Genomic DNA, 243,793 nt, shown 5'->3' on the forward strand with positions numbered 1-243,793 from the left:
AATTGACCTTCTACTGCAAAAAAGGACTTTCCCCTCCTACTATCTATGTCTTATAAAAATCAGTATAAACTCATGGATTTTAAAATTTTTTAGTGTTGTAAAATGTAGGGTTTAAAAGCCATCAGTCCTCTGTTTACCATTATTTACTTATGACATTTCTAATATGACATAAACTCCATGTCAGAGACTCATTTTTTGTCGGGGTAGTCTGCAAAATTTAATTTTAAAAACGTTTTTCATGTAATGTCCTCCAGAATTAAATATGATAAGCTTTCGGATCAAACACTGGTGTGGAATACCCAAAGCTTCCACATATTGGGAGGGATACTTGTGAGCATGTTTGCTGAGTGAAAGAGTGAATTTAGTCAGGACCATCCACTGTAAACTTCTTGCAGAACATTCCTTGTGTATCTAAGTCTCAACCTTGGTTCTTATTAAAAAATCACACAATCCCAGTTTGACTCCTAAGGCAAGTCAGATGGGCCTGCAGTACAGATGGAGGTCTCACAGGGCTGGGGCATGCGATTCCTACTAGTAATGTTATTTTTTAGGTCTAAATTAAAATAAATATATGTTTCTCCCAGTTTTCAACACACATTATCGTTTTAGTTTTTGAAAAAAAGAAGCACTTTCCTTAGAACATTAGGTGTAGAAAACAAAAACTCAGTTAATCCATATTCTTTCTTCTTTTAAGGGAAAATTAATAGCTTACACTTAAAACCTTGTATTTTAAAAATCTCTGAAGGTTAAAAGTGATCTGTTGTGCTTCCAGGGACCTTCTTCAACCTTAGGACTATGCTATTGATTCAAGAATAGAATTGGTAAAAATATACGCACAGTATTGTCTTTTGACTTGAAACAAGCCCTTTAAACTTAAACAGGAGTTTACTTATTTCTAACTTTTTAATGCTATTAAAAATCTGATCACGTGGACCACAGCCTTATCTAACTCAATGAAAGTAAACCATGCCATGTGGCGCCAACCCAAGACAGACGGGTCATGGTGGAGAGGTCTGACAGAATGTGGTCCACTGGAGAAGGGAATGGCAAACCACTTCAGTATTCTGCCTTGAAAACCCCATGAACAATATGAAAAGGCAAAAAGATAGGACACTGAAAGATGAATTCCCCAGGTCAGTAGGTGACCTATATACTACTGGAAATTAGTGGAAAATAACTGCAGAAAGAATGAAGGGATGGAGTTAAAACAAAAACACACCCAGCTGTGGATGGGACTGGTGATAGAAGCAAGGTCCAATGCTGTAAAGAGCAATATAGTATAGGAACCTGGAATATTAGGTCCATGAATCAAGGCAAATTGGAAGTGGTCAAACAGGAGATGGCAAGAGTGAACATCAACATTCTAGGAATCAGCGACTAAGATGGACTGGAATAGGTGAATTTATCTCAGATGCCCATTATATCTACTACTGTGGGCAGGAATCCCTTAGAAGAAATGGAGTAGCCATCACAGTCAATAAGAGAGTCCGAAAAGCAATACTTGGATGCAAGTGCAAAAACAACAAAATGATCTTTGTTTGTTTCCAAGGCAAACCATTCAATATCATGGTAATCCAAGCCTATGTCCTGACAAGTAACACTGAAGAAGCTGAAGTTGAATGGTTTTATGAAGACCTACAAGACCTTTTAGAACGAACACCCAAAAGAGATGTCCTTTTTATTATAGGGGACTGGAATGCAAAAGTAGGAAGTCAAGAAACACCTGGAGTAACTGGCAAATTCGGCCTTGGAATACAGAATGAAGCAGGGCAAAGGCTAAGAGTTTTCACAAGAGAACGCACTGGTCATAGCAAACACCCTCTTCCAACAACACAAGAGAAGACTCTACACATGGACATCACCAGATGGTCAACACTCAAATCAGATTGATTATATTCTTTGCAGCCAAAGATGGAGGAGCTCTATACAGTCAGCAAAAACAAGACCGGGAGCTGACTATGGCTCAGATCATGAACTCCTTATTGCCAAATTCAGACTGAAATTGAAGAAAGTAGGGAAAACCACTAGACCATTCAGATATGACCTAAATCAAATCCCTTATGATTACACGGTAGAAGTGAGAAATAGATTTAAGGGACTAGATCTGATAGACAGAGTGCCTGATGAACTATGGATGGAGGTTCCTGACATTGTACAGGAGACAGAAATCAAGACCACCCCCAAGAAAAAGAAATGCAAAAAGCAAAATGGCTGTCTGAGGAGGCCTTACAAATAGCTGTGAAAAGCAAAGCGAAAAGCAAAGGAGAAAAGGAAAGATATAAGCATCTGAATGCAGAGTTCCAAAGAATAGCAAGGAGATAAGAAAGCCTTCCTCAGCGATCAGTGCAAAGAAATAGAGGAAAACAATAGAATGAGAAAGACTAGAGATCTCTTCAAAAAAATGAGAGATACCAAGGGAACTTTTCATGCAAAGATGGGCTCAATAAAGGACAGAAATGGTATGGACCTAACAGAAGCAGAAGATATTAAGAAGAGGTGGCAAGAATACACAGGAGAACTGTACAAAAAATAACTTCATGACCCAGATAATCATGATGGTGTGATCACTCACACTCATCTAGAGCCAGACATCCTGGAATGTGAAGTCAAGTGGGCCTTAGGAAGCATCACTGCAAACAAAGCTAGTGGAGGTGATGGAATTCCAGTTAAGCTATTTCAAATCCTGAAAGATGATGCTGTGGAAGTGCTGCACTCAATATGCCAGCAGATTTGGAAAACTCATCAGTGGCCACAGGGCTGGAAAAGGCCAGTTTTCATTCCAATCCCAAAGAAAGGCAACGCCAAAGAATGCTCAAACTACCGCACAATTACACTCATCTCACATGCTAGTAAAGTAATGCTCAAAATTCTCCAAGCCAGGCTTCAGCAATATGTGAACCGTGAACTTCCAGATGTTCAAGCTGGTTTTACAAAAGGCAGAGGAACCAGAGATCAAATTGCCTACATCTGCTGGATCATGGAAAAAGCAAGAGAGTTCCAGAAAAACATCTATTTCTGCTTTATTGATTATGCCAAAGCCTTTGACTGTGTGGATCGCAATAAACTGTGGAAAATTCTGAAGTAGATGGGAATACCAGACCACCTGATTCTGCCTCTTGAAAAACCTGTATGCAGGTCAGGAAGCAACAGTTAGAACTGGATATGGGACAACAGACTGGTTCCAAATAGGAAAAGGAGTCCGTCAAGGCTGTATATTGTCACCCTGCTTATTTAACTTATAAGCAGAGTACATCATGCAAAATGTCAAACTGGATGAAGCACAAGCTGCAATCAAGATTGCCTGGAGAAATATCAATAACCTCAGATAGGCAGATGACACCACCCTTATGGCAAAAAGTGAAGAAGAACTAAAGAGCCTCTTGATGAAAGTGAAAGAGAAGAGTGAAAATGTTGGCTTAAAGCTCAACATTCAGAAAACTAAGATCATGGTCCCATCTGGTCCCATCACTTCATGGAAAATAGGTGGGGAAACAGTGGAAACAGTGGCTGACTTTAGTTTTCTGGGCTCCAAAATCACTGCAGATATTGACTGCAGCCATGAAATTAAAAGCCGCTTACTCCTTGGAAGGAAAGTTATGACCAACCTAGATAGCATATTAAAAAGCAGAGACATTACTTTGTCCACAAAGGTCCGTCTAGTCAAGGCTATGGTTTTTCCAGTGGTCATGTATGGATGTGAGAGTTGGACTATAAAGAAAGCTGAGTGCCAAAGAATTGATGCTTTTGAACTATGGCATTGGAGAAGACTCTTGAGAGTCCCTTGGACTGCAAGGAGACCCAACCAGTCCATTCTAAAGGAGATCAGTCCTGGGTGTTCATTGGAAGGACTGATGTTGAAGCTGAAACTCCAATACTTTGGCCACCTGATGCGAAGAGCCGACTCATTTGAAAAGACCCTGATGCTGGAAGGATTGAGGGCAGGAGAAGGGGACGATAGAGGATGAGATGGTTGGATGGCATCACCGACTCAATGGACATGGGTTTGGGTGGACTCCAGGAGTTGGTGATGAATAGAGAGGTCTGGTGTGCTGCAGTTCATGGGGTCGCAAAGAGTCGGACACGACTGAGTGACCAAATTGAACTGAACGTTTTCAAAAGCAATTCCTAAAATTTCAGAGTAAAATGAAACAAAAGTTACATCCATCCAGTAGGATGACAGAGTTATACGAAAAAAGAATTGTTAAAAGTGGTTGTAAAAAAATAATTTGAAAACACATTCCCTGTGTGATATGCCTAAGGACAATATGAACAGCAAAAAAAAAAAACAGTCACATTATGGTTAAGAGTGTTGATACTGTATGATTTTTAAATGGGTAATTATGTTGATATCATTGAGAACTGGGATTAGGCATGGCAGAAAAGAGAACAGATGATGAAAGAAAACAGATACCAATCTAAGAGTTAAAAGATAAAGTAAAAACACTACTGCCCTGAATCTGATTTAGATTGAAAATACCCTTATACAAAAAATGTATACTAGCTTTGTCCAATGACAGAGCTGAGAAACAATAGCCAACTCGACAGCAATGAGCACCCCTAGTGCCCAGACCATAGTCTCTAAATACCATTTCCCACTAGAAGGAGCCACGGCTGCTTGGAGAAATGGAGATTCCAGGGCTGGGGCAAATTTGTACTTAAGGGTGCTCAGCTTTTTTGTGTGTAAAGATAAACTAGAAACATCTTGTCACATCAGAAAGCAAAAAATTAGCAAGGATTTCTACAGTATGCACAAAAGACAGGAGTCCTGGGAAGAGACATAGTCTTTCCTTAATGGCAGAAGCTGGTTTCACAAAGGGCTTAGAAAATTCATTGCTGTTTACAGACCATATGGCAGAATGAGATCTCTTGAGAAAAGTCACTTCTAAAAGCCAACTTTTCTGGAACGTAATTATAAGTTTCACTTCTAAGCAGGATTTTTATTTTTTTCATCATTATGAAAGTAATCTTTTAAAAAAGGAGTCATCTATTTCCTTGATTTTTTAAAGAAAATGGATTGAGGGGGATTGGAGGATGAGTGAAATAGGTGAGGGAGATTAAGAGACACAAACAAATTATAAAATAAATGAGTCGTGGGAATGTAATGTACAACCTAGGGATCACAGTCAGTAACATTGGAAAAATTTGTATGGTGACAGAGGATAACTAGACTGATCAGGGTGATCATTTAATATGTACAAAAATACTGAGTCACTATGCTATACACTTGAAACTAATACAATACTGTAAGTCAATCATACTTCATTTTTTAAAACTTTTTTTCAATGAGACAATAAAAACACAGATTTCTTTTTAAAAAATGAATGGAAAAGCATCACCCTCATATATGTCTCAAGGTCATCACTGTGGATATTACTAACATCTGATGGCATTGCTATGCTCTCAAGAATCAGCGGGGCAGGTGTGCTCTGCAGGTCCCTGTCTGCTTGGCTCTATGCTCCCTTCTTTTCTCCCTTGCTGTGTGGTCCTCAGTGGCTGCTCTGAGCCCACAGTATCTCTGCCACAAGCAGCCACTCCTCAGCCTCCTGGGTGGAGCAGAAGTGAAGGACACATGGAAGAAAGGGTTGGGAAATAAACGCAAAGACCACTCAGCTCTCTGGGAGTGAGTCCAGGCACAAAGCCCATGCTGGGATGCAGAGGATTCTGCTTACTTCCTGCTCATCAGTTGAGCTCCAAAATGTAGATTTACCCAAATATGTGCTTCCTTCATTTTCCACCTAAAGCAGAGACCACCAGCAAAAGTGGCCTTGGACAAAGGTCAGTAATTAGACAAGGCTGGGCCATTTCTAAGGTTCTTGGGAGGAGGACATAAACCCTGGTCACTCCGCCCCTCTCAGGGGAAGGGACTGGGTGAACCCACTCTGGTTCTCTGAGGTCACCCCATTTACACACTAGAGACCTCGCCTCTCAGAGAGAAGCCCTGATGACCTGGGGAGTGGTCTCTGTGTCTCTGGTCCAGGAAGAGTCTTCATGCCCCTCCTCTCCACCCTGAGGACCCCAGGCAGGCGGAGACCTGTTCTCCCCACCCAAGGTCCCCATGGGGGTGCACACAGGGGCCAGGGTGCTGGGAACTCGCTGGCTGTTCTAATTAGGGGAGATCTGCACGGGCTCCAGGTTGAACAGTAGCCTGGTACTGGCTCCCTCAAGCATTATGGGCACTCCTCAGTTCTCACAGGACAGAGGTTTCACACTTTGAAATCCTAACCCCAGAATCCCCGCCCTGGACTGGCATCACCTGCCTCTTCCCACTGTGTGCCAGGAGTGCCTGTGCTGGGTTGGTCACATCACCATCTGGGAACCACGGGTAACCTGTGAGTCATCCTGTGCACCCCAGAAATTAAAAGAGGGCAGGAGGTCACAGAGTAAATGTGTTCATGTTTCACAGAGTCCAGAGCTGAGTTTAGATCTTCCACTCTCTGAAACCATCGCTACTTAGGGATGGTAATGAGGGGAAGCTGGCTTATTACAGGGCTCCTGGTCCATCTGACCACAGCATGATGTTGCTGCTGGCATCAACATCCTAGTCAAATCTGGCCCCCCCGGGGGACGTGGTCACCTGAAATCTACCCACAATTACGATCCCAAATCTGACGTCCTGCTCCAGGAAGTTCTCAGCATCCTATTTACTATCCTTAAACAAAGTTCAGGACGCATGTGTCTGAGACCCTGAAGACAAAGCTCTAAAGACAAGCCTTCGTGACCCTGGACGAGCTCTTAGTCACTGAAATGATCAGGCTTGTAAGTCAGAGAGCCTGAAGTGGAACCTCACGTTGTCCTTGAAGCTCCCTGTAACCACAGGCAACCTATGTAATTACTTGGGTCCAGAGTCCTTTCTTCTACAGTACGGGTAATAGGAAACCTACAAGTTTGCTGAGTTAGCCAAAAGAATAAAAATGTTATCACACATACAGTGCTCACAGCAGTTCCTGATACGTGACTTATTTTGAGTGACTTCTCAGCACGATGCCCTGTTGCTGCCGCTAGTACTGGTAGAGCTACTGAGATGAGCCCCACCTCTACTAGGTCCTCAACTCCCCACTTCTCTGCCATGACCGCCCCACAACCAGCCTCCTGAAGGAGGGGCTGGGGCTCTAGCAGTTGCACCTTATGCAGCCCCAGGCCTGGCCTTCCTGGATCCCCAGCAGGAAGTGTTCCTGGGGCTGGATAACTGTGAAATCAACACCACCCCTGCCCTTCACAAGGCACTGCAGTGCCTCGGTGGTCAGAGCCCTCTCTAAGGTGGCGCTCTGCCCCACACACCTGTCCCCACCCTCTGGCACAATGGTCAACACACCTTTGTCATCAACGAGAACTCCATCTCGCAGGACCATCCAGTCACCAGGGAGCTGACAGATACTCTGTCTCTCCAGTTGCATGGGACAGACTTCACCTACCCAGCTGCCCACTGCCCACAGTGCCCTTCAGTACAACACAGCCTTTAACCAAGAGCCACACCGCCCACCTGTAAACCACCTGGCCCAGCCATCTCACTCCCGACACAATGGACTCACACCTTCTCCACCTAAAACACCCCTTTCACAGCAGCTGCCTCTTCCATCCCTCCTGCTCTCACACACTCACAGGCCGCCCGTGTCCTTAAGGCAGCACTAAGGGACCATGGAGAGCACGAGCCACCCAGGGGGGTCTGCAGCAGACCTCCAGCAGGCTCAGCCAGAACAGGGGCCTTCCGGCACTGCGTCCCCAGGTGGAATTGTCTCACTGGGGGGCCTTGACCCAGGATCTTCAGGGTCACGGAGCTCACTGAGCTCACGGCTTTCTGCTCTGGTTTGCCCTGCAATCCCCTCCTACACCCTCCACCAAATCCAGGATACCAAGACTCTGCTTTCAACCAGCAAACCATCCCCACAGCCAGAACAGAAACCAGCATGGAGGGTGCACATAATTTATGGTGCAGCTAGAGCTCCTCCCCATGGGGGGCTCTGGTCTGGGTGACCTGGCCCACGGGGAGGGCGCAGCCCAGGGAAGGGCATGTTCTTGGAGCCCTGGCAGCTCCCGTGCAGATGCAGGGCCCAGAGTTCTGTTCCACAAGAAGAGAAGAAGCGAGGATCCCTTTTTAGGAAATCATTTATCAGATGTGACCTGGGCAAGTTAACAATTACTTGCTTGAGCACCTGTAAAATGCCTTATGTTACTGGGCTCTGATCCAAATTTACGTCCTCCAAACCAGGAGGCTCGTATTCCTTGAGGTTGTAGGATCTTCTTCTCAGGGATCACTTTCAGCATTTATATCAAGTACTGAGCACTAAAAATGTCCTAATATGGTATAAAACGTCTTGTCCTGTCAGTGCCATCCCTTCCCATAAGCTGTTATGGGAAAACCTGAAAGAACTTTCGGCCAACTTAGTACTAATCCCCTGGAGGCTCAGTCCTTTAAGCATCTGTCCATTCTAAAAATAAACACAACCACTGAGCTACACTGTGATGAGATTCACCCTGTGACAAACCGCTGTCCTCTCTCCCACCATCACACCCATCTCAGTACTGATCTGCTTACACTGGAAAGCAACGCACGGCATGGAAAAATTTTTACCTCAAGAAACGTAAATATTCCCAAAACTAGACAGGATTTCCAGTAACACTGTACGATTGCTTTCATTAAAGAAGCCTCCCGTTTGTATGTCTTGGCTCTCAACACTTCTTGATCCCAGTACCTGTGATGAGAAATAAAGCACAGTAAAGCGTGTCCACCATCGGGGAAAGTGGGGGAGGCAGCAGAGTGGAAGCCGTCACTACAGGGCTCTCTGTGGGGCCCCACAGCTGCTGGCTCACTGCTCACAGGGCTCCTAGCGGTGTTTGCCCTGAAGCACCAGAATGAAAGGCTTTGAGGGGAAAAAGTCCCAATTCTCAAAATAAGTTCCTTCCAAGCTTTGCTGGAATCACAAAGGTCCTGAGCAGCTCAGAAGTGCAGACACTGTCCTCCAGGGGCCCCACCTCCAGGACAGAGCTCAGCCTCCAGGGTCGTGGCTGCAGGCTCCCTCCATGTCAACAGATGCACAGGGAACACAGGCTCCCCCAGCCTCCAAAGTGGGCTAAACCCAGGGTCAGCCTGAGGGGGTGAGTGTGCAGTGTCAGGGGAGGAGGTTCAGAAAAGCCCAGAGGAAGCAAAGCCCCCACACGCACACCTTTAGCTCCATGTGGAAATTCTCACTCTCCTCCCCCTTCTCCCTGCTGCCTATACTCACCCTTGCAGCTCTTCTCCAAGGTGCTGGGAGCGATCTTCCGGAAACACCGAGCACGTGTCACCTTGTTTTAATTTCTGTCCACGACCAATTTTGAACAAGGGGTTTGGCCACCTGCTAAAAATTAAAAGGACAGTGACATATATCCAAATTCTCTCTGCTCTGCACAGATGCTCAATTCTACATCCAGATTACACATCTCTAATTAGAATCCTACATTTATGGGCTTTGTTAAATAAAAACAAAACACTACATTTTAAATATATAGAGGTATGGGGGAATAATTAGACATGTGTTTACACACTCACTCACATACATACACACAGTCCCTAACTCTGTACTCTGAGAGGCCCTGGAAGCAATGACACACTGGGAGCATTCTAGCCCCCTGATCTTGGGGTTTGGGGTAACATACACAATCACAATTTTTTTCTTGTTGTAAGAAACGTTAAGGCCTCTTATCAGCTTTCAAATATTCAATACAGTAGGATTAACTATAATCACCAGACTGCACATTACACCCCCAAAACTGACTCATTTTATAATGGAAGTTTGTGCCCTTTGGCCCCCTTCACCCAGACCTTGGCTTTTTAATACCTTCTTCCCTAAAAGGAACCAACTAAGAAACAGCTGGTTCCAAAATTGGGGCAGTGTGTGTCAGCATGTGATAATTCTTTTTTTTTTTTTTTAATTGCAATATAAGTGCCTGACTTTAACATTTGGAGACAGCCATGTCAAAGACATCCATCTCCGGTGAACACGTGACAGCTACACAACGAGATAAAGAGCCAGGCCACCCCACCCGTGAAGTTCCCGCTTTAGAAAGCTCTGGTTGACCTGATAACAGACCATCTCACTGGCTGCTTGATTCTCCCTTCCTGCACTTTAATTCCCGCTCTTATTTTTTAAAGTCACCAATAAAGAGTGAAATTTTAAAATCCTAGACACCCCACCCTCAACCTCAAAAAGGCGGAACCCCAAGTCCAAGCTTGCTCATGAGCTCTCTCTCTACCCAGGACCTCGCTGTGTCACCCCAGGGGTGCCTTGTACCCTCCAGGGCATGTGAGTGATACACCTTGGCATTTCAAAGTTCCCTGATGGTTGTTTCTGAGATGTGTCCCACAATCCTAAGAACCACAAGGGCCAGTCCAGCCACAAAACTGACTGCCAAAGGAGACTTTCTGTGGGGGCTGCTCATAACTAGGATGAGCCCTGGTGAGCAGAGCCCCAGGCAATCCTGGCAGAAGTCTCACTGTCTACAGGCCGAGACCAACAGGCAGAGAAAGTCCAAGACGGGTCTGGGATATCTTGTGCCATAAAATAAGGAAGCGCTCAGTGAATCATGAGGATGGGTAGGAAGAACAGAGAAGCTTGAATGGCTCTTGCTAGGCGAATCTGGGATACTTTGAACATCAAAAGAAATAAGTGGCAATGAAGCCTAACCCAGTAAATAATGAAAGAATCCATGAATCAGTACTGCTACATAAATGGGAGAGAAAGGAAAACTCTTGCAAACAAATGCAAACAAACATAAAAGGAGTGATCAATTACTTTTTAACTGTGTACATAACTGAAAATGCACTATACTGAATAATTATTAAGTGCAAGAGATTTTTTATCTTTATATGAGGAAAATCACTTGGGAACTTGTTTTGTGATTCAATCTATCAACTATGTATTCTAAGGTATGCCTGTTCTAGATAGATGCTTAGTCCCTTGTGCAAATCAAGTGCTGGTCCAAAAGACTGCTGAAATTTTATATGCTTACTGATATTTTACACTTTTCTATCCTGCAAGTCCTGTAAAGTTATAAGTCTGCACAATAAAAATGTTTAACAATTCAAAAAAGATAAAAAAAGGAACAATCAAGTCAAGAAAATCATCAATGGAAATTGAAATTAAAAGCTGGCTGAAAGTTTGAAGCAGATGATGATATTTACATAATCTCAACTTATCTCTCTGCAATTATTTATTATAAAGGCAAAAAACAGTAACTGTACAGATAATCCCACCAAAAAACCTATTCAGATCGATCATGCATTATTTAAATGATAATAGTTGGTATGCAGAGACAGCCCATAGGTAAACACCGTTTTACTGATAATTGCCAGGGTAAGGAAATTTCCAAGCCCCGACCATAATAACCCATGAATAGAGATCAAACCAGTCAGTCCTAAAGGAAATCAACCCTGAATTTCATTGGAAGGCCTGATGCTGAAGGTCCAATACTCTGGCCAAGCTGATGCGAACAGCTGACTGATTGGAAAAGACCGGATGCTGGGAAAGGTTGAAGGCAAAAGGAGAAGAGGAGAGCAGAAGATGAGATGGTTAGATAACATCACCAACTCAGCGGACATGAGTTCGAGCAACGTCCGGGAGAGAGTGAAGGACAAGGAAGCCTGGCGTGCTGGTCCGTGGGGTCGGACACGGCTGAACAACTGAGCAACAGCGATAGAGACCACGTTTCTCCTATCCTGTTATTCCTAGGACAACACGGGTCCAGATGCTCAAGAGCTATTTGTTGAATGTATGACTATCCATGACTCATTAGAGAAGCAATAAGATAGACTGAACTTCAGATTTTGCTAATCAGGTACCTTGGCACCCCTAAAGAACCCCGGTCCAGGAGTCAGGAGACGGGCCTCTAGTCCCAGCAGTGGAGCTGAGCACCCAGGGCCTCAGCTGTCCTCTGCTTGTCTCCACTCCAGTTCAGCAGCTCCACGACCCTTAACATCTCCAGGTCTCCGTTTCCTTCCAAAACAACGGTGCACATCTAGGAGCTTTACCACTAAACAGGTTTGACACATGATGGGTGGTTTATTCCACACTTCTCCCCTACAGAAAATGCCCAGGCAATCAGCACTGGGACTCACCCAGATGATGACATCCTGCCCCCAAAGTGAAAGTGTTAGTCACTCAGCTGTGTCCACTCTTTGCGACCCCATGGTCTGTCCATAGAATTCTCCAGGCAAGAATAGAGGGGTGGGTCGCCATTCCCTTCTCCAGGGCATCTTTCTGATCCAGGGATTGAACCAGGTTCTGCTGCATTACAGCCAGATTTGTTACCATTATCTGAGCTATAAGGGAAGCCCACAAAGACGCTCTTTAAAATTCCGCTTGAGGAGGAAAAGATGTTCAACGTCAAAATATCTTTGATTCCTGCTTCCTTCCTAACTTTTGATGGGAAAGTTTAACATTTATGTATAGCATTAAATCATGTTCAAAATGCGGTATTTATTTTTTAATTAAACTTTTTATTTTGTAAAGGAGTATATCCAACGGACAACGTGATAGTTTCAGGAGGACAGCAAAGGGACTGAGACGTACATAAACATGTGTCCATTCTCTCTCAAACCCGACTCCCATCCAGGCTGCCACACAAAATTGAGCAGTTCCCTGTGCAATACAGTAGGTCCTTGTTGGTTATCCATCCTAAATACAGCAGTGAGTACACGTCCCTACCAGACTCCCTAACTATCCCTTCCCCCCATCACTCTCCCTGGCAACCGTAAGTTCGTTCTCTAAGAGTCTGTTTCTGTCAAAATGTGGTATTTAATTGAAACGTATGCAGTCTTTCACTTTTGTTTAATACAGTTTATTGCTAATTAGGATGTGATGCACATCTCTGACCATATATTTTGGTGCATCTTTCCTTTATCCAGTTCCCAGAAGTAGAATAATTAGTGAAGGGCTGAATTGTTTTCCATTAGCTTCAGACCAATTTGCCCTCTTAACAGCTGTTTGTGAGCTTATTTCATTGTCACCTTTGAGTACCTGAATTACAGTTTTTCTGGGCCTAAAGTTGAAAATAATTCAAACAGTTTTATTTTGAATTTATTTGACTTATGCATCAGTCACTCAGTCCTGTTCAACTCTTTGCAACCCCATGGACTGTAGCCTGTCAGACTCCTCTGTCCATGGGATTTTCCAGGAAAGAAAACAAGAGTGGGTTGCCATTTGATTCATAGAGATGGAACACTTTTTATGTCTCTTGATCACTTGTCTTTCTTCAAATGTTTATTAATATATTTTTGTCTATAGAGCATTTATATTTTTGAAATATCTTAGAGCATATAATACTTTTTCAGATTTTCATTAGTTCTTTTTTTTGGTAATTAATTTATTTTTTATTGGAGGCAAATTATTTTACAATATTATATTGGTTGGTTTTGCCATACATTGACATGAATTCACCCCGGGTTTACATAAGTTCCCCCTCCTGAACCCCCTTCCCACCTCCCTCCTCCCTTTATCCTCCCTTCATTAGTTCTTTAGAGGTTTAAAATTATATATCATTAAATAAAATCAAGCTTTTCTTTTTCATTTCTCCTGATGCTTTTGTAGTAAGTCTTTTAAAAATCCTAACATCATCTAAATCTCTATGTTTTATTATAGCTTTTTTCTGATTTTATTTCTACAGTTAAGGCAGTTAGAATTTTTTTTTTTTTTTTTTTTTTTTTAGTTTTTTATATGGGATAGGCCCCATTTTTTCCTAAACAGTCCATTCTCCCATTATGGTTTACTGAATTTTCCTTATTCCTCACTATTGGAAATAAGCACAGTTAATGAAGCGTGTTCAGCTGGGGACTGGATTGTCCAGTCCCTTGAGACTCTGTCCTCACTGCAGCCTCTGGGGTGAGCTCTGCATTTCTCTCCACCCTCATCCCAGAGGCCAGCAGATTGGGGGTGGGTGCAGGACCTGTCCCCAGGGATGAGGTGGGGCAGAGTCTTGGACCAGATGCGCTTGGCATTTAACAGGGAGCTGTTAAATCCTTGCTCCCCTGACTCTGGCCATGTCTCAGTCACTGAACTGTACCCTTGCCAAAGGAGTGTGAATGTGGAAACTGTCTGGTATCGAGACAGACTCTCTGGAGACACTTTTCAGAGAAGCTGATGACATGAGGCGGGGTGCGAACTGGCCGAGTGCTGAGATGGTTTAGGGAGGCTGGGCCTGCTAGGTCCTCAGTAACTATCAATGGTGAATGGATAGAAATATTTAATTTCAAACTAGGATTCTTTGCACCATTTTCAGAATATCACTTGTTATTCTTCATTAACAGTCAGAAATCTACATGCTGTAGGTGGAGGCTGGGTGAGCTCTCCAGGGCTCTTTATCTGACCTTGACCTGTTCCCAGTGAGTGTTTAGTTTGATGAGTTTCGGTAACTTTATACAATAACCACAGCCTCAAGCAAGAAATAGAACATCCCAAAGGTATAGTCAAATTTACTGGTATGTCCTTACAGCAAAACAAACTGCCTAAAAAATTTATCTCCTGTAGCTTACTCTTGATTTTTTGGTCTTTATAGTCCTGCATCTGATCAACCTGAGACTAGAGTCCTCTCAGAGGTGTCAAGTGGATAATTTGCCACTTGAAACCATGGAGTCTTCCATGGTTTCCCCAATGTGTTGATTCCTACCCTCTGTCGACCTGAAACAAACAGACTGTCAGATATTTCTCCAGCAAAGATAGGCTTATTCAGGATCAGCAGAGAATGGCAGTTTGAGGTCTGCATTTGTGGAGAGCCAAGTGTAAGTCCCCAAAGTGCCAGGGCTGGACAGCACTTTTATAGAGGGGAAGAGGAGGTTGGGCGGGCTCTTACAGAGTCCATGGACTTTCAGTGGCTGAGTCCTTGCCAGGAAAGGAGAGGAGTCTTTCTATTCTTGTTGGGTGCTGCTGTTGTTGTAAGCTCATGTATCAAAGTTATCAGAGGCTTTCTACTGGGGACCACATGGGATTACTGGAGAGCGCTTTGGAGGTGATGACTGCTCTTTGTTTGGAAGGACTTGTCCTGTTCAGAGCCTCACCAATCCTCTCAGCATCCCAGGGAGGTGTTCTCTCCAAGTCTTCTCCCCACTTTCCCAAGGCCAATACTGAGGTTTTGTGGCTGATTCACAGCCATGTAACCAGGAAGTGGCAAAGTCTAACACAGGAACACTTCCAAATGAGGCACATCAGGTGCCATTTTTGTTTCGCATTAAATTTTTTGAAACTGTGGAAAATGCACACAACGTAAAATTTACCATCTTGATGATTTTTAAGCACACAGTTCATTATTGTTAACTACATTCACATTATCGTGCAACCAGTGTCCAGAACTCTTTTCATCCTGTACTCGTGTGTGCTATCAAACACTAACTCTCCCCTTCCCTTGTCCCCAGCCCCTGGCAACCACGAGGCCACTTTATTTCTCTTTGAATGTGACCGCTCTGAGGACTTCACGTAAATCAAATCATAAAATATTTGTCCTTTGTGATGCACCATTTGACAACCCCACCGTCAGCGTGCAGGGTTCCAGTTTCTCCACATCCTTGCCAACACTATTGTTTCTTCTTTTTTTTCCCATGGAAGGCCTCCTACTATGTGTGAGTCAGTGTCTCACTGTGGTACATAACTAACAACAGGGTTGAGCAACTAGACGCCAATAAAAATTAATTCTGAAAAACCATGAGCTGTAATTTTGGTTTAAAAAAAGACTGTGCCTGTGCAGATATGCAGAGATTTCTAGGGTCAAGACTAAGAAATAACCAAAATATGGGCAGGTAGACCTGGCTAATAGAAACAAATCCTTATTCGTTTCTTCTTGCACGTGCTGTCATGTCCAACTCTTTGCGACCCTATGGACTGTAGCCCACCAGGCTCCTCTGTCCATGGGATTCTCTAGGCAACACTATTCGAGTGGGTTGCCATTTCTTACCCAGGGGGATCTTTCTAACCCAAGAATCAAACCTGCGTCTCTTGTGCCTCCTGCACTGGCAGGTGGATTCTTTGCCTCTGTGCCACTTATCTGGGAGGCCCTTCTTCTTCTATAGTTTTAAGTTTTTTATAGAAATAGAAAATATATATTCTTTTCTAAAATTCACAATTACCAGTAGCCATAATGTATGCTTTCTCTTAGGCTCTAAGTGCTACCTATGCAGTAAAAACACTAAAACCCCAGTGTGGTCACTTGTATAGAGTCAGTAGCTAGTTACTGGCATCATTTACAAGCTGGGAAAGCAGATGAAATGTGAGAAGAAAAGCAAACGCCCACTGAGAAGATGAAAACTCAGTTTCTCTACAAGGTGGGCCTTGTCTCTGGGCAGCACTTCCTGCCTGGGCTCATTTCAACTTTCCCAGGACAGCGAGTGGGGGACACGAGGAAATCACAAGGGGACCTCAGACTTAACAAACAAGATGGCAGCTGTGGTCACCAACCAGCTTCACAAAGTCTGGACCCCTTTCTAAAAGTTAGCATTGAAGGAGCAATGCCAGTGGGAGGAGCGGCTTAAAGCAGAAGCCAGCCTCCACCTTCCATCAGAATCACCTGGAGCTTGTTTAACCCCACCCCCACCATTTCTAAATTTACAGAACTGGTCTAAAAGGACTGGAGGGGGGATCTGCATTTCTAACAAGCTCCCAGGTGACGAGGATGAGAAGGTCTGAGAGCCATACTCAAAGATCAGCCGCCCTAAAGCTTGATTATAGAAATGTTTCACGAGCATCATCTCCAACAGCAAGAACTTTAAGAACTTCCCTTGAGAAACACCTGCCTACAAGATCAAAGGTGTGTTTTCATTTGCCTTCTCCCTGCATTTAAGAACAAGTATCCAAAGAGAATCAGCTCAGAATAGCAGTTGCATGCAGGGCAACGCAGACTCGGGAGCCAGACTCCTGATTTGGGATCCAACTTTCACTATTAAGCTGTGTGATGCAGGCAAGTTACTCAAACTCTTAGAATTTGGGGGAGAATGGATACATGTATAGGTATGACGGAGTCCCTTTCCTGTCCACATGAGACTATCACAACATTGTAAATTGGCTATACTCCAATATAAAATAAAACTTAAAAAAAAAATTACTCAAACTCTACTTAAGTGACTTCACATGTAAAATAAGAGGTAATAGCTCCTTCCCATTCAGCAGGAAAATTGGAAATGGGGTCTACCCAAATCAATGAGAAGTCCTCATCTTCCCATTTCCATGCACACACATTTTGAAAATCCACAAACAGAACATCCCTGGAGAGTTCCTTGCCCTGCCTGAAGTTAGGAGAGGTGTCTGTACTTTGGTATCTTTTACAGTTATTGCTGTTCAGTCACTTGTCACGTCCAACTCTTGCAATCCCATGAACTGTACCTGCCAGGCTCCTCTGTCCATGGGATTTCCCAGGCAAGAGTACCGGAGTGGGTTGCCATTTCCTCCTCTGGGTATCTTCCCGACCCAGGGATTAAACCCACGTTTCCTGGTCTCCTGCTATGGCTTTACCACTGAGCCAACTGGGAAGTCTACTTCCATATTTTTCCTTCTTGACCCTCTTTCCTTAAGGGCTACCAAATGGCCAAGAGATGTAGTTACACACACTGAACACACCACCATCAGAACAAGCATAGAAGCTTCAGTTTCCTGGGGATCCCCAAGGCCCTTCCATATAAAAAAAAGGAAATGTCAGAATTTGTGAGAAAGATGAATGGATTAGCGTCCAGGAAGAATGGCACTGAAACATGTATATTATTATCATATGTGAAATGAATCACCAGTCCAGGTTCGATGCATGAGACAGGAGGCTTGGGGCTGGTGCACTGGGATGACCCAGAGGGATGGGATGGGGAGGAAGGTGGGAGGGGGGTTTAAGATGGGGAACACTTGTACACCCGGGGCGGATTCATGTCAATGTATGGCAAAACCAACCAATATAATATTGTAAAGTAATTAGTCTCCAATTTAAAAAAAAGGTAATTATTGATAAGTATAAAAAAATAATAAATAAAAATCACTCAAGTGTGATTAAACCCAAAGGTTCCGCCCCACCTAGTTAGTGGTCCCAGCTACCAGAAGGAAGGCTTCAGTTAAGAGCTTCATCTCTCTGAGACGCTTTTCATCTGTGAGTTTCCTCCCAGCTCAGGGACCCTTCAGTGGTTTCAGGACCAGAGGACTCCTAGACAGGACCACCTGCCTCAAGACCCTGCACTGCTTCTGGAAAGGCTAGAGATGCAGATAAGACCCCACACGCTTCAGGGACCCCATCCCCAGGGTGACTCTCAAAGGTGGAAGCAGAGCCATTCACAGTCAGGATAGGGGCTGGTCAAATACACCCTCCAATCCTTTCAATGTATCCCAGATAAAAAGCAAAATGGGTTCAAGAATCATGTCCCCATTCATTAAATAAAAAGCAATAGTGTTCTTACACACATGAAATGTGTCACAGCTAGATACCAGTGAGAGATTCACACGCAGAGAAAGAGGGAGGCAGGGAGAAATGGCCACAGACACAGGGACAAGGGAGCCCAGTGCAGTAGGAACTCAGCTGTCACCTAAGGAATATGCAGAAAGGTGGGCCATTATTGGAAGACGGCAACAGGAGCAGGGCACTAATCAGATAAAGGAAGCTGTTCAGGGCTGCTTGCTTAGTGGGGAAAGGGTGCGAATTAGTTCAGAACTGTGAATCCGGAGCCGTCCTGGGGAAGCCGGCTAAGGATGGCGTGCGGGGACCGGTCCTTATCCTGCTGGCGATGACCCCCCGCCGCCGCCCGGGCAGCCTGGTTCCCAGCCTCCCTGCCTCCAGCTCCCGCTGCCCCTCCTGCAAGGCAGGGAGACCCTGCGCCAGCCACCAGGTCCCTCCCGGGTCCTGCTACCTCTTCCCACCGCCCCACCCAGGGGGCGCGGACGGGGACCCCCGCGGCCGGCCTGGGGAGACCCCGCCGCTATAGGCCGCCTTCGGAAAGCGCTCCCTCGCCCGACCCTCGGCGCTCAGCCCTGCGAGGCGCAGCGTCAGGCACCGGCGGGGCTCACCCGAACAGCCGCGAGCGGACGTTCGCGTCCCGCCGCGGGGTGGGCTGCTCCTCCGGGGACTCCCGCCGCATCTTGCCGGCCTGTGGGGTGGGGGCAGCCGGGGGCCACACGCAGGAGGGAGGCGAGGCCGCAGGCGCCGCCGATGGAGGCTGTGGGGGGACCGCACGGCGCGGGGACAGAGGGCGCGCTCCGAGCCCGCGCCCCCACCCAGAAGGTGGAGAGGGAGGGCGGGCTGCCGCAGAAACGCCCCTCAGCTGTGAAGACCCGGAGAAAGCTGGCACAAGGAGATAGCAGCCCGCCCTCGGGCACGCTGCCCTCATCAGCACCAAACAAGGGGCCGTGGGCAGGTCTCCAGCTGGAATGGAGCAGGACCCTGGGGGGCCTTCCTGGGAGAGACCCCACCCCACCGCGAGGTGCCCTGAGCTAGTGGCCAGTACTGGTCAGTGGAGGTGAGAGCTGATGACGGGCACAAAGCTGCCAGGCTACCGAGCTGGCAGCCCGGGCTCCCCAGTGTCTGTCCCACTGCGAGGCTGGCCCTGAGGAATCCTGTCTTGATAAGAGGAGGGAAAGGAGAGACCACAGCACGTCCTTCCGACACTCACTCAGCGGTGAACTGAGGCACAGGGAAAAGTGCATAGGCAAGAGGTCAAGGTTCACTTTGTTTTCCCTCAGATAAATTTTCAATGGGCTAATAAGTGGGCATCAGTGCAAGAGGGAAATAAATAACTTCAGCCTTATTTTTTTACCATACATGAAACCCATCTGAAGATATACGAAAAAAATAAATGCATTCGAAAGTATTTCTGGAATGAATAAAGTGTGGTATAAACACACAATGGAGTAATCATTCAGCCTTAAAAAGGAAGGAAATTCTGACACACACCGCAGCATGGATGAACCTTGAAGACTGTGATGTTGTGACTTAAAATTAGAATCTGTATTTAGTCTTCGTGCTGTTGCTGGCACAAAACTCCTAAAACCTTTAGGCGCTCTAAGAGTGTAAAAGTATCTTTTGATAATTATAACAAGCCCCTTTCAACCACACCTGAGTTTTAGTGAATGCACCTGTTTGTCAGAAAAACCAAAATCAGGTGTTTGACCTGATTAAAGGGTTGGCACTTTCAGCCCCACCCCCCATATCCAGGGAGGAGAGGGACTGGAAACAGTTCAACCACCAGTGGCCAATGCTTTAATCAACCTAGCCTAAGGACATTTCTATGAAGCCTCAATAAAAGCCAGTAGAATGGGGTTCCAGAGAAGGCAATGGCAAGCCACTCCAGTACTCTTGCCTAGAAAATCCCATGGATGGAGGAGCCTGGTAGGCTGCAGTCCATGGGGTCGCTAAGGGTCGGACACGACTGAGCGACTTCACTTTCACTTTTCACTTTCACACATTGGAGAAGGAAATGGCAACCCACTCCAGTGTTCTTGCCTGGAGAATCCCAGGGACGGGGGAGCCTGGTGGGCTGCCGTCTATGGGGTCACACAGAGTCGGACACGACTGAAGTGACTTAGCAGCAGCAGCAGCAGCAGAATGGGGTTCACAGAGCTTCCTGCCAAGTGAACATGTGCAGGTGTTGGGATGGTGACTCTCCTAGAGCGGCCTTGCCCCTCCCCCTACCTTGCTCTCTGCATCTCTTCCATCTGGCTGTTCCGGAGCTGAAACCTTTATAATAAACTTGTGATCTAGTAAACGGGCTTCCCAGGTGGCTCAGTGGGTAAAGAATCCACCTGCAACTCAGGAGACACAGGTTCGATCCCTGGGTCGAAAAGCTCCCTTGGAGGAGGAAATGGCAGTCTACTCCAGTATTCTTGCCTGGAAAATCCCATAGACCGAGGAGCCTGGCAAGCTACAGTCCAGGGGGCCGTAAACAGTCAGACACCCCTGAGCGACTATCACGCACATAACAACTAATGTTTTCTTCTCTTGTGTAAATGCTAAGTAATGTAAATGCAAGGAAAGCAATGAATCCTAATGGACATCAACCCTGAATACTCACTGGAAGGACTGATGGTGAAGCTGAAGCTCTAATACTTTGGCAACCTGATGGGAAGAGCGGACTTGTCGGAAAGACTCTGATGCTGGTAAAGATTGATGGCAGGATGAGAAGGGGACGACAGAGTATGAGATGATTGTATGGTATCACTGACTCAATGGAGAAGATTTTAAGTAAACTCCAGTAGTTAGTGAAGGACAGGGAAGCTTGGTGTGCTGCGGTCCATGAGGTCGCAGAGTCTGACACGAGTTAGCAACTGAGCAAATGCTAAGTGGAATTAGCAAATGTAAGGATTACAGCGCCTTCTCCTGGTGAAATGTAGTATGACACCATTTATGGGGTGCAATACTGAGCTACTGTGCGGACAGGAAAGCGAAAAAAGGGACAAGTTAGACAGTGATTACATATTAAGGTGATAGTGAATCTATCTTCTATGAGGAGGTTATACATTTGGACACAAAAGGTATCTGATGATAGATATTAAATATTACTGCTAATTGTTCTTAAGTGTGATATTGGTATTGCGGTTATGTTCAAACACCCTTATGCTTTAGAAGTTTAGGGCCACGACTGGCCCACTGTCTGTTTCTGGATGGCCTGCAAGTTACGAACAACTTTTACATTTTTACTTAATTATTTTGGCCACACCTCGAAGCTTGCAGGATGTTAGTTCCGTGACCTGGGATCAAACCCAGGCCACTGCAGTGAAAGCACTGTTAATCACTAGACCACCAAGGAGTTCCAAATTTTTACATTTTTAAATGGTTTAAAGAATCCACAGAAGAAGAATGTTTTGTGTCATAGGAAAATTAAATGAAATTCAAATTTTAGTGTCTAAACATAAGGTTTAACCGGAGCACAACCGTATTTGAGCTTTAACAGCAGAGCTGAGGAGTTGCAGAGATCATGGGACCACCAAAGCCTGGAAATGTACTTACTGGTCCTTTACAGAAAATCTCCGCCCACCCTGCCCCAGAACTCTGCTGTTCTGAGCGTGTCCTGTGGACCAGCAGCATGGGCTTGGCCTGGGAGGCTGTTAGAATACGGAATCTTGTCTCTACCCCAGACCTACTGACGCAGAATCTCCAGATCCCAGGTGAATCCTGCTTGCATTACAGTCCCAGGGACGGGGGAGCCTGGTGGGCTTCCGTCTATGGGGTCACACAGAGTCGGACACGACTGAAGTGACTTAGCAGCAGCAGCAGCAGTGTACTTGAAGGAGAAGGCAATGGCAAGCCACTCCAGTACTATTGCCTAGAAAATCCCATGGATGGAGGAGCCTGGTAGGCTGCAGTCCGTGGGGTCGCTAAGGGTCGGACATGACTGAGCGACTTCACTTTCACTTTCACACATTGGAGAAGGAAATGGCAACCCACTCCAGTGTTCTTGCCTGGAGAATCCCAGGGACAGGGGAGCCTGGTGGGCTTCCGTCTATGGGGTCACACAGAGTCGGACACGACTGAAGTGACTTAGCAGCAGCAGCAGTGTACTTGAAAGTGGGTTAGCTTGATTTATAGCTTTTGAATATTTAAACATATAGTATGGACTTCATTTATATTCTTGACCTGGGGTACACAGATGTGAGTGGCAGGTCTGTTAAATGTTTCTCAAAGTGTGCTCAGAGGACCCCCTGCCTCAGAATTCACTTGTTGCTTATCAAAAATTTAAATTCCCAGGCCCCACTTGTGTGACCCTCTGAATCAGAATCTTCAGGGTGGAGCCTAGGAACCTGCATTCTGCCCCCTCCCCTGGTGACTCTGACCCACAGCAGAGCTACAGGAGCACTTGTAATGGGGCGGGGGGTGGAAAGGAGCTGCCACGAGTGGCGGGAAGAGTCAGGGAGAGAGAGGGAGGTCCCAGGTCAGAGGAAGGTGCCAACCACGAGCTCACACCTTCCTGGTTCTCTCTTGATTCTCCTCACAACCTGGCCTGACCCCACCCCTGGGAGTTGCCTGCAGGGAGAAGCTTCCAGAACGGGACAAGGGTGTCCTCCTGCCAACTGTGGGACTCTCAGGGGCTGCCCTGCAGAAGGAAGGACCTGAGTCAGGGGCAGTAGGAGCAAAGGGGCTGCAGGCGTCTGGAGGGGCCACACGGACCCACCCGGGGAGTCAGGCTGAAACCTCTGAGCAGGTCTTTGGACAGGGAGACCTCTGGGTCCTGTGGGGACACAGGAGGAGCAGGGACAAACTGTGTGGATCCACCGGGGCTCAGAGTCATCTGTCAGTTAGGAGTCGTGTGACCTTGACCAAGGTCCCTAAGCTTTGTAAGCCTGTATCCTTGTCTGTGAGATGGATGGCCTAATACCCTCTAAGCTTTTGTTACAATTAAACATGATAGTTAAGTAAGAACGCATCCTGCCACACAGAGCAGAATAAGGGTCGGACACGACTGAGCGACTTCACTTTCACTTTTCACTTTCACACATTGGAGAAGGAAATGGCAACCCACTCCAGTGTTCTTGCCTGGAGAATCCCAGGGATGGGGGAGCCTGGTGGGCTTCCGTCTATGGGGTCACACAGAGTCGGACACGACTGAAGTGACTTAGCAGCAGCAGCAGCAGCTGTTTACTGTGAAGCTTGTCACCTTACACGTCTGCACTTCCTGATGCTTGATATCATAGGCACTTGTCACTGGCTGATAAGACCAGTTTCCTGAAACCACAGGCACAGGAAGGCTCCAGTCACAGACATGTGCCAGACCCACTCTTGGCCAGTGACCTAGAGCTCCTGAGCTTCCCTGTGCAGGAGCGACTCCTGAAGTTACTGCTGAGCTGCTCATCACATACAGTTCCCAGGATCTCCCTCCAGCAAGCCACACCTTGGGAATCCTGCTCATCAGTTTGTGATGAACCAAGGCTGGGCTTTTATGAAACCTCCAGGGACAACTGTACCATACTGGAAATCACCACCAGGGGGCAGCAGAACCCAGAGGGTGAGAAGAGGGGAAAGGCCATGGAGTGAGGGGCCAGGAAGGTCACACAGAGGGCAAGAGGGCTGGGGCCTCTAGCTTGGCCTTGCCTTCCTCATTCAGCCCACCCTTCACACACACAAACACACACTTATGGTCCTGCTGAATCAAGACCCGAATCAGGAAACCGTTTACCCTGTTTCCTTGTCTGGGTACAATCCTTTGTATCTTAAACATGGCAAAGGCAGTGGTTTGTAAAATCACAGTTCTGCCAAATCCCAGGGCTGAAGACTCATCTCAGTTAAATCCGTGTCTCCGGGAAGGGGAGGCAGGAGTCAACACTTTTGAAAACCCCACAGGGGATTCCACCCTGCAGTCGAGTGAGAATCACTGATGGAGGCGACAGATCTCATTTCTTCCCGAATGGCAGCAGCTTTCATTGCTGGAGGCCTCCTCCAAGAAGCCTTCCTAACTAGTCACATTTCTCCCTCATCTGTCCATGAATTTGTCTGCGGTTGGGACCAGCACTTTCCGTATCTGAATGTGCTTGTGGATCCCCTGGGGACACTGTTAGCGTGCAGGTTTAGACTCAGGAGGTCCAGGGGGCCAAGGGTCGGCATCACTAGGACGCTCCCAGGTGCTGCCCCCTGCTGGTGCGAGGCCCCACGTGCAGGATCTGCAGGAGAGCAGCCTCTGCCTGCACAGGCGTCTTTGCGATTGTTCTTGGGCTGTTTAGGCCCCTTTTCTGCCTTCCCCATACACGGGGAGAGTGGCTGGTCTCCAGCTCTTTCCTGTCCTGCCTCTCGTCACGCTCCAGTCCCCACCACACTGCCCACGGTGTGAACACAGGCCTGCACGCGTGCGCTCACACACGCACACATACAGAAACCTCTCCAATGACTGTTGAATGAATACGTGAACAAATGTGCTGAGAAATCTCTAGGGTGCTGGTAACATACACAAAGGTCTCAGGAGTGCCTTGAGGAATCTCAGTGCCCCGGGAGCCCTGGGTGCTAAGCACCATGGTCGATGCAGTCAGCCTCCCCTGTGTGGTCGTGGTGCCGAGCTTCTCATTCAGATTAAAACATTTTATCAGAAACAAATAAACAGGGCTTCCCTGGTGCCTCAGTGGTAAAGAGTCCACCTGCCAATACAAGAGATATGGGTTCCATCTCTGATCTGGGAAGATTTCACAGGCCATGGAGTAACTAAGCCCCTGCCCCACAACTCCGGAAACCCAAGCGTCTAGAGCCCGTTCTCTGCAACAAGAGAAACCATTGCGGTGAGAAGCCCCAAGTCTGTAACTAGAGAGCAGCCGCTGCTGCTGGCAACTGGAGAAGGCCCTCCAGTAGCAAAGAAGACCCAGTGCCACCAAAAATAAAATGTAAAAATAATAATAACTAAAAATTAAATTAAAAACCACGAAAACCGAACTCATAGATACAGAAAACAGACTGGTGGTTCCCGGAGGCAGAAGGCTGGGGATGGCTGAAATTGAGGAAGGTGGTCAAAAAGTTCAAACTTGCTGTTAGGAAGATAAACAAGTCCTGGGCATGTCATGTACAGCACGGGGAATATAGTTAACCACACTATACTGTATACTTGAAAGTTGCCAAGACAGTAGATCTTAAAAGTTCTTACCACACACAAAAATGTGAAACTGTATAGTCATGAATATCAATCTTGGGATGGACATGCACACACTGCTATATTTAAAATGGATAATTGAGGGACCTCCCTGGTGGTCCAATGGTTAAGACTCCACACTCCCAATGCAGGGGGCTTGGGTTCCATCTCAAGTCAGGGAACTGGATCCCACATGCCTTAACTAAGAGTCTGTATGCCACGACTATTAATAAGATCCCACAAGCCACAATGAAGACCCAGTGCAGCCAAATAAATAAATAAAAATAAATATTTTGAAAAATGGATAATTGACAAGGACCTACTGTATAGCACTTGGAACTCTGCTCAGTGTTTCATGGGAGCCTGGATCGGAGGGGAGTTTAGGGAAGAATGGATACATGTATGACTGAGTCCCTTCACCGTTCACCTGAAACTGTCACAACATTTGTTCATCGGCTATACTTCAATACAAAATAAAAAGTGGGTTTTTTTTTTTTTTTAAAGAGAGTGGTTTTTAGCATAAACCAAGGTCTTGAGAAGTGTCCTTCCCTGTGGAAACTGGCGTCATCTCCAGGGAGGAGGATGTGACTAGGAGTCAGATCTGCCAGGTTTAAGGTACAGACCTCCTCAAGTAGTGGGCAAAAGCATAAGTGACAACGACAGAGGTGGGCAGGAGATGGGACAGTGACAGGCGACCTGAGGACAGAGGAGCCGCTGTGGGACCGTGACCACACGAGGAAGGCTGGAAGAGGAGTGGTTTGTGGGGAACGTGGTGAGTTTGTCTTGGGATGTATTTATGACCTAGTAGGGTCTCTGTGTGGAGAAGGCAATGGCACCCCACTCCAGTACTCTTGCCTGGAAAATGCCATGGGCAGAGGAGCCTGGTGGGCTGCAGTCCATGGGGTCGTGAAGAGTCGGACACGACTGAGCGACTTCCCTTTCACTTTTCACTTTCATGCCTTGGAGAAGGAAATAGCAACCCACTCCAGTGTTCTTGCCTGGAGAATCCCAGGTACAGGGGAGCCTGGTGGGCTGCTGTCTATGGGGTCGCACAGAGTCGGACACGACTGACGTGACGCAGCAGCAGCAGCATGGTCTCTGTGTGTCTTATATTTATGTGTATCACCTCCATCTTTCTCCTGTTCCCCCTTCTGCTTCAATCTTCCCTTCAAGTTTAAATCTCTCTTGAATAGAAACCATAACTTGATTTCCTTTTATCTGTCCTCATAAAACAAGCAAAATGCCTTACACATAGAAAGATGGTTAATAGACAATTGTTGAGTGAATGGATGGATGGATGGACAGGTGGATGGGTGCGTGGATGGATGGATGGAAAGATAGATGGGAATGGGTGAGTGGATGAGTGTATGGATGGATTGGAAGGGATGAGTGGATGGGTGGATGGATAGACGGATGGATGAATGGGAATGGGTGGGTGGATGGATGGATAGATAGATGGATGGGAATGGGTGAGTGGATGGGTGGATGGAGAGATGGATGGGAATGGGTGAGTGAATGGGTAGATGGATGGGGATGGGTGAGTGGATGTGTGGATGGATGGATGGATAGATAGATGGATTGGAAGGGGTGGGTGGATGGATGGATAGATGGATTGGAAGGGGTGAGTGGATGGGTGGATGGATGGATGGGAGGGGACTGGTGGAGGGATGGGTAGGGATGGGTGGATGAATGGATGGACAGGTAGACGGCTGGATGGCTGGATGGATAGTCAAATGTTCTTGAGTTGATTCTTTGCCTTTGCTTCTTGAAGTTCCTTAGAGCAAAGTGGGACAGGATATGAGAGCAGAGGTTGGAAAGAGTTGGGATCTGTGTGGGGACAACAAACAGATAGATGTAAAAGATCAGAAAGAAGAGTTGGCAGAATCTAAAAAGAAGTTGCATTTCGAGAAATAAGGAAAGAGAGTAAAGATGGCTAGACCACCTACTTGATGTGCAGATAGCAAATGTTGTTTTATATTTTAAAAGTGTGAAATTAAAGTTCAACCCCAAATGACACAGAAAGATATCACTCCTGACATCATGTTAAATAAGTCATCCCAGCCTGCTTGGCTCTGTCTCTGATAGGCCTGGTGCGGTCATTGTTATTGCTCTAGATGGCATCTGGTTATCAAAGCAGACTTTCTGCTAAGTCATCTTGAAGTCCAACTTAACCTGCATAACACGTTGTCTTATAATTAAATTAAAATCGCGGGATGTTGGATTAGAGGAATCTTCCTTCAACCAGACCCAAGGTTAGTGAGGGAGTGTGACCTGTCCGGGATAGAATTCCCTCATCCAAAATCACATAGAACATTTCACTGGATTAATGGGCAACTCACTGGGAGATTTGGGGTCCAATTTGCTAAAAGATTTTCTGTTTCCATCTTTCAAGTCAGGTCAATATGCATTTATTCAGCTCTCTTATTGAAAATAATGTGAAAAGTATTACTGAGCCCAAAGAATAATGAAAATAGAGATAAAATGCAAGGAAAGAAAGAAAAGTAATGTGTGAATAAATCAGTTCATTCATGAATAAACAATTTATTCATGAATAAATAAATTCATTCATCCAACAAATGAACTTGCAGAGCTCTTATTTGTACCAGGTGCTGAACGAGGTAAGTACTATGCAATAGAGAAATATAAGCCATTAGTTCTGTCCCCAGGAATTTAGGATTTGCTTTATTTTTTCTAAATAAAATTCCCATTGGATACTTTAAATTCGGTTTATATTGGTGTTTTAATTCAATCAGAAACTTCACAAAGAAATGACAACAATTTGCTTGGACCTTTAAGGAGATGTTGAACATTCTGTGAGGGAAAAGGCTAACAAAACCACACTGAACCACTGAATAAAATGTGGGTGTTTTGGTTGGATTGAATCCTAGGGTCCCTGACCAGTAGGCTTCAGGAAGAGAATTTTTTTAATCTATTTTTCCACTACAGGCTATATAAAATAATCCTTGGTACAGTGTATCAGGCATATTTTCTTCATTGAACATTCTCATGAACCTCTGTAGGTTTTAAAAGGAATGACCTTTAGCAGAAACTAATTGGCAAGCAGGACCAAATATTCTTATAGTTTTGAAACACACTGAGAAAGTGATCACGTAATCCATCAACGCCTCAACCTTGGTTCCTTGTTGGTTAAACTCTATACTTCAAAATCCAATGAAAGAAGGTACTGAGAGCAAGAGAGGACTGCCCTGGTGGCGCAGTGCTTAAGAATCCGCCTGCCAACACAGGGGACACTGGTTCAGTCCCCGGTCCAGGAAGATCCCACATGCCCCACAGCAACTAAGCCCGCCCTACAGCTACTGAGCCCCCGTGCTGCAAATACTGACGCCCTTGAGCCTAGAGCCGTGCTCCAAAACAAGAAAAGCCACAGCAATGAGAAGCCCTTGCACCACAATTAGGGAGTAGCCGCTGCTCGCAGCAACTAGAGAAAACTCGTAAGCAGCAGTGAAGACCCAGTGAAGCTGAAAATAAATAATTTTTTTAAAGAAAGAAGGAAAGCAGCAGAAATGCCATAATAGAATGTTACTAAAAACGTTGAGAGAGATGAGGCTAATGAACATTCATCTAGAAAGGATAGTTATAACATACATGGGATCTGAGAGCTGTGCCCCAAGTCCCCATCTGTTCAGGATGCTAAGTACTGCAGAGTGGGGACTTATAAAAAACAGGAATGTATTTCTCACAGTTCTAACAGCTGGAAGTCTGAGATCAGGGTGCCAGAATTGTCGTGTTCTGATGAGGACCCTTTTCTGGGTGGCAGAGGGCCAACCCCCGCTGTGTCCCCATGTGATAGAAAAAGAGAGGGAGAGAGCTCTCTGGTGTCCCTTTTATAAAGAAACTAAGAGTGAAAGGAAGTGAGGTCACTCAGTCATGTCCGACTCTCTGCGACCCCACGGACTGCAGCCCACCAGGCTCCTCCATCCATGGGCCTTTTCAGGCAAGAATACTGGGGTGGGTTGCCATTTCCTTCTCCAGGGGATCTTCTCAACCCAGGGATCGAACTCGGGTCTCCTGCATTGCAGGCAGATGCTTTACCGTCTGAGCCACCAGGGAAGCCCTCATAAAGAAACTAATAACCTCCCAAAGGCCCCGACTCCTAACACCATCACATATGAGGTTAGGATTTTAACATACGAATATGGGGGAGACATTCAATCAACTGAACCCCCTCATTTCTTCCTGTTCCCACTAAACCCTAAGCTGCATGAGGGCAAGGACTTTGCTGTGCTTTCTGTTGTCTCCAGTGCTAAACAATGAAGAGCACGTGGAGGGACTCCACTGGTGTCTGTAGACTCAATGAAAGTCAGCCTCTGCAGACCCCCCACAACGACATGTCCTGAGGACACTCAGGAAGAGAAAGCCCAGGACACTGGCCCCAGATAGCTGACGTGTATGTCAAAGGAATGACTTCAGGGAGCCCAAACTCCTGTATCTTCCCCATACGCTGAAAAGCACTAAATTCCTTGACTTGAGATGTCCAGTTTTCTTTAATGAGCAATAATCTTTTGATGTTCAGACAACCTGGTCTTTGGTGCAAAAACTCCTCTCTCCTGGCTCCTCCCTTACCTCTTTCAAGCACTCTCTGAGTTATCTGAGAAGCTGTATACTGGGCTTAAGTCCTTAGGGTTTAGCCGCACTGCATGGCCTGCTGGATCTTAGTTCCCTGACCGGGGACCAAACCCTGGCACCCTGGGAAGTGAAAGCATGCAGTCCTAACTACTTGACCACCAGGGAATTCCCATGTCCTCAGTTTTGCCCACCAAATAAAATATAATTCTCAGATTTTAGGTTGTATATTGTTTTTTTTAAGTCGACAGGGTCAAGCTTTCCGAGAGGCACTGGGACCCTGACATCATCCCCAGACCCTCTCCCATCCTTCCCTCCTCACACGCACCACCCACTCTGCTTTCATCGCCCCTGAACCGCTAAGATGAGGCCAGAGTATAGAAAACAGCACTTCCCTTCCCACCTGGCCATCAACCCTGTAAACGGGTGGGGAGACAGGGCGAGGAGCCTGAGCAGCGGCGTGGTCTCAGCATCAGCCTCCTTTAAATCGTTGGAGAGGGGGACCAGGCCTTGGTCCAACGTGGCACCAACACTGAAACCTGTCCTGCCTTGGCCATCCTGGCTGTGGTGTCTCTGTGGGAAACACCTGCCCATAAAGCGTCACCGTCTTGGGGCCCTTGGGACAGGTGTGTCTGCAGTTGACAGAAGGAGGGAAGGAGAAGCAGCCAAGTGGACGCAGAAGCCAGCAGTGGTGGAACATGACCTTGGGTGGCAAGGCGGGCACTGGATTTCTTGGTGGGAGGAGCTTGTGCGCAGTGACGTCACTGGGAGACGTATGCCTAGGGGTCTTTTCTAGAAGCCTTGTTGCATAGAAAGCATAGTTTTTCCTCTACTTTGTATTTATTTAGAGGAAAGACTGATGGAGTCTGAGGTGGAGCAGTGGTGGTGGTGGTGGACTTACACCCTACTGAGTAGAATCTGAGTTCTCCCCTGAGACAAGAGCAAGTAGGAGTTGAGATCGTTACAAGCAATGCCAACGAGCTTGGAGATATTTAGGGCAGGGGTCCCTGGAAAAGTCTAGAGTTTCTGTCTGGATTCCATCTGAATGGGGGCAGAAGTGTAAAAATTTAGCATCTGTTCCCATAGACTGTTTTAATGTCAAGCATAACTTTTACACACAGAAAAAAAGCAAAAGTATGAGATATAAGGCAGGTTGAAATGTTAAAGCAGCACATGAAAATTAAGGGAAGAATCAAGATTTGTAAGTAGGAAGAGAAGACCTGCCAAATAAGTTAATAATCAAAGATAATTGCAAATATTTTAAGAAGCTAAGGAAGCACAGTTGAGTTGTAGGGTGTGTATAGTCAGAGAACAGGGTGATGAAGAGGAAATCCTGGCAGGAAAAGAATTCAGGAAGGAAATAACTTATTGTTGGAAAATGATTTCCTCTCCTTATCTCAACCATTTGAGTTAAAGTAAGACCCGTGAAAGAACCACTATTTCCAGAGAAGTCGTCTTTAGACGTGTTTTATAACACAGATAACCCGAGTGGTAGCAGGCTATCTCGAGGAGGTGACGACTTGTAATTTGGTCTGCTTGCCGTGAACGGCGTTTATGTTTACCCTGTACTTTTTACCCAGTTGCTTGTAACCTGCAGAAAGTAGCCCTCACAGAAAGGGCCCGCAGTCCAGCCCCTCTTCAGAATCCAGCAGATGAGGAGCTGGGAAGCTCTTTTTTCTGCTGACAGTGGTCACACATGGCTGGATGATTCGTAAGACCAAGAGCCACATCCATATCTCAGAGTCACTAATTACCAAGAGAAGGACGCAGCCCACGACCACTCAGAGGATAGAAAGTTCTCAGAGAGGGACTCTGTCCAAATAATCAGAACCATTTAAAAAAAATCACATCCTGATTCATGTTGAGGTTTGACAGAAAACAGCAAAATTCTGGAAAGCAATTATCCTTCAATAAAAAATAAATTAATTTTTAAAAATCACATTCTGATTTCTCAGCTGCCGCTTTCAAGTATAAACTGTTCCCTGTGGCCCAAAAGAGACACTGTGAACGGTGCCTGAGACTTTTCATAATGTTAGCACGTGGATGAGAGGGCCAGATGTGATCTTAGAATGAAGGCAATGACCAGGGAGTAGGGCAGGGGTCAAGGAAATGCCCCAAATTTCAAAAGGTTACATTTCAGAAATGCCCACTGGTAAACTTGCTAGCAAAACCCAGATAAATTCTAGAATAGACAAAGAGATGGTTTTAAAGCTCTGAGTAAAGCCAGAAGCTCCCAGTAGGAGCCAGTATGATTCCCAAAGAGCAAGAAACACCGTATTAGACACTTTCTCTTCTGATGAGTTTACTGGGATGCTTTGAAACTTCTATCATGCTGTGCTGTTGGACAAGGAGGAGAAACGTGTGCCTGATCACCATCCACATAGACTCTATAATAGCACCAAGGGTGGTAGATCAGGCCCTGTGGTCCCTTCCTTGCTCCCATCCATTCATCTCAACAAAAACCTCCCAAATTCAACATACACCCTATAGAGCATGGACTTAATGGATTTTTATCTTCTAGGCAAGAGACAGAAATTGTCCAACCCATGTCCTCACAGGGCTTATAACCTAGTGGTGGACAATCAGTACACAAGTAACCACAATCCAAGCCAGAAAAACACAGTCACAAAAAGGAAAGTACAGAGTTGTGTGGGCATCAGTGGAGACAAAGGTGCCATCTGGTTAGAAGATTAAGAAGACTTTGCATGGGAGGTGGCGTTTAAGGAGCGAGATGGGGATGAGGAAGAACGACATTTGCCCCACATGCTGTGAGCGTGGACACAGACTTGGGAAGGAAAGATTAAGCACAAAGTCGGTGGAAGCAGGGGGACGAGAAAGGCAAGTCAGGACAGTTGGAACACATTCCTCTTGCTAAGAACCAGCCTTGGCGAGTCCTTCCACTGAGTGTTTGGATCTGTGAGTCACATAGTCTGGCATGAATCTTGCCATGACGGCCACCTTCACATGAAACTGAGCAAGTTATAAAATTTCTCAAAGTTTTAGTTACCTCATCCGAAAGACAGGCATGGCTTTGTGACTAATGCTGCTGCTGCTGCTGCTGCTAAGTCGCTTCAGTCGTGTCCAGCTCTGTGCGACCCCATAGACGGCAGCCCACCAGGCTCCACCATCCCTGGGATTGTCCAGGCAGGGACACTGGAGTGCGTTGCCATTTCCTTCTCCAATGCATGAAAGTGAAAATGAAAGGGAAGTTGCTCAGTCGTGTCCAACTCTTAGCGACCCCATGGACTGCAGCCCACCATGCTCCTCCATCCATGGGATTTTCCAGGCAAGAGGACTGGAGTGGATCGCCAGTGCCTTCTCTGAACAACCAGTGCAGATGAACTTATTTCAAGACCTCTCATCCTCCTAGTTATTCCCCTCTTGAGTCATTGAATGTGGTTTATCTACATGTCTTCTAAAACCAAGACTAGTCCTGTGAAATTTCACTATGGGATATGCGGGGTGGTGGGTATCACCCTCCCAATTCAGATGCCCTTATCCTATTAATGGTACTTCAAATAGCATTAACCTTGATGACTGCCAGCTTTTCCTGTTGGTTTTTACTAAACATCTAAGAAGCAGCACTTTTTTTTTAATTCAGCCAAATTTTCTCTATCCTCCTGTCCAATGGATTTTTTCCCCAAAGAGATTAACTTTATTTTTCTTTGTAATATTTGACTCTCCTCATGAAAGTTTTTTTTTTTTCAAACTTTTTACTTTGTGTTGGGGTGTCTATAGCTGCACTTCCCAGGTGGTGCTAGTGGTAAGGAGCCTGCCTGCCAGTTCAGGAGACATAAAGAGATGAGGGTTCGATCCCTGGGTCGGGAAGATCCCCTAGATGAGGGGATGGCAGCCCACTCCAGTATTCTTGCTTGGAGAATCCCATGGACTGAGGAGCCTAGTGGGCTAGAGTCCATGGGGTCGCAAAGAGTCGGACACGACTGAAGTGACTTAGCACGCACACATGCACACATATATAGCTAATTAACAACGGGTGACTGCTCCGGGTGCACAGCGCAGGGATTCCACCATAAACATACATGTATCCATTTTCCCCAAACACTCCCCCCACACAGGCTAGTGTCCAAAGGATTTTTAAAGCCAGCCATTAAGTTGAGGATCTGATAGGTTGAGATCTTGGCGTGTATTGGACAACACTGTCCTGGGAGAAGGAATGGAGCTTAGGTTGGGACCTGCTCTGCAGCCAGCTTCCTCTTCCGTTGCCCACAAGTCTCTGGGCAGGAACCTCAGAGCATCCATGGCCCCTTCATCCCTCATGAGTCACCAAGTTACTTGGTCTCATCTAAGCACCCTCTTTGGCATTCCCCACTGCTGCTCCCTTGATGCAGGTTCTCGAATGAAATACTGCAGGATCTTTCTGAAGTGCAAGTCCCATCAGAAATTCTCTGCTCAGAATGTTTCAGTGGCTTTCCAGCTCCTCTAAGACAAAGTCTAAATCCCCTACTGGAGCTTAAAGGTCTCTTCACAAGTTCCCCTCTCTCTGCACCTGCGCCCCGTCTGAACCTCCTCTTGCACGTCCACGTGTCAGCCTTTCCAATGTGCTTGATGGTCCCTGATGCACTTGGCTCCTCCTGCCTTGAAATCTTTGCTTGTAGGTGCTTCAGGCCCTGCTCTGAATTCTCTGTACAAATCAACTCACTTCCTCCTCACCACCACCCTCTAAAGTAGATAAAATTACTTCCATTTTATAGACGGGGGAGCTCATATGTTAAGCATTTTGCCTGGAGTCACGCAGCTAATAAATTGTAGAGCTGGATAAGTCCCCTGACCTGAAATGCCCTTCCTTCCTTTCTCTGATCCAACTTGTACCCATCTTTCAAGTCAATTCAAGCGCCGGCTTTGCTGGGAAGTGTGCCTATGCCCTGAGCTTAACCCCAGGCAGCACTTACCATCCTGGGTTGGTCCCTTGCTACATGAGCATCTCCTCTAAGCTGTATGTCCACAGAGGACAGGCCAGCGTCCTGTCCTCACTCCCCCATATTCTCCGCCAGGAATGTAATGAGTGGAAAGAAACTCATTAATGAATAAGTGAATTAACTACTCCAGGGTTCCTTTTGCAGTTGTAATATGATACCGTAGTCATTTGCCAAACTGTAAGATTTTGGTCATCCATTTTTTCCATAATGCGTACAGAAATTTGGCCAAAGCTTACTTGCAGACCAATTGTCTCCTGAAAATCAGCTCAACTATCTCAAGTTTGTTCAAGAGCATTACTGCTTTGTGAAGTGTTCTGGAATCATCTCAAAATGCACAGCTGCAGGAAATTAAAGCTACCAATCCCAGCACGTTCTTTGCCCAGATGCCCTTTGAGTTCACCCACTCGAGGATATGAGTTAGTCTGCGGGTGAGTCAGGGAATCAGAGCAGAGGAGACTCAGGAGTGCCAGCTGGCCCCACGTGGGGTCAGATGGGCAATGAGCAAGAGAGGAGCAGTGGACCTGGTGAGAAACACACTTGAAACTTTCCCACACAAAACACTCACCACGAGAAAGCAAATACAGACAATCAGATAACCATGTTGTGGTTGTTCGGTCAATAAGTCGTGCTTGATTCTTTGCAACCTCATGGACTGCAGGATGCCAGGCTTCCCTGTCCTTCACTATCTCCTGGAGCTTGCTCAAACTCATGTCCATTAGGTCGGTGATGCCATCCAACCATTTCATCCTCTGTCATCCCCTTCTCCTTCTGCCCTTAATCTTTCTCAGCATCAGGGTCTTTTCCAACAAGTCAGCTCTTTGCATCAGTATTAGCATGAGAAGCCATAAAGAGAATCTGGAATAGTGAAGTGCTTGCCTTCCTGACCTGCCTACATAAATATCACCAAAGGGTCTCGTATTTGTACTGTATTCTTTGTATCTTCTTATTTTCTGCATTCTCTGTGTTCTGGCATCCAGTGCTTTGCTGTGGCAGCTGAGGGGATGGGGAGACCGCCCTCCCAGGGCCAGCAGATTCTTAGAGATAACACACACGTGCAGCTTTCAGAGACACATCAACTAACCCAAAGTCCACATCCCAGTGGCCTCCTTTCTCAAGCTTTTACACTTCAAGCTGATATTCCTCCACCCTTATCAACCCAGGGCCAGGAATGATTCCCACCCTTTATGGTGAGCAGGGGCTTCCCTGGTGGCTCAGTTGGTAAAGAATTTGCCAATGCAGGAGACACAGGTTCATTCCCTGGGTCTAAAAGATCCCCTGGAGAGGAAAATGGCAATCCACTTCAGTATTCTTGCCTGGAAAATTCCATGGACAGAGGAGCCTGGCAGGCTACAGACCAGGGAATCACAGTTAGACACGACTGAGCATCTAGACAACAGTGGTGGGGTGGCTCCATGTCTGGCATTAGACAAGGCACTTTACCTCGTTTCATCACCATTTCACAGGTAAGAAAAACAAGACAAGACAGAACGAGAGACAGAGCCTAGCGAGGATCTTGCATCTAGAGACGGTGAAGTGCTTTTGAAATTGAGTCAGTGAGGACTGAATTGCACATGTCCCTATGGTGAGTGATCTCCCGAAACTGAATCCACAGAACTCTAGTTGAAGCGGGCCTGTATTTTTCACAATAGTAAGACATGCTCCTTGTCCAAAGAGTTGCTGTGCTGTGCTCAGTTGCTTAGTTGTGTCCAACTCTTTGCGACCCCAGGGACTATAGCCCACCAGGCTCCTCTGTCCATGGGGATTCTCCAGGCATGAATACTGGAGTGGGTTCCTGTTCCCTTCTCCAGGGGATCTTCCCAACCAAGGAATCAAACCAGGTCTCCTGCATTGCAGGTGGATTCTTTACCGTCTGAGCCACCAGGGAAGCCCAAGAACACTGGAGTGGGTTGCCATGCCTTCCTCCAGGGGATCTTGCCAACCTAGGAATCAAATCAGGGTCTCCCACATTGCAGGTGGGTTCTTTACCAGCTGAGGTACCAGGTGCTAGATTACATAAAATCATTAGAGGACATAGTCGCTATTAGTCTGAATGATTTCCTAAAAGCCCGTGGCTGTACTGGGGCATCTAAGAGGGTTAGCAACAAGAAAGTATAACTTTGACAATGAAGTTATGCAACCAGTAAGGGAAAAAAAAATCTGGCAACTTACAAAGGTTTTCTGTTTTTCTTTCTTACAGGAGGCTTAATCTGGCCCAAGCCTAAAAAGATTTGTCTCCAATTGTCAATGTAGGCTTAAATCACTTATTATATTAAAATGTGATGTAAACATTTTGGTTCCACTTTGGCTTGTGAGTTCTTTTCTCAATTTGGAGTTACTGTGACGTTTGAGAGCCTGTTGGCATACAAAGGTTTCCCAACACCTCACTGCTGTGTTTTCAAATAAGAATAAAGGAAAAGCAACCAGCGCGGTCAGCAATGACTCCGTGTGAATGAGGAAATCCAACTTAGGGAGTGTCCATTTCCTTTGGAAATATCAATCAGTGTTCCTGAGCTGGAATACAGACTTCTGTAGTAACTTGTATCTTTGATAAAGATTTTTATTCAGGGTGAAGAAAATGGAGATATGTTAAATGGACTTGACAAATTCTAATCAAAGCATTGTCAGTGGACAAAGTTTTCCAAATTACCTCTTATGTGCAGGGCACACAGCAGATGTAGAATACATTATTTTTACTCTTGAGAAGCAAAATCAAGAGGATAAAAGTTTGGGGAATTCCCTGGAGGTCCACTCTGTGCTTTCACTGGCAAGGGCGGGGGTTCAGTTCCTGGTGGAGGAACTAAGATCCCACAAGCCTCATGGTGTGGCAAAAAAAAAAAAAAAAAAAAGAGGGTAAAGTTTTAAGGGTAGAAGATTAGTTGGACTACCATCAAGCCTATTTAGAAAGAAAATTCCTAGCTCCATGTTTTCTAAGACGCATTTGGGGAAATTGCTGTTGAAATCCTAACAGAAATCCACCTTGGCTCTTTAACCCACTTTGGAGCTAAGGTCGAATGCCCAGCTTTCACAGTAACTGGGCTTCATTAAGGAATATAGGATGAAGAATAATAACACAAAATGCACATATTTTTAAAGAATGAACCCCATAAAGAACAAAGAAATACACTTCCCCACATAAGATATCTTCTACTTGCTGCCCGAGGTGGAAGTGGGCCAAGAGGTCTGTGGAATGGCAACCACGTCCCCCACAACACTCTCCTTTAACAGCTTTCCCTGCACCTGGGGAACCTTCCACAGTAGAAGGAACAATTTTGAAATATCCCAAGATAAGTTTAGTAGTTGGGACTGAAGAGAGACGAGCACTGATTCCTCTAATGGGGGCTTAGGAAAGCCCATGTTATTTGGAGGCCTGTGTCCAAGCTTGAACTGTTCCCCTGATTGTCATTAGAATCTCCTGGATTTCACTAAATATCCTCTCTTTACCCCTTGGCATGCTCTGTGGATTAATGATGTGAATACTTGACACGAAATCTCAGAAAAGATTATATTTTATAACTTCCAGTTAAATCATTCCATTTTCGTTACTGGAGCCAAGGTCCAGTTTTGCCATTTGATTGTGAATTGTCTGTATGTTATAAAATCCCAAGAGCAATATTTAATATAGTAAACCCACAACTTGTGGCTGATTTGTGAACATGGTTATCAAATAGGCAGAAAGCAAAGGCAGATGGTGATTATTATCATGACATACAAGCAAACAGCCAATAATTGTGGCCCTGGAGGTATCCAGAGGTATGAAAATGCCTTCCCAGGTGGCGCTAGTGGCAAAGAACCTGCCTCCCAGTGCCAGAGACCTGAGAGACACGAGTTCAATCTCTGAGTCGGGAAGATCCCCTGGAGAAGGAAATGGCAACCCACTCCACTATTCTTGCCTGGAGAATTCCATGGACAGAGGAGCCTGGCAGGCTACAGCCCATGGTGTCACAAAAAGTAGGACATGACCGAAGCGACTTAGCACGCACACATTGGTAATTTATAATATTATATTAGTTTTACATGCACAAACTAATGATTCATTATTCTCATAGAATATTCTGAAAATGATCTTAAAAATTTTCCATCTTTAAGATACATATGCTTGTAATAGCTTCTAATATGTAAAGCATTGAAAGCTTGTCTACATATATATTTTTAATAAGACTGAGTAACAGGGGGCTTCCCTGTTGGTCCAGCAGTTGAGAGTCCACCTTGCAATACAAAGGACACTGGTTTGATGCCTGGGTTGGGAAGATCCCATGTACCACGGGCGCAGCTAAGCCACAAATATTGGCTCTGCACTCTGGAGCCCACAAACCGCAACCAGTGAACCCACATGCCATCGCCACCGAAGCCCACACACCCAAGAGCCCGTGCTCCACAACAAGAGGAGCCACCACAACAAGACAGAAGCCCTCGCTCTCTGCAACTAGAAAAAGCCCGCAGCAGCAGAGTGCCGGCTCAGCCCAAAATAAATGAACAAATAAATTGAGTAACAAGTGGAAACTCATGGGCATTTTCTCCCACTTAATTTTTTTTTTTTTTAATTTTCACGCTCCGCTATTTTACCACTAAATATGGTGATTTGTGACTGTGAGCTCATGTTCCTTGCAAGTGCATTCATGGAAACGAAAGGGAAGGAAGAGAGGGAGAGGAAAAACGATGAACACAGCTTAGCTTGGAAGCTGCTGCTGCTGCTGCTGCTTTTAAGTCACTTCAGTCGTGTCCGACGCTGTGTGACCCCATAGACGGAAGCCCACCAGGCTCCCCCGTCCCTGGGATTCTCCAGGCAAGAACACTGGAGTGGGTTGCCATTTCCTTCTCCAATGTGTGAAAGTGAAAAGTGAAAGTGAAGTCACTCAGTCGTGTCTGACCCTTAGCGACCCCACGAACTGCAGCCTACCAGGCTCCTCCATCCATGGGATTTTCTAGGCAATAGCACTGGAGTGGCTTGCCATCAGTGTATTAAGACTTCATGGGAGGCAGAAGCGGTTCAGCGGGTGGCGTTCGGAATACAGCGAGCAGGGCAGGAGTGTGCCCTCTGCTGGTAGCTGCTGAGTGGTGCAGAGAATAGCAAGTCCGGATGGAGCCGCAGGCAGCCTCCTTCAGCAAGTTGTGCTGACTTGTTTCCTAGAACAAGAAGGTCCTTCTCTTTTGCAGGCAATGTGATGGCAAGATACGGTAGAAACAGGAACTGCTGGGCATATGACAAGAGATTGCTGTTTGATTTTGGGAAATAGGAATTCACTGACTTTCCTCCACCCTCCTAGACCCCAACAAAAAGCTGAAAACTTGGAGATATTTGTGGCCGGGGAGTGAACAGATTCACAGAACACAGGCTGGACGTGGGCACTAAAGCACTTCAGTCGTGTCCAACTTTGCATGACCCTGCGGACTGTGGCCCACCAGGCTCCGCTGTCTATGGGATTCTTCAGGCAAAAATACTAGAGAGGATGGTCAAAAGGGAATCTTATGAGAAGATCTTCCCGACCCAGGGATGGACCCTGCGTCTCTTAAGTCTCCTGCATTGGCAGGTGGGTTCTTTGTGCCACCTGGGGACACAGGACATTCAGTGCTAAAACCTGGACCATCTGAGCAAACCAAAAGTGTTCGTCACCCTGTTCTTACTGTCCCTGTCTTTCTGGGAATAAAAATAACAATAGATGGCATTTATTGAGCACTTTCTTTGTGCTCTGTGTAGCTGATGTCATAATCCTCATACCAACTTAGGAGGGAGGTATTTCTGAGATAATACAATTAATGAGCCTGGAAGAGTTCAGAGATTTTCGTCCCCCGCCCCACCCTGCCCCACTAAAGAAAAGTCTATAAAAACAGGTCTACTCACAGCACCCCGCTGCAATCCCTCTGGGTGAGTGTCCCATCACTCACACTGGCTATTTCTAATGTTTCTGACTTTGCAAACTTAATGCCACCCCCCCTTTTTCTCTATGATTAATTACAGTGGATTCCTCCCTCCACCCATACTGGAATTTGCTTTTTGAATTTCAGGAAGCCTCGCAAAAGATCAAAAACCTTTAAAATATGGTATCTTTTAGTAATTTTGACAATGAGATAAAAAACAAAGTTTGGAAGAATTCTTACAGAGAAATCAGCCCTTCTCCGTCCGCCTCCCTGCCACCCGCCGCAGGGGTGAGAACAGGCTTCTGCTCCCAAACATTTGTAGACTCCCCCAGATAGTGTTTCTCTCAGCTTTCTTTCTCATGTTCTAAGCTTTATGTTAGAAAGGAGATTTTAACATGTATTTACATCTGAAAAAAAATCAAAATGCCTAAGATTCTGGCAGACAAAATTAGAGATAATAATTACTTATAGACAGAATTGTTTACTTAATTTTTATGGCTGGTTGTTAAGTATTTGGAAGAATCTGACACAACTCAGCAATTGAGCACGAGTCCCATATACAGCAGGTGCAGTGTTGATCCCGACAGGTGCCTCCTTTGGCCACCAGGTGGCGCCATACACCAGTAAGAGGCCATGGCTACCGCGGCACAGGCTCTGCTGCAGGCTTGCATCCCAGGAAGGGCTGGTGAGCCAGGAAGGGACACGGAAAAAGGAACTTAGGAAGTGAGTGAAGGCTAGGAACGTGGAGGCCGTGCAGACTAGAAGCAGGAAATGTAGGCTCTGGGATCAAATGGCTTGGTTCGGAGTCGCTGCTCCCCCATCTTCCTAGCTCCTGGCATTGGCCATCTTAGTTTTAGATTCTCCTTGAAAAAGTGAGAAGACCTGCTCTGGGTAGGTCATTCAGTGAGAAGAAAAATGGAATAATACTGTGGAGCACCAAGCACAGCATCCAGAACTTACCAAGCACACAGCACTCATCTGGGGCTGCAACATAGTAGAAAATCAAGACTGCATTATCATTGTTAAGGGGAAAACACTAATGAGACTTTGCTTACACAAAGGATTTTTATATCGGTTATCTCTGATATTTCTCATTTTGCAAAAAGGGGAAACGAGAGCCTAATCCTCTGAAAGGATACATGCACAGTTAGTTGCTCAGTCGTGTCCAACTCTTTGCGACCCCATGAGACTGGAGCCCGCCAGGCTCCTCTGTCCACGGAGTTCTCCAGGCAAGAAAACTGCAGCGGGTAGCCATTTCCTTCTCCAGGAGATCTTCCCGACCAAGGGATCGATTCCCGCATCTTCTGCATCTCCCACCCTGCAGGTAGATTCTTGACTGAGAAGGGCAGACAGGATGAAAAGGTTGGATGGCATCACCGACTCCCTGAACATGAGTCTGAGCAAACTCCAAGAGATAATGAAGGACAAGGAAGCCTGGCGTGCTGCCGTCCATGGGGTTGCAAAGAGTCAGACATGACGGAGCGACTGAACAATAACGAGCTCTTGAAAGTTCCCCCTCCCCTCCCTCCTCTCTGCCTCCTTCCAGCCTCAGCACACAGCTGGGAAAGCGCTGCCAGGGGGGGCTGCTTTATTTCCCAGGAGCAGACCCCGGTTCCTGAAGACTGGGTTTCACTCCCCTCTCCCCAGCCAAGGTGCTACTGATTAATCTCTTTTTTAAAAGAGTAAAGAATTGTTGAGGGAGGGGGGTGTCTTGGGTTATCTGTTTAATGATTTGTTTGTTTTGAAGAAGAGGGAAGAAAAGAACTAAGAATGTTCATGAGTAATACCTGGCACAACACTATTTTTTCTTTTCTTTCCTTCTTTCTATATGTATATAAAAGGAAATACGCAATCGCCTTCACAGCATGGATCATTAATAGATCCCTTTCCCATTTTAAAATTAAGTTTTCAATGCTTTAGTGCACCATTAACAATGGAACAATTGGGCAGAGATAAAGACTTTTAAGGAAAGCTAATGATTGACATTCTGCTATGTTATTCATTTTGAATTAAAGCTGTGGTTTTGGAAAGACTGTTTTGTTCCTTCAAAGATAAAAAGGTAGGGGACTTTTCTAGTGGTTCAGTGGTTAAGACTCCACACTTCCACTTCTAGGGGCATGGGTTGATCCCTGGTCAGGGAATTAGGATCCCACAGACCTCCAGGTATGGCCAGAAAAAATAAAAGTAACAATGTTTATATTTCAAGATGTTTATCCAGGGTAAGTTCAGTTGATCAGTGTGTCTGACTTTTTGCGACCCCTATGGACTGCAGCACGCCAGGCCTCCCTGTCCATCATCAACTCCAGGAGTTTACTCAAACTCATGTCCATTGAGTCGGTGATGCCATCCAACCATCTCATCCTCTGTCGTCCCCTTCTCCTCCCACCTTCAGTCTTTTCCCAATCTTTCAAATGAGTCAATTCTTCCCATCAGGTGGCCTAAGTATTGGGATTCCAGGGTAAAGTGATGAATAAATGTTCTTGGATTTTTTTTACTCAATTAGAAATACTACAGTGCCAACTTGGATGCTAGACACTTCCTGGTGTGTCTGGCGGAGCCAGTAGAAAAGGGGTATAAAATTACAGTAATTTATATGGAAAGGAAAATAAATCTTTCCATTCCACACTTTGCCATCATCTCCAAGGGTATCCCGGGTTTTGCCCCAAAATCACCTGGAGCTCAGGGCACAGGTTGATGATAATCCCTCCATTCTCTAGTTTGCCCTGCAGCCTGGGGGTCACCTGGAGCCAGAACCCCAAGGCCCTTTCTGGGGGAGGTGTGTCCCCCCACCCCACCCCCCAGATCACCCGGTAAAGCCCCAAACTGCTTCCTCTCCTTCCAGTCCAGCACACCCAGAATCGTCTCTCTTACAGAGTTGGTTCAATGAAAACCGCACCAGTAACAGCCAGTTGTGTGTGTGTGTCTTAGTATGTGTGTGTGCACTCAAAATATGTTTTTAAAGATTAACTGAGAACCCTTGAATAAAGAAAAACTGTATTTAATCCTTCCTTCCTTCAAATCACAAATTCCATATAACGATATTATTGTAAGGGCTTCAAATTCTGGCCAAAATAAATCTCTCAGGGTTTTCAAAATCCTCTTTCACTGGTAATGAAATAAGCCTGTTTACAGAAGGCTGTTGTCGTTCTGTGGGCAGAAGGTGGCCGCCTAGATGGGTGGAGGCAACAGACAGACCGTCAAGAAACTGTGGGTAGAACGTTTGGACTTGGAAGCCGGCTGGAGGAGATGGGGGAGAGAGCAGGCGGCGTCACAGTATCAGTAACTACAGGGTTTGGGCAGTGCGTCTCTGGGCGTGCAGCAGGGCCCTTACTGACAGGAGGGAGACGGCTGAGAACGAGTTTCCGAGTTTCCGGGGCAAGTTCAAGGGCTCAGATGGGAACCGGAAGTGGGGAGGAGCCAGCGTCTCACTGGACCCTGTAGGCGGTGGCATCAGATGCCATGGAGAGGCCAACGCGTGAGGACCGAAAATGCCTCCTGGACGTGGAACAGGGAGGTTCCTGGTGATCTCTGCAAGCATGAGTTTTAAGGCATCGTGGAGGTGCAGCAGACCAAGGCATGTTACTGAATGACTATATCTTGAAGTAGAAAGAGTAAGAGAACGAGATTTTTTAAAGATGCTTTTCTTGGAAAAGAAGCAAAGGGCAGTAACCAAAGAGGGTTGAGCGTTTAAAAGCATTTTTTTAAATTCTTTTTGTTTGTTTTGCTTTTTGTTGAAATATAGTTGACATATAACATTGTATTAGTTTCAGAGGCTTCCCTGATGGCTCAGTGGGAGAACTGAGAACCCGCCTGCCAATGCAGGAGGCATAGGTTTGATCCCTGATCCAGGAAGATCCCACATTCCTCGGAGCAACTGAGTCCTTGGGCCACAACTACTGAGCTCAGGAACACGACTGAGCCCTCGTGCCTAGAGTCTGTGCTCCGCAGCGAGACAAGCCCGTGCACCAAAGCTAAAGAGTAGCCCCCACCCTCCGCAGCTACACAGGAACCCACGCAGCAGCGAAGACACAGCATAGCCAAATGAATAAATAAATTTCTTTTTTAAAAAAATTAAGGAAAAAACATTAGTTTCTGGATGCAACATAATGATGTGATGTGTGTATATAAGAAAATCAGTCCTGAATATTCATGGAAAGGACTGATGCTGAAGCTGAAACTCCAATACTCTGGCCACCTGATGCAAAGAACTGACTTATTGGAAATGATCCTGATGCTGGGAAAGATTAAGGGCAAGAGGAAAAGGGGGCAACAGAGGATGAGATGGGTGGATGGCATCATCAACTCAATGGACATGAGTTTGAGTAAATTCCAGGAGTTGGTGATGGACAGGGAGGCCTGGCGTGCTGCAGTCCATGAGGTCGCAAAAAGTCGGGCACGACTGAGTGACTGAACTGAACTGAACCAACATCCATCACCACACAGCTTCAACACTGTTTTCTTGTAATGAGAATTTTCAAGACTAAATCTCTTAGCAACTGTCAAATATGCAATACAGTATTGTTGACTATGGTCACCTTAACCATGTTTATTATATCCCCAGGGCTTATTTATCTTATAACTACAAGTCTGTACCTTTTGACCACCTTCACACCTTTCACCAAAATCCCACCCCCCTCCACTCCCTGCCTCAGGCCACCACCAATCTGTCCTCCTTGTCTATGAGCTTGATTTTCTGTTTGGTTTTTAGATTTCATGTGTAAGTGAAATCATATGATATTTGTCTTTCTCTGTCTGACTTCTTTCTCTTAGCATAATGCCCTCCAGGTCCATGTTTTTGTTTTAAAGATGAGAAAAGCAGCTGCATTTATGTTTAAGTGCTGATGGGAAAGATTCAGTAAAAAGGAAGCGTTTGATGATGCAGAAGAGAAATTGGGGAAAACTGTAGAAGCCAAGCTTTGAAAAGGCTCAAAGCATTGAGAGTCCCAGTGGGCCCATATGTGGAGCCATCAGCCTTTGTCAGGGCGTCTGGGGTGCACAATTTGGGCTCTTTTGCTGGACAAGGGGAACTGTCAAAGAATCCACATGCCCCACAGCCTCATTACAAAGTCAGCGTTAAACCAGCTTCACCCAGAGATATGTATTAGGCCAAGTTATCAGCACAGAAGACACGACACCGTTCCTGCAACCAGGTTTACAGGCTCGACCCCCTGCCAGTTCTCCAGCCTTGCAGGATTGGTAGATTGTACCTATGTGTCCATGTTCCCCATCCCTGACCCAGCAACCTGGGGCCTGGCAGTGTGGTTTGCTCAGGTCAATGAAAGGTGGTGCTGGAGAAGACTCTTGAGAGTTCCTCGGGCTACAAGGAGATCAAACCAGTCAATCCTAAAGGAAATCAACCCCTAATACTCATTGGAAGGACTGATGCTAAAGCTGAAACTCCAATATTTTGGCCCCTGGATGTGAAGAGCTGACTCACTGGGAAAGACCCTGATGCTGGGAAAGATTGAAGGCAGACGGAGAAGGGGATGACAGAGGATGAGATGGCTGGAAGGCATCACTGATTCAGTGGATATGAACTTGGGCAAACTCCGGGAGATGGTGAGAGACAGGGAGGCCTGGTGTGATGCAGTCCATGGGGTCGCAAAGAGCCAGACAGGACTTGGTGACTGAACAACAGTGAAAGGGGAGTTGAAGTCATGTGTGTCACTTCCAAGTAGAAGCTGTAAGATCCTCCCCTCGGTCCCACCATCATTCTCTGCCCCCTGCCTGGAGACCAGCATATCCCACGAGGGGCTGCTCCCTCAGCCTCATGGGATTTAGAAGACCATAGAGCAGGGCCTCAGCTGACCTTCAGCCAACGTGCCGGGGGAATCAGGACACTGTTTGTTCTTGTAGCACAAGCCAGCTAAGGCTTACTGATACACAGGATCTCCAGCCTACTTGTATGTGTGTGTGCTAAGTAGCTTCAGTCATGTCCGACTCTTTGCAACCCCCTGGACTGTAGCTGCCAGGCTCCTCCATCCATGGAGGAATGGAATTCTCCAGGCAAGAATACTGGAGTGGGTTCCCACTCTATAAAGGATTGACTTGATCATCTTTCCCAAGACAACATTCTGCACCCTCTTTCTGATACCAGGTGGTCAGAAATGTCTCTAGGAGAAGGAAATGGCAACCCACTTCAGTATTCTTGCCTGAGAAATCCCATGGACAAAAGAGCCTGGTGGGCTTCAGTCCGTGAGGTCTAAAAACGGTCAGACGTGACTCTGTGACTAAACAGCAACCACGGTATGTCTTCCACAAATTATGTTATGGGATGTCTTCAAGTCCTCGCTAAAAGGTACCAAGTCGAACTGTTCCATAATATTGTTGCCTACTTTATCTGGATGAGGAATGGATCTGTACCTCTCCCCCTGGGTTTCACCCTCATAACTATGAGAAATGTTTGACCCAAGTGGTAGATATCAAGAAACCCCAAAAAGACTATCAGCATCTCTAGAGAGTTATTGAGCAGTTTTGCCAAATCCTGCTCTTTTCATTCACACTGAGCTCCAACCAGTTCGAGATAATGTCAGATTCATTTGGCATCTTTCCACGGCTTTAGCAATAAGCAAAGATATGTCAATGGCAATGAGCAATTAAAGGATCGACCTTTGTAACGGACTAAGTTTGTGTTTCCTAAAAAGATGTATTGAAGTCCAAACACCCAGTATCTCAGAACGTGACCTTCTTTGGAAACAAGGTAGTTGTGGGTGTAAATTAGGGTAAGATGAGGTTATCTTGGGTTTCCCAGGTGGCACAGTGGTAAAGAATCCACCTGCCATTGCAGGAGACGCAGGAGATGTGGGTTAGACCCCTGAGTGGGGAAGATCCCCTGGAGGAGAAAATGGCAACCCACTCTACTATTCCTGCTTGAAAATTCCATGGCCAGAGGAGCCTGGGTGGGCTACAGTCAGAAAGAGTCAGACATGATGGCGTACGGGCGCGCGGGTGTGCACACACACACACACACACACACACACACACACACATGCAGCGGTCACGTTGGAATTGGAGAACTGAACCCAGAATGACAGGTTTCCTCAGAGAGAGGAAACATGGACACATACAAGCAAACATGTAGAGAGACACAGGAAGAAGCGACCCTGTGAAGGTGGAGCAGGGACCAGAATGATGCCTCTGCAAGTCAAGGAACGTGGAGCTGAGGCAAGAGAGGAGCCTCCCACCTTTGGAGGCTTTGGAGGGCTCGGGCCTTGCCATCACCTAGATTCCAGACTTCCAGCCTCCAGGGCCAGGAGAAAATAAATTTCCGTTCTTTCTAGCCATCTAAATTTTCCATACAGTTTTCAAGCAGGCCTAGGAAACTGATGCCGCCTTCATTTATATGCAAAGACTTTGGCTTCTGCTCTCTGTTGTTCTCCTAAACCTTCAGATTAGCAGGAAGCTCACTCAGAGGGATACATAGAGGAGAGAGAGGATGGGGAGGTCCAAGGGTGAAAATCCTCCAGGTGATGGGTGGATCCACCATAAACCTCAGGGACCCAAGGGGGATGTGAAGGCTCTGGAGGGGCTTTGAGGTCCTGAGGCTGTGCCCCCTCCCAGGGACAACATGGTTGTGTATCTGCATGTGTCCCTCTCCACCTCACCCCACCTTCCCACGCCCACCTTGCAAGATGACGTGTTATTAACCATACTTAGAACGAAAGCTGAAATAGATAGGTATACAACTAAGATCATGCTAATTACACTGAAGTTTTAAAACATGAAGTGCAGACACCATGATTGGGTAGGCAGGGCTATGTATGTGTTTTGGAGCGCTGTATCAAGGTCACAGGTGTGGAGCTCTGTACTAATGTTACAGGATAAAAATCTCTGGAACTGCCATGAGCTTGATGATCTAAACGGGCCAGTGCCCTCTCCCCATATTAGGTAAGATACCCACCCTCGTACACACCCTATAGCATTCTAAGTGTTTGTCTCCCAGTCGTGTCCCACTCCTCGCAACCCCATGGACTGTAGTCCACCAGGCTTCTCCCTCCATGGAATTTTCCAGGCAAGAATACTGGAGTAAGATTGCCATTTCCTTCTCCAGGGGATCTTCTTGACTCAGGGATCGAACATGAAAACCCATGTTCGACTGCAGGCAGATTCTTTACCATCTGAGCCACCAGGGAAGCCCAGGGAACGCCACCATTCAAGTAGGAATTTTCTCTGTCTTGAGACTATAAAAATTGTTTACTAGTCTGCAAAGGGGTTCTGCCATCCCTTGAGCCAGCCCCCTGTTCTAACAGTGTCTCCCACTCCAATAAACTTTATTCTCCTCTCATTTTGCCCTGTATCTGAAAATTCTTTTCCAACCCACGCATGGACTACGATGTGTATGTGTGTGTGTGTGTGTGTGTGTGTGTGTGTGTGTGTGTGTGTGTGTGTGTGTGTTTGAAGGCTTGAGGGGAGAAGAAAAGGCCTGAGGGAGTTATTTTAGAGAGTGGGAAAGTGACCTTATGAGTAAGATTTCTTGCTCCTTAAAGTCTATGTGAAATTTGTGATCACATCTCTAATAAGGTCAGTCTGCCCAGGTGGGTGATTCCTCAGAAGTGCCCGGCAGCAGGTGTGGAGCAGTGGGGCTGCCACGATCTAGGCCTTAGTTTTTTCCAGATGATACAGCTGACAGAAGGAGGTGGCATTGCAGGTGTTTACCAGAATTTATAATTCTGGGTCGTGGAATTCTGGCTGGATCTGAGATGATGGCATCTGTGGGGAGGGGTCTCCAGAGGTATTCCCATGGGGATCCTGGAGCTAATAAGCAGGAAGGGTAGGGGTGGTTTGGAGAAGAGGGTGTCTGAATGTGAGATCCCAGAGGTGGTGCACTTGCTGGTGATGACAAGATCCAGAGGTTGGGATGTGAATTGGGCTGTTGAGATGGACGGAGTGGAGGAAATGGTTCTTGTGAATGGATGGTTATGGAAAGAAGAGGCCAGTGTATAAATGCTGATGGAGTTATAGTTGTAGCTTAATTGCTAGGTCCAACTCTTTTGAATATAAGTGAAAAGACTTCCTCTTAAGTGACTGCAGGGCAGGGAGTAGGAAGTTGCTTGAAAGCAGAAAAAAGGTGACTGGAGAGAGTGGGGCGGTCTCATGGTCTGGGTATCAGGGGAGCTGGGATCACTTGTTGTTCAGTAGCTCAGGTGTGTCCGACTCTTCGCGACCCCATGGGCTGCAGCTCGCCAGTTTTCCTGTCCTCCATCATCTCCCAGAGGTTGCTCAAACTCATGTCCATTGAATCGGTGATGCCATCCAACCATCTCATCCTCTTCTTGGCAAAAAGGAAAAGGAGATAGGTCTGGAAGGCAAGGAGAAAGGCACAGAACCCAACCTGGAATCTGAGATAAGTAGTGTGTGTGAGAGAAAATGAACAGAAACTGCAGAAGCCGTTGGGGGAAGCCCCTGTTAGGGAAAGGAGGTGGAAGAAGAGATGGGACTGTAAGGGGCTTCTCTGGACACAGAGCGGGCGTTCCTGGGAACTCAATGGATTTTTTTTTTTTTAATTTGTTTATTTGGTTGGTTCAAGTCTTAGTTGCAGCACACAGAATCTTCCTTTGTGGCACATGGACTCTAGTTGTGGCATGGGTTTAGTTGCTCCACAGCATGTGGGATCTTAGTTCCCCAATCAGGGATCGAACCTGTGAACCCCTGCATTGCAAGGCAGATTCTCAACCACTGGACCACCAGAGAAGTCCCCTCAATGGATGTTTGAAGCTGTGAGCATGAAGAGCTGGATCCATCAGAGCACATACCGGGCAGTTTGGGGATGACACCGGCATGTCCTGCTCTAGGACACGCTATAGGCTCTAGACTTAGAGTCCTGACTTCTTTCTAACCTAGTTGTTCAAAAGATTTTCCTAGAGCCATGATGGTATCAAGGGGCAGGGATTCCATTCCATCCCAGGGCAGGTGATAAGGAAGACTCCCCCTCGGAGTTTTCTGGGGGACATGGTGGCCAGTGTCCCCTCCAGGTGCTGCAGGGAGAAGCCAATTCTGACCTCATGTTGGAAACTTTACTATGATCTTACTTAAATACCTTGTCTCAGAAGACCCTGCCCCTCTGCCTGACCATAAACTAAAGTGCTCTTAGAGATCTTGGAGAGATAATCTGGCCAGCCCACCTGTGAATAGAAGAGACTAACACTCCCCTTCCAAAGGCTGGCCATCCCCTTGGAGATGTCCTACAAGACTGAAGACCCTTTCATTTCACTTCCCCACTGACTCTTCCTCTCTAGTCTGCCTTTGACTTTAGTTCCTCATTGCTTCTTTCTCTCTGACTCTACAAAAGAACCTGGCACCCAGACCCCAACAAGATGGTCATTTTGAGGTGCTAGCCTGCCATCTTCTCGGTCAGCCAGCTCCACTAAACAAGTCCCTTCTTTGTCTTAACCCCTCGTCTCTCAGATTTATTGACCCGCCACGCAGCAAACAGTGAGCCTGGACTTGTAACACTGTCACCCCCAATTCTACTGCTTTGCTGCTTTCTCTCCTTCCCGTGGCTGCTGTTGATTGATTGTACAACACTGTGAATGTACACCACACAACTGAACTCTATGCTTAGAAATGGTTTCGATGGTCAATCTTATGTATGTTTTCAGTTCAGTTCAGTTCAGTTCAGTCGCTCAGTCGTGTCCAACTGTTTGCCACCCCATGAATCACAGCACGCCAGACCTCCCTGTTCATCACCAACTCCCAGAGTTCACTCAAACTCATGTCCATCGAGTCGTTGATGCCATCCAGCCATCTCTGTCGACATCTCTGACGACAGCCATTCTCTATCATCCCCGTCTCCTCCCACCCCCAATCACTCCCAGCATCAGAGCCTTTTCTAATGAGTCAACTTGTCGCATGAGGTGGCAAAGTGTTGGAGTTTCAGCTTTAGCATCAGTCCTTCCAATGAACACCCAGGATTGATCTCCTCTAGAATGGACTGGTTGGATCTCCTTGCAGTCCAAGGGACTCTCAAGAGTCTTCTCCAGCACCACAGTTCAAAAGCATCAATTCTTTGGCACTCAGCTTTCTTCACAGTCCAACTCTCATATCCATACATGACCACAGGAAAAACCATAGCCTTGACTAGACAGACCTTTGTTAGCAAAGTAATGTCTCTGCTTTCTAATATGCTGTCTAGGTTGGTCATAACTTTCCTTCTAAGGAGTAAGCATCTTTTAATTTCATGGCTGCAATCAACATCTGCAGTGATTTTGGAGCCCCCCCAAAATAAAGTCTGACACTGTTTCCATTGTTTCCCCATCTAATTCCCATGAAGTGATGGGACCAGATGCCATGATCTTTGTTTTCTGAATGTTGAGCTTCAAGCCAACCTTTTCACTCTCCTCTTTCACTTTCATCAAGAGGCTTTTGAGTTCCTCTTCACTTTCTGCCATAAGGGTGGTGTCATCTGCATATCTGAGGTTATTGATATTTCTCCTGGCAATCTTGATTCCAGCTTGTGCTTCTTCCAGCCCAGAGTTCCTTATGATGTACTCTGTATATTTTACCATCATTAAAAAAATTTAAAAAAATCTGTGGCCGTTCTCCTGAAAGCCTGGATTGGGTGATTTACACATGGCAGAGAAAATACCAGATAGCAGGAAGAAAAGTTATAGACCCCCATTCCATTCACTCAAATCACCTCCATGTCCCACTTGGTGGTTCAGAGGACCTACCAGTTCAAAGCTAGGACACCCACAAAGCCAGATTCTAAGCCCAGAAAGAGCAGCATTCAACAGCAAGTATATTTCAAAGAAGTTATTAAGAGCACTAGCTTTTTTTTTGTCTTTTGCAAAGATATCTTTTCTCCCCCACTTCTTTTTCAGATCAGGAAAGCTTGCCAAGACAAAATAATCAGGTAATTAAGAACTGGTGTTGTTAACCAGCCGCTTCTGTTTTCATTCATAATAAGAGACCTTCCAATTTCCCTATGGAAAAGAGGTCTTGATTGCAATGATAAACTCAGAACACGGAAAGGATAGGATTCACTGAAGTCCCCTTTGGCCTTTGTCCAAGTTGTTTCTGGGAAATTTGGCAAGGTATGGGACATCACTTGGAAAACTCAGATTAGACAAAAAGCCACAGAGGAGAGCTCCCTGGGGACGTGGATCAAATGGATGAAGAACTTGTCCTACAGGGCACAGGGGAACCTGCCAGGGACATTGCCTGCAGATGCTTCCCAGGCCTAGAATGGAGAGGAGAGAGTTCCTAGACCTCTCTATTGGCTGTGTTTAACTTTGGGGGGCTCATCGATGTGCATTCGTTTACAACCATGCTTTTTAAACAGAGATGTAGCAAATTCTTCACTCACCTACCCAAGCAGAGCGGGCCTGGGGCCAAGAGAAGGCTTGCCGTGTCTCCATCCCCAGTCCCCTGACTGTTGAGTGAGCCCCTGACTGAGAGGTGGGGAGGAGGGTGAGATGAAGGAGCGTCCGTCGGCCCCACAGCCAGTCCTCCCCCTGCCTGACCCCCCACCTCCTCCCTTCTGCTCCCTCTGCCCTTGTACCTGCCCTTGGATTTTCCCTCCCATCCATTCAGGTCTTCCCAGAGTTCTGTCTCAGAGCTGAAATCTTCCTTAAGCCAACCTCTCTATTGTGTAAAAGCTTATCCCTTGATATTTGAGTGGCTTTACTCAGAAGGACAAGGAGGTGAGGGTGACGATAATAAAGGCAGGAGGGTCTGAGGTTATTGATTAATTTCTTCTCTCAGCTTCTAAACTAGGGCATGGGGCATATAACACACAGAAAAGCCAAATATCACAGCATTTTCACAACTGTGAAATGCTCCCCTACAACTGTGATGGGGAGGAAAATGTACCCTTGTGTGTCGTCACCTCCATGAGGCAGCCCCTCCCACCACTCTGACTGTGTTAGTCGCTCAGTGGTGTCCAACTCTTTGCAACCCAATGGACTGTAGCCCACCAGGCTCCTCTGCCCATGGAATTCTCCAGGCAAGAATACTGGAGTGGGTAGCCATTCCCTTCTCCAGGGGGATCTTCCCAACCAGTGATCAAACCTGGGTCTCTGGCATTGCAGGCAGATTTTTTTACCATCTGAACCACCAGAGGGCTGTTACCCTGCCTCAGAATCATATTTCTGATTTCGGGTGTTGAATGGAAAATTATCTCACTAGCTTATTGCATCAGTTCAGTTCAATTTGGTCGCTCAGTCGTGTCCAACTCTTTGCGACCCCATGGACTGCAGCACGCCAGGCTTCCCTATCTGTCACCAACTCCAGGAGTTTACTCAGACCCATGTCCATTGGGCGAAGGCAATGGCAAGCCACTCCAGTACTATAGCCTAGAAAATCCCATGGATGGAGGAGCCTGGTAGGCTGCAGTCCGTGGGGTCGCTAAGGGTCGGACATGACTGAGTGACTTTACTTTCACTTTTCACTTTCACACATTGGAGAAGGAAATGGCAACCCACTCCAGTGTTCTTGCCTGGAGAATCCCAGGGACGGGGGAGCCTGGTGGGCTTTCGTCTATGGGGTCACACAGAGTCGGACACGACTGAAGTGACTTAGCAGCAGCAGCAGCAGCATGTCCATTGAGTCTGTGATGCCATCCAACCATCTCATCCTCTGTTGTCTCCTCCTCCTCCTGCCTTCAATCTTTCCCAGCATCAGGGTCTTTTCCAGTGAGTCAATTCTTCACATCAGGTGGCCAAAGTATTGGAGTTTCAGCTTCAGCATCAGTCCTTCCAATCAGCGCTTATTGCATAATCAGTGCTTAATGCATAATAGTGATAAAAGAAAAGGAGTGGTGTCAAGATAAGACTGAAGATCTTTATCTAATGTTTCAAAGGGAAGAAATGAATCATTCTGGGAACTGCCATCATGTAAAATTCCAAAGTGCAGTATTAAACCAATGGCTTGTGATGATTTTGCAAAGGAAGCAGTGATCATTGAACTGACTCTCAGGTTCAATAAATAAACAGAATGCCAAAGTAAATGCATATGCTTATAAAGACTGATGGATCTGAAGAAAACTGTAGGGAGATTCTGTATGAAGATTTCAGCAGGCATCTGACAAAGTTTCTTAAGATGTCCTTGATACATAGACATATACAGACATACACAAACACACACATATAGATATTTGATTTAGTTAAGGTGATTATGTTAGGGGAAGAACACTGAATGAAACCAACCACTCTGGCCAGGTACCATAGTAACCATTTTCCTGAGTTATTTTATGACAGGAGGTCCTGGTAAGGAACACAAAACTCATCAGCCACCACCAACTGGAAGAATTCAGGAAAGGTCAAAAGGCGATGCCATGTGTCCTACCACTTGCCAGAATCCTTCTCATTGGCATCCATCTTGGCTAAGCAAAGCATGCGCCACCAGGAAGGACCTTAAGTCATACGATTGGCCAAAGACAAATCCTATCTCCGTGAAACCCAGGACGGTGGGCCACATGGCAGAGCAGTTCGCCTGGGTTCCCTTACCCTCCTGCTCTCCGCCAGGGCACCACTTCCAATAAAGTCTCTTGCTTTGTCAGCGTGCATCTCCTTGGACAATTCATTTCTGAATCTTAGACAAGAGCCTACTCTCGGGCCCTGGAAGGGGTCCCTTTTCCAGTAACAATTAGCTGACTCAGTTGATAAAGAACCCTCCTGCCAGTTTAGGAGGCACAAGAGATGCAGATTCAATCCCTCGGTTGGGAAGAGTCCTGGAGAAGGAAATGGAAACCTGCTCCAGTATTCTTGCCTGGGAAATCCCATGGACAGAGGAGACTGGCGGGCTACAGTCCATGGGTTAGAAAACAGTTGGACACATCTGAGCGACTGAACTGAACCGAGCACGTGGCACAATGGCACGAATAGCCATTATGAAATGGCTATCCATATAAGTGGAATTGTGTGGTATTTGTCTTTTGGTGACCAGCTTATTTAGCATAATGTCCTCAGGTTCACCCATGTTGTAGCTTATGTGCTTACGTGTTTTTGCCTAAGAAGGTGTCCCTGTCCTTCATACATGTAAAGATCCATTCATTCTCTCCTCAAAAACAAGATAAATTTCCAGCAGTCATCTCTCTCTAGTTTATGTTAATGTTAATCTAGTTCAGTCACAATCACTCTGGACTAATCTGTTACCTAAAGAATAAATCATAAATGTAAACACCATCGAAAATCCTCACATAAATAGCATGTACAGAACAACAAAGTAGAAAACATGCCTAGCTGCTGTAAATTTTTTCCTACTACCCACTCCATCTTGCCTTTCACCTCAGCCAGAAACTCAGCAGGTTGGGATTGTTTACCTGCTGTTGTGACCTAAATCTTCATTCCTGAAGGATCAGAATCGTGCCTTAATTGGACTCATACAGTCATTCTCTTAAGCTTTACTACTGGACTTGAGGGTATGGAGAGGCATTCCAGGGAGCCCCTGGTTTGACCTAGTCTTACCTGCCACCCCTGCTGCCGCCCATGTAGTGGCAACCCTACATCCTCCTATAATAGGACTCAATCGCTCCGGTCTATAATTTACCTTCTTCTTCGCATATTGATTTAGTGGCAAGGGACACCTCCAAAGCCAGTTCACCTGGAACCATTGATGTGTCTCCTGGTAGACGCAGTCTCCCTTCAGAAATGAGGAAAGCCCACTAAAACTGCAGGTGTTAAAAATGCAGGAATGGGAAGCAAATTTTAGGTATACGAGGGCATCTATTCTAACTTCTGTCACCTGAATCCTGGACCAGTGTCTGACTGTGGGAGAAATATTAATTTCATTTCTGAACCAAAGCATATACTTTATCTTAAAGAATAGCACTCCAACTTACCAAGGTGCTTTCAACCAAGGAAAGGAATCTCCCTGGACATGAAGAGGGGGAATTCACTTGTAAAGGTGACTTAGGGACCTTTGGTGTTTCAAAATCATTTATTTGTTCAAATCCACACGAATGTCCCTGTTTCAATTCTCAGCATCCTAGTGCTTAATTAAGGCCCTATGGTTTATGCCAGAAAAGTAGAGAGACTGCTGAATTAGTTTCTCTTGTAATGCTTCAGCCCAAATCAACCAGATGTGGGTCTCTATCAGTTCTGTGTCTACAAAGGAATAGTGATTTTTCTAGGGCCAGCATCAAAGTTCTTGGGTTCTCTGGTGGCCTTTAACAGTATTTAACATTCTGGGTTTGTCATTTTCTTTTTTTAATGCTCTTTGGTATAGTCGTGAGCAGTTATCCGACCTCACAATCCTTGCACCATCATTCCCAAGGAAACGTTAAATGCCACAACCGCTCAGTGTCCCATAGCCTTGTCTTTGAAAAGCAGTTCATCCTAGGCAATCACAGGCCATAATTCAAACACCTCTTTTGCTGCTGATGCCACACCCTACCCATGTCCTAGTTTTCATTGGCCATATGGTTGTCACTATAATCCAGCCCCAACAATTTGATGACCAATCTCAGATTCCCATCCTGAGAATCTGGTGTGTGTGTCTGTGTCTGTGTGTGTCTGTGTGTGTGTGTGTGTCTGTGTGTGTGTGATCCTGTCCTAGTATCACATATTGCAACAGTCAGTCTCTGGTCCAGAGAAATACGACTCTCCAAAGCATTCTTCTGCACTGAGGAACACTGAGTGAGACCCAGGTTTCATAGACACAGCGGCAGGGGAGCATATATGAAGACGCTCCAAGGAGAGAGGGAAATGCTGAATTTTTATGAATAAGGCATGTGAGTACTGTTAGAGTCCGGAGTCGCCCTTCCCTCAAAGGAACAGAGGACACTCACGATAATGCAAGACACACAGCGAGGTTTATTTCCAGCTAGCTGGGGTCCAAGTGTCCGCCCGACGCAGCGGGTTTCAACAAGGACCCCGAGCACTCAGAGCCAAGGGGTTATATAGCATTTTCAAATCATGATATTCCTAAATTACCTAACTCACAGGAACTTTTTCTTTACACACACACACAGCTGTGCCTATCTCTCTCCTGGGGTCTTAAGGAGATAAGTTTATCAGACCTGTTTACACAATTTTCAGTGTCGAAGCCGCCCACATCCTTGGTGTTTAAGATTAACTTGCCTTCCTGGTACTTAAGATTAACTTGTCTCCTAGGTTTTATCTAGTTCTTCTTCCCTCAAGTTGCATACTCAGTAAAAATGGTTTTTCCGGCCTCTAAGATGGCCGTTCTTATGCTAACCCATTCTTACATTGCCCCCTTTTCTGTTGTTCAAACAGAGGAATCTTCCTCCGTGGGTAGAGTTTGATCCAGGGATCATTATACATCCTTTCTCAAAAACAATTTTAGGAATCTTTACTTAAAAACAACCTTATCTTAAAATGGTTTTACAAGCATCAAGCAAATTACAGAAGCAAAAATGTATTACAGGAGCACTAAGTTCTACATTAGGTCACAGCGTCTAATCTGAAATCACACCCATAATATCATTTTTCAGGATATCTGGGAAATAGTTATTTCCCAGGATGTCTGAACCATAGCTACTCTATTCTGAGTTTTAATTGTAAAAAAAAAAAAAAAAAATTTTTAATAGCCAAAGCAGATGTCACCATTAATGACGTTAGTGTTTTTCTAGGTATGAGAAGATGCAAGAATTGGAACTCATAAAACCTTTTTCTGAAAAGATCTGACTATCTGAAGGCCTGTTCTGCCAGTTTTTTCAGAGCACAGAGTGCCTCATTCCTGATTTTCACCCTGAACTTCTTTCAGGGGGTGTTGAAGGTCAGCAGCTTGCAATGGTCGTGACATAATCTTTGTAGAGGCAGCTGGCAAGTACCAACTTCCAGTCAGCAGGGTCCCTTCATAGCCACATACCTGACCATGTGACACCATTTCATGGCCATTGTGTCCCGCGTTGCTGGGAAGGCTCATTCCCAGGTCTAGGGAAGCGATGGGCCACTCAGTGTGCTAAAATTGGACCAGGCCTTGCAAGTAGCAAAAGTCTCTGGACCACTGTCTTACTAGCCTCCTGGTCCAGGAAAATATTCCCTCTTGTTGCTTTTTCTCATACCCAGAGTCACATTATTACAATTATTGATCTCATATGGAACTGCATATCAGCATTATATCGCAGGCTCAGTGAAACAAGTGACATAGAAAGTAACACAGCCATAGCTAGCAGTTATTAGTAAAATAAGAGTTATAAGTCAAGAACTTTTATTAAATAAAGCCTGGTATACCCCAAGTCACCTGACTTCATTTGTTTAACTACTATAGCCTGGTGTTAATCTCCTGATTGTACATTATGGAGCATCTGAGCTTTACTGAAGATTGGTTACTGAGCTAAGCCTTAGAAACTAACCTAGAATGTCCTTTTTAATAACTTAATTAAATCTTTTAGCAGTATCACGTAACAAGGAACTGTCTCAGCAGTGAGTCTTAGTAAACACTAGACATTAACAAAACTATAAACTTAATTTAACAGTTTACAAAACTTAATATTCCGTGATTTTTCATTATGGAGGCCCTGTAGCCAGGGAGGCTTTAACCCATCAAATAAAAAATGAGGTTTGTCAGGGAGCTGGGAAAAGCCAAGCAGCCCTCTTGGATTTGCCATAGCCCTGACTCTGATTTCCAGCTATTGTTTTTCATTTTCCAATTTAGAAGAAGACTGTTGCCATGGTTTAAGGACATTAGGATGGCACAAGTCTAACAGAGTTTTTGTATAAGCAGAATGAGCTTTTACATGTCTACAAACCCGACAATTGGATTAATTTCTAAAACTAGCATAGGATCAGGCCTATGGTAGAAAAGCATTTGATTTATATGCAGAGGTCTAAGAAGTCAAGAAAACATTATAAATGATCATACGAATCAGGTCCAGCATCTTGGGCAAGCTGTCTACCTCTGATGTCGTCGTCTTCTCATCCTGGTGTAGTGTAGCTTCTTCTGAAAAATGTCCTTCCATCCAGGTTGGAGACAGTCCCTTAAATTATGTCTTTTTCCAGTCCTGGTTGCAGGTCATGAGGCATCTGATCTTCATCCAAAGATAGATCACTAAGACAAGCTTCAGAAACAAACCTAGAGTGCTCTTCAAGAACTCAACCAAATCCCATATTAATATCACATAACAGCAAAGATCACTCAGGAAATGAGTCTTAGTAGATACAGACTTCCATTAACAAACTAGGATTCAACATTCATTGAAACATCTTTTTCTCCCTAAATCACCCTCATTTTTATCAAATATAACCAAATTAAGACTTGTTTACAAAATAGATCTGTTCTCAATAAACTTGACCTGATTATTTATATAACCATAGACCTTTTTTTTTTTTTTTTGCTTTGCTGAAACTTTTATGGAGTCTTTAACTTGACTTTAAAACCTTTCAGTGCTAGGAAAGTCATCTCAAAGGCTTATCACAGATTTTGCCTAACAGATGTGAGTGAATTCCTCCCTTTCTTAAGGTCTCCAAAACTGAGATTTCTGTACCTGTTAGTGAGATAACCTTCTTAGTTTATCTGATAAAGTTACTGGAAGCCTAAGAGTTTCCAGTCTCTGAAGGGGTCAGACAGAGAAAAATGTTAAATGCTTCAATTTGTCTATTAAATACCATTTTACCAAATTACTGTTAAGTCATAATTAATTTGAGGGGAAGGTTTCCTAAAATCTGGAAAACACAGATTCAAACCAGTAATTTTTCAGAAACCATAAAAGTTATAAGCATATTTGCCAGTTCATTCGGTCCTTTCGTTAACCTTTGTACAGTCATCAGATTTCTCACTAGAATCTTTAAATTTCTTACCCAGTTCAGAAACTTATATTTATCCAAAAGTCCTTTTTATAAATCTTCTGGAAGAGGAAGCATTTTCACAAGAAACTTGGTTAGTGCTGTGACAACACTTTAAGATAGTAATCAGAATTATGGCAACATTTTACCTGAATATATCAGAATTTATATATAAATTGTTTCTAAGATATCTGTATTAACATTTACCATACAATATACCCGAGGCTTATTATTCACTTGACAATACTTCCCACTTAATTTAACATGGAAGTTGAACCCAATTAGTGTAATATCTCCCTTTGGGATGTTTCAGGGGCCCTCTGAAGCATCCCAAAGTCAGCTAGAAGCCAAAAGTGCTTCATCAGATTGATTTAGGAAGTTTTGTCAACAAATATCAGAAAGGTTTAGAGCACTCAGTCAGATGGGATTATAGGTCACTGTGAAACAATAGCTATTCACTCAGCCATAGTAACAATATAGGATTTCAGAGGCAAATATAGAACAGACCACTTAAGAGACAAAGAAACTTAAATCTATTGTCAAATGCAGTTTAACATCTCAAAAAAACCTTTGTTTATACACAAAACTCTTTCCTTGGGGTCCACTTTCCACAAAACCATTTTATCACTTTCTGTACCCATTTGTTCTCCCATCCTGGAACACCCAACTGTTTTAAGTCAGACCTACTACCTTTTTCCTTCATAAAATGTAACTTCATTTTTCATACCTTTTTACTGAACACACACATCTTACTTTCCTTAAGCAACCAAGAATTGACCTTTATATTAGCATTCTATAGATTGGTGAACATAAATACCAGTGATAACTTAAAAAATTTTAGCAAACATCTCAGGATGGCATCAAACATTATTTATTAATAGTCTAAAATCTTTAGTTTTTCTGTAAGTTAGTATTCAGTAGTGACTGTTTCAGAATCTTATTTTATTTGGAAATGACCTAGCTATTCAATAAACTTTTGTTACTTAATTTAGCACAACCTTAGAAACTCAGGTTACCAAAATCTAGAGAAACTGTTTTAGACAGACATTTTTAATCTTAATAGAGTTTATCTAAAAGCTCATGTCTCATTTACATTTTTTAGAAGTTTTTTTTTTTTTTCACTCAAGGTAATTTCTTTGTCAACAAACTTGTAACAGATATAACAATATAGCAACATTTAACTTAAACCTAGGGACAGTGAGAATATGCTTAATGTTGATGACTCTTAGACATGTCTATATTAGATAGATCAACAAACATTAATATCAGGTATTTAATACTGAATATTTTCCAGTTTACATGAACCTGGAATTTATTATTTAATTTAGAATTACTTGATTTGTAAGCGCTTACCCTTTTTAAAGCCAATTAAATAGAGCTCATTTACAAATTAACTTCAAAAATATTACTCAGAGACAAAGACATACCAAGACATATTAAGACAGACACAGTGTGAGTCTTTAGTCATGAATTAGATATTACAATATAAAATTTACTAGTTTATAAAAACAGTTGGAGCGATTCTATAGGGGGTTGGCGGAGGGACCCCATAAACAATAAAAGGGCATAAGGAAGGAGAGCCACCCAGTCCCCGCCAGTCTCTATTGCCAATTTTGCCAATGTTTCCTTTAGGGTCCGAGTCATCCTTTTTACTTGACCCGAGCTCTGGGGATTGTATTCGCAGCATAATTTTCATTTAATCTCCATAGCAAAAACCAATCCCTGAACAACTTTATCTTAGCCAAATTCCTTGGTCTCCAGGCAGCTGCTCGGAGGCCTGCCATAAGAGTCTGGCGGTACACTCGGAGATGCTCCCTACCTTCTGCACGCTCAAAGTCCCACTGGGGCCGGGTCAATGGAAATCCCTCATCAATTAGGTTCGGCTGCATTGTGGGCCTCCCGTCCACACCAGGGACATGTTTCCGAGCTTCCGATAGAATCTGCTCCCATTCTTCCGTGGTGAAGAGCACCTGTAACAGCTACTGACAGTCATCCCAGGTGGGATTATGGGTGAAAAGGATAGAAACAAAAGGCTTTATCCATGCTGGTGGGTTTTCCACCAGATCTTGCCAGACCAGGATATAGGGCATCTGGTCCGGGTGGCCGGAAGGGCCGGGCGTGAGAACCTTCCCCCAACAGCCCGGATGGTGGGCAGGCTGAAGGTTCCCTCTCTCGGCCACCCGACATTAAAAGTGGGCCACTCCGAGGAGCAGAGCGTCACCAGCTTATTCCTCTTCACTAGCAGAGACAAGTCTTGCGCCCTAGATTTAAAGTCAGAGAAATGATCCATCATGAGGGAGAGCGGGGTAGAGCTTCCTTGACCCATGACCACAGAACAGATTACGGGAGAGAAAAGACACAGGAGAGAGACAGAGACAATGCCGGCACACACGATAACACGACAAACGGAGGACAGACAAACGTCCGCCGAAAACACACTACTAGGTCTCTGAGACCTCTGAGGCTTCCTGCAGTTTAAAGTAACCTTACTGAAGGGCGTCCACTGCCCACCAGATTCCGGATCGGGAGAGACCTCCTCTCTCCAGCAGAGCCAGCTGCCTTCCAGCGTGAATGCTGGGCCTCGGCCTTATGCCGGCTATGGTGATCAATTCGCCCCTGAACAGACCTTGCAGAGCCAGAAAAAGACAAGGGATACAATTCCAGCAAACACACAAATTCGAACCGAGCTTTTCAACACCCACTGGCCTGTCCGCCACGCCACATTCACAGGCGCCGTCTCATTCACACACACTCAGGACCCTTACCTGGGGTTCCAAACGGCGTCCACTGTGGATGTCATTCAGGCACCCCTTTGTTGGGGACGTCTCCCACAACTTCCAATAATGGAGCCTCCAGGGTCGTAACCGGCTTCTTGCCTTCCACGAGAATTCTCAATTGGGACCGGGGAGAGACCTGCTTCAGTCTCTGGTCGAGGACCTGTTTCAGTCCTCCCCTCTAGGAGGTGGCCAAACCTCCTGCCGCGGCTTTTTTGTAAACCTCGGTATCGGAGGTTGTCTGTCTCTTTGAGGAGGGGTCTTGGGATCCCGGACGAGCCCCCAAATGTTAAAGTCTGGAGTTGCCCTTCCCTCAAAGGAACAAAGGACACTCACGATAATGCAAGACACACAGCGAGGTTTATTTTCAGCTAGCTGGGGTCCAAGTGTCCGCCCGACGCAGCGGGTTTCAACAAGGACCCCGAGCACTCAGAGCCAAGGGGTTATATAGCATTTTCAAATCATGATATTTCTAAATTACCTAACTCACAGGAATTTTCTTAACACACACACACAGCTGTACCTATCTCTCTCCTGGGGTCTTAAGGAGATAAGTTTATCAGACCTGTTTACCTAATTTTCAGTGTTGAAGCCGCCCACATTCTTGGTGTTTAAGATTAACTTGTCTCCCAGGTTTTATCTAGTTCTTCTTCCCTCAAGTCACATGCTCAGTAAAAATGGTTTTTCCGGCCTCTAAGATGGCCGTTCTTATGCTAACCCATCCTTACAACAGCTAGTGCGTGAACGTGAGATTTCCATCCAGCAGACAAAGACTGCAAAGAAGTGTTGCAAGGCAATCCTGGAGCACATGCTCACCTAGTTTCACCTGTAAATGAAAACGAATGGGACGTTGAGAAAATATATGATGCTCTTTTTCAAATGTATGTAGGAGATGGATTCATAAAAATGTAATTTTAAGTTTAAAATATTGCTGAAAGCAGGGTAGCTCTCCTCAAAAGGCTTTTGCTCAATCAAGAGAGCACAGCAGCACAACTATAATTGTACTGTAGGAGGCTGTGGTTTCCTTCCATCTTCCACCCACCCCACCCCCAGTGAGTGGCAGCCACTAGTAGGGTCGGATTGGCCAAAGTCACTGGTTCACAAACCTGGCTACACATGAGAATCACCTGGGAAGTCTCTCTGATGCCCAGACACATCTATAGCCATGAGACTGGGATCTCTGGAGGGAGGGGTGGTTCTGATGGGCAGTGGGTGTTGAGAACCCCTGGTCCCTCAGAGGACTCATCCCCTGGTCACAGTGATTGTCTCAGAGAAGAGCAGTGGCCTGAGGCCGAGACCAATCAGCATAGGATTAGATGAGTGGCAGGGTGATCATATGGAAAATCAAGAATAAAAGCAGAACCACTCTGAAATGTAGTCTGTAAGAAACAGTAAGACATTCTGAACCCTGAAAAACAGAGTACTTTATGGAAGATGGTAGCGATGAGGCTGGAAGAGAGGTTCAGAAGTATATTATTAACAGTTCTATCACTACATATGAATTGATCTGACAGGGGAAAACTATTTTTATGCCTAAAATGTACATGATTAGAGCTTTAGGAAGTTAATTTTGGTGTCACTATGGAGAAGGGCCCTAAGTGGAGATAGATGTGGACCAGCCACTGATTAGGAGGTGGGTGTGGTGGGCTAGGGAAGAAATTCTGTAGGGCTGGGGAGTCCCAAGACATTCTAGAAACTGAGAGAACTTCCATGTCACTTGGACAAAAGTGGTCTTGGGATACAATTCTTCTTCTCCACAGTGGCTGATAATGTATCATAAGGAGGAAAAGACAGAAGGATGAAAGGGAAGTTTCCAAACATTTTTTAAAATCACAGAACCATGAAAAAGTGTAACCTATTAAATAACAAAAGAATCCATTATGTTTACTGCTCCATAAACAGGAGAGAAGGGAACTATCTTGCATAATAAAATGCAAAGAAATTTAGAAGGAACAATAGAGGCAGAAAATTTTCCACTGAAGAAAAACTAGTGGGTGAAACTTTGATGTGGAGCACAGTATTTATGGAGAAGAGCACGGCAACCCACTCCAGTGTTCTCACTTAGAGAATCCCGTGGACAGAGGAGCCTGGCGGGCTACAGTCCACAGGGTCACAAAGAGTCAGACATGACTGAAGTGACAGCATGTACAATATTTGCATAATATCAGATCATCTCTCTGCAAATTACTTATTAATTGTAAAAGGAAAAAAGCAACTGTACAGAGGATCCTCCCCAAAAACCTATTCAAATCCACTATGCATTGTTAAATGATATTAATATGCAGAGATAGCCCAAAGATTAGCACCATCTTACTGATTTTGTAGGGTAAGGAAATTTCCAAGGACAGATAGTCACCACCCATGAAAGTGGAGATAGCCATCCTCTTATTTATTGCATGATTCCCAGCATAATATGGGCACAGAGGAGATTCTGGAGAACTATGTGTTGAATAAATGAATGCCTATGAATTATTCAAGAAGCAATAAGAGAGAATGAGCTTCAGATTTTGCTAACTTTAGTAGTTAGGAACCCCTAAAGAACTCCAGTCCAGCAGTCAAAAGACAGGTTTCTAGTCCCCCAGGACATCAACTGTCTGTCCCTATCTCCTTCCCCACTTCAGCATTTCCAAGACCCTTAATATATCTAGGTCTGAATCTCCTTCCAAAACAAAAGTTATCAGTCAGCATCACCACTAAACAGGTTTGAAACAAGATGGGCCTTTTATCCTACAGTCATCCCCTACAGAAAACACTCAGGGAATTAGCACTGAGACCTACCCTGAAAGGCCCTCTTTAATATTCTTCTAGCACGAGAAAAGATTCTTATCATCACTAATCATTATGGAAATGCAAATCAAAACCACAAGGAGATAACACCTCATATGTATTAGGAGGGATACTATGGGGGGGGAGAGAAAAGAAAGATTGGCAAGGATGTGGACAAACCGGAACCCTTACACACTGGTGGTAGGAGATGTAAAACAGGGCATGACGAAACACTGCATGACTCCACTTGCATGAAGTTACTGAGAGCAGTCAGATTCAGAGAGAAACAAGGTGGCCCCAGTGGCTGGGGAGAAGGGGATTTGGGAGTTAGTCTTTGAGAGCACATGAACACAGGATGAGATGAGTTCTGAAAATTGGTTGCACAATAATGTGGAATGTACTTAAAAACACTGAACCAGATGCTTAAAAATAGCTCAGATGGTAAATTTTATTTTGTATGCATTTTACTACTATTTTTTAATTAAATGAGAAAAAAAATCCACTCAGTGTGCCTCGGGTAGAACTCTTCCTGTGTAGAATCTAGACTTTGCCACTTTCTGATTGTTAGAACTTTGGACTAGCCGCATAACCTCTGGGTATGGGCCTCTGGTGAATAGGAGTAGCACCTCCCAAGGCTGATGAGGGGCCAACTGGGAGGATCTGTGTTGCTCTAAAGATGTCCCACCAGACAATGAACAGCCGTCACCACAGCAGAGTTCCTGAGTTACCCCTTGTGGGCCCCAGTAGAAAGCCTCTGCTAACTTTGATGGATAAGGTTGCTAACTTTTATAGCAGCACCCAACAGGTTGAAGAAAGACTTCTCTTCTTTCCTGGTAAGGACTCAGCCAATGAAAAGCTGTGGAGTCTATACTCTAGCCCTCCCAACTTGCTTTTCCCCTCTATAAAAATGTTCTCCGTCCCTAGCACTTAGAGGATTTGCAAATGGCTCACCATGATTACAGGTATGGAACTCCAATTCATTGCTGATCCCAAGTAAACCCATTTTGCTGGAGAAATATCTGACAGTCTATTTGTTCTACAAAAGGTATACAAAAGGAAGGGTGTTAACAAGTGTCGGGATCAGAAAGGCAAATTATCTGCTTGACACATTTTTTTTCAAAATTTTTTATTAGAAAACTGAAATTTACAATGTGTTTATATCATTCACTGAGTACATGACATTTAAAAACAACATCATTACAGAAAGATAACAAAAATACAAAGTCTTAAAACCTACAGGGTATGGAAAACATTATCCACTGAGGCCTAAAATGTAGTAGACTTTACATAAAAAGGAAAAGCAATGAGTATACAAATATACAGCCAGTTTAAGAAGTTAGCAAAATAGAATAATCATAAAGAAAAGAAAGCAACTAATACACAATTGAATGAACACTAGTTGACACCTCTCAAGCTGATTCAGTGAGTTTTCAACAGGATCACCTCCCTAAACCATCTCAGCACTCAGCCAGTTCACATACCCCTCGTGTCATCAGCTTCTCTGACAAAAGTCTCTGGAGAGTCTGTCTTAACACCAGAGACAGTTTTCACATCCACGCTCCCTTTGCAAGGGGACAGTTCATTGACTGAAATGTGGCCAGTGTCAGGGTAGCGAGCATGTAATCACTCCCTGAAGGGCCAAATGCATCTGGTCCAAGACCCTGCCCTGCCTCATCTCTGGGGATAGGTCCTGCACTCACCCCCAACCTGCTGGCCTCTGGGATGAGGGGGGAAAGAAATGCAGAGCTCACCCCAGAGGCTGCAGTGAGGGCAGGGGGGACATCGCCAGGGAGAGTCTCAGCAGACTGGACAGTCTAGTCCCCAGCTGGACACGGTTCATAAACTAGGCCACTGATTTCCAATAATGGGGAAGAGGGTGAATTATTCAATAAACTATGATGGGAAAGTGGGCTGCTTTGGGAAAATGGGGCCAGTCTTATAACAAAGTGGCGGTTGCGCAGGGCTGGAGTGGCCGTGAGGAGATACTGGACATCCCCATGTTTGGGGTATTTGGAGATATGCTAAATTTGGAAAACTCAGCAGTGGCCACAGGACTGGAAAAGGTCAGTTTTTATTCCTATCCCAAAGAATGTACTGTATTGTGCACAAGCTAATCACATACCCTGCAACTCCTTCACCTTGCCTTTAAAAACCCTTTCCTAAAATCCATTTGTGTTTTCCAGGTTTTTAAGCATTGCTTCTTATTTGGCACCTGCAATAAAGGCTGCACTTTCCTTCACCACAACCTGATGTCAGTAGATTGGCTTTACCATGAGAGGGCAAGCTGAGCCAAGTCTGGTTCAGTAACAGATGGAGATCTAGGAGGCCATGTGGGGTTAGTTACTGAACATGAGCAATAGTTCTTTCCCCAAACTTCAGCTTCTCAAACCATCAGGGGAGACTCATAGGAACTCATTACAGGAGGGAAGCTCTATATAATCAGTTAGGTGAGTTCATGGTAACTCCAGGCATGAAAAGTATAGCCAGTCTGATGGTTTAGACATGCCCCATTCTGCATACTGAACACCCAGACCCCAGATAAAGCCCATTCAGACCAGAGGGATGCATCCTGGAGATTGGCAGACTGACCGCACTGTCATGCCAGCAGCACAGGGCACCTTCAGGCGTCCCTAGGAGCTAGTGGACGTTGTTCAGACTGGGCAGAAGGGCTCCCCACTAGAACTGAAATGGCAAAGTGGCTAAGTAAGAGAGAGAACCCCGAGGTTTGGGCTCACAGGATCCTTGTGATGAGGAAAATCATAAATGACAACTGACACGCTCCATTTATGGCAGGACTTTCCCAAAGTGCAACATGCATCTACATTACACATTAACCAGACCTCCTCAAAGCAGGAGGATGAAATCTATCTGTGAGAGAAAGCTGGCCCCTTTCTTCAGAAGCCAGCACTATAATAATTCTATGATTGTTTCTTTTTCATCTCATACAAGGGTATAAAGGGTCACATGGACCACAGGCTTGTCTGTACATGAGTAATTTTTAAAAAGACAAAAAAAAAACCCACTTTGTTGGTTGAACTATGGATATGATGCTAACCTGTCAACCTGATACATAATTTGTCTCAAAAATGTATGAAAATGCATCTTTAATTCCTGATCAATGAATATGTTCTCACAGCTTTTAAGAACCTGTTTCCTGATTGGCACCTTCATTTGGCTTGAATAAAATTCTCTATTCTTTCCTAGTCTGATTACTATTTGCTTTTTTGTCAACACAAAGTGATAATGGCCCAGCATTCCTGCCTCAAGTGACAAAAGGGATGACAAGTGCCTTGGACATAAAATGGACCTCACACTCAGCCTGGAGACCCTGCTCATCTGGGAAAGTAGAGAGATGTCAACCAGACCTTAAAAGGAACTTTGTCAAGCTATGCCAGAAGACTCAAAAGAATTGATTAAATTACTCCTGGTTGCCTTGCTCTGCATGTAATTAGCTCACAAGGATAAAGTCAAGTGTGTTTGAGCTCATGTATGGTAGACACACTCCCCAAGTCTGAAAGACGAGACATTTTAGACCCTTTGAAATGAAACAACTCAAGAGTGCCCTCCAGGCAGGAGAAACTATGGTAACAAGGTGGGGGGCTGCACCTGCTCACCCGTCCTCCACTCTTTCCAGCCAAGGACCAGATGGATATAAAAATCTGAAAACCAGCAGCCTGCAGTACCAGTCACTCCTGAGAGAAGCGGACCCCACCTGGTGATGCCGACTACCATCAGCCAGAAGCTGCAGGAGGTCACTCGGGGACATCACACTCGAGAGAAGTGGGCCCTGAGCACCCACCCACGAGAAGACAACCTGGAGCAAGTGGGTCCCCTGGACTACTTATGTGAACATCTCTCTGACCTGAAGCTTTTCTTCCAGAAAACAATGAAAGTGTGTCCCCAAAGAGCAAATGACTAATTGTAGCAATTGTTGCACCCAGGGCAGTTAAAGACCTTGGCCGAAGGAACCATGTACAACACTCACCATAAAAAAGGTAACAGCCACCCTTGCGATGCTGGCCGATGAGACCCGCCTGGACTTCTAGTGTGACATAAGACCACTGCCTCCCTGGCCGGGATGGTCCTGGGGACCGAGTTGCCTCTGCCTGGGGAGGAACCTGTGCACCAGGTGGTATGTGGAGCTGTTTTCACAAGCATGCATGTAGCCTCACTGAAGGAGGTGAAGATGGACACTGGGCTGCATACACCAGGCTGCCTGATCTGGGGAAGAATCTGGGGCCAGAGTGATGGGGCCACCTGAGCACCACTGGGTTTGTGCCTTTCCTGGGCCCCTCCACGACCCTGAGAATCTAGAAACCTCCAGACAGCAGTCTCGCAGGGACAGTGCAATTAGGGCCGAGGCCCAGGGGCAGCAGACGTGTCCACAGGTGGCGAGAGAAGTCTCATTCCTCCCCAGGGCCTGATAACCCCACACTCAGCAGAAAGCAGCTGCAGGAGCCAGACCTGTGCCCTCAGCACCTTCAGGACGAGAAGGATGGGGACAGAAGAGCCCGTCAACAGTTCCTGGGGAGAAAGCACAGAATCTGCTCATCAGATAGTCTAACCTTATTGCTTCTTCTTTGTGCTGAGTTGAGTTTCACTTGATCACAGAGTGCCTCCTGCAGAGACCTTGCACCCAGCCTTTCAGACCAGATGCCCTGATGCGAAATGGCCACACCTCAGCTCAGAGGGCAGTGCACAGAGATGCCGCACCGGCACTGTGACCTGGAGCTTCAAGCAGCACAGCTGAGCCCTCCTGTGAGAACCTCACCCCTTCCCAGCTGACAGGAATCATATAAAACAGCCCTACTGGTTTGAGGGAGAGCATGTGCTCTAGACCAAACTCCTACCTCTCACGCTTTATTGGGAATAAAGCTCTCCTCTCATTCTGAATCTAACTTCTCATTCTATGTGTAAAAGTGGCTCCTGGCAGAAGGACCCTTTTTGAGGTCTGACTCAGGAGTGTAGGTGACCAAATAGGAAGAAATCAAACCCTGTTATGCCCAATAACAGTAGGATTCTCCTAGAGATTTAGATAAGGGAGAAGCACTAGACTAACCAAGAAAATTGTTTGATTCTTAAATTCAAGTGCATTGTTCCCTTGAAACGTGATGCTTACCCTTGGAAACTCGTTGCCCCCCACCTTGTAGAAGCCAGGTGAGGTGTGTAGACTTTCTGTTCTATTAAGAACAAGACAGCCAGGAACTCTCAGAGGTGGGATTCTTGAGGGAAATCCATTGTCCAGGAGACTCAGGCTCACACTAGACCCAGGAGCCAACAGCATCAGAGTGTTTTCTCCTTCAGATGCCCCCACTCTATTTGCTGTGAAGTAATGGGACCAGATGCCATGATCTTTGTTTTTTGAATGTTGAGTTTTAACCCAGCTTTTTCACTCTCCTCTTTCATGAATCTCAGGCAGGGTGCCACCTTCCTGGTTCCTCAGATGGTAAAGAATCTGCCTGCAACACTGGAGACCCAGGTTTGATCTCTGGGCTGGGAAGATAGAACTCTGGGAAGGCCTGAATGGATGTGCGGGGAAGTCCAAGGGCGGAGGGAACGGAAGGGTGGAGGTGCTGGGGGCAGGGCAGGGGGCGGACCAGCTGGTCTGGAGGGCGCTCCTTCATCTCACCCTCCTCCCACCTCAGTCACAGGCTCACTCAGCAGTCAGGGGGCTGGTGATGGAGACGAGACAAGCCTTTTCTTGGCCTCAGCCCTGCTCTTCTGGGGAAGATGAGGGAAGAATTTGCAGAGGCTGAAGGACAGGACTAAGTGATATCCATGTCCTTCCTACCCTGGGAGCGGATGAGAGATCTGGACACTATAAAGTATGTGATATCTGTACTTTGGGGTGGAGAGTAGCAACCATTTATACAAAGAGACACAACACGTGTCTCCCTCAAGTCAGTTTCCATTCACAGCCTTGACCTCAGAGCCTCAACATGTCAGAATAGCCAAAGTGAGCCCTCAGGGAACTTCTCCATGGCACATTCATCCTGGGAGCCCCCTTCACACACACGGGACAGGTTTTGTGCAAATCACGGCAACTGGCTGTTGGCTAGGCTCTTCCTGAACTAGCAAGTTCTTTTCTCCCTTCTCTTTCCAACTGTCTTCTGTTTAAATCATACATGTGTCCTTACTCTGATGCCCGCCCCCAACCACATCTGAAATTTATTAGCCACTAAGTCCCTAATTCAAGGGGGAAAAGAAGCATTGGGGACTGGAAAGTTGTTCACCTACAGCCTGGGTGCTTTCAAAGTCTAGCTGAACTAGCTAAGCCCTCCTGTGGGCCAGGTACCCAGAGAGGTGCTGGGGTCCCTGGAGGAGACACAGCTGCTATCCTTCCAGGCTGAAGGAGGATGGAGATGAGAAAGGAGCATGGAGATGAGAAAGGAGCGGACACAGGAGAGTCAGGAGAGGGGACAGGGGTCTCATCTCACGGAGGAGGAGTCCTGCTTGGCAGACCCCTGTTTCATCTGTGAGCTGAGAGCAAGAGTCAGTCAATAAAAGACATAGGGGAGGCTCCAGGCAGTGGAAATATGGGCCCAAAGATCCAGAACAAAGGAGAGGTTGGTGAATTCAAGGAACTGAAAGGGATTAAGACACATTGGAGCTCAGGCTGGAGAGAAGAGAGAGTCTGGAGATGCCGACCTAGGGATCGAACCCAGGTCTCCTGCATTGCGGGCAGATTCTTTACTGCCTGAACCACCAGGGAAGCTGTAAAGAACCATACCTGGACAAAGAAACAGTAAACGTTATCAGGTGATTCTGCAGGAGTGTGTGTTTCCTGTGTGTGGAGGGTGGGGTAGATGGGGAGGGTGAGGCTAGGGCCCCCACCCTTCTTGTTGCCTGTGTGGCCCACCAGACCCACATTCCATGGCCTTTCCCCTTTGCTCAGCTGGATGCCTGAATTCTGCTGCTGCTTGGTGGTCGTTTTCAGTACGGTACAGTTGTCCCTGGAGGTTTCATAAAAGCACAGCCTTAGTTCATCGCAACCTTAAGAGCAGGATTCCCAAGGTGTGGCTTGCTGGGAGGGAAATCGTGGGAACTGTATGTGATAAGCAGTTCATCAGTAACTGCAGGAGTCGCTCCTGCACAGGGAAGCTCAGGGAGCTCTAGGTCACCGGCCAAGCGTGGGTCTGGCACGTCTGTGACTGGAGCCTTCCTGTGCCTGCGGTTTGAGGAAATTGGTCTTAACAGCCAGTGACAAGTGCCTATGCTATCAAACATCAGAAAGTGCAGAGTTATAAGTTGACAAGCTTCACAGTAAACGGCAACAGTCCTGCTGTATATTCCACCCTCCTGTATAGCAAAGAGGTGTTTTGACTTAATGACCATGTTTACCTGTAACACGAGCCTAGAGGGTATTAGGATCCCCATCTCACAGACAAGCAAACAAGCCTACAGAGCTTAAGGGAATTGCTCAAGGTCATACGACTCCTAACTGACAGATGCAGCCTCTGAGCCCAGGCAGGTGGGACGACATAGTCTGTCCTAGCTCCTCCCATGTCCTGGCAGGTCCCGGAGTTCTCTCCTGTCCAAAGATCTGCCCAGCCCTTCAGCCCGACTCCCCAGGTGGGTTCAGGTGGTCCCTCCAGGTGCCCACAGCCCCTTTGCTCCTAGTGCCCCTGATTTGGATGCCTCCTTCTGCAGGGCAACCACCCCCACCCCAACTCCCAAGAGCCCCACAGTCGGCAGGAGGATGCCCTTGCCCCATTCTGGAAGCTTCTCCCTGCAGCCAGCTCCCGGGGGTGGGGTCAGGCAAGGTTGTGAGGAGAATCAGGAGAGAAGCAGGAAAGTGTGAGCGGGTGTCAGCACCTTCCTCTGACCTGGGCCCTCCCTCTCTCTCCCTGACACTTCCCGCCACTTGTGGCAGCTCCTTTCTACATACCTCCCCCCACCCCCCGGCCTATTATAAGTGCTCCTGTAGCTCTGCTGTGGATCAGAGTCACCAGAGGAGGGAGTCAGAATGCAGAGTCCTAGGTTCCATTCCCAAAGATCTGATCCAGGAGGTCACACAGTGGGGCCTGGGAATTTGAATTTTTATCAAACATCCCAGTGGATTGGGGGATTGGGATGCAGAGGGTCCTGTGAACACTCTGAGAAACATTGAATAGACCTGCCACTCACATCTGTGGGCTCTGGGTGAAGAGTACAAATGAAGGCCATGCGGGGATGACCCAGAGGGAGGATAAGAGGAGTTCAGGAGGTGGGAGGGGAGTTCAGGAGGGGGAACTCATGTACACCCGGGGCGGATTCATGTCAATGCATGGCAAAACCAACCAATATAATATTGTAAAATAATTAGCCTTCAATAAAAAAAAAGTTTAAAAAAATCTTAAAAAAAAAAAGATATCCTCAAGATGAAAAAAATAAATATTTGAAAGTTATAAATCAAACAAAACTGCCAAGTACACCTTCCTAACTATTAAAACCTAGCAGACACTAAGCTCCAAGCCAGAAGGCAGGACAGCAGAGGAAGGGGCCACCCCAGCCCCCAGCCCTACCCCTGCTCTTCCCACCTCTGCTCTGACCCTCTCTGTGCCCTGAGGAATCTGCTGCTCAAGCAAGAGCACCCCCAGCCTTTAAGTCCAAGTTCAGGCCACCCTCTTCCCTCCCCATAAATGCTGTATCTTGCCCACCTGTCAGGCTGGGAGATGGGTCCCAGGAGGGAGGCTTGCACTGGCGCTGGGAGCAGGGATGCTAGGGTCCAGGTGCTCAGAGCATGGCCTGGAGGGGATGGGGCTCCAGGTGGCCACACCCCCTGGTCCTCTCTGGCAGCCTGCACCTTGGGGAGGGTGCAACGGTAGGATGCCCTGAGCACGTCCTCTAAATCAGCGCTTCTCCAATTGTACTGTTAGCAGTGCTCACCTGGGATCTGGAGATTCTGAGTCAGTAAGTCTGGGGTGGAGACAAGATTCCATGTCCTAACTGCCTCCCAGGCCAGCCAATGCTGCGGGTCCAAAGGCCACACTTAGAACAGCAGGGCTCTGGGGCAGGGTGGGCAGTGTTTTTCTGTAAAGGACCAGGAAGTACATTTCCAGACTTTGTAGGTATTATGGTTTCTGCTCAGAAAAATATCTACTTCTGCTTCACTGACTATGCTAAAGCCTTTGACTCTGTAGATCAAAACAAACTGGAAAACTTAAAGACCACCTTACCTGTCTCCTGAGAAACCTGTATCAGGTCAAGAAGCAACAGCTATAACCAGACGTGGAACAACCACCTGGGGCAAAGTTGAGAAAGGAGTATGACCTGCATTTTGTCGCCTGCTTATTTAACTGATATGAAAAAGAATGTATGTATATGTATAATGGAATCACTGCTGTGCAGCAGAAATTAAGACACTATTGTAAATCAATGATACTTAAATTTTTAAAGAAACACGAAAACAAACTAAAGGCTGTCAGTAGGTTCACTATTAACATTATTTACTCTGGTTACTTGGCCCCGGCGGCGCAGACGCGGGAGACGCCGGCCCCAGCGGCGCAGACGCGGGAGACGCTGGCCCTGGCGCAACCAACCACGCAAGGAAGCTCGGCCGAGAGGAGCTACCCCACGCCTGAGGCCAGGGCCGGCGGCCTAGAGGAACTGCCCCACGTCCAATAGGCGGTGGCAGCGCGGGCGCAGGAGGGCTGAGAGGAGCTACTCCACGTTCAAGGTCAGGAGGGGCGGCCTTGAGGAGATACTCCTCATCCAAGGTAAGGTGCAGCGGCTGTGCTTTCTTGGAGGAGCTGTAAAGAGATATCCCATGCCCAAGGTAAGAGAAACCCAAATAAGACGGTAGGTATTGCGAGGGGGCATCAGAGGGCAGACACACTGAAATCATAATCACAGGAAACTAGTCGATCTGATCACATGGACCACAGCTGAATGTGGTCCACTGGAGAAGGGAATGGCATACCACTTCAGTATACTTGCCTTGAGAACCCCATGAACAGTATCAAAGGGCAAAATGATAGGATACTGAATGAGGAATTCCCCAGGTCGGTAGGTGCCCAGTATGCTACTGGAGCTCAGTGGAGAAATAACTCTAGAAGGAATGACGGGATGGAGGAAAAGCAAAACCAATACCCAGTTGTGGATGTGACCGGTGATAGAAGCAAGGTCCGGTGCTGTAAAGAGCAATATTGCATAGGAACCTGGAATGTTAGGTCCATGAATCAAGGCAAATTGGAAGTGGTCAAACAGGAGATGGTAAGAGTGAACATAGACATTCTAGGAATCAGTGAATTAAAATGGACTGGAATGGGTGAATTTAACTCAGATGACCATTATATCTACTACTGTGGACAGAAATCCCTTAGAAGAAATGGAGTAACCATCATGGTCAACAAAAGAGTCTGAAATGCAGTACTTGGATGCAATCTTAAAAATGACAGAATGATTTCTGTTCGTTTCCAAGGCAAACCATTCAGTATTACAGTAATCCAGGCCTATGCCCCAACCAGTAATGCTGAAGAAGACGAAGTTGAATGGTTCTATGAAGACCTACAAGACCTTTTAGAACTAACACCCAAAAAAGATGTCCTTTTTATTATAGAGGACTGGAATGCCAAAGTAGGAAGTCAAGAAACACCTGGAGTAACAGGCAAATTTGGTCTTGGAGCACGGAATGAAGCAGGGCAAAGGCTAATAGAGTTTTGCCAAGAGAACGCACTGGTCATAGCAAACACCCTCTTCCAACAACACAAGAGAAGACTCTACACATGGACATCACCAGGTGGTCAAGACCAAAATCAGATTGATTATATTCTTTGCAGCCAAAGATGGAGAAGCTGTATACAGTTAGAAAAAACAAGACCAGGATCTAACTGTGGCTCAGATCATGAACTCCTTATTGCCAAATTCAGACTTAAATTGAAGAAAATAGGGAAAACCACTATACCATTCAGATATGACCTAGATCAAACCCCTTATGATTATACAGTGGAAGTGAGAAATAGATTTAAGGGACTAGATCTGATAGAGTGCCTGATGAACTCTGGACGGAGGTTCGTGACATTGTACAGGAGACAGGGACCAAGACCATTCCAATGGAAAAGAAATACAAAAAAGCAAAATGGCTGTCTGAGGAGGCCTTACAAATAGCTGTGAAGAGAAGCGAAAAGCAAAGGAGAAAAGGAAAGATATAAGCGTCTGAATGCAGAGTTCCAAAGAATAGCAAGGAGAGATAAGAAAGCCTTCCTCAGTGATCAATGCAAAGAAATAGAGGAAAACAACAGAATAGGAAAAACAAGAGACCTCTTCAAGAAAATTAGAGATTCCAAGGGAACTTTTCATGCAAAGATGGGCTCGATAAAGGACAGAAATGGTATGGACCTAACAGAAGCAGAAGATATTAAGAAGAGGTGGCAGGAATACACAGAAGAACTGTACAAAAAGATCTTCACGACCAAGATAGTCACGATAACGTGATCACTGACCTAGAGCCAGACATCTTGGAATGTGAAGTCAAGTGGGCCTTAGAAAGCATCACTACGAACAAGGCTAGTGGAGGTGATGAAATTCCAGTTGACCTATTTCAAATCTTGAAAGATGATGCTGTGAAAGTGCTGCACTCAATATGCCAGCAAATTTGGAAAACTCAGCAGTGGCCACAGGACTGGAAAAGGTCAGTCTTCATTCCAATCCCAAAGAAGGGAATGCCAAAGAATACTCAAATTACCGTACAATTGCACTCATCTCACACGCTAGTAAAGTCATGTTCAAAATTCTCCAAGCCAGGCTTCAGCAATATGTGAACCGTGAACTCCCAGATGTTCAAGCAGGTTATAGAAAAGGCAGAGGCACCAGAGATCAAATAGCCAACATCCGCTGGATCATGGAGAAAGCAAGAGAGTTCTAGAAAAACATCTATTTCTGCTTCATTGACTATGCCAAGGCCTTTGACTGTGTAGATCACAATAAACTGTGGAAAATTCTGAAAGAAATGGGAATCCCAGACCACCTGACCTGCCTCTTGAGAAACCTGTATGCAGGTAAGGAAGCAAAAGTCAGAACTGTACATGGAACAACAGACTGGTTCCAACTAGGAAAAGGAGTACGTCAAGGCTGTATATTGTCACCTTGCTTATTTTAACTTATAGGCAGAGTACATCATGAGGAACGCTGGGCTGGAAGAAGCACAAGCTGGAATCAAGATTGCCGGGAGAAATATCAATAACCTCAGATATACAGATGACACCACCCTTATGGCAGAGGGTGAAGAGGAACTCAAAAGCCTCTTGATGAAAGTGAAAGAGGAGAGTGAAAAGGTTGGCTTGAAGCTCAACATTCAGAAAACAAAGATCATGGCATGTGGTCCCATCACTTCATGGGAAATAGATGGAAGAACAGTGGAAACAGTGTCAGACTTTATTTTTTAGGGCTTCAAAATCACTGCAGATGTTGATTGCAGCCATGAAATTAAAAGACGCTTACTCCTTGGAAGGAAAGTTATGACCAAACTTGATAGTATATTAAAAAGCAGAGACATTACTTTGCCAACCAAGGTCCATCTAGTCAAGGCTATGATTTTTCCCGTGGTCATGTATGGATGTGAGAGTTGGACTGTGAAGAAAGCTGATCGCCGAAGAATTGATGCTTTTAAACTGCGGTGTTGGAGAAGACTCTTGAGAGTCCCTTGGACTTCAAGGAGATCCAACCAGTCCATTCTAAAGGAGATCAATCCTGGATATTCATTGGAAGGACTGATGCTAAACCTGAAACTGAAATACTTTGGCCACTTCATGGGACGAGTTGACTCACTGGAAAAGACTCTGATGCTGGGAAAGGTTGGGGGCGGGAGGAGAAGGGGACGACCGAGAATGAGATGGCTGGATGGCATTACCGACTCTGTGGTCATGAATTTGAGTGAACTCCAGGAATTGGTGATGGACAGGGAGGCCTGGCATGCTGTGATTCACGGGGTCGCGGAGAGTCGGACAAGACTGAGTGACTGAACTGAACTGAACTGAACTCTGGTTATTTGCTTAGCCAGGTGTTTGCCAGATTTTTCCACTTTGAAAATACAATTCTTCCCTAAAGAATTAATCTGAGAAGATACTTTGAGTCCATGAAAATGCTGTGTCTCCCCCAGCCCATGGACATTCACCGTATATTCAGAGAATGATGAATTTTGTCTGAATTATTTATGACAAGGATGGCTGCTATATGGTATGTTTCTGTCAATCAGTCTACATTTGTGAGTTGACCTTCTACTGCGAAAAAAAAAGGGGGCTTTCTCTTCCTACTATCTATGTCTTAAAGGAATCAGTATAAACTCATGGGTTTTAAAAAATTTTTAATGTTGTAAAATGTAGGGTTTAAAAGCCCTCAGTCCTCTGTTTATCGTTATTTACCTATGACATTTCTAATGTGATAAGAAACTCCATCTCAGAGACTCATTTTTTGTCTAGATAATCTGAAAATTTTAATTTTAAAAATGTTTTTCCTGTAACATTCTCCAGAATTAAATATGATAGCGTTTGGATCAAACACTGGTGTGGAATACCCAAAGCTTCCACCTATTGGGATGGATATTTGTGAGCATGTTTGCTGAGCAAAACAGTGAATTTAGTCAAGACCATCCAATGTAAACATCTTGTAGAATATTCCTAGTGTATCTAAGTTTTAACCTTGGTTCTTATTAAAGAAAAAAATCACACAATCCCAGTTTGACTCCTAAGGCAAGTCAGATGGGCCTGGAGTACAGACGGAGGTCTCACAGGGCTGGGGCATGCGATTCCTTCTAGTAATGTTATTTTTTAGGTCTAAATTAAAGTAAATATATATTTCTCCCAGTTTTCAACACACATTGCTGCTATAGTTTTTGGAAAAAAGAAACACTTTGCTTAGAACATTAGTTTTAAAAAACAAAAGCTCAGTTAATCCACATTCTTTCTGTTTTTAAAGGAAAATTAACAGGTTACACTTAAAACCTTGTCTTTAAAAAAATTCTGAAGGTTTTAAAGTGGCCTCTTGTGCTTCCAGGGACCTTCTTCAACATTAGCAGCATTCTGATGATTCAAGAATAGAATTGGTAAAATAGATGCACAGTATTGTTTTTAGACTTGAAAAAACCCTTTAAACTTGAACAGGAATTTAACTATTTCTAACTTTTTAGTGCTTTTAAAAACACTGATAATGTATAGTAGGGCCTTTTGAAAGCCTGTGTGCTCTAATTTTAAGATAAATATGATGGTAACAATTAATAAAAAGGATGGTGCTGGAGAGAGTAGTACTTACTGACAGCTAATTACATACCCAACATTGTTCAAAAGCAGTTTTTCTCACCTGACTGGGATTAGATATGTTTTATTTAATTTTACTTTTTCAACCCATTGCAACCTGATCAATGATCCACTGTGCATGGTTGGTGTGCAGCTTAGCCAGGGGCCCCTCCCCACCCCACAAGTACAATACTCACACTTGTCCCCGGGTGTTCATGATCCCACCCATCCTGAGGGTGGATGTCACAGCAGTACAGATGGTTGTGAGTGTCTAGCTTTCTTGAATTTCCTATATTTCTCTCTAACCAGGTTACAAACAGGTCATGGACTGACACTAGTGTACAGACCACACTGTTTCACTGTCACAGTTAGTCTTTGCAGCAGCACTCTGAGAATCATACTGTCCCCACCTCAACTTTCAGACAAAGACACTGAAGCACAATGGGCTTCCCAACCTTAACAGCCCACACTTACCAGGTAGCAGAACTTGTATCCAAACCCAGTCAGTGCCCAGTTCAGTTCAGTTCAGTCGCTCAGTCGTGTCTGACTCTCCGCGACCCCATGAATCACAGCACGCCAGGCCTCCCTGTCCATCACCAACTCCCGGAGTACACTCAAACCCATGTCCACAGAGTCGGTGATGCCATCCAGCCATCTCATTCTCGGTCGTCCCCTTCTCCTCCCGCCCCCAACCTTTCCCAGCATCAGAGTCTTTTCCCGTCGCATGAGGTGGCCAAAGTATTCAGCTTTTAGCAGTTTCAGCTTTAGCATCAGTCCCTCCAATGAACATCCAGGATTGATCTCCTTTAGAATGGACTGGTTGGATCTCCTTGCAGTATAAGGGACTCTCAAGAGTCTTCTCCAACACCACAGGAGCCAGGATTTGTCCCTGATCCAGAGCTTGTCCTTCTCCCCATGTGTCTGTGTCATTCTAACTACATGTGGATGAGGAACAGTTTGGTCCAGCCATCAGACGAGGACCTCCTCAAGTACACTTTCCACAGTCTACAAACCTCCTTCATCCACACCCATCCTGCTCTCCTCTCCTGGTGATAAGAATCACCAAGGTCAGGGATTCCACCCTGTGTCTTTGGATGCTCTTAGACCATCCATCATCCCAACCAAAGCAATGGTTCAAGAACAGGAACTATGTTCATTTTCCAGACAAAGAAGCTGAGATTCAGAGGTTGAGATGCTTACCCAAGCACGTAACTAAGACTATGTGGCTGGAGGGTATACAGAGCCTGTTTTGTCAAGGATGGTGCCATTCTAATGTCCTGGCACCTTGGCTGGTTACTGCCTGCCCACACCCACACTGCTAGTTAGTAGTAGAGAAAGGACAGATCAGTGTGATTGACTCCAGAACCAGGGCTTCCTGTTATCCCAGGTTACCTCTTAAAATCTCAAAGTTATAAAGTTGAGAAGAAAGGTTTGCTCTTAGTCATCATTTGTTCATTCCACAAACATTTACTGAGCACCCTCTATGTACAGATACTCTGCTGGAAGACAAAATTAAAAAGTGAACAGGGCACAGTTTCAAGTCTTTTTCTCACTTAGTTTAATGAGAAAAAGACCACTTGTGAACACTCACAGGGTAGGCCACATGCACAACAGAAAGAACAGGCCCCTTGTTTAAAAATAGTTTCTCAAGATGGAGACAATGGACACTAACCAAGTATGGTTCAGTTTAACACGAAAGGTGCTCAGGGAAATACACAAATCCGAGTTACCCAGGATGATGACTGATCTGAAGATGACTTCCTAGAAGAGGCAACAACTGGGCTGACCCTGGAGAACGCCAATATCTCCCCAACATGGACCCTCTCCTCTATTTATCAGAACAAAGGGTACTGAGGAGAATCACTAAGTCATCATTTTGACTTAAACGTCAGTCATCAAGAGTTTCCTCCACAGTACACCCTCATCACCTACCTCTGGAGCTGTGATACATGCCCAGGGGGGACATGGAGACATGCTGTCCTGACCTCCCATCAAAGACTCGTTGTCCAGCAGCTGTAAGTGCTGCCAGTGGGCAACCTTAAACCACCAGCCCCTTTGGGGGCAGCCTACACGCAATGACCCATCCGGGTGGAGGTTTAAAGGCCTGGTCATTGGATGTGTCAGGACAACCCTGAAGGGCCATCGTCACTCCAAACTCACATGGGGTCAGCTAAGGTTGTCTGGCCAGTGATCCAGCTTGATCTTTCCCTCTGCCTTATCCTGTTTATTCCCTCCTGATTCCACAGTGTTGTCCCCAAGGGCAACCCTGATACACATCCCAGCACTAAACCCCATCTGAGTCTGCATCCCAGAGAACCAGCCAGAAACACGTATCAGAAATCATTCCAGTATTTGGGGAGGATTTTTATTGAAAATTACTGGTTACACACATACCAGTTAACATTTTAATATTAAATGTTAGCATTTTAAAAACTCCCAATAAAATACAAAATGGTAGAAACAAGGACCTTTTGTGTGAATGTGGTTACCTTTGGTTTAAAATTCACAATCTAATGTTGTCTGACCAAATGAAATTGTTATATATTAAAAACAAAAGACAACTATATGTTGAACCATATGAAAGTGCCATTTTATAGCTTATAAAAAGGCTGAATGTTATCAATTACACATGGTTCAATCTAAAAGAATAAATCCATTAGCATTTGAAATTTAGAGAACATTATACTTATGAATAACCCACGGGTAAAAGATATAGTTAATGAATTAAATTAGGAATTAGAAAATACATATTACTATGGTTATTGACGGTGGTGAGTACCAAAACCTGAAGGTTGCACCTAAAGTGGATCTTAGGAAATAAGTCAGCTTTATATATCTATGTTAGAAAAATTATGACATTACTAGTCTCTTTTTAATTTAAGAATTTAGAGGGAAAACCTCAAAGTTAAGGAAAATTTGAAGGAAAGAAAGAATGATATGATGAACTAGGGAAAAAAAAGAGAGCATCAATCAAGCAAAAAAGTTGATTCTTTGAAATCAGGAAAAAGTTATGCAAGTATATTCAAAAAAAAGAAGGCTAAAAAAAGCCATTAAAAAGCCAAAAGAACACAGTCAGAGATGCTGTAGAGATTAAACATATAAGATATTGTGAATAAATTTATGTCAATCAAGCTCAAAACTCACAGGAAACAGATTCCTCCTAGACAAATGAAACTTATCAAAATGACTCACTGAATAGGAAAAACATAATTACCAAAAGTTACCCAGACAATGTGGCTGCACAGCACTGTGAATGTGATTAATGCCACTGGATTATGTGACTAAAAACGGTTATATGGTAAAGTTTATGTTATATATACTTTACCACAAATTGTAATGTAAAAAATAAAATAAATCCTCTATCTAAAAGACAGTCTAGCACACATCTGTCCTTCATTAGCAAATCCCCTAGAAGGGCTCCTATTTTGAGAAAGCATATTTTCTCTTCCTTCTCTTTTAGAACATATAGTATTGTCCTTTATTTAACCATATATCTATTTTTTTGTTATTTAAAGTGTAGTATGTTATATATTTTTCCTACAGTTTTCTCTGTAGTATTTTAACCAGAGGTCTTTTGGTGGAAAAATAGATCCTAGTCATGTTAAAGGAAGTGGTCACAAAACAGCAACTTCACACAGTCTTCAAGTAAACAGAATCTCTGATATAATTAGAAAGTAATATGTAATTCTGGGAACAGTAAAAAAACATTTGTGACAACTTTGTCTCAAATCTTAGAAAATGAGTTTAGCTCTGGAGTCTTTCAAGACACAAAATCTGGGAGACAGCTTTCATTGGTGGTCTGTACCTCTGATTTGGATAAGAAAGCAAGTAATATAACATTTAAATAAACTTAATAAATCCCTTTTCAAGAGCTTGAAATCATTGAGTGAAGTTGGAGAGCTAGTATCTTATAATGTGTAAATATTTGTTGCTGGTGTAAAAAAAAGTAGAATATAGTTTATGCAGTGCAAAACCTATTGGAAAAAACCTTTGGAATAGACACGAACTCATGGTAGAATCACAGTGTTGACTCAAAAAATGTTAAGGCTGAGGGCTGTCCACTGGAAACATTCATAACCACAGGTCACTGTGAGTAATATCTGACTATCTCCTTTTGAAGTACACCTGAGGGAGAAAAAGACAAAAACAACATGTTTAAAAGTTTTACACAGCAAAGGAAACTATAAGCAAGGTGAAAAGACAGCCTTCAGAATGGGAGAAAATAATAGCAAATGAAACAACTGACAAAGAATTAATCTCCAAAATATACAACCAGCTCCTTCAGCTCAATTCCAGAAAAATAAATGACCCAATCAAAAAACGGGCCAAAGAACTAAATAGACATTTCTCCAAAGAAGACATAAAGATGGCTAACAAACACATGAAAAAATGCTCAACATCCCTCATAATCAGAGAGATGCAAATCAAAACCACAACGAGATACCATTTCACACCAGTCAGAATGGCTGCTATCCAAAAGTCTACATGCAATAAATGCTGGAGAGGATGTGGAGAGAAAGGAACCCTCTTACACTGTTGGTGGGAATGCAAACTAGTACAGCCACTATGGAGAACAGTGTGGAGATTCCTCAAAAAACTGTAAACAGAACTGCCATATGATCCAGCAATCGCACTCCTGGGCATACACACCGAGGAAACCAGAATTGAAAGAGACACATGTACTCCAATGTTCATTGCAGCACTGTTTATAACAGCGAGGACATGGAAGCAACCTAGATGTCCATCTGCAGACGAATGGATAAGAAAGCTTTGGTACATATACACAATGGAGTATTTTTCAGCCATCAAAAAGAATGCATTTGAATCAGTTCTAATGAGGTGGATGAAACTGGAGCCTATTATACAGAGTGAAGTAAGTCAGAAAGAAAAACATCAATAGTGTATACGAACGCATATATATGGAATTTAGAAAGATGGTAACCTTAACCCTGTATACGAGACTGCAAAAGAGACACAGATGTATAGAACAGTCTTTGGGACTCTGTGGGAGAGGGTGAAGGTGGGATGGTTTGGGAGAGTGGCATTGAAGCATGTGTATTATCATATGTGAAACGAATCACCAGTCCAGGTTCGACTCATGACACAGGATGCTCGGGGCTGGCGCACTGGGATGACCGGAGGGAGGATATGGGAAGGAGTGAGGTGGGAGGGGGGTTCAAGAAGGGGAACACATGTACACCCGGGGCAGATTCATGTCAATGTATGGCAAAACCAACCAATATATTACTGTAAAGTAATTAGTCTCCAATGGAAAAAAAAAAAGAAAAGTTTTAAAGTCGTTCTCCTGAGACAACACATTTCTAGGTTTCCTTCTTCAAGTGAAGGAATCATATCACTATTGGAGGCACAGTTTTAGAAAACCAGGGCTGTATTTATTCTACAGAGGAAGCAGCCCCATTAAAACCCTCAGTGGGGTTGGGTGTAATGCCAAATAACCTGTAGATCTACTAGATTTCTGGTCATTCTGACTTACAGATATGCTTTATCACTACAGTAAATTGTTAAGCAAAATCATTTTATTCCCTGAAATACATTAAAAAGAGGGTAACAAAGTGGATAGGAAAACTAGCATCTGAACAGGGTTTGTCATTTTCACGTATAAAAGGAGCACAGTAGATTTGGATATTAATATCAGGTTGTTATGTTTATATTTTATAAACTCTGATTGACAGGCACTGAAATACTGGCATATACGTATGAAATATCCTGGTGTTTAATTTGTGTGGCAAAGCAGTTATAGGGCCTATAGACATGTGACCTGTGTATAGTGGGTCCCAAGAATGAAAAGAGAATCAAACGCTTTAACAATGACTCAACCAAGAGACTTCTCTAAAATATAAGATGATACCCAATAATAGGACAGATCTCTTCCAGACCTTTGAGCTCTTGAATTCTACCAAATTCTAACTGAACTTGAAGAGATACAGCTATATCAGTATTTTTCAGTATATCAGGTATACCAGTATTTTTTCAGTGTATAATCAGAACAGAAAGGAAATGAAGTGCTGTCAAGCTCCACAATCATCAGTTTTTAATAGCAGTATTGTATCTCGGTTCCTTACAGATACACATAACAAAATAAGGTTTTACAAGCCCTGACATTATTTTATCTCTGAACATGTTTGGGCAAAAAACGACTTCAAGTGTAACTGTTTTCCTCAAAGAAGAATGTGAAAAGTTTCCTTTGAGTCTTTAAAACAGAAAATGTATCGTCTATCAGAGGCTGACTCATGTCAACCTGGGTTTCTTAGACATATGATTCCAGATCTCTTTTATAAAACCTGCCTACAAGTGCATTTGTGGGTGCTGTAAGCAAAGTTATCATGAGAGAGAATGAACTTCACACAGGAAACAGAAAAGCACTAGAACACTGACCTTCATAGTAAATGCACTTTCTTATTCTCTTGTTGCTAACACAACCTGCTCTGCACGTGAAATGTTATATATTTAAATGTCACTTAAGGAGAAAAATAAACCCTCCAAGAATGCCTGGGCCCACTGGCTGAAATCTGAGGCTATTTCCATTGTAATGGAAGCACTTAAAAAATAGCCTTTGGTGGGAGTAGAGGGGAATTTAATTGCATATAGTCACCCTTCTGCATTTTATTAAGCTAGACATATTTTGTGATTATATATTAAGTACTCTTTTGGTGAAACTAAAAACGGTTACAGGAACAAAAGAAAATTCATTTCATTTTCTACTACTTAATATTCTTTCCAAAATCATCTGGTTCTTTTCTCCATAACCCTTCTCAATACAATTTTTTATAAAGAAAATATTATTTCTAGCAACTTTCAACTGAAAAGGACTTTGTTTCATGGTCTGAAATACCTGAACTGAATACTGAAAAGGATCTTCAGCAGTTGGGGATCCCTGATTTAGAGTCTCTAGTGGGTATATTTGTTTTATTATTGGGAGGCAAGGTTTCTACCTACAGCCTTTTACAAAATGATCCCACTTTTATACCATTACATGCTCTATATTCTCAAAGCACTTAAGCATCTGCTCTCTCATCTGATCCCTGTGATAAGTGTGACGAAGCTGGCAGGGCTGTAATCCTGTTCTACACTCAGGTGAGGACCTAAGGCTCAGAGGCCCTGGGGGACACAAGGCCACGTGGATGCTAAGTGCCTCCATCTATGCAACTGGACCAGGCTCCTAGAGCTAGGATATGAGGATTTTATAACTTCTGGGCCGTATTAGGTGATTTCACGAATAGACAAAATGACACCTATGTTACACACTGGGAACAAAGAAACTTCAAAAAATCTCAACCTGATCTGCTTCATCACAGAACAGAATGGATGACAGGCATTTATTCTTGGAGCTGAACCATGTGCCATCTGAAAGGCTGTTGCTAAACCACAAAAGACCCCACGATTCTTGGTCTCCAGAGGAGAAGAATAAAATTTGGGGCCAGTGATGAGGCTTGATCACTCAGAGCTTTTGTGTAATAAAGTTTTATTAAAGTATAAAAGATAGAGAAAGCTTCTGACATAGACATCAGAAGACAGAAAAAGTGCCCCCTGCTAGTCTTTAGATGGATATTATATAGCTACTAGTAGTAATAGTCGCTCAGTCATGTCTGACTAATTGCGACCACATGGACTATGACCCGCCAGGCTTCTCTGTCCATGGGATTCTCCAGACAAGAATACAGCAGTGGATTGTCATTCCCTTCTCCAGAGGATCTTTCCTACCCAGGGATCTAAGCCAGGTCTTCTTCATTGCAGGCAGATTCTTTACCCTCTGAGCTACAGGGAAGATCCATATAGCTTCTAACAGCATGCTAATCAGAGAAAGGAAATGTCTCAAAAGTCAGAGACTGGCACCAGGCCCCTCACACACAACATGCATTTTGAGATAACATTGGCACAAGGTGACTTGTCCCTGGCCATAAAATAATTGACATGAATCTTGAAGAAAGGCAGCTTTTGAAGCAAATATAGTCTCACTTGACATAGCTTAAGAATATTTGCATGAGTAAAACATACTGGTTTGTTGTCAATTCTGAGTCTTCGGGAGAACCCACTTGAAGACAGAGTCTAGGGTAAAAACATAGTTCATTTACATTTACATAGTTTAAGACAAATATTTTCATGATAAAAATGCTTTGGTTAGCTCAAGGTTTGAGAAAAATTAAGTTCAGGTGGAACCAGGTATCCTTATGGCAACACAAAATTTTAAAAGAAACCTCTTTTTAAATTTGTATCAGTTCAGTTCAGTCCCTCAGTCCTGTCCTACTCTTTGTGTCCCCATGGACTGCAGTACGCCAGGCTTCCCTGTCACCAACACTCAGAGCTTACTCAAACTCAGGCCCATTGAGTCAGTGATGCCATCCGACCACCTCATCCTCTGCCATCCCCTTCTCATCCTGGCTTCAATAATTCCCAGCATCAGGGCCTTTTCCAATGGGTCAGTTCTTCGCATCAGGAGGCCAAAATATTGGAGTTTCACCTTCAGCATCAGTCCTTCCAATGATTATTCAGGACTGATTTCCTTTAGGATTGACTAGTTGGATCACCTTGCTGTCAAAGGGACTCTCAAGAATCTTCTCTAACACCACAGTTCAAAAGCATCAATTCTTCGGCGCTCAGCTTTCTTTACAGTCCAGCTCTCACATCCATACATGACTACTGGAAAAACCATAGCTTTTACTAGATGGACCTTTGTTGTCAAAGCAATGTCTCTGATTTTTAATATGCTATCTAGGTTGGTCATAACTTTTCTTCCAAGGAGCAAGCGTCTTTTAATTTCATGGCTGCAGTCACCATCTGCAGTGATTTTGGAGCCCCCAAATATAAAGCCTGTCATTGTTTCCCCATCTATTTGCCCTGAAGTGATGGGACCAGATGCCATGACCTTTGTTTTCTGAATGTTGAGCTTTAAGCCAACTTTTTCACTCTCCTCTTTCACTTTCATCAAGAGGCTCTTTAGTTATTCTTCACTTTCTGCCATAAGGGTGGTGTCATCTGCATATCTGAGGGTATTGATATTTCTCTGAGCAATCTAGATTCCAGCTTGTGCTTCATCCATTTCTCATGATGTACTCTGCATATAAGTTAAATAAGCAGGGTGACAATATACAGCCTTGATGTACTCCTTTCCCGATTTGGAACCAGCCTGTTGTTCCATGTCCAGTTTTTACTATTGCTTCCTGACAGGAGGCAGGTCAGGTGGTTGGTATTCCCATCACTTGAAGGATTTTCCACAGTTTGTTGTGATCCACACAGTCCAAGGCTTTGGCATAGTCAATAAAGCAGAATTAGATGCTTTCCTGGAACTCTCTTGCTTTTTCAAGGATCCAGCGGATGTTGGCAATTTGATCTCTGCTTCCTCTGCTTTTTCTAAATCCAGCTGCTTAAACATCTGGGAGGTCACGGTTCACATACTGTCAAAGCCTGGCTTGGAGAATTTTGAGCATTACTTTGCTAGCCTGTGAGATGAGTGCAATTGTGCGGTAGTTTGAGCATTCTTTGGCATTGCCTTTCTTTGGGATTGGAATGAAAACCGATCTTTACCAGTCCTGTGGCCACTGTTGAGTTTTCCAAATTTGCTGGCATATTGAGTGCAGCACTTTCACAGCATCATCTTTTAGGATTTGAATTATTCAACTGTAATTCCATCACCTCCGTTAGCTTTGTTCGTAGTGATGCTTCCTAAGGCCCACTTGACTTTGAATTCCAGGATATCTGGCTCTACGTGAGTGACCACACCATCATGATTATCTGGGTCATGAATATTTTTTTGCACAGTTTTTCTGTGTATTCTTGCCACCTCTTCTTAATATCTTCTGCTTCTGTTAGGTCCATACCACTTCTGTCCTTTATTGTACCCATGTTTGCTTGAAATGTTCCCTTGGTATTTCTAATTTTCTTGAAGAGATCTCTAGTCTTTCCCGTTCTATTTTTCTCCCTCTATTTCTTTGCATTTATCACTGAGGAAGGCTTTCATATCTCGCCTTGCTATTTTTTGGAAATCTGCATTCAGATGGGTATATCCTTCCTTTTCTCCTTTGCCTTCAGCTTCTCTTCTTTCGCAACTATTTGTAAGGCCTCCTCAGACAACCATTTTACCTTTTTGCATTTCTTTTTTTCCGAGGGATATAAATTTGCATAGAGAAGGGGAAAAAAATATATCACTAGTAGTGTGTTTCCTCCTGCAGCTTAAGAGAGAGATAAAAAATGTCTGACATTTGCAGCCTACTCCCTCCGTTTGGAGACTCCTGGTCTTCCTGTTACTCTCTCACCTCCAATTTTACATGTTGAAGTCCTCAATCCCCCAGTACCACAGAATGTGACTGTATTTGGAGACAGCATCTTTAAAGAGGCAATAAAGTTAAAATGAAATCATACAAGTGGGCCCTAATCTAACAGACTGGAGTTCTCATAAGAAGAGACCAGGACACAGGCTCACACAGAGGGAGGAGCATGTGGGACACAGAGGGAAGACAGTGTCTACAAGCCAAGAGCGAGACCTCAGAGGAAACCAACGCTGTGACACCGTGACCTCAGACTTCCAGCCTCCAGGGCTGTGAGGACATAAGTCCCTGCTGCTTAAGTCGCCTACTCTTTGGTCTTTGTATGGCAGCCGTAGCAAACTACTGCCCCCTGTAGCTTTATGTATCTGAAAGGGACTTTCTCGACTATTTCAAGGATCATCCAGAAGGGTCAATCAGACAGTGATCAGCTCACCTGAGCTACGAGTTCAAGAAAATGTGATGTGGAAGCACCTTCTCCCAGATGTTGGGTTTTCTTTTCAGATGAATGAATTCTGTTCTATCAGTGAAAACCTTGTGACTTAGGCTAACGCTCCCCTTGTTATAGCGCTGAACAATGCATTGATATCTGATACTTACACATTCAAAAAACTGATAATCTGATAGTTTATCCTCCTAAAAGGATGCAGAGTATGCAGAAGTAATGTCAAGATGGGATGAGAATTAAGAAATGTATTTCTCTCTGTAGAGGTGACCTGAGCCAGTGGCAGGACTGAAATCCAAGAGTGAGGTTCTGTCACCCTGTGAATTTCAGTGACTGGCCCTACCTTGGCTACCACGTGACAGGAGCAGTGTTCTCAGATTCGATGCAGAACACAGTACCTAGGACAGCACACAGCCTCCCTCAGCAACTCCCCCTCAGTGCTTCCTGGACCAGCTCTGTGACCTTGAGTGAACTTTGGACACACTCTCCTCATCCATGACATGGGATAAAAATGGACCATCAGGAGGGTCAGTGAAATCATACATGTGCGAACTGTATAAAATAAATAATAAAGGACTACACAAATGTAACTTACCATTAATACTGTTAGAGTAGGTGCAGGATTACTGGGCCAGGAATCACAAGATTTCTAATTCTATGACCTATGTCTGCTTCAGTATGTATGTTACACTTGATTTAAAATGTTTACTGAAAGAACAAATTTATAATTCTGTGTCTGCTGCAGACTAGCTTAACACCAGTTATATACATAGGGCCACCTTCCTGCTAAAGCACCTTAGTTTCCTCACCTGTACAAAGAGAGGGTTGAATCCTATTATCTTATTATCTGGACCAATCTAAAATTCTGTGTTCTATTTCTCATTACTCAATGTCATGATAATATAGTTTTAAAATTAAGACTTTGACCTACAGGTGGGAACACCTCTTTTTGATGTGAAATGACTAAGATCAAAAGAGCAAAAGGGTTTGGGAGATTCCTGGCTTTCTAGGTCTCAGGATGGATGGTCTGACTGGGAGACACTCTAGTGGATTAAAGTACTCTGTGAATTTCAGGCAGAAAAAAACACAGAGTTCCTTGTTCAGCTTCTCAACATTTGCACACAATATAAGTATTTATGAAAAGTTCAGAACACAGACTTTCTTTTCCTCAAACCTAAGCACAAAGCCTAACTCTGCCAACTCTTCAGCCAGCTCTGGGACCCAGGAAGTCCCCTACCTGATGAGCAGTGGAAGGTCCTGCTCTGTATTTCCTCATTTCCAGAGAGGACTGAGAGGAGACAGTGATGAACTTGGCCACATTTTAGATAAAGCTTTCATATAGAAGTATGGCGTGCTGTGATTCATGGGGTCGCAAAGAGTCGGACACGACTGAGCGACTGAACTGAACTGAACTGAAGACACTGGGACATATTTTCTTTAAGACATTTTAAATATTACACAAATAATCTTATTCTATTTACAAGTGAAAATCTGGGAGAGACAGAAAAGAATGAAGAATGGAAAATACACCCATAATTTAACATCCGGAGATAAATTTTCGATGGGGAAGCCACATCCCACCCTGAGCCGTGCATGTTAAGGGGCAAGAACACCAGACCTTCCTTCCCTCCATCTATTTTTCCATCAAGCCCAATCCCACTCCCACCTGGCTCCAGAAGGACTTAGAGATGGCTGCATGACAACGGCTAAGCCTCTGAAACCAGACCTTGGTTACCACTGCGCCTCTGTTAGGAAGACACCACGTGACCTGAGCGTTACTCACTGAGCCCCTTCCTCACACCATGTACAGTGCTTAGAGCCTCACACATCTCATCTCCGAGAAAGTGCTCTGTAAACCTTCAGGCACCTTTCAGGCTACGGTGCGACGGTATCGTGAGTTCTTCATTTGTCCTGACGACAATTTCATCTTCTAGAAGGTAGAGGAAGAATGGCGGGGGGGGGGGGGGGGGAATGGACCTAACTCTAAACAACAAGGAATTAGGGAGAAAGTGATCATTTCAGGTAAGAGTTTTCTATATAGATTACACCTTTCTCTGGAAGATCTTCCCAGAATCAAAATATTCCAAGATTCTTCCCCTTAAACTCTCAGGTTTCCTGGATATTCCTCAACAGAACCTGTATCACAAACGTGCTGAGCACCAATCAGAACCAATCAGAATGAATGGAAAGGGTCTGCAAATGAGAGTGTTCAGTGCTCCATGAGAATCTGAACCCAGAGTCCGAACATGTGGAAAGTCAAATCCAAAGTCTGTCTCAGGCACAGGTGTGTGCACACAGAAGGGCGCACATCCACCCGCACCCCCAGCACTGCCGCAGATTCTCAGCAGAACTGCCTTCCACTGCCACGTGTTGTTAAGACCCAGTCATGAAGCTTCCTCCCTGGAGGCTTCTAACTGAAAAGAGCACAGAGTGCTTGTTCCCAGACCCTTGGGGGAGATCCTGTGAAGAATGCACCCTGGAGGCGAATTTTAATTACAGCTTCCCGCAGCAGGCTCACCTATTTTGCCCTTTTGGTGAGGACAGCAGCCTCTGCCTCGCCCAGTTGTTGCACCATCTTGTAAAATAGGCTGTTTCTATCTTGCAGCAAAATACGTGGCCAACTATATTCTTTCCGTTTCCCTGAAGCCAAAACCTGTTAACAGTAGAAAGAAACCCATTAGCACACAATATCTCCCAGTAACATAACTCAGACAATATTTCAAAAAGAGGCAAGTCAGGGAGAATTTGGGTAATAGGACTGGTGGTATTTAAATGGATTACCCTGTTTCACTAGGGAGACAAAGGCCTAGCCTGACCTTTCTTTATTATTTGGTTATAGAAAAGGAAGAAAACAAAAATTTTAGAATATGATTACTGGAACTGTATATTTTCCCAGGGCATTTGGGGTTGTTATCATTAATTAGCGCTTTTAGCACTCAGACTCTGAGATCTGAAGGCTATTTATAAAGATACACAAAACTGGGAAATGTCTTGATTCAAGAAAATCAGACTGCATTTATCTAAAAAGTAGGTTGACATCATACAAACCACATGGCAGTGTCCTGAAAACAAACTGTCAAGTTGATTTGACAATCTGAGCAATACTTGGTGGGGGGAAAGTAAACGCTTCTGGAATTTCTTTAGGGTCCTGGATTATGTCAGCCCCTACTGGAAGGACTAATGAAGCTGAAGCTCCATTACTCTGGCCACCTGATGGGAAGAGCTGATTCAGTGCAAAAGACCCTGATGCTGGGAAAGATTGAAGGCTGGAGGAGAAGGGGACGACGGAGGAGGAGATGGCTGGATGGCATCACCGACTCAGTGGACGTGGGTTTGAGCAAACTCCGGTAAGTAGTGAAGGACAGGGAAGTCTGGGGTGCTGCAGTCCGTGGGGTCGCAAAGAACAGGAAACTGAGAGGCTGAGCAACTGAACAACAAGAAGAGGGGCTGAATCCCTTGTCCAAGAGGTTAAGACGCTTCCTGATGCCAGCTGTGGCTGTAGTTTATTGTTATGAGAGTGGAAGACTGGCAAACAGAGCTGCTATATAAGCAGCTTTTGCGGAACTGCTCTCCACGGAAGGAATTTCTAGAAATCCAGTTTTCTTTTTGAATAAGACTATAAAAGCAAATAAGAAATTGAGCTCCAAATTGAAGTGATCACAGCCTGCACAGCAAATGGGGCGGCCCAACCTGAACTGCCAAGGATCTGAATCCGTTTTCACAAATTACCTTTATTTGCTTCTTTCTCTTTCTTTCTTAAGCTGCCTGCCTTTCACCCCTTTTACTGCTCATTAACAAATCTGCTAATTGGAAATTGAAAGGAAGAGAAAGGGGCTCTTAACTCTGCCTTTCTACTTATGAGAGACCTTGGTTAATGGTTATGGAGAAGGGAAAAGTACCTGAAACAATTGACCCAAACAATAGAACTACAAAAATAATTCTGACGTTAAGTGGAATTTAATTCTTCATTTAGGTCATATTTAGAGTAAATATATCTAAAGAGAGTGGGTGGTATGGGCTTACCTGGTGGCTCAGGGGTAGAAGAATCTGCCTGCAAATGCAGGAGTCACAGGCTTGCTCCCTAGTCCAGGAAGACCCCACATGCTGTGGAGCAAATAAGTTCATGCACCACAACTTCTGAGCCCACATGTCACAAATACTGAAGCCTGAGCGCCTAGAGCCTGAGCTCCACAACAACAGAAGCCTCTGCAAGGAGAAGTCTGCATGTCTGCCGCAACTAGAGAAAAGCCCACACAGCAACAAAGACCCAGCACAGCCAAAACTAAATTAATAATATTATTTTTTAAAAAAGAAGAGAATATGCTGGAACTCCAAACAAGACACAAGTTATTTTTTCTACACATAGGTATTGCAGTTAACTTCATCCTTTGTATTTAATTGGAAATATTTTTTAAGTCTCACAAAGGGCATATTCCTATTAATCTTGTGTTTATACTGTGAATCATTGTTAAGAGCACCTTTCTCAAAAGAGTCCAAGAATAATTGAATGTCTCATCCACATAATGAATTTTCTATATGTCAATTGGGCATGCCAATTTAGATGCCCTGAATGTGCAATTTTACTTTAAGCATAGCATAATAGAATATAACTGCTCCTCCTGATACTGAAGAATAAAAACTGCAGTTTTAAAACACAGGTCTCCAAATATCTGTGTTCAATTAATCTATGAAAGATTAGGTAAGAACATATATTGAAGAAAAGACAATCTCTTTGCTAGATAGTACTGGGAAAGCTGCATACCTGGAAATGAATGAAATTATAAGACTCCCTCATAGCACACATACAAATAAACTCAAAATAGTTTAAAGACCTAAGATAAGACTGGGTACTATACAACAAAAGGAAAACACAGGTAGAGAACACTTTGACATAAATCGCAGCAATATTTTCTTTGATCAGTCTCCCAAAGCAAAAGAAATAAAAGCAAAAGTAAATTGGATCTAATTAAATTTAAAAGGCAAGACGTTAGGGGCTACAAGAGCTAAGATGGGACATAGACTGAAAAATAGCTGGAAACAGAATTTTGCCAACTTAGCTTTTGCATTTACTGGCTTGATCAAAGATTCTAGATATTTCAGAACAAATAAACATAAAGAAAATCTAAATTCTCTTTGTGTCCAGAAAAATAGGTATAGTTTTAGATTTTTAACATCCCTTCTAAGAATAACATTGTGTAATTTCCCACTATGTTCCCACCCTTGCTGTAACACAAGTTAAACTATAAACTAAATCACACATTCAAATTGGTGTGATAATAATCCTTGAGCCCCAGGATTTCTCCAGGAACCCCAACCTTGAAATACTTATCAAGCTCTAGTAGGTTAAGTAAAAACAGATTATATTGAAAAAGTAAGTGAGTGAGTTCAGTTCAGTTCAGTTCAGTCGCTCAGTCGTGTCCGACTCTTTGAGACCCCATGAATCACAGCACGCCAGGCCTCGCTGTCCATCACCAACTCCCGGAGTTCACTCAAACTCATGTCCACAGAGTCGGTGATGCCATCCAGCCATCTCATTCTCGGTCGTAAGCTCAATGAAGATGTGTTTATCAAACCTGTTTATGTGCAGACATCCCTGGTAGCTGTCTAGACATAAAAATTACATGGACCCACTGCAAGATAACTTGATCCATTCATTGGCAAGATGCCATCGGTGAAAAAGAGGAATGAAGGGGAGGTGTGTGAGTGCACAGAGAGGCGGGGGCAGGAGAGGATGGAGATAAAGCCTGATAAGAAATGATGGCAGTAATAGAGATAGAGCCCCACTTATTGACAAGTAGAGTTGCAAGGGGAAGATCTGTCATATCTCTGTTTCTGGCTGCCAGGGGATGACACAGGGACAGCTGTCCAAATTTGCATAGTGGGTCCCTCATTGGTAAAATGGGTGCCCATGATTTTCTCACTGGGCAACGTGGCAAGTATTATCTGAAAATCCTTTCCTAGGTCTTCAAATAATAAATTAGTCTCTCACCAGTGGGATGATGAAGGCTGGCTCACGGTCACCTCCACAGTCACTTTCCCAAACCTGCTGCCTTTGCTCATAAGCTCTCCCCTCTTAGCAGATCTCTTCTCCCCAACTACGCTTCTACCTCCTGATTAGTTATTCTCCTTTCAAAACCTGAGTGAAATCTTTTGGAATTTTTGAAGGAGTTTTATCTTCTGAAATGTTCTAATTGTAGCCATGTAGGCTTCTGAAAGAAATGTTCCATGAAGGTGAAAAACAGAATTTAAGTAAAACTCTAGTTAGGCGTGAGCTGTTTTGTGCTTTCCAGGTGGGGATGTTACAACAGTTTCTGGTTTTGATTTCTCTGGGGAATATTCTACTGAGAAGAGTTTTGTGCTGAGGAAGAAACAAAAAACAAAATCATAAGATTGAGTATAAACAAAAGAGGTGGAATCTGAGTTTCCTGTCCCCAGTTTTGGTTTTTCATCATTCATTTCCAAAGAATTCTCTAACTGCAGACAGTGAAAGTGTTGACCACAGCCAACAATACTGTTAATGCAAGTACAGATTGTCAGACGCTTCTTTGTTCGTGCTTCTAGGGAGAATTCGGGTGACATGAAGACTGCAGTGTGCGGGACTTGGAGGCAACAGCTGTGCTATTGGCTGCAGAGAAAGCAGGTCACAAGAACCCAGCTAATCCTAAAATCTGTAGGAAGAGCCCTCTAATGTAGAGACAGTAGTGAGTCTAAGGACAAAAAGGATTTCTAACTTGTCTGTCTTTCTCCACTGTTTTGGAGCAAATGAGGAAGATTAACTTAGTTGCTGTTATGACTTTTACGCTTAGTCATAACTTAGATGCCGTTATGATATCTTTAAGATACTTAAAATTAAGATAATTTCTTTGTAAAATAAAATTCTGAAACGTTTATGGTTTGGTTTAACAAGCCAGAACTGGGTAAATCCCTTCAGAGAGCCAACACATACACAAAGCTACTAACTGGGTCACAGCTGTTTCCCAACAAGTCTTTTCTCTTGTTTACTTACACTAAGCAAAACCATATCCATCTAATTATTTCAAGATTTTTGAATAAAAGTGACAATTTGAAAAATATATAATCTCTAAAGTGAAAGTGTTAGTTGCTCAGTCATGTCAAACTCTTTGCCACCCCATGGACTGTAGCCTGCTAGGTTCCTCTGTCCATGGAACTCTCCAGGCAAGAATATTGGAGTGGGGTAGCCCTTCCCTTCTGCAAGGGATCTTCCTGACCCAGGAGTCAAACCTGGGTTTCCTGCATTCCAGGCAGACTCTTAACAGTCTGAACCACCAGGGAAGCCCATATTATGTCAAAGTTTCAGATTAATTATACTTAATCTCTAAGATGAAATTTTACGCAGCCATTAAAATTGTGCTATAGAAAATTAATTAATGACATGGGAGATTTTAAGAATATATTGTTGCTATAAAAATTCAGCTGATTAAACACTTGCATAAGATTAATTATTAAACTATTAATAGTTCTAATTTTATTCAAATAATATTATAGCACTATACAACTGTTACTTTGTGGTGGTGGGTATATTGTAATCTTCCTTTTATGAGATATTTAAAAATTTTCCTATTTCTACCTTGCATATTTGTTGCTTTTTTGTAACAAAAATATATTTTTATGAGTTAGGCTCTTCATTTTAAAAAACAGAATAAAAGAAAATATCCATCTATTTTGGTGCAGAAGTATTCATCAGTGCAACAATATGTAATTATTACACCTTAAACACCTGCAGTGACAGGACTTTGTGGTGACAGCACTGTTGGTTATGCCCTCCGTCAGCATCTGTCACTTCCCCAGCTCCTTCCCCAGGCTGGCAGCCCGCCCTATGAATCATCAGGCTTTGCAGCAGATTGACTTGTCTTTACGCCCGTAAAGCTTTCAGAACAATCACTTGCTTTCCAGAAAGGAACTAGTACAGGCATCCCTCAGAGCTTTTGCGGGTTCAGTTTCTGAACACCAGAATACAGTGAATATTCCAGTAAAGTGAGTCACGTGAATTTTCTGGTTTTCCAGGGCAAACAGAAGTTATGTTACACTATACTATACCCAAGTATGCGTGCAATAGCATTATGCTTGAAAAAAACTATGTACAGAACTTAACTTAAAAATAAGGCTTTGCTAAAAAATATTAACCATCATCAGAGACTTCAGTAAGTCATGGTAGTAATATCAAAGATCATTGATATTATAGATCCCCAAAGCAACTGCAATGATAGTGAAAATGTTTGACATATTGTGAGAATTACCAAAAGGTGACACAGAGACATGGAATAAGCAAATGCTGATGGGAAAATGGTGCCTATAGACTTGCTTGATTCAGGTTTATGACAAGCTCTCAATTTGTAAAAAATTCAATATCTGGGATGCACAATAAAACAAGGTATGTCTATAGTTCTAAAGCAAGCAATAAAAATAAGATTGCCTCAAAAATTGAAGGTTTGAGAAAGAACATTATTTGTGATGTTTCTGCTGCATTGAAAACCAACTGGTAATTAGAAGCTCTAGAATAACATACAAACTTTTAACCTGGGGTGAATGGAGTACAGAGGACAATCCCCAACCCTGAAGCTGGGGGATGCCTGTCTCTTGGTGCCTTGAGGTCTAATCCTGTTATTCCTACCAGAGGAGTCAGCAACCACAACCAGCTCAGACCAAGATGTAAACATGAGGCCAAGCTTACATCTCCTGGTGGGACCTCCCCATGACACCACTGATGACCTCAACCAGGGAACCTTAAACTGAAGGTCTCCCAACACAGGAGTGGGAAAAGCAGCTCCACAGTGAAGGGTAAGATCCTTTCTGGAAACAAGGTCATTCATCATAAAGATGACAGGCCCAAACAGAACCCTTGCATTTTCCTTCTCGCTCCATCTTCCCCATTCACCCAGATGCTCAGTCTCTGCACCCAGAAACCAGCATCAGCTTCTCTCTCTGCCCTCAGATTCCATGTTCAATCCATTACACAGTCCACTTGGCTCCACTTCCTTATCTACCCCAAGTCCCACCATCTCACCATTTCCACTGCAGATACCTTAGACTAAGCCAACAGTCCAGAGAGGGCACATTGTAAGATAGTGAACATTGAATTTGGAGAACTGAAAGACCATCAGTGTGGTTTTGACTGTAAAGGAAGAAGGGAGAACAGAGTAAGACAAAACTAGAAAGTTGGGGAGGGATGGGCAGTGCACTGCTTCATAAACTACTTTAAAGATTTGTTCATAGACATTGACCAAGAGAGAAAACTCTGAGGTTGCAGAGATTTATAATCTCCTTACCAGGAGATATTGGTAAGTAAAAGACGCTTGTTCCTTGGAAGAAAACTTATGACAAACCTAGACAGTGTATTAAAAAGTAGAGACATTGCTTTGCTGACAAAGGCCCGTATAGTCAAAGCTATGGTTTTTCCAGAAGTAATGTATGGATATGAGAGTTGACCCATAAAGAACCTGGGTGCCAGCCTAAGAATTGATGCTTTTGAACTGTGGTGTTGGAGAAGACTCTTGAGAGTTCCTTGGATTGCAGGAGATCAAACCAGTCAATCCCAAAGGAAATCAACCCTGAATATTCACTGAAAGGACTGATGCTACAGCTGAAGCCCCAATACTTTGGCCACCTGATGTGGAGAGCCAACTCACTGAAAAAGACCCTGATGATGGGAAAGATTGAGGGCAGGAGGAGAAGCAGATGACAGAAGGTGAGCTCTGGGAGATAGCGAAGGACAGGGAAGCCTGGCATACTGCAGTCCATGGGTTGCAAACAGTTGGACATGACTGAGTGAATGAACAACAAATCAGTAAGTAAAGCATTAAAAAATGAATGTATTGTGATAATATCAAGAAAGTTGACTGGTTCAGAGAATATAGATGTTCATATCCGCAGATCAGGTGCTGAATGATAACACATTAGGACTGACCAGGCGACGTGTCCTCCAAATTCTGTCCTTCTTCAGTTTCCCTAACCAACCACACATTTCAAACAGTATTTCTAAGAATTAGATAATAAAAAGAATCTGCTACTATGAATGTCATTAATGCTATAATACCAAAAACCAAAAATAAATCTTCAGGGTACATTTAGGAGCAGAGAATTTAATTGAGAAGACCCTTAACTGAGCTGGAGATCAAGCCATCTTTCTGCTGCTATGTCTAAAGTCTGACAAAGGGCTTGAAAGAGATACATTTCACAGCATCATTTATTTGTTATGGAAAAATGGTGCGTTGGGGGACAGTCTTTGAAATACAATGGTGAGAGGTAAGAACAATAAAATGACAGGTAAAAACTAGAAATAAAAGGTTACTTTTCAAATTAGCATTCAAGAACACAAAATGAAGGACCAAGGATGCCTGAGGAAAACAACAGAATAGGAAAAACAAGAGATCTCTTCAAGAAAATTAGAGATTCCAAGGGAACGTTTCATGCAAAGATGGGCTCGATAAAGGACAGAAATGGTATGGACCTAACAGAAGCAGAAGATATTAAGAAGAGGTGGCAAGAATACACAGAAGAACTGTACAAAAAAGATCTTCACGACCAAGATAATCACGATAACATGATCACCGACCTAGAGCCAGACATCTTGGAATGTGAAGTCAAGTGGGCCTTAGAAAGCATCACTACGAACAAAGCTAGTGGAGGTGATGGAATTCCAGTTGAGCTATTTCAAATCTTGAAAGATGATGCTGTGAAAGTGCTGCACTCAATATGCCAGCAAATTTGGAAAACTCAGCTGTGGCCACAGGACTGGAAGAGGTCAGTCTTCATTCCAATCCCAAAGAAAGGCAATGCCAAAGAATGCTCAAACTACTGCACAATTGCACTCATCTCACACGCTAGTAAAGTCATGCTCAAAATTCTCCAAGTCAGGCTTCAGCAATACGTGAACTGTGAACTTCCAGATGTACAAGTTGGTTTTAGAAAAGGCAGAGGAACCAGAGATCAAATTGCCAACATCTGCTGGATCACGGAGAAAGCCAGAGAGTTCCAGAAAAACATCTATTTCTGCTTCATTGACTATGCCAAAGCCTTTGACTGTGTGGATCCCAATAAACTGTGGAACATTCTGAAAGAGATGGGAATACCAGACCACCTGACCTGCCTCTTGAGAAACCTGTATGCAGGTCAGGAAGCAACAGTCAGAACTGGACATGGAACAACAGACTGGTTCCAAATAGGAAAAGGAAAATGTCAAGGTTGTATATTGTTCAACCTGCTTATTTAACTTATATGCAGAGTACATCATGAGGAACGCTGGGCTGGAAGAAGCACAAGCTGAAATCAAGATTGCCAGGAGAAATACCAATAACCTCAGATATGCAGATGACAACACCCTTATGCAAGAAAGTGAAGAGGAACTAAAGAGCCTCTTGAGGAAAGTGAAAGAGGAGAGTGAAAAGGTTGGCTTGAAGCTCAACATTCAGAAAACAAAGATCATGGCATCTGGTCCCATCACTTCATGGGAAATAGATGGGAAAACAGTGGAAACAGTGTCAGACTTTATTTTTTGGGCTCCAAAATCACTGCAGATGCTGATTGCAGCCATTAAATAAAAAGACGCTTGCTCCTTGGAAGGAAAGTTATGACCAACCTAGATAGTATATTAAAAAGCAGAGACATTACTTTGCAACAAAGGTCCGTCTAGTCAAGGCTATGGTTTTTCCCGTGGTCATGTATGGATCTGAGAGTTGGACTGTGAAGAAAGCTGATCGCTGAAGAATTGATGCTTTGAACTGTGGTGCTGGAGAAGACTCTTGAGAGTCCCTTGGACTGCAAGGAGATCCAACCAGTCCATTCTAAAGGAGATCAATCCTGGGTGTTCACTGGAAGGACTGATGCTAAAGCTGAAACTCCAATACTTTGGCCACCTCACGCGACGAGTTGACTCACTGTAAAAGACTCTGATGCTGGGAAGGATTGGGGGCGGGAGGAGAAGGGGACGACAAAGAATGAGATGGCTGGATGGAATCACCGACTCGATGGACATGAGTTTGAGTGAACTCCGGGAGTTGGTGATGGACAGGGAGGCCTGGTGTGCTGTGATTCATGGGGTTGCAAAGAGTCGGACACGACTGAGCGACTGAACTGAACTGAACTGAAAGGATGTCTGACACAAAACATTTCTAGAAATTAAGAGTCGCTGTTGGGCAATCTTGAATACCACCCCATCTCTCATGAAAAGTCTACAGGTAGAGCCTGCTTCCTTCCGTGATGTCTAGTTCAGGTAGCCAGACACACTGCTTGGAGTCTAGAGCATCCTTTTGGTTGGGGACACCCCACTCCTGTCCTCTGCCTCCCCAGAGCTCACTTTTGTGCACGCCCAGCTTGGGGAGTGAGGCTACAGGCACTGCCTCAATGCTGACAGCCTGGTGTATACTCAGTGCCCCAGCGATGATCCCTTCTGACAATGCATGTGAAGGAGGACAGGAGGTGATATTCCAGAAGCTGCCCAAGAAGTCCAAAGAGATGGTACTATGTGGGTATTACTGACCACTCATTAGTGATTACTACGTGTTTTGTATGGACCATCAAAATACTTTAAAGTATCTTGCATTCCCTGAGATTTTTTGCTGCCACAGTTTTTCCTTTGAGGAATGCTTTTCTTATGTTATAAAGCCACATCCCATTTCTCATTTATTGAAACTAAGCAAGCAACAGAGGGAAAGGACAAAGAAAAAGATAAAAAAGAGAAAAGGAATTGACGGAGGAAGGAAATAAAGCTAAGGGAGGAAATGTTAAATTCCTAAGGAAGAAAGAGTCAACCAAACCTGGAAGGAAGATACTAGGCAGATAACCAGAGACCAAAGCCTGGAACTTGCCGCGTGTACAGAACAGAGCTATTGTGTGAGACTCTCTGGTTGTTTATTTAGTCTCTCATCCCTGATTTGCCTTTCCTTCCATACTCAGATCTGTGATGCAGAAGCTGGGTCTCTGCAAGTCACTGCAACAGTTCAGAGACTCTTTTGCCAGGTGGCCTTCGTTAGGTCCTGCCAGTAGGGGGCACTAGATGGAGACTGAAGGTGGAAACACAGCTAATGTTCTACCTGATTTTGCTACTAGCATCACCTCAGCACTGGGACCTGACTCCAGCGCCCAGTCCCATGCTGCCCCCTCACAAATATGACCAACAACCGGGCAGTGACCTCTCCTCAGGGGTCCGAGCATCAATTCTTTAGGGCCTCTCTTCCGAGTTCTCAGGTCTGGAGATCTGTCCTAGGATATGGTAGCTGCTTTCTAAAATCATTACCCAGTGTTTCATTTTTCTAGTCCTCTAATCCCTATGTAATAAATTTCTTATATTAAATCCTGTCAGTTAAAGTACTGCTTTTCTCACTAGGCCTTTTCTTCTCATAGACTCCTGAGAAATTCTACAACTTTAGCCATCAACCTCCTGGCAGTCTAAATTAGAGGGTAATTTTTTGATAAGAGAATCCAAAAAGCTGAAACTTCTATGACACAGTGAAAATGACTGTGTTCTACACCACTAAAATATGGAGCTCTAACTTGGGTTTGGAATATTTTAATCATTGGCCATCATAAAAAATGACAATTCAAATAAACTTTTAATATGAAAAATATAAGATTATTGGATATATTATTTAATAATGCATTCTAAAAGTATAGTTAAGTACTTCAGTAATGTTCAGGAATGAGAGAAGAAACTAAGAGAAAAATTAACGGACATTCCTATCAAATTTTACATGGAAGGATACATTGAAAATTGAACATAAATGGAAACAACTAAAATGGTGAGGGTCTTACCATTATCCATTCACAGTCAATAACAGTGCTCAACCTGTGTGCAATGGTCAGCACAGTGCACTGGGCAAATCGCTCATGAATTTTTTTTTGTATTAACTCATCAGTTCTAGAAACAAAGAAGTTGATTTAGTTCAGTAAAGACAGGAAAAGCAGACTTAAGAATTAAAAATATCCTATGATATTTTTATAATGTTTTTAAAAATCAAAACTTTAACATATAGTCTTGTTCCTAGAAAACTAAGTATAGAAGTCTACTTAGAAATTTACTATTTTTCATAAAATAATGGAAAATTAGTCTTCTCTCAAAATTGCTGGAAACAATCCGGAGCTGGATTTAGGAATTCAGCTCTCTTAGGATGCCTCATAACAACATTAACACCATATAACATGTCTTGGCTTTTTCCTTTGTTTTCTGGAATTAATATTATCAATACATATCCATGAGGCCAAAAGAGCACTTAAAAACATTTCAAAGATTCACTAAATGTTTTCCATTTGCCACATTTACAAGTCAGATTCAAGATTTCCTGGGGCTCAGCTCCATACCTTGGATCTACGTATGATGTGGCTTTGTCAATAATCAATATCTGATTCTTCCTGAGAATAACCCTGGCAAGGCACACCAGTTGTTTCTGACCAACACTCAAGTTCAATCCAGATTCTGCTAATTCAGTATTCATTTTAGCAGGAAGACCTTCGATGGATTCTTTGAGTTGTACCTGCGGATACAGAAAGAATGACATTTTTCTAAGCAAACTGTTACTGAAGTAGACAAGCCTCTTAGACATTAGAGCTTTGACATCCTCAGGACTTCTTACGTATCTTACATGTACAGACAGGTGATGGGGTGAGTGCCTTCCAATGAGTGTTCACTGAGAAAGATGGAGTCAACTCAGGGCAGAAAGATCTCAGTGTCCCCCAGTCCCACCACAGGATATCCACCAGAAACCCCACCTAGGGGTTAGTTAAGGAAGTTTCTCAAAAAGTGAAGTTATTTCTCCCAATGTGATTTAAACAGAAAACTTAAAAGGATCTTTATGGTTGAGTCAAGTTTCCTAAAGTACATTTTGCATAGGAGTTGGTACACTAAAGAAAAACTTTCAAAAATTTTACAGAAATCTCATTCTCTGAAGATATAAGCTTATTGGCCCTTTACTATTTTCTAAAGTTTAATATATGCAAGTTTAAGCAATGGCAAACTGTTCCTTATACATTAGTAATCCTGGAACCCATTCTGATGATGGTTCTTTCCCAAGTATAATCCTATAAATAGTGGACCAATCAAGTGCATTTTCTTCAGTGTCATAAATGCATTATAGTGAATGAAGACACATGAAAAATAAAACACAATATCTTATTTCCCCCAGCATACGGATACGGGTTATTGTCATCCAGTCGCTGAGTCGTGCCCAACACTTTGCAACCCCATGCACAGCAGCACACCAGGGTTCCTTGTCCTTCACTATTGCTTGGATTTTGCTCAAAATCAGGTCCATTAACTTGATGATGCCATCCAACCATCTTGTCCTCTTTTGTACTCTTATCCACCTGTCTTCCATCTTTCCCAGCATCAGGGTCTTTTCCTGATGTGAAGAGATGACTCTCTTCACATCAGGTGGCCAAAGTATTGGAGCTTTAGCTTCATCATCAGTCCTTCCAAGGAAAATTCAGGGTTGATTTCCTTTAGGATTGACTCATTTGATCTCCTTGCTGTCCAAGGGACTCTCAACAATCTTATCCAGAACTACAGTTCAAAAGCATCAGTTCTTCAGCCCTCAGCCTTCTTTATGGTCCAACTCTCACATTGGTACATGACTACTGGGAAAACCATAGGTTTGACTACATGGACTTTGTCGGCAAAGTGATGTCTCTGTGTTTTAATATTCTGTCTAGGTTTGTTATAACTCCTCTTCCCAGGAGCAAGCATCTTTTAATTTCATGACTGCAGTCACCATTTGCAATGATTTTGGAAATAAGTCTCTCATTGTTTCCCCTGTTTCCCCATCTACTGCAATGAAGTGATGAGACAGGATGCCATGGTCTTAGTTTCTTGAATATTGAGTTTTAAGCCAGCTTTTTCCACACTCCTTTTTCACTTTTACCAAGAAGCTCTTTAGTTCCTCTTCACTTTCTATGATTAGGGTGGTGCCATCTGCATATCTGAGGTTATTGAGATTTCTCCCAGCAATCTTGATGCCAGCTTGTGCTTCATCCAGCCCAGCATTTCGCATGATGTACTCTGCATATAAGTCAAATAAGCAAGGTGACAATATATAGCCTTGACGTACTCCTTTTCCAATTTGGAACCAGTCCAAATTGTTGCTTTGGAACCAGGTGTTTTATGTCTAGTTCTAACTGTTGCTTCTTGACCTGCATACAGGTTTCTCAGGAGACAGGTAAGCTAGTCTGGTATTCCTATCTCTTTAAGAATTTTCCAGTTTGTTGTGATCCACACAGTCAAAGAAGTAGTCAATGAAGCAGATGTTTTTCTGGAGGTCTGTTGCTTTTTTGATGATCCAGTGGATGTTGGCAATTTGATCTCTGGTTCCTCTGGCTTTTCTAAATACAGTTTGTACATTTGGAAGTTCTTGGTTCATGTACTATTGAAGCCTAGCGTGAAGGATTTTGAGTAGTACTTTGCTAGCATGTGAAATGAGTGCAATTGTGTGGTAATGTAAACATTCTTTGGCACTGCCCTTCTTTGGGATGGGAATGAAGACTGACTTTTTCCAGTCCTGTGGCCACTGCTGAGTCTTCCAAATTTGCTAGCATATTGAGTGCAGCACTTTCACAGCATCATTTTTAGGATTTGAAATAGATCAGCTGGAATTCTGTCACCAGTAGCTTTTTCCATCATGATGCTTTCTAAAGCCCACTTGACTTCGTGTTCCAGGATGTCTGTCTCTAAGTGAGTGATCACATCATTGTAGCTATTTGGGTCATTAAGACCTTTTTCTAAAATAGTCCTTCCATGTATCCTTGCCACCACTTCTTAATCTATCCTGCTTCTGTTAGGTCCATACCGTTTCTCCCCTTTATTATGCCTATCCTTGCAGGAAATGTTCCCTTGGTATTGCTAATTTTGTTGAAAAAAATCTCTGGTCTTTCCTTTTCTATTGTTTTCCTCTATTTCTTTGCACTGATCACTTAGGAAGGCTTTCTTATCTCTCTGTGCTATTCTTTGGAACTCTGCATTGAGATGGGTATATCTGTCATTTTCTCCTTTGCCTTTAGCTTCTCTTCTTTTCTCAGCTATTGTAGGCTTTCCCAGACAACCATTTTGCCTTGTTGCATTTCTTTTTCTTGGGGATGGTTTTGTTCACCACCTCCTGTAGAGTGTTACAAACCTCTGTCCATAGATCTTAAGGTACTTCAGAATTAATCCCTTGAATCTACTTGTCACTTCCACTGTATAATTTGTAAGGGATTTGTTTTAGGTCATATCGGAGTTGCCTTGTGTTTTCCCCTACTTTCTTCAATTTAAGCCTGAGTTTGGCAACAAGGAGTTCATGATCTGAGCCATAGTCAGCTGCCGTCTTGTTTTTGCTGACTGTATAGAGCTTTTCCATCTTTGGCTGCAGTGAATATAATCAATCTGATTTTGGTATTGACCATCTGGTGATGTCCATGTGTAGAGATGTCTCTTGTATTGTTGGAAGAGGGTGTTTGCTATGACCAGAAAGTTCTCTTGGCAAAATTCTGTTAGCCTTTGCCCTGCTTCATTTTGTACTCTAAGGCCAAACTTGCCTGTTACTCCAGGTATCTCTTGATTTCCTACATTTGCTTTTCAGTCCCCTATGATTAAGAAGACATCTTTCTTGATTTTAGTTCTAGAAATCTTCTAGCTCTTCATTGAACTGTTCAACTTCAGCTTTTTTTAGCATTAGTGGTTGGGGCATAGACTTGGATTACAGTGATACTGAATGGTTTCCCTTGGGAATGAACTGAGATCATTCTGTCATTTTTGAGATCGCACCAAAGTACTGCATTTTAGACTCTTTGTTGACTATTTTTTTGCAGCCAAACAAAAATAAATTGGAGATTTGAAGCCACGCAGCCTGGGCATAAGTCTTGCCTGCCTGTGCCAACAGGACAAGTTCCTGAACCTACTCTATCTTATCTTCCTAAACTCTAAGTAAGACTATAATATCATAATTATAAAGGTGTGTACAACCCCACGTCCAAGTAGCAGCAGTTGCGCAGGCACAGGAGGGCCGAGAGGAGCTACTCCATGTTCAAGGTCAGGAGGGGCGGCCATGAGGAGATACCCCTCGTCCAAGGTAAGGAGCAGTGGCTGCGCTTTGAGCAGCCGTGAAGAGATACCCCACAACCAAGGTAAGAGAAACCCAAGTAAGATGGTAGGTATTTCGAGAGGGCATCAGAGGGCAGACACACTAAAATCATAATCATAGAAAACTAGTCAATCTGATCACACGGACCACAGCCTTATCTAACTCAGTGAAACTAAGCCATGCCATGTGGGGCCACCCAGGCTGGGCAGGTCACGGTGGAGAGGTCTGACAGAATGTGGTCCACTGGAGAAGGGAATGGCAAACAAATATTCTTGCATTGAGAACCCCATGAACAGTATGAAAAGGCAAAATGATAGGATATTGAATGAGGAACTCCCCAGGTCGGTAGGTGCCCAATATGCTACTGGAGATCAATGGAGAAATAACTCCAGATAGAATGAACAGATGGAGCCAAAGCAAAAACAATACCCAGTTGTGGATGTGACTGGTGACAGAAACAAGGTCTGGTGCTGTAAAGAGCAATATTGCACAGGAAGCTGGAATGTCAGGTCCATGAATCAAGGCAAATTGGAAGTGGTCACACAGGAGATGGCAAGAGTGAACGTCGACATTCTAGGAATCAGTGAACTAAAATGGACTGGAATGGGTGAATTTAACTCAGATGACCATTATATCTACTACTGTGGGCAGGAATCCCTTAGAAGAAATGGAGTAGCCATCATGGTCAACAAAAGAGTCCAAAATGCAGTACTTGGATGCAATCTCAAAAACGACAGAATGATCTCTGTTTGTTTCCAAGGCAAACCATTCAATATTACAGTAATCCAAGACTATGCCCCAACCAGTAACACTAAAGAAGCCGAAAGTGGAATAGTTCTATGAAAACCTATAAGACCTTTTAGAACTAACACCCAAAAAAGATGTCCTTTTCATTATAGGGGACTGGAATGCAAAAGTAGGAAGTCAAGAAACACCTGGAGTAACAGGCAAATTTGGCCTTGGGGTACGGAATGAAGCAGGGCAAAGGCTAATAGAATTTTGCCAAGAGAATGCACTGGTCATGGCAAACACCCTCTTCCAACAACACAAGAAAAGACTCTATACATGGACATCACCAGATGGTCAAGACCAAAATCAGATTGATTATATTCTTTGCAACCAAAGATGGAGAAACTCTATACAGTTAGCAAAAATAAGACTGGGAGCTGACTGTGGCTCAGATCATGAACTCCTTATTGCCAAATTCAGACTTAAATTGAAGAAAGTAGGGAAAACCACTAGACCATTCAGATTTGAACTAAATCAAATCCCTTATGATTATACAGTGGAAGTGAGAAATAGATTTAAGGGACTAGATCTGATAGAGTACCTGATGAACTATGGATGGAGGTTTGTGACACTGTACAGGAGACAGGGATCAAGACCATCCCTATGGAAAAGAAATACAAAAAAGCAAAATGGCTGTCTGAGGAGGCCTTACAAATAGCTGTGAAAAGAAGAGAAGAGAAAAGCAAAGGAGAAAAGGAAAGATATAAGCATCTGAATGCAGAGTTCCAAAGAATAGCAAGGAGACTTAAGAAAGCCTTCCTCAGCGATCAATGGAAAGAAATAGATGAAAACAACAGAATGGGAAAGACTAGAGATCTCATCGAGAAAATGACAGATTTCAAGGGAACATTTCATGCAAACATAGGCTCAATAAAGGACAGAAATGGTGTGGACCTAAGAGAAGCAGAAGATATTAAGAAGAGGTAACAAGAATACACAGAAGAACTGTACAATTCTTCATGACCAAGATAATCACAATAACGTGATCACTGACCTAGAGCCAGACATCTTGGAATGTGAAGTCAAGTGGGCCTTAGAAAGCATCACTACGAACAAAGCTCGTGGAGGTGATGGAATTCCAGTTGAGCTATTTCAATTCCTGAAAGATGATGCTGTGAAAGTGCTGCACTCAATATGCCAGCAAATTTGGAAAACTCAGCTGTGGCCACAGGACTGGAAAAGGTCAGTCTTCATTCCAATGCCAAAGAAAGGTAATGCCAAAGAATGCTCAAACTACCACACAATTGCACTTGTCTCACACGCTATTAAAGTCATGCTCAAAATTCTCCAAGCCAGGCTTCAGCAATACGTGAACTGTGAACTTCCAGATGTACAAGCTGGTTTTAGAAAAGGCAGAGGAACCAGAGATCAAATTGCCAACATCCGCTGGATCATGGAAAAAGCAAGAGAGTTCCAGAAAAACATTTATTTCTGCTTCATTGACTATGCCAAAGCCTTTGACTGTGGGGATCACAATACACTTTGGAATATTCTGAAAGAGATGGGAATACCAGACCACCTGACCTGCCTCTTGAGAAACCTGTATGCAGGTCAGGAAGCAACAGTTAGAACTGGACATAGAACAGCAGACTGGTTCCAAATAGGAAAAGGAGTACGTCAAGGTTGTATATTGTCACCCTGCTTATTTAACTTATATGCAGAGTACATCATGAGGAACGCTGGGCTGGAAGAAGCACAAGCTGGAATCAAGATTGCTGGGAGAAATCTCAATAACCTCAGATATGCAGAAGACACCACCCTTATGGCAGAAAGTGAAGAGGAACTAAAGAGCCTCTTGAGGAAAGTGAAAGAGGAGAGTGAAAAGGTTGGCTTGAAGCTCAACATTCAGAAAACAAAGATCATGGCTCTGGTCCCATCACTTCATGGCAAATAGATGGGGAAACAGTGGAAACAGTGTCAGACTTTATTTTTTGGTCTCCAAAATCACTGCGGATGCTGATTTCAGCCATGAAATTAAAAGACGCTTACTCCTTGGAAGGAAAGTTATGACCAACCTAGATAGCACATTCAAAAGCAGAGACATTACTTTGCCAACCAAGGTCCGTCTAGTCAAGGCTATGGTTTTTCCAGTGGTGATGTATGGATTTGAGAGTTGGACTGTGAAGAAAGCTGATCGCCGAAGAATTGATGCTTTTGAACTGTGGTGCTGGAGAAGACTCTTGAGAGTCCCTTGGACTGCAAGGAGAGCCAACCAGTCCATTCTAAAGGAGATCAATCCTGGGTGTTCTTTGGAAGGACTGATGCTAAAGCTGAAACTCCAATACTTTGGCCACCTCATGCGACGAGTTGACTCACTGGAAAAAACTCTGATGCTGGGAGGAATTAGGGGCAGGAGGAGAAGGGGATGGCAGAGGATGAGATTGCTGGATGGCATCACCGATTCAATGGACGTGAGTTTGAGTGAACTCCAGGAGTTGGTGATGGACAGGGAAGCCAGGCGTGCTGCAATTCATGGGGTTGCAAATAGTCGGACACAATTGAGCAACTGAACTCAACTGAACAGTAACTCTTAACATTGTTAAGAATATTAAATGTGTCAGTGCATGCAGAATTTGTAACAGATCAATAGATATTGCCCATGATTAATAATGCTGCAGCTTGCCCCTCCTCATGTTCTGCTTCACTTTCTCCTTTGCACATATCAGCACTATTTTGTTACATATGCATTGGCTTGATTTTCAACTTCTCCTGGAGAATTTCAGCTTCAGAAGGACAGACATTTTGTCTCTTGATGACTGTGACAGCCCCAGAATGTGCAGCATTGCCTAACAAGCTCTTAGTAGATATTGGTTGGCTGGATGAAGGTGGGCTTCCCTGGTGGCTCAGTGGTAAAGAATCCACCTGCCAAACAGGAGACTTGAGTTCGATCTTGGGTGAGATCCCCTAGCTAAGGAAATTGCAACCCACTCCAATATTCTTGACTGAGAAATCCCATGGACAGAGGAGCATGGTGAGCTACAGTTCATGGGGTTGCAGAAGAGTCAGATGCGACAAACAGCAACAACTTGAATGAAGACATAAGTGACTCTAATTGCATGACATAACTGTTCCTATTAATTAGAAACTAAATGCATATGGATAAATAATTTATATCTAACACTGTTTTCTTAATAAATGTAGTTGTAAAAAGGATATATTCTTATAACAATTAACTGACTCCAAGATATCATATCACCCTTTAAACAAACGAAAGCACTGAAAATGTTATAATTTAAGGAAAATAGAACAAATAACTACTATTCAAAACTATACATCTCAGTCTAGAATACCTCAGATTGTTTTTGAGCTTGGGAAAATAATAGAATACAACAAACCTGGAAAATAATAAACTGGACTTATACGGCACCCTGTTCCATCATCACTGTGTGCACTATGTGTGGTAGGTACTCACACCCCTCACAGCGGGTGAACACAGAGGTCAGGTGGTTTCCACGTTTTGTGGAACTTTCTTATTTTCAAAGAGAAAATCTAATGTGGGCCAGGAGACACTGAAATGCAATAAACAGATGGGGAAGAGCTTTTTCCCAGAGCAGGGCCAGCAGTAAAGGAAGTTCACCTGACACAAGGCCCCGGGAAATGGACATGTGACCTGTCTCCACTGCAAGGACTGAAGCACATGGTTCCTGATGCACAGGCTGCTGACGCCCAGCTCTCTGCATCTTGGTTTCCTGTGTGATGAGACACACTTGTGTCCTAACAGAGATGCTATCAATGTCAGACATTTAACTGCATGATTTCTTCCCAGTTTTGACAGGACATTTTTGTTATTGTTTAGTTGCTAAGTCGTGGACCTTATGGACTGTAGCCCACCAGGTTTCTCTGCCCATGGGATTTCCCAGGCAATAATATTGGAATGGGTTACCATTTCCTCCTCTAGGGAATCTTCCCAACTCAGGGATCAATCCCACTTCTCCCCGACTGCAGGCAGACTCTTTAGCAACTGGGGAAGCCCCCATATTCTATCTTTAATTCCAAATCCCAATATCTAAGGTGTTTTGGTTTTGCTTTTTAACAGAAGCAACACATCAATGATTCACTTCCAGAGTTCTATCTACTATGACCTTCTAACCTCTGAGTGATAAAGTGCTTCATCCTTAGGCATTACTCATGTTATATTTTTGGAGCTGCCATTTGCTTTTTAGCACCCCAATAGCGCTAATTTCTGATGAACTTTTATCAGTTTACCGTAACTTGGCAAGTTTTCAGTACATGAAAAATGTATTTTCAGCATATTTAGAAAAATAAACAAAATGAGACAGGCAGCATCCATAGGACTGTCTTCCTTCTGAATGTCCATCTCTGCCAAGAAAGAAGGAGGAAACAGAACTAGAGGACCTTAAAAAATTTCTAAGCCATCTTTTCCTTTTAACTGAAGTTCATAAAGAGGAAAGCATAGTGGTTCCCTCCTATTCATTCTCAGGTTAACTCTGTGAGTTTGGGTTCACATATCCAGTTAGGCATCATACACAAGTTAATAAATAGGGGTTTTGGTTCACTTAAAAATTGACTTCATTGATTTAGTGATACCTCTTGATGAGGGTGAAGGAGGAGTGAAAAAGTTGGCTTAAACTCAACATTAATAAAACTAAGATCATAGCATCCAGTCCCATCATTTCACAGCAAATAAGAGAGGAAAAGATAGAAGCAGTGACAGATTTCCTCTTCTTGGGCTCTAAAATCAGTACAGATGGTAACTGTAGCCTTGAAATTAGAAGATGATTGCTTCTTGGCAGGAAAGCTATGACAAAACTAAACAGTGTGTTAAAAAGCAAAGATATCATTTTGCTGACAAAGGTCCGTATAATCAAACCTATGATCTTTCCAATGGTCATGTACAGATGCGAGAGCTGGACAATAACAGAGCACTGAAGAATCGATGCTTTTGAAATGTGGTACTGGGGAACACTATTGAGAGTCCCTTGGAGAACAAGGAGATCAAACTAATCAATCTTAAAGGAAATCAACCCTAAATATTCTCTGGAAAGACTGATGCTGAAGCTGAAGCTCCAATATTTTGGCCACCTGATGCAAACAGCTGACTCATTGGAAAAGACCCTGATGCTGGGAAACAATGAAGGCAGAAGGAGAAGAGGGAGACAGAGGATGAGATGGCTGGATGGCATCATCTGTTCAATGGACATGAACTTGGGTAAACTCCAGGAGATGATGAGGGACAGGGAAGCCTGGCACGCTGTAGTCCATCGGGTCACAAAGAGTCAGAGGTGACTTAGCAACTGAACAACAATAACTTAGGGTGATAAATCACCCCTTTATCCAGATCCTCTAGGAATTATTTCTTTACCACATTTGTATGTTTTTCAATGAGTGGTTTGGTAAGTTTCCTTTTAAAATAGTCATAAGGAATCAATTCCTAGAGAAACATAATGTTGGGATGATTTCTCTAAGTGATATCACCAAAATTAACAGGGTTAATTCCAGAAGCAATACATGGAAACCACACACTTGACTCTGTGAAATAAACTCACATTTCTTTCTTTTTATAGAAAGTTCCAAATGTAGTTTAAATAGAAGTAGATCTTAGTATTATCTACTACTTCAGCATTTTAATAATTTAGATTGCCTCTCTATCCATGGAACAGTATGTTCTAAAATTCTAGAGTAATGCTACCTGAGAGTCTGTGAAGAAAGGTCTCAATCTAGGAAACAAATAGAAAAATAATTTACCAATACTTTCAGTTTTGTTTTTTTTAGATGTATCCCAATTTCATCATTAAATTTGTCCTATGAATTCAAGAGTAGTGGGTCATCCTATCGTTCTTTGCGTTTAATGGTTAAATGCTCTACACACCTCTTCTCTTGTAGAATTTTACTGTAAAAGACTCACAAACTTAAATGAAATCAGAGGTGCACTGCTTTTCGGGGAGAAGAAGGTGAAGCAATCGACCCAATTTAAGAAAACAAAATCCACATGCTGCTGAAAAGCAGGGTGGGTGTATAAAGACTCAGTGGTGACATCCTTCAGAAACCAGAATTACTGGCTGGAAATGGTCATACCTCCAAATCTGCCTGCTCACAGTCAAGGCTCACCTGCATATTACAGATTTCAGAGCTTCCCTGGAAGGGTGACAGTAAATGACAAACACACCAATTCAAACCAACGTGAACAATCAATCTCTCAGATTTGTGTAACAACAACAAAGATTTTTTAAAAATACGCCACACTTCTCTGAAATGAAAAGATCAATCAAACATTTATTAGTAGTAGTTATTTAGGTTGAGTGTTTTCCCTGTGTTTTCCTCTAAGAGTCTTACAGTATCTGGTCTTACATTTAGGTTTTCAACCCTCTTTGAGTTTATTTTTGTATATGGTATTAGGGAGTGGTATTTTACACATAGCTGTCCAGTTTTCCCACACCACTTACTGAAGAGACTGTCTTTTCTCCATTGTATAGTCTCTCCCCCTTTTTCATAGATTAGGTGGCCACCGGTGTGTGAGTTCATCTCTGGGCTCTCTAGCCTGTTCCATAGATCTGTATTTCTATTTTTGTGCCAGCACCATACCATCTTGATTACTCTAGCCCTATATTAAACTGGCCAAAAAGTTCATTTAAGTGTTTCCATAAAATCTTATGTAACAAACTTTTTGGCCAACTCAATAATATATTCTGAAGTCAGGGAACCTAATTTCTCCAGCTTCATTTTTCTTTCTTAAGAATGCTTTGGCTACTTGGGATCTTTTGTGTTTCCATTAAAACTGTAAAATTTTTGGCTCTAATTCTATGAAAAATGCCATTGGTAATTTGACAGGGATTGTATTGAATCTGTAGATTCTTTGAGTAGTATAGTCATTTTCACAATATTGTTTCTTCCAATCCAAGAACATGGTATATCCTTCCATCAGTTTTGTGTCATCTTTTGTCAGTATCTTGTAGTTTTATGAGTACAGGTCTTTTGTCTCCTTAGGGAGGTTTATTCCTAGGTATTTTATTCTTTCTGTTGCAATGGCAAATGAGATTGTTTTCTCAATTTCTCTTTCTGATCTTTCATCATTAATGTATAGGAATGCTCATTCTTACTTTTTAAAAGCAAAAGACTATGTATGGCAAAACCACTACAATATTGTAATTAGTCTATAATTAAAATAAATAAATTTAAAAAAGAAGTCTAGGGTTTCTGCCATCAGTAGAACTGATTTGTAAAAGGAGTGCAAATACGCAAAATAGTTTGTATTAAAATACAAACTGACAGCAACTTAATAGTAAAATTTTTTTTTCATGCAAGGGTGAGGAAATTCTAAGAAGTGGGACAAGGGAAAACATGGCACAAATAACAGAAAATTCTCTAGAAATGAACCAACCTACCCATATAAAAACTGAGCAGATGTTCCAGGGTTCTGTTATCTGCATTAATGCTACAGCATTAAAATGACATAATTGCTAATAAATAATCATCATTAATTCCGACTATATAATTTATCTTTATAAACACTTTCCTATGAAACTTCTACAGTTTATTAGTATGATCTTGTTTATATCTTTTAGTTAATAAGGAAAAGCTACTGTTGTCTCCACTTAGTAGATGTTTCCTAAGACCACAGGAATAAAATGAATATTGGAGTGTAATGGAGTAATTAATTCCCTAGGTCACTAGTAGAATTTGATCCCACAGTTTTAACATCTAATTGAGTGCTCTGCTAAGGACAAGATAATGTGTCTATTTGTTCAGGGTTCTAGGGAAATAGCTAAAATGAAAACGTCGCATTACATTGTTGATTTTCATCATCATCAATACACACATTTTTAAGCGCACCCATGTCATCAGTGATTTCCTAGGAGGTTACCGAAGTCAGTGAAACTGATACGCTCCCCTTAATTATCTGCAATGCTCTAAATGTAAGCACACAGATACTCATGCTAACAAGTTAATTACAGTTACCATTAATAAATACCTCTTCTAAGGCATTCCACAGTTCGTTATCCGTATGCTCATTAAAGGGATCCAGATTTTTCCTCATTGTTCCAGTGAATAAAACAGGTTCCTAAATACCCCAAAACAGAGAATGTTATTACCTTAACCTCTTTTCATTTTATTCCAATATGTACAGACTGTCAAAATTAAAATACAAAGACATCTAAATTCATTATTATTAATTATAAAGTTGCAAATGTATGTTTATAAAAAAGTATCTCTAAAATAATTTTCCATTGTACAAAGTGTGCTACAAAATATCTTCTGAACTACTGAACACTAACAGGAAAGTGTTGAAGAAGTTTTTTTCATCTTAAGGAAAAAACTGAAGACAAAGGAAGATTTGATTAAAAAAAAAAAAAAAACCACCCTGGTAATAAATATCTGTTTAAACACTCACACAAACTGAGGAAATAATCACATGAGAAACTTAACATCAAGATCTACATAAATTAACTGTCAATCCTGGTGTGACTGGGAATTACCAACAGCATGATTAGTAGCGGTTTGTGCCTCAAAGCAAACCATTAAATATTTACACATTAGCACTGAAGAATAAACTAGGCTATTTTCTCCATTGGTCAGACTGTCTTCTAGCATTTGGAATCTCTCCACATGTGTGAAATGAACATCCCCACGTGTGCAAGGGGAACATCAGCTCCTGGGGTCTACAGCATGTCTGTCCACGGAGAGATCGCCTCGGATTCTGCATCAGCTGGTCCCACGTTCTCTCACCTGTGGGTCAGGATGACCTGCCTCAGAACCTCGTTATTAACTGCAAGGCCAGAAGGACCTGAAACCCACTGTGACCTATGTCATGATACTTTAATTTAAATAGTTCTTCCTATTCATCTGCTTCAGGAGGAGCCACAAGTAAATTACTCTGGAAATATGTCTCCTCTTGGCCTCAAGAGAGAATCCTGTACATAAGCTCATGGCGGCCATTTACCTTTTCTTCTGGAAGGTTCTAGTAAGCCAGGTCATAAGAACATGGGCAGCAGAGAAGAGCCCAATAAGCTCCTTTCAGTGAAGGGGCAGAACAAGGGGAGGCACACATGTGGGAACAAGAGGAGATCTGATGCTTCCACAAGGGCCCAGAACTGCTCGGAATCCCCATGTTCAAATCCTGCCTGGCCTTGGGGCTGGACTTTCCTCCTCACTTCACAAAAGCCTGAGAGGAAAGATGAAGATAGATAGACATTTCTTTTCCCTAATCATGAGGAAGAATGATACTCAGGAAGCCTTCCAAACCTTCCTTCAATATGGTCCCAGTTTTAAGTCTGGTGAGAGAGAAATGAATACAGAAAACTCAGGGTGTGCCACCAAAAAAAGACATATCCCTGAGCAAATCCACAATTAAAAAGATATTATAAAGGGAGATTTATTTGCACAAAGTTGATTAAGTGGCCAATATGCTTCCAAAGCACTGAAAATCACTAGTCATACAGTATTTCAGAATGAGTACTGAACTGAGCTAAAAATTTTCAAGACCCAAATTTAAGATTTCCCTTAAAACTCGAATTTAGGATCAAAGACTAAACAAACTCCCATGGATGGAGGAGCCTGGTGGGCTGCAGTCCATGGGATCGCTAAGAGTCGGACACGACTGAGCGACTTCACTTTTCACTTTCATGCACTGGAGAAGGAAATGGCAACCCACTCCAGTGTTCTTGCCTGGAGAATCCCAGAGACGGAGGAGCCTGGTGGGCTGCCGTCTATGGGGTCGCACAGAGTTGGACACGACTGACGTGAATTAGCAGCAGCAGTGGCAAGCGTTCCTTGCCAGGGGAATAACCATCATTCTACTTCAGATTTTTATTAAAAACTTGTTACTCTTTGTAATTATCAACCCTAAGATTCCCACATGCTGGAAATTTCTCATCCTTCAGCTATCTCCTTGAGTTCTGCACAAATCATGTAGCCAGGTGAGGGGAGGCTGGTCCCCAGTATTCTTCCTTCTTCCTTCCTCCATCTCCCCTCCATTTTCCAGGTTCTTTCAAGTAAGCAGGCTGCTCCCTGCACATAATCTCAATCGGTGTTCTTTCTGGGGGACATATTTAACTACTTCAGATCCTGAGCACAAAGGATGCACATACTTCAGCTACCTGTTGTGTTTAAGGAAATTTTTTAAGAACTTTCATTTTAGATTATTCCTAAAATTTTGAACAGAAGTTGAGGAGCACCTTCTTAAGAACGCAATACCCATCTCTGAAAGTTCCCCCAGGACTGATGGTCTATATCCCACTCCCCTGTCTCTGCTCCTACCCAGGTCCTTGTTACCATCACATCTCCCCCAGTTCTGACCTGTTCATGGGGGGTCAGCAGTGATGGGGATGAGCCTGGGAGAAAGAGAGACCACCATGGAAGCTCCCTGCTGCTTCCAGGATCACAGGGACCAGGAATCCAGGGAAGATGGTGTGGGCCTGGCTCACCTCAGAGAGACAAAGAAACAGCACTGGGCTCCCCCTCTGCAGAGTCTGCTCTCAACTTCCTAAGTTACCTAAATTGGGGTATTGAGACACAAGCATCACTGCTTCCTACTCATTTGGGAGGAAGAGCAATATAAGTTTTTGCACTTAGACAAGTAAATTCAAGTAGCCAAACTACCAGACTTTCTCTACCTCTGCAGCTAGCAAGACCTTGTAAAGACAAAGGGTTCTTGGTTGAGGAGGGATAACATTTTGAGTATCTTCTCCTGACACATATCAGCCCGTGACATACAAGTGCATAAATCCATTTCTAAACTGATATTGTCCAAATGAGGGACAGAGCAATAGTAGTATCGTCTGGCTTTCAGCTCAGTTGCTCATTCATGTCCAACTCTTTGCGACCCCATGAACCACAGCACGCCAGGCCTCCCTGTCCATCACCAACTCCCGGAGTTCACCCAACCCATGTCCATTGTGTCAGTGATGCCATCCAACCATCTCATCCTCTGTCGTCCCCTTCTCCTCCTGCCCTCAATCTTTCCCAGCATCAGGGTCTTTTCCAGTGAGTCAGCTCTTTGCATCAGGTGGCCAAAATATTGGAGTTTCAACTTCAACATCAGTCCTTCCAATGAACACCCAGGACCGATCTCCTTTAGAATGCACTGGTTGGATCTCCTTGCAGGCCAAGGGACTCAAGAGTCTTCTCCAACACCACAGTTCAAAAGCATCCATTCTTCAGCACTCAGCTTTCTTTATTGTCCAACTCTCACATCCATACATGACCATTGGAAAAAAGATAGCCTTGAATAGATGGACCTTTGTTGGCAAAATAATGTCTCTGTTTTTTAACATGCTCTCTAGGTTGGTCATAATTTTCCTTCCAGGGAGTAAGCATCTTTTAATTTCATGGCTGCAATCCACCATCTGCAGTGATTTTGGATCCCAGAAAAATAAAGTCTGACACTGTTTTCACTGTTTCCCCATCTATTTGCCATGAAGTGATGGGACTGGATTCCATGATCTTAGTTTTCTGAATGTTGAGCTTTAAGTCAACTTTTTCACTCTCCTCTTTCACCTTCATCAAGAGGCTCTAGTTCTTCCTCACGTTCTGCCATAAGGGTGGTGTTATCTGCATATCTGAGGTTATTGATATTTCTCCTGGCAATCTTGATTCCAGCTTGTGCTTCCTCCAGCCCAGCTGGCTTTGCTCTATACTTATTCACTCTTCCTATGTTTTGGGGAGTCCTTTCAAGTGGGATGGTAAGAAAAATGGGGGAAATATCTGATGAGTACAACACGGCTGAAGAATTGATGCTTTTAAACTGTGGTGTTGGAGAAGATTCTTTAGAGTCCCCTGGAGTGCAAGGAGATCAAACCAGTCAATCCTAAAGGAAATCAACCCTGAATATTCACTGGAAGGACTGATGCTGAAGCTGAAGCTTCAATACTGATGTGAAGAGTTGACTCATTGGAAAAGACCCTGATGCTGGGAAAGATTGAAGGCAGGAGAAGGGGATGGTTGGATGGCATCACTGACTCGATGGACATGAGTTTGAGCAAGCTCTGGGAGTTGGTGACAGACAGGGAATCCTGGCGTGCTGCAGTCCGTGGGGTCACAAAGAGTTGGACATGACTGAGAAGTGGACAAGGTGGAGACTGGAGAGTGTAGGACTCTGTCATATGACTAGTACTTTGGATTTTACTCTGCTGCGATGGGAGTCTTTGGAGATAAAACTGAAAATCTTCGCTATACAACTGAAACACTGTGAATCAACTATACTTCAATTTAAAAAAAATAGACACATATAAAATTTGAATCCTGACTTTGCCCCTTACTTGAAAAGTAAGATAAGCTCCCACTGACTCAGCTTTTAAATCTGTCAGATAAGGATAACAAACTGTGAGGATTAAGCAGGAAATTGTGGGATAAGAAACTAAAATGTGTTAACGATTCCATAAACGTTAGGAATTATTATTAATACCCGTGTAACTTGTCAGGGACTGTAACAAGCACTAGAGGAACAGAAGTGAGAGATACAGGCCCTGTCCTCAGAGAGAAAGAAAATAGTCAAGAGGTCAAGAGTGTGGGGAGACCTGAGAAAAAGGCTGGAGGTCTTGGTGGGGGACTGGAAAGTAAGAGTATGTACAAGGTCATGGTCAGGAAAGAAGCTGGTGGGAGGAAAGCCAGAAATCAAAATACAAAAAAATTTTAGTCTGATTTCTTGCTCTTGGTGGAAAATGTTAGATACATTTCTCTGTTATGCTTTTCCCCAAAATTCCTATTGTGTTTTTTGTTTGTTTTTATTTTCTGTTTCTTTGCTTTACTATTCATATTTATGTAACAATTTAGTTTTTATTATTAAACAATAAATATAAAGAAAATCACAAAAGACCAAGAACACATAAACAGAAATTAAAGAGAAAAGTCATTTCAGAAGGTGTTACTCTTTCTACTTAAGTAGAAATAATACCCAAAAGGCCAGTGCCCTGATTCTTAAGAATAATAACAGCTCCTGATGACTGAGCATTCCTAAGAATGAGACATGGGCACAAACATTATCTCACTGTTACATCTTCACCGCAAATCTGTGGGTCAATGATTTCCAGACCGGGTTTAAGGACGAGGATGTTGAAGCTTGGCAGCCAAGTGACATCATCAAGGCCCCACAGTAAATAAGGCAGAGCAGGAATAAACTGTGGGTCACACTGACACTTATCTGCACTCAAACATTCTAGCCCTGTCTGCCTCCTGAATGACTTCCTGGGAATCTTTACACATGGCAAGTTTTCTCCGGATTCTTTCTCTTTAATCAACCAACACTGCACCTTGGAGACAAAGGCATATAAAGTGGAATCTACATGGATACAAAGCTTAGCACTGTTTTGTAAGCTTGCTGTCTGGAGTGTGTACCTAGAACATGCTCCAAGGAAGGATAGAAACCAACAGAACAGAACCAAAACATGCTTATGTCAACGTGTGTTTAGTCTTTGCTCAGATGTGTTTCCAAATACTATTGGCAGAGCTAAGAATCATCCAATGTTATTTACTTACAGAGTTATTTTATGTATACAAGCATGCAACTTTTTCCTATTAAGAAGCATTAAAAATAATGCAGGGCATGTTTCTAAAGCATTGCATTCAAGGATATGAAAGGACTTTACAGACATGCCCTTTATTTCTACTAACTAATCTCACATGGCCATTTCCAAGATGAGTACCATCAAAACATAAAATTGGGAATCTAAGCTCATTTATTTTATAATGTAACCATAAGTTATAAATCTAATAACCAGAGGAAATCTTTAAATATGGGGACTAAATGTGCTGGGAGAAATACCAATAACCTCAGATATGCAGATGATACCACCCTTATGGCAGAAAGTGAAGAGGAACTCAAAAGCCTCTTGATGAAAGTGAAAGAGGAGAGTGAAAAGGTTGGCTTGAAGCTCAACATTCAGAAAACGAAGATCATGGTATCTGGTCCCATCACTTCATGGGAAATAGATGGGGAAACAGTGGCTGACTTTATTTTTCTGGGCTCCAAAATCACTGTGGATGCTGATTGCAGCCATGAAATTAAAAGATGCTTACTCCTTGGAAGGAAAGTTAAGACCAACCTAGATAGCACATTAAAAAGTAGAGACATTACTTTGCCAACCAAGGTCCATCTAGTCAAGGCTATGGTTTTTCCCGTGGTCATGTATCGATGTGAGAGTTGGACTGTGAAGAAAGCTGATCGCCAAAGAATTGATGCTTTTGAACTGTGGTGCTGGAGAAGACTCTTGAGAGTCCCTTGGACTGCAAGGAGATCCAACCCGTCCATTCTAAAGGAGATCAGTCCTGGGTGTTCATTGGAAGGACTGATGCTAAAGCTGAAACTCCATTACTTTGGCCACCTCATTTGAACAATTGACTCACCGGAAAAGACTCTGATGCTGGGAGGGATTGGGGGCGGGAGGAGAAGGAGACGATAGAGAATGAGATGGCTGGATGGCATCACCGACTTGATGGACATGAGTTTGAGTGAACTCCGGAAGTTGGTGATGGACAGGGAGGCCTGGCATGCTGTGATTCATGGGGTCACAAAGAGTCGGACATGACTGAGTGACTGAACTGAACTGATATACTAAAAAGTTCTTCCCATTTTTCCTGAAAGGGATAACTTTGAAAAAAATTTTTTTAACTGTGATAAAATATACATAAAATTTGCTAATTAACCACTTTAAGTGCACAGTTCAGTGATGTTAAATACAGTCACATTGTTGTACAGCCATAGCCACCCAGTCACAGATCTCCTTTCATCTTAAAGAACTGAAACTCTATACCCATAAACAACAATTCCCCTCTCCTGGCCACTCCTGGCACCCACCATTCTACATACTATATCTATGAATTTGCTATTCTATGATAACTATTTGTAGAATCATACAGTATTTGTCCTTTGTAAATGACTTATTTCACTTAGTTTAATTTTTTCAAGGTTCATCTGTGCTGTAGCATGTGTCAGAATTTTCTTCTTTATTAAGGCTGAGTAATATTGTGAAGAAAGCTGATCGCCGAAGAATTGATGCTGATGGAGAAGACTCTTGAGAGTCCCTTGTACCGCAAGGAGATCCAACCAGTCCATTCTAAGGGAGATCGATCCTGGGTGTTCATTGGAAGGACTGATGCTAAAGCTGAAACTTCAATACTTTGGCCACCTCATGCGAGGAGTTGACTCACTGGAAAAGACTCTAATGCTGGGAAAGGTTGGGGGCGGGAGGAGAAGGGGATGACCGAGAATGAGATGGCTGGATGGCATCATCGACTCTGTAGACATGAGTTTGAGTGAACTCCGGGAGTTGGTGATGGACAGGGAGGCCTGGCGTGCTGTGATTCATGGGGTCGCGGAGAGTCGGACATGACTGAGCGACTGAACTGAACTGACTGACTATTCTACTGTATGTATAGGCTTCACATTTTGTTTGTTGATTCATCTGTCAATGGACCCTTGGGCACCTCCACCTTTTTGCTGTTGAGAATAATGCTGCTCTAACAAGCATGTTCCAGTATCTCTTCAAGACCTTTCTTCCAATTCTTTTGGGTTTACACTCTAACGTAGAATTGCTAGGTCATAGACTATGGTTTTTCCAGTGGTCATGTATGGATGTGAGAGTTGGACTGTGAAGAAAGCTGATTGCTGAAGAATTGATGCTTTTGAACTGTGGTGTTGGAGAAGACTCTTGAGAGTCCTTTGGAATGCAAGGAGATCCAACCAGTTCATCCTAAAGGAGATCAGTCCTGAGTGTTCATTGGAAGGACTGATGCTGAAGCTGAAACTCCAATACTTTGGCCACCTCATGCAAAGTGTTGACTCATTAGAAAAGACCCTGATGCTGGGAGGGACTGGGGGCAGGAGGAGAAGGGGATGACAGAGGATGAGATGGTTGGATGGCATCACCGACTCTATGGACATGAGTCTGGGTAGACTCTGGGAGTTGGTGATGGACAGGGAGGCCTGGTCTGCTGTGATTCATGGGGTTGCAAAGAGTTGGACATGACTGAGTGACTGAACTGAACTGAACTGATGATAATTTCATCACTAACTTTTCAGAGCAACCAGCAAGTTGATTTTCATAGTAACTGCACTATTTTTCATTCCTATCAGCAATGAACAAGGATTCTAATTTCGCTACATCCTTGCCAATACTTATCATTTTCTTTTTTACTCTCTCTTTTCTTTGATAGCAGACATCTTAAGGGGTGTGAGGTGGCATTTCACTAGAGTCTGAAAAGAATATCTTGGTTTTAAAATTACTTAGATTCAGTTCAGTTCAGTTCAGTCGCTCAGTCATATCTGACTCTTTGCGACCCCATGAATCACAGCACACCAGGCCTCCCTGTCCATCACCAACTCCCGGAGTACACTCAAACTCACGTCCATCGAGTCGGTGATGCCATCCAGCCATCTCATTCTCTGTCATCCCCTTCTTCTCCCGCCCCCAATCCTTCCCAGCATTAGAGTCTTTTCCAGTGAGTCAACTCGTCGCATGAGGTGGCCAAAATACTGGAGTTTCAGCTTTAGCATCAATCCTTCCAATGAACACCCAGGATTGATCTCCTTTAGAATGGACGGGTTGGATCTCCTTGCAGTCCAAGGGACTCTCAAGGTCTTCTCCAGCACCACAGTTCAAAAGCATCAATTCTTCGGTGATCAGCTTTCTTCACAGTCCAACTCTCACATCCATACATGAACACAGGAAAAACCATAGCCTTGACTAGATGAACCTTGGTTGGCAAAGTAATATCTCTGCTTTTGAATATACTATCAAGGTTGGTCATAACTTTCCTTCCAAGTAGTAAGCGTCTTTTAATTTCATGGCTGCAATCAGCATCTGCAGTGATTTTGGAGCCAAAAAAAATAAAGTCTGACACTGTTTCCACTGTTTTCCCATCTATTTCCCATGAAGTGATGGGACCAGATGCCATGATCTTTGTTTTCTGAATGTTGAGATTCAAGCCAACCTTTTCACTCTCCTCTTTCACTTTCATCAAGAGGCTTTTGAGTTCCTCTTCACTTTCTGCCATAAGGGTGGTGTCATTTGCATATCTGAGGTTATTGATATTTCTCCCAGCAATCTTGATTCCAGCTTGTGCTTCTTCCAGCCCTGCGTTCCTCATGATGTACTCTGCATATAAGTTAAATAAGCAGGGTGACAATATTCAACCTTGACGTACTCCTTTTCCTATTTGGAACCAGTCTGTTGTTCCATGTCCAGTTCTAACTGTTGCTTCCTGACCTGCATACAGGTTTCTCAAGAGGCAGGTCAGGTGGTCTGGTATTCCCATCTCTTTCAGAATTTTCCAAAGTGTATTGGCATCCACACAGTCAAAGGCTTTGGCATAGTCAATGAAGCAGAAATAGATGTTTTTCTAGAACTCTCTTGCTTTCTCCATGATTCAGTGGATGTTGGCAATTTGATCTCTGGTGCCTCTGCCTTTTCTAAAACCTGCTTGAACATCTGGGATTTCACGGTTCACATATTGCTGAGGCCTGGCTTGGAGAATTTTGAGCATGACTTTACTAGCGTGTGAGATGAGTGCAATTGTGCGGTAGTTTGAGTATTCTTTGGCATTGCCTTTCTTTGGGATTGGAATGAAGACTGACCTTTTCCAGTCCTGTGGCCACTGTTGAGTTTTGCAAATCTGCTGGCATATTGAGTGCAGCACTTTCACAGCATCATCTTTCAGGATTGAAATAGCTCAACTGGAATTCCATTACCTCCACTAGCTTTGTTCATTGTGATGCTTTCTAAGGCCCACTTGACTTCACATTCCAAGATGTCTGGCTCTAGGTCAGTGATCATGTTATCATGACTATCTTGGTTGTGAAGATCTTTTTTGTACAGTTCTTCTGTGTATTCTTGTTACCTCTTCTTAATATCTTCTGCTTCTGTTAGGTCTATACCATTTCTGTCCTTTATCAAGCCCATCTTTGCATGAAAAGTTCCCTTGGAATCTCTCATTTTCTTGAAGAGATCTCTTATTTTTCCTATTCTGTTGTTTCCCTCTATTTCTTTGCATTGATCGCTGAGGAAGGCTTTCTTATCTCTCCTTGCTATTCTTTGGAACTCTGCATTCAGATGCTTATATCTTTCCTTTTCTCCTTTGCTTTTCACTTCTCTTCTTTTCACAGCTATTTGTAAGGCCTCCCCAGACAGCCATTTTGCTTTTTTGCATTTCTTTTCCATGGGGATCGTCTTGGTCCCTGTCTCCTGTACAATGTCACGAACCTCCGTCCATAGTTCATCAGGTACTCTATCTATCAGATCTAGTCCCTTAAATCTATTTCTCACTTCCACTGTATAATCATAAGGGATTTGATTTAGGACATATCTGAATCGTCTAGTGGTTTTCCCTACTTTCTTCAATTTAAGTCTTAATTTGGCAATAAGGAGTTCATGATCTGAGCCACAGTCAGCTCCTGGTCTTGATTTTGCTAACTGTATACAGCTTCTTCATCTTTGGCTGCAAAGAATAGAATCAATCTGATTTCGGTGTTGACCATCTGGTGATGTCCATGTGTACTTAGATTAATTCCAGGTATTTTCGAGGTCACGGGTAGGTAGCAACAGCTGTACCCAAGTCCACATTTGCCTTCCTTTGGGTGCCACGTTGTACATGCTTCCTAATAAACAGGGATTTCAGGACACATTACACCCACATTCCAAGAAGCACATTTTCCTGGCTCATTCTGTCTCGCCTCCTCTCTGTTTCTCATCTCAAGAGGCTATTTTTCTGAGCTTCCTCTGATGGGCAAATGATTACTAAGTATATAAATAAAAAACTCACTTTTTCTTTAATAAGCAAGTCTGTCAAAGCAGAGGGCAGGATGATAGATGAAGACACAGGGACGAGGTTGCCCTTGGCTATATGCCTGCTGCTGCTGCTGCTGAGTCGCTTCAGTCGTGTCTGACTCTGTGCGACCCCACAGACGGCAGCCCACCAGGCTCCCCCGTCCCTGGGATTCTCCAGGCAAGAACACTGGAGTGGGTTGCCATTTCCTTCTCCAATGCATGAAGGTGAAAAGTGAAAGGGAGTTTGCTCAGTCGTGTCCAACTCTTAGCGACCCCATGGACTGCAGCCCACCAGGTTCCTCCATCCATGGGAGTTTCCAGGAAAGAATACTGGAGTGGCATGCCATTGCCTTCTCCATGGCTATATACCTGGAGGATAGTAATTTATCAATAAATATCACAGAATTATGTTGAGTGAATTAACCACAAGGAGTGACAGGAGTGTGTACCCGTGCACACAATCCAGTCTCCAAACTTTCCCTGAAAGTTATACTACTTTACAAAGAAGAGAAAAGAGAACAGAATCAGAGCCCACCTCAGCACTCCACCGTCACAGCAGGCACATCTGGGTCTACATGAAGCACTTTACACTCACTGACTTATTTTGTCCTCACAACAGGTTGAGGGGGTGATACTGTTATCACCCTTGTAAGACAGAGAAAACCAAGGTACACACAGACAGAATTCAGAGTCCCCTGCTCTTCCTCACTATGCTGTATTGCCTCCCTGGTGAAAGTTATTCATTAATGGCTAAATTTTCAAAGTCTCCCCAAAGCATCTATATATCCTATAATCCTCAAAGCCCCACAATTTCACAGAAAGTTCTCCAAGGAGATATTCACTTTTAAAAGATGTCCTCATTTCCCACAGCTAAATTATATCAGTAAGACACTTATTAATAAAATTCATGTTTATTATAAATTTAGGAATATATATAGGAACCTCTCCAGCACTAAACAAATAATTTATCCTTCTGTTCTCAAAATTATGTGATTATCAGTGGTTAACACTGTGAAAACTGAGGAAGTCTGAGTCCAGAATTCTATCTCAGTGAGTTATTAAATCACATGCACACAAAACTAACAAATGAACAAAACAAAAACAAAACCTGGTATCCGATGAAAGTGTCTGTTGAACATACCTGCTGCTAAATGTATGCTCTATTGGGAAAAAAAGGATCAACTCATTCACTTAACATGAAAAGACCAATCAACTTAAAACCACTTAAACCTTAGACGCCTTATGAAAAGAACATGTGAGAATGCTCTGCTATGCATACCTGAAGTGCAACTGACATTTTCTTCCTTAAATCATGTAGTCCAATACGTCTTGTCGAGATGTCATCAATATAAATGCTACCTTCAGGTTCTGACAATCTAAAAAGGGCAGCAATGAGGGAACTTTTTCCAGCTCCTGTTCTTCCCACGATGCCAATCTGTAAAGAGACCCAGGGGGATGAAGAATTAAGAGGATGCATAAAACCCAGGAGAACCCTGACTGTTGAAGATGAATTTTAAAAGTTCTATTATAGGTAAAGAATAGACTATAAGTTTCTCAGGCAAGGCCCTGCTGACATTTTGGACCAGATAATTTATTTTTGAGGGTCGGGGGCCTGTCCTGTATATTGTAGGATGATTAACAGTAGCCATGAACCCACTAGATACCAGATGCAACCCCCAAAATTGTGGCGACAAAAAATGACAGAAATTTACAAATGTCCCTGAATGAGACCACCATCATCCCAAGAATACACAATACAAACTATAGTGACTTTCATGACTATTCAGATTTCCCTGATTAAATGCTTAATATGTGGAAAATTGTTTGTTTTCTATAATTATCACATAGTATCCATTACGTGGTATGTTAAAGGGGAAGACACTGGACATGGAACAACAGACTGGTTCCAAATAGGAAACGGTGTACGTCAAGGTTGTATATTGTCACCCTGCTTATTTAACTTATATGCAGAGTACATCATGAGGAACGCTGGGCTGGAAGAAGCACAAGCTGGAATCAAGATTGCCGGGAGAAATATCAATAACCTCAGATATGCAGATGACACTACCCTTATGGCAGAAAGTGAAGAGGAACTCAAAAGCCTCTTGATGAAAGTGAAAGAGGAGAGTGAAAAGGTTGGCTTGAAGCTCAACATTCAGAAAACAAAGATCATGGCATCTGGTCCCATCACTTTATGGGAAATAGATGGAAAAACAGTGGAAACAGTGTCAGACTTTATTTTTTTTGGCTCCAAAATCACTGCGGATGCTGATTGCAGCCATGAAATTAAAAGACACTTGCTCCTTGGAAGGAAAGTTATGACCAACCTTGATAGTATATTAAAAAGCAGAGACATTACTTTGCCAACCAAGGTGCGTCTAGTCAAGGCTATGGTTTTTCCAGTGGTCATGTATGGATGTGAGAGTTGGACTGTGAAGAAGGCTGATCACCGAAGAATCGATGCTTTTGAACTGTGGTGTTGGAGAAGACTCTTGAGAGTCCCTTATACTGCAAGGAGATCCAACCAGTCCATTCTAAAGGAGATCAATCCTGGATGTTCATTGGAGGGACTGATGCTAAAGCTGAAACTGAAATACTTTGGCCACCTCATGCGACGAGTTGACTCACTGGAAAAGACTCTGATGCTGGGAAAGGTTGGGGGCGGAAGGAGAAGGGGACGACGGAGAATGAGATGGCTGGATGGCATCGCCGACTCTGTGGACATGAGTTTGAGTGTACTCCGGGAGTTGGTGATGGACAGGGAGGCCTGGCATGCTGTGATTCATGGGGTCGCGGAGAGTCGGACACGACTGAGCGACTGATCTGATCTGATCTGATGTGGTGTATATGTGTGGGTGTGTGTGTATGTAACTAACATTTGTAAATAAAGTAAGAAGATGACTTAAAACAAATAACCTGACTGCAGTGAAAACCCAGCAGTCTCCTAAGTGCTCCATAAGAAGTCAGTTTTAAATTAGTTTTATTCCTACTCCCTGGGTAAATTGACCTTGAGAATTATATGGGTAATTTTACAGAGATATCAACAAGTCAAGTCAGAAGTATTATACACAAACAAGTACTCACTTTCTCAGGGATACGTTATTTATTTAAGAGGAATTATTCATTGGCAGAAAAATGAAATCACCTCCTGATATTAAATATCTTAATTATATTCTATCTTGAAAGGAAACATCTTCACATATAAAATGCAGGTCTCAGTCTTGAGAGACAGAGGCCAGTAGACAAAATGTACATAATGAGATCAACAACAACACGAACGTTTGCTATTTACATAGGACCTTTCACTGGAGCAGTTCAAAAGGCATTTTACTAAAAGGCATACTTAAAACTGAACCTTGGAAAAACACATGTGAAATGTCAGTCTATTTATTAAAAGCAAAGCAGAGAGAAATTAAATGCACTAACAGTAAGATTAAGGAATCAATACATCCCAGTACACCAGCCCCGAGCATCCTGTAATGCATCGAACCTGGACTGGCGATTCGTTTCACATATGATAATATACGTTTTTCAAAGCCATTCTCCCAGATCATCCCACCCTTGCCCTCTCCCACAGAGTCCAAAAGACTGTTCTATACATCTGTGTCTCTTTTGCTGTCTCATATACAGGGTTATCGTATCATCTTTCTAAATTCCATATATATGCGTTAGTATACTGTAGTGGTGTTTTTCTTTCTGGCTTACTTCACTCTGTATAATAGGCTCCAGTTTCATCCACCTCATTAGAACTGATACAAATGTATTCTTTTTAATGGCTGAGTAATACTCCATTGTGTATATGTACCAAAGCTTTCTCATCCATTCATCTGCAGATGGACATCTAGGTTGCTTCCATGTCCTGGCTATTATAAACAGTGCTGCGATGAACATTAGAGTACATGTGTCTCTTTCAGTTCTGGTTTCCTCGGTGTGTATGCCCAGGAGTGCGATTGCTAGGTCAATGGGATGGGATGGGGAGGGAGGTGGGAGGGGGGTTCAAGATGGGGAACACATGTACACCCAGGGCAGATTCATGTCAATATGTGACAAAACCAATACAATAAAGTAATTAGCCTCCAAAAAAACAAAAAGGGAGGGGGGATAAATGCTGTACTGAAAGTGAAATAAATAAATAAATAAAACACTTTGGGAAAATCTCAGGAAAAAAAAAAGAATCAATACTATGTAGGTAAAATGCTGGTGGCTGGTGGTTTAGGCCCTAAGTCGTGTCTGACTATTGCAACCCATGGACTGTAGCCTGCCAGGCTCCTCTGTCCATTGGATTCTCCTGGCAAGAATACTAGGGTGGGTTGCCATTTCCTTTTCCTAGGTAAAATGCTGGCAGGGAATAAAACCACATTCAAATATATATGCAGAAATTGGCCTTTTTTTAACCAATAAATTTTAAAGTGAAAGAAAGCATTATATGATCCGTCATGTCCAACTCTTAGCAGCCCCATGGACTGTAGACTGCCAGGCTTCTCTGTCCATGGAATTGTCCAGGCAAAAATACTAGAGCGGGTTGCTGATTCGTACTCCAGGGAATCTTCCTTACCCAGGGATGTAACCCAGGTCTCCTGCCTTGCAGGCAGATTCTCTACCGTCTGAGCCACCTGGGAAGCCCACCTGCAAATTCTCTGATGGAAGCTTTCCAAGAGATGATTTCATCTCTATGTAAAATCTGGAATTGATGAGAGTGTAAGATACGCTTAGATCATTTGTAAATCAGTTAAGTTTTAAAACTCATGGCTTTAAAAAAGAACAACTAAATCTTTCTGAGCAATATGATCAGAATGCTTAGAACTTTTCATGTTTTCTGATTTGAACCTCTGGAGTTTCACATCTTTGTCAAATCAATCATGGCATTTCAAAAAAGAATTTATCTTTATAGAGATTAAACATAAGAAAATTGGGTTCAGCTAATTTTATTATCTTATAAATCTTATTATCTTATAATGACTATAAGACATTTTGTTATTGTTCAGTAGTGTCTAACTCTTTGCAACCCCATGGACTGTAGCATGCCAGGTTTCCTTGTCCTTCACTATCTCCTTGAGTTTGTTCAAACTCATGTCCATTGAATCAGTGATGCCAGCCAACCGTCTCATCCTCTGTCATCCCTTTCTCCTCCTGCCTTCAGTCTTTCCCAGCATCAGGGTCTTTTCCAATGAGTTGGATCTTCGTGTCAGGTGGCCAAAGTACTGGAGCTTCAGCATCAGTTCTTCCAATGAATATTCAGGACTAACTGCCTTTGGGATTGACTGGCTTGATCTCCTTGCTGTTCAAGGGACTCTCAAGAGTCTTCTCCAGTACCCCAGTTCAAAAGTATCAATTCTTCAGTGCCCAGCCTTCTTTACGACCCAACACTTACATCCATACATGATTACTGGAAAAACCATAGCTTTAACTATATGAAACTTTGTTGGAAAAGCAATATCTCTGCTTTTTAATATGCTGTCTAGGTTTATCATAGCTTTTCTTCCAAGGAACAAGCATCTTCTAATTTCATGGCTGCAGTCACCATCCACAGTGACTTTCAGGGCCTAAGAAAATAAAGTCTGTCACTCTTTCCATTGTTTCCCCATCTATTTGACATGAAGTGATGGAACCAGATGCTGTGATCTTAGTTTTTTGCATATTGAGTTTTAAGCCAGCTTTTTCACTCTCCTCTTCACCTTCATCAAGAGGCTCTTTAGTTCTTCTTTGCTTTCTGCCATTTAGGTGGTATCATCTGCTTATCTGAGGTTACTGATATTTCTCCTGGCAGTCTTGATTCCAGCTTGTGCTTTATCCAGCCCAGGATTTCGCATGCTGTACTCTGCATGTAAGTTGAATAAGCAGGGTAGCGATATACAGCCTTGAGGTACTCCTTTCCCAATTTTGAACTAGTCCATTGCTCCACGTCTGGTTCTAACTGTTGCTTCTTGATCTGCATAGGCTTCTCAGGACATTTTGTACTTTATGTTAAACCCTAATTTATATAATACAGATGGGCCATTCTCTGCATACAGGCAGGTCATAGTATGTGTACATGTGGTTCATGCATTCTGTGTTCATGCAGGCCTCAAAGATATTTTGAATATCAAAATAAATTATATGAATGTTTTGTTTCTCTGTGCAAATAAAAGTTATATTTATACTGTATTGTAATCTAATGAATGACAGTCAGTTCAGTTCAGTCGCTCAGTTGTGTCCGACTCTCCGCGACCCCATGAATCACAGCACGCCAGGCCTCCCTATCCATCACCAACCCCCGGAGTTCACTCAAACTCATGTCCACAGAGTCGGTGATGCCATCCAGCCATCTCATTCTCTGTCGTCCCCGTCTCCTTCCACCCCCAACCTTTCCCAGCATCAGAGTCTTTTCCAGTGAGTCAACTCATCGCATGAGGTGGCCAAAGTATTGCAGTTTCAGCTTTAGCATCAGTCCTTCCAATGAACATCCAGGATTGATCTCCTCTAGAATGCACTGGTTGGATCTCCTTGTAGTATAAGGGACTCTCAAGAGTCTTCTCCAGCACCACAGTTCAAAAGCATCGATTCTTCGGCGATCAGCCTTCTTCACAGTCCAACTCTCACATCCATACATGACCACGGGAAAAACCATTGCCTTGACTAGACGGACCTTGGTTGGCAAAGTAATGTCTCTGCTTTTTAATATACTATCAAGGTTGGTCATAACTTTCCTTCCAAGGAGCAAGCGTCTTTTAATTTCATGGCTGCAATCACAGTAGCATACCTTAATTTCCAATACTTTATTATTAAAAGAATGCTAACCATCTAAGCATTTATAGGGTAGTAACACTAAAAACCATTGATCACAGATCAGGATAACAAATATAATAATAATGAAATGGTTTGAAATATTGCAAGAATTATCAAAATGTGACAGAGACATGAAGTGAGCAAATGCTATAGGAAAAATGGTGCCAATGTACTTGCCTGACACAGCATTGCCAGAAATGTCCATTTTTAAAAAAGCATTATCTGCAAAGCACAGTAAAACAGGTGGGCCTATATTTCTGAGTGTTCTTATACATAAATCAACACACATCAGGACACAGATGAGAACTGATCTGTGAGAATGGGTGTATGTTCCCATGTTATCAGCTCCACCAAAACTGATCCATCTGTGCAAACAGGAACATCCGTAAACTTTGGATAAATGGACTGAGATATGTAGGGGCACCGAGGACTGCTCATGACCACAGGACTGTGAGTTCCAAACTCCAGTGAAGAGAACTAAAAAACCAGAGGACTTCCCTGGCATTCCAGGTGTTAAGATTCTGTGCTTCCACTGCTGGAGGTGTGGATTCGATCCCAGATCAGGGAACTAAGATCCCACATGCTGCATGGCCCCAGGCCCCCCAAAGAGAAAAGGGCAATTCAAAGAAAACCTGACTCTGATTATTCCTAGAGTTCAGTAATCAAAACTATAGTCTAAATGTCTTTTCTGGGTAACCAAAGGGTTTTACCAACTGCCCTTAGAGAGTGTCACCAGTATCAGTAAGCGTACCTTCTTCTATCTAAGACACTTGGGGGCTTCCTTGGAGGCTTAGTGGTAAAGAAACTGCCTGCCAGTGCAGGAGATATGGGTCCAGTCCCTAGTCCTGGAGAATCCCACATGCTGCAGAGCAACTAAGCCAATGCACCACCACTATCAAGCCCGTGCTCTACAACCTGGGAGCCACAACTACTGAGCCTACGTGCTACAACTATTGAAGTGCTCACATCCTACACCCCATGCTGCTAACGAGCGAAGACACCACAGTGAGAAGCCCATGCGCAGAAACGAAAGAAAAGCCTGAGTAGCAACAAAGACCTCACACAGCCAAAAATAAAGAAAGAAAGAAATACAATTATAAAGACACTTGAAGAAAATCTGTTATTTACTTTGCAATGGCCCCTTTCTGTTTTTCCAACCAAGTTGGTCTCTGATGTTGATACAATTTATTAGACACTTGTTCCTGGATCTCTCTTCACACATCAAACTCAACATAATCAACACCCAACACCCCACACAAAACAACCCCTTCACCCATCTTCCCCACTTGACTCTCACTACTTCTTTCCTAGGCTCATAGTGCTTAAAAAACAAAATAAACCCTTTCCTTAATCATAATCAACGCAAATGAATTTGAAAAGTAGATAAATACTAGCTATACTCTAGCACTCTGAAAAAAATTCTTAAAATGATGTTTTTACTTTCTAGGCTTCTATATGTGTTCTTTTTGTTGTTGCTGTTGTTGTATTTTTTTTTTTTTTTTTTGGTATGTGTTCTTAAAGAGACAAGTTCACATATTTAAACACAATGGGATTAATGTGAACATACTGTTATATGTGGTTTCATTTCATATTTCATAAAAATTTACTTTAATGGTTGCCTAATATTATAGTACATGTGATCATTTATTTAACAAATCCTCTAGTGCTGGATACTTCAGTCAGTTAGTTCAGTTCAGTCGTGTCCGACTCTCCACGACCCCATGAATCACAGCACACCAGGCCTCCCTGTCCATCACCAACTCCCGGAGTTCACTCAAACTCATGTCCACAGAGTCGGTGATGCCATCCAGCCATCTCATTCTCTGTCGTCCCCGTCTCCTTCTGCCCCCAACCTTTCCCAGCATCAGAGTCTTTTCCAGTGAGTCAACTCGTCGCATGAGGTGGCCAAAGTATTGCAGTTTCAGCTTTAGCATCAGTCCTTCCAAACACCCAGGATTGGTGTTCATTGATCTCCTTTAGAATGGACTGGATACTTAGGCAGCATCAAACAGTTAGCTATTATAAATAACTCTGTCTTAAATATCCCTGAAGCTAAATCTTTGCAAACAACCTGAATCATTTTCTTCCCATAAATTCTCAGATGTGGAATTTCCTGAGAGTCAAATATAAACCCCTTGAGCAGCAAGTATGAATTCGTTGGACAGCAAGGAGATCAAACCAGTCCATCCTAAAGGAAATCAGGCCTGAATATTCATTGGAAGGACTGATGCTGAAGCTCCAATACTTTGGCCACCTGACACAGAGAGTCAACTCATTGGAAAAGAGCCTGATGCTGGGAAAGATTGAAAGCAGGAGGAGAAGGGGATGACAGAGGATGAGATGGCTGGATGGCATCACAGATACAATGAGCACGAACTTGGGCAAACTGCAGGAGATGGTGAGGGACAGGGAGGCCTGGTGTGTGTCAGTCCACGGAGTCGTGAAGAGTCGGACACGACTAGGTGACTGAACAACAACAAAGCAGGAACATTTTCAGAGGAAGCTCTTAAGCTGCTAACCTACCCTCCAGAAGTATGATACCATTTTCTGCTCCCACCCATTTCTCTGCACGTTCATAAATCCAGGTGTTGTAGCTTTGTTTTAATCGACATCAATTTGATTCCAAGAAGTGGAATCACTTTCCCAACTGTCCTCTCTAACCTCTCCTCCTTCAAGTACACGAGTCGGCTTCCTTGGCATCACCGGGTAGTGGTGAGGGTGAATGTAAAAACGTGTCTTACACACTCGGTAGTTCATTTTCCTGAATGCTTTGCAGGTGTCCAGGTCTTCATTCACTGGTTCAGGGCATCATGCTTTTGCTTATGCTGGTCTCACCTCCTGGAATGCCTTTCACGTGCATTTCCACCTGCTGAAACCCTAACCACACATCACTAAGTCTGTCTCACAAGTCTAATTCCTTGGAAATGCTCTCCCTGTCCCCTAATGATGGCTTGTTCCAACTCTAACAGATGTTATGTCATTTTTTATAAACATTTATAAAAATGGTGACCTTGTTCTAGCTTACAAAGCTAATACAGCCGTTTTTTTGTTTCTTCAACTAGACTGTATATATTGACATCAGGATCTGTATTGGATTTGACTTTTTCTTATTTGTATTACCTGTGGTGCCCTGAGACAAAGAAACTTCCACTGGGAGCTGAGATTTTTAACTCAAGCCAGAGAAATTTATGAGAAATCTATTACAATATTATTTAGATATAAGATAAATCAGAGACAGACATAGCAGATGGATCCTATAGACACAAATACAACTTCAAATGGCCAACACCTCATTCTCATGGGACAGACACCACCTTCCACAGCGTAAGTGGTTAAGGTCATTTTACACTCTATGAAAACGATGACCATTTTTGTCCAAGCATTTACTCTGGGTGCTTTACATGTCTTATCTTAAATTGTTCATCAGCCTACAGGTTACATCCTTTCACTTCCATTTTGCATAAGAAAAGATTGAGGCTTAGATGAATTAGTCTGTCTGAATATCAGAGCCCATAAGTAGCAGGATGGGACTCAAATCCACATCTGTTGGCCTCTTTTCCATCTGCCGATGGACCTCCTTATCCCCTGGATGGCCTGAAACATTATGATGTCCCTTTGTGCAGCTAGAACAGAGAAAGTGGGGAGAGGTGCAGTTGCAGTTAAAGGAACAGGCCTAACATAGAGATCTTATGGTCAGAGTGTTAAAGCATGACGTGGACACAGGCATATTTGTGGTGAGTGAGAGCAAAGAAGGTACCTGAGAGCAGGTAGACCAATTGTCAGTAGAAAGAAGTGGCACCCACAGCCGGAATGAGAGAGAAACCTGCACCTAAGTGGGACACATGGTGCCTGGGGAACAGGCTAAACAGACATCGTGCCCCACTCGGGGCAGCAAGAGTCATTGTTGATCCCATCAGGTGGTAAAACAGCCACGCATACTCTGCGGCACGGGGCTGTCTCTGACTCCAGGTCCAGGCAGGGCTGAGTCTGTGGGAAGTCCCTCCAGTCCCCGCAGGAGGCTGGTGTGGGGAAGGACAAACACCAAGATGAAAACTGCCTGTAATGAAGACAGACTCCACTGGAAAGATGCAAAGAAATGCAGCGGAATCACATAGAATTAGATTATAATGTAAAAGTGCAACTTATAGTGCATAAAAGTAAGTAAATCTAGGGCCACAGGACATTCTAGAGCCTCTTGCTCAGTCGCAACAGAGATTTTGGAATTCTTGAGTTAAATTTCAAACTGTCAAAGGACATGTCTTGGGAATCACAGGTTATCACTCATCAAAAACTGCCCATGGGAGAGAAAGGAAGAGGTCATGTTCAGATATGAAGCTGAGTCAAGAGGTCTGGGGAGCCTAAGACTCTGCATTTCTAAGAAGCTCCAGGAGAGGCAGGTGCTGCTGGCCCTGGCACCACAGTCTGAGTCACAGGGAATTAGGGAGTTGGCAGGAGAAGGGGATAATCTGGGAGTGAGGAGAGTGGTTTTTAAGAAAATATTATGTAAAAAAGGAAAAAATGTAGGAAACTAATATTTTTACACATTACAGCATGGTCTACTAAGCATCTGTAAAAATGTATCATCCAAATAATAGCTGTGAGCCAAAGCAAAGCAAAATCAATCTACCTCGAGAGCTGGAAAATACTTTATTGCTCAGGACTCTCTAAAATAACCAAATCAACAACAAAATAATCTATGAAAAATCCAGCCCATGTTCAGACTCTAGCCAGGAAGTCTAGGGTGCTACTTAACTCATGTTGATCTTTTTCATGTTTGGCTGCACTGGGTCCTGATTGCTTTGTATGAGTTGTCTCTATCTGCCGTGAGTGGGGGCTACTCCTGCAGTGCACAGGCTTCTCACTGAGGTGGGTTCTATTGTTGCTGAGCAAAGACTTCAGTAGTTGTGGCACGGAGGCTCAGAGGTTGTGGTGCAGGGTTTAGTTGCTCTGCAGCATGTGGAATCTTCCCAGACCAGGGATTGAACCAGTGTCTCCTGCATTGGCAGGTGAATTCTCCACTGAACCACCAGGGAAGTGCCAGTTCCTTATTTTCACTTGCCATTTCTTCTGTGAATTAAAATCCTGCATAGTACCTACTATACTTTCCTATGGACTCTAACTTCTAGGATTGGGACAGAAGAGAAAATGAGGGGAAGGGAATAAAGCCCCACTTCTGCTGGGCTGGCTCACTCCCATGTCACCTGACCCCAGCCCCCCACCCCCACCTACAGCCTCTCCAAATCAAATCCAACACCAAAGGGGAGTCCCGGAGTGATGGCAGCTGGGACAGGTGAGCAGGAGAGGGAACCTGGGATGTACACAGGCGGAGTGAAATCAATTCATGAACACACTGCCCGGGTATCATCTCCAAACACAGAAATGAAGCTAACAGTGATATTGAGAGTGGACCAAGGCACAGATCAAAAGTCAAGTTACTGGAGTTATTAAGTCGGTCTCCAAATTGACTTTTCCCTCAAACATTTTAGAATCTCAATGATCCTATGATTTACAGCTTTTAAGAAGGAAGACTAAGAATCTGTTGTGATCCTAAGTTGTACTACAGAGTTTCTTAGATAATTCATATTTTACACTTTGGGGAAAATTTAAGACAAGTGCAGGTTAACAGAATTACATTTACAACAGAAAGTCTGACAGACACATTGTCTGAGAGTAAGTAAACATCACATACAGTGCTCTGAGGGACAAGACTGTATCAAGAGCTGTGATTAATGTTTTCCTGACACAGCAGTTCACCTTCCTGACCTACAATGGAACTGGAAATAATGAGGACCGGCATTTGCCCTGTGACTAACTGAAGCTGCTCCCTGGGTAACATTAAGTTGAATATTCTTTTATGTTGCATGGGTTTCATTCATTAAATTATAGCTATTGTCCACTAGAAGGGTCTGTGGGGTGGTAAGAGTTTTAAAGAGCAGTTCTTTCAGTTATTTACAGAGTTGTTCTGTGTGTGTGTGTGTTGGTTTTTGCTTCCTCACACCTGTGTAACTCACTCACCCTCACAACCAGCAGTCCCTCAGGATCCTCTCTGTGCCCTGCATAATGCTACTTTCTGGGAGCAAATATGAAAACAAGATGCTCCCTGATTTTAAAAAGCCTCAAGGTACTATGAGATACAGATCCCAAGTTGCAAAGCATGCCACAGGTGCTCTCTCTTATTTTCATTATGATAAAATTCACATGACATAAAATTTAACTATTTAACCATTTTTAAGTGGACAGTTCAGTGTTCAGTACATTCACATTGCTGTGCAACCAAGCTTGAGAACTTTTTTTCTGCCTCGTAAAACTGAAATTCCTACCCATTAAACAAACAACTCCCCATTTCCCCTCCCCAGTCCCTGGAGACCACTATCCTATTTCCCGTTTTCTTGAATTTGACTACTCTCAGGACCTCACATAAGTGAAATCAGAGTACTCATTCCTTTTGTGTCTGGCTTATTTCATTTAGCAAGATGTCATCAAGGTTTATCCACAGGTCAGAATTTTCTTCCTTTTTAAGGCCAAATAATACTTCATTGTAAGGATTTAGTTCCTTCCAACTTTTCACTGCTACAAACATAGATGTATCATAAACAGTATCTTAAAAGAATATATAAGACACTAAGAAAGAACTCAGGGTCAAAAAGATGCATTCGAGTTGACTCAGAAAATAAGGGGATTTTCCCCATCCAGATGACAGGGCCTGGGTCTCTGAGGTTGAGGGGCAGCGTGTGCACTGGGAACAGGGAGGACGTGGTGCTTTGGGAAAACCTACACACAAACCCGAGTGCAGGGGGGTGTGACTGTGTCAGACATACTGGCTGCAGAGGGAGGTGGGGAAGAACTTCCTACCACCTTGTGTGTTTCGGTTCAGTCTCTTCTTCAAGGTTCTGTCCTGATCCCACCTGAGGGCCTCAAACTGCGTGTGGAAGGAACATCACCAGCAGACATGGATGCTGACAGGTCCGGGTGACAAGCCTCTCTGCCGTCTCCCACGCGGATCTTCTCTGCTCACATCAATGTGCTTTTGACTTCGAGTCAGTCTTTAGACCTTGCCTCCATCTTACACCATGATTCCTCACTGCTGACTGGGTCATTATCGAGGCTCTTCTCTGGTGGACACAAGCTCACCCCACGGCCCCTGCTGGAGTAGACTTGAAGCTATGCTATGGTTCTAGCAGCAGCTCACCCAGCCAAATAAGGATCAGATCTGGGCTAAGAAAGCATCAGTCTGTTGGGGGAGGGCAGGGGGCTGGCAGCTCAGTGTGGGTGAGTGGAGGACAAGGCTACAGGAAGGGCCAAGGGACAGAGGAGGAGGCTGCAACCAGAGGGTACCATGGGAGGAGGAGGATATCTCAGAAATACAAATAAGCAAAGATGGCAAGGAATGAGACATTGGAGAGTTAGGGCCAGGAAGACAAGGCTGACGTCCCAGACTTTGTATGAATAATCAGGTGTCACATATACTGTCCTGAGTCACATTAAGATGGAGCCCTGGATCCCAGGGCTCATCAACCATCATGAGGGAGATCACAACACAGGGAAAAAATTTCCTGGGATCCCCATTCCATGGTCAGTTTCCAAGAAAGATTCACCTACAATGTCACTGATCTAGTCTGCAGCCGTTAGGACAGAGTGCCCCTGACACACTGACAAAGAAGCCAAGAGCAGATGTGGTGCTGAACCTTTAGCTGGATTTTAAAAAGGCAAATGGCTTAAACTAACCTTTTGTCCTGGGTCAAAGTGTGCATATATATTCCTCAATACCAGAGGCCCGTCCGACTTATGCCTGAAGTTCACACTGATAAAGGAAATCACTCCCATGTCGGGCCAGAATGGCGGTGGACGATACTCGAGTTCCCAGGATGCTTCTTTCACAAGGTCTGTGTATTCAATCCCCCTTTCTACTGAAATCATCTGAAACACGTACGACATCTCATAAGTTAGTATCAGAGGATCTTGTTTATGGATGTTCAGAGACTGTAAATGAAACCTTCTGCTTTTATATGGTTCAGAACATCCCAGGTCTCAGCATCCACAAAAGACAGAAGTAGGAGTCTGATGAGGCCTTGGATGATTTGAAAACTTGTTCATCATCTTCAACGCTTTTACATACGACTGCTTCCTTCAATTTTATATTAAAGTTAAAAAATTAAAGAAATGCATAGTAAGATTTTATTGATCCTCCTTTCACATCTGAATAAAAAAGATTTTTTTTCAAAGAAAAGAATACTTATGGACACCAATTAGCAATGTGTGGCTACAGAAAGGCCACATGTTACAGATGAACAGAACTGGACGGTCATCAAACCTCATTAACAACCAATCGTTTTCTACTTTGTTATGAGCTTCCCTCATAGCTCAGTTGGTAAAAATCCGCCTGCAATGCAGGACATCCTGGTTCGATTCCTGGGTCTGGAAATTCCCCTGAAGAAGGGATAGGCTACCCTCTCCAATATTCCTGGGTTTGCCTTGTGGCTCAGCTGGTAAAGAATCCTCCTGCAAGGCGGGAGACCTGGGTTTGATCCCTGGGTTGGGAAGATCCCCTGGGGAAGGGAAAGGCTACCCACTCCAGTATTTTGGCCTGGAGAATTCCATGGACTGCATAGTCCATGGAGTCGAAAAGAGCTAGACACGACTGAGAGATTTTCACTACTTCTACTCTGTTAGAAGAAAGAAATGGAAAAACTTCATTTTTATTGCTTTTCTCCCTTTAGGAGAAGGTACAAAAATTCAAAAGTGTATAATATACACATCGATTAAGGTCTTCTAAACAACCATGACTCCACACCTTAAAGAGCACATTCTGAGAGAGAGCCTATCCTCCAGGAAGAAGGGCCATCAGCAAATTCGTTGTTCAACTCACACAAAAATAAATGATAAAATGGGGGATAGGTGGAGGAATATAGTAATTAAATAAACCTCAAAATATTGGATTATTTTCTTTTACCAAAAATGAGGAATTACCCATTAAGAAACAAATACAAACAAGCTGCTAAGAAATTAGCTTATATTGTCTCCAGAATTTCACAACCTCCCTCCTACAGAGACATTTATTGTATTTGAAGACAGTTTGTGATGAATACAAAACCTTCTGACATGGCATACACATGACTTGGAAAAATATGTATATATTGTATTTTATATTACCTTTAAGCACATGGAAAGTGAAAGTGAAAGTTGCTCTGTCATGCCCGACTCTTTGCAACTGCATGGACTGTAGCCCGCCAGGCTCCTCTGCTCATGGGGATTCTCCAGGCAAGAATACTGGAGTAGCCATTCCCTTTTGCAGGGGATCTTCCCAACCCAGGGATCGAGCCTGAATCTCTTGTGGCTCCTGTGTTGTAGTCAGATTCTTTACCATCTGAGCCACCAGGGAAGCCCTTAAGAAGATGGAAGAGAATGTAAAAAAACTTTGTAAAATGATGTAAAAAATAACAGCTTTATATTTTACATAAGAATTGCTTCTGTGTCAAATAATAGCAAGGAGACTGAAAAGACTAAGAACAGAAAAATAAACATCACCATGTTCTCAACTTCCGCACTTTGCCTGACGCACCACTGGAGCATCCTGGTAAGTGTGATGGTGAGTGACAGCACCAGGCCAACATGCCCAGCGTCCAAAGCTAAATGAGGAAGAGGAAGGATAAAGTCAGTCTACTTCTCAACCTCACACAGGAGCTTCTGTCACTCTACAAAGAAGACGCCGCTATCTTTATGATTTTTACTGCAGTATAGTTGATTTACAAAACTGTGTTAGTTTCAGGTGTACAGTAAAGTGAATTCGCCAGACATATAAGTAATCTGCTCTTTAAAATTACTTTCCCACATATGTCATTACAGAGTATTAAACAGAGTTCCCTGTGCTATACAGGAGATCTTTTTTAGTTATGTATTTTATATATAGTGTGAGAATATTCCTTTATAATATTTAAATCATTTGCATGTAATGATAGTTTTACTCATAATACTTCTGTTGTATGAGACAATAATAAAGTAAAAAAAAAACAAAAACACTATGAGGGACTTCCCTGGTGGTCCAATAGCTAAGACTTTGAGGTCCCAAAGCAGGAGCCCTGGTTCAATCCCTGGTCAGGGAACTAGACTCCACATGCCACGACTAAGAGTTCTTATGCTGCAACTAAAGTCCTACCTGTTTCAACTAAGACTGAAGAAACTTCATGCCCCAACTAGGACCCAGTACAGACAAATAAATAAGTAAAATTTTTTTTAATATTATGAATTTAGAAAGAACTAACAAAGTTGTTAGACGACAGAGGATGAGATGGCTGGATGGCATCACCGACTCAATGGACATGAGTTTGAGTAAACTCCAGGAGTTGGTGATGGACAGGGAGGCCTGGCATGCTGTGGTTCATGGATGGGGTTGCAAAGAGTCAGACACGACTGAGCGACTGAACTGAACTAAATTGAACAAAGTTGTTTAGTCCCTAAGTCATGTCTGACTCTGTGTCTCCATGGACAGAAGCATACCATGCTTCCCTGTCCTTTGTTATCTCCTGGAGTTTGCTCAAACTCATGTCCATTGAGTTAGTGATGCCATCCAACCACCTCATCCTCTGCCACCCCCTTCTTCTCCTGCCTTCAATCTTTCCCAGCATCAGGGTCTTCTCTGAGTCAGCTCTTCACATCAGCTGGTCAAAGTATTGGAGCTTTAGCTTCAGCATCAGTCCTTCCAGTGAATATTCAGGGCTGATTTCCTTTCAGATTGACTGATTTGATCTCCTTACAGCCCAAAGGACTCTTGAGAGTCTTCTCCAACACCACAGCTTGAAAACACTAATTCTTTGGCTCTCCGCCTTTTCAATGGCCCAACTCTTAACATCCATTGACAACTCTTATGTGACTACTGGAAAAAATATAGCTTTCACGATATGGACCTTTGCTGGCAAAATGACGTCTCTGCTTTGTAATATTTTGTCCAGATTTGTTATAGCTTTCCTTCCAAGAAGCAAACATCTTTTCATTCATGGCTGCAGTCACAGTTTGAAGTGATTTTAGGAACCCCCCCAAAATTAAATCTGTCACTGCTTTCAAGTTTTCCCCAGACGGGACCAGATATCATGATCTTAGTTTTTTGAATGCTGAGTTTTAAGCCAGCTTTTTCACTCTGCTCTTTCACTTTCATCAAGAGGCTCTTCACTTTTAGTCATTAGAGTGGTATCATCTGCATATCTGAGGTTATTGATACCTCTCCCAGAAATCCTGATTCCAGCTTAAGCTTCATCCAGCCCAGCATTTTGCATGATGTATTCTGCATATAAGTTAAATAAACATAGTGACAATATACAGCCTTGTCATTCTCCTTTTCCAATTTGGAACCAGCCCATTGTTCTACATCCAGTTCTGTTTCTTCTTGACCTGCACACAAGTTCTCAGGAGACAGATAAGATGGTCTGGTATTCCTATCTCTTTCAGAATTTTCCACAGTTTGTTGTGATCTACACAGTCAAAGTATTTCACATAGTCATTGAAGCAGATGCTTTTCTGGAATTCCCTTGCTTTCTCTATGATCCAGTGAATATTGGCAATTTGATCTCTGGTTCCTCTGCCTTTTGTAAACCCAGCTTGTACAGCTGGAATTTCCTGGTTCATGTACTGTTGAAATCTTGTTTGAAGGGATTTGAGTATAAACTTACTAGCATGCAGAATGAGTGCAGTTGCATGATAGTTTGAACATTCTTTGCCATTGCCTTTCTTTGGGACTAGAATGAAAACTGACCTTTTCCAATCCCATGGCGACTGTTGAGTTTTCCAAATTTGCTGGTATATTGAGTGCAGCACTTCAACAGAATCATCTTTTAGGCTTTTAAATTGCTCAGCTGGAATTCCATTACCTTCACTAGCTTTGTTCGTATAATGCTTTGAAGTTAAGGCCCACTTGACCTCACAGTCCAGGATGTCTGGCTTAGGTGAGTGACCACACCATCATGGCCATCCAGGTCATTAAGATCTTTTTTGTACAGTTCTTCTGTATATTCTTGCCAACTCATCCTAATCCCTTCTACTTCTCTTAGGTCCTTTCCATTTTTGTCCTTTATCATATTAATCCCACCTGGATTGAGGCATCCTTGACAGTGTAATATAGGTGAGGATGTCATTGTTCAGATTTTTGTCCATATGCTTCTATTATCATTATGTAATTTCACTTTCTATGTCCAATGTAGCTGCAGTTGAAATCACAAAAACAAGGCAATGGGTTTTGCAAAACAAAGCAGTGCTTTTAGATCTAAAATATTACTCTCATTTTTGCATTATTAAAGACTGTGATTCAGGGTTATTGCTATGGAAAAGTAAGGGATGGTGAATTCATGCCACACATTCCAACAACTGCTCATCTGGGACCCACGCAGCAGTGAGGATACTGTTTTTGCTACACTCTTTCTCACATCAGTACACCAGACCCCTACAACCAAGAGATCCAAGTAGCCCTAAAGCTAAAACCTAAAACCTAAGTTGTACAGAAAGCTTAATAGTAAACTTGGTTCCCTCTATCCAACTATAAGACACTAGCTGGGATGTTCAGAAGGTCATCTTGCTACAGTTAAATAGATCTCAAACCATTCAAAGAAAGATAAAGAAAGAAAAGATCTCCATTATGACCTACTGTAAACAAACTACTTAAAGCAATCTATAGATTCAATGTAATCCCTATCAAATTACCAATGGCATTTTTCACAGAATTAGAACAAAAAAGTTTACATTTTGTAGGGAAACACAAAATACCATGAATAGCCAATGTAATCTTGAGAAAAACAAAGAAGAAAAATGAAGCTAGGAGGAATCATGCTCTATGTTCAGACTATACTACAAAGCTACAGTAATGGAAAGTGGCACCAAAATCAGACATACAGATCAACAGAACAGGACAGAAAGCCCAGAGATAAACCCATGCGCCTATGATCACCTATGACAAAGGAAGCAAGAGTGCACAATGGAAAAACGACAGTCTCTTCAATAAGTGGTGCTGGGAGAACTGGACAGCTACATGTAAAAGAATAAAATTAGAACTTTCCCTAACACCATCCACAAAAATAAACTCAAAATGGATTACAGACATAAATGTAAGACCAGACACTACAAAACTTTTAGATGAAAACATAGGGAGAACTCTCTCTGACATAAATTGCAGCAAGGTTTTTTTTACCCACCTTAGGAGGAGCAATGAAAAGAAAATAAAACATAAACCAATGGGACCCAATTAATCTTAAAAACTTTTGCACAGCAAAGAAAACCATAAAAAATACCAAAGACAACTTGAAAAATGGGGGGAAATATTTGCAAACATAGTGACTTACAAGGGATTACTCTCCCAAATATACAAACAGTTCATGCACTTCAATATCAAACAATAAATAAACAACAAAATTAAAAAAATGGGCAGAAGACTAAGAGACATTCTCCAAAGAAGACATACAGATGGCCAAAAAGCACATGAAAAGATGGTCGACATCTCTAATTATTAGAGAATGCGTATCAAATCTACAGTGAAAAAAGAAAAGCAAAAAAACAAAACCAAAAGACTACAGTGAGGTTTCACCTCACACCAGTCAGAATGACCATCATCAAAAAATCTACAAACAATAAATACTGGAGAGGTATGGAGAAAAGGGAATGTAAACTGTTGGTGGGAATGTAAACTGGTAGAGCCACTTCAGAGAACTATATGGAAGTTCCTTTAAACACTAAAAATAGAGCTACCGTATGACCCAGCAATCCCACTCCTGGGCATATATGCAGAGAAAACCAGAACTCCAAAAGATACATCTACCCTTACGTTCACTGCAGCACTATTCACAATAGCCAGGACATGCAAGCAACCTAAATGTCCACCAACAGAGCAATGGATAAGGAAGATGTGCTATCATACATACAATGGAATATTACCCAGCCATAACAAAAGGCAAAATAAATAGTGCCATTTGCAGTAACACGGCTGGACCTAGAGATATTCATACTGAGTGAAGTAAGTCAGACAGGGAAAAACAGAATGATATTGCTTATATATGGAATATAACAAAAGGCTACAGACGAACTTGTCTACAAAAGAGATATAGAGTAACAGGTGTAGAAAATAAACTCACAGTTATCAGGGGATAAGGGAGGGGAGGGATGGCTTGGAAGACTGGGATTGATACATGCAAACTACTATATATAAAATATTAAAATAGATAACTAATAAGAAACTACTGTACAGAGAACTCGGCAATGACCCACATGGGAAAGAACCAAAAAAGAGTGGATATGTGTATACGTATAGCAAATTGACTTTGAGATACATTGGTAACTAAGACAACAGTGTAAACGAACTATACTCCAATAAAAATTAAAATAAAAATGAAAGAACGGCCTGAGCGAGCCAAAGCAGGGGCCCAAGGCATCACAGGTCTGCTGGAACAGGCATGTTCATACCTAGTTTTGCTCCTGAGGATTCCAAAAGTCAAAAACAGAAATTCTTTTCTAAAAGACTTCATTTGAAGTATTAATCAAAATGGAAATCATTAAAAAAATACACGCACCCCAATGTTCATGGGCATGCAAAAAGAATCTTTAAAAAAGTGGATATATGTACAACAGATTCATTTGGCTATACACCTGACGCTAACACATTGTAAATCAACCACACACCAATCAATTTTTTTTAATGGCCTCAACAAGGACCTACTGTAAATAAATAAGTAAATGGAAAAAAAGATAAAAATTCTCATCAAGACACAAATGACTTCACATGGACCACACTGCGGAGTCACATACTGCAGACACTTTAATACAATTCATTAGAACCAAAGAGTGTATATATTAGACAAGATGACAAGAGTTTAATAACTACAAACAAAGCTATAAACTGTAAACAACCACAAATATCCACACCTGTACTTACATTCTACCAGGATCAGGGCCCCAAAGGCAACAACAGTGACAAAGATGGCACAGGTGACATCCAGACACACAGCGAGCCATCGGGACGTCGTCAAAAGCAGGAACCAAGCCTCTGCATTTGTGAACCATAGTAAGTGCAATACATAAACAGAAAAACCATGTTAGCTGCTTCTCATGAGGGAGAGCATATTCTCAGTTGAGCTACAGAAGATTTTATATGGGTAGGACAGCAAAGTTACACACCCAAGGAACCTGAAGATTCCAGAAAACTAGGTTCAAACACAAGACGGCGTATGGGACACACAGGAATCAGTCCTGGAAGCATGCTTTGAAAACGTCAACCCACAGGTTATCAACAGAAACACGATCACAAGAAGGAAGATGGAAAATCGCCTCATCGGTGCATTTCCTGCAGTGCTGGGCCTCAGTGTGAAGATCATCCTCTCACAGGGCCGACTGCTCCCAGCTCTCTGACAGCAGACAGCACAGCTCACACTGTTTCCAGCACCTTCTGCCCTCACTACAGGGCCCTGCAGTGTTTATTCTTAGGAGACAGTGTCTATATGGCCATCAGTTAACAGGATCTGCATGTGACTTTCAAAATGCCATTTTTATCTTCAAAATACAACAATTATTGGAAAGTTTGGCTTGGATTTTATAGACTTAGAGGAAATTCTGAATTTTCTACCTAGGGAAAAAAACTTCACTGATAAAAACATAATCAAGTGGGTGGCAAATCAGGAAATTATTTCCTCAATCACATCTGCCACCCTCCACGCTCTGAAACAAGTCAGCAAGCTGCAGCCTGGAGGATGAGAACAGCCATCACCTGGTTCTGAAAATGAAGTTTCACTGGGATACAGAAACCGCCATTCGCTGATGAATTATCTTTGCCCGTCTTTGTGCCACAACAGCGAAGCTGAGTAGTTGCAACAGACACAGTTTAGCACACAAAGCCTGCAACACTTTCTATTTGGATCTTCACAGAAAAGAAAGTTTGCTGACTCTTGCCCTAAAGAGACAGAAGTCCACAGGGCACAGTGATGCAAGGACAATGCGAGCCAGTCAGGGGAGAAAAGCAGGGGCTGATGGGAAGAGGGGAGCACAGAGGGATGCTGGAAGGAAGGGCTGGGGGAGGCGGGTGTGCAGAGGGGGATGAGGAGTGACACAGAAAGAGATGCTGGCCAGCAAGACCACCCAAGAGGGAGTCAGCCTCAGAAGGCAGCACATCCCGTCCTTAGAAATCCTCTCCGGAAACTTACAGACCTGAGTGCAAGTCCTGGTGTGAGTCGAACAGTTTCTGAAACTTCTGTTCAGCTTTGTATGCCCGGATGGTCCAGAGTCCCCGGAGAGAAGATGCTAAGTGGGAAAACACTGGGCTCCGAGCTGGGGGAGCAGAGACAGACACACGACAAAGAAAGTCAAGGAGGCTGGAGGCGGGGAAACCACTGCTTCCTGGGCTCTGTGGTCATATGTCCTGCCCAAAGGGAATCCTCCATGTGACCCTAAACTCCTGCTCACACCATGCTTCACTTTAATGACCTGGGAATGAAAGATTCTCCTTGAAACTATCTTTGATCAAATTCAAATCACAGCTAGATTTATATAAAGTAATTCTTGTTCTTTCATCAAGATCCTCTCAAACACGCCTCCCTCCAAATTCTTCAGGCATCTCACCAGGTGGAAATTGTTCACAATTTCTAAAAACATATTGAAGCATAGTTGATTTACAATACTGTGCCAGTTTCAGGTATACACTATAGTCATTTAGTTATCAATGTACCAGAGACCTGCTTTGCAACAAGATTACTGAATGACTCCATTTCATGAGTGGCCTCAAACCATAAAATGTCTGAAGCCTTGTCTACACTGAAGACTGGATTGTGCTCATCACTTTCTTTTCTGCTTCCCCAGGTCCTACCATCCTACTGAGTAATACAGGTAGAACATCACACACACCTGGACTCTATTGCCCCCCATCCATCCAAACACCTCGCCAAACTCGACCTTATAGGAGGTTAGCTGCTTCTCTTGATGAGTGAAAATGTCTTCTACAGCTTTTATGAAACTGATGATCCCTATCCTTTTTGCAAATAAAGATAAGTACCTCAAGTGTTTATTATTAAAAACAAAACATACAAATGCCACAATAAAAAAACTCCTTTGACTGGATGAACTGAGAGTTTTTTTTTCCACTTAGTAGATACAGAGAAGCATGAAACTCAATATGCATCTGTTCCTGGCTTGGTTTCTAGAAAGTTAAGTTGGTATTAATTTGCAATAATTATTCATGATTGAGGTCTCTGATACAACATATTCTTTCCTTACTTTTTGGCTATTGTTTTTATAAATGTTAAAAAATATATAACAATCTATTTTTCTTATTTTTATTTTAATATTGATGAAATGCACGTATTAATAAGAGAAACTTGATTATTTCATCATCTGTGATTACCTGTAGAATAGACTAATTAATCATAAAATGTGTTCCGCATTGTTCTGTTTTTTGCTGCACCTTGCAGGATCTAGTTCCTCAACCAGGGACTGAAGTGGTGACCCCCACAGTGGAAGCACAGAGTCTTACCCACAGGACAACCAGGGATGTCCCTGTTCCCCATTATTCTAAAACTAGGAAGTTGAATGGACAATCAACTAAATGCATACTGAACAGATCCCCCTCCTGTGTCCTCCTAGGGAATTACTTTCAGCATCATTTCTATGAATAGCTTTGGGAGAGGGGTACACAAACTGTGGTGTCACCCCGAATCCTGGCAATGACAAAAAGCAAACCTGAAAATAACAGGGTTTATCTTTTCAATAGGGCTTCCCTGGTGGCTCAGACATTAAAGAATCCACCAACAATGCACGAGACTTGGGTTCAATCCCTGGGTCAGGAAGATCCTCTGGAGAAGGGAATGGCTACCCACTCCAGTATTCTTGCCTGGGGAACTCCATGGACAGAAGAGTCTGGTGGGCTACAGTCCATGTAGTCGCAAAGAGTAGGACATGACTGAGTGACTAACACACATCATCTCAATATATTTAACAATCGCAACTTATAAGAACACGTGAAAGAATGTATTTTCAAATATATTACTTCTGACATATATTTCCTGAGGTCTCTTTCCCTTTCCTTGTCATTTCTGGTACCTTAGGAGGAGAAAAATTCTCTATTTTCCTTCTACATTAGTTTCAACATGATGAGATATTTTTAAGAACAGTATTAATAGAGTGGATACTCTGTGTAGGGAAGTATGTTGTGAAGAAGACAGAAACAGTCCCTGTCCTCGGGGCTCACATCCGTGCTCCTTGGGCTAAAATGCAAAGGGCAGCTGACCCACCACCAGCTCCATTTTCCTTAAGGGCCAAACCTGCTCTCAGGAGCCATAACTTTCAATCACCTAATGTTAACAGTGAGAAATTCCACAAGAGCGTCTACAGAATTTCAGGGGTCTGGTTAATTGCAGTATAAATGGAAAACAGCCTGCACTGCCATCCCAGCCTGAGTGCCCTGGTACTCACTTGTACATTCCAGGCGTTTCACATCTCGTGACGTCTCTAAGAAATATCGCCGAAGAAAAAAGAAAATGATGCCAAGGGGAATCACAGGAATAGCAGTCCAAGGAACCGCAGCCACCATCACGCCCACCAGACCAATCACAAGTAGAAATGTCTGAAATAGCGAAAATCCAGAGGCCTTCCTGTCAAGGATACTTTTCAAAGATAAACTTTATTGATTTGTTAGGAATAAACTCCTTTCCTTGAAACGTGTTGAAACAGCAGGGAATGCTTTCCCTTCCAAAGAAATACAATTATAGGTGGTCCTCATGATGTTTATTGCATGCACCAAACACTCTGATAAGAACTTTCTAGGTATCAGCTCTTGTGACACACTCAGGAGCCCTTTGAGGCAGGCACGACTATTTTTAACAGATGAGACTCTTTGAGGCTCTGAGAGTAGGAGCTGCATCTCAAACTTGCAGGACTCAGCAGGTGTTACTAGGGAGATGAGTGAGCAGGCATCACAGATGAGGAATCCAGATGTCTCAGCTACCCATGTAGGGATAAAGAAGTGGTTAATTACAAATTCAGGGTAACATTTCTAGTAACAGTATTATCTAATTTTACAAATGGAGACAGTGAGGCATAGGGAGAGGAAAAGCAACTTGATGGAAACTGCAAAGCCTAAGTCACGGATCTGGGAAGCCCATGTCATGAGCCATTATGACATGTTTAAGCTTGCCCCCCACTTACAGCCATCTTTCTATCACTATACTAAGTATTTAAAATGCCCATTCCAAAGGTTAACTATTATAACAACACCAGATTCCATTTACAATGTGTGTACTGTGTGTAAGGCTCTGTGCTGAGTTCCATTAACATTCTCTTAATCACCACATTATCTCCTGAGATGATTCTCTCCTGGGAAATGATCTTGGTCTAAAAAAGACAGCAGGTAGAATAGAAAATGAAATCATTGGTTGATGCTGATTTAAGCATCCATCTTTATCAGGAAAAGTATGATACCCTGGAGGACAGTATCAGGGAATAAGAATGCAATCAACATTTAGTGTCTGCCTGTTTAGAAAGTCAGGCGAGGTGGTAGGGACTAGCAGATTCACCCAGTCTGGGCCAAGGCCTCTGAAGTTTATGATCGCAGATGGACACAAATCCATGGTGATCTGCATAGGGTGTTGGGGAAACACAGGGAAGAATACCTGAATATTTTTAGGCAATTCTAAGACTCATGACTGATTTTATAGGCTTGTTTAGAAAATAGAAAGAACGGCATGAATGACTTGCAGGCAGTAATCACAGTTGATGGAAATTTTGACCAAAAAGGAGCTGGGATGGGAAGGTTGAGATGCTTGTCTGAGTTAACACCGGCTATTCTTTACAGAAAAGAAATAATGAAGTTGGGAGGGTAAGTGGTTGACCTAAAGTTTCCCAGGAAGGTAATGCTTATCCTGGAGAAAGAGAGGAGCAATTTGTACCCAGGGAATCCCAGAGCCACAGCTGCAGGCAGGAGGAACAAACAGCTAGAACTGTGACTCTGTGGCCAGGAGCCTTTGGAAACCAAACTGCATGATCTGGATGGAGACCCATGTGCTTTTCCTGTTTCTCCCCGTCTTTGCCGTGGTATCAAAAGAAAACTCAGAGTGAAGAGGATGGAGTTCTGAAGGAATAAATGCTAAACATTAAGTGGAGAAAAATAGGGCTGTCTGACCTCCCTCCTATTAGACCTACAGTAAACAATTTCTTACAGCCACTGGCTTGACTGTGCATCCTACCAGGCTACAACCTTCATGTTCATAGGGAGGTGTCCTTCCAGCTCCTTCTATGTCTAGCCTTTAGGTCACTTGGCTTGCCATTGTTGTTTGTCAAAAAAAACCAAAAAACTACACATAAAGTGTCAATTATTAAAAAAAAATCCAAATTACTGGTTTTTAGCAGACTTGCATCATTTGATGGACAACGTTCATCCATTTCAATAATCTGGGTCTCCCCAGGTGGCTTCCCTGGTGGATCAGTCATTAAAGAATCTGACTGCTATGCAGGAGACCCGGGTTTGATCCCTGGGTCAGGAGGTTCCCCTGGAGAAGGAAATGGCAATCCACTCCGGTATTCTTGCCTGGAACATCCCTTGAACAGAGGCACCTGGGAGGCTAGAGTCTATGGGGTCAAAAAGAGTCAGACAAGACTGAGCAACTAAACCACTCCAGGTGAGGGCCTTTTATGACTAACCCAGCCCGGCAGGTAACCTGGGAAGCAGAGGTAAGATCAAAATGAAGGGCTCCATAGAAGCTGTGCCAATGCTTTTTCCTTAGGTACCCACTGAAGACCCATTACTAATGCTCTCAGAAGCTCTGGAGTTAGGTTCAGATTTCATGGCCCTAAATTCTAAAGCAATTCAAAGAGGATGTCTCTAGCAGCTTTATTAGACACACACACACCATATTGGTTTCCCAAGTGGCTCAGATGGTAAAGAATCTGCCTGTAATGTAGGAGACCCAGGTTTGATCCCTGGGTTTGGAAGATCCCCTGGAGAAGGGACGGGCAACCCACTCCAATATTCCTTCCTGGAAAATTCCACGGACAAAGGAGCCTGGCAGGCTACAGTCCATGGGGTCCCAAAGAGTTGGACATGACTGAGCACTTTTACTTTTGTATGTATATACATTTGTGAATCTTTTATTGCCAACCATCTCAAATCCTTTATAGAAGTTTGTGGAAGATGAAAATAGTATCTAAACAAAAACTCAACATCTGAAGAAGTAAACAAAAGATCCTAGTGCACAATAAACACACAATAAATCCTTTCCTTGAAGCCAACCTCATTTCTTTCTCCTACATTCCCAGGAATTCCAAAAAGCCTAATACAAGCTACACACACAATTCCCCCCACTGGTTGGATTCCTGGTCCATCCAATGAACCACAGCACCACAGCCAGTGCTTCTGCACCTCTGTCCCACTATGGAACAGAGACAGTGATGGGTATACAGAAAGAAGCATACTGACCCAGAAGCAAGGGACCCAAGTCCTGATACTCCTCAGATAAGGAGAATCGTTATTTTTATATATTTCCCATTTGGACTACACCATTTGGGAAATTCTATCCAAAGTCTATGAATCCACATAAACAAATAAAAAAATTATTAGATGAAATCTTTCACTTGAGAGAGAATGGTGATTTTTCACAATTCAGAAAAATTCAGAGAAAATCCCTGGGTTGGGAAGATCCCCTAGAAAAGAGAACAGCACACCACTCCATTATTCTTGCCTGGAGAATTGCATGGACAGAGGAGGCTGGCAGTTTACAGTACATGAGATTACAAAGATTCGGACACAACTGAGTGACTAACAGGCGTACACACCCACGTACAAACCCTAAGACTAAGCTTTTCTAAACCTGGCCTTTGCTTGGGATACATTAATCACATTCTGCATCCCTCATTTGACTGCCTTGGGTCTTTTCACAACCACATAGCTCTGAGACCTGGGTATCCTTCAATTCACTCCCAACTCAGAGTCATAGCTAACTCCACTGAAGAGTGAATGGTGGGGTTTGGTTGACAGTTTGCTAACCAGCACAATAGGAAGCTTTAGGGAAACATGGTGTATTTCTTCCTTCATGTTTAGTGTATCTCACTGATCAATAGTTTCCATTCCACTTTTGGTAGGGTTCAACATTATTACAAAATTTAAGTCTGGAGTCCTTTTATAATTTAACAAGGTACACCTTAAAAAGAAGAGAACTATAAAAGTATATCACAGGGAAACCTACTCAACATTCTGTGATAACCTATATGAGAAAAGAATCTAAAAAAGAATGTATATACATATATAACTGAATACTCCACTGTACATCTGAAACAAACACAACATTGTAAATCAACCATATTCCAATAAAATTAAAATAATTTTTCAAAAAGAAAAATGTCTTTAAAAAAGCTAAAATCAAGGGTTTTGAAATCCATCTTATAAATAAAAGAAAAAAAACAGCATATTAAAGTATGTAGAAGAAAGAAAATAAGGAAAAAAAATAGACTCTTGAGAGTCCGTGGGACAGCAAGGCAATCAAACCAGTCAATCCCAAAGAAAATCAATGATGATTATTCACTGGAAAGATTGGATGCTGAAGTTCCAATACTTTGGCCACCTGACTTGAAGCGCTGACTCATTGGAAAAGACCCTGATGCTGGGAAAGATTGAGGGCAGGAGGAGAAGGAAGGGACTGAGGATGAGATGGTTGTATGGCATCACCAACTCAATGAACACGAGTTTGAACAAACTCTGGGAGATACTGAAGGACAGGCAAGTCTGGCGTGCTGCAGTCCATGAGGTCACGAAAAGTCAGGCACAATTGAGCAACTAAATGACACAAGACCTGAATGAAAAAGAAAACTACCTTCTAAGGAGAAAAATCAACAAACACAAAGTGTGGGTCTTTGAAATCACCACAGAATGCAAAAGGAAAAAAAAAAGAGAGAGAAAATGTACAATTCACATGAATTAAAGAAGATGACCAGTCCAGGTTCAACGCATGATACAGGATGCTTGGGGCTGGTGCACGGGGATGACATGGAGGGAGGATATGGGGAAGAGGGAGGTGGGAGGGGGGTTCAAGAAGGGGAACACACGTACACCCGGGGCGGATTCATGTCAATGTATGGCAAAACCAACCAATATAATAATGTAAGGTAATTTGCCTCCAATAAAATAAATTAAGAAAAAAAAGAAGATAACAGAAAAGATTGGGCTTCCCTAGTGGCTCAGAGGGTAAAGAATCTGCTTGCAATAGGGGAGATCCACATTTGATCCCTGGGTTGGGAGGATCTCCTGGAAGAGGAAACGGCAACCTATACTAGTATTCTTGCCTGGAGAATCCCATGGACAGAGGAGCCTGACAGGTTACAGTCCATGGGGTCACCAAGAGTCAGACATGACTGAGGGACTAACACTTTAGCTTTCATTTTAATACAAAAGATACCATAAGTAACAAACAGAATATAATAAACATTGTGCAGATAAACTTTTAAATTTTGATGTAAAGGACAAATGTCTTAAACAATGACATATAAAACTAACAATGATATAGAAAATCATAATAACTGCATATTGACTTAAGAATTTGAATCCTTTTTTTATTTTACTTTATTTTATTGTTTTGGTCATATGTGCAGCTTGTGGGATCTTAGTTTTCCTACCAGCAATCAAACCCAGGCCCACAGCAGTGAAAGCACCAAGTCATGACCACTGGACTACCAGGGAATTCCCTGAATACATAATTTTTAACTTTCTCAAAGACTGTAAATCCAGAGGGCTTCACAAAAACACTGTGCAGAAAAGTTTTACCAAACTTTTCCCAGTACTTTTCCAGGGTCCAGCATTATCATGACATAAAAACCAGATAAAGACATTAAAAGAAAGAAAAACTGCAAACCAAACTGTCTTGGAATATTAAACGACATACCAATGAACTGAATCTACAATATAAAAACAGATAATATTCCACAATCTGACTTGACTGGGCAAGTCCAAAATCCTCAGGGTCGCCTGTTACAAAGGACAGACTGGAACCCTTGGGCAGGAGCTGATACTGTTCTCTACAAGCAGAATTTCTTTTTATTTCAGGGAGGCTTTGTCCCTACTTAAAATCAATTGATTATGGACTTCCATCATGTCTACAAAATACCTACAGAGCAACACACAGATCACCTTTTGACTGAATAACTGAGGATGTAGTCTGGTCAAGCTGACATTAAACTGATCATTAATGGAAATATTTTCCATGTATTTTCATGAGGATACATAAGAATTGATGCTTTTGAACTGTGGTGTTGGAGAAGACTCTTGAGAGTCCCTTGGACTGCAAGGAGATCCAACCAATCCATCCTAAAGGAAATCAGTCCTGAATATTCATTGGAAGGACTGATGCTGAAGCTGAAACTCCAATACTTTGGCCACCTGATGCAAAGCACTGACTCATTAGAGAAGACCCTGATACTGGGAAAGATTGAAGGCAGGAGGAGAAGGGGATGACAGAGTATAGATGGTTGGATAGCACCACTGACTCAATGGACATGAGTTTGAGTAAGCTCTGGGAGTTGGTGATGGACAGGGAGGCCTGGCGTGCTGCAGTCCATGGGGTCGCAAAGAGTTGGACATGACTGAGCGACTGAACTGACATACTTCTGATAACAAAAGCTGACAAAATATGTTGAGTAAAGCAAATTATGGACCAATATTCTCCATGAACAACAGGTACAAAAATTCTTGATAAACTACATACAGCAATATAGAATAAAGATGCTACCTTATGACCAAGTAAACTCTTTTCCAGGAATGTCAAGTTTAACTTTCAAATACCAATCACCATAATTCACATTAAAAGAGTAAAGATAAATAATTGTATGACCAGCTGAAAAGATGTAGAAGAAATAGTTGTTAAAATTCAATACCTATTCTTCATTTTTTTAAAAAAGTAAAATTCTTGGCAATTGAGGAATTAAAAGAAACATTTTCAATCTGATAACAGATACCTACCTAAAAAATTGCAATTAATATTATTTGTAATGAAAAATTACTGAAGGATTTTGCCCTAAGAATACAAGATTATCTTATCTAACCAATTCTCTTTAACACTAACTGGAAACTCTAGCCACAACAAGTCAAGAAAAGGAAATAAAAGTCATAGATATTGGAAATGAAGATACAAAACTGCCATTATTTATAGCTGATATGATTGCATATGGACAAAATCCTATAGAATTAAAAAAAAATAAAAAAACATACCACTGTTGACTCCAGGCAATGCAAAGTTAATTCACAAATAAATCAACTACATTTCTATAGACTAGCAACAAGCAAGTGAATAATGGTATCAGAAACAATACTTCCCTAGTGGTCCAACTGGTTAAGAATTCACCTGCCAATGCAGGGAACATGGGATTGACCCCTGGTTTGGGAAGAATCCACATGTGCAGAGCAGCTAAGTCCATGTGCCACAACTGCTGAGCCCAGGCTCTAGAACCAGACTGCTGTACCTACTGAGCCCACGCGCCACAACTACTGACACCCATGCACCCTAGAGCCGATGCTCTGCAACAGGAAAAGCCACCAAAATGATAAGTCCAGCCACAGCAACTAGTCACACCCTCTCACCACAACTAGAGAAAGCCCACACATTGCAGAGAATAAATAATTAAATAATTTTTTAAAAACAATCAAATAATACTATGAAAAAGCAAATATGCGTGGATAAATTTAACCAGAGAAGTGTAAGATGTCTATACTAAAAATTATAAAATATTTCTAAAATTAAAGAAGACCTAAATAACCAGAGAGAGACAAATATTAGTAATTGCAGATCCAACATTGTTAAGACTCAGACTTCTCGAATATTCTATAGCTAAAAGTATTGTCAGGCTTTTATTTAAAAACAAATTAAAGATTTCTAAAATTTACAAATAAAAGTAAAGAATCCAGAATGATCAAAGCAATCTTGACAAAGAAACACAGTTAGACAATCTAAATTATAGGTTTCATCTCTTATTAATAGGTACAGTAACTAAGAATGCAGTATCGTATAAGGATCAAAATATTGGCATAAACTGCAACTACGGAGGAGCAAAATAAATTATACAGATGCAGATTTCCTTAATTCAATGCATAATATTCTTTAACAAATGTGTCCAGAATAATTGGAAAAAATAAAACTCAACTACTAATTACTCTTTCACATATAAAAATTAGTGCAAGATGAATCAATATCTGAAAAGCTAGAACACAGAAAAGTATCTTCACACTCCTACGGATACACAAAGATTTCTTAGGATACAAAAACATCAACTACAAAAGAAAAAAAAAATGTAAACATTAGACTTCATCAAAATTAAACCTTGATCTCCACTAAGGATATAAATGGCAAGCCACTGACAGGAAGAAAATATCCACAAAGGACTAGCATTAAATATATATACATCCCCAAGGGGCATTTGAGGAAGGGGTTGAGGAAGGGATCAACACACCACAGAAATCTCAAAATGACAAACTCATTTTTCAGTGGGAGAGCCTGGAATACTCTCTACACACTTTCCCTGACATCTCTACACAACAAAATGCAAGGGTCAGTGCTGCTGAGACAAGTAAAGGCTGTAAAAGTAAGTGACCCATAATAACCTATTACACTGGGTCTCAGGCTTCCTTCTCAATATCCAGAGGCAGTGAGCTGTTCTTTCGCACTCCCCTCTCTGGAGAAATGACTGAGGACACCTCCCTCAGTTCAGTTCAGTTCAGTCGCTCAGTCGTGTCCGACTCTCTGCGACCCCATGAATCACAGCACGCCAGGCCTCCCTGTCCATCACCAACTCCCGGAGTTCACTCAACCTCCCTCACGTTTTCTTTTTCTCGGGCATTTTCACTTCATAAAACTGCCGTCAGTGCGTTCTGTGTGCAGAGGAGGGAATGACACGGTCCCTGGTGGTCCCACCACGGCCGCCATTGGTGACTCAGGTGCCCTCAGGATTAGCCCTTTGTGTCCATCAAAGGATATGAAGACTAGTTCAGCTCTGCCAAGTTGCTGATTTTTTTTTTTTCCTGAATGAGGGATTTGTGGGGAATAAGCATTTTGCAACTTAGTTTTCCTCAATAAAGTACAGTATTTTGCTGAGAGCTCAGTTCAGTCATTCAGTCATGTCTGACCCTTTGCGACCCCATGAATCACAGCACGCCGGGCCTCCCTGTCCATCACCAACTCCCGGAGTTAACCCAAACTCATGTCCATCGAGTCAGTGATGCCATCCAGCCATCTCATTCTCTGTCGTCCCCTTCTCCTCCTGCCCCCAATCCCTCCCAGCATCAGAGTCTTTTCCAGTGAGTCAACTCTTCGCATGAGGTGGCCAAAGTTTTGGAGTTTCAGCTTTAGCATCAATCCTTCCAATGAACACCCAGGTCTGATCTCCTTTAGAATGGACTGGTTGGATCTCCTTGCAGTCCAAGGGACTCTCAAGAGTCTTCTCCAGCACCACAGTTCAAAAGCACCAATTCTTCAGCGATCAGTTTTCTTCAGAGTCCAACTCTCACATCCATACATGACCATGGGAAAAACCATAGCCTTGACTAGACGGACCTTTGTTGGCAAAATAATGTCTCTGCTTTTTAATATGCTATCTAGGTTGGTCATAACTTTCCTTCCAAGGAGTAAGCGTCTTTTAATTTCATGGCTGCAATCAGCATCCGCAGTGATTTTGGAGCCCAAAAAAATAAAGTCTGACACTGGTTCACTGTTTTCCCATCTATTTCCCATGAAGAGTACTTGTGCACAAGTTCACATGCTCAGAGCAGTCCCAAACTTTTTTTTTGGAAAATTACAATGCCTAAACCCAACTTCCACATCTCACCTTCATTTTCACTTGCTTTAGCAGTAGGAAGACTCCTTGGAGGTGATGATTTCAATGGCAAGAATTGTAGATAATTGAGACTTCTTACTCAGTGTTATTTGGGACTTTGGCAAATTGTATGAGAATTACATTACTCTGAAATAGTTAATGCTAAATGGTCTATCTTGAAAACAACTGATTTTTATTTTGTGAGTCTATATGAGAGTGTCCATCAAAATCTTCAAGGATTATAAACCTAGAATCTCTGTGATACAAATTCATGAGATGATATTTATGGGCCCTGAAACTGTCTCTGACAATAACTTTAATGCCACTTTGTCAAAGGCAAAAGGAGAAGAGGGCGGCAGAGAATGAGATGGTTGGATAACATCACTGATTCAATGGACATCAACTTGGGCAAACTCCAGGAAATAGTAAGGGACAGGAAGACCTGGTGTGCTGCAATTCATGGGGTCACAAAGAGTTGAACATGACTTAGCAACTGAACAACAACAAATACTACTGTCATCAGACTATTTCTCTTACCTAAAACACACATGTGGTATTTGAAAAATAGATACTTCAGTGCTCAACATGCATTTAGATGTTATGCAAAAAAAAAATATTAAAATGAATTTCATTTTATCTTTCCAGCAAACTGAGGAATTGGGTGTTATTTTCTCCATTTTACAGAAAGGACAGTGTGGCTTTGTGGGTCGGAGATGGTAAGAGGGAGAGCTTGGACGGGGGCTTGGAAAGGGAGACTGAGGGGCTCTGCACTGACACACTTTAAAGCTGTTGGCATCAGGAATGATTATCAGGTGCAATCACACCACATGAATTGATTTTTTATGCTGCTTTCCTTCATCCTTTGAAATGGTGAACAGCTCCAATTTCCCCAACCACTCATATAATGTGACTGAGCAGGCAACATATCTGGTAGCTGTAAGCATCAGTATACAGGATGGTGCACAAACTCATGATCGGCTCTCTGTTGGGATGTGGTCTCTGAGTGGCATCACCTGAGGGGGTGGACTGCCCTGCAGTGTAGATCACTACTCAGAATCCAGGGTTTTCCTTAGGCACACTTGGCGTCACTATCACAAAATATTTAATAAATTACCTGAAATTTCATTTAAGGGAGTGAGAAGAAATTAGATGGAGGAAAGTATATGGAATAAACACTTTAGAAGTAATAAAAACAAAAATGATCAAGAATCTTCTAAGATTTATCAAATAAAACAAGGATAAGCAAAATCATCAAAAAGGAGTTTGAATGCAGGTATGCTAACACAGCTGAACAAGGACCTTCCAGCCCCTCCCCTCCCCGCTCAGCTGGTGACAGAGAGAAAGACTGGGTCCCACGCAGGAACTTGCCCTCCACCAGCATCTCCTGCCCCACTATTCACAGCGGCCTTTCACTCTCATCTGGGATCAAAGGTCACCTTCTAGAAGCTCTGCCCATCTCCTGGACCAGGAGTCAGCTCTTTGCATCAGGTGGCCAAAGTATTGGAGTTTCAGTGTTAACACCAGTCCCTTCAATGAACATTCAGGACTGATTTCCTTAAGGATGGACTGGTTGGATCTCCTTGCAGTCCAAGGGACTCTCAAGAGGTCCTCTCCAAAAACACACTTCAAAAGCATCAATTCTTCGGCACTCAACTTTCTTTATAGTCCAACTCTCACATCTACACATGACTACTGGAAAAACCATAGCCTTGACTAGATGGACCTTTGTTGGCAAAGTAATGTCTCTGCTCTCTAATATGATGTCTAGGTTAGTCATAACTTTCTTTCCAAGGAGTAAGCGTCTTTTAATTTCATGGATGCAATCACCATCTGCAGTGATTTTGGAGCCCAAAAAAATAAAATCTGACAGTTTCCACTGTTTCCCCATCTATTTCTCATGAAATGATGGGACCAGATGCCGTGATCTTAATTTTCTGAATGTTGAGCTTTAAGCCAACATTTTCACTCTTCTCTTTCACTTTCATCAAGAGGCTCTTTAGTTCTTCTTCTCTTTCTGCCATAAGAGTAGTGTCATCTGCATATCTGAGGTTAGATATTTCTCCTTGCAGTCTTGATTCCAGCTTGTGCTTCATCCAGCCCAGCGTTTCTCATGATGTACTTTGCATATAAGTTAAAGAAGCAGGGTGACAATATACAGCCTTGACGTAGTCCCTTTTATATTTAGAACAAGTCTGTTACTCCATGTCCAGTTCTAACTGTTGCTTCCTGACCTGCATACAGATTTCTCAACAGGCAGGTCAGGTGGTCTGGTATTCCCATCTCTTTCAGAATATTCCACAGTTTATTGTGATCCACACAATCAAAGGCTTTGGCATAGTCAATGAAGCAGAAATAGATGTTTTTCTGGAACTCTCTTGCTTTTTCGATGATCCAGCGGATGTTGGCAGTTTGATCTCTGGTTCTTCTGCCTTTTCTAAAACCAGCTTGAACATCTGGAAGTTCATGGTTCACATATTATTGAAGCCCAGCTTGGAGAATTTTGAGCGTTACTTTACTAGTGTGTGAGATGAGTAGTACTGCTATTGTGCAGTAGTTTGAGCATTCTTTGGCATTGCCTTTCTTAGGGATTGGAATTAAAACTGACCTTTTTCAGTCCTGTGGCCACTGCTGGCATACTGAGTGCAGCACTTTCACAGCATCATCTTTTAGGATTTGAAATAGCTCGACTGGAATTCCATCACCTCCACTAGCTTTGTTCGTAGTGATGCTTCCTAAGGCCGACCTGACTTCACATTCCAGTATGTCTGGCTCTAGGTGAGTGATCACACCATTATAATTATCTGGGTCGTGAAGATCTTTTTTGTACAGTTCTTCTGTGTATTCTTGCCACCTCTTCTTAATATCTTCTGCTTCTGTTAGGTCCCTACCATTTCTGTCCTTTATTGAGCCCAACTTTGCATGAAATGTTCCCTTGGTATCCCTAATATTCTTGAAGATATCTCTAGTCTTTCCCATTCTATTGCTATTCAAATGGGTATATCTTTCCTTTTCTCCTTTGCTTTTTGCTTCCCTTCTTTTCACAGCTATTTTTAAGGCCTCCTCAGACAGTCATTTTGCTTTTTTGCATTTCTTTTTCTTGGGGATGGTCTTGACTTCCCTGGTGGCTCAGACAGTAAAACGTCTGCCTACAATGCGGGAGACCCAGGTTCAATCCCTGGGTCAGGAAGATCTCCTGGAGAAGGAAATGGCAACCCACTCCAGTATTCTTGCCTGGAAAATCCCATGAACGGAGGAGCCTGGCAGGCTATAGTCCATGGGGTCGCAAAGAGTCACTGTCTCCTGTACAATGTCATGAACCTCCATCCATAGTTCATCAGGCACTCTGTCCATCAGATCTAGCCCCTTAAACCTATTTCTCACTTCCACTGTATAATCATAAGGGATTAGATTTGGTCATACCTGAATCGTCTAGTGGTTTTCCCTACTTTCTTCAATTTAAGTCTGGATTTGGCAATAAGACATCTTAAGACAGAGCAATCAGCTTATGAAAAGAAAACATGTCTACAAAAACAAAAGACATTTCCTGAGATGGCTTTGATCCCATAAGCGAATTACTGGCTTAAAAGCCTTCATATCTTCAAAGTTGCTCTCTATTAAACTTGTTGAACTTCCCAGGTAGCTCAGTGGTAAGAATCTGCCCACACTGCAGGAGACACAAGTCTGATCTCTGGGTCAGGAATATTCCCTGGACAAGGAAATGGCAACCCACTCCAGGATACTTCCCTGAGAAATCCCATGGAAGGAGAAGCCTGGTGGGCTGCAGTCCATGATGTCACAAGAGTCAGACACAATTTAGCAAATAAACAACATTGTCCTTGTTAAAGTATTATTTTCACCTTATTTTTAACCAATCTTTCTTTGTAAGTAACCACACCTGGCTTTAACCAAATAAAACGGTGCAGCAAATAATTGTCCTCCATGGGAATACAACGCATCATGCTTGTGCTTAGCTGTGTCCGACTCTTTGCAGCCCCATGGACTATAACCCACCAGGCTCCTCTGTCTGTGGAGTTTTCCAGGCAAGAATACTGAAGTGGGTTGCCATTCATTCTCCAGGGCATCTTCCCAAATCAGGAATCGAACCCATGTCTCTTGCATCTCCTGCATTTGCAGGTAAATTCTTTACCACTGAGCCACTTGGGAAGCCCAATGTAGTGCATAATTTAGTTAATCTAGGTTATCTTTCCATGAGAGGTGATTGTCTTTCTGTTATGAAATGTGCTCACAATAAAGGGAATCCACACCAGACACCTGGAAGGCAGAGGGAGAACCATTTACCCGACATGTTGCTGCTTCAGACCAACATTGACATGACCACGAAGCCACTCCTGCCCCAAGTGTTACTCAAGTTAACTCAGCCTCCCAATCACAGCCACACCTTTCTCTCAAAAACACAGCCTCTTACAAAAGTTAACAGGACACATTACCAGGCTGAAAGGCCCACCCTCAGCCCCTGTGAAAAATCCTTGAGAAACAGGCACTCTGCTCTTCCCTGTGAGAACTTTGGCAGGACTGGTACATTACCTGGATGAAATCTTGAAATATCAGGGGCAAGGAGTCATCCATATGCCCAATGTCTTTGAAGAAACGATTTAAAATTCTTCCTGCAAGAATAGGATACAAAAATTACTCATTTCCTCAGACAGGAGCTTTAAGAGAAATAATTCATGAACAAATCAAAACAATATTTCTGAAGCATATGTATTTACTTTCCGGGTGATACAGTGTTCAAAGTGCAGGGGACATGTGTTCAATCCCTGATGCGGGAAGATTCCACATGCCACAGAGCAACTAAGCCTGTGCACCACAACTACTGAAGCTCATGTGCCTAGAGCCTGAGCTCTGCAGCAGAAAAAGCCACCACAATGTGCAGCCACAAAGACCCATGCAACTAAAAATAAATAAATCTTTTTTTAAAAGTAAATGTATTAAGTATTTAATATATTGGGCTTCCCTAGGGGCTCATGCTAAAGAATCCACCTGCCAATGCAGAAGACATAAGAGACAGGGGTTCAATTGCTGGGTCAGGAAGATCCCCTGGAGCTGGAAATGGCAACCCACTCCAGTATTCTTACCTGGGAAATCCCATGGACAGAGGAGCCTGGCAGCCTACAGTCCATGGGACTACAAAAGAGTCAGACATGCCTTAGTGGTCACACAACAACAAATCTAATATATCACAAATTCATATGAAATAAGCCAATGTCAGTGGTAAAAAGAAAGACAAAATAGGATGATACCTAAAGAGAAACAAAAATACTACCAAATGGCAGTGGGTGGGGAACTGAAATTGAGTCCTGATTTCTACAAGAATGGGGGAATCTTGTGGCAGAAACAGGAAGGGTTGGTGGATTTGAGAATGTTCCCTCCCTTTAGATCCATCCCATCTAAGACTTACTCCAAGTGTTAAATTGGTAAATAAATAGTTGCAAAATACCTAAGTTAATCCTAATTGTTACACCAATTTTGCTTTAATTATCAAGATTAATTTTGCCAAGTGATACTTTTAAAATAAACATAATTGTAACCTCTCTGCAATTTTTTTTCCCTCCAGATGGCTCACAGCAGCTCACATTTTGGGAATTATGGCTTGTGGCCATTTCCAAGTTGTAAGTTTACTACTGGGGTAATAAGCCATTATTTTCAGAGGTATACCAGGTGTGACAAGCACAGACTTATGAATAAGCATCTAAGAAGCCCAGAGGGATGTAGGCAGAAAAACTGAAATATTACTAAATGACTAAGAATCACTTATCATTGATTTTACTTCCCTTCTCAGAATCCACAATAATAGTATATCCTTAAGGTTGCAGGATAGAATATGAGAATTTCTGGTAAATATCTGGTGTGAACTAAAAATGTCACCTGTTACATCATTAAACAAAGGATGCTGCAGCCATCAGGACTCTGCAGCCGCCCCTGCAAGGGTGGTGCACCCTGAGGAGACTCAGGATGAGAAAGAACAGGACACTGGCCCCAGACAGGGGAGGTGCACACCAAAGGAACTGTAGCACGGAGGAGTCAGTTTTGACTCCATGCTGGATCTGTTTCTTTGACCATTGCTATGCATTGTTTTTGTCAGGGGACCCTGCCCTCCTGCCTGAATGTCAAACTAAAATGGCTTTTATCAGCTCACAGGAGACAATCTGACCCTCACCACTTGTGGATGGCTGCAGAAGAAATGCCCTCTTATTGTGCAAGATAAATGGCCTTTTGACTTCACTTCCTCGCCTCCTCTCCTCCATGTTCTGTAAAAGAACCAGGCATCCAGACCCCAATAAGATGGCTACTTTGAGATATTAGCCTGTCATCTTCTCAGTCGACCAGGTTTCCAAATAAAGTCACTATTCTCTGCCTTAACACGTTGTCTGTAAGACTCACTGGCATTGTGAGGCAAGCAGAGCGAGCTTGAACTTGGTAACAAGTAATACCACTATATGTGGTTTTTCTCTTCATGCCACCACATACCAGAAACAAAGACCACCATAAATCATCTATTAAAAATTCTACTTTTGAAAATAAACACAGAGAAGAATTCAATTTAATATACCGCTGATGGAGAAAATAACTGGCCCCTAAACCTTTGGGCCTATCTTTGCAGTTCTTATTTGGGCTTCTATTTTCTTGAAGGAATGAAGTTCTGCTAATAAACACAGGAGGGGGAGACAAGATACACACTGTATATGCCTGCTGCTCTAGGATTAGTGACCTTAAAGATTTAAACTTGGTTCCAAATCCTTGAATAATAAATCAGCATCTGGAGAAGCCTACAGGTCATCAAGAGTCTGGTTAACAGGTCACAACCACTCAGAGGCTGTGGTAACAGAAATTCAGTCCCACTTGATGCCCCAAATTTATGACTGCAGTTTCCACGTTAACGGGCAAAGCAGAAAGACTTCATAGCCATAACAGCAAAGATTCTTCCAATCACTTCCTCACTCCAGCTTCGTAATGAGATGAGATTGTGTGGGCCTCTGCAGTTTGCCATCCTGTGCTCCTCACAGTGCTTGGACTAAAGAACATGTGTTGAATAAATCTGCACAAGATGCTGCCCTAAACAGTCTTATTTAATCCTCACAACAGTCTTGTGAAACAGGAAGGGCAGCGGTTATTCCCATTTCACAGGACAGAAGTTCCCAGACACCATGCCAACATCCTCACTGAGGTTCATTAGGCACTGACCCTGTGCTAAGTGCTGTGAATGTATTAACCTGCTTAATGCCCACAACATCGAGATATTGGTAAGTGTGTGAATAGAATCCTCATTTTATTGGTGAGAAAATTGAAACACAGAGAAATTAAATAACTAGCATATAAGTATTAACATAACTATAATTGGCTACTACTATTAGTAACTAGCACCAGGACTGAACCTAGGAATTTGGCTCCAGGGTCCATACTTGTAACCATGACGACATCCTGCCTGGAGATTCACCTGCCCAATAGCATCTACCTACTTTGGCCTTGATCACACAGCTAGTTGGTGGCCAGGACAAGGCTACTGCTGTCCTCCCTCCAGTCACATCCCTGCCTCAACAGGTCCTGTCAATCATCACCTGCAAAAACAAAGCCACCCTGGGCCTCAGCACAAGTCTAACCAACAGAACAGAGTGGCATGTGCGCTGATGAACTAACTCTTCATAGGAACCCAGGTCAGGAGGCTACCTTCAGAAGCAAGACAGGTCGAAGGCCTAAGGGAGGAGGAAGCAACCACTGGGAAACCTTCAGGAACACTCTTCACACTGAAGACCCACCTACTATAAACCACAAGACCTCTTAAATGTAACCAAAAGTCCATTGTAAAACTAGGGGGTTGCTTTTATTGAAGAGGATGTTTACATTTCACTGATCTTGTATTTTAATTAATCTTATATTATCATTTAGGTAAAACTCAAAATATGGGCACACGTCAGAACTCTGTGGTCCCAGAAATGGATGGGCAATGAAAGAAAGACACACACAGCCTGTCTTCTGTAGAGATGTTCCTGGAAGAAGGTCCTTCCTAGTTAGCTTAACACTATGTAACACAGCCAACGTTTCAACAACTAGTCAAAAACATTTCAACACATTTGCATCATCTGTTAGGTGTTTCATATGCCACACAACAAATGGACTCCTAAATCATCCTGCAAAGTAAACATTCATATATTTTTACAGACATGCATAAATTGGAATAAAAGATTATATGCTCCTATATTCAGATTTTCTCTGGCAGGAAAAATTATCAGTGAAGCTTTTTGTAGAAAATGAATAAACATACACAGTGACTTTTTTCCAAGCATATCTTCCATTTTCAAATATGAAAATGTAACCAGGCAGTAAGTATTAACAAGACATATTCACTAAAAAATTTGGTGTCTGACTTACCTATTGGATTTCTACTGAAGAACAATACCGGAGCTCTTAAAACGCTCTCCAACATTTTGTTGTGCAAAGTTTGTGAAGAATTAACAAGGATGTAGAATATCAACAGAGACCGTGTGATGCCAAAAAGGATGGTAGATACAGTTAGCCCTGAAATAAAGAAACATGACTCAGCACAAGATCTCTGTCTTATCCTCAACCATGATAAAGCATGGCAGGCAGTTTAAAAAGATACTGTGCATTTTATTCTATAAATCAAATTTGTATAGAAGTTTACCTATATAGAATACAGAATAATATATATATATATATATATATATATATTCTGTAGGAGTTTAATGCTTTCAAAAAATACATTTATAAAGAAAAGTATAAAAATCACTGTTTTCCTCTCACTAAATGGAAATAACAAGGAGGGTGGGGGAAATAAGTGTAAACTACAGTTTCATTCTGCTGCTGCTGCTGCTAAGTCACTTCAGTTGTGTCCGACTCTGTGTGACCCCATAGGCGGCAGCCCACCAGGCTCCCCCGTCCCTGGGATTCTCCAGTTAAGAACACTGGGGTGGGTTGCCATTTTCTTCTCCAATGCATGAAAGTGAAAAGCGAAAGTGAAGTCATTCAGTCATGTCCGACTTCGCAATCCCATGGACTGCAGCCTACCAGGCTCCTCCATCCATGGGATTTTCCAGGCAAGAGTACTTGCCATTGCCTTCTAGTTTCATTCTAGGCTTGCCTAATTCAATTACAAGTTCTAATAAAACTTGTAAGACAGATAATTATACAAGTGAAAGTGAAAGTGAAGTCGCTCAGTCGTGTCCAACCCTTAGCGACCCCACGGACTGCAGCCTACCAGGCTCCTCCATCCATGGGATTTTCTAGGCAATAGTACTGGAGTGGCTTGCCATTGCCTTCTCCAAATTATACAAGTAGCTGATCTTTCTTTCTCTACATTTCAAATCTCATTATTTACAAGATGTCCCATAATCTAAAAGTAAGGTATGCTTGGGTGAAAGTGTTAGTTGCTCAGTTGTGTCATATTCTTTGCAACCCTATGAACTGTAGCCCCCAGGCTCCTCTAACCATGGAATTCTCCAGGCAAGAATACTGGAGTGGATTGCCATTCCCTTCTCCAATGCTTTGCTACCAGCATGTGAATTAACAGGGAAAAGGAGACATGATCTACCATTTCCTTGTAATTTACAAGGAAATTTACTTCATGTAAAGTAGCTTTTTAAGAATCTACTGTATAGCACAGAGAACTCTACTTAATGCTCTGTGGTGACCTAAATGGAAAGGAAATCCAAAGATATATATGTTCAATGGTTCACTTGGCTGTACAACAGAAACTAACGCAACATTGGAAAGCAACTATAATAAAAATTAATAAAAATTTGAAATAATAAAAATAAACTCGCTACTTCTATACCCAAGTAGCTATAAAGAATAGGAAAAGACCATGTTAAGTTGCAAGTGGACAATCTCTTAAATTATTGTACTGTAAGAAACTACAAATTATATTTTGACATGAGATAATCTAATCTCTCACTATTTTACAGAACCCAAAGCATTTGTAAATAAATATAATCATTTAAATTTATGTCTTATCAATGACATAAATGAGCACTACTATGCATGTAAAAATTAAAATAGCCCTCCAAACATCTCTTCAACTCACAATGCTATATAGAGAGGGGATAACTTTGGCAATCCATCAAGTACTTTTTTGCATTCAGCTGTCACATCAGTGTTATTTAAATTCTGAAAGCTCCTTAAATTCCTGAATTCCATCAATAGGCATTTGCCTTAGCCCACCATCCTATATGAATGTGTAACAGAATCCCTTCCTTCTTCTTTAAGCCCTCATTGCCCACCAATTCAGAAGGTGAACAGTTGGTAGATTCAAGTTTCTTATCAAGTGATCAATAAAATAAATACCAAATTTCCATGAGTGGATTTTTACATAACTTACTCTTTGTAGAAAGCTTGTACAAGCATTTCCTGTGAGGATATTTCAATTTTTAGTTGTTTAGTTGTTTAAATTTTATTGGGGTATAGTTGCTTTACAATGTTGTGTTAGTTTCCGCTGTTCAACAAAGTAAATCAACTACATGTATACATATATCCCTTCCCTCCTGGACCTCCCTTCCCCGCCATCCCTGCCCTCTAGGTCATCACAGTGCACTGAACTGAGCAGCCCGTGCTATACAGCAGCTTCCCACTAGCTATCTGTTTTACACACGGTAGTGCATATATGCCAATCCTAATCTCCCAGTTCACCTCTCTCACCTCCCCACGCCCACCCTGTGTCCAAATATCTATTCTCTACAGCTCTATTCATCCCCTGAAAACAGGTTCATCTGTACCACTTTTCCTAGATTCCATGTTGTTGTTTAGTCGCCAAGTCATGTCCAACTCTTCACAACCCCATGGACTGCAGCATGCCAGGCTTCCCTGTCCCTCACCATCTCCCAGAGTTTGCCGAAGTTCATGAACCAGTGATGCCATCCAACCAGCTCATCCTCTGTCACCCTCTTCTCCTTCTGCCTTCAACCCTCCCCAGCATCAGGGTCTTTTCCAGTGAGTCAGCTGTTTGCATCAGGAAGCTAAAGTACTGGAGTTTGAGCTTCGGCCTCAATCCTCTCAATGAGTATTCAGGGTTGATTTCCTTTAAGACTGACTGGTTTCATCTCCTTACTGTCCAAGGGACTCTCAAGAGTCTTCTCCACCACCACAGTTCAAAAGCATCAATTCTTCAGTGCTCAGCCTTCTTTATTGTCCAGCTCTCATATCTGTACATGACTACTGGAAAAACAACTTTGAGTATATGGACCTTTGTTGGTAAAGTGTTGTCTCTGCTTTTTAATACACTATCTAGGTTTGTCATAGCTTTCCTACCAAGAAGCAATTGTCTTCTAATTTCATGGCTGCAGTCACCATCCACATTGACTTTAGAGCCCAAGAAGAGGAAATCTGTCACTGTTCCCACATTTCCCCCTTCTGTTTGCCATGAAGTGATGGGACTGGATGGCATGATCTTAGTTTTTTAATATTCAGTTTTAAATTGGCTTTTTCACTTTCCTTCTTCACCCTCATCAAGAGGCTCTTTAGTTCCTTTTTGCTTTCTGCCATTAGAGTGGTATCACCCACATATCTGAGCTTGATCTTCTCCAGCAATCTTCATTCCAGCTTATAAACCATCCAGTCCAGCATTTCACATGATGTGCTCTGTGTAAAAGTTAAATAAACAGGGTGACAACAAACAGCCTTGTCATATTTCTTTCTCCATCCTGAATCAATCAGCTGTTCTATACAGGGTTCGAACAGTTGTTCCATACAGGTTTCTCAGGTGATTAGTAAGATGGTCTGTTATTCCTATCTCTTTAAGACTTTTCCACAGTTTGTTATGATCCACACAGTCAAAGGCTTTAGCTTAGCCAAAGAAACAGAGGTAGATGTTGTTCCAGAATTCCCTTGCTTTCTCTATGATCCAGAAAATGTTGACAATTTGATCTCTGGTTCCTCTGCCTTTTCTAAATGCAGGGTGAACATCTGGAAGTTCTCAATTCACATAATGCTAAAAACTAGCTTGAATGATTTTGAGCATAATGTTAGTAGCATGGGAGATGAGTGCAATTGTCTGGTGTACTGAACATTCTTTAGTATTGCCCTTCTTGGGAACTGGGATGAGGACTGACCGTTTCCAGACCTGTGGCCACTGCTGGGTTTTCCAAATTTGCTGACATATTGAGTGTAGCACTTTAATAGCATCATCTTTTAGGGTTTTAAATAACTCTGCTGGAATGCTATCACCTTCACTAGCTTTATAGGCAGCAGTGCTTCCTAAGGTTCACTTGACTCCACACTCCAGAATATCTGGTTCTGAGTGAGAGGCTACATCATTGTGGTTATCCAGGTCATTAGTATCTTTTTTGTACAGTTCTTCTGTGTATTATTTCCATCTCTTCTTGATCTCTTCTGCTGCAATTAGGTCTTTACTGTTTCTGTCCTTTATTGTGCCCATCTTCAGATGAAATATTCCTTGATATTTCCAATTTTCTTGAAGAGATCTCTAGCCTTACCCTTTCTGTTGTTTTCCTCTATTTCTCTGTATTGTCCACTGAAGGCCTTCCAGTCTCTCCTTGCTATTCTCTGGATCACTGCACTTCATTCTAGGAGGTCTTCTAGGTCTTCATAGAACTGGTCAACTTCAGCTTCTTTGGCATCAGTGGCTGGGCATAGACTTGGATTACTGAAATCTTGAATGGTTTGCCTTGGGAATGAATCAAGATCATTCTGTTGTTTTTAAGGTTGCACCCAAGAACTGCAATTTGGACGCTTGTTGATTATGAGGGTTATTTCATTTCTTCTAAGCACTTCTCGCCCACAGCAGTAGATATAACGGTCATCTGAATTAAATTCACCCGTTCACGTCCATTTTAGCTCACTGATTCCTAAGATGTCTATGTTTACTCTTACCATCTCCTGCTTGACCACATCCAGTTTACCTGGATTCATGGACCTAACATTCCAGGCTCCTATGCAATACTGTTCTTTACAGCATCAGATTTTACTTTCCCCACCAGACACATCCATAACTGAGCATCATTTTCATTTTGACCCAGCCACTTCATTCTGTTTGGAGGTATTAGTAGTTGTCTTCTGCTCTTGCCCAGTAGCATATTGGACACCTTCCGACCTGGCGGCTAATCTTTTGGTGTCTTATCTTTTTGCCTTTTTATGCAGTTCATGGGTTTCTCATGGCTAGTACACTAGAGTGGTTTGCCATTGCCTCCTCCATAATTCTGCAGTATGACCTGTCTGTCTTAGGTGGCCCTTCACGGCATAGCTCATAGCTTCATTGAGTTATACAAGTCACTTCACCACAATAAGGCAGTGATCCACGAAGAGGCTAGATTCCACAAATATGCATTAATTCAAGTATTTTTTTCTGTTTTTCTCTTTCTGACTTTACTTTGTATGACAGACTCTAGGTCCATCCATGTCTCAACAAATGACCCAATTTCATTCCTTTCCATGGATGAGTAATATTCCACTGCATATGTGTGCTATTCGCTCAGTCATGTCCAACTCTTTGCAACCCCATGGACTGTAGCCTGTCAGGCTTCTCTGTCCATGGAATTCTCCAAGCATGAATACTGGAGTGGGTTGCCATGCCCTTATCCAGGGGTTCTTCCTGACCCAGGGATCAAACCCAGGTCTCCCACATTGCAGGCAGATTCTTTACCATTTGAGCTACCCCCCGACCCAGTGTATATATGTATATACCATAAATGAGATGAAAAGACAGTCCTGAGAATGGGAGAAAATAATTACAAAACAAGTAACTGACCAGGGATTAATCTCCACAATAGATAAACAGCTCATCAGCTTAGTATCAAAATAAACAAACAAACAACCCACCCAATCAAAAAATGGGCAGAATATCTATATAGATCTTTCACCAAAGAAGACATACAGATGGCCAAAAGGCACATGAAAAGATGCTCAATATTTTTATTAGAGAAATGCAGATCAAAACTCTGATAAGGTATTACCTCACACCAGTCAGAATGTCCATCATCAAAAAGTATACAAACAATAAATGCTAGAGAAGGGGTGGAAAAAGGGAACCTTCTTGCACTGTTAGCAGGAATGCAAATTGCTATAGTCACTATGGAGAAGGGCATGGAGGTTCCTTAAAAAATAGAAAATAGAACCATAATATGACCCAGCAGTCCCATTACTGTGCATATACCCTGAGAAAACCATAATTCAAAAAGACACATGCACCCCAGTGTTCATAGCAACACTATTTACAAAAGCTAGGACATGGAAGCCACCTAAATATCCATCAACAGATGAATGGATAAAGAAGGCATTTAAAGTTTTTGTTAAAGACATCCTTTAAATAGTATGTAATGCTATGCTTGGACTGCAAGGAGATCCAACCAGTCCATTCTAAACGAGATCAATCCTGGGTGTTCATTGGAAGGACTTATGCTGAAGCTGAAACTCCAATACTTTGGCCACCTCATGCGATGAGTTGACTCACTGGAAAAGATTCTGATGCTGGGAGCGATTGAGGGTAGGAGGAGACGGGGACGGCAGAGAATGAGATGGCTGGATGGCATCACCGACTCAATGGACATGAGTTTGAGTGAACTCCGGGAGTTGGTGATGGACAGGGAGGCCTGGCGTGCTGTGGTTCATGGGGTCGCTAAGAGTCGGACACGACTGAGCGACGGAACTGAACTGAACTGAATGCTATGCTATATATAATCTAAATACTCTTGTGAATAGAGACAGTCATGATAATATTAGTCTGGCAAGCCTAATTTTGAATTAATCACACAGTTGGGGAGGAGATAACACTGTGATCTCAGGGCAAGAAAGAGAAGGAATCCTAATTCCAGACACTGGACTTCCCCTGCTTAGCTTCTCAAGTTATTAGTGAAGCCCAGGAGATGAGCAGTAGGGAAAGGGGAGGTTGGCATACCTGGGAGGAAATAATGCCTTATCTGGGGCCCACGCTGCCAGAAGATTTCATCCAACATCAATAAAAGCCAAGATTTATTCAGACAGAATCAGAACAACCTGAACCACGGGGTGGGGATCCATCTCTAATCCCCTTACCCGTCCACACAGCAATATAAGATTTAGTTAAAGCACCTATTAGAATACACAGTAGCTACATATTTCCAGTGGCTGATTTTCTCAATATGCAATCCTGGTTTAACTACCAAAATCCAGTATGGACCAAGTTAAGAGTCTTCATTCAACCTCTTTTCTTCTAGTAGATCTTTAAAATAACTATTCTAGTTAACTCACAATGTAAATGTGATTCAGATACTTAATCTATTAAGACATTACTGAATTACTCTGGAAGCCCTCTTGCTCATGCAGACTCATTGTAAGCACCTTAAACTCTGGTATTATAGAGCAGATGACTCAACTTTACCTGAATAAGCTCCTAAGTACCAGTTCAGAATGAACACTACCTCTTCATCTTCTTTTACAAATGTACCAGAATACAGGAAACTTTGTAGATTTGCCCTGCAGAACAGGAAATAAAAAATATTACACTATAGACATACATAGATTTTACACAAATATCACAAAAAATTACCTCAACTCAAGAAATGTACTTTATGCTGGAAAGTGTTTCCCAGCTCACAAGACTCTCTGTGTGTTTCCCTTTTAAAAATCTGAATCATGACTTTCAGTTTTCAAAATTATCTGTGAAGACAGACTTAGAAAATGAACTTATGGTTGCCAAGGGGAAGGATAGATAGAATGTTTGGATGCTCATGCACACACTGCTATATTTAAAACAGGTAACCAATGAGGGCTTATTGTATAGCACATGGAACTCTGCCCAGTGTTATGTGGCAGCCTGGATGGGAGGGAAGTCTGGGGGAGAATGGATAAATATATATGTATGGCTGCATCCCTTCACTGTTCATGTGAAACTATCACAACATTGTTGATCAACTATATTGCAATACAATATTAAAAGTTCAAAAAAAGAAAAAGAATTGTCTGTAAAGAAGCTGCTACAGGGACATGGGGAGAGACCATGTGGGGACCACACACCACCTGCAGGAACTTTCATCTTTCTTCAGGGAACCTACGTGAGGGTTGGAAGAGCAGGCTAAACAAGCCCTATCTCTCCCCCTGACTCTGTGGGAAAGGGGGCTTTGTGTAGATTTCACAGTACTTTGGGTCAGACCAGGAATCACTCACCAGTATGCAAGCCACGAATCCTGCAGGACATAGGCAACCTGAGGCAGGAAACAACAGTCACTCACACTGACATTACTGAGCCCTCACACACTGCTCACTAGGATGGGGGATGGAAAGGCTCCAGAATACAGAGTCAGTCCTTCCAGCTCAGGTCTGTACCAAGTCCCACACCCCAGATAACCACAGGTCAGGGGAGGGCATCTTACAACTTAATATGTTTAAAAGAAATCCCCTTTTCCCTAGAAGACTTTGCTCCCCAAATACAATGTATGTCAATGCAAATCCAAGTGGACTGCAAAAGGCAGTAATAACAGTACAGATGTTCAGATTTTTTTCAAAGCAAAAGCTTGACAGGTGCGATGATGGTCAGTTCTGGGTTTCAGCTTGGCTGGGTCAGTCTCCAGTGATTCAACCACTCATCTAGATGTTTCTGTGAACGTATTTTGTGGATGTGGTTCACATCCATCATCAGAACCTTAGGAGAGGAGACCACCCTCAACACTGTGGTGGCCTCATCCAGTCAGAAGAAGGCTTGAAGAGCAAAACCTGAGGCTTCCTAAAGGAGGAAGAAATTCTGTCTCAGGACATCAGGGTCAGCTCCTGTCTAAGGTTTCAGTCTGCAGGCCTGTCTTTCAGATTTCACATTCACCAAGCTAGACCCACAACTGCATGAGCAAAGTCTTTGAGATAAATCTCTTAATATATATTTTTTTAAATAATTATAAAAATACAGTATAAATAGTATATAAATATCAAGCTGAGTGCACAAACCAAAATAAACACCCTTACGTACCTGAGCTGCGATGTTGACTAGAATAAGGATGATGATGACAGGCCAGTCAGCACCAGCTGTGAAGTAATTCACATATGTCTTAAAACCAACTTTTCCTCCCAAATGGCCCTCCAGAGGTAGTGTAACCTGTATATTCTCAGTCTAGAATGGAAAAATGGCAGTGAGAGATGCAATTTTAAAAAATGAATCCCAAATTTCAAGAGATCAGCAATGTCCTCCATTGCAAAGCTGTGGGAAACAGACACACCTCATATACTGGTAGGGGTTCAGGATGGTCCACCTCCTACAGAGAAAGGTGTAGGGATATCTGGCCAAATCACATATGTGTTTACACTTAGACCTAGCCATTCTACTTCTAGGAATCTATTAGAAATAAGGAAATGTCATTCACATGAGTTCATTCAATGTTGGGTAGTTTTGCTTAAAATATATCATGACTCTCAACACACACACAACAAAATCAATTAAAGTATAAATTCAGAAGTTTGATCTAAGATAACACACAAAATGATATGGAGCTAATGCATCCCTCTAGATGACTTGTGTCATTCAATGATAGTGTCACTCTGAGCAGGAAACACTTGAGCTGAGACCTGAATGATATAATTGTGTTTACTCCTGGGGTCATTGTCCCCACTCTGCATCCCTATTTACCTCTCTGAAGCTCAGAGAGGTAAAGTAACTTGCTCCAAGTCACACAGCTAACAAGGAACGATACTTTGTGTCTCCTAGCCCAGGGTTGCTTCTAGTATGATCTGGTTATATGTTATTTCATTTATGCCTATACTTGTGAAAGGGCCAATGGCACATATTTCTTTAAACACTTTAATAAAGGATTTGGGTACATTGCCAACAGAAAAAAAAATGATAGCAAAGAAAACATACTTGGGGCTCAAAATACTAGCCAAATACAGTAAACTGAGTTCACGGGGTCAGCTGGAGTAATACGAGTTTGGATAGCACATTGCAAGCATATGATCTGAATCTATTTGGTTCCTAAGTTTCAGAGAGTGATTCCTGAATTTGGAAAGTGAACAGCTAATCTGAATACTTATCAGAACCATTCCAGGCTCCCGGGTTTGGATACTGAGGGTGTGGCTATCAGAGGAATATCTGTGTATGTTTTTAAGGGAGATCTAGTGCATTTCCTCCGGAGAAGGCAATGGCAAGCCACTCCAGTACTATTGCCTAGAAAATCCCATGGACGGAGGAGCCTGGTAGGCTGTAGTCCAAGGGGTCGCTAAGGGTTGGACACCACTGAGTGACTTCACTTTCAATTTTCACTTTCACACATTGGAGAAGGAAATGGCAACCCACTCCAGTGTTCTTGCCTGAAGAATCCCAGGGACGGGGGAGCCTGGTGGGCTTCCGTCTGTGGGGTCACACAGAGTCGGACACGACTGAAGTGACTTAGCAGCAGCAGCAGCAGCAGTGCCTTTCCTCATTTCTGTCTGGAGAACTTAGAATGCATTATAGCATCACAGAAGCCGAGTGTGTCCTCAGCTCTACCCTGGTGACTGGGATTCAAGGTTGATAAGATGTGGTTCTCAGTCTTGAAGGGTAAGAAAGGAGGACAGGAACTAGAGGTCCTTTGTCCACATTACCTCTGACCTATCACAAACCATCTGACAGTGAGGCAAAATACTACCATCAGTCACCTGAAGTGCCAGAACATTCCAACATATAGAAAAAGTAGCTGATTCAACATGGCAACAGCAGGACTCAGTCTAAGGGGGTCTTCACATTAAGCCTCTGGATGCATAAGAGAAGCCAGGAACCACCAGCATGATTAGGATGTAACTAAGGTAAACTGAAGAGTTCTCAATCAGTGTCAGCCACATGGAATTCATAGCAGCGCGCCCACTACTGATCTCCATAAGATTCTCCATCCTACACCAAAGGGGAACCCCAAGCAGGCTTGCTCCCCTCATGCTCTTCTAACTCTACTAATTCCATGGAACAAGACTTTAGGAACCTTAGGGTCTACTTTGGGACAAATGAAGGTGTCACAAACAGACTGAAGGTCCATGAGATCACCAGGAGCAGACAGACCCGGGCACACTGCAGGATGAGAAACTCACATCTTGGTCCTCTGGAGCCGCATCTTTCAGTGAGGGTCTGGGAGACTGGAGAGACTGAACCAAAGACTCAGAGATCACAGTGGGAGTTCCTGGAACTGGAGATGGCTCAGACTGCTCATTCCCCTTCTCAAAAGGGGAAAAAATATCTACCCCGGATTTCAGAAACTCAGAGTAAGTTCCTCTTTCCACCATTTTGCCCTAAAAGTAAAAAAAAAATTGAGAGAAATTAATTTATATTTGATAATATTAAACCAACCTAAATACTAATCAAAAAAGTTATCTGGTCTTAAATTATGATTTTGGTGGAAAAAAAAAGATTCCTGGATCTAGAATTCTTGTTGAGAGATCTAGTTCAGTCAACTCAGTACAGAACTGAGCATTGCGTTCCCTGCCAAACCCTGTACCTGTGTCAGGTGCTGGGGGATATGAAAGAAAGGTGTGCTCATGCATTAAAAATGGAGGCAGTTGACATGATTACCCTGGGCACTTCGGGAAGCAAGAAGCACAGAGGTTGGTGGGAGGATCAGCACAGTCTTTTTAGACAAATGTGACAATTCCAGGAAAGAAATTTAAACTTAACCCAGAGGTGGGCACAAGTACATCTGCATATAGGTAAGAGTCACTCATTAAATCTACATTGACCACTGGCACTGTCATACTATCATGTGCCCAGCTGGGATAACGGGAACCAGCCCCAGACAGAAAATCCATGAGAGGCCTCTCCATGGTCTCTACAACTGCCCCCACACTCTCAACAAGTTCCCAACTGAAAATTCAATATTCCACCTTTTAAAGTAAATAAACAAGGAAACCATGGGGCTGGGGTGGCTCTAAAACCCTGACAGTCTGTGCCCACAAACCAAACCCTAAGCCAGAATCAATGCACTCAGATCCAAGAAAAAACTTAGGAACGACCAACCACAAGCATCCAACCAGGTTTCCCCAAATCAGGCAACTGCTTAAGCTACAGCCAATCAAATCACTTTCTTTGAACACATGTGACACATCCTTGCACAGTTGCCCTCCCTTCCAAAGTCATATAAAATAATGTGCAAATGTTTTGCTCTTTTCTGACCCCATGAAACCAAACTCAGTTTATTCACTCAGTAGCAAATAAAACATCAGAGGAAAAATATGTCAGGATCAAAACTCATCAAATGAGAACAACTCTGGTTGAGGCAGCTCAGGTAGAGGGAGCTGGCCCAGGACCCTCGCTGGGACCCCTCTCCCCTGAGGGGGTCCATTGGGAGAAACGCAGGGAAGCCTTTGGGTAGCGTCAGATAGTGCACAACTAGAAAATTATGCAGAACGTACTGTGTCTTGTTCCACTTGGGAGGCAAAATTCACACATCTCTTTAATGAAATCACCATTCACCACATCAAATCTGTAATATGCACAATTAAATGACTGGTAGTACAAAGATAGCAATTTCACTCGGCAGTCAAGTGCTGACAATTTTGAGGGGACATGGGGACAGCCATTCCCTCTCTGCTGTGAGAGAGGGACCTGACAAACAGTGAGGCTGGTCCCCAACTCATCCAGGAGTGCTCACCAGTGGACAAATAGTTGTTTTGTTAGTACTAAAATTGGGGGTAGTGTCCTCAGATGAAGCAATAAGGGGGCCCCAAAACACATCTAGGGACTGGGTTAAATAGATTATACTGCTTCCCACTGATCCTATGCTCATAACACTGTCAACACTGGGTTTACACACTAGATTCACCCCCTCTGCACATGAAATCAGCTGCTCTCAACCTTGCAAACCTTAGCCCCATCTAGAGGAGTGGAGAAAGAGTTGACATATGGAACTGCTTCCAGAGAGGCAGGGGTTCTGTATTTTAATAATCTTTCTTGGAGCAGAGATTCATTTCAGAAGTCAGGGATCTGATCAAGGGCCTGTGGAACACTCAGGGGTTAACAACAAAGGTACTGAGACCCAGAAGTAAAAAAGCCAAGGAGCGAAGCATCAAAAGACCACCAAGTCTGAACACTTCTCACTAATCTCCACCCCACCCGCAACCACGTTAGGAGTTGTGGGTTGGATGGTGCCCCCTCCTCAAAAAGATATGTTCAAACATGACACCTGTGAATGTGACCTTATTTGGAAGCAGGGTCTCTGCAGATGTAATCAAGTTAAGATGAGGTCACACTGGAGCAGAGTGACCCTACATCCCCTATGACCGATGTTCTTATGAGAAGAGGCCCAGACTGACACAGGGACAACCAGGGGACAATGGCCATGCGACATCAGAGGCAGAGACCACCGTGCTGCAGCTGGAAGCCAAGGAACACCAAGGAAGGCCCGTGAACACCAGAGGCTGGAAGAAAGGATTCTCCCCTGGAGCCTGCAGGGAAAGCACAGCCCTGCCAGCACCTGGATTTGGGATCTGTAGCTCCAGAGCAGGGAGACAATACACTTCGGCTGTTGTAAGTCACTCAGCTCGCAGTACTACGTTGCAGTAGTTCTAAAAACTGATACTCTAGCCTGAGCCCACACTTCTGTCTTCTCAGCTTTACCAAGATTCCTAACTGCTGCTTCTGTCGCCCCTCCAGTGACCATCGGAGGAATCTCTTAACTCCCACATCAGACCACACCCCTCCTCTGCTCTGGACCGTGCAAGGCTTCCATTCCACTTCTGGTCCCTGCCCACTGCTCAGAAACCAGCTCCCTTTCACTCCCCTGCTCACTCTCGTCAGACACGCTGGTCTTCCTGCTGTTCCTCCAACCTGCCAGGTCGCTCCTTCCTGAGGACCCCTTGCCTCAGACCCCCTCCCCCAGGTGACTGTGTGGTCCCCCTACTTTCATGTCACTCAGACCCCGTGAGGCACCAGCTCCTCAGGGAGGCAGCCAGGATGTCACCCTCGCTCCCTCTCTGTCACATTCTCCCCGTAAGAACAGGAGCCCCGTGAGGGCAGGGCCTGTCCTCCTGCTGCCCAGGCTCCCACACGTATCAGGCACATAGAGACCTGGGCAGTGAGACCAGCAACTCGGGACACCAGCTGAGTGGGCGTCTCTGCCCCGGGTGCTTGGCTACCCAACCTCGCTTCTGGTGCTAATGGTAGATGCTCTTGAAGCAAACTAGGTATAACGATCACCTGGATACAAACAGGTATTATTATCTCTAATTTCTAAGTAATACACTTTGACTTAAGTCATGGGAAAAGAAAATAAAAAATTCTAAACAAACTAAACACTTAACAGATTTCTAAACACTTAACAAATTAATTCTAAAGACTTAACAGATTTCATTAGAAGAGTGATGATTCAGTAACCTAGGGTTTATGTGGCTTAGAGTGTGAAAGAAAGTGAAAGTCGCTCAGTCGTGTCCGACTCTTTGCGACCCCATGGACTATACAGTCCATAAAATTCTCCAGGCCAGGGTACTAGAGTGAGTAGCCTTTCCCTTCTCCAGGGGACCTTCCCAACCCAGGGATGGAACCCAGGTCTCCTACATTGCAAGCGGATTCCTTACCAACCGAGCCACAAGGGAAGCCCGAGAGTATAGGCTTACAGTGTAGAAGAGATATTTCTGGGCTTTCCAGGTGGCGCTAGTGGTAAAGAACCTGCCTGCCAATGAGACAGTGTTCGATAATAAGAGACTCAGTTTCAGTTCCTGGGTCGGGAAGATCCCCTGGAGGAGGGCATGGCAACCCCCTCCAGTATTCTTGCCTGGGAAATCCCATGAACAGAAGAGCCTTGCGGGCTACCGGTCTTTGGATTATCCTCCAAGGCATGAACAGCAGCTCTGAGAAGAAGAGGGCATAAAACTCAGGGAGAAGAGGGTATTTACTATGAAGAGAGAGGAGAGTGACCCGCGGGGAGGTCTGTCCTTCAACACACCTGAGTGCTCGCAATTCCACAGACTTCCAGAAACTACTTACATCTTTCAATATCAGAATCTGACTTGCATCTTCTAGGAACTGCAGGTGATGAGTGACTAAGATTGTGATCTTCTCCTCCAACACCTGACAGATACACCTACAATGTAAAAGGCACCATATACAAATGCACATTAATGGGGTGCTTCAGACTGGAAACTTGTATTTTGAAAAGAATAAGACAAAGACTACACAGCAGTCAAAGATCTGCAGTTTAAATACCAAATCAATAATAAAAATCAAATAAGCATAAATCAATTAATCCAACTAGGTTCTTAAGTTTATCAGCAGCAAATTTGAACCTAATCCTGCTTACAAAATTCTAAAAAGCAGTCCACTGAAGGAGGTACAAACAGCTAAGGTTTTTCCCTAAAACTCAGCTTAACAATTACATACGTGTTTCATAAAGAAAGACAATTGAGTAACACTGAGATTCCGAAATTCTACTGAACTAAAATACTTTTTTATTGCTATTTAGGAATGGGAGGAGAGGGATCTATGTCATATAAAAATGTGTACATTTTTAGACGGCTTTCTAAGTGATTATAATTAATGATGTAAACATTCCGTTCCGTTTCGTTCCGTTCCGTCGCTCAGTCGTGTCCGACCCTATGCGACCCCGTGGACTATAGCCTACCAGGCTTCTCTGTCCATGGGATTCTCCAAGCAAGAGTACTGGAGTGGGTTGCCATTTCCTTCTCCAGGGGATCTTCCCGACCCAGGGATCGAACCCGGGTCTCCCGCATTGGAGGCAGACGCTTTAACCTTTAGCCAGCAGGGAAGCGATGTAAACATTAACAACAACAACAAAAAAACTAATAGATTCTAGGTAATCTTTGCCACAGTGCATTTGCTAGACATTTGTTCCCAAAGAATGTTAGATAAAAAATGAATGCCAGCGTGGCCTCCATTAGTCTCTGCAATATTCCCAGTTCCATCCAGGAAGCAAGTCTTCTTCCATTAGGACTGAACACTTTCCAAACATGAAAATAAAAGAATGGAATGCAAATGGCCCGAATCACAGTAGAAGTCACCCAACGTCTCAGAGCACGTGCCAGTTCTCTATAGTCAAGATCCCCCTCACTATTCAACCTTAAATTTTTTCACAGGAAAAATAAATGCTTCTACATTTTGAACACAGACCCCTAGGAACTCAGCCCCAGTCTAACCCCAAAGGGTCCACAACCCCTCGAAGGAAGCAAGTGCCCAGGTCTGGGGCCCCCGTGACCACAGGCAGGTCTGAGTGCCCCAGCCCTTCGCAGAGAAAATCTCAGGAACCTGGGCCAGAGCTCAGCCTGTGAGTGAGTCAGACGGAGAATCTGGAGGCAGCAGACTACAGCTCAGTCCCTCTCAGGAGCCTGACGACATCAGACAAGAGACTAAACCTCAGTTTCTTCATCTCAGAAGAACGTCAATGACAACGTCATCCACATGTTCTGAGAAATCAAACCACCAACACGCTCAGTAAACGTGAGCCCCTTTCTCCACTCCTCCCTAGCCACAAGTGGCCCTGTGCTTTGGACTCAGGACAGAAGAGTCCTAAGGGGACATTCTGGACACTGGGTCTGTGATCAGAAGCAGGACTCCAGGACATAGACACACAAACCATCGCTTCATTAAGTCGAAAAGGATTCATTAACATCTGTTAGTTCAGCGTTCATACTGTTTCTGGACTAACACTTTTTTCAGATATAGTACTAAAGCATTTAAATAGAATTTTTTCTCCTTAATTCATAATTACCTGCCAGTAGTCTCAGAAGATTTGTTAATTGTTAGAAGACTGGATTTGTTAATCAGATTCAGTTCAGTTCAGTCGCTCAGTCGTGTCCGACTCTCCGCGACCCCATGAATCACAGCACGCCAGGCCTCCCTGTCCATCACCAACTCCCGGAGTACACTCAAATTCATGTTCACAGAGTCGGTGATGCCATCCAGCCATCTCATTCTCGGTCGTCCCCTTCTCCTCCCGCCCCCAACCTTTCCCAGCATCAGAGTCTTTTCCAGTGAGTCAACTCGTCGCATGAGGTGGCCAAAGTATTGCAGTTTCAGCTTTAGCATCAGTCCCTCCAATGAACATCCAGGATTGATCTCCTTTAGAATGGACTGGTTGGATCTCCTTGCAGTATAAGGGACTCTCAAGAGTCTTCTCCAACACCACAGTTCAAAAGCATCGATTCTTCGGCGATCAGCTTTCTTCACAGTCCAACTCTCACATCCATACATGACCACGGGAAAAACCATTGCCTTGACTAGACGGACCTTGGTTGGCAAAGTAATGTCTCTGCTTTTTAATATACTATCAAGGTTGGTCATAACTTTCCTTCCAAGGCGTGGACTGTTATGTCCAAGATGGACCAACACAAAAGTTTTAAAATGTTTTCTCAACAGTCTATCACAGATGAGGTAACATAATTATAACAAAGTGATCAGTTGATGGCTTTATATTTTTTCCTAAAAAATACTTTTATACAAATCATTAGGAAGATACACTATTTTCCAAGTTTTTAGATTAAAAGTTTCCAACAAATGACATAGAAATTACTGAGTTAGCAACCAGTTGTTTAGCCGTTATCCTGATAAAGACTGTGTTAATCCTATAATCCCACATATAATCATATAAGGGCTGGCTCCTGATAGCTCAGTTGGTAAAAAATCTGCCTGCAGTGAGGGAGACCTTGCTTTGATCCCTGGGTTGGGAAGATCCCCTGAAGGAGGGAAAAGCTACCCACTCCAGTATTCTGGCCTGAAGAATTCCATGGACTGTATAGTCCATGGGATCACAAAGAGTCGGACAAGACTGAGTGACTCTCACTTCTCAGTTTAAGAGAGGACACATCCCATGGTGGAGGGGACACAAATGAAACAGAATCCCCACCTCCATTCATTCAATCAGCAGAGGTTTGTTGAGGAGCCGGGCACTGTCCTAAGTGCTGAGGATACGCTGACGTCAAGACAGAAGACAACACTCTGCACCATGTACAGGGGGACGCACTGAACGATTATAGAAAATGCACTATTGGGCCGTGATGTGTGCTCTAAAGAAAAAGCAAGGGGGGCTGCTGTCTTAGATAGGGAGACACGGGAGCCCTGAGACTGTCTAGGGAAACATCCTGGAAGAAGATACAGCAGGTGCAGGGGTCCTGGGACTGAACACGCTGGGCTGAGGCCCCTTTCTGCATTTACAGCTTGGGGGCGGATAGGGAGACTCATAAATGGTCAAGTGCACCCACTGACGGAGAAGGCAATGCCAAGCCACTCCAGTACTCTTGCCTAGAAAATCCCATGGATGGAGGAGTCTGGTGGGCTGCAGTCCGTGGGGTCGCTAAGGGTCGGACACGACTGAGCGACTTCACTTTCACACATTGGAGAAGGAAATGGCAACCCACTCCAGTGTTCTTGCCTGGAGAATCCCAGGGACGGGGGAGCCTGGTGGGCTTCCGTCTATGGGGTCACACAGAGTCGGACACGACTGAAGTGACTTTGCAGCAGCAGCACCCACTGAGGGCTGTGGGAAGACAGAGGGCACGGGCGCCCCCTGGAGGAGCAGGAGGGAACGGCAGGGCCCACCTTCCTTCTGTGTCCTGGCACACTGCTCCCTGGCTCTGGGACAGAGGGACCAGTGTGCACAGACAGACAGGACTCCCTGAGAAAGGACCCCCACGGAGCCAGCACAGCTGGACACCAAGTGGGGGTGGAGCTGCAAAGGCTGAGGGGGGCAGACAGCAAAGAAGCCTGTTCTCTGTTTGAGGGCCTGGAGCTGCTTCCTGAATGTGAAGAGGGGTCTGAGAAGGGCTGGAGCAGGAGGGTGAGCTGTGTAGACAGCAGCGTGGGAGTCTGATCAGGACAGACCTGAAGACTTGAAAATGCAGGAGGCGGGGGTCTTGGATGGGCTGAACCAGGACCGGATTCACAGCTGGACACAGGTGAGACGGCATCAGTTCACCCAAAGCCCCTCACCTTCTGCAGCTGATGGAACCCATTTAGTGTTTACAGCATAATGTAAAACTCATGAACCGTAATGACCTTCCTTCATGACTGAAGGAATCTGTTCCTCGTAAGTAAAAGTGTGATTTATTTACTTTTAATACAAAACCCTTCACATGACTAAGTTTCCACGTGACCACCATCTCTCATAGCATATTGTTCTGTCCAGTTCTCTAACTTGAGAACACTCCAGTTGCTGCTGAGTGATTTCCTAATTTGCTTTCATGCTCTCTGCTTTTACTTTAAGTCACCCTAGAGGATGTGGTTCTCATTAGCAAACAACAGTTTTAAGCCTGCTTCTATCAAATATATATCCAAAGTGGTGCACCCAAAATATTTGAGAGGATTTTATAAATATCTCCTGTGTTCAAAAAAGAGCTCAGGAGAACTTCTGTGATCAGCACACTATATTTGACACCAACTGCCTTTCCCTGTGACACAGATACAATGGCCAGTAGAATCTGTTCCTGCCCTGATGGAGAACTTGTGCAGATGTACACAAGACAGGGTGATACACATTTGTGAGCTCAGGGTGGGGCGCTGGGAACAAAGAGGCTGAGATACTCATGATGCCAGGAGGGTGGGGGTGGGGAATCCCTGTCACAGCACTAGCGCCTGTCACTGAACTCATGACAAGACACAAGGCACTTCTATAAGCGAAAATCCATCAAGCCATGAACAGGAGAGCCTGGGAAAGGGAGGTCAGATCAGAGAGCTGGAGGCCACGCCATGTGTCATCTGCCCTGTTCTCTCTTGTTCCCAAAGATTCGTGCTTGTCTGTGTGTTACAATATACCTAACATGAAAGTTACCATTTTAACAATTTTACGCATAGAGCTCAGTGGCATTAAGTACATTCACATAGTTGTGCAGCCATCACCACCATCCAACTGCACAACTCTTTCATCACCCCAACACTGAGCACATTTTACAGACGGGCAGGTTCTGCAGACTAACAACCCCTGCTTAGTGGATGTGGAATCCCAGCTCCTTGTGTCCAGAGCTCAGAGCTCCTCACACGTCTCCCTCTCACACACTGGACTCTGCTGAAGTCTTTTTACTTTGCTATTCTGGACCTGCTGTAAATCAGTCACGTCCCCTCAGATTCACTTGACACTTTAACCTGTATACTTTAATACTGTAGAATTCAGTGACAGAGACTTTTAAAAGGTAATCATCACCCTTAGTATACTGGACCTAATCTAATCTGACCGGTGTGCTTAGATGAAGAGGAGACTAAGATATAAGGACATGGACACAGGCATGTAAGTCAGTGAAGTTAGAACAGACCCCCTCATCGTGCACAAAAATAAACTCAAAATCGATTAAAGACTTAATCATAAGATGTGACACCATAAAACTGCTAGAAGAGATTAGAGGCAAACTTTCTCTGACATAAATTATACCAATGTTTTCTTAGGTCAGTCTCCTAAGGCAATAGAAATAAAAGTAAAGATATACAAACGGGGGCTTCTCTGGTGGCGCACTGGTAAAGAATCCATGTGCCAATGCAGGAGACACAGGTTTGATCCCTGGTGGTCCTAGAGGATCCCACATGCCACGGAGCAACGAAGTCCATGGACCGCAACTCCTGGGCCTGTGCTCTGGGGCCCAGGAGCCATAACCATTGAGCCCACACACCCTAGAGCCGGTGCTCTGCTTGAGAGGAGCCACTGAAATAAGAAGCCCACACACTGCAACTAGAGAGAAGCCCCTGCTCATCGCAACTAGAGGGAAAGCCCCACAGCAACAAAGAGCCAACACAGCCATAAATAAATAATTATTTTTTAATTAAAAAATGTAAACAAATGGGATGTAATCAAACTTACAAGCTTTTGCACAGTAAATGATACCATAAACACAATGAAGAGACAACCTACGGAATGGGAGAAAATACTACAAATGATGTGACCAACAAGGGCTTAATTTCCAAAATATACAAACAGCTCACGCAACTCAACAATAACAAAAAATCCAATCAAAAAAGAGGCAGAAGAACTAAATAGACATTTCTCCAAAGGACACATACAGATGGCCAATAGGCACATGAAAAGAAGCTCACCATTTTGAATTACTGCTGCTGCTAAGTCACTTCAGTCATGTCCGACTCTGTGTGACCCCATAGACGGAAGCCCACCAGGCTCCCCCATCCCTGGGATTCTCCAGGCAAGAACACTGGAGTGGGTTGCCATTTCCTTCTCCAATGTGTGAAAGTGAAAGTGAAGTCGCTCAGCCATGTCCGACCCTTAGCGACCCCACAGACTGCAGCCTACCAGGCTCCTCCATCCATGGGATTTTCTAGGCAAGAGTACTGGAGTGGCTTGCCATTGCCTTCTCCATTTGAATTACTAGAGAAACGCAAATCAAAACTGCAATGAGGTATCACCTCACGCCAGTCAGAATGGTCATTATTAAAATAACAGTGGCTGAGGGGGAATGGAGTAAAGGGAACCCTCCTACACTGCTGGTGGGAATATCAGTTGTTGCAGGCATTATGGAAAACACTATGGAGGTTCCTCAGAAAACTAAAAACAGAATTACCTTATAATCCAGTAATCCCACTCCTGAGCATATATCTGGAGGAAACTATAGATCAAATACACGTGCACCCCTATGTTCACAGCAAAACTATTCACAATAGCCGAAACATGGAAATAACCTAAATGTCCATAGAGAAATGAATGGATAAAGAAGATGTGATACATACAGATGATGCAATACCACTAGCCATTAAAAAAGGAAAGAAAGAATACCATTTGCAAAAATGTGGATGGACCTAGACTTTATCATACTAAGTGAAGTAAGTCAGAAAAAGACAAATATCATAAATCACTTATATGTGGAATGTAAAATATGACAAAAATGAACCTATCTACAAACCAGAAACAGACTCATAGACATAGTGAACAGACTTGGGGTTGCATGGGTGGAGGGGGTGTGGGGGAGGGATGGACTGGAATTTGGGGTTAGCAGATGCAAACTATTATGTGTATAATGGACAGACAACACGGTCCTACAGTATAGTGCAGCAAACTATATTCAATATCCTGAGATAAACCATAATGAAAGAGTATTAAAAAGAATGTATAGCTGTGTATAACTGAGTCACTTTGCTGTACAAAGAAATTAACACAATAGTGTAAATCAACTATATTTCAATAAAAACTTTAAAAAAATGGACAGAGACACAGGGGTGCTCAAGGACAGAGGGAAGACCATGTGAGGACACAGCGAAGTGGATGCCACCAGTAGCCAAGGAGAGCATTCTCAGCAGAAACCAAACCTGCCAACACGCTGAACTTCCAGCCTTGAGAACTGTGATAGAATTAATTTCTATTCTTCAAGCACCCCCATCTGTGACAACTTGCTATAGACTGAATGTTTTTGTCCTCAAAATTCATGCATTAAAAGCTATTCCCCACTGTGTTGGTATTAGGAGGTGGGGCCATCGGGAGGATCAGGTCATGAGGGTGGAACCTGCATATACAGGATTAGTGTCCTGATTAAAGGAACCACATGACACCCTCACCCCTTCCACCACGTGAGGACCCAGGGATCAGACCCTCACCGGATGCTGAATCTCTCAACACCCTGACCTTGGACTCTCAGCCTCCAGAACCGACAGAGATAAACTTCCATTATTTCTAAGCCACCCAGGCTACGTTCTCCTGTGAGAGCAGCCTGAACAGACACAGCCCCAGCAAACTGACACAGGGCCTCCCAGCAAGAATTTCCAAACAGCTTCTCTTTGCCAAACAACCAGCCTCCTCCAGGTGAGGACGTGTCTGTGTTCTCCTCAGAGCCCTGCTTCCTCCTCCCTCCACAGCTAAGCTTCTACTCTCCCTTCAGCAAAAGAACTGGGTCCTCTTCTCAGCCTTCAAACACCTGCCCAGCCTGCAGGCCCCCAGGGCATATCCTGCCCAGCCCCGGGCACAGGGAGCCCTCCAACTTCAGGGAAAGCCTCCAGCTGCCACCTCCACTTCCACTTAGTATTTCCTACCCTCTATGGAAACTCGCTAAACCGTGACTCTGCTGAGCTTTCCCAGGCATCTGTCTTAACAAGCTCCACATAGAGACAGGTTCCTCAGAGGCAGGAATGAGAGCCGGGCGTCCTCGTCTCCCTTATTTGGCCCAGTGTGTTCCTTCCCCTCTCCTGGCTCACCGTCCTCCTAGTAAACTGAGAGGTTTTGTGTAGGAACATCTGTAAGGGCATCGACCTCAGTGTATACAGCAGGACATTCATAAGTGCAGCTGGAAGGCTTGTTGGCTTTACAAGGTGAACGAGAGCTAGGGAACTAACTGTGGGGTAGGTATGGAGGCTGTTTCAGAAAAGGGGAACTCATGAGGCTTTCAAAGAGGCCAGTCTAGACTCCACCAGAGGCCTCGGTCAGCGTGTGTTAGGACAGAGAGGCATCAGAGCTCTTCTCCTTCAGGAGTTCTGCGGCCAAGAAAGAGCCACTGACAACACATTCCAGAAACGAAGTGAGAGTCAGGACTTCAACCAAGATACCGAGTTTCAACTTCAAGGTTACCCTACATGAGGGTCTAAGCATTAATTCTAGTAAGGATCCATGAAGCAACGTTAAACAACTGAGTCATACTCAGATGTGAAGTAAATCATTTGCAAATTCTAGGCAATGGCACCCCACTCCAGTACTCTTGCCTGGAAGATCCCATGGATGGAGGAGCCTGGTGGGCTGCAGTCCATGGGGTCGCTAAGAGTCAGACATGACTGAGCGACTTCACTTTCACTTTTCACTTTCATGTATTGGAGAAGGGAATGGCAACCCACTCCAGTATTCTTGCCTGGAGAATCCCAGGGATGGCGGAGCCTGGTGGGCTGCCGTCTATGGGGTCACACAGAGTTGGACACGACTGAAGCGATTTAGCAGCAGCAGCAGCAGTCTTTATTAAGTGTTTCCAAACCAACGGATTAATTCATAAGCATAAACCAATAGTCTTTCCATGGAAGTCCTATGTCAGTACTGAAAACTTCACTTCTAATGTGCCTTCAACGCATGATGGAGGAAAAGGACTGGTATCCAGTTACCAGGTTACCAAGTCCTACTCTCTGATTTAAAATTTTTACATTGCCCTTTTTATCCCTGGGTTCTGGATCCATCAACTGCAAGTCATGGGGGAATCTATCATCTATCCCTCACTCCCTAAAGCATGTACCCCACTCTCCTCCACACACTGGAAGCACCTGCTGTATTTTCCTGTCCTGACCTCATCATGATGTAAGATTTCTCTACAATGGATCTTCTTGGAGGGGACGGAGGGACACCAGGGCAGAGGGAGCTGAGTCTCCTGAGCACAAAGGCCTTCCTGAGCTCCCTTCCCTGATCCCTACAGGGCTCCTGGAAAGAAGAAATGATATAAAACAGCAAACTCACTGTTCAAACAAGTGCCTGCTGACTTTTGCATCCACTGCGCTGAGAGGATCGTCCAGGAGGTAGATGTCTGCGTCCTGATACACGGCTCTAGAAAACAGAAAGACGTCAGGAGAGGACACTTCACATTCCCTGGGTCTCATCTCTGAATCATGATGGTGTCCAACAACTTCATGTTCCTCCTACAAGCCCAGGGAAAGGACCAAGTCCCTGCTTCACACAGGCCCACCCAGTGAGCGGGGTCTGCGTGCTCACATCCACTAGGATCCGCGGAGGAGGACGGGCAGGGTGGCAACTGAAACCCCATTTACCTGGCAAGGCTGACCCGGGCTTTCTGCCCTTCACTCAGCGGGGTTCCTCCGTCTCCTGTCACAGTTTGATCTCCTTCCTCCAAATTCCGCAAATCCTGTATGGAGATAGAAAAGGAAAAAAAGAAAATCATTTAAAATGTGTTCTGCCATCCTAACCTTTTAGCATCAGATCTTCATACAAGTGTTTAATCAACAGCAATGTGCTTATTTCATAGTGACTAAACTATAACCAGGAAAATTAAACTCTCAGGGCTTTCCACTTGCTTTCATTCTGTATTTTTTCAAAGCATTTTACCACTTTAACAGGTATTTATTGAGGATTGACTATATACCAGACACCGTTCTGGGCACAATGAATTCAGCCACGGGGAAACAGAGCCCTTAGAATTTCTTTCCACTGTGGGAGATGATAATGTGGAAAATTAACCTTAGCACAAGGACTGAGGCTGAGAAGGAAAAGGAAGCCGGCCCAGGGGGTGGAGAGTGAAGGAGGGAAGTGAGTCCACACTGGGATGGGAGGGCTCTGCTCAGAGGGGGTGTGAGCAGATCTGGGGGGGAGCTCAGGCAGACCTGGAGAGGCTGCGCTTCACAGAGGGAGGGGCGGGTGCAGGGGCCCCAGGAGACGCCCAAGGGGTTCAGGACAAGGAGGCCGGAGGGCAGAGTGAGAATGAGGGGAGTGAGGGGGGCAGACAGAGCAGGAGGAGCCTGGGGGCACTCCAGTAAGAGGGGAGGGGGAGGGGAGGACTGACATGGTCTGAGCTTTACAAGGAAACTCCTGCGCTTTGCAGAGACCAGGCAGGAAGTGGGGAAGGGTAAAGGCAAATACAAGCGAGGACATTACTGGAATAAGCTAGAAAACAGTGGGAATGGAGAGACGGGGTCACACTCCAGACACATTTGGAAGGCAAAGTTGTAAGACCTGCTGACAGGTTGGGTGTGGCTCTAAGAGGAAGGGGAAGGACAGGGTCTCCATTTACTGAGCTGGGGAAGACGGTGGAGGCAGGTTTAGGAGACATCCCTGAGGACGAGCAGAGACACGCTGTCGGTGACGTCACAGTGCAGCTGGACATGCAGAGGTGAAGGTCTGTGCTAGAGACACAGCTGTGAGGGCTGGAGGCCCAGGAGGTGAAGGCACAGGACTTGTTTTATCCCAAGTTACCAGCTTTCCTGATCTTGGTCTCTGCTTCTCACTTTCAGAGAAGGGATAACACCTCGCCAGTGTCTTCGCAGTGATAGTTAGGGCAAGTCATAGAGTGACATACAAGGTCTGTACAAGAAATGGGAGCAGAAAGAGCAGGCTGGGCAGAAAAACCAAAAGGAAACAGTGTGCTCGACGTACATCAAGCAGATCAGCTGGACTAAGTTGATGCTTCTCTGTGAAAGCAGGAAAAACTCAGAGTTAAGAAGGATATGAAGCTTTGACTTGAGGATCTGGGAATCTACCATAAGTTATATTTGAATATTATTTAAGAAGTAAATGGGCAAATCAGTCTATTTTCCCCAGAGTATCTGGGGAAATTAAAAAAAAAAATGACAAAACTATCGCCCAAATGACAAGATAACAATCATGTTTAAGTTACACAATTATTATGTTAGAAATCTTTGAATTATATACTAAGCTCCCCAGGCATCCACCTAAGATACACAGCAGTACCTTCTGCAGATGATGCCCTCATTCTCTGTCTCTACTTTAGCAAATCTGGGGAGAAAGCAGGTAGCACACTGGAGTCTGCGTGATAAACAAGTCCTTTGATCTCCCTAAGTCTCACATTCCTCTTCTACAGAACGTGCGACAAAAACAAGAGTCACTAAACTCAAAAGCGAGATCACCCTCTATAAGTGGAAAAAGTACTAGAATTGATTATAACTTGCTACTGGTGGCTGATGCCTATTTTCCCATCAAACCAATAGCAGGACCACATTCACAGTGTGGGTCATAACATGCAAAGCACACGACCATAAAGAGAAGAAAAAGTGTCCACAAAACCCTCCCTGACAGGCACACAGACACACAGGTTCCCTGCTCACTCAAAGCTTAACCAGGTTATATCCAATGAAAGGCAGCAATTGATCTGTCATGAAGATTCATTATTATTTCATCTTCTTTGTTGAGTTCAGAAATTATTACCATCTCTTGATTTGGTTTTCGTGAACAACAATGAGACATTTTAAACAGGTTCCCAGCCCTACATTCATACACACACACACACACACACACACACCCATACATAGTTATTGGCCTCTGTTTCACTGTTTAAGTCCTCCCAAACTGTTCCACTTAGCTTTTACGCTTTAATTCTACATTGTTTCATTTTGCTTAACAAAACAGTAACAAGTCATAGCACAGCAACCGTAACCAAGTTCTAGAAAAAGCACCTAAATCCACTCATTCACTTAGCACAGTTGGGGCACAAGAAACAGACTCTCTCCGAGTCTGGCAGCAAGACTGCGGCTGTGTTGTTGACTCTGATCATTATCTGTGGACCAGCCCCAAATGGGAAAACCATTTCACAGTATTAGCAACAAAATCCAAGTCAAGCTAAATTCCTAGCCACCACTTTCCAATTAGGTTAAAGGGAAAAGCCTAACTTGAGTATAGACTACAATTCCCCCCACTGATAGAAAAGTGTTCTTATTCATGTTATTTTCCTTTAAGTTTCCCCAATTCTCACTGAACAGCAGACACACACACTAGAGGCAAACTGCTGCTGCTGCTGCTAAGTCGCTCCAGTCGTGTCCGACTCTGTGCGACCCATAGACGGCAGCCCACCAGGCTCCCCCATCCCTGGGATTCTCCAGGCAAGAACACTGGAGTGGGTTGCCATTGCCTTCTCCAATGCATGAAAGTGAAAAGTGAAAGTGAAGTCGCTCAGTCGTGTCCGACTCTTCGCGACCCCATGGACTGCAGCCCACCAGGCTCCTCCGTCCATGGGATTTTCCAGGCAAGAGGACTGGAGTGGGTGCCAGTAGGAAATGGCAAAGCAGATTTGATGCCATCTGTCCAGAAGCACATCAAGGACCTTCAGCGATGATGGAGACTTACAGCAGAGGCACCACAGAGCAGACTGTTGAAATGCTAAATGTGGGCTGGACATGAGGCCCTGGCAGAGGACAGCTGGACTCGACACTCAGGCAGCAGGAGCCCTGCCTTCCTTCACAGGTTTTCTTCCATTTGGTATCGTCCCTCCTCTCACAGCCTGTCAATATCCTGCCCATTTTCCTAGGCTCATCCAAAGCGTACTCTCCCATGAAACCATCCTGAACTCATCTCTCTTCCTGCTGGGTTCTGATTACACTTCTCATCTCTCATGAAGCACTCATCTTATTCTGCTCCATCATTTGTACACGTGTGCAGGGCTTCTCTCAGCTCCTGGAGGGTGAGATCTGTGCACCAAGCTCTGTGCTGGACCCTGACGCTGATTATCTCTAATCCTCACAAGCTCACAGGAAGCAGTGGTCCCATTTCACAGATGAGGTAACTGAGACTAAGTGGGGTCATATCACTGGTCTGAGGGTGGTCAGCTGTTAAACAGAAGAGCTGGAATCTGAACCAGATTATGTCCTTTTGAACCACTTCATAGCCTTTTGCTCTTTCACATCACACGGCCCAGGGGGTGACCAAAGATTATATCTGAAATGAAGGCAACACTAAAATAACTCAACTCTCAAAGGCCTCGATACCTAGACACAGAAAGATCTTATTACCTATTCTTGTCAAGGCAACCAAAAAGAAAATGTCCAAGTTGCCAGGACTGTGTAAATATGAGATGAAAGTATATAGTATATTGCTTATGGTAACAGAACATGTTTATTGATAATTTATGTGGTATCTGGCCCCATTACTTCTTGGCAAATAGATGGGGAAAAGGTAGAAACAGTGACAGATTTTATTTTCTTGGGCTCAAAAATCACTGCAGACAGTAACTGCAGCCATGAAATTAAAAGATGCTTGCTCCTTGGAAGAAAAGCTGTGACAAACCTAAACAGTATATTAAAAAGCAGAGACATCACTTTGCCAACAATGGTCCATATAGTCAAAACTATGGTTTTTCCACTAGTCACATATGGATGTGAGACTTGGACCATAAAAGAGGCAGAGCGCCGAAGAATTTATACTTTTGAACTGTGGTGTTGGAGAAGACTCTTGAGAGTCCCTTGGACTGCAAGGAGATCCAACCAGTCCATTCTAAAGGAGATCAGTCCTGGGTGTTCATTGGAAGGACTGATGCTAAAGCTGAAACTCCAATACTTTGGCCACCTCATGCGACGAGTTGACTCACTGGAAAAGACTCTGATGCTGGGAAAGGTTGGGGGCGGGAGGAGAAGGGGACGACAGAGAATGAGATGGCTGGATGGCATCACCGACTCTGTGGACATGAGTTTGAGTGAACTCTGGGAGTTGGGGATGGACAGGGAGGCCTGGCGTGCTGTGATTCATGTGGTCGCGGAGAGTCGGACACGACTGAGCGACTGAACTGAACTGAACTTATCCAAAAGTCCAGCATAAAGCAACAAATAAGACCTTTCAAATTAAAAAAAAAAAAAAGAAAGAACTTTTAACAAACCTTAGAGCTTAAATCAACGTTATCATTATTTGAAATTAGATTACATGCAACTCAAAAGTCATTACTCACCTCTTCCAAAGCACAAGCCTTTATTACTTCTTGATATCGTTCTTCTTCATATTTCTTCCCAAATAAAATGTTACTCTTTATAGTTCCTGGAAACATCCACGGCTGCTGAGAAACATGTGCGATACTCCCATGCACGCTGACCTTCCCCTGGCTCGGGGGCAGCTCCCCCAGCAGAGCGTTTAACAGTGACGACTGCAAGAGATGGCAACACACACAGGTGAACGCGGTGCACTCAGCACGGAACACGCCCCGCAGCACGGCCGACCCCACCCTGGCGCTTGATACATGATATCAGAAGAGTATAAGTACAGCTTTGGATATTTCAGGGGAAAAAAATGGAAAAGAGCATTATTGGTCAAGGTAAACTAAAGGTTGATAAGGAATCTTAACACGATAACAATCTACTCTGCCTGAGTTCCCTCAGATGAAATGCTCTACTCAGCAAAGACTAAGAATGTTTAACATCCTTCTCTAGCAGAGCAGGCCAGCAGGATGTATATTTTCTGTATCTGATGTGTAATGCAGCTGTTCCTGCATCTGGGTATCTTTTACTTGACAAATACTTGTTCTTAAAAAGCTATGTGGGGATTCCCTCTGGTTCAGTGGTTAAGAATCCACCTTCCAGGATGGGAGGAAGGGATAGTTAGGGAGTTCAGGATCGACAGGTACACACTGTTGTATTTAAAATGGATCACCAGCAAGGACCTACTGTACAGCACATGGAACTCTATTCAATGTTATGTGGCAGCCTGGATGGGAGGGCAATCTGGGGGAGAATGGATACATGTATATGTATGGCTGACATATACCCTTCACTGTTCACCTGAAACTATCACAACATTGTTAATTGGCTATACCCCAGTACAACATAAACTGTTAAAAAAACAATAATTATATCCAGATAATAAACACTGAAAAAAAAAAAAGAAGAACCCACCTTCCAATGCCAGAGGCTCTGATTAGATCCCTGGTCCCCTGGTGGGGGAACTAATAGCCCATATGCCAGGGCAACTGAGCCCACATGCCACAATTAGAGATGCTATGCATTGCAACCAAGACCCAATGCAACCAAACACATAAATAAGTATATATTTTTTTAAATTTAAGAACTATGTGTGAAGAATATATCCAAAGATTACTATTTAAAAGAACCTGAGGTTGTTGTATTTGAAGAACAGAAGTCCATCATGCCCAGGGAACTCAAATCCTGGGTGCTGTGACAACCTAGGGGAATAGGATGGGATGAGAGGTGGGAAAGAGGTTCAAGAGAGAGGAAACATATGTATACCTATGGCTGATTCATGTTGATATATGGCAGAAACCAACACAATATTGTAAAGCGATTATCCTCCAATTAAAAATAAATTTTTGAAAAAGTCCTTCATGGAGGAAATCATCACCCTCTGCTGTACACACCCCACATTTAGGTTTCTGTATTTTGTTGTACAAAACACAGGACACTAAGTGCACATGTACACATCTCCTGTAACACACAGAAATGACAGGCCTATGTCCACACCATCAGAGCACTCACCACACTGGGCTGAAACAGTCTGCCTGCATATTTGTCTCGCCCCAGAACCTGGTTGCCTCTGGAGGGCAGAGGTGTCAAGGTCTGGTTCATGTCTATATCTTTAGCTCCAGCACGTGGTTGCACATTCCCTACAGAAGCATTGATGGGACCAAGTCAAGTCACGTGAAGAAATGCTCAGAGCTTCCTGGAAGAGCCTTCACCACCTCCAGACTTCCTAGAGGGGCCACTGTGACAAAAAGAAGTCCCCACTGTCTCTGTCCATCCTGAACAGCTGCCACATAAATAATCTCCTTCGCTGAGACGTCCAAACTCCCCACGAGCAGTTCCCAACTGTGTCACATGAAGCATTAAGAAGGAAAACACAATGTGCATTTATCCTGATGCATTTGGCCATGAAACCTTTTTGAAAAACTGATGTTCCTAGAGAAACACCTTTCTAGATACACCCAATTCAAACTCAAACTGAGTCATACTCAGCTCTGGGCTCCACTCTGAGGACTGAACAGAGGCTGTGGCGTTACATCAAGCTGACCAAAGGAATCACAACTTACCTTTCCTGCGCCCACAGGTCCGACTACAGCTAACAGTTCACCGGGTCTGACAGTAAAGGAAAGGCCTTGTAGGGCTGGGGTTTCTGATTCCTGCAAATTAAAGTTTATAAAAATTCCATTTCAATAAAGTAATACACATTACTTTATTTTTTTTTCTTTTTTTTTATTGGAGGCTAATTATTTTACAATATTATATTGGTTGGTTTTGCCATACATTGACATGAATCCGCCCTGGGTGTACATGAGTTCCCCTTCCTGAACCCCCCTCCCCCCTCCCTCCTCCCTTTATCCTCCCTCTGGGTCATCCCCGCACACCAGCCCCGAGTATCCTGTAACATGCATCGACCCTGAACTGGCGATTCGTTTCACATATGACAACATACATGTTTCAATGCCATTCTCCCAAATCATCCCACCCTCACCGTCTCCCACAGAGTCCCAAAGACTGTTCTATACATCTGTGTCTCTTTTGCTATCTCGTATACAGGGTTATCATTTGCATCTTTCTAAATTCCATATATATGCGTTAGTATACTGTATTGGTGTTTTTCTTTCTGGCTTACTTCACTCTGTATAATAGGCTCTAGTTTCATCCACCTCATTAGAACTGATTCAAATGCATTCTTTTTAATGGCTGAGTAATACTCCATTGTGTATATGTACCAAAGCTTTCTTATCCATTCATCTGCAGATGGACATCTAGGTTGCTTCCATGTCTTGGCTATTATAAACAGTGCTGCAATGAACATTGGAGTACATGTGTCTCTTTCAATTCTGGTTTCCTCGGTGTGTATGCCCAGGATACCATTTCACACCAGTCAGAATGGCTGCTATCCAAAAGTCTACATGCAATAAATGCTAGAGAGGGTGTGGAGAAAAGGGAACCCTCTTACACTGTTGATGGGAATGCAAACTAGTACAGCCACTATGGAGAACAGTGTGGAGATTTCTCAAAAAACTGGAAATACACATTACTTTAAAAAGTAGAGAAAATAATGTAATAGTCACTGATATTCTAACATTAACTCGCATTTTTCTCCTTCCTATTTTAAGATACTGTGTCCCGAAGGCCTTTTCACCCAATCCTATGTCTTAGGGGGTTTGAAGTAGTTTTAAGTTGCCTTTAGGAAGCCTCCTTCTTTTACCAGATTTGCATACGGATACAGCTCTAGACACCCACAGAATTTAGTAGCAGAGATGACAAGGCACCTTCCTGAAATGCAAACTGAATGATGCACACTAGTTTATTAAAATAATGTACTTAATATAATATCCAGTGTGGAAGGTTTTCAATCATTTCTAAGTTTTCATCAGGACACTTGGTTTTAACTGTCTCATTAATATCCACAAAGTGGCAGCATAAGTACCTGGCATGCCTGGCCCTTTAACATAAATAAATTGAAAGTGAAAGTCACTCAGTTGTGTCCAACTCTTTGCGATCCCATGGACTATAAAGTCCATGGAATTCTCCAGGTCCGAATACTGGAGTGGATAGCCTTTCCCTTCTCTAGGGGATCTTTCCAACCCAGGGATTGAACCCAGGTCTCCTTCATTGCAGGAGGATACTTTACCAACTGAGCCACAATGGAAGCCCAAGAATACTGGACAGGTAGCCTATTCCTTCTCCAGGGGATCTTCCCAACCTAGGAATCAAATTGGGGTCTCCTGTATTGCAAATGGATTCTTTACCAACTGAGCTATAAGGGAAGCCCTAAATAACTTGAAATCTCCACTAATCTCTCCATTTTCATTTGATAGAATGAACCTCAGTAATGCTCAGCAAGCAAAGAGCCACTTTATATTAAGAAGTCACTCTTGGTAAATTAACTCTTATAAGTAACCTTCAAATCTCTAAAGAGAGCTTTAATTCAACACCAACAACAAAAAAATTGGTAATAAAGAAATTAATTATGACACTATGGGTCAAAGTGATAAAGCCTCAATTTTATACATGATACATGCATTACATGTCCTGGCTAAATAGGGCAATAAAGTACTTCTACTGTAAGAAAAATATAAAACATGAAGGTATATGTGACAACACGTAATCCAATTCAAGGGTGAAGGACAAAGTACTCCTCATGCTGGTCACAGGTCACGTTCCTGAGAGACTTAGGCTGTCTGTGTGTCTTTACATATCCTGAGTGTTAAAAAAAAACTAGTAACTGCTATGTCAAAAAAAAAAAAAAAAAGGTTACACATGATTGAGTAAAATGCCCAAAAGACTAAAAGCACAGAGTCTGCATTAAACGTCTGAATAATCTTCAAATTGAAATTTTTTTCTAGAAAAAACTGAACTGATTAAACAACATTCACATACTAAAAAAAGGACAATGATTTTTCATCACCAAAAAAACTGGTTTCAGATTTTAGGAATGAAAAGTCTATCAAAAGAAGCTACATTTTCACATACAAGAAACATTTTTTAAGCCTTTTAAGCTTCTCCAATTTCCCCCTCAGTCACTCTCTCCCGTCAGGAAGCTTCCATAAGCCTCTATCCTTCTTCATCAGAGGGAAGACAGACTGAAAACCACAGCCACAGAAAACTAATCAATCTGATCACATGGACCACAGCCTTGTCTAACTCAGTGAAACCATGAGCCATGCCGTGTAGGGCCACCCAAGACAGACGGGTCACGGTGGAGAGTTCTGACAAAACGTGGTCCCCTGGAGAAGGGAATGGCAAGCCACAGTATTCTTGCCTTGAGAGCCCCATGAACAGTGGGCAAAAAGATAGGACACTGAAAGATGAACTCCCCAGGTCGTGCCCAATGTGCTACTGGAGATCAGTGGAGAAATAACTCCAGAAAGAATGAAGGGATGGAACCAAAGCAAAAACAACACCCAGCTGTGGATGTGACCGGTGATAGAAGGAAGGTCCGATGCTGTAAAGAGCAATATTGCATAGGAAGCTGGAATGTCAGGTCCATGAATGAAGGCAAATTGGAAGTGGTCAAAGAGGAGATGGCAAGAGTGAATGCAGACATTCTAGGAATCAGTGCACTAAAATGGCCTGGAATGGGTGAATTTAACTCATGACCATTATATCTACTACTGTGTGCAGGAATCCCTTAGAAGAAATGGAGTCGCCATCACAGTCAACAAAAGAGTCCGAAATGCAGTACATGGATGCAATCTCAAAAACGACAGAATGATCTCTGCTCCTTTCCAAGGTAAACCATTCAATATCACGGTAATCCAAGTCTATGCCCTGACCAGTAATGCTGAAGAAGTTGAAGTTGAATGGCTCTATGAAGACCTACAAGACCTTCTAGAAAGTAAAGTGAAGTCACTCAGTTGTGTCCGACTCTTTGCGATTCCATGGACTATAGCCTACCAGGCTCCTCCGTCCATGAGATTTTCCAGGCAAGAATACTGCAGTGGGTTTCCATTTCCTTATCCAGGATATCTTCCCGACCCAGGGATTGAACCCATGTCTTCCACACTGTATGCAGATGTTTTGCCATCTGAGCCACCAGAACTGACACCCAAAAAAAGATGTCCTTTTCATTATACGGGACTGGAATGCAAAAGTAGGAAGTCAAGAAACACCTGGAGTAATAGGCAAATTTGGCCTTGGAATACAGAAAGAAGCAGGGCAAAGGACAATAGAGTTTTGCCAAGAGAACTCACTGCTCATGGTAAACACCTTCTACCAACAACGCAAGAGAAGACTCTACATATGGACGTCACCAGATGGTTAACACTGAAATCAGATTGATTATATTCTTTGCAGTCAAAGATGGCGAAGCTCTATACAGTCAGCAAAAAGACGGGGAGCTGAATGTGGCTCAGATCATGAACTCGTTACTGTCAAATTCAGACTTAAATTGAAGAAAGTAGGGAAAACAAGTAAACCATTCAGGTATGACCTAAATCAAATCCCTTATGATTATACATGGAAGTGAAAAACAGATTCAAGGGACTAGCTCTGATAGATAGAGTGCCTGATGAACTATGGACGGAGGTTCGTGACACTGTACAGGAGACAGAGACCAAGACCATCCCCAAGAAAAGAAATGCAAAAAAGCAAAATGGCTGTCTGAGGAGGCCTTACAAATAGCTGAGAAAAAAAGAGAAGTGAAAAGCAAAGGAGAAAAGGAAAGATACATCCATTTTAATGTGGAGTTCCAAAGAATAGCAAGGAGAGATAAGAAAGCATTCTTCAGTGATCAGTGCAAAGAAATAGAGGAAAACATTAGAAGGGAAAGACTACAGATCTCTTCAAGAAAATTAGAGATCTCAAGGGAACATTTCATGCAAAGATGGGCACAATAAAGGACAGAAATGGTATAGACCTAACAGACGCAGAAGACATTAAGAAAAGGTGGCAAGAATACACAGAAGAACTACACAAAAGAGATCTTCATGACCCAGATAACCACGATGGTGTGATCACTCACCTAAAGCCAGACATCCTGGAATGTAAAGTCAAGTGGGCCTTAAGAAGCATCACTACAAACAAAGCTAGTGGAGGTGATGGAATTCCAGTTGACCTATTCCAAATCCTAAAAGATGATGCTGTGAAAGTGCTGCACTCAATATGCCAGCAAATTTGGAAAACTCAGCAGAGGCCACAGGACTAGAAAAGGTCAGTTTTCATTTCAATCCCAAAGAAAGGCAATGCCAAAGAATGATCAAACTACTGCACAATTGCACTCATCTCACACACTAGTAAAGTCATGCTCAAAATTCTCCAAGCCAGGCTTCAGCAGTATGTGAACCGTGAACTTTCAGATGTGCAAGCTGGTTTTAGAGGCAGAGGAACAAGAGATCAAATTCCCAACATCCACTGGATTATCAAAAAAACCAAAGAGTTCCATAAAAACATCTATTTCTGCTTTATTGACTATGCCAAAGCCTTTGACTGTGTAGATCACAACAAAGTGTGGAAAATCCTTTAAGCGATGGGAATACCAGACTACCTGACTTACCTCTTAAGAAATCTGTATACAGGTCAGGAAGCAACTTGACATGGAACAACAGACTGGTTCCAAATAGGAAAAGGAGTATGTCAAGGCTGTATATTGTCACCCAGGTTATTTAACTTATATGCAGAGTACATTGTGAGAAACGCTGGGTTGGATGAAGCACAAGCTGGAATCAAGATTGCCGGGAGAAATATCAATAACCTCAGATATGCAGATGACACCACCCTTATGGCAGAAAGTGAAGAAGAACTAAAGAGCCTCTTGATGAAAGTGAAAGACGAGAGTGAAAAAGTTGGCTTAAAGCTCAACATTCAGAAAACTAACATCAAGGAATCTGGTCCCATCACTTCATGGCAAATAGATGGGGAAACAGTGGAAACAGTGGCTGACTTTACTTTATTGGGCTCCAAAATCATTGCAGATGGTGACTGCAGCCATGAAATTAAAAGACACTTGCTCCTTGGAAGAAAAGCTATGATTAACCTAGACAGCATATTAAAAAGCAGAGATGTTACTGCGCCAACAAAGGTACGTCTAGTCAAGGCTATGGTTTTTCCAGTAGTCATGTATAGATATGAGAGTTTGACTATAAAGAAAGCTGAGTGCTGAAGAATTGATGGTTTTGAACTGTGGTGTCGGAGAAGACTCTTGAGAGTCCCTTGGACTGCAAGGAGATCCAACCAGTCCATCCCAAAGGAGATCAGTCCTGAATATTCATTGGAAGTACTGATGTTGAAGCTGAAACTCCAATACTTTGGCCACCTCATGAAAAAAAGTGACTCATTTGAAAAGACCCTGATGCTGGGAAAGATTGAAGGTGGGAAGAGAAGGGGACATCAGAGGATGAGATGGTTGGATGGCATCACAGACTCAATGGACATGAGTTTAAGTAAGCTCCAGGAGTTGGTGATAGACAGGGAGGCCTGGCGTGCTGCAGTCCATGGGGTCGCAAAGAGTCGGACATGACTGACTGAACTGAACTCCTTTCTTCCTGCCTGACACTTGGGATTCATATTTTACTACTTTTCATTCAGTTATGACAGCAAAATAGTGAATCACCTACAAACATCAATTTCCTATCACAGCCCCTCAGTCTGCCAAGGACAGAGTTCCCTCCGTGTCCAGGCTTCAGGATCACGCACTGCTCTGGGGTGACCAGAAGGGGGCAGCACTCGACAGCTCATGGCTGCTGGGTCCCTCCGCCACTGGTTATCCAGGCTCAGGGAACACTGACTCAACAAAGATCACCTAAGCCACTACTCCGTGCAGACACGGTTCAAAACCCTGCCCCGTGAGATCTGGAGGCTCCCACAAGACCGTCTGTTTGCTTTTTCTTATTATTTTGGCTGCTGTTCTGGGTCTTTGTTGGGGTGAGGTGTTTTAGTTGCTCCAAAGCATGTGAGAACTTAGTTCCTCAAGCAGGGATGGAACCAGAGTCCCCTGTATTGGAAGGTGGATTCTTAACTACTGGACCACCAGAGAAGGCCCTGGATCATTTATTTTAAACCTTAAAGATCAAGACCAAGTCCCATCATTTCATGAATGAGACCTGGGTCCCTGAGACCTGCCCCCACCTGCCCACCTGGCTGTCTAGGGGAGCAGGTTACAGAGCTCACGTCTGTCTCCTGCCTCCCAGCCCAGCAGGGGTTTCATTCAGACTCAGCTTCTCTTCAAAACCCCAATGTCTTCCCCTTCCCCTCCGAGGGCTCTCTCACCCATGACCTAACCTGACAGCCTTAATTACTAATGACCCCAGCAAGGGGTACAGTCCTTCCATAGGCAAGGCCAGGACAACAGAACAGGGTATTCTGGACGACAGTGCAGTTTACACAGAAGTCTGTGACCATGTTATTAAGCTCTTGAAAGAACAAGACAGTTAATTTTAAAATGCTGCATAGTTTGGTACAAAAGCAATTCAGTGGACACCTGCACACACTGTGGGGGAGGATGCAGGGGACAGAAGGACAGACGCAGCGATGGGCACCCCAGGTCCACCCACTCCACTTGAACACCTGCATGGTGAATGCCATGTCCAGGTTCTCCCACCCGCTGCTCTGGGCCGCGGGCTGCCTGGCCATGCTATGTGTGATGACCGCGGCTCATGGCACCACCCCGGCCCTGACATGACTACAGCCCGGCTTTACTGAGCACCACGAGAGCCCCAGTGCCACCAATCCTCAGGGGCACCACTCCAGCACCAGAAATCTGGGAAACCATAACAGCTGCGTTTCCTGTTTTGATGCTAAGGCTGCTAATGCTGAATAATTTCTGGATTGAATGAAAGATATAACTACTGTTTACATACATCAAAGTTAGTGACTGCCAGGTGGTGAACACAGAATTCTTTCTGTGCCCACTGTCACACCATCGCCAAACAATCTGAGAGCTAACACCATAACTCTGCCTTCCCCTCCGCCCCTCTCCCCGCAGCTGCCACATCAGGTGTAACTAAAACCATTAACTCTGAGCTCACAACCTGCGCCAAAGTCTGCCTCTGATGCAGCCAGGTTCTTTGGAGGAATTGTCCTTTCTTGGGCATGCAGGCTGTCATTTTCCTTCTCTATAGATTCTGAAAATCTAAAACACTAAATTATCACACTCTGTGGGCTTCCCTGGTGACTCAGATGGTAAAGAATCTGCCTGCAATGTGCAAAACCCAGGTTTGATCCCTAGGTAGGGAAGATCCTCTAGAGAAGGGAATGGCAACCCATTCCAGTATTCTTGCCTGGAGAATTCCATGGACAGAGGAGCCTGGAGGGCTATAGTCCATGGGATCACAAAGAATTGGACCCGACTGAGCAACTAACACTAACCCCACCCTCTGAAAATAGACCTGCTAAATTAACAAGGGCTGGAGTGTAACTCACTGAAACCAGAATATCATCTTTCAATATGTCCCACATGGAAGATGCTATTCTGGGATCTTTTTCAAGGGATGCATATAGGAGCATCACTCTTGAAGAAAAATAAAAAAGAAGAAGAAAAAAATATATTTTTCTCAAGGGGAATATTCACAGTACTCTGCATGAATATTTGTGGTTTCTTCTTTTACCTTAAATGGCTGCTGCTTTGGGATTAGATTCTCTCTTCTTTACATGCCAAATGTAACTCTGTAAGTGATGGAAAACACTGTCCTGTCCAGATAACCTCATGATCCTTTGGCAGGTGCAGTGAAAGTCACTTAGCAGTCCCTAGACAAGAATACTAGACTGGGTCACCATTCCCTTTTCCAGGGGATTTTCCCAACCTAGGAACCAAACCTGGGTCTCCTGCACTGCAGGCAGATTTTTTAACATGGAGCCACCACGGAAGCCCAATGTTGTAAAGCAATCAGCCTCAATTAAAATTTTTTTCAAAAAGTAGTCATTTTAAAGCCTAAAAGATGCATTATTTTTATTCAAACTCAGGATGTACTTTAGTGACCAAAGTTGAGAAGAAGGTGCTAAGTTAGCATCAATCACGTGGATTTTTGGCTATCATTTAAAAAGTAGAATAAATTTTAAAAATTAGTATCCTTAGAGTAAAATTTTGTGCTTGATAATAATCATATTTTTCTACATGGCAAAAAGATGCCACGTTCCAGATTTAAAGAAATGAATGCATAGGACACAAAAATAGTAAATAAAGTATAACAGATTATTGTTCATACTTATAAAGCACTTTGTATCATTTAGAAATTAAAGAACAATGCCTTAAAGTCTAGACTTAACCTAAAATGCTGGTGATTTGCTATTTCACATTAAAGAAGGGAAAAGTTGGTCTGAGGATGTAACTGTTGATGTGGGCAATAAGAAAATCTGCTCTAAGATACTTCAGTTAGTATTTAACTGAAAACTTACCTACTTTATTTCAAGCCTGAGAAACTTAAAAAATTTATATGAAGTGAAAAGCCTTCATCTATTGAACCACCTTAAATTTTTCTTATGACTGTTAAAAAGTGTAAAGTTGATTTAATTATATTTTCCAACTGTTGTACCTTGAGATTTCCACCGAGCTTTCTTAAAATGTAACTTTTATGAGTCAAGAAAGAAGTTGTTTTAGAATAATAACTAACTCTTTAATGAGACCATCATTTTAAGTTTTGACACAGACAATGTGAGCAGTGTAATTTCAGAAAAAAATTTTAGTTGATCAGATTACTGTCGATTTGTAATGATGATGGCCCTGCGTAAACAGAGCATACTTTTTATTTCCTCTCACCCATCTTTTTCTGCTTCGTTTCAGCCCCTGTAGCATGGTAAGCATGCATACTTTCCTCCCTTTCGTTTCCTGATGAATCTCTAGTTTTTCAGCTTTAGGGGCATCCTTCTTCCCTGCCTTCGACACACAGGATTAGTTCAGGGGCTTAAGTCAGTTTACAATGAGCTTTTGCTCATTAAGTTTCCAGGTCATTAAGGCTTTTTTGTTTTAGTTTCTTACCCTACAATGGCTGAATTTAGCACTTGGTTTTCAATATTATATAGTAAGAAATGACAAATTGTTCTTTACCATTTTTTAAGCCAAAATTCCTTACATTTAGATAATCAAACGTTCATAAAATGAAGATTTACTATTTCTTCATTGCTTGCTGGTACAGCTATAGTTTTACTTGCAAGTTTATACATAGTGGTGCTGGAGAAGACTCTTGAGAGTCCCTCGGACTGCAAGGAGATCCAACCAGTCCTTGCTAAAGGAGATCAATCCTGGGTGTTCATTGGAAGGACTGATGCTAAAGCTGAAACTCCAATACTTTGGCCACCTCATGCAAAGAGTTGACTCACTGGAAAAGACTCTGATGCTGGGAGGGATTGGGGGCGGGAGGAGACGGGGACGACCGAGAATGAGATGGCTGGATGGCATCACCGACTCGATGGACATGAGTTTGAGTGAACTCCGGGAGTTGGTGATGGACAGAGGCCTGGCGTGCTGTGATTCATGGGGTCGCAAAGAGTCAGACACGACTGAGCGACTGAACTGAACTGAACTGAATGTTTTCAAGTGTCTTAATTGTTTAATATCTTTGGCTTCAAAGGTTTCTGGGAAAAGATATGCTTACCTCACATTTTTGTGTCTCCCTCAGTGGGAACAGTCTAGGTACCTCACAAAAAATGTTATTATGGTGCCGTGGCTGTTAGTTTTTAGTGAGTGCTATTAGAGAACACATTCAGTTGAAAATATTTAGAATTTCCATTCCCTGAAAGTGGTAAGAATTAGCTGCAATAGCATAATTATCATTTACCTAGATAGGAATACCTTTGCTTTGCTAAGTCACTTCAGTCATGTCCGACTCTGCAACCCTATGGACTGTAGCCCGCCTGGCTCTGCTACCCGTGGGATTCTCCAGGCAAGAATACTGGAGGGGGTTGCCATTTCCTTCTCCAAGGAAACCTTGCCACACAATGATGTTAACATTGTATCTATTTTTGTGAAAAGGTAGCTGATGAAGCCTTTCATCTCTATAATTTTGAATTCTGCTCTAACAGAATCATAATATGCCATTAGTTAGATTTTACAAGAGCCTTAAAACAGAACTCACAGCATTTTCCCCTCTTCCTTCAGCAGTTTAGTATCTTGAATTAGTAATAATGTGGGGTTTTTTTTAAACTCTAGAAGCTATATAAAAAACTTTTCGGATTTTTCATCTGATTTATTCACATGGACTATAGTACAACTAAAATCCCTTATTCTACCTTACAGGCATTTGCTGCACAGGCAGACTGCTCCATACAGGTATTTTTATTTCAGTTAATTAATAACTGCAGAACATATACTGAATTGATTTAAAATAAATCTACATGTTTGCTGGGAACAAAAGAAATCTGCTAATAAGTTCATACAAAGTATGTGTTAGCATTCACATGAAATGGTCTTTCTAATGGAATTTTAGTGGTGCTTTCTATAAATGCTTCAAGAGCATCATGATGAGAAATACCAACCAGAAGGTAAATCCACTGTATTAAGCAGAAGCTCTCAGGTTAGATCAGACACCTTGTGTGAGTTTCCATGGACAGAAGGTGCAGGGATATGGTTTCATGTATCTGGGAACAAACCACTGGTTGTCGATAGGGACGGCAGCTGCTGAGTCAGAGCAGGTGAACACGATGCAGGGGGCACACAGAGTCACAGGCACGAAAGACAGGGTGAGTCTACAGTCAGGACACGTGCTCTGTGGTCCCCACTCTGACAGCCCAGGCTCCTGGGCTCTGCTCTGGTGGTTGGAGAGCCTCCTGAGGGTGGCACCGCCTCCCTGAGTCCCTCCAGTCCTGAGGGTGGGAGCAGTTTCCTGCCTTTGATAACCCCTGGGTCGTCTCACGCACCACCATTTTGCCCTTCCTGCTTTTTCCTCCCTCGTTTATCATCTGCGTAACTAATTCCCTGCGTGGAACTCCCTCTCCCGTGGTGAGGTTCTGTTTTCCTGACTAATCCACACTGATACAGGAGGATGAGCACAGAGGGCCACAGAACCGGGGAGCAGGGGGCGCATTTCAGCTGGTAAAGGGGCTGCACTGGGTGTGTGATACTGACAACTTCTTGAGACCAGACCCTGTTGTTTTTTCTGTTTGACTGAACCTAACAAATAAACCGGGTGTTGGAAATCATCAGCTCTCCTAGTCAGCTTCCACACAGCATAATCCTTTAACTAGGTATCACTGGTGCTCACTAGGATCACCTGCTGTCTCCTCCTACCCTGGCTGCCACCAAAGTATCCAGAAGCTCAGGATGGGGCAGCCCCCACTCTACCCCACAGCAAAGATCCAGATCATGGCCTCACTCTGTGTATGATAAACTGGTCTGAAAATCAAGGCAAAAAATATACGCTGATTCCCCAAAGCCTCTTTAAAAACTAGTTGTGTAGTTTTCAGATAACCCATATCACATTGCAGCATTTTGTCTGTTCAATTCTGTAAATGCTAACATTACAAATGTATGGACTTTAAGTTCAAAATGTGCTAATACTTTGAAAGCTCCCTTGAAAATGAGAGAGACAGCAACATGTCAAACATCTTAGGTTGATTTTATAATTAATCCCCATTAGATACAAACATTAGTCCCTATTTTGAAAAATTTTGCAACATACTTTTAGTAAATGAGCAAGTCACGTTTTACACCATGGGTAAAATCTAAAAATTCTCCAATAAATCTTAGTCACAGTTGTCTGTTAGCAGTCATGATCTTGGAATGGAAGGTCTGTTACCTCATCCCAAAAAGCAGTGAAATCTTGCATGTCCACCATCACTTCACCATCTGATGGCGCCTGAGTGTTGACCTGTGGTATCTCATCAAGTAATAAAAAATTCTACAGAAGAGAGAAAACAAACAGATTGTTAAACTGCAGGAAGAAAGCACAAACAAAAACAATCGCTTTCCTGGGATTTGGAAACTTTGAACAGTCTAAATACTGTTTTGCTAACTGTACTTAAAGTATTAGTTCACATCAGAACATATTATGCAATACATGAGACCCCAGTTCGATTCCTGGGTCAGGAAGATCCGCTGGAGAAGGGTTAGTCTACCCACTCCAGTATTCTTGGGCTTCCCTTGTGGCTCAGCTGGTAAAGAATCCACCTGAAATGCAAGAGACCTGGGTTGGGAAGATGCCCTGGAGAAGGGAAAGGCTACCCATTCCAGTATTCTGGCCTGGAGAATTCCACGGACTGTATAGTCCATAGGGCTGCAAAGAGTTGGACGCAACTGACCAACTTTCAGTTTCACTCAGAACATATTAAACAATGTATGGACTAATATATTACATAATTACTATTATTACAGGTCATGGTATATATCAACATAATCATGTAATATAGTGTATTTGTTGTTGCTCAGTCACTAAGTCGTGTCTGACTCTTTGCAATCCCATGGACTGCAGCACTCCCGGATCCCCTGTCCATCATTATCTCCTGGAGTTTGCTCAGACTCATGTCCGTTGAGTCAGTGATGCCATCCAACCATCTCATCCTCTCTCGTCCCCTTCTCCTCTTGCCCTCAGTCTTTCCCAGCATCAGGGTCTTTTCCAATGAGTAGCCCTTCGCATCAGGTGGCCAAAGTATTGGAGCTTCAGCTTCAGCATCAGACCTTCCAATGAACATCCAGGACTGATCTTCTTTAGGATGGACTGCTTGGATCTCCTTGCAGTCCAAGGGACTCTCAAGAGTCTTCTCCAACACCACAGTTCAAAAGCATCAATTCTTCAGTGCTCAGCCTTCTTTATGGTCCAACACTCACATCCATACATGACTAGTGGAAAAACCATAGCTTTGACTATAGGGAACGTTGTTGGCAAAGTAATGCCTCTGCTTTTTAATACATTGTCAAGGATTGTCATAGCTTTTCTTCAAAGGAGCAAGGGTCTTTGAATTTCATGGCTGCAATCAGCACCTGCAGTGGTTTTGGAGCCTAAGAAAATAAAGTCTGTTTCTGTTTCCAATGTTTCCCCATCTATTGCCATGAAGTAATGGGATGAGATGCCAAGATTGTAGTTTACTAAATGCTGAGTTTTAAGTCAGCTTTTTCACTCTCTTCTTTCACCTTCATCAAGAGGCTCTTTAGTTCCTCTTCACTTTCTGCCATAAGGGTGCTGTCATCTGCATGTCTGAGGTTACTGATATCTCTCCCAGCAATCTTGATTCCAGCTTGAGCTTCATCCAGCCCAGCATTTCTTATGATGTATTCTGAATATAAGTTTAAAAAGCAAGGTTACAATATACAGCCTTCATGTACTCTTTTCCCAGTTTGGAACCAGTCCATTATTCCATGACCAGGTCTAACTGTTGCCTCTTGACTTGCATACAAGTTTAACAGGAGACAGGTAAGGTGGTTTGATATTCCCATCTCTTTCATGATTTTCCACAGTTTATTGTGATCCACACAGTCAAAGGCTTCAGAGTAGTCAATGAAGCAGTAGCAGATGTTTTTTTAGAATTCTCTTATTTTTCTATGATCCAATGGATGCTGGAAATTTGATCTCTGGTTCCTCTGCCTTTTCTAAATCCAGCTTTATATCTGGAACTTCTTGGTTCACATAATGGTGGGAATTATAAATGTGAACAGAAGAGGGCAGCCAGAGAGACAGACAGTTAAGCAGTAAGTAAAGAGGGGCCAGGGATGAAAAGGCAGATGCAAAGGGCGGCTCAGACATCAAAAAGCAAAACATCTGTGGAGGAAAGAGCTCATTTTCGAACACAGAGAATTAAGTGAATCTGAGGCCACTCTTCCTGTCCAAGCACCAGGGAGCTCTCAGCAAGTTCCTCTCCTCCCTTCGCAGAGAGGAATCCTGTACCCCAGGGCGGCGCAGTCACTGCCTGGTCATTGGAGTTAGCACAGGAGATGCACTCTGCTTGCTTCTCCTGCTTTTAGACATTTTAATGACTCTGCAGGCATCACTACACTAGAGCCCTGTGCTACTGGCCCTTATATATACTGCTGCCCCTACACGTAAACCAGTCTTACGGTATCTGTAATGCGATCTACCTAAGAAGAGAAGTGGGCACCTACAATATTCTGGGAAGACTGCCAGCTTTGGCACTGAGAGAGTTAAATATCTCCTAAATGAAACACAGTGACACCAAACAAAAGGGCATTTTACAAAAAATCCACCTACAACTGACAACAATTATTTGTCCCCAAACCTTGATTCTTCGGATGCTGACGACGGCCTCTGACACCTTCTCAGTGGCCATGGGGAAGTAGAGGGTGCTTGAGAACCGCAAAGCCTCGAACAGCGTCACCACCACAAACACCTGGCTGGCTGTGATCAGGTTGTCAAGGAGCTCATTGGTGATGAAGGTGACAAAAATCATGATTTTGCTGACAGCGAAAAATGATGCCAAATTCATGCCCCTAAGGTAGGAACTTTTCAGAATCTTGGAAATTTCCTTCCTGAAAAAGAGAGTAGGAAAGAGGTTTTAAAAGAAGCATCGACATCCAAGGCATGAATTCAAGTCCTCATATGGAGACACTACACAGTGCACGCCTGGGGCTCCATCCTGACACCAGAACCACACACTTCATCACCACTTCACTCTTCCAACTAAAGAGAGACTTCATGTCACCCTTTTAAACACTGTGGGTCAGTCAGACTGGGTTTGAACATTCATTCAACAAGCATTTGTAAACACAAGTCCTGGGTGGGGCTCCCCACTGATGAAAGAAAGACACAGTCCGTCCCCTCCAGGAGCTCATGAACTTGTTAGGGAAGAGAATAAGACACCCCAAAATTGTGAGGCACCAAGACATCAGACAGAGGCGGGCACCACGGCCCCTCTGGAAGCACATGTCCTGGATGTTGTAAATAGCGCTACAGTGAGCATTGAGGTACATGTGTCTTTTGAATTCTGGCTTTCTCAGGGCTTATGCCCAGTAGTGGGATGGCTGGGTCATATGTAGACTTATTCATAGTTTTCTAAGGAATCTCCAGCCTGTTTTCCACAATAGCTGTGCCAGTTTGGACTCCTGCCACAGTGCAGGAGGGTACTGTTTGTAGACTTTTTGTTGATGGCCGTGCCTACCAGTGTGAGGTGATACTTCATTGTAGTCTTGATTTCTATTTCTCTAATAAAGAGTGATGTTGAGCATTTTTTCATGTGTTTATTGGCTATCAGTATGTCTTCAGAAGCACATACAATTTTTCCTTTAAGAAAATCGTAAATGGAACAGCAGGTTAAAATAACATCTCCCCTCTTCCACTTAACCCTCCTGCCACATGTCGGGTGTGGAGCTCATAGTATTTAAGTTCATCTTCATTTGAAAACTTGGTAAGGCTTCTAATTTCAGGCAGTAAAAACAGGGGGGAAAGTACAAAAATATGGTGTGATATGTACAAAAACGTACCTTCTCAATCTGGTAATAAGGTCTATAAATGACGGTTCCCAAGCATTCATTTTTACTGTTCTTATGCCAGTTATAACGTCACTCATGGTCCTGATCCTTTGGTCTGTGAGAGCTGCGGTCTTACTCCTGAGGAAACAGATGTGAGAGATGAGCCTTAGTGACCACAGCCGTAGCAGCAGCAGCAGGGGGCACAGGGAGGGACCAGGGATCAATGATTCTCTGCAGCTCTTCTGTGCTGACATCACAGGCAGGTCCTTCTCAAAGTGCAAATGGAGAAAAAGACTTCTAGAAGTCAACCATTCAGCCTAATTCAAGGAGTAACTTGGAGAACTTGCAGAACTGGCTGAGGAAGACCCGAAGGAAGTCAGACAGAAACTCTCTGCCCAAGGAGGTCGCAGTTGGGCAGGGAAGGCAAAAAGACACTGAATCTAACAGGAAGACAGTGTCTGTGCTGTGATAACATAGGAGAGAAGTTCTGGGGAGCAGAAAAGATGGGACTGTTAATTCTACCAGGAAAGCAGAACAGGAAGAAATGCAGGGACCTGGTAGCACTGGAACAGGCCCTCGAAGGATAAGGAACATCTCTTCACAGCAGACAGGAAGGGAAATTGCAAATAGACAAATATATCACATGTAAAGTCATCAAAAAACAAAAAGAAAAATTTCAAGGGGAATAAAAAAACTTCAAAGAGCACAATAGCTCCATCACCTGACAACCTGGACAATGACCCACCTCCAACCCTCTGGGACCTGCTTCAGGTCTATCTCATCGCCATTAGGTCCTTCATCACCAGTCACTGTTCTATCACATATTCTGCTGGGACTGTGGGGCTTTATAAAGACATAGTTAACTAAGATTGACCCTGTCCTTGAGGCACTTATAAATTAATGGAAACACTGAATTAAAAACAAGACATGAAAATAGGTACCTGAAAATTGCTCTAACATAAGAATAACAAAAGTACATGCAGCTAAATTTGAGCCTATAGGATTATTACTATTTAATAAAGTTTACATAACATCAGTGTAGGTACATTCTGCTCAAGGACACTCCACTTATTCAGGTATGGTGGTGGGAGGAACCAGTGAGTGCCATATCCTTTCCCTCTTCAAAATCAGCCTTCAGCTTAAGGATGGAGCCTCCACCTGCAAAGCCTGAAGGGTCTACAACGCACTCAAAGAAGAGACCAGAGAAGGCATTGGTTTTGTTTTTGAATAGAAGCATCGAGCAGATGGTGCACGTTACTAAGCACCTATCACCTATTTTTTAAACCAGTGTTTCTCTTACCGGAGTGATGAAAACAACATCCCGAAGCAGCTTTGCAAAAGCAGAAGAATGATGAGAACCGCCATCCCAGCAAGACACGATATTCCTATTTCCATCCAGAGCAGGGCGGTCACTGCAGCAGCCTGCAGTGGCCCCACCCACAGATAGTGCAAGAACATCATTACCTTAAAAGAGAAAAGACAAGCCTTCTTAGGACTGCATACAATAAAACCAGTAAGGACACAGTGTAGAAATAATCTGCTCTGAAGGAACAGATAGGAATCTAAAAAGAAATGATCTCAGTGAGTTTTACACCTGCTGAAGCAGAAATCCAAGCATCCATCCCAGATGACACTGTTCTGGGGCAGCACAGGGCCAGCCTCAGGGACGTGCCAGGGAGAGCCCGACCAGCACCACTGATGGAAGATGTTGATTTTGTCCACAACACAGATGAGCTCAGGGCTTCCCCAAACTCTCTCTGTCCCAAAATTCAGTCCCCATCTCCCCAGAAGAGCCTATATTACGGTACCTATCACACTTTCCGATAACTGCTTGTGCATTTACCTTTCGGACAGGTTGTGGCCTTTCCAGGGCAGAAATTAAGGTTTATTCATCCTTCAAATTAAGTAGAGGCCTTATGTCATGTTTGATGAATGAATAATTGAAGGAGAAGTGAAAATGTTAGTTGCTTAGTCATGTCCGACTCTTTGCGACCCCATGGATTATAGCCCACCAGGCTCCTCTGTCCATGGAATGATCCTGGCATGATAACTGGAGCAGGGTGCCATTTCCTTCTCCAGGGAATGTTCCTGACCCAGGGATGAAACTCGGGCCTCTTGCATTGCAGGTGGACTCTTTACCATCTGAGCTACCAAGGAAACCCCCAAACTTAAAGGCCGGGATCATCCAGGAAAGAGAACTGTTCTATGCAGATCTGGCCAACAGCTGCAACACCGTGGGGTAATGTGATCTTTTCATAAGGTAAGTGTGAAATGGGTATGATGTGCAGCAGAGTGGAGGTTGTCTCTGACTGGGGACCACCCACTTGGCATATTCCTCGCAGGCTCCCTATGCAGCAGCACTGAACAGGGCGCAGAGAAAGAACAATCCCTGCCCACCAGGCCTTTATCAGCCAGAGGGGGAGGAAGACAGTCCTGCAACACCAACACCACATGCCCAGAAGGACCACTCCAGGAGGACCCCTAGGGACACTAACCAAGCTGTCCAAGAACACTACTGCCTGCCCATTACTGAAGTATATTGCAGACAATGTCAGGAAAACAAACTTCTCATCTAGAGGACAATACATATTATCACATCTAAGCTGCACATAGAGGAAATGAGTGTTGGATAAAGAGAACATTTGTCTTGTGTCCTCAACAGAACCCTGGCTGACACCAAACCCTGGCACTCGGCATCCCAATAAGCTGAACCCAGTGAGAAGGATGGGAAATGGAAGAGGATCCCTCAGGGGCAGCTCACCTGATCAAACCTGTTCACATCGTTGGACAGCAGGTTGACTATCTGGCCTGTGGTGGTCTTCCCCATGGCCGAGCTACTCAGGCGAAGGGCCTGAAAAGAGAGAAAGATACAGAGACTCGGATTCCTACAGTGAAACCAAGTCAGTCTGAGAACACAGCAAAATGGAGTGCATTTTCATGGGGTCTCGTGTGGTGTCAGGACGAGCAGGATGATGTCTGAAAGCAGGACTCTGGGGATCCATGTTCATCCTTAGGTGATTCAATGTGGCGGCAGCCCTGCCTACGAGGACAGCACAGGGAGGAGCAGGAGGTCGAAGCAAAACCCTCCACCCTGTTTCTCAATGAACTTGGACCTGTCCGAAGGACGAATGAATGTTGGTTTAGACTTACGAGCCAACTAAGTAATTTTCAGCCAAAACCTAAACAGCATATTAAAAAGTAGAGACATCATTATGCCAACAAAGGTCCATATAGTCAAAGCTATGTTCTTTCCAGTAGTCACGTGCTGATGTGAGAGCTGGACTGTAAAGAAGGCTGAGCACCGAAGAACTGATGCTTTCGAAATGTGGTTCTAGAGAAGACTCCCGAGAGTCCCCTGGACAGCTAGGAGATCCAACCACTCAATCCTAAAGAAAATCAACCCTGAATACTCACTGTAAGGACTGATACTGAAACTGACGCTCCAATAGTTTGGCTGCCTGATGCCAAGAGCCAGCTCACTGGAGAAGATCCTGATGCTGGGAAAGATTAAGGGCAGCAGGAGGAGGGGGCAACAGAGGATGAGAGAGTTGGATGGCATCCTGGACTCAATGGACATGAGTGCGCAAACTCCAGGAGATAATGAAGGACAGGGAAAGCTGGTGTGCTGCAGTCCATGGGGTCACAGAGTTAGACAGGAATTAGAGACTGAACAAGAAGATGAAAGTGGAGAGGCCACCTTAAGGAAAGAGATGAGGGGACGTGGACTATAAATCTGGCCAGTCATTGATACCAGGTGTGACACCATCCAAACACTTTGGTCTTAGTTTCCTCATTCTAAAACTAACCAGTACAATATTCAAAACACTAATCCTGTGAGGAGCCTGTGTTCTTAATGCCAGTCTGCTGACTTTACAACAAAATAAAAACAGACTGTGCTGTACAATCACTTTTTGATTTGATAAAAAGCTCTGAAAAATTCTCTAGAGAACTGAGAAACCTGAACAGACCACCTTGAACTGTTTCAACAGACAATCAACTAGAGCCACAGATCCAAACGAAATATCACGGTTCATAAAAACTTGCTATTTAGTCTTCAAGTTAAACAGAAAAATAAATGTTCAGGAGAAAATGTAAAATGATGTAGCCACAAGGGAAGACAGAAGGATTTCCTCAGAAAAACAAACATGAAATTAGTATACAGCATAGAAATTTCATTTCCCAGAATGTACTCAAAATAACTTAGAGCATGAATTTGACTGGTTATTCTTAAAGAGATGGGACTAGCAGACCACTTGACCTGCCTCCTCAGAAATCTTCACACTGTTTCTAGCACCATTATGTACAATAGTCAAAAGGTAGAAACAACTCAAATGTCCACTAACAGATGAATAGATACACAGTCAGTCAATCAGTACTCAAACTCAAGTCCATCGAGTTGGTGATGCCATCCAACCATTGCATCCTCTGGTGTCCCCTTCTCCTCCTACCTTCAATCTTGCCCAGCACCAGGGTCTTTTCCAATGAGTCAGTTCTTCACATCTGGTATCCAAAGTATTGGAGTTTCAGCTTCAGCATCAGTCCTTCCAATGAATATTCAGGACTGATTTCCTTTAGGATGGACTGGTTGGATCTTCTTGCAGTCCAAGGGACTCTCAAGAGTCTTCTCCGACACCACAGTTCAAAAGCATCAATTCTTCGGTGCTCAGCTTTCTTTAGAGTCCAACTCTCATCCAAACATGACTACTGGAAAAACCATATCTTTGACTAGACAGATCTTTGTTGACAAAGTAATGTCTCTGCTTTTTAATTGCTGTCTAGGTTGATCATAGCTTTTCTTCCAAGGAGCAAGCATCATTTAATTTCATGGCTGCAGTCATCATCTGCCGTGATGTTGGAGCCCAGAAAATAAAGTCTTTCACTCTTTCCATTGTTTCTCCATCCATTTCCTATGAAGTGATGGGATCGGATACCATGATCGTAATTTTCTGAATGTCGTGTATTAAACCAACTTTTTCACTTTCCTCTTTCACTTTTATCAAGAGGCTCTTTAGTTCTTCTTTGCTTTCTGACATAAGGGTGGTATCATCTGCATATCTGAAGTTATTGATATTTCTCCCAGAAATCTTGATTCTAGCCTGTGCTTCATTCAGCCCAGATTTCTCATGATTTGCTCTGAATATAAGTTAAATAAGCAGGGTGACAATATACAGCCTTGATGTACTCCTTTCCTGACTTGGAACCAGTCTGTTGTTCCATGTCTGGTTCTAACTATTGCTTCAAACTATTGCATATAGATTTCTGAGGCAGCAGGTCAAGTGGTCTGCTATTCCCATCTCTTTAAGAATTTTCCATGGTTTGTGGTAATCCACACTGTCAAAAGCTTTGGCATAGTCAATAAAGCAGATGTACTTCTGGAACTCTCTTGCTTTTTCGATGATCCAACAGATGTTGGCGATTTGATCTCAGGTTCCTCTGCCTTTTCTAAATTCACCTTGAACATTTGGAAGTTCACAGTTCACATACTCTTGAAGATTGGCTGTAGAATTTTGACCAGTACTTTGCTAGCGTGTGTTCAGTACAGTTCAGTCACTCAGTCATGTCCCTCTTGTTGCGACTCCATGGACTGCAGCACGCCAGGCCTCCCTGTCCATCACCAACTCCCAGAGTTTACTCAAACTCATGTCCATTGAGTTGGTGATGCCATCCAAAAATCTCAGCCTCTGTCATCCCCTTCTCCTCCCTTCTTTGCTGCACAGGGGAGGTACACACCGTGGTACCGAGCGACACTCACCTTGCGGTAGATCATATGGCACACAGCTACTCTCAGCCTCATCCCCACGCGCTGAATGTGGCAGAAGTAAAAGTGGTGCAGAACGGCCCACAGGAGCACGCAGGCGCTCAGCCCCGCCGCGTAGCCGTAGGCTTCGTGCAAAGCAGCAGAATTGGCAGGATCATAGTTTTCAACATAACTAACCATTTTCCCCAAAAATATGGGTTGAACTACTTTGGTGCCTTCCTGAAAGAAAAAAGCCTAATTAATTAGAAATACAAGTGATGTCAGTTTTTCTTAATACAAGCTTTACTTTTATTATTAGCATGTTAAAAAACCATCTTGAGAAAACGCTGCATTCATGGCTAATCTAAAAGAAAAATACACAGATCCACTATCTCAAAGAAGACAAGCAGACAACAATGTTAGTTTTAACATAAGCCAAAATCTTACAATCAAAGACAATAAAGCCTTACTATTGGGTTGGCCAAATGTTCTTTTGGTTTTTAAGTAAAAATAAAAGGCACATTTTTCATTTTCACCAAGAACTTTGTTGAACACCTTTTCAAATTTTGTTCCATTACCTTCTTCCATTTTTCAGGCAATTTCCTAATTCCATCTTCCCAAAACTTTGTATCTTTTTGAGGAAAACTTTGTATCTATTTCAGGTGCCTTTTATTGTCTTCCAGAAAATTAAAATTTTCTTCCAGTAAGAGGATTTTTTAAAAAAACAAAATAAATGGAACTCTGAAAGTGCAATGTCTGGTAAATATGGAAGGTGAGTTAGATCCTCCAGGTCAGGCTGTGACAGTTTCTGCCTGGTCATCAAAGAAACATGCGGTCTTACATCATCCTGATAGAAGATAATGCATTTTCTGTTGACTAATTTCAGACACTTTTCATCAAGTGCTGCTTTCAGTTGATCTGACTGGGAGAAGTACTCATTGGAATTAACTGTTTGGTTTTCCGGAAAAAGCTCATAATGGAGGACTCCCTTTCAGTCCCACAATATACATAACATCAACTTCTCTAGATGAAGACTGGACTTTGGTGTGGTTGGCGGTGGTTCATTTCACTTACCCCATGATCTCTTCCATTCCACATCGGTGTACAGTATCGACTTTTCATCGCCCATCACAATTTGTTTTTAAAAAGGAGCATTTTATTAATAGTTACATTTCAGTAGAGAACTGAGAGTGGAAATATGGTCAAGAAGGGTCCCCCCACCACTTAACTTAGGTGGAAACCAAACATCAAAGTGATTAACACAAACAAAATGGTAAAATGACTTTCGATGGGGTTTTTTTGGATATTTTGAGTATGTTGGCTATCTCCTACATGATATGACATTGATTGTCAATGTCTGGCTTTGATCTCTATCAACTTCTACTATCAACTGGTCTACTGAACTATGGAACATCATCCACCAAGAAACCTCCAGCACAAAACTTTTCTTTTTTTTTTTTCGGCTGTGTTGAGTCTTCATTGCAGTGTGCTGGCTTCTCTAGTTGGGAATTGCCAGTTCAGTTGCCCTTAGGCATGTAATATCTTACTTCCATGACCAGAGATCAAACTCGTGACCCCTGCATTGAAAGGCAGACTCTTAGGACCACCAGGGAAGTTCCCAGATAGGTTTTCTTTTGAGAGCTCTCTACTATCTGTACAAAGTTGATGCACCCACACACAAGAGGAAAGGAAGGAGAATCCAAAGCTCAAAATGTGAAGCATAACTGAAAAGCATTTTCTGCTCAACCAACTAGTACCTGCTCAAATTATTTACAGCAAGCTGACCCCATCTCTCAAACGGATGAGGTACTGAAGCCCTACACACATATGTTCACAGGTTGTAACACCTGCCTTACCTTCCACAAGGTCGCAGGAGATCTCATCTACTCCAGAGAAGAGAATTATGAGTAGTGGAAGAATTATGAGTAAGATGACCATATCAGAGTAAGATGACCAGTTTTCAAGAACACAAAGTCTCATTGCTACGTTTCCAGAAAGCTCCATCATTCACCCCTGCTGCTGCTGCTGCTGCTAAATCACTTCAGTCGTGTCCGACTCTATGTGACCCCATAGACGGCAGCCCACCAGGCTCCCCCGTCCCTGGGATTCTCCAGGCAAAAAAAAAAAATGCTGCAAAATAAAGGCAGGTCATTACTGCCTAAATGTCTCAATTTTTCTGCTGAGAGACAGAATTTAATATGCCCGTTGAGCAAACAGCCTCACTAAGGAGTAATGCCAGTCCAGGGTCTATAGCTCTACTCTCCTGTCTGTTCCTGATCCTAACTCTCAATTAATGAGGTAAAAAACAACTGAGAAAGCATTCACTATCAAACTTGAAGCTGGGAGCTCTCCTGACAGCTCAGTTGGTAAAGAAGCCACCTGCAATGAAGAGACCCCTGTTTGATTCCTGGTTCGGGAAGATCTGCCGGAGAAGGGATAGGCTACCCTCTCCAGTATTCTGGTCTGGAGAATTCCATGGACTGTATAGTCTAAGGGGGTCGCAAAGAGTCAGACACAATTGAGTGACTTTCCCCAACTTGAAACTGACCAAGTTACAACTTTCTGGATAAGCAGGGAGAAGATCAAAAATTGTTCCCCAAACCCTTCATCTTTGATGTCAGTCTAAGTCTGATCTGTGAATACTCTTTCCACAAACCAATTGAGAATAGAGTTCTTACTCTGTCACAGGAGTTCTTCACAACTGTGAAACCATGAAAGATTTTTAAAAGACTCCAATACAATAAGACACCGTTTGTTCAAGTTTCCACAGGAATCTCACAGTATGAGAGAGACAGACAGACATTTCTTGGTGGGTCCTTGGTATTCAACCTTCTGAAAGGACTTGACTTTTAGGCCCCATTTCCTGATTCTTAGGGGAACTTCTCAGAGGGTTAAGTGCTACAATTTCCCTAGTCAGTATAGTTTCTCTGTTTCATTTCTACATGTACTTAAAAGGTTTCTTACCCAACTCCACCATCTCCACTTCATGAGAAAAATTAAGAAAACACAAAAAAGAAACAAGCTATCAAAGAAAAAAAATGCTTGAGTGAAATATATCAGCAGAAAAGAATGAACTTATGGAAAAAAATGAATAGCCAGTTGAACAGATAGAGGGTTTTAACTGACAGAGGGTTTTAACCAGAGTTCCATGTTACATATCATGCTTCTAGGAAAATTCCTTATGAAACCAAACTCTTGAGACTCCAATGATGAAATTCAGACCTTTCATTTGACACTACAGAAAAAATTAAATGTTTATAAAATACTATATCTACAAAATAAAAACGAATCAAAATTTGTACTGTTACCTCTAAAAGGGGAGGGAGAATTAGAATGGAGACAACAAGGATATCAGTCTTCCTTAAAAACACCCTCTTCTGTTGACTGAGTTTGAAATTGTGAAAATATTATCAGTTCAGTTCAGTCACTCAGTCGTGTGCGACTCTTTGCAACCCCATGGACCACAGCCCGCCAGGCCTCCCTGTCCATCACCAGCTCCCAAAGTCTACTCAAACTCATCTCCATTGAGTCAGTGATGCCATCCAACCACCTCATCCTCTGTTGTCCCCTTCTCCTCCTGCCTTCTATCTTTCCCAGCAAAACATTATACAGAATTATAATTATAAAACAATAAAGCTTTCAAAAGCAATTCCTAAAATTTCAGAGTAAAATGAAACAAAAGTTATATCCATCCAGCAGGCTGACAGAGTTATACAAAAAAGAATTATTAAAAGTGGTTGTAAAAAAATAATTTGAAAACACATTCCCTGTGTGATATGCCTAAGGACAATATGAACAGCAAAAAAAATAAAAATAAAAAGCTTCCAAAAATCACATTATGCTTAATAGTGTTGATACTATAAGATTTTTAAATGAGTAATTATACTGATATCATTGAGAACTGGGATTGGGCATGGCAGAAAAAGAGAACAGATGATGAAAGAAAACAGATACCAATCTAAGAGTTAAAAGATAAAGTAAAAACACTACTGTCCTGAATCTGATTTAGACTGAAAATACCCATATAAACTCAAGGTTTGTTTACTACAAAAAGATGTATACTAGCTTTGTCCAATGACAGAGCCGAGAAACAATAGCCAACTCGACAGCAATGAGCACCCCTAGTGCCCAGACCATAGTCTCGAAATACCGTTTCCCCCTGGAAGGAGCCATGGCTGCTAGGAGAAATGGAGATTCCAGGGCTGGGGCAAATTTGTACTTAAGGGTGTGCAGCTTTTTTTGTGTAAAGATAAACTAGAATTATCTTGTCACATCAGAAAGAAAAAAATTAGCAAGGATTTCTACAGTATGCAGAAAAGACAGGAGTCCTGGGAAGAGACATAGTCTATCCTTAATGGTAGAGGCTGGTTTCACAAAGGGCTTAGAAAACTCATTGCTGTTTACAGGCCATTATGACAGAATGAGATCTCTTGAGAAAAGTCACTTCTAAAAGCCAACTTTTCTGGAAAGTAAAAGTTTCACTTCTAAGCAGGATTTTTTTTTTTTCATCATTATGAAAGTAATCTTTTGAAAAAGGAGTCATCTATTTCCTTGATTTTTTAAAGAAAATGGATTGAGGGGGATTGGAGGATGAGTGAAATAGGTGAGGGAGATTAAGAGACACAAATAAATTATAAAATAAATGAGTCGTGGGAATGTAATGTACAACCTAGGGATCACAGTCAATAACACTGGAAAAATTTGTATGGTGACAGAGGATAACTAGACTGATCAGGGTGATCATTTAATATGTACAAAAATACTGAGTCACTATGCTATACTCTTGAAACTAATACAATATTGTAAGTCAATCATACTTCATTTTTTAAAACTTTTTTTCAAGGAGACAATAAAAATACAGATTCTTTTAAAAAATGAATGGAAAAGCATCACCCTCATATATGTCTCAAGGTCATCACTGTGGATATTACTAACATCTGATGGCATTGCTATGCTCTCAAGAATCAGCGGGGCAGGTGTGCTCTGCAGGTCCCTGTCTGCTTGGCTCCATGCTCCCTTCTTTTCTCCCTTGCTGTGTGGTCCTCAGTGGCTGCTCTGAGCCCACAGTATCTCTGCCACAAGCAGCCACTCCTCAGCCTCCCGGGTGGAGCAGAAGTCAGGGACACATGGAAGAAAGGGTTGGGAAATAAACGCAAAGACCACTCAGCTCTCTGGGAGTGAGTCCAGGCACAAAGCCCATGCTGGGATGCAGAGGATTCTGCTTACTTCCTGCTCATCAGTTGAGCTCCAAAATGTAGATTTACCCAAATATGTGCTTCCTTCATTTTCCACCTAAAGCAGAGACCACCAGCAAAAGTGGCCTTGGACAAAGGTCAGTAATCAGACAAGGCTGGACCATTTCTAAGGTTCTCAGGAAGAGGACATAAACCCTGGTCACTCTGCCCCTCTCAGGGGAAGGGACTTGGTGAACCCAGAACTCTGGTTCTCTGAGGTCACCCATTTACACACTAGAGACCTCGCCTCTCAGAGAGAAGCCCTGATGACCTGGGGAGTGGTCTCTGTGTCTCTGGTCCAGGAAGAGTCTTCATGCCCCTCCTCTCCACCCCGAGGACCCCAGGCAGGCGGAGACCTGTTCTCCCCACCCAAGGTCCCCATGGGGGTGCACACAGGGGCCAGGGTGCTGGGAACTCGCTGGCTGTTCTAATTAGGGGAGACCTGCACGGGCTCCAGGTTGAACAGTAGCCTGGTACTGGCTCCCTCAAGCATTATGGGCACTCCTCAGTTCTCACAGGACAGAGGTTTCACACTTTGAAATCCTAACCCCAGAATCCCCGCCCTGGACTGGCATCGCCTGCCTCTTCCCACTGTGTGCCAGGAGTGCCTGCGCTGGGTTGGTCACAGCACCATCTGGGAACCACGGGTAACCTGTGAGTCATCCTGGGCACCCCAGAAATTAAAAGAGGGCAGGAGGTCACAGAGTAAATGTGTTCATGTTCAACAGAGTCCAGAGCTGAGTTTAGATCTTCCACTATCTGAAACCATCGCTACTTAGGGATGGTAATGAGGGGAAGCTGGCTTATTACAGGGCTCCTGGTCCATCTGACCACAGCATGATGTTGCTGCTGGCATCAACATCCTAGTCAAATCTGGCCCCCCTGGGGGACCTGGTCACCTGAAATCTACCCACAATTATGATCCCAAATCTGACTTCCTGCTCCAGGAAGTTCTCAGCAACCTATTTACTATCCTTAAACAAAGTTCAGGATGCATGTGTCTGAGACCCTGAAGACAAAGCTCTAAAGACAAGCCTTCGTGACCCTGGACGAGCTCTTAGTCACTGAAATGATCAGGCTTGTAAGTCAGAGAGCCTGAAGTGGAACCTCACGTTGTCCTTTAAGCTCCTTGTAACCACAGGCAACCTATGTAATTACTTGGGTCCAGAGTCCTTTCTTCTACAGTGGGGGTAATAGGAAACCTACAAGTTTGCTGAGTTAGCCAAAAGAATAAAAATGTTATCACACATACAGTGCTCACAGCAGTTCCTGATACGTGACTTATTTTGAGTGACTTCTCAGCACGATGCCCTGTTGCTGCCGCTAGTACTTGTAGAGCTACTGAGATGAGCCCCACCTCTACTAGGTCCTCAACTCCCCACTCCTCTGCCATGACCGCCCCACAACCAGCCTCCTGAAGGAGGGGCCGGGGTTCTAGCAGTTGCACCTTATGCAACCCCAGGCCTGGCCTTCCTGGATCCCCAGCAGGAAGTGTTCCTGGGGCTGGACAACTGTGAAATCAACACCACCCCTGCCCTTCACAAGGCACTGCAGTGCCTCGGTGGTCAGAGCCCTCTCTAAGGTGGTGCTCTGCCCCACACACCTGTCCCCACCCTCTGGCACAATGGTCAACACACCTTTGTCATCAACGAGAACTCCATCTCGCAGGACCATCCAGTCACCAGGGAGCTGACAGATACTCTGTCTCTCCAGTTGCATGGGACAGACTTCACCTACCCAGCTGCCCACTGCCCACAGTGCCCTTCAGTACAACACAGCCTTTAAGCAAGAGCCACACTGCCCACCTGTAAACCCAGCCATCTCACCCCCGACACAATGGACTCACACCTTCTCCACCTAAAACACCCCTTTCACAGCAGCTGCCTCTTCCATCCCTCCTGCTCTCACACACTCACAGGCCGCCCGTGTCCTTAAGACAGCACTAAGGGACCATGGAGAGCACGAGCCACCCAGGGGGGTCTGCAGCAGACCTCCAGCAGGCTCAGCCAGAACAGGGGCCTTCCGGCACTGCGTCCCCAGGTGGAATTGTCTCACTGGGGGGCCTTGACCCAGGATCTTCAGGGTCACGGAGCTCACTGAGCTCACGGCTTTCTGCTCTGGTTTGCCCTGCAATCCCCTCCTACACCCTCCACCAAATCCAGGATACCAAGACTCTGCTTTCAACCAGCAAACCATCCCCACAGCCAGAACAGAAACCAGCATGGAGGGTGCACATAATTTATGGTGCAGCTGGAGCTCCTCCCCATGGGGGGCTCTGGTCTGGGTGACCTGGCCCACGGGGAGGGTGCAGCCCAGGGAAGGGCATGTTCTTGGAGCCCTGGCAGCTCCCGTGCAGATGCAGGGCCCAGAGTTCTGTTCCACAAGAAGAGAAGAAGCGAGGATCCCTTTTTAGGAAATCATTTATCAGATGTGACCTGGGCAAGTTAACAATTACTTGCTTGAGCACCTGTAAAATGCTTTATGTTACTGGGCTCTGATCCAAATTTACGTCCTCCAAACCAGGAGGCTCGTATTCCTTGAGGTTGTAGGATCTTCTTCTCAGGGATCAGTTTCAGCATTTATATCAAGTACTGAGCACTAAAAATGTCCTAATATGGTATAAAACGTCTTGTCCTGTCAGTGCCATCCCTTCCCATAAGCTGTTATGGGAAAACCTGAAAGAACTTTCGGCCAACTTAGTACTAATCCCCTGGAGGCTCAGTCCTTTAAACATCTGTCCATTCTAAAAATAAACACAACCACTGAGCTACACCGTGATGAGATTCACCCTGTGACAAACCGCTGTCCTCTCTCCCACCATCACACCCATCTCAGTACTGATCTGCTTACACTGGAAAGCAACGCACGGCATGGAAAAATTTTTACCTCAAGAAACGTAAATATTCCCAAAACTAGACAGGATTTCCAGTAACACTGTACGATTGCTTTCATTAAAGAAGGCTCCCGTTTGTATGACTTGGCTCTCAACACTTCTTGATCCCAGTACCTGTGATGAGAAATAAAGCACAGTAAAGCGTGTCCACCATCGGGGAAAGTGGGGGAGGCAGCAGAGTGGAAGCCGTCACTACAGGGCTCTCTGTGGGGCCCCACAGCTGCTGGCTCACTGCTCACAGGGCTCCTAGCGGTGTTGGCCCTGAAGCACCAGAATGAAAGGCTTTGAGGGGAAAAAGTCCCAATTCTCGAAATAAGTTCCTTCCAAGCTTTGCTGGAATCACAAAGGTCCTGAGCAGCTCAGAAGGGCAGACACTGTCCTCCAGGGGCCCCACCTCCAGGACAGAGCTCAGCCTCCAGGGCCGTGGCTGCAGGCTCCCTCCATGTCCACAGATGCACAGGGAACACAGGCTCCCCCAGCCTCCAAAGCGGGCTAAGCCCAGGGTCAGCCTGAGGGGGTGAGTGTGCAGTGTCAGGGGAGGAGGCTCAGAAAAGCCCAGAGGAAGCAAAGCCCCCACACGCACACCTTTAGCTCCATGTGGAAATTCTCACTCTCCTCCCCCTTCTCCCTGCTGCCTATACTCACCCTTGCAGCTCTTCTCCAAGGTGCTGGGAGCGATCTTCCGGAAACACCGAGCACGTGTCACCTTGTTTTAATTTCTGTCCACGACCAATTTTGAACAAGGGGTTTGGCCACCTGCTAAAAATTAAAAGGACAGTGACATATATCCAAATTCTCTCTGCTCTGCACAGATGCTCAATTCTACATCCAGATTACACATCTCTAATTAGAATCCTACATTTATGGGCTTTGTTAAATAAAAACAAAACACTACATTTTAAATATATAGAGGTATGGGGGAATAATTAGACATGTGTTTACACACTCACTCACATACATACACACAGTCCCTAACTCTGTACTCTGAGAGGCCCTGGAAGCAATGACACACTGGGAGCATTCTAGCCCCCTGATCTTGGGGTTTGGGGTAACATACACAATCACAATTTTTTTCTTGTTGTAAGAAACGTTAAGGCCTCTTATCAGCTTTCAAATATTCAATACAGTAGGATTAACTATAATCACCAGACTGCACATTACACCCCCAAAACTGACTCATTTTATAATGGAAGTTTGTGCCCTTTGGCCCCCTTCACCCAGACCTTGGCTTTTTAATACCTTCTTCCCTAAAAGGAACCAACTAAGAAACAGCTGGTTCCAAAATTGGGGCAGTGTGTGTCAGCATGTGATAATTCTTTTTTTTTTTTTAATTGCAATATAAGTGCCTGACTTTAACATTTGGAGACAGCCATGTCAAAGACATCCATCTCCGGTGAACACGTGACAGCTACACAACGAGATAAAGAGCCAGGCCACCCCACCCGTGAAGTTCCCGCTTTAGAAAGCTCTGGTTGACCTGATAACAGACCATCTCACTGGCTGCTTGATTCTCCCTTCCTGCACTTTAATTCCCGCTCTTATTTTTTAAAGTCACCAATAAAGAGTGAAATTTTAAAATCCTAGACACCCCACCCTCAACCTCAAAAAGGCGGAACCCCAAGTCCAAGCTTGCTCGTGAGCTCTCTCTCTACCCAGGACCTCGCTGTGTCACCCCAGGGGTGCCTTGTACCCTCCAGGGCATGTGAGTGATACACCTTGGCATTTCAAAGTTCCCTGATGGTTGTTTCTGAGATGTGTCCCACAATCCTAAGAACCACAAGGGCCGGTCCAGCCACAAAACTGACTGCCAAAGGAGACTTTCTGTGGGGGCTGCTCATAACTAGGATGAGCCCTGGTGAGCAGAGCCCCAGGCAATCCTGGCAGAAGTCTCACTGTCTACAGGCCGAGACCAACAGGCAGAGAAAGTCCAAGACGGGTCTGGGATATCTTGTGCCATAAAATAAGGAAGCGCTCAGTGAATCATGAGGATGGGTAGGAAGAACAGAGAAGCTTGAATGGCTCTTGCTAGACGAATCTGGGATACTTTGAACATCAAAAGAAATAAGTGGCAATGAAGCCTAACCCAGTAAATAATGAAAGAATCCATGAATCAGTACTGCTACATAAATGGGAGAGAAAGGAAAACTCTTGCAAACAAATGCAAACAAACATAAAAGGATGATCAATTGCTTTTTAACTGTGTACACAACTGAAAATGCACTATACTGAATAGTTATTAAGTGCAAGATATTTTTATCTTTATATGAGGAAAATCACTTGGGAACTTGTTTTGTGATTCAATCTATCAACTCTGTATTCTAAGGTATGCCTGTTCTAGATAGATGCTTAGTCCCTTGTGCAAATCAAGTGCTGGTCCAAAAGACTGCTGAAATTTTATATGCTTACTGATATTTTACACTTTTCTATCCTGCATGTCCTGTAATGTTATAAGCCTGCACAATAAAAATGTTTAACAATTCAAAAAAGATAAAAAAGGAACAATCAAGAAAATCATCAGTGGAAATTAAAAACTGGCTGAAAGTTTGAAGCAGATGATGATATTTACATAATCTCAACTTATCTCTCTGCAATTATTTATTATAAAGGCAAAAAACAGTAACTGTACAGATGATCCCACCAAAAAACCTATTCAGATCGATCATGCATTATTTAAATGATAATAGTTGGTATGCAGAGACAGCCCATAGGTAAACACCGTTTTACCTATTTTGCCAGGGTAAGGAAATTTCCAAGCCCAGACCATAATAACCCATGAATAGAGATCAAACCAGTCAGTCCTAAAGGAAATCAACCCTGAATATTCATTGGAAGGCCTGATGCTGAAGCTCCAATACTCTGGCCAAGCTGATGCGAAGAGCTGACTAATTGGAAAAGACCCGGATGCTGGGAAAGGTTGAAGGCAAAAGGAGAAGAGGAGAGCAGAAGATGAGATGGTTAGATAACATCACCAACTCAACGGACATGAGTTCGAGCAACCTCCGGGAGAGAGTGAAGGACAAGGAAGCCTGGCGTGCTGGTCCGTGGGGTCGGACACGGCTGAACAACTGAGCAACAGCGATAGAGACCACGTTTCTCCTATCCTGTTATTCCTAGGACAACACGGGTCCAGATGCTCAAGAGCTATTTGTTGAATGTATGACTATCCATGACTCATTAGAGAAGCAATAAGATAGACTGAACTTCAGATTTTGCTAATCAGGTACCTCGGCACCCCTAAAGAACCCTGGTCCAGGAGTCAGGAGACGGGCCTCTAGTCCCAGCAGTGGAGCTGAGCACCCAGGGCCTCAGCTGTCCTCTGCTTGTTTCCACTCCAGTTCAGCAGCTCCACAACCCTTAACATCTCCAGGTCTCCGTTTCCTTCCAAAACAACGGTGCACATCTAGGAGCTTTACCACTAAACAGGTTTGACACACGTTGGGTGGTTTATTCCACACTTGTCCCCTACAGAAAATGCCCAGGGAATCAGCACTGGGACTCACCCAGATGATGACATCCTGCCCCCAAAGTGAAAGTGTTAGTCACTCAGCTGTGTCCACTCTTTGCGACCCCATGGTCTGTCCATAGAATTCTCCAGGCAAGAATAGAGGGATGGGTCCCCATTCCCTTCTCCAGGGCATCTTTCTGATCCAGGGATTGAACCAGGTCCTCCTGCGTTACAGCCAGATTTGTTACCATTATCTGAGCTACAAGGGAAGCCCACAAAGACGCTCTTTAAAATTCCGCTTGAGGAGGAAAAGATGTTCAACGTCAAAATATCTTTGATTCCTGCTTCCTTCCTAACTTTTGATGGGAAAGTTTAACATTTATTTATAGCATTAAATCATGTTCAAAATGCAGTATTTATTTTTTAATTAAACTTTTTATTTTGTAAAGGAGTATATCCAACGGACAACGTGATAGTTTCAGGAGGACAGCAAAGGGACTGAGACGTACATAAACATGTGTCCATTCTCCCTCAAACCCGACTCCCATCCAGGCTGCCACACAAAATTGAGCAGTTCCCTGTGAAATACAGTAGGTCCTTGTTGGTTATCCATCCTAAATACAGCAGTGAGTACACGTCCCTACCAAACTCCCTAACTATCCCTTCCCCCCATCACTCTCCCTGGCAACCGTAAGTTCGTTCTCTGTTTCTGTCAAATAGTCTGTTTCTGTCAAAATGTGGTATTTAATTGAAACGTATGCCGTCTTTCACTTTTGTTTAATACAGTTTATTGCTAATTAGGATGTGATGCACATCTATGACCATATATTTTGGTGCATCTTTCCTTTATCCAGTTCCCAGAAGTAGAATAATTAGTGAAGGGCTGAATTGTTTTCCATTAGCTTCAGACCAATTTGCCCTCTTAACAGCTGTTTGTGAGCTTATTTCATTGTCACCTTTGAGTACCTGAATTACAGTTTTTCTGGGCCTAAAGTTGAAAATAATTCAAACAGTTTTATTTTGAATTTATTTGACTTATGCATCAGTCACTCAGTCCTGTTCAACTCTTTGCAACCCCATGGACTGTAGCCTGACAGACTCCTCTGTCCATGGGATTTTCCAGGAAAGAATACAAGAGTGGGTTGCCATTTGATTCATAGAGATGGAACACTTTTTATGTCTCTTGATCACTTGTCTTTCTTCAAATGTTTATTAAAATATTTTTGTCTATAGAGCATTTATATTTTTGAAATAACTTAGAGCATATAATACTTTTTCAGATTTTCATTAGTTCTTTAGAGGTTTAAAATTATATATCATTAAATAAAATCAAGCTTTTTTCATTTCTCCTGATGCTTTTGTAGTCTTTTAAAAATCCTAACATCATCTAAATCTCTATGTTTTATTATAGCTTTTTTCTGATTTTATTTCTAACAGTAAATGCAGTTGGAATTTTTTTTTTAGTTTTTTATATGGGATAGGCCCCATTTTTTCCTAAACAGTCCATTCTCCCATTATGGTTTACTGAATTTTCCTTATTCCTCACTATTGGAAATAAGCACAGTTAATGAAGCGTGTTCAGCTAGGGACTGGATTGTCCAGTCCCTTGAGACTCTGTCCTCACTGCAGCCTCTGGGGTGAGCTCTGCATTTCTCTCCACCCTCATCCCAGAGGCCAGCAGATTGGGGGTGGGTGCAGGACCTGTCCCCAGGGATGAGGTGGGGCAGCGTCTTGGACCAGATGCGCTTGGCATTTAACAGGGAGCTGTTAAATCCTTGCTCCCCTGACTCTGGCCATGTGTCAGTCACTGAACTGCACCCTTGCCAAAGGAGTGTGAATGTGGAAACTGTCTGGTATCGAGACAGACTCTCTGGAGACACTTTTCAGAGAAGCTGATGACATGACGGGGGGTCGTGAACTGGCCGAGTGCTGAGATGGTTTAGGGAGGCTGGGCCTGCTAGACCCTCAGTAACTATCAATGGTGAATGGATAGAAATATTTAATTTCAAACTAGGATTCTTTGCACCATTTTCAGAATATCACTTGTTATTCTTCATTAACAGTCAGAAATCCACATGCTATAGATGGAGGCTGGGTGAGCTCTCCAGGGCTATTTCTCTGACTTTGACCTGTTCCCAGTGAGTGTTTAGTTTGATGAGTTTTGGTAACTTTATACAATAACCACAGCCTCAAGCAAGAAATAGAACATCCCAAAGGTATAGTCAAATTTACTGGTATGTCCTTACAGCAAAACAAACTGCCTAAAAAATTTATCTCCTGTAGCTTACTCTTGATATTTTTGGTCTTTATAGTCCTGCATCTGATCAACCTGAGACTAGAGTCCTCTCAGAGGTGTCAAGTGGATAATTTGCCACTTGAAACCATGGAGTCTTCCATGGTTTCCCCAATGTGTTGATTCCTACCCTCTGTCGACCTGAAACAAACAGACTGTCAGATATTTCTCCAGCAAAGATAGGCTTATTCAGGATCAGCAGAGAATGGCAATTTGAGGTCTGCATTTGTGGAGAGCCAAGTGTAAGTCCCCAAAGTGCCAGGGCTGGACAGCACTTTTATAGAGGGGAAGAGGAGGTTGGGCGGGCTCTTACAGAGTCCATGGATTTTCAGTGGCTGAGTCCTTGCCAGGAAAGGAGAGGAGTCTTTCTATTCCTGTTGGGTGCTGCTGTTGTTGTAAGCTCATGTATCAAAGTTATCAGAGGCTTTCTACTGGGGACCACATGGGATTACTGGAGAGCGCTTTGGAGGTGATGACTGCTCTTTGTTTGGAAGGACTTGTCCTGTTCAGAGCCTCACCAATCCTCTCAGCATCCCAGGGAGGTGTTCTCTCCAAGTCTTCTCCCCACTTTCCCAAGGCCAATACTGAGGTTTTGTGGCTGATTCACAGCCATGTAACCAGGAAGTGGCAAAGTCTAACACAGGAACACTTCCAAATGAGGCACATCAGGTGCCATTTTTGTTTCGCATTAAATTTTTTAAAACTGTGGAAAATGCACACAACGTAAAATTTACCATCTTGATGATTTTTAAGCACACAGTTCATTATTGTTAACTACATTCACATTATCGTGCAACCAGTGTCCAGAACTCTTCTCATCCTGTACTCATGTGTGCTATCAAACACTAACTCTCCCCTTCCCTTGTCCCCAGCCCCTGGCAACCACGAGGCCACTTTATTTATCTTTGAATATGACCGCTCTGAGTACTTCACATAAATCAAATCATAAAATATTTGTCCTTTGTGATGCACCATTTGACAACCCCACCGTCAGCGTGCAGGGTTCCAGTTTCTCCACATCCTTGCCAACACTATTGTTTCTTCCTTTTTTTCCCATGGAAGGCCTCCTACTATGTGTGAGTCGGTGTCTCACTGTGGTACATAACTAACACAACAGGGTTGAGCAACTAGACGCCAATAAAAATTAATTCTAAAAAACCATGAGCTGTAATTTTGGTTTAAAAAAAGACTGTGCCTGTGCAGATATGCAGAGATTTCTAGGGTCAAGACTAAGAAATAACCAAAATATGGGCAGGTAGACCTGGCTAATAGAAACAAATCCTTATTCGTTTCTTCTTGCATGTGCTGTCATGTCCAACTCTTTGCGACCCTATGGACTGTAGCCCACCAGGCTCCTCTGTCCATGGGATTCTCTAGGCAACAATATTCGAGTGGGTTGCCATTTCTTACCCAGGGGGATCTTTCTAACCCAAGAATCAAACCTGCGTCTCTTGTGCCTCCCGCACTGGCAGGTGGATTCTTTGCCTCTGTGCCACTTATCTGGGAGGCCCTTCTTCTTCTATAGTTTTAAGTTTTTTATAGAAGCAGAAAATATATATTCTTTTCTAAAATTCACAATTACCAGTAGCCATAATGTATGCTTTCTCTTAGGCTCTAAGTGCTACCTATGCAGTAAAAACACTAAAACCCCAGTGTGGTCACTTGTATAGAGTCAGTTGCTAGTTACTGGCATCATTTACAAGCTGGGAAAGCAGATGAAATGTGAGAAGAAAAGCAAACGCCCAGTGAGAAGATGAAAACTCAGTTTCTCTACAAGGTGGGCCTTGTCTCTGGGCAGCACTTCCTGCCTGGGCTCATTTCAACTTTCCTAGGACAGCGAGTGGGGGACACGAGGAAATCACAAGGGGACCTCAGACTTAACAAACAAGATGGCAGCTGTGGTCACCAAGCAGCTTCACAAAATCTGGACCCCTTTCTAAAAGTTAGCACTGAAGGAGCAATGCCAGTGGGAGGAGCGGCTTAAAGCAGAAGCCAGCCTCCACCTTCCATCATAATCACCTGGAGCTTGTTTAACCCCACCCCCACCATTTCTAAATTTACAGAACTGGTCTAAAAGGACTGGAGGGGGGATTTGCATTTCTAACAAGCTCCCAGGTGACGAGGATGAGAAGGTCTGAGAGCCATACTCAAAGATCAGCCGCCCTAAAGCTTGATTATAGAGATGTTTCACGAGCATCATCTCCAACAGCAAGAACTTTAAGAACTTCCCTTGAGAAACACCTGCCTACAAGATCAAAGATGTGTTTGCATTTGCCTTCTGCCTGCATTTAAGAACAAGTATCCAAAGAGAATCAGCTCAGAATAGCAGTTTCATGCAGGGCAACGCAGACTCGGGAGCCAGACTCCTGATTTGGGATCCAACTTTCACTATTAAGCTGTGTGATGCAGGCAAGTTACTCAAACTCTTAGAATTTGGGGGAGAATGGATACATGTACAGGTATGACGGAGTCCCTTTCCTGTCCACATGAGACTATCACAACATTGTAAATTGGCTATACTCCAATATAAAATAAAACTTAAAAAAAATTACTCAAACTCTACTCAAGTGACTTCACATGTAAAATAAGAGGTAATAGCTCCTTCCCATTCAGCAGGAAAATTGGAAATGGGGTCTACCCAAATCAATGAGAAGTCCTCATCTTCCCATTTCCATCCACACACATTTTGAAAATCCACAAACAGAACATCCCTGGAGAGTTCCTTGCCCTGCCTGAAGTTAGGAGAGGTGTCTGTACTTTGGTATCTTTTCCAGTTATTGCTGTTTAGTCACTTGTCACGTCCAACTCTTGCAATCCCATGAACTGTACCTGCCAGGCTCCTCTGTCCATGGGATTTCCCAGGCAAGAGTACCGGAGTGGGTTGCCATTTCCTCCTCTAGGGGATCTTCCCGACCCAGGGATTAAACCCACGTTTCCTGGTCTCCTGCTATGGCTTTACCACTGAGCCAACTGGGAGGTCTACTTCCATATTTTTCCTTCTTGACCCTCTTTCCTTAAGGGCTACCAAATGGCCAAGAGATGTAGTTACACACACTGAACACACCACCATCAGAACAAGCATAGAAGCTTCAGTTTCCTGGGGATCCCCAAGGCCCTTCCATATAAAAAAAGGAAATGTCAGAATTTGTGAGAAAGATGAATGGATTAGCGTCCAGGAAGAATGGCACTGAAACATGTATATTATTATCATATGTGAAATGAATCGCCAGTCCAGGTTCGATGCATGAGACAGGAGGCTTGGGGCTGGTGCACTGGGATTACCCAGAGGGATGGGATGGGATGGGGAGGAAGGTGGGAGGGGGGTTTAAGATGGGGAACACATGTACACCCGGGGCGGATTCATGTCAATGTATGGCAAAACCAACCAATATAATATTGTAAAGTAATTAGCCTCCAATAAAAAAAAAGGTAATTACTGATAAGTATAAAAAAATAATAAATAAAAATCACTCAAGTGTGATTAAACCCAAAGGTTCCGCCCCACCTAGTTAGTGGTCCCAGCTACCAGAAGGAAGGCTTCAGTTAAGAGCTTCATCTCTCTGAACTGCTTTTCATCCGTGAGTTTCCTCCCAGCTCAGGGACCCTTCAGTGGTTTCAGGACCAGAGGACTCCTGGGCAGGACCACCTACCTCAAGACCCTGCACAGCTTCTGGAAAGGCTAGAGATGCAGATAAGACCCCACAGGCTTCAGGGACCCCATCCCCAGGGTGACTCTCAAAGGTGGAAGCAGAGCCATTCACAGTCAGGATAGGGGCTGGTCAAATACACCCTCCAATCCTCTCAATGTATCCCAGATAAAAAGCAAAATGGGTTCAAGAATCATGTCCCCATTCATTAAATAAAAAGCAATAGTGTTCTTACATGAAATGTGTCACAGCTAGATACCAGTGAGAGATTCACACGGAGAGAAAGAGGGAGGGAGCCATGGCCACAGACACAGGGACAAGGGAGCCCAGTGCAGTAGGAACTCAGCTGTCACCTAAGGAATATGCAGAAAGGTGGGCCATTATTGGAAGATGGCAACAGGAGCAGGGCACTAATCAGATAAAGGAAGCTGTTCAGGGCTGCTTGCTTAGTGGGGAAAGGCTGCGAATTAGTTCAGAACTGTGAATCCGGAGCTGTCCCGGGGAAGCCGGCTAAGGATGGCGTGCGGGGTCCGGTCCTCATCCTGCTGGCGATGACCCCCCGCCGCCGCCCGGGCAGCCTGGTTCCCAGCCTCCCTGCCTCCAGCTCCCGCTGCCCCTCCTGCTCCTGGGACTAAGGTGGCTGACGGGGCAGCGGGCTGCAAGGCAGGGAGACCCTGCGCCCGCCACCAGGTCCCTCCCGGGTCCTGCTACCTCTTCCCACCGCCCCACCCAGGTGGCGCGGACGGGGACCCCCGCGGCCGGCCTGGGGAGACCCCGCCGCTATAGGCCGCCTTCGGAAAGCGCTCCCTCGCCCGACCCTCGGCGCTCAGCCCTGCGAGGCGCAGCGTCAGGCACCGGCGGGGCTCACCCGAACAGCCGCGAGCGGACGTTCGCGTCCCGCCGCGGGGTGGGCTGCTCCTCCGGGGACTCCCGCCGCATCTTGCCGGCCTGTGCGGTGGCGGCAGCCGGGGGCCACACGCAGGAGGGAGGCGAGGCCGCAGGCGCCGCCGATGGAGGCTGTGGGGGGACCGCACGGCGCGGGGACAGAGGGCGCGCTCCGAGCCCGCGCCCCCACCCAGAAGGTGGAGAGGGAGGGCGGGCTGCCGCAGAAACGCCCCTCAGCTGTGAAGACCCGGAGAAAGCTGGCACAAGGAGATAGCAGCCCGCCCTCGGGCACGCTGCCCTCATCAGCACCAAACAAGGGGCCGTGGGCAGGTCTCCAGCTGGAATGGAGCAGAACCCTGGGGGGCCTTCCTGGGAGAGACCCCACCCCACCGCGAGGTGCCCTGAGCTAGTGGCCAGTACTGGTCAGTGGAGGTGAGAGCTGATGACGGGCACAAAGCTGCCAGGCTACCGAGCTGGCAGCCCGGGCTCCCCAGTGTCTGTCCGACTGCGAGGCTGGCCCGGAGGAATCCCGTCTTGATAAGAGGAGGGAAAGGAGAGACCACAGCACGTCCTTCCGACACTCACTCAGCGGTGAACTGAGGCACAGGGAAAAGTGCATAGGCAAGAGGTCAAGGTTCACTTTGTTTTCCCTCAGATAAATTTTCAATGGGCTAATAAGTGGGCATCAGTGCAAGAGGGAAATAAATAACTTCAGCCTTATTTTTTTACCATACATGAAACCCATCTGAAGATATATGAAAAAAATAAATGCATTCAGAAGTATTTCTGGAATGAATAAAGTGTGGTATAAACACACAATGGAGTAATCATTGAGCCTTAAAAAGGAAGGAAATTCTGACACACACCGCAGCATGGATGAACCTTGAAGACTGTGATGTTGTGACTTAGAATCCGTATTTAGTCTTCGTGCTGTTGCTGGCACAAAACTCCTAAAACCTTTAGGCGCTCTAAGAGTGTAAAAGTATCTTTTGATAATTATAACAAGCCCCCTTCAACCACACCTGAGTTTTAGTGAATGCACCTGTTTGTCAGAAAAACCAAAATCAGGTGTTTGACCTGATTAAAGGGTTGGCACTTTCAGCCCCACCCCCCACATCCAGGAAGGAGAGGGACTGGAAACAGTTCAACCACCAATGGCCAATGCTTTAATCAACCTAGCCTAAGGACATTTCTGTGAAGCCTCAATAAAAGCCAGTAGAATGGGGTTCACAGAGCTTCCTGCCGAGTGAACATGTGCAGGTGTTGGGATGGTGACTCTCCTAGAGCGGCCTGGAAGCCCTTGCCCCTCCCCCTACCCTGCTCTCTGCATCTCTTCCATCTGGCTGTTCTGGAGCTGAAACCTTTATAATAAACTTGTGATCTAGTAAATGGGCTTCCCAGGTGGCTCAGTGGGTAAAGAATCCACCTGCAACTCAGGAGACACAGGTTCGATCCCTGGGTCGGAAAGC

At 43.5% G+C, this 243,793-nt stretch overlaps 1 protein-coding gene across 1 annotated transcript; it reads right to left on the reverse strand.

Annotated features, from left to right (window-relative positions):
• Positions 1-93,574: 93,574 nt before the first annotated feature.
• Positions 93,575-242,378, reverse strand: LOC148775811 (ATP-binding cassette sub-family C member 4-like). Its single transcript, XM_088842650.1, has 30 exons — positions 242,308-242,378; positions 232,700-232,813; positions 232,048-232,168; positions 223,943-224,167; positions 220,952-221,041; positions 219,491-219,654; positions 218,203-218,328; positions 217,002-217,251; positions 214,571-214,672; positions 202,466-202,555; positions 200,381-200,572; positions 195,747-195,841; positions 195,439-195,525; positions 186,063-186,159; positions 182,180-182,377; positions 180,099-180,239; positions 179,306-179,343; positions 178,521-178,615; positions 171,566-171,712; positions 167,723-167,802; positions 153,809-153,959; positions 151,553-151,672; positions 150,288-150,398; positions 144,911-145,011; positions 143,111-143,302; positions 129,900-130,055; positions 117,835-117,924; positions 105,370-105,542; positions 104,824-104,929; positions 93,575-93,709 (listed from the first exon to the last, which is right to left on the reverse strand). Exons 1-30 carry the CDS (start codon positions 242,376-242,378, stop codon positions 93,575-93,577), a joined length of 3,858 nt encoding a protein of 1,285 aa, XP_088698776.1.
• Positions 242,379-243,793: the final 1,415 nt, after the last annotated feature.

Source organism: Moschus berezovskii, chromosome 13 (genome assembly GCF_049115385.1).
Source record: "Moschus berezovskii isolate FMDL1 chromosome 13, NW_MosBer_1.0, whole genome shotgun sequence".
NCBI classification, from domain to species: Eukaryota; Metazoa; Chordata; class Mammalia; order Artiodactyla; family Moschidae; genus Moschus; species Moschus berezovskii.

What these genes read in the sequence shown, in the direction of transcription:
- LOC148775811 (XM_088842650.1), bottom strand. Translation starts at nt 242,378, where the DNA reads ATGCGGCGGGAGTCCCCGGAGGAGCAGCCCACCCCGCGGCGGGACGCG. An exon ending in TCAGCATCCGAAGAATCAAG is followed by an intron (nt 214,673 to 217,001) that starts GTTTGGGGACAA and finishes TCTCTTCTGTAG; the next exon opens with AATTTTTTATTACTTGATGA. An exon ending in ACTTTGACCCAGGACAAAAG is followed by an intron (nt 130,056 to 143,110) that starts GTTAGTTTAAGC and finishes GTCTCTTTACAG; the next exon opens with ATTGGCATCGTGGGAAGAAC.